The following is a 205,242-nucleotide window of genomic DNA, read 5'->3' as shown; positions in this document are numbered from 1 at the left end:
TACTGCCCCTTCTAGTGTGGTCCTCTTCAGAAGGACATTTGGGAGCATCTTGAAGGGGAAGATCAATATTGGGAGGTACTTGGTTTACCAGTATTGCTACGAGGCAGCGTGGTGTAGTTGCTGAAGTGTCAGATTGTCACTGAGGAGATCTGGGTTCAAGTCCTGTTGAGCGAACTGAGGCTAGTCACTAGCCTGACTTACCTCACAGGGTGGTGGTTTAATAAACTCAACTTTGGGCACTCAGTGACTGCAGTCCCTCTCTCTTTGGTATCAGGAGGGTGGCCATGATCTCCAAATATAGAACTGGTGGCTTACCCTTTGTAAAATTAATAAAGTAATATGCATTTCCTCCAGATTTTGTTGGACTTTAGCAACAGCAGTAACATTTACATTTCTGTACTCCTTAATAGTGAACTCAGCACACTCTTAAGTGGTTTACAATCTATAATCCAATTGCTCCCAACAATTATTCCCACTACTTGTTCCCTTATTCCCACTACCTTTTGAACTGGATCGTGAATCGTTTTGAACTGATTCAAACAACCCTGGTTCCCACCTAATCTGAATTGCTGAAGCGATTCCAAAAGGGTGGCCATGCTCTAGGCCAGGGGTAGGCAACCTTTTTGAGCCAGGTGCCGGGTTGCTGTCCCTCAGACAATGGGGGGTGGAGCTTCCACCCTCCGGAGCGGGGCTGCATGCTGGGGGTGGAGCTTCCACCCTCCAGGGGCGGGGCTGCATGCTCCGCCCCCAGAGTGGTGGTGATGATAATAATAATAATAATAATAATAATAATAATAATAATAGTTCCAAGCATGGAAACTACTTCAAAGAAATTCAAGAAAAAGGAAGAAAGCATGCACACTGTCTCAGCCCAGAAAGGCACAAGGTGCTGCGAGGGGATTTTGCACAGAGAACACCAAGGGCAAGTAAATAATAATAATAATAGTTACAAGCATGGAAACTACTAAAATGCAATTCAAAATAAAAGGCAGAAAGCATGCACACTGTCTCAACCCAGAAAGGCACAAGGTACTGAGGGGATTTTGCACAGAGAACACCAAGGGCTCCTTCCCGGCTTCTGAGGGTCCTTGAGTCCCTCAGAGGCCGGGAAGGAGGAGGGGGACACCTGCGCGGGCGTCCTCGCCAGCTCCTTCCTGGCTTCTGAGGGGGCCTCAGAAGGAGAGGCCTGGGGCCGCCCGGGCCCTGGGAGGAGCCCGCAGAGGCCCAGGAGGTGGCGGGACCGGCCCAGGGCCAGTCCTGCCACCTTTGCAGACCAGATGCAGCCCACGGGCCAGGAGTTGCCGACTCCTGCCTTGGAGTGTGATGGAGTCTCCTTCATTGGATGTTTTTAAACAGAGGCTGGATGGCCATCTGTCAGGGATGCTTTGGCTGAGGGTTGCTGCAGTGGCAGAATGGGGTTGGGCTGGATGGCCCTTGTGGTTTTTCCAACTCTTATGCTTTTATGGTATCTTATTTTCTTTCATTCCCACCCCCCATTGCTACATCCCTCTGCTCCTGAAGAGCTAGAAACTCCCTGACCGTCAACCAGCTTATAGGTGATCCCTCCCTCTTCATCTTTGCAGCAACGCCTGCTTACTCTCTCATGATCTGTGGACCTTATCCTAGAGAAGTGACAGAGAGCGTTTCCAAATGGATGACACATTCCATTACCACTAAAAATAGATTGCACCTGTAATTCACCTTCCCCTCCATTCTAGTCTATTCTTATGGAAAGTTTTTTTTTAAAACCTGCATGGTTTGCAAACACACAAAACTCCCGGTGCTAGGAACATATGTGTGGCAAGGTAAAATGGGAACACCTAGAATATATGGAGACGCCCTGCACTTCTGTAGGGATCGGCACTAAATGCCCAGTTATAACAATTGGGTACTCTCTAGGAATAAAATACAGTGGGCCCTTGGTAGATGCTGAGGTTTGGTCCCAGGACCCCCCATTAATACCAGAATTCTGTGATTCTAAATGGAAAGCTTTCTAGGTAAAATTCCAGCAGTACATGAATGCGATTAAACATATCGGTTGCCATTAAATATAAAGAGGACAAGTAGCAGACAAAACAAGGGACTCTTCCTTAGGCAGGAACAGAGAGAGTCAGTCTTGGCCAGTCTATAGAAACTTGAATTTTCCGTCAGTTTTCGATGGAAAACTGTTCATGTTCCTCTTGGGCCAACAGAATCTGCCAGAATCCCGCAAAGCTGCCGGAGGAGAAAGGGCGAGGGTTGATGTACAGGAGCTGTCATGGGAAAAATAAGATATCCTGTTTAAATACAATTATCACCTCTTCCTGAACCACAACCAGCCAAGTGGGAAGAATAGATTGGCTTTGCTCGGCAAAGATTAATCAAGCTTTGCAAAATTTCATTAGAAGGAAATTGATCTTCGCTGCCTCGGGACTGTGGTATTAATCACACATTGGGGAACGGAAGGACGGGTTTGGTTTGATGCTGCTGTGCTCCATTCGCCTCTCAGGGTTGCCATCTATTTAATTGGCCCCACTCCGGTACCTTTAAAATGATATAATATATATGCAGGTGAACCTTTTTAAAATGAGTATCATTGGTCTTGAATGAATGAAAATTTAACCTGAAAAGTATTTTTGTATGTGTTCAAAGACGTAGCCATGTTAGTCTGTCGAATCAGTACGCAGAGAGATCTTGTAGCACCTTGAGACTTAAGGAGCTTATTGCATTACTAATAAACTCGATCTACCTCTTCCAAATTACATTCAAATTTGGGATGCAGCTGAGTATTATCGCATTGATTTTGCCACCGTTGCTGTCTCCCGACTGCGTCCAGGCAAAAATCCAGCTAAAACCCACCCTCAGCTGGCCGATTTGCAAAGCTGGGAAGCTCCCCAAAGTGAAAAGCAGCCGATTGAGAGCGGATTTTAGCCACATTTTTGCCTGGATACAATCAGGAGGTGGCAAAGGTGGCAAAATCCATGTGATAATACTCGGCTGCATTCTGAATTTGAATGTAACTCAGAAGAGATAAATCGGGTTTATTAGTAATGCAATAAGCTCCTAACTGAAAGAAAGAAGTTGGCAGCATGAGCTTTCCTAAATGCATCTCCAGTGCAACTCTATGGTCAACTTCAAAAGTTGCACTGGAGATTCCTAGAGAGGACACTCTACTAGGCCTTTGTAGCTCCTCCAATGCAATTCTACGGTCAATGTCTGTTGGAGGACCTAGAGATTCCTAGAGAGGTGTCCTCTCAGGTAAAAACATGGTGTTTTTGTTATTTGCGGTTTTTCCACGGGGGTCTTATGCCCCTAACTCTAGCGAATATGGAGAGACAAGTGTATCACACAGCTTGCTAAAGGAGAGCAGAGTCAGAAGGTAACTGGGAGAAGTGGGATAGGGATTGCTGGAAAGGCAGCTAGGGTTGCATCCACACTTCAGAAATAATCCGGCTTGACACCACTTTAACTGCCAAGGCTCAAGGGTATGGAATTCTGGGAAGTGTAGTTTGTTGTGGCACCAGAGCAGAAGAATCAGATGAACATACTACAGGACCAAGAAGATATAAAAAGATGGTGGAAGCAATAAACAGAAGAGCTATATAAAAGAGGTGATAAAATGAATGACACGTGATGGAATGAAAAACCATATAAAGAAGGAGCCCAAATTATAGAAAGCGATGTAGAAAGTTCACTTGGAGAAATTGGGAAGAATAAATCACTAGGAACAGATGATAGTCCATTTGAACCGCTACAATCTGCACAGACAGCATCAACTCAAGCGTTATCTAAAATATGCCAACAAATATGAAAATCAATGGCCAGTAGACTGGAAACAATTAATATATATTCCCAAAAGGAGACACAAAAGGCTGCAGTAACTGTAGGATCATAGCAATAATTTCCCATGCAAGCAAAATTGTGGTCAGAATACTACAACACAGACTCCAGTCATATATGGAAAGAAATCCCAGAGATGCAAGCCAGGTTCAGGAAAGAAAGAGGCACTAGGGACTACATTGCAAACATATGCATTAATTTCCCCTGCAAACAAAATTATATTCAAAATTCTGTAGTAGAGAGTCTAATCATATATGGACAGAGAAATCCCAGAGGTGCAAGCAAGGTTCAGGAAAGAAAGTGGCACTAAGGACTACATTGCAAACATATGCATTAATTTCCCCTGCAAACAAAATTATGCTCAAAAATTCTGTAGTATAGACTCCAGTTGTATATGGAGAGAGAAATCCCAAAGGGTTCAGGAAAGGAAGAGGCACTAGGGACGACATTGCAATCATATGATGGTTAATAAAAAGAACCCCCAAAGAATTCCAGAAGAAAATGAACATGTGCTTTATAGACTATGACAAAGCCTTTGACTGCATAGACCGTGAAAAGTTATGTAATGATTTTAAACACTGCTGATAGTCCTGATGAGAAATCTGTACTTTGCTCTGGTGCCACAACAAACTGCCATGGCAGTTGAAGTGGTCTCAAACCGGATTATTTCTGCAGTGTGTGGATGCAGCCAATGGGAGAAAACCAAGTCCTCCTTTCTTTATTGCACCTGCCCTTAACTCCCTTGCTCTTCTCCTTCTCACTACACACCTCCACTTGTACTTTTCCCTTCGTTTGCTTCTGCCCTGGGCTGCCAAGCACCCGAGGCAGGCTGCGTCTTTCCACGCCTTTTTTATTCTTAAGGCCAAAGTACAGATTTCACCACACTTATCAAATGAAATCAAGCTGGATTATTTCCGTTCTTTTCCCTGGCGCTGCATGCACAGCTGGGGAGGAAAACAAGACGCCTGAGGCCTTGCGGAGATCTTGCCCCCCCCCCGCTTGCGGCTGCTCTGGTCTGTACATTTTGGCCCATTCTCACTGCAGACACACAAGACTGGTAAGCAAGCCTAGTGGTGACACCACTGGCGGATGGGATCGGGGAAGGAAAAGAGGTGGCATAGGAGTGAATTGTGTATTCGACAGAGAACGGAAAGATCAAAGATCAGAAGTCAACCTTCCTCCCATGCTCCTTTTTCATTTCTCTATGTCTGCTCTTATTAAATTCCAGCAGAAATATCAAAGACAAAGAAGGAATGAGAGGCAGCTGATTTGAAACACTGAGTGGGCTATGAAGCTGGCCCTTGAGGTTCCTTCCAACTCTACAAATAAAGGACTATGCCCAGTTTGCTCTCCCCTTCCCTTCCCTCTTGCTTATTTTTCTATTTCATTGATCAACTCACCCTTTCCAACAAGCCAAGCATTTCCCCCTCGCTTGCTGTTGCATAACGCTGCCCTTTTCCAACATTCGCAGGCACAGTGCCAGGAAAGGGTTGGCAAACACAACATTTGCACAGGTGTGTTTTAAAAATGCAAGATCCCTAAACACAAGTTACATAGACAGTGCTGAGTCTTGGTCTTACAGGAAAAGGGATCCCAACTCAACATTAGGAAGAGCTTCCTGACAGTGAGAGCTTTTTGACAGAGGAACGCACTCCCTTGGCATCTCCTTTGGAGGTTTTTAAACAGAGGCCAGATGGCCATCTGTCAGGGGTGCTTGGATTCTGTGTTCTTGCATGGCAGGGGTTAGACTGAATGGCCCTTGGAGATCTCTTCCAATTCTATGATTCTATGTTGTGGGTGCTACGATTGTGAGTTCCTGCATGGCAGAGGGTTTGGACTAGATGACCCTTGTGGTTTCTTCCAGCTGTATGATCTCTATGGGGCAGCACAAGCCAAGTAACCTGCAGTGAAGGATCTCTGCATGTATGTGTAGTATACACAATTGTTTTGTGTAATAAACACAATTTGGGGGCCTCTTGAACTTACCATAGCTTAAGATCTCAGCGGGTGGTGATATGACAGCCCTGTTTATATATTTGAAAGGATGTCATATTGAGGGTGGAGCAAGTTTGTTTTCTGCTGCTCCAGAGAATGGGACACAGAACAACAGGTGTAAGTGCATGAAAAGAGATTCCACTTAAACATTAGGATGAACGGCTGGCAGTAAGAACAGTTCAACATTGGAACATGCTCCCTTGAAGGGTAATGGAGTCTCTTTCTTTGGAGGTTTTTAAACAGAGGCTGGATGGGCATCCATCAGGGATGCTTTAATGGTGAGTTCCTGTATGGAAATGGGTTGTACTGAATGGCCCTTGGGGTCCATGGTATCAAAATATAACAACAACAACAACAACAACAACAACAACAACAAGATATAAATTTCAAAAAGCAAACTTTGATTTTGCTCTTTTGTATAAGGGACACTATTTTACTCTGCCATTGTATTTAATCGGACTTGAGCATCAACGGATTTTGGATGGGACTCATAGGAGGGTGAGGCCTAGAACCCAGCTCCAGCAGATATTAAGGGCCCACTGCACACCAGCTCTGTGATGCTTTCCTCTGACCATCATCAAAAATAAATTGGACAACAAATGCATTCTGACAGTACATTTCCCTGTTTAAATATTTAAAGAGGTGTCATATTGAAGATGGAGCAAGCTTTTTTTCTGCTGTTCTAGAGAACAGGACACAGAGCAATGGATGCAAGCTACAGGAAAAGAGATTCCACCTCAACATTAGGAGGAACTTCCTGACAGTAAGGGCCACTCGACAGTGAAACACACAGTCCCTCGGAGACAGTGGTGGAGTCTCCTTCCTTAGAGGTCTTTAAACAGAGGCTGGATGCTTTGACTGAGAGTTCCTGCATGGCAGAAGGGGGTTGGACTGGATGGCCCTTGTGTCTCTTCCAACTCTATGGTTCATGTCTCTCAGTTTCTGACTAGAGAACCCACTGTCCCCTGTAGACCAGTTCAGATCCCTTTCCCGAAATTCTTGTACCCTGCAACTGTCGTGATTCAACAAACCTACCCTGATTAATCCACTGTGTTCTACCTTTACCGCCAGGGGTATTATTAGGGAGGTGCAGAGGGTGTGGAGTGCACGAAGTGACATCCTAAGAGGCGGTGACACTGCTTCCCAAACATCTGCCTTTGGGCAGAAATGGGCTCTGGCGTTCACCTGCATCCCTTGAAAACACTGAAGGAATGGTGTGAGTGGGGCAGGGTTTAGCGGGAAGAGAATCGAACCCTGGTCTCCAGAGTCGTAGTCCAACACTCAAACCACTACACTATGTTGGCTATCACAGTTCTGTAACTTATTGCTAGTTAAACTGGGGTAACTACTCTGGGTGCATGTGGCAACACCAGGGTTCAATTCCCAGCCTGGCCATCAAACCCACTTGGGCAAGTCACACGCTCTCAGCCTCAGAGGATGGCAAAGGCAAACCCACTCTGAGAAGACCTGCCAAGAAAACCCCATGATAGGTTTCACCTTAGGGTCACCTTAAGTCAGAAACTACTAGAAGGTCCAGAGCAACAACACCAACAACAAAATGGAAAGCTTTCTAGGTGACATTGGAAAGCTTTCTAGGTAAACTGTCATGCTCGCTGGGCATGTCACATGCTCTCAGCCTCAGAGGAAGGCAATGGCAAACTTCCTCTGAACAAATCTTGCCAAGATAACCCCATGATAAGTTTGCCTTAGGGTCATCATAGCTGGAAATGATGAGAAGGCACACAACACACACACACTAGCCAGGACTAACAACAGAATTCATCATGTTGGAGTTTTCTATTGGATCTGTTGATCATAATAGATGATGATGATGATGATGATGATGACGACGACGACGACTAACAACAGAATTTAGACCTGTATGTGCTGCCTCTCTGTAGCTAGAAGTGGGAGTTGACCCGAGAGGATATAAAGTTTAAGTGTAGCAATATACACACATATGAAGTTTATCATAGTGGGGCTAATTTCGGCATTAGAGATTAACGTGTATTTAAAGCATCGCACAAGTAAAGCAAAAATGGCGAGTAATTGCACGAATGATTATCACACACAATTGCTCACATAAAGTGATATCGGAAATGCATTGTCGCTGAAATCCCGAAAATAAAAAGATGCATGTTAATGCTTCTTTGTGGCCACTTGAATGGCGGGTTTTGTGCAACGTGTGAAATCGTTTCGCAGAAGTACGCGTTTTTTTCAGGATATTCACGGGATAAAAACTCCCGATCCCCTTCATGTGAAAAACTCCTAGAAGAGATGGGGAGGACATCTCTCTGCCAGTTGATCCATCCTTTCACAAATTCAGGTTACTGCCCTAGCATTGGTGCTTTAATTTCCAAAACATGGAGCATGAGAGAGGATGCATATCAGATTTCCCCCTATAACTGACATGTCATCGGCTGCATGTGCACTGCAGAAATAATCCAGTTTGACACCACTTTAACTGCCAAGGCTCCATGCTATGGAATTCCGGGCCCCGCTCTGATGCCACAACAAACTACAATGCCCAGCATAGAGCCATGGCAGTTAAAGTGATGTCAAACTGGATTATTTCTGCAATGCAGATGCAATGTCAGGCTTCCAGAACTGTCACCCACTAATTTTCATTTCCATTGCACCAGGGAGGTTTATGATGGCTGGGTCCACCATGCAGTACCCTTCCGACAGTGAGAGCCGAAGCAGCAGCAACAGCAGCAGCCCAAGCATTGCAGCTTTGTCGCGTAGTGACACAAGTCTGGAAGACGAGGAGAAAATCTGTGCCGTATGTGGGGATCGGGCCACTGGCTACCACTTCCACGTCATGACTTGCGAAGGCTGCAAGGGATTTTTCCGGTAAACTTGCTTTGATGCCACAACAATCTACAGTTCCCCAAATCCCATAGCATTGAGTTATGGCAGTTAAAGTGGTGTCAAACCGGATTATTTCAGCAGTGCAGATGCAGCCTTAGTTGCCCATCAGACCTGACATTCCTTAGCTGGGTAAAAGTTTACAGTGGGAAGTTGGGAAAGGCTGCAAATTTCTGGTATGATTCTTTTATTTTGTGGAGAGTGTCTTTAATTTCAAGGAGTATATATATATGGGGGGAGTATTAAGCAAATTAAATCTGCTTTCTTCAGTCTGAAATGACATGGTCTAACATTGCCAGCTCAGGATTATGCCATTTTAGGATACTGCTCCAGATCTCAGCCATCTGTATTCCTAATGCACCTCTGTGGTCGAGGCCTGCAAAGTTTATATCCACCCTGTAAGAAGGTAGAGGGAGCTTTTCTCAAAGATAAGAATCAAAAGATGGATTTTCTTATGTTTGGTTGCCTGACCTGTTTAGTCAGCCGTGCTTCTTGGCGCATTTAAGTTCCATATGTCAGCAATGCCTTGCCTCAGTGAGGCAGTCTCTGGGGTTATTCGCACATTTTGTTTTGCGACTACGTGAATAATCTAACGCATGCACTCCAGATTTGTTGTTCACATTATTTTGTCGGAACCGCATCTGTGAGTTCTGTTGTTCACACGTCTCAGCCCTGCGAAAAAAGGTGGAATCAATGATGCACATGTATTCCAAACACATCCAAGGCATGCAGAGTTTTACTGCATTTTATCCTGGGTCTATCCACATTGGTTATTCACACAGCCAACAATGCAAATCTTTCAGGAAAGCTCTAAAAAAGTCCCACCTGAGATTGACTTGGATGAAAGAATACAGGGCATGCTTGTCAAATATGCAGACGACACCAAATTAGGAGTCGCTAATACCCCAGAGGGAATGCTTCAGAATTCACAATGACCTTAATAGATTAGAAAGCTGGGCCAAAACTAACAAAATGAATTTCAACACTGAGAAATGTAAGGTACAACACTTAGACAGAAAAGGTGAAATGCATAGATATAGGATGGGGGATGCCTGACTTAACAAAACTGCATGTGAAAGGGAGCTACTAGACCACACTTTGAACATGAGTCAGCAGTGTGATGTGGCAGCTAACAAGGCCAATGCGATTGTAGGCTACATCAATAGAAGCATAGTGTCTAGATGGAGGGAAGTAATAGTGCCACTATTCTGCTTTAGTCGGGAATATTGTGTCCAGTTCTGTGCACCACAATTCAAAAAGGATGTTGAGAAACTGGAACGTGTCCAAAGGAGGGCGACTAAAATGATGAAAGGTCTGGAAACCATGTCTTATGAGGAAAGACTCAGGGAGCTGGGGCTGTTTAGTCTGGAGAAGAGAAGGTTAAGATGATAGCCCTGTTTAAGTATTTGAAAGCATGTCATATTGAGGAAGGAGCAAACTTGTTTTCTGCTGCTCTAGAGAACAGGACCCAAAGCAATGGATGGAAGCTGCGGGAAAAGAGATTCCACCTCAACATTAGGAGGAACTTCTTACAGTAAAGGCTGTTCGACAATGGAACACACTCTCTTGGAATGTGTTGAAGTCTCCTTCTTTGGAGGTCTTTAACAGAGGCTGGATGGCTGTCTGCCTGGGATAATTTGATTGAGAGTTCCTGCATGGCAGGGACTTGGACTGGATGGCCCTTCTGGTCTTTTCCAACTCGAAGATTCTATGATTATCCCGGGTTTTGTGGTATTTTTGGCAGCCCCCCAAAAGACTTAATCAGATGCATTCAAAATGCATGTGAACAATGCAGATTCAACCCACGTTCAACCGGGATTATTTACACCGTCTGAATAACACTTCTGTTTCTTCCCATTGTCTCTCAGGCGGACCGTCATCAAGGGTGTTGAGTTTACGTGCCCCTTCACCAACAGTTGTGCCATCACCAAAGCCAAGAGACGGCAATGCCAAGCCTGCCGCTACCAGAAATGCTTGGCCGTGGGGATGAGAAAGGACAGTAAGTGAACACTTTTTCTTCGCTTGACTGTAGGGAGGCAGTCTAGCCAGGGATGGTCAGAGAGCACAAGGTACACCTTCATTGTGGAAGCTAAGTACAATTGTCCCCCCGTATCAACAGATTCTTCACCCTCGGATTCAACCATCCAAGGCTTAAAAAATATTAATATATTCATACTGTGGACCCTTGTTATCTGCTGAGCTTTGGTTTCAGGGCCCCTCATGGAAACCAAAATCCATGGATGCTCAAGTCCCATTAAATACATTGGCATAGTAAAATGGTGCCCCTTACATAAAATGGAAATTTGGAATTTATACTTTTTTGGAATATTTTCAATCTGTTGATACTTATATCCACGAGTAAAAAATCCAGGGATAAAGGGCCAACTGTATGTATAAAAATTCCAAAAAGGAAAGCTTGATTTTGCCATTTTATATAAGGAACGCCATTTTACTATGCCATTGTATTTAATGGGACTTGAGCATCCAAGGATTTTGCTATCCGCTGGGGGGTCCTGGAACCAAACCTCCGGCTCCGAATTGCACTTTGCCACCCTTGTCTAAAACTTGAAGATAATTTTATTCCCCATATACTTTTCATCATTTCAAAGATGAAAACATGTGGGGCAAAGTCATATCACACTGTGATCAAAAGGGTGTGCCAGGCAGCAAGAGAGCAAACTATTAATGCAGAAAACACACAATGCTATTTGAAGCAGAGCAACAGTGGCATTTATATGAGATTAATAAGGGTAACATTTCTCCCTTCCTGCTGCATTAACTGAATGTAAACTGCTTTTGAAACTTGGAACTCATTTTCTAACAACTGGACAAAGGGGAGAACAAAAGCAAGGTGACCAGATGTCATAACCACATTTTAAAAGAAGCTGAGAAAGTGTGACAGGATTAAACAGTGTTGCCCCTCTGAAACCTGGACAGTTGGAGGTATGGCACCCCTTTCTGCCAAGGAGCCTAGGATGGTATGCAAAATCCTACTTCCTTTCCTGACAGTGTTTAGACTAGGACTGCATCCGCACTGTAGAAATAACCCAGTTTAACACCACTCGAACTGCCATGGTTCAATGCTATGGGATTCTGGGAGTGGTAGTTTGCTGTGGCACCCATAGCACTGAGCCATGGCAGTTAAAGTGGTGTCAAACTGGATTATTTCTACAGTGCAGATGCAGCCCTGGAAAGCAGATGGAGCAGGTATGTCATAATCTTAGCCATAATCTTCCCCGCTCAAGAAAGACATGCCCTCTTCTATTAAAGCTATACTAATTATTTCCAATTTTTATCTCCCTCTTTTCTTCTTTTTTTTAACCTCTCCAGTTCCATCCATGCAAATCTGTGTCCCCTTCCTCTTCTCTTTCTTTAGTTTCCCCTTTTCCAATTTTTAGGAACTCTGTAAGTGGTTGTCCAAAGACCAACTGCTGGTTCATAACCTGGTCCCTAGCAAATTATGATTTATAAAGTCAATTATTAGTGAAAACCAGAAAAGAGAGATTTATGAGAGTCATTAATGCTTATACCTGGACAAGATCTTCCTAGTCCAGAGGCAGTATTCTGGGAATGAAAAAGGGAATTTGTGCATAAACCTCTGGCTGTCTATTGTTGGAAACCAATCCTGGGCTTGATAGCAGTTTGTATGTTCCCTGGGAGGTCAGATCTATTAGCAGCAAGTGGATCCGACAGGGAAATGGAGTCTCCACGTTCAGTGACAGTCTATCTACAAATCAGATGAAGAATGGTTAAAAGAGCAGGATACGTTTGGCCTGGAGACAAGGAGATCGAGGGGAGACAGACATACTAAGAGTGAATATATACACAGAGCGAATTATAACAGTCCCATAACACCTGAAAGGCAGCCACACAGAAAATTATGAACTTGGAAATGTTTCTTGTTTGGCCTGAATCTCTCAGCAAACATCGCCACTGTTTATGTTATCTGTGGGGTTTGAGGAGCTGTGATTCAAGATAAGAGAGCCAGCGTGGCATAGTAGTTAGATTGGGCTAGGGTTCGAATCCCTGCTTGGCCATGATCTTAGTGATCTTGGGCAAGTCACACTCTCTCAGCCTCAGAGGATGGCAATGGCAACCCGCCTCTGAAAAGCCCATTATAGGGTTGTCTTAGGGTCCCTGTAAGGAAATGATTTGAAGACACACAACAACAACAACAACAGCAATCCAAGCTAAGCAGGGTCAGCCCTGGTTAGTACTTGAATGTGAGACTGCCAACAAATATCGGTGCTGTAGTCTATATGTCAGATGAAGGAACTGGCCAAATCACCTCTGCGTATTCGTTGCCTGAGAAAAGCCTATGAAATTGATGGGATCACTGTAAGTCGATAGGTGGCTTGAAAGCACATACACACAATCCGCTTGAAGGTACATGCGCACAATCCAAACAGTGGCCTAAATACCTTAAAGGCACCAGATCCCATCTGATCCTGAAGGCTAAGGAGGGTCAGCTCTGGTTAATACTTGGATGGGAGGTCATCAATGCATACTGTCCGCTACATTTCAGAGGAAGGATCTGGTAAAACCACCTCTGGTTTCTGCCCAAGAAACCCCTAAATGAAATCTTGGGGTCCCTTTAAGTTGACAGAGAACCCGAAGGTGCATACACACACAATTTACAAAGGTAACTTCCCAAAGTATGCATTTCCAGAGTACAGCAACAGAAGTGATGGGTGGAATTTGCAAGGAAAGGTGTTTTTGCTTAAAAGTTAGGGCAAGCTGTCTAAAGGCAGGAGCCATTTGATAGTGAGATTGATTCACATACTCTCCCTTGCGGCAGTCAGGAGGTCCATCTTTTCAAATGGTTTTATCACACGGGAAGCAAGCGCCCGCATCCCATGAATAAATGGCCATTAAATCTGTGAATATCCCACAAGAGCGGGATTGTTTTCACACGACGTCGCCATTATCCTGTGAATAAAGTGGCAAAATCACGCCGCTTTTCATTCATGGGATTTTCTCATGAATGAAAAGCGTTGCGATTTTGCTGCTTTATTCACAGGATAATGCCGGGATAATGGCAACATTGCGCGACGTCATTTGAAAACAATGCCACTCCTGTGGGATATTCCATTTATTTATGGGATGCAGGTGCTTGCCTCCCGTGTGATGAAGTCCAAGGATGTTGTAACAGTACCTTTCCACTGTACAGCCCACATGGAGTTAACAACTGGATCAGACTACTTCTAATAGTACCTTGTATACTAGGTGCTGGGGGACAACTGCAAAGAAATAGGCTGGTGAATAGGCTTTGCTATGACCCAAGCAGGCTTTTCTTCTCTCCTTGTGGTCTTTTAGGGCTTATTCGGATGTTGTTTCTGTTAGTGCGCCTATGCGAATAATCTCATTCCAGTTTTGCTGTACACACTATGTTTTTTATTGGAACCGCATCTCTCCTACGTCTGTTACTCACACGTGTCGGCGGTGAGAATAAAGATGGAATCCATGGTGCGGATGTAACATGAGTGATTTGTTGCTGTTTATTGCTGGTTTATTCCCTGGATAATGGCACTTTCATCGCAATGTCGTGTGACAATGTTAATCGAGATCGCGCGATTTTCACACGATAACCACTGTTTAAACACCCTGATTTTCCCTGTGTGATAAAATCCACCGTCTGAATAAGCTCTTATTTTGTGCAGCGCATATAAAAGTACACCCAGCTGGGTAAAACATTGCATGACCCAAAGGGACTTTTCAGTGTTACATAAGCTGAATCCATCTCTCGGCTTCTTTGGCTTCCTTGCAAAGGTAGAGAGGCAGAAGCAGCTGCAGAATTGAGTGATACAGAGAGAGAAAGAGGAGGAGAAGACTATCAGAGAAGCTGCATCAACTCCTCAGAGATGCCCACTTGGCACTGGAGAGAAAGCAGGATGGATGAGAAAATGCCCAGCCAGCCAACTTTGCACTGCACAAACTGACCAAGAGAGGATCAGATTTCATCAAAAGTAAAGAGCAAGGAAGTCAAAGTGAAAAGGGAGTAAGAGGAATAGATTCTTCTCCTCCATTCCCCTTCTTCCCTTCCAACAACACAGCTAGCTCGCCTCCAACTCAAAAGAGGCCTCTCTGCCCACAGAATAATCCGATGGAGGTGAAATGGGGGACACTAGATCTCCCTAGAGCTTTATTGTTTACACCAAGGCAGTGGGGAGGGAGAGAGAGAGAGAGATGTAGGAGGGAGAAGCCGTGAGGCAGAGTGATGAAAGATGATGCATTGCAGTCTTCTTATACAGGTGGCAGTTCTATGCTGCAGTCAGTCTGTGATTTTGCCATGAGCGAGAGAAGGAAAAAAAGGAGAAGGAAGGAAGGAAGGAAGGAAGGAAGGAAGGAAGGAAGGAAGGAAACAGATGGTTCACATGTGTGCCACAGATAAACAGGAGTTGCACCTGATCCTCTGTATTCAGTTGCACCTGATCCTGTATAGAAGTCCCTAAAGGAGCTAGTTTCTACCAGCCGGGTCTATAAACCAGAAGGCAAGGGAAGGAATAGTCTTACAAATCGATGAGAGAGGCTCCCTCTGCAGTATTAAAAGCAAGTTCAGCTGGGCAGAGTTAAGAGACAAAATCCATAATAATAATTTAAAAAGTCCAAAATGTGTGTGTTGGAATAAAGAGGAAGCTTGTTGTTGCAAAAAGACCAAAGCTGTGTCGGCACACTCCTACCAGCGTTGTTTGTTCACTGCCGCAGAAAGCCAAACACAAATGCAAAGATTAGAACAAGAGTGCAAGGTGAGCCATAACCTTTTTCCAAGTCTAGTGGAAAAACTGCTTTATCCACACCAAGTAAGAGCTACATAGCTGTACAAGCTAGAAGAAACAAAAGCCCGTAAATCAAACTGGGTCCCTTTTGTGTTGTTTTTTACCCTAGTGTGGCTACAGAGGGTCCAGGAGATTGAGAAATAGCTCCCGGACCTTGCAATTGCCTTCGCAAGGTCTTTAAAGTTGCGTCCAGACTGCAGAAATAATCCTGTTTGACACCACTTTGGTGCCACAACAAATAACCTTGAGCCAAGACAGTTAAAGTGGGGTCAAACCGGATTATTTCTGCAGTGTGGATCCAGCCTAAGTTAGGGTAATACTCAGATGTCACCATCCAAAACAATGCTTTAAAAAAAAAAAGAACACCCAAAAAGGAAAATAAAAAAGCTTTGCATTAATGGGCACATGTATGGGATGTACATGTAAAATTAATTCATAGAATCATAGAATCGTAGAGTTGGAAGAGACCCCATCTGTTCAAGGTGCTTTGATTGTGATTTCCTGCATGCCAGGAGGTTGGCCTGGATGGCCCTTGCAGTCTCTTCCAAGTCTAGGATTCTATGATTCTAAGTGATACTTATTTATCTACTTGCACTTTTGCGTGCTTTTGAACTGCTAGGTTGGCAGAAGCTAGTGAAGAGAGCTCAGTCTGTCTTCCAGTGCTTGGGTTTTGAACTGCAATAAACTGACCTTGTGGGAGCCAGTTTCTTAACCGCTAAGCCACCATGTCCTTCTTCTACTATCATGAATCCGGCCTTTAATTGGCAAAGGCAGGCTTAATGCTGAACATAAAGAAAAGAAAAATAATGACCACAGAAGAACCACAGTAATTAAATACAATCTGGACAATGAGGCAATTGAAATAAAGAATCTCCGTACCTTGGATCAAACATTGACCAGAATGAAGAGTGCACACAAGAATTCAGAAGAGTACTAGGAACCGGAGGATCACTATAAGAGAACCAGAAAAGATCCTAAAGTGCAAAGATATCCAACTGAATACTGAAGTTAGAGTCATCCCATCCCTGCGTTCCCCATCACTATGAGTGGATGTGAGAGCTGGACAGTGAAGAAAGCAGATAGAGAGAAAATCAACTCATCTGAGATATGATGCTGGAGAAGAGTGCTGAGGATACGGTGGGAAGCCAAAAAGACAGACAAATGGGCCCTAGAAGAGATCAAGCCTGAACTATCCCTGGAAGCCAAAATGGCTAAATTGAGGTTGTTGTACTTTGGCCACATCATGAGAAGGCAAGACTCCTTGGAAAAGACAATAATGCTAGCAAAGTAGAAAGAGAGGGAGGCCACATGCCGGATGGATGGACTCTGTTAAGGAGACATGATTCTACAAGGCTTAAGCAGAGCAGTGGAGGACAGGGAGTCTTGTGGGTCATTCCTACTACGATAAGCTCTGATTCCTGATCCGGGGTATATGCCCCTAGTTCCCACTAGAAATCGATTCTGATCCTCAATGGATCAATTCCAGAGGAAATAAAGCGGAGCAAAAGCAAAATGCCTAGGGTTTTTAGGGAGCAGTTATTTTGAGGTTCTTTTGAGAAGAATCAGTTCTGATGCAATTCCTAACAGTGGGAATGCCAGATCAGAATTGATTCTTTCTGAGGGGAGGAACAAATTGATGGAATATGCGATTGATAGAATATGTAATTGGTAGAATATGTGAAAGATAGAATATGCAATCGTTTGATTTTGTAACTACTTGCAAGGCAAGGAGGGGCAAATGGCAGAGGGGTGATGTTTTGATAGATCCACCCCCCCCCCTTGCAATTGATAGAATATATGATTTATAGAATGTGATTGCTAGAATATGCGATTGTGATTGATAGTCTATCAATCATATATTCTGATTGATAGACTATGTGATTGATAGACTATGCAGTTGATAGACTATGTGAATGATAGAATATGCAATTGATAGAATATGTGATTGTTTGATTTTGTAACTACACCAATTCAAGTGGCATAAAAAAGCTCCCCTTTTATAGTGAGAACGATGGATCTTTTAAAATCGGTTACAGACACGGAGCGGATCCGAATCACAACCCGTTGTATTCTGCCAGTGGGAATGAGCCCTTGGAGATGTCTCATCCACATGGGTCAGCTAACAACAAACAAAAAATAGGCTAATAATTTCCGCCAAATGCAGTTTCTGGAGTTAAATTCTTGAGAGTCCAACTTTTTGTTGTGCATCTGTTGCATGTGAGCCCTGGTTTTATTCCGCCTGGAATAAAACTGGAATGACGGTCAAATGAGGACATGGTGAGTCACGGGAAAAATGAAAGCAGCCCAGGGCACTTACCTTGTCCAGGTCTCTAGCAGACTGCCACGAATCTATGTTTGGCTCACTCTTCTCCCACGAAGCAAAGGGAGATGGTTAACTCAGGCAGAAGATGACCAAGGAGACGGCACTGAGTTGGAGGAAAGAATAGCATTTGTTGTGTGGCTTGCCCTGAATCACTAAAGTAGTCTGATCTTTACAGAGCTGGGGAGATCCGTTCCATTTCCAACACTGAGGCTCTCCAGTTTGCCTTCTGTAAATGGGATGGGGCACCATTTTGTTCTTTGTTAAAAGTAGAAAAATGTCTCAGCCATACAATCCCAATTTCCCTCCCATTCACCCCATCTTCCCATTCTTACATTTTATTGTAAGATAAATACAACAATCCCAATTTCCCTCCCATTCACCCCATCTTCCCATTCTTACATTTTATTGTAAGATAAATACAATAATACGGAGATGCTTTGAATGAGAGTTCCTGCATGGCAGAATGGGATTGGACTGGATGGCCCTTGGGGTCTCTTCCAACTCTGCAATTCTATGATTCTATTATACACAACTAAACATCCCATTAACTACCTAATTCTATCATTTTTCTCTTATCCTGTTTTTAATCTTTCATTCCCTTTCCATTCACTTTCCCTATAGTCTTAATCAAAACATAGTATCTTTCAACCAAAGAGATCTATTACCGATGATTGATTTCCCTGTAAGTGAATGGGAGGGCAATTGGGAATGAAAGGCTGAGATATTGGTCATTTTATGTCAGAAAAAAAAACGAATAAAAAATATGGGGGAAGTAGGAAAATGTCTTAGATGGATAGATTGTTTAACTCTTTTTAAATTTTTATATTTATACATTTTAATGCACCTGTATTGTGTTTAAATTGTATTGTTTTAAATTTGCTGTTCGCTGCCTTGAGTCCCTGTAGCGGAAGAAAGGAGGGATATAAGTGCAAATAATAATAATAATAATAATAATAATAATAATAATAATAATAGCTGATTAAGTGGAGCTCAAGTCATGCAGGGCTCTCCTGCCACAGCTGGGGGAAAGTTACTTCTTTTGCAATCCCCCTTATTCAAAAGCCAAAAGCAGTCAAAAAAGTGACCTTCCACAATTTCTGTTTCTCTCTCTCACCATTTTGTTTCTTCTTTCTGCCATAGTGATCATGTCCAATGAACGTTTGCAGCTGCGCCGGGCGCTGCGGCATCAAAAACAGCAGCAAGAGCAGAGTCCCAAAGTGGAATCGGCCAAGTCTTTGAGCCTCACGGCTGAACAGGAAAAGTTGATTGAGATCCTCACCGAAGCGCACCATAAAAACTTTGATTCCAGCTTCTCCCAATTCATCCACTACCAAGTGAGCCGCTGTTTCATTCTCTTTCTATCCCATCTGCCTGTCTGTACTGTAACACAAGGTGTGCAGAGATAAGAGTTCCCAGGTGGCATTCAGAGGCTACCTAGGGCCCTGCTTAACTTCAGCAAAAGGGGCCTGAACAGACAGGCCAAAATAAAGCTGCTTCGGGTCAATTTGGAGATATGTTGTTTAAAGGATGCTTGCGTCCTAAGAGGACGGAAACCACGCCAGCTTCTGGCCTCCTAGGACGCGCGTGTCATTTAAACAGAATACCTCCAAAGTGACCCAAAGCAGCTTTATTTTGGCCTGCCTGTTCGGGTCCAAAGTCCTTGGAGGTCTTTTTGTTTTGCTTTTGCCTGCACCATGCACAGTGCAGCCCCAGCAGAACCTGTGATAGGTTTGCCTTAGTGTCGCCATAAGTCGGAAACAACTTGGAGACACCCTACAATAATCCTGGCAGCTGTCCAAAGATACTTTTCTGAGCTGTGTCCACTCAGGAGAACTAGGGGAAGGAAGGAAGGAAGGAAGGAAGGAAGGAAGGAAGGAAGGAAGGGAGATTATGCTACTTTTGGCCAAAAGTAGTACGGACTTGGGTTCATTGCAAGCCTCTCTTATCAGCCTCCAGTGCGCCTGTATATCCATAGTGTGAGACCTTGGAGCACCCAGGATGGTTCCTGTCCTCCTCTGTGCCCTCTCAACCATGAAGACTACCTGGAAAGCTACTCCGAGGAGGTCCTGCCTGATGTTTTCTCTATGCTGCCCATCTTTGCTGACATCAGCACTTTCATGATCCAGCAAGTGATCCAGTTTGCCAAGGCAATCCCAGCTTTTAGGTAGGTTGGGTAGGCACCATCTTATTCTTGGTTGCATGTGATAATCTGAATATGCTGAGAAACCATTAACCAAGCTGGCTGGAGTATTCAAGTCTCAAGCTCTTCCTCTACCTAACCCCTAATAATAATACTGGGTATTATTATATACATTATTATTATTATTATTATTATTATTATTATTATTATTTAATTCCACTTATGTGTGTGTGTGTTTCTTTCTGTGTATTTCTGTGTGTATATATGTATGTAAAGGTATATAACAAATACAATAAATCTCCCAAATAATCAGTTATTCAAATTAAAACCACACAGTCCAAACTATACACAGCAATAGGCTGCAGCTGCATCTGCACTGCAGAAATAATCCTGTATGACACCACTTTAACTGCCATGGCTGAATGGTATGAAATTCTGGGAACTGTAGCTTGTTGTGGCAGCAGAGTGGAGCACCAGATTTCCATAGCATTGAGCCACGGCAGTTAAAGTGGTGTCACACCAGATTATTTCTGCAGGTTTGACCCCAGAATAATCCAGATTACTTCTGCAGTACGGATGCAGCCTCAGAGATGATGTCATGGAAATTGGAGGAATTTTCATGGCCAGTCAGGCTGCTACCTCGCGTCTCTGGTGAGTGGGAGCCATTGGTGGAGGGAGGAATCTGGTCTTGGTTGCCACCCTCCACTCATGGAACAAACATGGGGTGGGAGTGGGCCCAGATCAGGGCCACACGGACCCCTCTGGCATGGCAGAATGGGGGAGGAGGGTCACAGAAGACGTGGTGCCCCGAAATCCACCCACTCCTCCATGCAGGCCATGCCAGGTGGGGAGAGATCACGGAGCATGAGAAGGAGAAGCACCAGCAAGTAGGGAAGGTTGCTCACCATCCAACCTTCCCCTCCTGGCCACCTCACTGCCCAACCTATCCCAGCCAAGCTGACTGGCACACATCCCAACCACCCCCTCCACCATTTGCTGCCACGAAAGAAAGGGATGGCAGTGTTAGCAGCAGTGGCAACCACAAACTCCTCCTCTTCCCTAGGAGAAAAGTAGTATGTGGCCACCCCTGCCACCATCACCTCCCTTTCCTGCTGGACCTGGAAGGGACTGCTGAATGGTACCAGTATCACATTCCCATCACATTAGGAGGAACGTCCTGAGAGTAAGGGCTGTTCGACAGTGGAACACACTCCTTCCTCGGAGTGACTCCTTCCTTGGAGGTCTTTAAACAGAGGCTGGATGGCCATCTGTTGGGTATGCTTTGATTGAGAGTTCCTGCATGGCAGAATGGGGTTGGACTGGATGGCCCTTGTGGTTTCTTCCAACTCTATGATTCTAAGAAGGCAGTAGAAAAAGAGGAAAACTGCAGTACAGACGGATAGACTCAATCAAGAAAGCTATATCCATGAGTGTGCTAGACCTGAGCAGGGCTGTGGATGGGAGGGTGACTTGGAGGTCTCTGGAGGTCACCATAAGTCAAAGTGGACTTAACCAGCAGTTAAAATAATGGGAGAAGGTCCATAAAACAAAATCATTTGATGAAAGAAGAAAAATGATGATCTACGGTCTCATCAGAATCTTCATACAAATAGAAGTGTCTGGACTTACAGTCTTCATGAGTGGCTGCTGATGTTCCCTAATGTGTCCTCCAGACAAAAGGCTGAAGTGGTGGTTTAGAAACCCTGCAGAATTATATTGATATTCAAAGTACACACATTTACAGAGAAACTATTTCAATCCAGTACTAACAACAATATCGATTTTTACACAAAATACAAATGCCTCTTCTTCACGGCCCACTGCCTAAGGCCAGCACTCAGACATTTTGTTTATAGAGCAGGACTTCCACTCCAACAGAAAATCTGGTACCAGGGAATGCAGAAAGAACAGTGATAGATTCCCTATACCCCTCCCCCAAAGAGCAATTAAATATGTTTCAATAAGCTTTTTATTCAGAAATAACAATATGTACATGTGCATGAAACAACCAGGTAAGAGGAAGCATTGCCTAACTAAACAAAATTGTTTGGAAGCTTTTAGAGACCGTTTGAAGTGTGTGTTTTTTCAAAATGTATCCAGGAGTGGGTTGTTTTTCTCTCCTTTCTCCAATTTCTTTTCTTATTATTTCCATTTTCGGAGTCAAATTGTTAGATCTGTGCTTTTAAAAAACTATGTTGGGGGAGCTGGTGAAGCAGGTTTATTTGCTCTTTCCTTCAGTTTTGCTGCCCATTGATGCTCAATAAGGGATTCTGGAGGCAGCTGCTGTTTACCTTGCCTGTTGCATGCAGGCACATGCTACCATAGTAGACCATAGTAAAATGCTACTTTTCCCCATCTCATGTTTGCTTATTGCATTGTCCATTAAAGCCACGCTGCTGCAGCTGAACACTACAAGCCTCTGTGAAATCGAAGGCTTTCACGGCTGACATCCGTAGGCTTTTTTTGTGGGTTATTTCGGGCTATGTGGCTAGAAGAGTTTATTCCTGACGTTTCACCCGCATCTATGGCTGGTGTCTTCAGAGCCACAGATGCAGGCGAAACATCAGGATAAAACTCTTCTAGGACACGGCCACATAGCCCGAAAAACTCACAAAAACTAAATGTCAGTGTTTCTTCAGCTCTCCTTTCCTGTTTTCTCAGTGTTGATGCTGCTTAAAAAACTTTCACTTAGAGGATGAGAGGAAAAGGGGGCCAGATGTAAAAAGATGCTTCATTGTCAGAGGTTTTATTAATTCAAGTATATCTATAGTCATCCTGGTGCCTTTGCATTCAATGACTAGACGACCGGAAGAAAGGAACATGCTTTATTTTTCTTGATCAATTGTGCAGAAAACTGTCTGCAGCATTTGCTTGACTTCACCAAAAAGAAAACACAGATCAGAGCTTTGTTGCAAGACATTATGAGCTGGTGGTCCCAACCCTTAACCGTGTGTTTTTGTCTCTCTCGAAACTAGGAGTTTGCCGATTGATGATCAGATCTCGCTCCTCAAGGGGTCAGCCCTTGAAGTCTGTACGATCCAATTCAACACAGTCTTTAATGAGGAAACCAACGCTTGGGAATGTGGCCAGCATTGCTACACCATAGAAGATAGTGTCCTGGGTAAGTCATAGGGAGTCCCACAGCAAAACAAAAATAATGACCACAGAGGACCTACACAACTTTGAATTAGACAACGAGGAAATAGAAATAGTAGAAGAATTTCCCATACCTGATCAAACCTTGATAGAAATGGAAACTGCAGCCAGGAAATCAGAAGACGATTAAGAATGGGAAAGACAGCTATGAAATAACTAGAGAAGATCCTAAAATGCAAAGCTAGACAACTGAGCACAAAAGTTAGAATCATACAAGCCATTGTATTCCCTATTGTCAGGTATGGATCTGAGAGCAGGACAGTTAAGGAGGAGGATAGGAGGAAAATCAACCCATTCGAAATGTGGGGCTGGAGAAGAATGCTAAGGATCCCATGGATAGATGGCCAAAAAGACCAACAAATGGGTCCTGGAACAGATCAAGCCAGAAATCTCCCTAGAAGCCAAGATGACAAAACTCAAGGTTGTCATACTTTGGACACATCATGAGAAGACATGAACTATTGGAAAAAACAGTAATGCTAAGAAAGGTAGAGGGAAGTAGAAAAAGAGGAAGGTCGCATGCAAGATGGATGGACTCTTTAATAGAGAACACTTTGAGGATGAGTTTGCAGGAATTGAACAGAGCAGGAGTGGAGGACAGAGGGTCTTGGAGATGTCTCATCCGCAGAGTTGCCATGGGACCAGATTGACTCAAGGGCTTTTAACAACAAAAGGAACGTCTGTATGCGCTTTCAAGTCAGTTGCTGACTTATATGTCGAGCCCATACATAGAATCATAGAGTTGGAAGAGACCACAAGGGCCATCCAGTCCAACCCCCTGCCATGCAGGAATTCACAATCAAAGCTCAGCAAGGAATCCTCAGAGGTGGTTTGTTAGTTATTTTCTCCTCTGGAAATGTATGCCCAGAAAGGCAAAAAGCTGCATCCTATGAATGGATTATGTTGGGATCATGCACCCTCCTGTGGTTAGAAGAGAGTATTAGCACAGCAAAGGAATCTTGAAAAGCCCAATCCTTCAGATTGCATCCTGTTAGCATGTCATTTTCTCTCCTTTATTCAAGAGCGCAGCCTTTCACAGCAGGGGCATAGTAGTAAGTTTTGATGTACAAACCCTCATCATGGCAGTTTTTTCCCCAGGGAGTATCTCAAAGTCAACAGACCACTTCTAGGAATCTGCATCCATATCTAGGATGACCAGATGCCTTCCTTTTCTGGGACATGTCCTACATGTCATCCTTCTGTCCAGGAGGAATGTCAAAATGTCCTCCATTTTGTGCATGACTAAGAAGCATGATTTAGAGTATTGTCTTTAGCTTTTATTTTACAATGACCTACATATTTCTTGACTGGCTGACATTTTGCAATGCCTTGTCCTCCTTTGTGGTCTTGACATGTGGTCACTCTGTCTATACCCAGATTAGGCCTTATGGAAAATGCATAGGTTGCCCATTCAAGATCAGGCCACCTCAAAATAATTTGGATTGCAGCAGAGAAAGCTCTTAGTAACACCTTATTCCAGGGGGTGAGGAAGTCACCCATAGTACATCATGATGATCCATGATAATGAATCATCATGATCATAATGCTAATGCTGCCAAAGAGAGCTCCAAGTGCAGATAGCTATGTTGAGCCATATCATGCAATACGTATAATTTTAAATCTTGGACAGGTGGCAAAAAAATCTTGCAAAACTGAAGGGTCCTGGTATGTTCTGTATTGTCTGCATTCATATTTTACATAATGTGTACATTTCTGTCTTTATGAAGGTCCTGTATCCCAACCTAAAGATGTTTTTGGCCTCTTCTTGAGCCTATATAAAGAGGAAAGCTTTTAAACCCTCAAACAGGGGACAGCCCAGTGATGCTCTGAATCTGGCCTTCTGGGTATTTTGGACTTCAGTTCCCAGAATCCTGGACCATGGGATGAGATGGCTGAGGCTTCGGGGAGCTGAAGTCCAAAATACCTGGAGGACCAGAGTTTGGGAATCACTATTTTAGAATAAGGGATATCTGGAAACCCTATTGTTGGTGCAAAATCCATTTTCCCTCTTGCTTTTGTGAGAATTGAAGCAATGAAAAACAGGGAAGGCTTTCTCTTGCTAAGCCAAATGCACTGGCTCTTCAACCATGTGTACTCACTGGCTCCAATACAAAACTTCCCAACATATCGTCAATCCACCCCTTTTTCTCTTTCAGCTGGTTTCCAGCGAATCTTCCTGGAGCCACTGCTAAAGTTTCACGTCAGCCTACGGAAACTCAAGCTGCATGAGGCTGAATATATTCTACTACAAGCCTTGGTGCTCTTCTCCCCGGGTAAGTCCCCATCTCAATGGCCACAGCTTCCCCTTCCCAAAATAGAGGTAATCTCTCAAAACTCTTCGTGATCACAGTCACACCATACAAAGCACAGTGGTTCCTCCACACTCCCTGGGGCTTGGGGTGAAGGACTCCCGCAAATGTGGAAAAATCACAAATAAAAAAACTACTCCACTATTCTTTTCACCTTAAGAGAACCCCTTTTTAGGAACCTCCAGGTCCTCCAGTGCAACTCTATAGTCAACATCTGCCAGACGTTGCTTGTAGAATCATAGGATCTCCAAATGCCTAGAGAAGGGCTTTCTCTAGGAACTACTCCCAAGAGTTGGGTTTCCCTTGGAGCAAGTTAGGGACCCAGGAGAGGAATCTTCCACCTCCCTGCTATTTCTTGCCTGGCTTGTCTCTCACTGCTCAAACCTGCTGCTTTGCAGACCAGGTGAATGTCGTCCAGCGAGAGGAGATTGACCAGACTCAAGAGAAAATTGCCCTCACGCTAAAAAGTTACATCGACCAGCGGCCTTTGGCTGGAGGCAGGTGAGCAGGGAAAGAACTTGGGGAGTACGCTGCTTGTAGCACTTGAAGGAGTAAAGACTAGGAGCCCATTCACACTACCGGATTACAGTGGTCCCTCCACATTCACTAGGGTTAGGGGTGAAGGACCCCCGTGAATGTAGGAAAAATGCAGATTTAAAAAACACTATTTTAGTTTTTTGTGGGGTTTTCGGGCTATGTGGCCATGTTCTAGAAGAGTTTATTCCTGACGTTTGTGTGACCCAGGGTCACACAGGATATATATATCCAGCTCTCTTCTATGCCAGCAATCTCTGAAGATGCCAGCCATAGAGGCTGGTGATACGTCAGGAATAAACTCTTTTAGAACATGGCCACATAGCCCAAAAAAACCCACAAAAAACTAAGGATGCCGGCCATGAAAGCCTTCGACTTCACTATCATTTTTACCTAAGAGAACACTTCTCGGGGAATCTCCAGATCCTCCAGTGCAATTCTATGGTCAACATCTGCCAGACATTGATCACAGAAACATGCTGGAGGGCCTACAAATGCCTAGAGAAGTGGTTTCTTTAGGCACCTCTAGGTTCTTCAGCACAACTCTATGGTCAATATCTAGCAGAGTTGCGCTGGAAGACCTAGAAATTTTTAGAGATCACATATTAATCAAATTCGCAAAAGCCAAAGTTGCAAATGTGGAGGGCTAACTGTTTAGCACTATCATTCCATTTTAGGTGCTATGGTTCCATTCTTGGTTTTGTAGTTTGGGGAGGCACTGGACCTCTCTGGCTGATCATTCTAAATGCGCTCCCTAAAGTCCAGATCCCAGGATCCCAAAGGATGGAACCACAGCAGTTAAATAATATTGCTATAGTTCAGTAGTGTGAACAATTATAGTGGAATAATAGTGCTATAATTCAGTAGTGTGAACGGGCCCCAGGTAAAGAGAGAGACTGTATATAGTATGGAACCAGGATTGGGCATACCCAGCTTCAAATATCTACTTAGCTATGAAATTCACCAGGTAAATCCTGGGACCTTTAATATTACATAGCTCACAGGTACACAATGCAGTGTCATCCAGCTGTTTTGCATCACAACTCCCATTAAAGGTTTTTATCTTTGTATTGTTTTAATACAAAGCCAATGTGGCGTAGTGGTTTGTGCATTAGACTACAACTCTGGAAACCAGGGGTCGATTCCTAGCTCAGCCAGGAAACCCAGTAGGTGACCTTGGACAAATCATACTCTCTCAACCTCAAGTGAAGGCAATGGCAAACATCCTCTGAACAAATCTTGCCAAGAAAACCCCATGATACATTTGCCTTAGGGTTGCCGTAAATCGGAAACAACTAGAAAGGTACACAGCAACAAATTATTTTAATTAGTTTTGGTTTGTTCACCTTGAGAACTCTTTTGGGTTAGGAGGTGTTATAGAAATACCATGGCCAGTGAGCAGAACGTATGGGAGCAATGGTCCAAAAGATGCCAGGCTTGCAAACCTTTATAACCATCCTAAGAAATACATTTGCTAGGATGTCAGAGAAGGATGAAGAGTTTGTCTACACTGTAGTTTATATACTGTGGATGCATCAGCCAGAGCCAGTGGTGAGGGCTGATGGGATCTGCAGTCCAACAAAATTTGGAAGGCCAAAAGTGACCAACCATAATTATTATAATTATTATTATTATTAACCTTTATTTATGAAGCGCTGTAAATTTACACAGCGCTGTACATGCAATCTTTTTAGTTAGACAGTTCCCTGCCCTCGGGCTTACAATCTAAAAAGACATGACACAGAAGGAGAAGGGAGTAAACAGAAGGAAACTGATCCATGGTTCGGGGAGAAGGAAGACACACAGAAACAACAATAACAACAACAAAAATACTTTCTTCACCCTCCTTCTTTTCTAGGTTCCTGTATGCCAAACTGCTCTTGCTGTTGACCGAACTGCGGACACTGAAAGTTGAGCACACGCGACAGATCCTTCACTTCCAGGATTTCAGTTCTATGACGCCCTTGCTTTCAGAAATCATCAGCTGAACACCTGAGGCGGGAAGATGTCATGTTGCTGTTTTGCTTTGCAAGATAAAACTATCTCGATCAGGGCCCTCTGTTGCCCTCCATGTCTTTTGGATCGTACGTTCTATTAGTCCTAGCCATCAAGAATAGTAGGAGTTTATTCCAGAATGTCCAGAGAACACTAACTTGCTTACCCGTGGTCTAAATCTGAACTGAGCTGCTTATAGCCTCATAAGCATTGCTGGATTGTAGTTAGCTAGCTTAGCCAAGGGTGAAAGATAATGGGAGCTGAAGTCTAACTTAGGCTGCATCCCTGCGCCAGGGTACTTAAAGCGGTGCCAAACCGGGCTATCTCTCCAGTGTGAATGCAGTCTTGATCTACATTTCAACTCAAGAAGTGTCTGGGGGAAGCTTCTAGATCCCATCTTTGACACCATACATCCATGACACCTAGGGCATGGGTCATCCTCTTGTGGTCTTCCAGATTTTGTTGGATGCCAGCTACAATCATCCTCCTCCCTCAACCATTCTGGCTGGGGCTGATGGAAGTTGCAATCCACCATCTTCTAGAGGTGGTCTACACAGGACCTAGCTACAGGGGACATCGAAAATGGAATCTAGAACCTTTCCCCGGGATTGAAATGCAGGAGGTAGGGGTCTAATGGGAAATGAGGCTCCCCTCCGATGCCGCCCTGAGCTAAGCTATTTTGCAGGGCTGTCATGTCTTTCCCCTCCATCTGTTCTAAGCCCACGTTTTTTCCTTCCCCACACAGCCATATAATCCTTCTTCCATACAACTAATCCAACAGCAGCTACTCCCAACCTCCTACTCCTCCTGCAAAGTGGATCTCCTCTTAGCCAAGTGTCAGCTGATCCTCCCTGCAGCCAACCTTGTCCAATTCACTGATCCTCCCCACTCTTCCTGGGGTCCTCCTGTTCCACCTATCCACCCGCTGGGAGAAACTTCAAGTTAGGAATAGAGCAGCAGTATAGCAGAACAAAGCATTAACTGGGCATGACTGTGGCTTTCCTCAACCTTGCAAATGGGCAATGATTTCTAGCTATCGTTGTTGCCTGACAGAAGTGCTGCATTTTTAAAAAAATATGTAGGATCTGACCTCCCTCGAGTCCCTGTAAATTTAATTGCAATCTTCATTTCCAGAGTGAAATTAGAGACTTTCCAAGCAAGACTAGAATCAGAGTTGGAAGGGTCTTCATAAGCCAATGCAGGAACTCTAGCTAAAGCATCTTCAGGAAGTAGCTTTTTTATTTATTAATAAAAATAATATATACATATAACTATGGTGTCCAGTCTTTTGTTTTGTTTTGTGAAGATATCCAGAAAAGGAGATTCCACTAGCTCTCTAGGTAATTGGTTCTATGGACCTTCTGATGTTCAATCAAAACGTTGAAATGTTGTGAAACTGGAGCGTGTCCAAAGGATGGTGACTAAAATGGTGAAGGGTCTGGAAATCATGCCCTATAAAGAACGCCTTAGGGCACTGGGGGTGTTTAGCCCGGAGAAGAGAAGGTTAATAGGTTATATGATAGCGCTGTTTGAGTATTTGAAGGGATGTCATATTGAGGAGGGAGCAAACTTGTTTTCTGCCGCTCCAGAGACTAGGACCCAGAGCAATGGATGCAAGCTCCAGGAAGATTCCACCTCAACATTAGGAGGAACCTCCTGACAGTAAGGGCTGTTCGACAGTGGAACACACTCCTTCCTCGGAGTGTAGTGGAGGTTCCTTCCTTAGAGGTTTTTAAACAGGGGCTGGATGGCCATCTGTCGGGGTGCTCTGATTGAGAGTTCCTGCATGGCAGGGGGTTGGAGTGGATGGTCCTTGCAGTTTCTTCCAACTCTACCATTCTATGAAAACTTAAAACCATTAGACCTGATCCTATCAAAGGATAGGAGCAGGCAGCACAGAACAAACTTGCCACCTTCTCTCTGTGACAGCTCTTTGAATACTTAAGGAGTGCAATCATGTCACTCCTCAGTCTTAAGATACTGTCTTGTAAGTTATGAGCTATCTCTGTTGTAATGCAAAACATTATGGTACAACCTGGTCTCTAATGGGCAACAAGACTTATTGGCTTTACAAAAGATGGGCTGCTAGTGAAATTCAAACTGCCAGAAGTGGTTTGTTGATACAGCCGCAAACAGCTGCTTGCATTTTGGACTCCCCTTGGAAATATAATTGTGGTAACAGTGGTTCAGATACTAATTCTGACGATCGGAAGGTTGGTAGTCGAGACCCAAGTGCCGCATGATGGGATGAGCTCCTGTCACTAGTCCCAGCTTCTGCCAACCTAACAGTTTGAAAGCATGCAAAAGCAAGTAGATAAATAGTTACCACTTTGGTGGGAGGGCAACAGCACTCTGTGCGGACAAGATGGCCACATAACCTCTGGAGTCATCTTTGGACAAAGCTGGCTCTTTGGCTTAGTAACAGAGATGAGCACCGACCACTACAGTCGGTTACGACTAGACATTCATGTCATGGGAAAACTATCTTTAACAGGTTCAGTGCCTCCACTTCAACATTTACAACATCAATCATTAGGTGGAATCTGTATAGGTACCAAAACATAGCATATTGCAAGATATAGCACACTGCCTCCTAGCCATCTCAGCACTGTCTTGCCTGTTAACTAGATTTTTACTTCTCATACTATAAGAAAAGAGATTCTGCCTAAACATTTAGAACTTCGTGACAGTAAGACCTATTTCACAGTGCAATATGCTGCCTTAGAATCTGGTGGAGTGTCTTTCTTTGGAGGTTTTTAAACAAATGTCAGATGGTATCTGTCAGGAGTGCGTTGACTGTATTCCTGCATGGCAGGGGATTGGACTGGATGGCCCTTGTGGTCTCTTCAAACTCTGATTCTAGGTTTTGCTTATGGCTTTTCAGCCTCTGGTGAGAACCCTTCAAACAGATTGACGTTGGTAGACAGTCACAAGCTCACCTTAGTGGTAGAATTTATAGATATAGCCGTGTTAGTCTGTAGAATCGGTATGTAGAGAGATCTTGTAGCACTTTTGAGAGCAACTGAAAGAAAGAAGTTGGCAGCATGAGCTTTTGTAGACTTCAGTCTACTTCTTCAGATGCATGTTATGTTATATGCATCTGAGGAAGTAGACTGAAGTCTATCTGCCAACTTCTTTATTTCAGTTAGTTTAATAATAATAATAATAATAATAATAATAATAATTTATTTATTTATTTATTTATACTTCGCTCTCTTAAGCCAAAAGGCTATCAGAGTAGCTTACAAATTGTTAGACATTTCCCAAGATCTCTCTACATACAAGCTCGCCTTGTTAAGAAGGCCGTATGCTAATCTAGAGATGGAAACATATATTATTATTGTAATTTCAAGGGAAATGGGGTAAACTTGATAAGTGACTGCGCATCAGCTATTCAGATGCTGCTAACACCAATTTGTTTGAGTGCATGAGCGCTGTAATTTGATACACCAAACTGTTATGCTTTGCAGCAGGGGTGCTTTCCCCTACCCCCTTTATAGCATTTCAGTAATAAACATTTTAAAATGACTGGAGTTACTTTTCTTCCGCTGTGTTGATTTCTCTTTGACATCGTCAATCAACACATTTAGACTTATTAAGAGATTAGACATACATGTCCACATGAAGTGTTTCGGTTCAAGGCAGCTGGTTAAATATAAACATCAAGAAACAGAACTCTAGGTTCCTATCAAATAACTGCAAATGAGACATTTCTTTGTTTTTGAGGGGGTGATGGACCCCCCAAACATGGTTTTAATTGGATTCCAAGTAACCATTACACTGAAGCCACAGTCTTTGTCTTCATCACAGTCCTAGGTAAGCCATGTGGCACAGTGCCCACAAATTCACCATGGCATGCCAGGTGGTTATTACCCTGATTGTGGCCTCTGAAATTCAGAGCTTTGACACAGACCTGGGGCAGTGACAACAATGATTGCTAAATCCATTTGGAAATACTGTGGCCAATAGCCCCCAGCCTTAGTAAATAAAGGCATCTGTTCTTCTGCGAAGAGAGCTATTGCAACCCGCCCTGCCACTGCATCAGAATCCCTGCTGCAATGAATGTCTTGCATAAACCAATTAGCACATGATCCAGAGCCACGTCTCAGGAGCAAGGGGTATTCTCCAACATCAAATATCATTTTGAATATCAAAAAGAAAAAAAAAATGATAGGCCTCCTGAAGGCAGGGTTGCAGTGTTGACACTCTCAGACACAAGGTACAGCAGGGTTCATATCACCACTGCCTGCTGCAAAACAGTTTGGGGTGAGCTGCCCCAATGTACCTGCACACACACACACACACACATGCAGCCAGGTCCCTCCTACCGAGCAGTATCACACTTGTTTAATCCCAATGCCTCTATCATGGCGGAGACAAGCTCCCAGGGCATTCAGCCCACAATGATGCTGAACCCACAATGGAACCGATTCTTCCAGTGGTTGAGGAAGGTACCCAAGGCCAGGGTGACAGGCAGAGGTGGCAGCTTCTTCTCCAGAACAGCTCCCACACACCAGTTACTGTCCAGGAAACCTTTGGGAGAGGAAAATGAAAGGTTCAAAAAGCAACACTAGCCTCCCCACAATTTACAAGACCCATCTCAGCTTCTCATCAGACAACAAATGTTTTCAGGATTCTCCTCTACCTGTTTTCTATCCACCTTTGAAAGGCTTTGGAGCCTCAGTCTTGGTCTTAGTAAAGTATTCACACTTTGAGAAATACAAAAAAGAGGAGACAAGAGACTAGAAATCCTCTCCTCTGTCTGAAAATATGGTCCTATCCACTCATAGCCAATCAATTTATTTATGGACTGCATTTTCATCATGCCCAAACTGGTTCTCAAGACAAAGAAAATACTGTTGCCATGATTATAATGTATTTCAATATCACATTAACAACTTCACTATAGTTTGCTTATAAGATATCAACACTTTTAAATGATTATGTTTGAAGAGGCAGAAGTTTAAATGCTGAACATTTTGTCTGGAACAACTTTAGAACTGAGTTCAGGGAAAATGGAATACAATTATAAGGGGGGAAAGTACAGCCTTCCACCCATGAGAAGCCAACAGAACAGAGCTTGGTAACTGTGGACCACAATGCTCTGAATTCCCAAACAATGTGTCCAATGGGGAGTCTAGGAATTATAGCCCAAAAGTTAAAAAAAATTTCGAGCTCTATAACAGGCAATAAACACAGGTTTATGGGAGGAAGGGCCTGTTAAAGGCTTCAAAGCTGTGATGGGAAACTTCTGACCCTCTAGCTGTTCTTAGCTAGATAGGGCTGATGGAACTTGCAATTCAGTATCATTTACTGGGTATCAGTCCAAAACAACTTCCTCCAAGGTGAACATCCCCTATTGCTGGCTCACCTACCTCTGAAAACCATGTTGGTCTTGGGCAATGTGAGCTGATAACCAAAAGCAAAGCTTGTGTCCTGCAGTCGAGTGTTTGCCTCAAATTCCACCCCAACCTGGATCTGCAAAGAAGTGAAATAAGGATGTTGGATGTGAAGTTGAAGGCTTTCATGGCCAGCATCCATAGTTTTTTGTGGGTTTTTCAGGCTATGTGGCCACAACCTCTAAATGGTTTATAAACCGACCAAGAAAATCCAAAATCAGCAAAGGGCAAGAGAGACCCTCTCACAGCCGCAGGTGTTTACCGCATACCATGCAGCTGCGGACAAGTCTACATAGGGACCACCAAATGCAGTGTCCAAACACAAATCAAGGAACATGAGAGACACTGCAGACTGGGTAAGCCAGAAAAATCAGCAGTAACAGAACACATTACAAACCATCCTGGGCACAAAATGCTGTTTGAAAACACTGAAATTCTGGACCATGCCAACAACTATCAGGTCAGAATGCACAGGGAAGCCATTGAAATCCACAAACACTTGGACAACTTCAACAGGAAAGAAGAAACCATCAAAGTAAATAAAGTTTGGCTAGCAGGACTCAGCAAATGCAAATGAGAAACCACTCAGGGTCAGAGGCTCCCCCAGCAGACAATGATCACCAATTAGCAGACATTAATCCTCTTTTGCATATCCTCCCACCCTGAGGCTCTGCCATCAACAACAGAACAATACACAGATTAACACAGGAATCACTCCTCGGCACCCAGGGTCACACAGTATGTGTGTGTGTGTGTGTGTGTGTGCACACACACACACACCAGGTCAACATTCTCTGAAGATGCCAGCCAGATGCTTGCGAACCATCAGCAATAAACTCTTCTAGAACATGGCCACATAGCCCGAAATACCCACAAAAAACTAAGGATGTTGGACTTAACAAGTTGTTGGGATCAAGCAACTAAGGAGATGTGGGGAGAAGAAAACTTTTTGTTTGCCTCACCTGGTCATTGGCCCGATGGTAGTAGCTTGCATGTGCACCACCATAGCCGAGGTTAAGTGTGGCTATCCATTTGAGAGCTAAAAGGAGAAAAAAGCACATTGAAATTGGGGCATTATTAATGGGGAAGAAGGAAAGACTGTAGCACTGGAACACATTTGTGATATAGCCTCCACCCAAATTTTGTTTTTCTAGCTAAGAAGTGCCAAAGGGGAGTGTCCAGTTTGGAGTCGCTTACATTCAAAGTTCATTTCCTCCTATTACAATATTGCATACGAACTCTTAATAGTTTACATGGAATATTACATCAGATGGGGAACATGTAGCCCTCCAGATGTCCTTGCACTGCAACTCCCAATAGCCTCTCCCTTGTCTGACTGGCTGGGCTGATGGGAGCTGCAGTCCAACAACACCTGGAAAGACACATCTTTCCCACCCATTTTAGCATCTGCCTGCTGAATAGTTTCTTTCACAGTGGTTTAATGGTGCAAAAAGCTAGAAGTCTAATAAATTATTTTTTAAATAATTTATGAGTTACATTTATATTCTGCTTTCTCTCCAAGGTGCTGCTTTGAGGAGCCCTGGTGGCACCATGGTTAAATGCCAGCACTGCAGCCACTCACAGTCACAAGATTGTGAGTTTGATCACAGACAGGGCTCCAGGGTCCACTCAGCCCTCCATCATTTCGTAGGTTGGTAAAATGAGTAGCATATTGGGGGCAATTGGCTTACACATTGTAAACCACTTAGGGAGTGTTAGTTCACTGATAAGCAGTAGAGAAATGTATTTGCTATTGCTACTCAAAAGATACACATGGTGATCTTCCTACCAACTTTATCCTCACAACAGCCCTGCGGAGTCTGCTGGGCTGAAAAGGAAAACGATTGGCCTAAAGTCACCCAATGAACTTCATGCAGAGTGGTAATTTAAACCCAGGTCTCCAGTCCTGGTCACTGCACCATACTATTTGTTTTCCTTTTTCTCCTCCCACTTCCTTCTGCTTTTTTCCAGAGGATTCCCCTCCCAAAAAAACAACAAAGTTTTTTTTTAAACTTAGTTTTTTAAAAGCCTCATCTGACATTTAAAATTCAGATCTGTGTTGCAGGGTTTACCTTGCCCCTTACTGACATTATCCAGTTGAGTAAAAAAAATTTAGTGTGCTGAGTCTTTATGTGACAGCTCCTTGAATTATCATTTTATGATAGAAATTGAATCTTTGAGAAAGTTCTTTTTTAAAAATAAAACTACACAGATATTGGCAGAACATAACAGAGGGGTGTGTGGGAAGGAGGGGGCTCTCTCTTAAGAGTATACATTCTAATTTTTTAGCAAAAGAGACCAACCTGTGTATTTCCCAGCTAGGGTGACAATGGCACCCTCTTCACCCAGTCGCCGGTGGTACACCATTTCACCCCCTAGGACCAACCGTGACGTCACACTCTGCAGGAAATGTGCAACTACAATAACTGTGGAGAGGGACACACAGTCAACATTCATTGCTCATAAAGTGGCCCTGCCTTTTCCTCATCCACTTAAAACTGGAGTGGAGAACGTCTGTCCCTTCAGATGCTATTAGACTGCAATGCTCATCATTCCTGTCCACTGCCTGTGCTGATTAAGCTTGATGGGAGTTGCAATCAGCATCTGGGTTGCCACATATTGCCCACTCCTTAATAAGAGATGCATACAATCACTTGGAAGCTATTAGCATATTACTAGATAACAGACCATCCCCTCCAAATAAAGAGTCATGACATAAGCATTTACAGAAAGGGACAAAACTAACATAAGGGTTTCAGCCCCTACTACCCATCAGATGTTCCAGATCATAACCTCCCAGAATCCTTCCCCATTGGTTATGCTTGGTAAGGATGATAGAAGCTCTAGTTCAAAACATGTGGAGGCACTTATTGCCTATGAGAAAGTTAAAGAAGGGGTGGGCAAAAACATCTGGAGGGCCATATGTTGCCCCCCACCCAGATCTACAGGAACAGTCAGGAAAGGTCACAGTTTCTATTGTTCACAGTGTAACAATGGAGTATTGGGCCTCAAGAATTGTGTGGAAAGCCTGGGTCAGGTCAGTGCAATGGTTTCTCTCAAGAGGAATCGCCAACTGCTGAACTGTTGAAGGGTATGGTTGCCAAAGTGAAAACTAGAGTGGGCTCCTGTACCTCTAATGGTTGTAAGCAGACTTCCTGCTGAACATAAAAAAACAAAAATAATGACCATGGGGGATCTACATAAATTCAACCTAGATGATGAGGAACTAGAAATAGTCAAAGATTTCTCATACCTTGGATCAAATATTGATCAGAACAGAGATTGCAGTCAAGAAATCGGAAGAAGTCTAGGAATGGGAAGGACAGACATTAAAGAACTAGACAAGATCCTAAAATGTATACAACTGAACACTAAAGTTAGAATCACCCAAGCCAACATATTCTCTATCTCCATGTACAGATGTGAGACCTGGACAATAAAGAAGATGGACAGGATGAAAATCAACTCATTTGAGATGTGATGCTGGAGAAAAGAGCTGAGGATACTGTGGGCCAAAAAGATGAAGTAATAGGTCCTTGAACCAAGCCTGAATTCTCCCTGGAAGCCAAGATGAAACTGTGGTTGTCGTACTTTGGCCACATCATGAGAAGGCATGATTCATTAGAAAAGATAATAGTGCTAGGAAATGTGGAAGGTAGTAGAAAGAGAGGCAGACTGCATGCCAGATGGCTAGACTCAACCAGGAACATCATGGGCCTGAATGTACAAGACCTAAGCAGAGCAGTGGAGGATGGGGGGGTCTTGGAGATGTCTCATTCATAGGGTCACCATGAGTCAGGGCCGACCTCAAGGCAGTTAACAACACACAAGAGGGTATTTCAGGAGGTGTTGCTTGTCACACAACCAGATAACAAGCAACATCTGCTGAAATTCCTTCTTCACAACCATGAAAGGTACAAGAGCCACATCCAATTTTCACTCTAGCAACCTTACAAAAGGGCCTTTAGCAGCCTTCCCCACCCAAGTGGCTACAGCTTTTTTACTCCTTCCTTCTATAGACCTGGCTGCATGTGACATAAAGCTGTGGTGCTCTGTCTCGTATTAGAGATAGCTGCTACATTAAACAGGTCCTGTCCCTGTCTGTTGTAAATTTCTAGGTGACAGGCCTATAGGAATCCCATCCTTCTCTAGTGGTGGTTGAAGCCCACGAAGTTGGACTTCTCAACAAGAGGCCACATTTTTGGATAACACTAATTTGGTGTTTGCCCTCCTTGGTAAGATTCCATTCTCCTTTTATAGGGGAATGCTTATGCTAGAGAAATGGAAGACTGGCTGCAATCAGACTTGCCTTGAAGAGCTCTGCCTGTTGACAGTTCTCAAGAAATTCTCCTCAGACAGACAAAGCTAAAAGAGTAAAAAAAATATCCCACTTCAGGGAAGGGAGTCACAGGCTTCCCCTTTCTACATCTTTGCTTTATCTTCCCTTTCTGTGTTTACTTGCCATCACTGTCAATTTTCTCTCTTGACCTCCTTCCTAATTGACTGGCAAAAAGTAAGAGGGGAGAAATAACTGGAACAGGTAGCCAGTTGTTCTTCTTTTGCTATGCTTATAATGTCTACTTTCTCACATACAGAAAATGTTGATGGGATAGCAAGAAGCCATAGGAAACTCTTTAAATTAAGGATTTCCTGTTACTTTTAAAGGTCACCAAAAAAATCAAAGATGTGGCTTGTTGCCAAATTTCAGTGGTGGAATTAGAGACTAGTGTGTAACCAGAGTGTGCTCTGAGTGTGCCTTCAAGAGTCTCTGAAGCACACTCATGTTCCTAGAGAAGCCAGGTGGGGCAACCTGCCCATTACATCTACACACACAACATGTAGGAAGAATTTCCAAAGATTCATGTGATAAAAATGGTGGAGTTCTTGGGGAGGTCAAGAAACCCCAGGGAGGACAACTCTTAATGCCCCCACCCTTACCCTGACAAGAAGCCCTGGCTCAAAGACCTAGAATTGAGGCAAATTAGGTAGGTCTTCCTCACAAATTTCCTGTTCCCTACCCAACAGGGCCAGCAGAGGATCACCCACCTAGTAGCCACATGCACAACAACATCATCCTCCAAGTACACTGGAGGACCCTAGAAAATGCTTGCACTATTGATCAGAACACAGCTGGACAATCCTTGGCTGCCCTCCATCTTCCTCTGGCCATGTGGCCATGGGGTGGGGGCAGGAATCCATTGTGGAAAACTCTCCCTGCACAGTTTTCACATTGTGTGGGAAAGTGAATTCATTATTTGTTCTCACAAAAGAAATAAATATGATGTAGAGGCACATCACTAATACATACACAATTATTTCCATTTCCTTGCCTCCCTCCTTGGTTTACCTGGCAACTAAGGAGCATAGCAGGATGCTGAAGAACAAAAGGAAAGTAAAAGACAAACACAATGCAAGTAGTTAAACCCCTGTAAAAAACTGGCACTCACTCACTCGACTCGCTGATCAAGTCAGGATTTCCCAGTGTTAGGGTGGCTGTGTAGTCATCTCCACGGTATTCTGTATCAAACTGCCAAGTCACAAATTTGGACTGCTGAGTCTGGAACAAATTCATAAATGGGGCAAGAGGTGAGCATGGATGTATTTACAATAGGTTTTTCAGCCTAGTTTTGACAGAAGTGGTACACCTATGCTTGGACTGTACCATTCCAGAACATGATGGCAGAAGGGGGAAGCACAACAACTGAATAGCCCTCCTTGCAACAATCACAAGAGAAACATTACCTGGAATACAGCCTTTGTTCGTATTTGGTCAGCTAGAAGGTACAGCACTTGAGCACTGAGGCTGCCAACATTGTTAATATCCCCAATAAGTGTTGGAAACACCTACATTGGAAAGAGGGAGAAAAATGAGCCAGAAAGCTAGAGTCAAGATCAACTGGGATATTCAGTGTCAGCGTATTGTTCAAGATGGAGCCATCACTACAGAAAGTCTGCCAACAATGTGTAATTATAGGCATGAGGAGCAAGAGAAAGAGAGGGTGAAATAGTCCACTTTGCTTTTTATTTTATTTTAGCTTTTGGTAGCACACTGCTGATGCATATTCTACTTGATGTCTGCTAGGACGCCTAGATTCCTTTCACATGTACTAAGCCATGTATCCCCCATCTCTGTATTTCATTTTTTTCTGCCTAAGTGCTGTACTTTATATTTTTCCCTGTTGAAATTCATTTGTTAATTTTGGACCAGCTTTCTAATCTAATCTATTAAAGTCATTTGGAATTTTGATCCTGTCCTCTGGAGTATTAGCTATCCCCCTAATATGATTTGATGTCATCTGCAAATTTGATAAGCATGCCCTGTATTCCTTCATCCAAGTCATTGATAAAGAATCAAACCCTGTGGCACCCCACTGGTCACTTCTCTCCAGGATGAAGAGGCGCCATTGCTAAGCACCCTTTGGATTCTGAAAGCTAGGAAAGAGGCAGGGCAGGCATGCCTGACTTGCAAACCTATCACCAAGCTAGTGGCTTAATGTGGCTGTCAAAAGGGTAGCTATGGCCCTATACAGACAGGCCAAAATAAAGCTGCTTCAGGTCACTTTGGAGGTATGGTGTTTCAATGATGCATGCATCCTAAGAGTCTGGAAGCTGCACCAAAGGACACATGTATCATTTAAAAAGCATATTTGCAAAGTGACTCGAAGCAGCTTTATTTTGGCCTGTCTGTATCAGGCCAATATTAGGCTTTCAAGAATCACATGGCTATTGTCCTTGCTGCAAGAAACTAACTGGTTTCCTACAGTATAAGCTTTTTCAATCAACAATCAATTGGACAGCCAGTGAACACAGAGATTGCTGTAAGAGAACCAGTATATTTTCACAATAGGGATGAAAATTGTGTGACCTTCATACAGCCGTTCACCTCCTCCATCTCCCCTGCTCTCACTAAACCTTTCTTGACTGAAAACCACTGCTGGGATTTGCCCCTATACACTCTTCTCCAGAGTCACTGAAAATTTCACTCTCAGTCACTAAAAACAGCACTAGTGTGTTGCATGTACATTCATAGATGCTAAAAATATCCTTCCAACTGTCAGCATGAAGAGTCAGTGTGGTATAGTTTTGAGTGCTGGGCTAAGACTTTGGGAAGCCAGAGTTCAAATCCCAGCTTGATAATAAAAACTCATTGGGTGATCTTGGGCAATTCACACTCTGCCTCAGAGGAAGGCAATGGCAAACCAACTCTGACCAAGCCTTGCCAAGAAAACTACCTGACAGGTTTGCCTTAGGGTCGCCATAAGGGAGAAATGACTTGTAGGCCCATAACAACAACCTTCTGCACACCTCACCCATGTTTGGAACTGGAAAATCCATGTTCTATTTCCTTCATGATTTTGGGCTGATATATCTTCCACAGGAATTAGAATTATGCAGGGCAATTCTCATATCCCTTCTTCTCCATTCCACCTTGGTCATAAAATGTCTTCTACTCACCTCTGTTGGGCCTAGCTGCTGGTCACCTGCATACGTTGTACTGAAGTGGTAGCTTGATTGGCCAATTGTACTCATATGAATGGTGTGAGTCACCTGGAGAAAGATGACATGCAACAACGTTAAGTAGCTAGGGCAGAAGATTTTTCTTAACCAGACTATCCCCTTTGCAGTAGAAATATTTTCCTTCCCCTTGAGAAGAATATTAATAGTCAGAAAGTTTGAGAGGCAGAATCTCCAGATCTGCAGCTTTTGAAATGGCAGGAAGCACAGTGCCAACTTGCTTTCTCTCTTTAAAAAATCACCACCACCCTACACTCACTCCTATTCTGTCCCTCCATCATCCATCCCCCCTGCTCCACCATGATAGCCTCAATTATGTACTTTGCAGAACATGATACCAAAATCTAGAATAGTTAACAGTAACAAGGATACATACCTGAAAATGGCTACTGAAAGATTTATTTATGATAAGTTTGACTCCTTCCATCTGCTGGGGGAAGACTTCTAGCATGATGGGGTTGAGAAAAGAAAGTCAAACAGTGCTTAAAGGTTCATTTTTATTTATTTCTAACTGTCCTTAAGTAGCAACTGGTATACTAGCTCCTTCTTAGATTGCCTTGTTAGTAGTAGCAAATTCCATACATATTTTTCAATCAGGACACATTTTGTTTGGGCAACTGCAATTCCTATCATCCCTCAATATTGACTATGCTGGCCACAGCCTTGGGAGCTACTCCCAATAACTTCTGGAGAACACTAAGTAAGCTTACCCTATTTATGGTTATAACACAGAACAAAAGTAAAAATAAATCATGATGACAATAAAAATAAAACAGAATTAAGTGCATATGTGTATAGAATTGTAAGTAAGAATTATTCACTTAAACCATAGTTTAAAGTACCTGCGAAAACAGAAATGTCTCGTTCTGACTCCAAAGACATTAAAGCTGGCCTTTCTGGGGAGGATAGTCCAAAACGGTGGGTGGGAAAACCTTTTCATGCCTCATAATCTTCCCCTTCCCTTAATAAGGGAGCTCTCAGCATTCAGATGGTAAAAGTGGAAAAGCAAACAGGAGTTGCTGTTTTTCATATAAGTGAGCAAGTAAGAGAGTGGAACAAAATGGAAGAGGGAGGCATACACAGAGCGCAAACTCATTTTGGTCACCAATGACCAGTACAACTACCCCTGCGTGTTTTTTGTATTGTGAGATACCATACTGTAGCTGCAACAGGGAAACCATGAAGAGCAGCCTGTGGACTGGGATGGTCAACCAAGGTAATTTTTCTTCTTCTTAAATTTGGACTGAATTCACATGTTTTACCTCTATGCCACCAAAATGTTCCTGGTGCAAAAACATGGACACTTCTTGGGGAATCCATTGTTCTCTGCCTACAAAGAGGCCTGTGACCTCACTGGAATGGAGGCATATTGGATTGCAAAAGAGGGGTCCCTGTTGAGATGCAAATGGACTTTACATTTCCTGGACTTTGAAAATCTCCGATGCCTGCAATTGCAAAAGATATCCTCCCCATCATAACATCTTTACAACATGCAAGCATCTGACTAACATCTCCCAATTGTTTTTCTTTCCACTGTTTGGTTTGTAACAACTCACCTGATGAAGAAATCATGGAGCTTTGAAATGCTTATTCCTCATAATGCATCTGAGGAAGTAGACTGAAGTCTAAGAAAACTCATGCTGCCAACTTCTTTCTTGCAGTTGGTCTCAAAGGTGCTACAAGATCTCTCTATGTACTGATTCTACAGATTAAGGCTATTTCTTTGAATTCTGGTTCTTGAAATGCATACCCTCCAGCTGCTAGGGAGAGCCCTGAATAATTTTCTGACCTCCCACCTTTTCAGCTGCTCTTAAAATGTCTCAATTTACTCTCCTTCCCCTCCGCTTACTTCAAACGCTGCAAAATAAAAATAACCCAGTTCGAGTTTGAGACCGCTTTAACTGCCCTGGCTCAGTGCTAGGGAATCCTGGGAATTGTAGTTTATTGCGGCACCAGAGCTCTCTGACAGAAAAGGCTTAACATCTCACAAATCTAACATCTCAATTGTTTTTCTTCTTCTCTTGTTTGGTTTGAAGCATCTTGCCTGACGAAGAAGCCCATGGAGCTTCGAAAGCTTGCAACAAGCGTATTGCGCATTTTGGTTGGCCAAGAAAGGTATCAGTAATGCCTTCAAATAGTTAAACAGAGCTGTCCTATCAACTCTTACCTTCCCTTCTCCAGCTAAACATATCCAGCTCCTTAAGCTGCTCCTCATAGGGCATAGTTTCCAGACCCTTCACCATTTTGGTGGCCTTCCTTTGGACACTGTCCAGCTTCTCAACATACTTTTTGAATTGTGGTGCCCAGAACCAGGTGGGGCCTGACCAAGGCAGAATAGAGCAGCACTATTGCTTCTCTTGATACTATACTCAGGGACGTAGCTAGGATTTTGGGAAGGGGGGGGTCCAGACTAAGTGCCAGCATTATAATGGGGCTTGAGTGCGGCGGCGCAGCAGCACACACCATTCATTTTTCTAATGGAAGGGGGGGTCCGGACCCCAAGAACCCCCCCCCCCTTGGCTACGTCCCTGCTATACTTCTATTGATGCAGCCTAGAATCGCATTGGCCTTGTTTGCTGCTGCATCATACTGTTGACTCATGTTCAACTTGTGGTCTACTTGGATTCCTAGATCCCTTTCGCATGTAGTTTCACTCAGCCAGGGGTCCCCCATCCTATATCTCCCATCCAGGTACCAACCAGGCCCGACCCTGCTTAGCTTCCGAGATCAGAGGAGACTGGGCGTGTTCAGGGTGGTATGGCCGTAGGCCCATCCTATATCTGTGCATTTCATTTTTCCGCCCTTAATGCAGTACCTTCCATATCTCTGTATTGTGATTATGATTTCTTATGCATACTTACCTTTGCATTTCCGGTGGAGCTCGTCGAAGCTGCCAGGGTTGCCCAGGGGCTGCTCTCCTCGCCGAGGGGCCCTCCTTGGGCCTGGCCTGAGGGAGAGCAGGTGCCCCATGGCTTCTGGGCTGCCCCCACAGCACCACCAAGCGCATGGGGTTTGGGGGTTCTCTGAGAAGGAGAGCTCCTCTCTTCGTGGGGTTGTTGGCTCCCTGTCCCTTTGGGCAAAGGGGGTGTCAGCAGAGGGGGCTTGGTGGGTCAGGAGCCCCCTCCATCCCCAGGAAATGGGCGGGAAGGGCCTCTCAATGGGCCCCAGAGGAGCAAAGAGGGGGTCTCTTTGTCTTGTGGACAGTCAGGGGAGGGTCTTTTCCCCGCTTTGTGGGGCTCAAGGCCCCCTTAAAGCCAAACGTTGGGCCCTGGAGGCTGCTGCCCCAAAGAAAGCACAGCCTCGGTCCCAAAACTAGGCTCTGGCATCAGCCCAGGCTGTTCCCTGAAACAGGGCCGCCATCACTGGGCATCTTTTGACCTCTGACCCAGGAAGCAGTGGTTGCCCTGGCAACCCATCCACGGCCATTTTAAAAGCGGGCATCCCCAGCTGTAAACGCCTTCAGCCCCCCCCACAATTAAATCCAGGCTCCTCATTGGCTGACCGTCTACCTAGGGGCGGGGTTTGTGCTTCGGTACCGCCCCCTTGCTCTTCACTGAGCCGCCATTGGTTGGAAATGTAGCCGTGGCGCCTGTCAATCTTGGCTCGCTGAGGGAAAATAGGAAAGGGCACCTGAGGCTTTTGTTTTGAACTGCTTCTGGCCCCGACTGCCTTGCCTCAATTTATGGTTTCTTATTTATTTCACTTATACACCGCCTTTGGAACTCAAGGCGGCTCAAAGATTTAAAAACAAAAACGTTACAGTCACATATTAAAGAGTTAAACCCATTTACAATTTGTTTATTATTATTTTTATTTATGTCCAGGATTTATATCCTGCCTTTCTTTTCTCCACAATGGGATTCATTAAGTTACATTAAAAATGCAACAGAATTAAAAGGCTATGCACATACTATGGGATTCTGGGAGTTGTAGTTTTGTAAAATACTTGGGCTTTTCGGGCAGCTGTGTGGCCGTGTCGGCAATAAGCTCTTCTAGAACATGACCACATAGCCTTAAAAACCCACCAAAAACTATGGATGCCAGCCATGAAAGCCTTCGACTTCACATACTTAGGCTTCTCTGTCAGAGAGCTCTTGTGAGGCAACAAACAATGGTTCCCAGAATTCCATAGCATTCAGCCATGGCGATTAAAGCGGTGTCAACGTAGGATTATTTCAGCACTGTGGATGCAGCCTTGGTTTCCTTTTTGCAGTGGTTTAAGCAGTGGACTAGGACAATGGAGGCCAGGGTTTGGATTCCGGTTTGGCCATGGAAACCCACTGGGCGACCTCAGACTCATAGGCTGCGTCCACACTGCCAACATAATCCGGTTTGACACCCCTTGAACTACCATGCTTCCATGCAATGGAATTGAGGGATTGTAATTTTATGAGATATTTAGTCTTCTCTGCCACAGAGCTCTGGGCCACAACAAACTACAAGTCTAGAATTCCAGAGCATTGAACCATTCCATAGCATTGAAGTGGTGTCCAATCAGATTATTTCTATGGTACAGATGCAGCCTAAAATCAACACTCTGGTGTCACAACAAACTACAAAGTCAAACTGCGCTGGAGGAGCTACAAATGCCTAGTGGAGTATTCTCTCAAGGAATCTCTAGGTCTTTCAGTGCAACCTTTAGTTAAAGTTGACCATAGAGTTGCACTGAAGGCCCTAGAGATTCCTAGAGATAACAAATTCGTGAATAATCTAATCCGCAAATATCAAAGCTGCAAATATGGAGGGATGAGTGTATACTCCACACATGTCCATGCCAGCATTCTCTGAAGATGCCAGTCACAGATGCAGGCGAAACGTCAGGAATAAATTCTTCCAGCCACGTAGCCTGAAAAACCCACAAAAAACTACATTTCCCAGAATTCTATAGCATCCAGCCATGGCAATTAAAGTGGTGACAAACCAGATTATTTCTGCAGTGTGGATGCAGCCCAAGATACCTTCCTAGTGACTTCTCCTCAACAGCAGAAATAAAGCTTTGCATTTTCTTTCACCTACAGTGGACTGATTTACTGAGTTGCAGAGAGAGTTTAACTAGTTCTTGACAGTATGCAGAGAGCTCTGGTAGCACCTTTTAGACTAAGTGAAAGAAAAAAGTTGGCAGCAGGGGTTGTCCTAGATTTAAGTCTGCTTCCTCAGATGCATAATGTATATTCCTTGTAATGCATCGAAATAGACTGAAGTCTAGGACAGTTAAAGCAGTGTCAAAGTGGATTATTCCTGCAGTGCGGATTGGACTTTTTTGTTGTTTGTCTTCAAGTCGCTTCCGATGTATGGCAGGGTTTTCTTGGCAAGTTTCTTCAGAGGGGCTTGCCACTGCCATCCTTTGAGGCTGAGAGAGTGTAACTTGCTCAGGATCACCCAGTGGGTTATAGATAGACAGACAAATAAATAAATACAACAGAAGTGTGACTACTGTAATAAATACCTTTTCAGCCATATGCCTATTGCTCATAAGTAGTTATTATAGAATATAATCAGGCTGTTTGCTCACATTTAGAAACTGAATTGAAGCAAAAAGGCACGGAAACAGGCCAATAATTAAAAGTTTGGCAATTCCCTGTTGATCTTCCAAATGCTCTTTCCAGCTCACTAACTGGGCAGAGTTTATTAGCAGGGAGGTGAAGGACAGGTCTCTGATCTAATCTTATCGCTGGACGTTAACCTCCAACATGTCAGGTTTGCTAATGGACTCAGGTGAGAGGAAGGGGGAAACCAAGTCAGCAGCTTTTGGGGTTGTTGTTTTTGTAAGGTCCTTAAGAAATCCTCTAGTACTGGTATGTGTGTGTGTGGAGGAGCTACTGATCCAAAAGCAAAACAACCACCCCCTGCCATCCATGAGAAAAGGCCCATTACCTTTATTTCTGGTTATTTATTCAAAGTACAGTTGGCTCTCCTTATCCGCTGATTCAAGCATCCGCTGCTGGAAAATATTCTTAGAAATATATAAATTCCAAATTGCAGACCTTGATTTTACCATTTTATACAGAGAGAGGTGACCAGTGGGGTCCCACAGGGTTCTGTCCTGGGCCCAGAGTTATTCAACATCTTTATCAATGTCTTGGATGAAGCAATAGAGGGCATGCTTATCAAAATTGCAGACGACGCCAAATTAGGAGGAATAGCGAAAACCCCAAAGGACAGGATCAAAATTCAAATGACCTTAATAGATTAGAAAGCTGGGCCAAAACTAACAAAATGAATTTCAACAAATGTAAGATAATGCACTTAGGTAATGAAATGCATAGATGGGGGACACCTGGCTTAAGGAGACTACGTGTGAAAGGGATCTAGCAGTCCTAGCAGACCACATGTTGAATACGAGACAACAGTGTGTTGCAGCAGCTAAAAAGGCCAATGAGATTCTAGGCTGCATCACGAGAAGTATAGTGTCTAGATCAAGGGAAGTAATAGTCCCACTCTATTCTGCTTTGGTCAGGCCCCACCTGGAATATTGCATCCAGTTCTGGGCACCACAATTTAAAAAGGATGCTGACAAGCTGGAGCATGAACAAAGGAGGGCGGCCAAAATGGTGAAGGGTCTGGAAACCATGCCCTATGAGGAGAGACTTAGGGAGCTGGGCATGTTTAGCTTGCAAAAAAGATGATGCAAAGGTGATATGATAGCCCTGTTTAAGTTTTTGAAGGGTCATAATGAGGAGGGACGAAGCTTGTTTTCTGCTGTTCCAGAGAATAGGACGCATAACAATGGATGCAAGGTACAGGAAAAATGATTCCAGCTCAACATTATGAGGAACTTCCTGACAGTAAGAGCTGTTTGACAGTGGAACACACTCCCTCGGAAAGTGGTGGAGCCTCCTTCCCTGGAGGTCTTTAAGCAGAGGCTGGATGGCCATCTGTGCTTCAATTGTGAGTTCCTGCAGGGCAGGGGGTTGAATTGAATGGCCCGTGGGGTCTCTTCCAACTCTAAGATTCTGTGATATAAGGGACACCATTTTATGTTGTTGTCAATCACCCTCAAGTTGATACTGATCCATCGCAACCCTGTGGATGAGACATCTCCAAGACTCCCTGTCCTCCACTGCTCTGCTCAGGTCTTGCAAAGTCATACCCATGACCTCCCTAAAAAAGTCCATCCATCTAGCCTGACACCTTCCTCTCTTTCTACCTTTCCTGGCATTACTGTCCTGCCTTCTCATGATGTGTCCAAAGTACGACTTCAACTTTATCATCTTGGCTTCCTGGGAGATTTCTGGCTTGATCTGTTCTAGGAGCCATTTGTTTGTCTTTTTGGCCATCCAGCGCTCATCTCCAGCACCACAGCTCAAACAATAAATATAATAAAATCTTTATTTATATTTCCCGCCTCTCCCCATGGATCGAGGCAGGAGCACAACAGCTAAAATCAGCATTACAATGCATACATTTCATAACTCACAATTTCAGACATAGATTGATTACCGGTCAATTATAAAACAATATAAACATTATTATTACAGTCTATGTGCACATCATCCCTAGGAGGTGAACATTTTCAGGGTTCAAATGACTTGATTTTCCTCATATCCTCTTTCTTTATTGTCCAGCTCTCACATCCATACATGGTAACAGGGAAAACAATGGCTTGTATGATTCTAACTTTTGTGCTCAGTTGTATATCTTTGCATTTTAGGATCTTTTCTAGTTCTTTCATAGCCACCCTCCCCATTCTTAACCTTCTTCTGATTTCCTGGCTGCATTCCCTATTCCTATCAATGTTTGATCCCAGGTATGAGAACTCTTTATCACTTCTATTTCTTCATTGTCTAGGTTGAATTTGTATAGATTCTCTGTGGTCGTTATTTTTGTTTTCTTCAACTTGAAGTCACGCAACAACAACCGCAATAACAAACTTTATACCACTATTGTGGGTATCAATCAGTCAGTCAATCAATCAATCAATCATCCATTTTAAAGCTCTGGAAGAAAATAGCTCATCATTACTCTCCTATTTGCTAGGGGCGTCTTCCACAAGTGTGATAATAGAGAAGTCTATTTTCTCTGGAATTAGTGAATGCTGAATGTTTTCCAAAGCTCTGAAGTGTTTGGTTTGTTGGTTTTTTAAACTACAACTCTTAGTATACTCCAGGCAGAAATGATCAAAGTTCTTTTGGCAGAACCATTCTAGGAGTTCAAAGTAACTTCTTCAGGCTTTACATTTTCCTAAACGTCATGCACACTGCAGAAATAATCCAGTTTGACACCATTTTAACTGCCATGGTTCGGCGCTATGGAATTCTGGGAACTTTCATTTCTTGTGGCACCAGAGCAAAGCTTTATACAAGGGACACCATTTTACTATGCCACTGCATTTAATGGGACTTGAGTATCCACAGATTTTGTTATCCATGGGTGGGTGGGCCCTCAAACCAAACCCCAGTGGATACCAAGGATCTGCTGTACATAGGCTGAAATCCTGGCTCTTAAGACTTACCCAAACCTTCTCATTGCTTTCTATATCAATTCCCCCATTGAAATCCACTCCCAGGACCTTAGCATTTTGGGTAGCTTTAGATGGCGGAGTGGTTAAATGCCAGTATTGCAGCCACTCACTCACAGCCACAAGGTTGTGAATTCAATCCCAGCCAGGTGCTCCAGGGGCAACTCAGCCTGGCACCCTCCTGAGATTACTAAAATGACTACCCAGCTTGTACTTAGCTTACACACTGTAAACCGCTTAGAGACTGATGTCTTCCGTATGAAGTGGTATAGAAAGTAGCTGCTATTGCTGTTACTATTGCTAACATCTAGTACGAGAAACGTGACATAATAAAATGTGGCCACATTGCATGTTCCTTTAATCGTTTTGATAAACTTACATTACACAGTGGAGTATGTGTTGCCTTTTAGATGTTGGATCGGTGTTGCGGTTGTATATTCCTGCATGGCAGGAGTTGGACTTGACAACCCTTGTGGTCGATTCCAACTTTTTGATTCTAAGGCCTGTTACAGACTGCCAAAATAAAGCTGCTTCGGGTCTCTTTGGAGGTATGCTATTTAAATGATGCATGCATCCTAAGAATCCGGAAGCTGCACCAAAGCTGCACTCCAGTGCTTAGGAATGGAGTGTGGCTTTGGTGCGACCTCCGGACTCTTAGGACCCATGCATCATTTAAATAGCATACCTCCAAAGAGACCCGAAGCAGCTTTATTTTGGCAGTCTGTAACAGGCCTATGCTGTTTAAATGACACACACATCTTAAGAGGCCAGAAGCTGTGCCAAAGCAGCGCTCCCGTCCTTAAGACTGGATCATGGCTTTGGCGCAGCTTCCAGATTCTTAGGACGCATGCATCATTTAAATAGCATACCTCCAAAGAGACCCGAAGCAGCTTTATTTTGGCAGTCTGTAACAGGCCAATGATTCCAGCTCCCATTGGCTCCAGAGAACACAGTGCGTGGTCAAAGATGATGGGAGCGAGAACCCCACAAAATCAATGGGTCATCAGTTTCTCACCCTGATCTGTCACATCCAACTCCAATTGTATCAGGTGTCCTATAATCAAAAGTATTCTCAACGGGTTTTTTAAAATGAAGGGGGAAGGAATCCCTGTGAGAGTAGAAACAAAATGCAAAAATCAACAGAGACGTGAAACAAGCATAATATATAAGATAAATTACTCAAATGCAACAGGATGATAGAGATTCAGAGGTTTAAAAGCTTAAAAGATTATATAAGGTTTTGAAACTGGCTTTTAAAAATGATTTTAATCGGCTTTTCATTCACATTCTTATATGTTTTATTGTACATCCCTTTAGGGGCTCAGGAGGGCAGAGAACAATACATTTTAAACTTTTTTCCTTTCCTTTAAAAAAAAAATCATTTTTCTCCCTTCCCATTTTCTTTTTCGAGATGAAATAACCAAAACCTGTGCATAATATTCTAAAATGTGGTATCTACCTAAGCCAAGGAGCATGTGCTACTATTCCAGATGGTGTTGGGCTCAGTGGCAAAGGAACATGGGAATTGCAATCCAGCAACACGTGACAGCTGAAGTTTCCTCACATCTTCCTTCCTATCATGCGACTGTATTGTGCCAAATCTTCCAGGGCTGTGCAAAATGTTATCACCGAAGTATGTGCCTGAGTGGGAGGAGAATGTGACCGTTAGACCCTGTAAACCTGTTTACATGGAAATGGTCTTAGTTGGCAATTATACAACAACTTCCAAGTAAGAGCTGGTGTGTTGGCAGATTTGGGTGGGTGGGATGGGGTCAGACCTAAACACCAATCATCAGGAAGATCAGGGCAGGTGAAGCAGGCTGGACTCTCAATACGGTATATAAAGAGCCACAGCTGCAAACTCAAGCACATTTCAGCAGTGGCTATCACTTTTTCATTGATTCCTCAGGTAAGAATTACACAGTCTATTATATATACAGTGGGTCCTTGTTATCCGCTGGGATTTGGTTCCAGGATCCCCTGTGGATAACAAAATCCGTGGCTGCTCAAGTCCCATTAAATATAATGGCAGAGCAAAATGATGTTCCTTATATAAAATGGAAAATCAAGGTTTGCTATTTGGAATGTATACTTTCTTTTGAATATTTTCAAGCCGTGGATGCTTGAATCCGTGGAGAAGAAATCCGTAGATAAGTAGCGCTGACTGTATACCATATATACTCGACTATAAGTCAATCTCTCCTCTAAGACGAGGGCATGTTTTGGGGCCAAAATTATGGATTTTAATATGACCCGTGGATAAGTCGAGGGTAAAACTTAGGGGCATGTAACAAAGGAGGTAAAGGATGAAGCAAAACAAAACAATGTCAAAGAACGTACAAAATTCTGGCAGATGTAATTTCTTGTGCTCACTCTTAAGGCTGGATGGATGAGGGGGGTTGATGTTCCAGGATAGATTATACTCTTGCCTTTCACCAGGGGAGGGTTCCTTCTTTTAAATAAGAGTTAAAGTACAGTACTTACATTGACCCATGGATAAGTCGACCCAAGTTTTTGGGGTCAAATTTTTGACCTACATTTCTAGACTTATACATGAGTATATATAATACAGTCCTCCTGCCATTCTCACGGACTTGGGATCTGTGCTCCTTGATTATCCGCGAGGGGTGAACGAAGGAGTTAAAATGGGGTGCACCTCCATTCACGCCAATAGGGCTTGCACATGCGTGGTTTTCCATTTTTGCGAAGGGGTCCGGAATAGATCCCCTGCAAAAACGGAGGGAAGACTGTATATATAACAATCTATTTTTTTATTGGTAACCACCTTCAAGTCGGTCTTGACTCACGGCAACCCTGTGGATGAGACATCTCCAAGACATGCTATCCTCCACTATTCTTCTGCAGGTTCATACCCATGGCCCCCTTAATTGAGTCCATCCATCTAGCATGCGGTCTTCCTCTCTAATTCTCCTCACTTTCCCTAGCATTATTGTCTTTTCTAATGAGTCTTGCTTTCTCATGATGTAACCAAAGTACAACAGCCTCATTTCAGTCACCTTTGCCTCCAGAGAAATTTCAGCCTTGATCTGTTCTAAGACCCATCAGTTTGTTCTTTTTGCTGTCCATGGGATCCTCAGCACTGTTCTCCAGCACCCCATTTTGAATGAATTTATTATCTTTTTGTCCATTTTCCTAAGTGTCCAGCTCTCGCATTCATACATAGTGATGGGAAATGCTATTGCTTGTACGATTCTGACTTTTGTATTTAGTTGTATATTTTTGGTCTTTAGGAGCTTTTCCAGTTCTTTCATAGCTGCCTTCCCCATTCTTAAGTCTTCTTCTGATATCTTGACTGCAGACCCGGTTCTGATCTGTGGAGAGTATCACATGGGGAAAATCAGGGGAGTAAAAAGGCATTTTACCAGGAAAGTTATGCAATCTCAGCAAAGATTTTCAGATGACGTCACAATCTGAGAGGATTTATCCTGGGAAGAACAAGGAATGCTCCAGCAACAACCCATTCACAGGATGTCCCTATGAATGGTTCGTTGATGGAGCACTCCTAGTTCTTGCCAGGATAAGTCCTGTTAGATCACAATGTGTGTGAAAATCTTTGCCACAATTGCGTGACTTTCCCAAGAAAATGCTTTTTGAATCCCCTGATTTTCCCTCATGTGATAGTCTCCTAAGTTTGATCCAAGGTATAGGAACTCTTTTACTATGTCCATTTTCTTTATTGTCTAGGCTGAATTTGTGTAGATTCTCCGTGGTCATTATTTTTGTTTTCTTTACGTTCAACAGTAGACTGCCTTTGCACTTTCTTCCTTGATCTTCCTCAGTAGTTGCTCTAGGTCTGCAATGTTTTCTGCTAACAGTATGGTGTCATCTGTATATCTTAGATTGTTGGTGTTCCTTCCTTCCTCCAATTTTCACTCCTCCTGCTTCTATGTCCAAGCCTGCTTTTTGTATAATATATTCTGCATACAAGTTGAAGACATAGGGTGAAAGGATGCAACCTTGCCTGACTGCTTTTCCAACTGGGAACCCTTCTGTTTCTCCATATTCTAATAATAGCTTCTTGTCCTAAGTACAGATTCTTCATTAGGACTATTAGATGTGTTGGCACTCCCATGTCTTTCAGGGTGTTCCATAGCCTTTCATGATAGTCAAAGGCTGAAATCTGATTAGGGCAAGTGAATACAGCTGACTTTCTACCTCCAACCAAACCTCTGGTTTTAAGTTCAGGGTAGTGAGACAGATAGAAATCCAACTGGTGCCACTTCCCTGCCACTGTGTCACTGAGCTGGTAGAAAACCAATTACACTAGTTCTTGAGCCAACCTAAAAATACATACCTCCCTTGATTCTGGGAAACCATCTCTTTTAGGAATCTCTCAGGTGTGTGGGATCCTCTCCTCTGCCAGTGATCTCATGGAAATTTTCTGTCTGCGCATGTGGAAATTGTCCTTCTCATCTGATTTTGTCCATTCCAGGGCTGAGGTCTGACACTGGGAAATGGCTAGAGATGTCAGAGCAAAAATAAAATTAAAATTAAAAACAACAACACCTAAGCCCTGTTACTATGGTCCAAAACACACTGCAGAAATAGTCCGGTTTGAGAATGCTTTAACTGTGCTGGCTCCGTGCTAGGGAATTCTGGGAACTGTAGTTCTTTGAGACATTGAGCCTTCTCAGTCATTGAGCTCTGGTACCACAATAAACTATATTGCTAGGATTCCCTAGCACTGAGCCAGGGCAGTTAAAGTGGTCTCAAACTGGATTATTTTTTGGTTGGGCCTATGCTGTACCAACTGTTGAATTCCAGCCTGTTCTTTTGAATCAGAGGAGTGGCTATAAGGAAACACAAGAAAGTATGTGACTGATTTATAATTGGTAGATCAACAGAGAATAAGTGGGACATGTAATAAAATGTTGGCTACATCCGCACTGCAGAAATAATCCAGTTTGATCCCCCTTTAATTGCTATGGATCAATATAATGGAATTCTGGGAATTGTAATTTTGTGAGGCATTTTGTCTTTTCTGCCAGAGAGCTCTGGTGCCACAGAATTCCATAGCACTGAGTCATGGCAGATAAAGCGGTGTCAAACTGGATTATTTGTGCAGTGTGGATGCAGCCGTTGACGTGTGGAGTGCATCTTTTTGGGACACTCCATTCTATGCCTTCCTTTATTTTTGGTCCCTTCCCAAAAAGTCCCATTGGCAACTGGGGATGCTCCTTGGGCTGTTTTTTCTGAAGGGGGCAGGGATTTGAGAATCTCTCCCAAAAGTATTTTTATACTTCTGCAAACTTTGGGAGTCCCCTTCTCATAGATGGTGATTCTATAAACTTTGTTCTTTTCCACTCCAAAAAGGATTTGTAGTTCTGCAAGCCTCTCTCAAGGTTGCTAAGTGTCCTTTCTGCTTGTGTGTTGTTTCTTTTTCTTTTAATTAGCAAACTTTCACACTACACAGTTATGGTGTTATGATCCCACTTGAATTACCAGGTTCTCCCAATGGGAATTTGTAGTTTAGGGAGGGTACTCAGCCAGCAATTTCTAGTGCACCAAGCAATAAATTCCAGGCATAACAGTTAAAAGTTTCCACTTTGATTTTAAAAGAAATTTCAAAGTTATTTGAGCTTTGTTTACTGCATTTACCATTCGCAACCCTAAAAGAAAGGAGAGGAAACCAAAAGACAGAAACAACAAAACAGAAAAGAAAAATAATATTGCACTTGCAATGTCTTGGGATATCAGAAAGAGTGGCAATTGACTGTTGCAACTGAATATTCAGCAAAATCACTTTACTTTTCATTTTTTCAGTCTATCCTTTTCAAAAGAGTTGCTGCCACCTCTCAGATGTGAAGTTTCTTAAACCATTTTTAATGGGGGTAATATTAAACACAGACGTGAAGTCCTCTTTTTAGGACTTGATAGGAACGATAAGCCTTCCCCCCGGGTGACCAGATGTCCCAACCACAAAGGAGGACAGGGAACTGCAAAATGTAGGACATTCAAGAAAAATGTAGGCCATTACAAATTGAAAGCTACAAACACTAATATAAATGTAAATTTGTGATTCTTTGTCATGCTCAAAATTCTTCCAGGACAGAAGGTTTGAATGGAGGGCATGTCCTGCAAAAGGAGGACATCTGGTCACCCTGTCCCCCTCTGCCAGTTTTCATTATACAGTGGGGCCTTAGTATCTGCTGGGGGTTGAATATCCAAATCCGTGGATACTCAAGTCCCATTACATCTAATGGCATAATAAAATGGTGTCCCTTATTTAAAATGGCAACATCAAGGTTTGCTTTTTGGAATTTATATATATATATTTTAATATTTTCAAGCTGTGGATGGTTGAATCCATGGATAAATCTGTGGACATGGGATGACTGTGTGCAGCCTTTTATTTAGCACAGACATCTCAAGAATCACACTTTTCCATTTACTAATAGCAGAGGGATACAAACATTTCTAGTCCTTCTGAAAAATTTGGCAATCCCTGTAACGAAACAAAAAGTGGGGCGTAAAAACTCAAGTGATAGGTGTGCCTTAAATTGGAAATGACTTGAAGGCATGCAACACCAAAGAGTGAAAAGTGTTTGTGATATAGAGAAGGATTGGTTCTGCCTTCTTTTCCTCCCTTCACCATCTTTTTCCCATCATCTCTTTCCTCCAGAAAGTCGACAAGCCCTTGGACTGTAACGAAATGAAGGTCTTTGTCCTAGCAATCCTGCTGGTCAGCATCTGCTGCCTTGAAGGTACTGTTGAGTGAGGGACTGGCAACTCTGCATCACTAATTTTAAACGCACTTCCGCACTGCAGAAACCATCCAGTTTGACACCACTTTAGCTGCCATGGCTCAATGCTATGGAATTGTAGTTTGTTGTGGCACCAGAGTTCTCTGACAGAGAAGGCTAAATGTCTCGTACAACTACAGTTCCAGAATACCACATCATTGAGCCTTGACAGTTAAAAGGGTATCACAGAATCATAGAGTTGGAAGAGACTACAAGGGCCATCCAGTCCAACCCCCTGACATACAAGAAATCTGGATTATTTCCATGCAGGAAATCTGGATTATTTCAAACTGGATTATTTCTGCAGTGCCTAGAGCCCCAGAGAGCTTGGAAAACTTACTTTTTGGACTGCAGTTCCCAGACTCCAGAGTGGTGGAGTCTCCCTCCTTGGAGGTCTTTAAACAGAGGTTGGATGGTCATCTGTTGGGTAAGCTTTGACTGTGAGTTCCTGCATGGCAGAATGAGGTTGGACTGGATGGCCCTTGGGGTCTCTTCCAACTCTATGATTCTATGACTCCAAGGCAATGGACCTGGGACTTTTAGCACATAGAGTAGGTACTCTACCACTGAACTAAATGGCTCCTCAAAATATTTTGGATGCTAGATAACAATTTGTTAACAAAGTACAATAACAACCAAAATCTACAAAACAGTGATAGCTTTGTGGGGCCCACCAACAGCAATACCTCTATGGGACCAACCCAAAGGCACAAAATAGATGCACCTTTGCCTGATGAAGAAACTAGTCAAGCTTTGAAAGCTTGCTACATGTATTTTGTGGATTTTGCTTGGCCCCATAAAGGTATCTTGTGTGGATTTTGGATGTTACTGTACTTTGCTGTACGGCCAACACTACTACCCTTGGCTATGTTTCCTGAATTTGTTAACAGCTGCAGGTCCGTCTTTATGTTTCTGTGTTCAGTTGCTCTCTGTCTTCCTCTTCCCACCTTCCCCTTCTTTAAAAAAGTGATTCCAGTACAAGTGGATGAGCAAAATAAAAATCATGGTGGTGTCATGCACATGAAACAGCATCAGCTTCAGATCTTGGAAAGGTTCTTGTTTGAACTATAGCTCCCAGAATCCCATAGCTAATATGGAGAGTGAAGGATTTGGGGGAGCTGAGAAATTCTGGGAGACTCTGGAAGTTGTACTTCAAAAAAGTAGCTTATTTCACCAGCTTTACACTTCTTTTGGTACCTTGTTGCTGTTTTATGCTTTAGCCTGCCTTCAGATATATTTTATGTATTCAGATGTATGTATCTAATTCCTTTAGATATATTTTAAGGAAAGCCAGAGAGTACAAAAGAGAGAGGGGCTGTGTGTGTGTACATAAGTGTGAGCACATATGTGTGTGTACACACAAACATATATTCACAGATATGTCCACATGTATTGGTATAATGGTTTGAGTGTTGGACTATGACTCTGGAGACCAGGGTTTGAATCCTGGCTCAGCTACATAAACCAACTGGGTGGCCTTAGGCAAGTCACACTCTCTCAGCCTCAGAGGACGGCAATGGCAAACCTCCTCTGAGCAAACGTGCTCAGAAAACCCTATGATAAGATTCGCATTATGACTGCTAGAAGTCAGAAACAATTTGAAGGTACACAACAACCACAACATCAATATATATAATTAAGGCATTTACTTGCTTGACTTTTGCTAGGCCTCTTCTTATGAGCTGCCTTCCTTTGTCCATCTTTGCAGGTGCTCTTGTGAAACGCCAGGCAGAAGCCCAGTCCGAAGTCGCGGCTCTTCAAGAAAAACTGCAACAATATGCCCAGAGCGTGTCCCAGTACTTTTCTTCTGACCTGTTGGCAGAGGAGAAGATAGAACAATTAAAGGCGCATGGACAGTATGTGCTGTTTTTCAATCTATACATGCGTTGGGAGAGCGCTGGGGTTATGCCAGGGGTCTAGCAACTGGGTGGGTGGGGGAATGAAGCCATTGCTATCCCAGTTCGAATTCTTCCCTGTCCCCCATAAAATTGTCCCTTGGTCTCCATACTTCTAACATTGCAGAGAATGAGAAATTGAAAAGGATCCATATGTAGAGCTCTGCATTTGCTGTGCTTGCATTCCCCTGGTTGCTTTGCTTCTGGCTGCCAGCCATTCAAAAAAGACACCTAAACTGTATTTCTGTAATGGCAGAATTCAAAGATATAGCCATGTTAGTCTATAGAATCATAGAGCTTTATCACACTAGTGAGATCCCATGAGAAAACGGGAGTTAAACGCCATTTAAATTAAATTTGAATTTAAACAGAACTTGCAAATTCGGGAAGTTTATCCCACTGAATTGCAGCTAAAACGAAATAACGCAGAGTTAACCCACAGTTAAAGTGGAGAAAACCAGCAGCTTTTTTAATTCGGTTTGTTCCGAATTTAAAAAGCAGCGGGTTTTCTCCACTTTGCATTCGGACTAGCTTCGCGTTATTTCATGTTAACTGCAATGTTGCATGATAAACTTTGGGCATGCAGGAACTCTCACTCAAAGCATCCCCGACAGATGGCCATCCAGCCTCTGTTTAAAAAGACCTCCAAGGAAGGAGACTCCACCACGATCTTGTAGCACCTTTGAGACTAACTGAAAGGAAGAAGTTGGCAGCATGAGCTTTCATAGACTAAAATCTACTTCCAAGCGCACCTGAAATACATATTGTATTTCAATAGTATGCAAGGGGATCTTGTAGCAGCTTTGAAACAGGGGTGAAAAGAATCCAGGATGAATCTGGGTTGAATTTCTGTTGTTCACACACATCACAATTATGTTGGGGGGGGGGGGCCTATAAAAACCCACTTAATCCAAGATAATCGATATTGAGTGGGGATCGAGGTTTTAAAAAAGATTTGCATCATTGGCAGTGTGAATAACCGATACAATTAGACCTGAACAGACTCAGGATAAACTTACCTTGGGCACGTCACACTCTCTCAGCCTCAGGGGAAGGCAATGGCAAACCACCTCTAAACAAATCCTGCCAAGAAAATCCCATGATAGATTCGCCATGAGTTGGAAACAGCTTGAAAGCACATGATGCACACACATGAATCAAGCCCTCCCTAAAGTGATTTGTGCGCTTCACAAACTAAGCACCCTTCAAATTGGGTTGTGACTCCCACCATTTTCAGACATTTTGGCCAGGGCTGACAGGAGATGTGGTCCATTATAACTAGAGCAAGAGTAGGCAACTTGTGGAAGGGTAGGGGGCCAAATTACCCCCCAATAGACCTTGGAGGCCCACACCTTCCCAGTGTATCTATTTCTGCAACAACATTGTTTTGTCCCTAAGTACCCTCTGGGGGACACTGTCACCATGTTTTGGGATCTTCCTTGGCTCTACATTGGCCTTAATGGGTCCCCAAATGGGGTGAAAATGCCACCCAGACCCCCTAGAGTGCATTTAGGGACCAATTATTATTTATTTTTATTAATAACAATTTATATTATTATACATTAATAATAGCCAACTTGAGTCCCTATATCAGGACGAAGGCAGGATATTAAATAAATAAATAAATAAATAAATAAATAAAATTTGGGGGGAAATGTTTGTCAAACAGTTTTTTAAACCTCTGTGAGCCCTAAAAGGCCTCTAAAGGAATGCCTTCCATGCCCCCTCAAGGTCCTTCTGGGTGTATTTTGGAACCATAACCCATAAAAATGGTGCTGTGAAGCCACATGGAGCCCACAGGCCAAACTTTTCCCACCTCTGACTTGGAGGATCCTCCAGGCTGGGAATATTTGCTTCTTTGTGCATGACAAAAATCCTTGGTATCTGAAATGCATTTTTAAACATACGGCTACACGTTTGTGAAAAAGACTACTAAAGAGTCATTCCTGGTGTAGATGGACTTTGGGCATTTGTTGTAATGTTATATAGGCCATGATAGCTAGGAATAGAACTTCCATGTTCGGTAGTACTCAATTTTGGAATAGGACATGCTGAGAACAACCAATGGGAGAAGGCTCTTTTATGTTGGGGGTCTCTTACTGGGAGCTGTAATTCCAAAAAGTACTGTTTGCAACGTCTGCCTGTACTCCAGGATTACATTGAGTTTACAGTCTGATCCACATTTTCTTTTTCCAATTGCAGGACATTTGTTCAACAGGCCCAAGAACACCTGCAACCTTGGGCTGACCAAATGAGGGATAGTTTAACTCAGCTCTTTACAACTTTACAAGAATCTGTCAAGAAAGCTACATCTTAAAAAGCAAGCTTTTTCTCAAAAATCCTCGGGATCTTCCCCCCAAGAATGACAGCAGGCGAACTCTGGCACCTCTCTTACATCAAGACTGTGTCTGGATTTGTGTTTGGTTGCAATAAAGGCAAAACTTTCCTTGGTCTATAACAGGGTGTATGTCTGTCATTTGATTCGGGCATAAGCAGATGTGACTTTTAGACACTATTTTCCAGCTCCAGATCAAGAGTTTGCATGTCCATTTCTCAACTCATATAATTATGTATGGTAAACATGGGCCTATGCTAAGTAACACCACATATATCAGAGATGGACAAGATGTGGCTCTTCGATGTTGTTAGACTGTACCTCCCATAACCCTCACCATTGGCTAGGTTAGCAAGGACTGATGTTAGGTGTAGTCCAGCAATATTTGGAGGACTGCAAGTTGCACATCCATTAAAGCCTAAACCCAATTGCCAGCCCAACTAGAACAGCCCCAATGCATTAATTGCTGAATCCCATTGTTTCAATGGGTCTACACTAGCTGAGACTAGCAATTCAGACCCTGGAGTGCTACAGGCAGAGGTTGCAAACAGTACTTTATGGGATTACAGCTCTCAGAATCCCCCAGCCAACATGATCGCTGGCTGGGGGAGTCTGGAGGTTTTGGACCCAAAATGTAATCTTGCCACGTTCTGGCCCCGTGTTCATCATCTGAAACATATACTCTGAACATTTTTGAGGTCCATCACCTCACTTTTTGGTTCTTTGGACTTGTCACAGCTAACCTCTTTCACTATTTTTAAAGTGCCTATCGATGACTCTAACCTTCTTATCGCTTGATCTCCTAGAGTAGTGATTCTCAATCCTGATCCTACAAATAATTTGGACTTCAACTCCCAGAAGCCCCAGTCAGCATGGCCAATGGTCAGGGTTTCTGGGAGTTGGTCCAACAACATCTGGACAGCCAGCTGTTAAGAACCACTGTTCTAGAGCTCTGGTTTCCAGCTATGAGTACAAAAACTGAAAGATGCAAGAAGATCTGTTGTATCTGTTGTAATCCAAAGTAAAGTCTCTAAAACAAAGACTGGAGAATTACTTTTGTGGATAAAAACTCCCAGAATTCCCAGTCCTGCATGGCCACTGGGGGATTCTGGGATTATTGTCCAAAAAGGTTAGCTTCCTAAGCTTTACTCCAAGAAGTTCATAAGGTCCAGGATGACACTCTATTTATTTCCATTCAAAATAAGAGAAGCAGTATGTCTAAGTTAGTTTATCATGACGAGATAAAATATACCAAGTCAAATACAAGTTTGAGAGCCAAAACAGTGTAATGGTTGACTGCTGGAATAAGAGTCCAGGAGACAAAGATTCAAATCTCTACTAAGCCATGGAAAAACACTGAGCAACTTGGGCAAGGCACACTCTCTTAGCTTTGGATGACAGCAATGGCAAACACCTCTGAGAGTGAGCAAGACCCTGTGCGATTTGTCCACACATGTGGCTGGAGCACAGGGTTTCAACATGCAGGTAGATTCAAATACTGTATATACTCATGTATAAGTCTAGAAATTTTAGTCAAAAACTGGACCAGAAAAACCTGAGTCGACTTAAATGATGTACTTTAACTTTTATATATAAAAAAGGAACTATTCACTTGTGAAAGACAAGAGCATATACTGTACTGCCCTGGAAGCACCAGCCTTTAAGGTGAGCAAAAACAGTTAGTACTGCTAGAATTTTGCAAGCTCTTTGGCATTATTTTCCTCTGCTTCATGCATTAGATCAGTGGTTCTCAGCCTGTGGGTCGCAACCCCTTTGGGGGTCGAATAACTCTTTCACTGGCATCGCCTAAGACCATAGGGAAACACAGATTTCTGATAGTCTTAGGAAAAAAATTTATGGTTGGGGATCACCACAACATGAGGAACTGTATTAGGCAGGTTGAGAACCACTGCTTCAGATCCTTTCTTACATGCCCCTAAGTTTGACCCTCGACTTATCCACGGGTCATATCAAAATCCATAATTTTCGCCCCCAAATCTTCCTTTGACTTACACATGAGATCGACTTATAGTCAAATATATATGGTATTTCTTGAGACCTTAGACCAGAGGTTTTCAACCTGTGGGTTGCGACCCCTTTGGGGATTGAATGACCCTTTCACAGGGGTCCCCTAAGACCATTGGAAAACACATATTTCCGATGGTCTTAGGAACAGAGACACCACAATTTTATGGTTGGGGGTCACCACAACATGAGGAACTGTATTAAAGGGTCACGGCATTAGGAAGGTTGAGAACCACTGCCATAGACATTTGAATCTGAATTCTGCTACCTATGGTAGCTGAGGGATTCTGGAACTTGCAGTCCAAAAGGAAACTCTCCAAGTTCTACTTTAATAATGATAATAAATCATAATAATAATTTTTATTTCTTTCCTGCCTCTCCTCAAGGCTGGGTATATATACATAAAGTGAACATCTGTGAGGCAAGTTTGGTGATGGCCTTGGAAAGTACTCAACTTTGTCAACCTTTGGACAGGGACCTAGAGAATTCTGCCCTTAAGTGCAAAGAGAATTTGCAAGAGAGGTTTATCTGCTGGCATTTGTGTAGCGCAGAGGTACATTCAGTCCCTCTAATACAGCCAATGAGATAAGATAAGATAAGATACAGTGGGCTCTTTTCAACCATATGTGGAAGACTTGTAACAAAACATTATTGGTTTAAGATTTATACGTTAATTAAAAAAACATTTAAAGGTAGAAGTCGAAGGCTTTCATGGCCGGCATCCATAGTTTTTTTGTGGGTTTTTCAGGCTATGTGGCCATGTTCTAGAAGAGTTTCTTCCTGACGTTTTGCCAGCGTCTATGGCTTCAGAGAAATAAATGCTGGCGAAACGTCAGGAATAAACTCTCCTAGAATATGGACACAGAGCCTGAAAAACCCACAAAAAACTATTTAAAAGTAGATTTTGTAATCTCACCAGAAATGTTTTTACTGAGCATTATGGATAGAGAACCGGACCGTAAACATGGACAATTTGTCCAATAAGGTTTGAGCAAGTTCATGGTTTGCTCAAACCTTAAGGCCAATAGGAAGGGACTGTGGGATTTGTAGTCAAAGAGTATCTGGAGAGTCCACACCGTGTAGTGGTTTCTGTTTTGGACTAAGACACTGGGATGTTGTTTCTATGTGTTGCGTACCTTAAAGTCATTTCCGACTTAAAACAACTCTAAGACAGAGCTAATATGGGGTTTTCCTGGCAGGATTTGATCTGAGGAGGTTTGCCATTGCCTTCTCCTTGAGGCTGAGAGTGTGCAACTTTCCCAAAGTCACCTGGTGGGTTTCACACCCAAGCAGGGAATTGAACCCTGGTCTCCAGAGTCGTAGTCCAACACTCAAACCACTATGCCATGCTTAGACAACCAGGGTTCAAATCCCTGCTTGGTCATGTAAACTCACTGGATGACCTCGAGTGAGTCACACGCTCTTATCCTCAGAGGAAGGCAATGGCAAAATCCTTCTGAAGAAACCTGCCAAGAAAACCTTGTTATAGAATCCTAGAGTTGGAAGAGACCCCAAGGGCCATCCAGTCCAACCCCATTCTGCCATGCAGGAAATCCCAATCAAAGCATCCCTGACAGATGGCCATCCAGCCTCTGCTTAAAGACCTCTAAGGAAGGAGACTCCATCACACTCCGAGGAAGGAGTGTCTTCCACTGTCAAACAGCTTTTAATAGTCAGGAAGTTCCTTCTAATGTTAAGGTGGAATCTCTTTTCCTGGAGCTTGCATCCATTGTTCCAGGTCCTATTCTCTGGAGCAGCAGAAAACAGGTTAGCTCCCTCCTCAATATGACATCCCTTCAAGTATTTAAACGGGGCTCTCATATCACCACTTAGCCTTCTCTTCTCCAGGCTAAACATCCCCAGCTCCCTCAGTTGTTCCTCATAGGGCTTCATGGTTTCCAGACCCTTCACCATTTTGGTCACTTTCCTTTGTACACGCTCCAGTTTCTCAACATCCCTTTTGAATTGTGGTGGCCAGAACTGGACACAATATTCCAGGTGGGGTCTGACCAGAGCAGAATATAGTGGCACTATGACTTCCCTTGATCTAGACACTATACCTCTATTGATGCAGTCTAAAATCGCATTGGCCTTGTTAGCTGCTGCATCGCACTGTTGACTCATGTTCAACTTGTGGTCTACTTGGACTCCCAGATCCCTTTCACATGTAGTTTCATTCAGCCAAGTGTCCCCCATCCTATATCAGCATTTCATTTTTCATAGTTTCATCTTAGGGGAGTTGCCATAAGTCAGAAAGCATTTGAAGGCACACAAAACAACAAGGAGAAAGGATACTCCATTCTTGCGCCACAGGAAGATACTATTGGAAGGGGACAGCTTCACGTGTCACGAAAGCAGACAATTCTTCAGTGGAAAGTGCCACCTTTTTCTTTCGCTTATGGTGGGCAAGGAGGCCCTCTGCTAGGTATACCAGATGTCCTCCTTTTCCAGGACGTGTCCTCCATTTCAGCCTCCTCTCTAGGAATACTGAAGCATCCTCCTTTTCTGTATTTTCCATACCCCATATTTCAGCCTTCTGCCCAGGAGGAATTTCCAAACCTCCGCTCTTTTGAGCCATGGCTGCATCCACACTGCAGGGATAATCCAATCTGACACCGCTTTAGTTGCAAAGGCCTGACACTATGGGTTTCTGGGAATTGTAGTTCATTGTCGAATTCTGTTTTAAATTCTTACCAGGTGGAAACAAATGATACGTTAAAAACGAATAAAACTCAAGCTAAAAATATAAAAGTGCTTTAAAAAAATAATACTTTAAAACAATACATGCCTCACATAAGTATCCCAGAATTCCATAGCACTGAGTCAGGGCAGTTAAAGTGATACCAAACTGGATTATTTCTGCAGCCTAAGAAGCATGAATCCACTTTTCTATGAGTGTTTTAAAGCTTTTCTTCTATGTTTTTTCCCTTGAATGTCCCAAATCCTGCCCTGCCTTGCCCTCCTTTGCAGATACAACCTCTGCTCCACCTGACCCTTTCCCTCTAGTAAACAATTCAGGTACATTAAAATTGCATAGTCCTTTCCCATGAAGAGCCACAATATGCCAGCAACAACATTCGCAGCCCCACTTCCGCCCTCAGTAATCATGGCGTCCTACCCATTTCCGTCCGAGTCCCACTTGCCCTTGACAAACATGGCGACCCTTTGTCGTTCTGACGGCGCGAAGCCACTTCCGGCTACGTTTCCTTTCCTTTTTCCCTCAACCAAGATGGCGGACGAGGCCACTCGCCGGCTAGTAGCGGAGCTGCCGTTGCTGAAAACGAACGCGGGTCCGAGGGAGAAGGAGCTGTGGGTCCAGCGCCTAAAGGAGGAGTACCAGGCCCTTATTAAGGTCTGTGCAAGAGTCTAACGCACTGCAGAAATCATCCAGTTTAATTGCCCTGGCTCAATGCTAGGGAATTATGGGAACTGTAGTTCTGCGAGGAATTGAGCCTTCGCTGGCAGAGAGAGCGAACTACAACTCCCAGGGTTCCCTAGCACTGAGCCAGGGCAGCTAAAGAGGGGTTAAACTGGATGATTTCTGCAGTGTGTTCTTGAAGGGGTGTCACTTTGGGGATGCAGCAAGCTTGTTTACTGCTGCTCCAGGGAATAGGAGCAATGGCTGCAAGCCACAGGAAAAGGGATCCCATTCCCACCTCAACATTAGGAGGAACGTCCTGAGAGTAAGGGGTCTCTGACAGTGGAACACACTCCTTCCTCAGAGAGTAGTGGAGTCTCCTTCCTTGGAGGTCTTTCAGCAGAGGCTGGATGGCCATCTGTTAGGGATGCTTTGATTGAGAGTTCCTGCATGGCAGAATGGGGTTGGACTGGATGGCCCTCCTTGGGGTCTCTTCCAACTCTACGATTCTACGATTCTGTGATTCTAAGAGAAGGTTAAAAGGTGATATGACAGCTCTGTTTAAATATCTGTAGAGATGTCATACTGAGGAGGGAACAAGCTTATTTTCTGCTGCTCCAGAGAATAGGATACAGAGCAATAGATTGAAGCTACAGGAAAAGAGATTCCATCTCAATTTTAGGAGGAATGTCCTGAGAGTAATATCTGTTCAACTGTGGAACACACGCCTTCCTCTGGGTTTGGTGGAGTCTCCTTCTTTGGAGGTCTTTTAGCAGATGGCTAAAAGATGGCCATCTGTCAATGGGGATGCTTTGCATGGCAGAATGGGGTTGGACTGGATGGCCCTTGGGGCTCTTCCAACTCTAGGATTCCATGCTCATGTCACTCCATTGAACATCAAGGTTGATTTGGCGACTTGGATGGCTAGGCAAGTATCCTCTTTATTCCTCATCACTCCAGGTATGTATCTCCTGAAGCTGCATGATCAGTGGAAGACCAAACCAGACAGAAGGAGTCTGCCGTTCTTCAATCTAGGGCAGTGATTCCCAAACTTTAGTTTTCCAGGTGTTTTGGACTTCCACCCCCAGAAGCCCCAGCCAATTTGCCCAACAGTCAAGACTTCTGGGAGCTGAAGTCCGAAACATCTGGAGGACCAAAGTTTGAAAATCACTGGCCTAGGGTCTATGATAGCTGTGCTCCTTTGTTGGTATCTCCAAACAAGCTTACAGCCCATTTGTAGGAGAATGCAGGGTTGTTGTTGTTGTTATTATTATTATTATTATTATTATTGACTACATCGGGGATCAGCAGATTTTTAGTTGTCTATTCTTCCTTTGTTTCTGTAGTATGTGGAGAACAACAAGAATGCTGATAATGATTGGTTCAGACTGGAATCCAACAAGGAAGGCACAAGGTGAGTATGTGAGCAAGTGAAAAAGGCAATATAGGATGACCAGGGAGCTGAAGCAAGCAGTGGCCAGGCATTTCAGGTTAAAATATCACAGCCTTTCTGATTTATCCTTGTTTGGTATTGAGGTGCCTTCAGGCATCTCCTTCAGGCATTTTGGACAAAAGGGAGAATTCCTGGATTGCCCCGGCAGAGCCAGTGTGGCATTATACTTTGGCCCCATACAGATAGGCCAAAATAAAGTTATTCGGGTCACTTTTGAGGTATGCTGTTTAAATGACACACACATCTTAAGAGGCCAGAAGCTGTGCCAAAGCTGCACTCCAGTGCTTAGGACTAGAGCATGGCTTTGGTGCGGCTTCTGGACTCTTAGGACGCATGTATCATTTAAATAGCATACTTCCAAAGTGACCCAAAGCAGCTTTATTTTGGCCTGTATGTATGGGCCCTTTGAGTGTTGGAACAGGGTTCAATTCCCAGCTGGGCCATGAAACCCACTGGGAGGGAATCTTAGGTAAGTCACATGCTCTCAGCCTCAGGGAAGGCAATGGCAAACCTCTGAACAAATCTTGCCAAGAAAACTCCCCTCAGGGTCACCAAAAGTCAGAAATGACTTGAAGGCACACAGTGACAACAAACTTGTACTCTAGCACCACATGGCCTTAGCCTAGACTAGAGGATAATACTATCATCTATTGAAGAATGCTGAAAACAGGATGTTCTAATCTAAACTATGTTCGGTGCAGCTCAGTTTCATCTTTAGCAACTGAAAAAGGCAGATTCATGATTCTATGGCCTGTTACAGACATCCAAAATAAAGCTGCTTCAAGTCACTTTGGAGGTATGGTGTTTCAATGATACATGTGTCCTAAGAGTCCAGAAGCCAAACCAAAGCCACGCTCCAGTCCTAAGGACTGGAGTGCAGCTTTGGTGCAGCTTCCAGACTCTTAGGACTCATGCATCATTGAAACACCATACCTCCAAAGTGACTCGAAGCAGCTTTATTTTGGCTGTCTGCATAGGGCCTATTATTCTAAGCCAAAATGTGGGGTTGGAATGCCACAGCACAAAGCAAATTACTAACCTTAAAATCCACAGGTCGAATTCTCTTTGCCAGAAATTCACTCACTAGCTAGGCTTAGGCAAACCGCTCACTCACACTCAGTCCTTGCCTTCAATAGCCAGATTATAATATTGATTTACTTTACTTTACTGTTGTAAAAAGACTATATAATGCATGCAAAGTATTTTGGACACCTGGAAGGGATGCACAAATGCTAATTATTATGATAGTGATGTTCTGTTCTTTTCATAAAAAAAAAAAGAGGTAAACCTGATGTTCATTTTCTTCTTTCTTTTGTCTTTTTCCAGGTGGTTTGGGAAATGCTGGTACATCCACAATCTCTTGAAGTATGAATTTGCTGTTGAGTTCGATGTGAGTCTTTATTCTGTGTTCCTTTAGCAACTTTTCCCTTTGGGACTTTCGCCTGCCTTGTGTGGGAGCTGCTACTGAATGGAACCACAAACAGGGCAGTGTTGACAGATGACAGTAAAAAGAAAAAAAAACCCTGATATTCTGGGTTAATGAAAGTGATTAATTTGCAGATTCCGGTCACGTATCCATCCACTGCTCCAGAAATAGCTATTCCAGAGCTAGACGGGAAAACAGCAAAAATGTACAGGTCAGATACTTGCCTCAAAGAATTTAAGTTTTTTGTATGTTTTGAGTATTTTTATCTACATTCTGTTGCTATCTGTCATTTTAAGGCCTGGATCTCTCTCTTATTATTATAGGGGTGGCAAAATATGTCTGACAGACCATTTCAAGCCTTTGTGGGCCAGGAACGTTCCCAAATTTGGGCTTGCTCACCTCATGGCTTTGGGGGTGAGTTGTTGACATGACTCAGAACGAAAGTGGGGAAGGGAGGTTTGGGTTTCGAGAGCTTTAATGCCACTGTTTGAAAGAGGGAGCAAGATTTTGCAAAGGCAGCAGACCTTGGATGCCTTTTATAAGTGAGTAATTGGTCATTATTGAAAACATCCAGTACTTTTCTAATGCTTCACAATAACAGCAGAAGGGTGAATGCAACAAACGCTGTCTTCTGATTCCTCAAATGCTGGAGAATTTGTTGGGACATACGTCAGCTTTTGTGGTCTAGAGGCATCATTGTCAGTGCTTTGGTTGTCAGTTCTCTAGATATAGATGCAGAAAGAACTATTGTATGCACTGAGACAATAAAACTGATAAATACATGCAGATCAGTAGTTCAGTGGCCCTTTGAGGCTAAAGAACGTGCCTATTTTCGAACACCAGTGGTGTTCTAGTCGGATACCTCTAGTGTTGGCAACCAAATTTATAAATATGCTTATGATCTATGAGCCGTTTGTGGCCCTAGGGGGTAAAACAAATCCCCCACATGTCCCCAAATCTCTTCAGGGGGTGCATTATTGCCAGTTTTTTTTTGAGCGGGGGTCTCCATAGGGCTTTTTAAAACCCCCGAAGTAAACGAAGTTACTTCTGGTCAACTCTTCTTAAAAAAGGCTTCTCCTGACCTAAATGGCCCAGATGATGCTAAAAACATTGTGTTTAGGGACACGTTTATAGAAGTTGCACTGTGAAAATACCTGGAGATCCGCACTTGCCCATGCATGCTGTACCTGCCTAGTATATTCAAATCTGTAGGCTAGGATTCAGAAAGAGCATGAAAATGGGAGCAGCACTAACAGTCTCTTGTCTTACAGCTAGGACCCTGGCTGGCTGTGGAGATCCCGGATTTGATATCGAAGGGTCAGATTGAGCACAAGGAGAAAGGAGGAGCATGAGGCCTACATACATGGAGGCTGGGCCTCTATATACTGTATATATGGAGGCTTAGGCTTTGGCTGTGGATGGCTGCTGGGTCAGATTTGTGCCAATGATGTCACTTGTCTTGTGCTTTTGTACGCAATGTTTGGGATGTGATGGTCCAATCTGCCTGTAAAACACAGTTCGCCAATTTAAAAAATAAACAAAACTGAACCTGCTCTTTCTTAGAATTGCACTTGCCGCCTGCGTTTACAAAAAGTACATGAACTCCTTGACCACATCCAGCTGTACATCAAGGGTGAGCAAAAGATAGATCAGAACCTACAGATAGATCTAGGGCAGATGGCCGTGTCCGATAATGCTCAATGGTGGGTGACATGCCTACATCAGCATCAGTGCATGCATCACCATTGAATAATAAGGGGCATGGTTAGCCACAGATGTTCTCCACTGTAATTGATTTTGCGTTCCAAGTTGTCATTTTATGTCTGTCTGTGGTAAGTACGGGGGAAAACTGGTACAAGATTAGGAGCCCTGGTGGTGCAATGGTTAAATGCCTGTACTGCAGCCACTCACTCAACCATAAGGTTGCAAGTTCATAGAATCATAGACTCATAGAGTTGGAAGAGACCACAAGGGCCATCCAGTCCAACCCCATTCTGCCATGCAGGAACTCTCAATCAAAGCATCCCCAACAGATGGCCATCCAGCCTCTGCTTAAAGACCTCCAAAGAAGGAGACTCCACTACACTCCGAGGGAATGTGTTCCACTGTCGAACAGCCCTTACTGTCAGGAAGTTCCTCCTAATGTTGAGCTGGAATCTCTTTTCCTGGAGCTTGCATCCATTGCTCCAGGTCCTACTCTCTGGAGCAGCTGAAAACAAGTGAGCTCCCTCCTCAGTATGATATCCCTTCAAGTATTTAAACAGGGCTATCATATCACCTCTTAACCTTCTCTTCTCCTGGCTAAACATCCCCAGCTCCTTAAGTCGTTCCTCATAGGACATGGTTTCCAGACCTTTCACCATTTTAGTTGCCCTCCTTTGGACATACTCCAGTTTCTCCACATCCTTTTTAAATTGTGGTGCCCCGAACAGGACACAATATTCCAGGTGGGGCCTGACCAGAGCAGAATAGAATGGCACTATTACTTCCCTTGATCTAGACACTATACTTTTACTGATGCAGCCTAAAATCGCATTGGCAATACCAGCTAAAGGGCTCAAGCTTGACGCAGGTTCGCATCCTTCCGAGGAGGTCGCTAAAATGAGGACCCAGATTGTTGGGGGCAATTAGCTTACAGTTGTAACTGCTTAGACACTGTTAGTTCAGTATGAAGCGGTATATAAATGAAGCTGTTTGTTTTTGTTTGTACACAAGTTTGCCTCTCTCAGGCCTAATACAAATAAAATTATTATTATTATTATTATTATTATTATTATTATTATTATTATTATTATGACCACCAAGTGAATTTGATGCAGACTGACATTTGTTGTTGTTATGTGCCTTCAAGTCGTTTCCAGCTTTTGGCAACCCTAAAGAATTTTCTTGTCAAGATTCATTTAGGGGAAGTTTGCTATTGCCTTTCACTGAGGCTGAGAGTATGTGACTTGCCCAAGATCACCCAGTGGGTTTCATGGCTGAGTGGGGAATCAAACCTAGGTCTCCAGAGTTGTAGCTTCATCTGAGGATTGCCTTTAAATTAATAAAAATTAATCTGAAATTAACATGTCTTGAAGATTGACTTTAACATGCCATATTTTAACATATTTTTAACGTGTCTTGAGGATTTACTTTATTAATTTTTGGTATGAACGGTCTAATTTACCATCAAAATAATATATAATCAAAGATAAAGGAGCAGAAGAAAGGAAGAATGAAAGAAAAAGAAAGAAGAGAAGAAAAGAAGGCATACAAGTAAGGCTCTGACCCCCCCCCCCCCGGCCACATCCTGACTGCAATCCAACAAACGATTAAAATATTATTCTACCATTACAGATGCAATTAAATAATCCTATTAAAATTACTAATAACCATAGTCACAGATTATTACAACATCAGATTTCTTATGGCTGAAAAAGTTTAGTTTGGTTTGTTTAGAACCAATATTAATTTGTTCATTTAGGCTAACTCAGCGGCCTTAACAATCCGTTTTTCCGTTGATGGAAGGGCATGTGAATTTGTAGCTTAGGTCCAAAACACACTGTAGAAATAATCCAGTTCGAGACCACTTTAACTGCACTGGCTCAATGCTAGGGAATTCTGGGAACTGTAGTTATTGAAGGCATTTAGCCTTCTGGTGCCACCACAAACTACAGTTCCCAGGATTCCCTAGCACTGAGACAGGGAGTTAAAGCGGTCTCGAACTGAATGATTGTGCCCAGTTTTCCACCTTAGTCTCTTAAGTCTCTATGCCTCACCAAATCAATCCCGATTTCCTCCCTGTGTCTGGATGGGGCCTAGCCTAGTCCATGTTCGTTGTAGTTTTCCTCTGCTTTTCTTTCTATTAAAGTTACTGTACAGTACTTTTCTTCTGGTACTGTTTTCACTTTAATTTTTGTTTAGGTCTGGAAAGCTTGATGCCTTGGGCAGGCTTGGGATTGTCCTCCTTATCTTGGTAAACTGAGATGAAGCACACAATACAGGGGAATGTGAGAACTGATATGAGTGGGTTTTTGCAAAGCGATACAGGCGATCAGCTTACAACTTGCAAAGACACAAATGTATTTCAGGATGGAAGAAGGGAACTGGCCGAGAAACACAGAGAACAGCATGTAGCCTTCCATCTGTAACTCAATCCCAAAGGTAATTTGGGATTGAGTTTGGAGAGCAGATCTCTAGGGGAGACGCCAAATCTTTTCTCAAAGTGAAGCTCCCTAGCTTCATCGTGAGAAGCTTACTTAGATCTGAAAGACTTGCCTCACAATACAGAAAACATGCAGGGGTAGCTGTATTGGCCATTTAACAAATACGAACAAAAATCCATTAGTGATACCTTTATTGTTCAACCAAAATGCACAATATACTTGTTGCAAGCTCTATGGAGCTTTGAAAGCTTGCAACAAGTATATTGTGCATCTTGGTTGGCCAATAAAGGAATCACTGATGGATTTTTGTTTGGATTTGCCTCACAAGTTAAGGGAGCGGGTTTGACAAGGAATTGTTTGACTCTTTAACTCAGTTAACTTTTTAAAACAATCTGTAGAGTAATCCCTGCTTGGCCAAGGAAACCCACTGGGGTGATCTTGGGCATGTCACATTCTCTCAACCTCCAAGGACGGCAATGGAAAACCTATGCTTGCCAAGAAAATCTGTGTATTGTTCTGTTGTTGAGAGGCCTCAGGGTGGGAGGCTATGCAAGGAGGATTTGTATCCGTCTAATTAGAGATCCATTGTCTGCTGGGAAACCCTCATCTTGGATGGTTTTCATTTATATTTGCTGGGTCTTGATTTTAGTGTTTTTCAGGATTGGGAGCCCAACTTTGCTAACTTTAAGGGTCCCCCCCCCCCTTTCCTGTTGAAGTTGTCCAGGTGTTTGTGGATTGCAATGGCTTCCCTGTGCATTCTGACACAGACACAAATCCTCTTTGCATATCCTCCCACCCTGAGGCCTTGCCATTCAACAACAGAACATTACACAGATTAACATGGAAATCACTCCTCCCAACACAGGGTCACACAGTGTGTGTGTGTGTGTGTGTGTGTGTGTGTGTATATATATATATATATCCCACTCTCTTCTATGCCAGCATTCTCTGAAGATGCCAGCCACAGATGCTGGCGAAACGTCAGGAACAAACTCTTCTAAAACATTTATTTATTTGTGTTGTGGTATTTATACTCCGCTCTTCAGCCCTAAAGACTCTCAGAGTGGCTTACAATTATTATCATTTTTAATTAGACGGTTCCCTGTTGGGCCATAGGCTTACAATCTAAAGAGACCTAACACAAAAAGGGAAGGGAACGGTGGCCACATAACCCAAAAAACCCACAACCCCCCCCCAAAAAACCTGATAAGATAAATACATATACGAAATACAACTTTATATAAGAGATTCGTAGCACAACTAGGTATATTGTGCTTGAGCTGAATCCTAGACGGTGGATATATATATATTTTTAACATCGGTGTGAAGGCCCTGTCCAGGTAACCTTCACCTTAAAACTAACTCTGGATGCTGGCAGTCCTGAGGGATTGTTTTTATCCCACCACTACCCCAAAATAATATGTATGTGGAGGTTTATATATCTAGCCAGCTTCCACCGGACCACCAAAAGATTTTAAAATGCAGGAAGCGTTGCTGTCTCTGAGGTCAACAGAAGCCAAGTGAGGTTTGAAACAACAAACGTTTATTGAACAGCAAAATGGAATACATAAAATTGTTTCAAAACTGGTTGTTGTTGTCTTCCTTAGTGTTGTCAATCAATTTCCCCTTTCAGTGTCCCAGCCCCACAGGCTGTCTATCAACAGCCGTCAAGGTACACAACACAGCACTCTCGACTCTAGAGTCTGTGACCCAAGTCCTTTCCTCCAGACTCTAAAACCCAATTTCCAGCTCCCTCAGGAACTCTATTAACCCAAAGCCCTATTTGGACAGAACCTTCCCTCAAGAGTCTACAGTCCCAACTGACAACAGACTCCCAACTGTCAGCCAACTGACAACTGATTTAAATTCCCCAGCCCTCGCGCGATTGGCTGAGCTCCAGCTGCCTTCTCATTAGTCAGATCCATCTTCCATTCACCACAGTTGGTGGCTCCTTCGACTTATGAATCCGTTCTTCTAGGAACCCCGCGACGAATCGACGGCCGCGCTTCAGCCCTCTACGGTTTATGGCTCCTGTCAGTCGAACGTGACCCGCGAGAGGCTCAGAGGGGTGTCCTGGCGTCCCGCTTCAGGAGGAGAAAGCGTGCCACGGCCGTTGTCGCGTATAAAGTCTGCTCTCTCTGATGTTTCGTTCTGCGGCAGCGGTCTTCCGGAAGTGGTGCCATGGGACATTCCTTGCGCGGCTGAGGCATGAAGCTGGAAGTTTTGTGCATTAATACTTGGTCCCTTTCTCCATGAGTCTCAGCGGCAAAAGGCGGCCTTTTTTCACTCATGTTTCCTTCTGCGGCTGTGGTCTTCCAGACGTGGCTCTGTGGGACCTTTCTTGCACCACTGAGGCGTGAAGCAGGAGGTCTTGCGCGTTGGTCCTCAGTCTGGCAAGTCTCTCTCCATGGGTCTCAGCGGCAAAAGGCGGCCTTTTTTCACTCATGTTTCCTTCTGCGGCTGCGGTCTTCCGGACGTGGCTCTGTGGGACCTTTCTTGTGCCACTGAGGCGTGAAGCAGGAGGTCTTGCTTGTTGGTCCTCAGTCTGGCCAGTCTCTCTCTATGGGTCTTGGTGGCAAAAGGCAGCCTTCTCTCTTTCATGTCTGCGGTGGCGGTCTTCCGGAAGTTTCTCCGTGGGACGTTTCTTGCGCTGCTGAGGCGTGAAGCAGGAGGTCCTGTGCGTTGGTCCTCAGTCTGGCCAGTCTCTCTCTATGGGTCTTGGTGGCAAAAGGTGGCCTTCTCTCTCTCATGTCTGCGGTGGCGGTCTTCCGGAAGTTTCTCCGTGGGACGTTTCTTGCGCTGCTGAGGCGTGAAGCAGGAGGTCCTGTGCGTTGGTCCTCAGTCTGGCCAGTCTCTCTCCGTGGGTCTTGGCGGCAAAAGGCTGGCTCCTCTCCATTAAGCTCCCGGCCAGAGAAATTGTAGACAGTGACCGTTCAAGTGAAGGGTGTCCACTCTGGCTATGGCCACTATGGACAGTAGACTGATACTGCTGTTGGTGGTGAAGATTCACTTTAGCATGCAGGTCCATCCTTCTCTGGCTTTGATCTGCAGTGCTTTCCCTCTGCATTTCCCCTTGTCAGCTAAGAAGCCTAAGGCCCTCCTGACTGCAGTGTTGCCAACAAGCCTTGAAGATGTTTCCCCAAACCTTTGACCCAAACCCACCAAATCCCCCCATCACACCGAATATTCAGTCAAAATCCCCCAAAAGTCCCCGTAATGTTAATATGGCGGATCTTTTGCAAATAAACGTAACTCTAATTGAATAAAAATAATTGTAACTTATTTCAACTCTCAAAATTACCATTAAAACCAAACAAAGAATCTTTCAGTCCTTTAAAGATATTTATTTTGACATGAAGGGGGTCCAGGAAGCTTTGTTCCAAATAGAAACGTGTTTGGCTGCAACCGCACTGCAGAAATAATTCAGTTTGACACCCCTTTAACTGCCCTGGCTCAGTGCTAGGGAATCCTGGGAATTCTAGCTTTCTGAGACATTTAACCTTCTCTCTCAGCAAACTCTGGTGTGACGACAAACTACAATCCCAGGATTTCATAGCACTGGGCCATGGCAGCTAAAACAGTACGAAACTGATTGTCTCTGGAGTGAAGATGCAGCCTGAGTTGGGTCCAAGACACGCATCAGAAATAATCCAGTTTGAGACCGCTTTAGCTGCCCTGTCTCAGTGCCAGGGAACCCTGGGAATGGTAGTTTTGTGAGACATTGATCCTTCTCTATCAGAAAGAGCCCTGGTGCCACAACAAACTACAATTCCCAGGATTCCCTAGCACTGAGCCAGGAGAGTTAAAGCGGTCACAAACTGGATTATTTCTGCAGTGTGTTTTGGACCTTAGTTATTAAAAATGCTCAAGGTCCAATCCATACTGCAGAAATAATCCAGTTTGAGACCGCTTTAGCTGCTCTGCCTCAGTGCCAGGGAACCCTGGGAATTGTAGTTTTATGAGAAAGAGCTCGTGCCACAATGAACTACAATTCCCATGCATCTGAGGAAGTAGGCTTAAGTCTAGGAAAGCGCATGCTGCCAACTTTTCTTTCAGTGAGACTCAAAGGCGCTACAAGATCTATCTCTGTATCATCATCACCATTGTTGTTATCATTATTAAATCCAAATGCAGCTGAAGAAGTGGACTTAAACTGGCAACACTGATATGCTGTTGTAGACTCATCCTCTGGGGCTGTGATCTGGAAGCGTGGAGGCAATTCCCCTGTCAAACCAGGGAATCCTGGGAATTGTAGTTTGTTGTGACATGTTGAGACACTGCTTTTACCGGCAGCCAGGGCTCCATGCATGAAATTCTGGGCTTGGTGGTTTGTTGTGCCCAGAATCCCATCATCGCAGGGAGCCTTGCAGTTAGAAGCAGTGCCAAACTGGATTATTTCTGCAGTATGGATGGCAATGGAAAAGAGAATGAACAAGAGAGCCACAAAACAAAACTCTTGGAAGACAGGGCAGGGATGCCAACTGATCAGGTGCTCTGCCCATGCTCAGAGGCATGTTTAATCACTAACACACACACTCAGGGCTATCACATTCACATCACACAACTAGTAGGGCAGCCCATGGAAGGGAGGGAAGATGGAGATAAACAACAGGCCGCAAGCCCTGAGGCCTGTTGCTTTGTTTGTTTGTTTCCATGGCAACCACAGGCCTCCAGCGGCTCCCTGTGACGTCTAACGCGGGCGACGAAAGGCCTGGAGCGTGCGCATGCGCCGTCGGCGCTCAAGAGAACTGTGGCGCTTGCGCATGCGCAGTGGGGCCGCCCGAAGCCGAGGTCGGCCGGGCATAAGCCAAGGGAAAGAGGAGGGACAAAGATGGCGCCCGGTCCTCCGGCAGGAGTTGGCTGTTGCCATGGCGTCGCGGAGGAGGAGGAGGTGAGAAGGAGCGCCCCGGAGCCACTCCGGGGTTATTGTGGGAGAGGGCAACGCCGAACGATGTGGGGAGCCCCCTGGAGCTGGACAAGGAGCTGCGGAGGAGGAGGAGGAGAAGGAGGTGGAGAGCGAGGGCGCTATTAGTAGCATTAGGGCGTCTCTGGCTGCGTCCACACTGGAGAAATAACCCGGTTTGGCCCCGCTTTAACTCTTATTTCTGACCCGAGGCTATGGAATTCTGGGAGTTGGAGTCTGTTGTGGGTCCAGAGTTCAGCGGGAGCTCCGCTCTGGACCCCACAACAGACTCCAACTCCCAGAATTCCATAGTCCTCAACCAGGGTCTGCTCCGGGCCCCACAACAGCCTCCAGCTCCCAGAATTCCATAGTCCTCAACCAGGGTCTGCTCTGGGCCCCACAACAGGCTCCAACTCCCAGAATTCCATAGTCCTCAACCAGGGTCTGCTCTGGGCCCCACAACAGGCTCCAACTCCCAGAATTCCATAGTCCTCAACCAGGGTCTGCTCTGGGCCCTGGCCTCGGGGCCAGCAAAAGAGTTAAAGCGATGCCAAACCGGGTTATTTGCCCAGTGTGAATTCAGCCTATGTGGGCAAGCTTCCCCCTATGTATGCTAGCCTTTTCCTACGTTTCCCTATGGGCAAGTATCCTCCAGTGGTTCTCTATGGGCAAGTGCTCCTCTATGTATCTCTATGGGCAAGTGCTCCTCTACGAAACAAGCGTTCCCCAATGTTTCCCTATGGGCACATATGTTCCATTCTTTCTCTATGGACAAATAGTCTCCTATGTATCCTTATGGGCAAGTCTCCTCCAATGGTTCCTTATGAGCAAGTACTATCATTTGTTTTAATATGTCCCAGAGAGGTAAGTCTTAGAAGAGGGTCCATAGGGGTCCTCATTGTGAGGAGAGACTCCTGGTGTGGGGCTTGAGTGTGTTGAGGGTTGTATCATCAGTGTGGGAATAACCCGATTTGACACTGCTTCAATGGCCATGGCTCCAGGTGGTATAATTCTGGGAGTGGTAGTTTGTTGCAGTACCATTAAAGCAATGTCAAACTGGATTATTCCAATGCTGAGACATGCCTAGGCCACTAGAAGAGGCTTGAACGTCCTGTGTAAGAGTTGTGGGACTTCTCCCTTATGAAGCAAGAGGGTCTGTGGCATGGGATGGGGGAGTTATAATAACAGAGATGTTGTTGTTGTTAGCTGCCCTCAAGTCACTCTCAACCCATGGCTGCCCTGTGGATGAGACATCTCCAGTACTCCTTATCCTCCGCTACTCTCCCCAGTTCTTGCAGATTCATGCTCATGGCCTCCCTGATGTCCATCCAACTAACTGTGGTCTTCCTCTCTTTCATTCCTTCCACCTTTCCTAGCATGTTTTCTTGAATAAGTCACGTCTTCTCATGACGTGCCCAAAGTACGACAGCCTCAGTTCAGTCATCTTTGCTTCCAGGGAAATTTCAAGGTCGATCTGTTCTAGGACCCATCAGTTTGTCTTTTTGGCCATGATCCACAGGATCCTCAGCACTTTTCTCCAGCACTACATCTCAAATAAACCTATTTTCTCATCGCCCAGCTCTCGGCCATGAGGAGCACAACTACTTGTACGATTCTCACTTTCCTGATTAGTTGTGTGTCTTTGCTCTTGGGGACCTTTTCTAGTTCTTTCACAGCTGCCCTTCCCATTCCCAGCCTTCTTCTGAGTTCTTGACTGCCATCCCTGTTCTGATCTATGTTTGATCCAAGGTACAGGAACTCTTTTACTATTTCTATTTCCTCATTGTCTAAGTTCAATTTGCAGATATCTTCTGTGGTCATTATTTTTATTTTCCTTTTGTTCAACAGTAAGCCTGCCTTTACACTTTCTTCTTTGACTTTCCTTAGCAGTTGCTCTAGGTCTGTGGGGTTTTCTGCTAATAGTATGGCGTCATCTGGGTGATATGATAGCCCTGTTTAAATATTTGAAGGGATGTCATGTTGAGGAGGGAGCAAGCTTGTTTTCTGCTGCTCCAGAGACTAGAACCCGGAGCTATGGATGCAAGCTGCAGGAAAAGAGATTCCAGCTCAACATTAGGAGGACCTTCCTGACAGTAAGGGCTGTTCACAGTAGAACACACTCCTTCCTCGGAGTGTAGTGGAGGCCCCCTCCTTGGAGGTCTTCAAATGGAGGCTGGATGGCCATCTGTCGGGGATGCTTTGATTTGGATTTCCTGCATGGCAGGGGGTTGGACTGGATGGCCCTTGCAGTCTCTTCCAACTCTATGATTCTAGGGAAACCTTTTCTTTCACAAAGTCAGCTCATACATTACTCACAGTTTTAAAGCCTATAATAAAATAGATTCTCCCTACTCACAGCTGCCCATGAGAAACATCAGGCTGTGAGACCATACCTAATGGAACCACAGAAACGTAGGGTTGCAAGAGACCCCAAGGGCCATCCAGTTTAACCCTATTCTGCCACGCAGGAACTCGCACACAAAGCACCCTCAACAGATGGTCATCCAGCATCTGTTTAAAAGCCTCCAAAGAAGGAGCCTCCACCACTCTGAGGCAGCATATTCCACTGCTGAGCTGCTCTTACTGTCAGGAAGTGCTTCCTAATGTTTTGTTGGAACCTCTTTTCGTGTACTTTGAATCCATTGTTCCGGGTCCTATTCTGTGGAGCAGCAGAAAAGACACTTGCTCCATCCTCAACATGACACCCCTTCAAATATTTAAACAGGGCTATCATATCACCCAGATCACCTCTTAACCTTCTTTTCGCCAGGCTAAACATACCCACCTCCTTATGCTCTCTCTGTGTCTGTGTTGTGTGCCTTCAAGTTGTTTCCAACTTATAGTGACCCTAAAACAACTTGATCGTGAGGTTTACTTGACAAGATTTCTTCAGAGGAGGTTTGCCAGGCTAAATATCCCCAGCTCCCTGAGGTGTTCCTCATAGGACATGGTTTCCAGACCCGTCATCATTTTAGTCGCCCTCCTTTGGACATACTCCAGTTTCTCAACATCTTTTTTGAATTGTGGTGTCCAGAACTGGACACAGTATTCCAGATAAGGCCTGACCAAAGCAGAATAGAGTGGCACTATTACTTCCCTTGAATCGTAGAGTTGGAAGAGACCATAAGGGCCATCCAGTCCAACCCCTGCCATGCAGGAAATCTCAATCAAAGCATCCCCGACAGATAGCCATCAAGCCTCTGTTTAAAGATTTCTAGGGAAGGAGACTCCACTACACTCCAAGGGAGTGTGTGCCACTGTCAGACAGCCCTTGATCTAGAGTAGACACTATACTTCTATTGATGCAGCCTAAAATTGCATTGGCCTTTTTGGCTGCTGCATCGCACTGTTACTCACGTTCAACTTGTGGTCTACTTGGACTCGCAGATCCTTTTCACATGTAGTTTCATTCAGCCAGGTGTCCCCCATCCTATATCTGTGCATTTCATTTTTCCACCCTAAGTGCAGTACGTTACATTTCTCTGTGTTGAATTTCATTTTGTTAGCTTTGGCCCAGCTTCCTAGTCTATTTAGGTCCTTTTGAATTTTGACCCTGTCCTCTGGAGTATTAGCTACTCCTCTTAATTTGGTGTCATCTGCAAATTTGATAACTATCTCCCCAATACTGTCATATTGAGGATGGTCATATTGAGGATGGAGCAAACTTGTTTTCTGCTGCTCCACAGAATAGGACACAGAACAATGGATTCAAACTACAGGGAAAGAGATTCCACCTAAATATTAGGAGAAACTTCCTGACAGTAAGAGCTATTTGACAGTGGAATAATATGCTGCCTCGCAGAGTGGTAGAGTCTCCTTTGCAGGTTTTTAAACAGATGCTGGATGACCATCTCTTGGGGATGCTTTGGTTGTGTGTTCTTGCATGGCAAGGGGTTGGATTGGATGGCCCTTGGGGTTTTTTCCAACTCTAGGATTCTGTGATTAGAGATATGTCTTGAGTGTGGCGTAGGGGTTTGAGTGTTGGATTAGTTCTGAAGACCAGGGTTTGAATCCCTGCTGAGCCCTTCAGGGTGGCCTTGGGCAAGTCACACTCCCTCACCTTTAGAGGATGGCAATGGTAATCCCTCTCTGAAGAAACATGTCAAGAAACCCCCATGATAGGTTTCCCATAGGGTCACCATAAACTGGAAATGACTTGAAGGCACAAAACAACAACAAAACTATCGGTAGACCTAACACTGAAATTAGTTTGTAGCTTTCACTGTGATGTGAATCTTCTTGGTTAAGCATCTTGGAATACAGGCAGAGCCAGTGATGAGTCCCACTTTGCATTTTGTTTTGCAGGGCAAATGCAGAGGGAAGGCCTCTTGCAGTCAGCCACCTCTGTGAGGTTTGAACCAGGGCCTGGCCAGGCAACAAGTCTCTTGGCTTGTGAGAGGTGGGTACCATCCTTGGGCAAGGGCCTTGGCTTTCTGCTGCTTGATAGATATGTTTAACTAGAGCCTTTGTGGTCAGTTGAATTAATCAAAAATTTTATGTGTGCTTGGTTTCAAATGATCTCAGATTGTTTTAACTTACTTTAAACTGTCTTGTTTTTACTTGCAAGATTGCTTAATTTTTTTTCTTGCAAAAGAAATCATTCTTCCTGTTTGACACTGTTAAAATCAGTTTCATTGTACATCACGCTGAGATCCTCAAATACAAGACAAGATGTATATTTTTGAATATATGCCAGTTTTTCAGGTACTGTAAAAGACTTTTAAAAAATAAAATTGGAAAGGGGATGGGGGTTACACAAGAAGCCATGTTCTTGATGCTTGGACCTAACTTTTTAAAGGGGCAATGATCATGTTTCTTTTTTCACTTCTTTCTCTGTAGGGCTTTTCTGTCCCTTCTCTCCACAATGCCCCAAGCATCTGAGCACCGCTTGAGCCGGGCTAGAGAACAAGCAGTCATCACCTCTCAGCCAAAAGCCAACAACAAACTTCCAAATGCACATCGAACCCCGAGTCAAGAACACCGTGGCTGCTGCTCTTCCTCCTCCATCTCCAATGGACTCTCCGGTCCTTCCAAGCTTCGGCCCTTGCCACCCCGGCCAAGCCCTCTCGACGACAGAGGCAAGAAGCTTGAACTGGACCGAGGCAGGGCGTCAAAGCATAGTGACGTGCTGCGTGGTTCTGCCTCCCGACGAGGCCCAATCAAGGCAGACCATGCTCTCAAAGTACCCAGCTGCCCTCAGGCTGCCACCATCTCTGGCAGCAGCTCCTTCACCATGACGCCCGGGGTTCTTCTTGGTGGACCAGACTCTGACCAAAGAAGAAGCAACCTGCTCCGCTCCAAATCTATCAGCATTGGTGACTTAAGCCAAGCTGGCAACCATGGGGAGGAGCAGCTGAACACCGCACTGAACCGGCTGGCCCTTCGGGACCGGAGCCCCTCTTGTATCCACAAGATTGGCTTGGGTGCCCTGGCCATGAAGAGGAGTTCTTCACTCCGTAGAGTCAACATCACCACTGGGCTGGATGGAAGGCCTGCTGCCACGCTGCTGTCAGTCTGCACAGAAGGCTGCCTGAGGACTCGCCCCATAGACCCACAAGTTACAGAATACGCTTGCTCTCAAGACCACCTACTATCGACAAGCCCACCCCAGAGCAAAACCCCTGTTCCAAGCAAACTGGAAGAGAAGGCAACCACTGTAAGAAATGGATGAGGGTGCCCCTTAATCTAAACCATCAGGGGATGGAGGGCTCCAGGGATTATTATGGGAATGGGGGATATGTGGTCTTTCAGATGTTGCAGGATTGCAACTTGCATCACATATACACTAGCCTAGATAGGGCTTATGAGAGCTGCAGTCTAAAAACAGGTTTTCTGTTATGACATCATCGATGCTATGTAGAAGATTGAGATAACGTTTTTGCCTCATGGTACTAGAATTTAAGGATTCTCACTGGCAGACCAAAACACACATACACACCCCTTTCTAAGTTGACAGTACTTTCATGTACTTTAATATGTCGAGGGGGTCAAGTTCTGTAAAAATTTCCCCAAACTTATGCTGATTTTTTTTTAAAGAAAGTAAGGCATTGAAGGGCTTCAGCAGAACTTTGGGGCAACAAAAATGGAGCCCAAGATAACACTTTGTCCACTTTAGCCACAGATGATGGACAGACTTCAAAAGTTACTTTTTAAACTTCCAAGCCCTAGAATTGCCATGAGCCATTCTGGCTGGGAATCTGGGAGTTGTAATTGTACTAAAGTAACTTTTCCAGGCTTTGGTGATAGAGAATTCCGTGCTGAAGAGTGAGTGGCCAGGATGGCAGAGAGGGGGCACATTTCTGCTGTCTAGTGTTATTTTTCTAGGATACTTGTGGAATTCCTTTTTGGGTTTGGTTTTTAACTAGTCTGCTCCTGAGGGTAGTATCAGAGTTTCTGCTGTGATTATCATGAAAATTCAGGATTTTAGACCTAGGGCAAGTTAGTTAAAATAAATAAATCACTGGTTAATAATTTTTGTAGGTTTAATTACAAAGCTGACTTTGTGCACTTGATGCCATAAGACAAAGCAATGGATGCTAGTTTAGTTGGCTTAAAGAGAGATAAGACAGATTCTTGAAAGGCCTAATTGTAGTGGCAGGAAACATGTCACATTCCTGACATTGCTGGACTTGAAGCCCTATCATCCCTCCCAATTGGCAGTGCTGGCTGATGGGATTTGCAGTTGTGCAACAATTGGAGGACCACACCTTCTCCACTATGTTCTGTTAGTTGTCTGCCAGAATGGCAGACTGGAACCTGTTTGTTCAGTCAGTCTTCCTTTGAATACCAAATATTGGGGAAGGCCAGCCAGGTAAGGCTTTTACTTTCATGACTTGTCTTAGGACTGGACTGAGTTTTGCTTTTTTGTTTTTATGTGTGGGTTTTTTGGGGGGACTTCAGATCCTGGAATCCCTAGCTTACATGACCAGTGGCCTTGCTAGATGGGGATTCTGGGATCTATAGACCAAAAGTAAGTCTGTTCTGGAGACATATCAGCTGGCTGCTGTGAAGGATGCTGGGTTAGATGAACTCCTGGTCTCTTTTGAATGTGCTTCCTGGGAATGGTGGAAGGGTTCTTTGGTTAACGTATAAGCTGTCAGTTTCCGTTAAACAACTTTGGTTCATGTTCTTCTCAGACACATGCACAGACATGAACACAAATGAATCTTGGGAATTGTCACACTGGGAGGTGGCTTGAATATCTCTAATAGAGGGGTAGAGAATTTTGGGCACTCCAGATACTTTGGCATCCAGTTCCTATCATTCTTATACATTGTGGCCAATAATAAAGCTAACAGTAGGCCCAAAGGCTTCCATCTCTGCGCTATCAGAATATGTAACCACTACAATTCCCATTCTTCCTTGTAATGAGTTTGTGCGAAGAATGCCACAGCAGCTGAGTTGGTTTTAAGTGGCTCATCTGTGTTAGACACACTCAAATGGATTTATCTGCCATTGATCCAACAGGAAGTTGAGGGATAGTGTTACATCAGCCATAGATTTCTCTAAGCATTTTCACAAGCCAACATTCTTTTGGTACAAATTGTTATGTGTTTTCTCCTGATTCAAACCTACATTGTAGCTGCATCTTGAGACCTTTGGATCTCATTCACAGCTGATTTTCATTGATGAAGCCTGAGCTTTCTGTCCCTGTGGTGCTGTGTCTGATGGAGACCCTCTCATCCCTGTGGTAGGTTTTTCCTCCCTGGAAGGATGTTTCCCTTCCCTGTAGGATGTCACCTATAGGGCCAGTTGTAGCTTACTCATTGTCTGAGGCAAACCTGTGTGCTCTGCTTTGCTACCCTTCAGTTGGGTTTCCTGCTTCTGGTTGCCTTCCTATTTTCAGCTGGCTGCAGTAGGGTTGGTGAGAGGTTCTCCAAGATGGGGCATTGCATGCATACAGATAGCCTAAAACAGGGATGAGCAAAGTGCAGTCTGCAGGCCACATGTGCTCCCCAGGGGTCAAAAATATTTTTTTTCCAATTTTTTTTTGCTCCAGAATGCCTCCAAATGCACTTTTGGAGGCAAAGAGGGCATTATCTTCATGTTTGGAGGCCCCTTGCACCCTCCAAAAAACCAAAATTCACAAGGGGGCGTTTCTGCCACATTCTGAGCCCCTTCTAGCCAATTTAGACCCTAATGATATTTGGATGGGGAAAATACTATATATACTCCTGTAAACATCTAGAAATTTTAGTCAAAAAAGCCTGTGTCGACTTATCCACGGGTCAGTGTAAATACTCTACTTTAACTCTTATTAAAGAGAGGAACCATCTCCTGGTGAAAGGAAGATCACAATCTGTCCCGAAGCACTGACCCCCTCTGTTCTCTCATCCATCCAGACTTTACTGTGAGCTCAAATAGTTCTACCTGCTGGAATTTTGTATGTTCTTTGGCATTATTATTCTTTGCTTCACCCTTGACATCCTTTTTTTACAGCCCCCTAAAGCCCCCTTTGTTACAAGCCCCTGTAAAGGGCCCTCTTGACTTATCCATGGATCATATCAAAATCTACAATTTTGAGATCAACTTATAGTCAAGTATATACAGTAATTTTTTTTTCTAGGAGTAGGCACAGCCTTCAAAGAGCTCCAAAAGGGCTAATGCAACCCCATAGCCTTCCACAGTTGCTTAACCCTGGTCTAAAATAATGGCCACTCTAGACAGAACCTAGTGCATTCTGACCTGTACTCCTATTCCCAAAGAAGTGTGACAACTACTGCCAGCTAAAGAGACGGTAGATTGTCCCAGAGAGTTAATGTGGGAGTGGGCAAGTTGTGTCCTTCCAAATGTTGTTGGAGTGCAACTCTCATCTGCCCTACGCCATGTAGCTAGCAGTGATGGCTGGTAGAAGATGCAGTGTGGCAACATCTGGAAGGCCATGTACTTCATTACTATTCCTAAATTAAAGTTAAACAGAGCATATCTTCTTTCTCAGTACATAAGGATGGAACATCTTGGAACTTGGGTTGCTTCTCCCCATTCCTAGTGGGCAGGACAAGATTGAAGTGGGTCCTCCCCAGTATCGATTTAAGAGAGCAACCTCCTCTTTGTCTTCAATCTTTTTCTGTTTTCCTCTCCTGAAGGATAATTCCTTCCTTTGTTTCAGTCCTCCCTTTTTCTCTTTACCTCTTCTGCAAAAAAAGAAAAGAAAAGAAATCTCCTCTCTGCCTATCCAACCTGCCTCTCCTTGCTCAGTTTGATCGTCCTCCTCTTCCACCTGGCCTGATTCTTGCCACCCCATGGGAACATGGAGATCCAGGGAAGCCTTTGTCTACCAGAATGTGGGAGGGGCGGAAATCTAGGTACATGGAGGATATGGGGAAGGAAGAGGCTTCAACCTTTGACTCTGACACAGGTTCCTTCCAGGGACACATACGATGCTAGCAGCAAGACCATCGGTGGAGCAAGCAAAAATACATGGACTACTTGTACTTTTCTGTGGCATCGCTGCTTGACTTCCTATGAAATGAGATTGATTGTGGGCTCAGACCAAACACCATTGAAAGGTAAGTTGCGGCTATCACATCTATTGTGCCTCATATCCGAGAGGCAAAGGTGACATCACAGCCTGACGTCTGAATCTTCATGAAGAGCATATCCAATTTGGCCCCATCAACAGCAGGTTTCCCTCCTGGAACGTGCATATAGTGCTGAAGGTGCTGACAGTGGCCCCCTTTGAACCATTGTGAGAGACATCCCTAAAGCATCTTACCTGGAGACTGTTGTTATTGGTGGTCATTGCCTCAGCCTGCAGGGTTTCAGAGTCAGGAGCCTTGTCAGTCAGAAGGGACTTGTGCACAATAAGGCCGGACTCAGTGGTGCTATACTTGGACCTCACCTTCATTCCCAAGGTCAGTTCCACTTTTCACAGATTGCAGGAGGTGATCCTCCCCTCATTCTGTCCACGATTGACCCATGAACTAGAGAAAATATGGCACATTCCCGATGTGCAAAGTGCCATCAAGATTTACCTGAAGAGAACCAAAAGGTTTCGTTCCTGGGAATCATTGTTAGTATCATTCCAGCAACGGTCCATGGGAAGGAAGGTCTCCAAATGCACTCTAAATAGATGGATAAAGGCATGCATAGTGACTACAGATCGATGAAGGTCCCGATGCCCACCAGAACTGTAGCCTATTTCACCAGAAACACAGCTACCACAGCAGCATGAATGACCAGAGCCACACTCGGGGAGATCTATAGGAGAGCTACTTGGAAATAACCTTCCACTTTCATCAGACACAGCAAAATAGAATCTGTCGGTGGTGCTTTATTTGGAAGCAGGTCCTTCAACAAGTGTTGCAAGCCTGAAATTGTCCTTCCCACAGCATAGCCTCCTTATTGGGATGGTTGTGGCAAGTCCCAAATTCCAAGATGTGCCATCCTTATCTACTGGGGAAAGGAACATTACATCGTACCTGTGAAATGTTAATTTCTAGTAGATAAAGATCTAACATCCTACCCACCTGTGGAATGCTGGTGGGATAGAGGATTCTCTCAGGGACCAAAGCTGAAATCAAGGAGTGGCAGATGATACAAGAAACCTGGTCTCCAACCTCCTAAGAGGTGGCATTGCCTGGGGATGTTCACTTCTATCCCAGATGCCTGCCAGAAGGTGGATGATTTCTTACGTTAACCTTTCTTCAATCTAACTTGTCTTGCTTGGTATTTTTCCCTTTCTTGTTGAGGCTGTATAAGCGACTGAAGACAAAGAAGGGGTTGCTCCCTCATGTAGATACAGGGGATGACCCTCTTCAATTTTGACTTGCCTACTAGGAGCGAATGGGGAGGAGCAACCCAAGTTCCAGGTTGTCTGATCCTTATCTATTGGAAATGAACGTCTCACAGGTAAGAGCTAACGTTCCTTTCTGTATCAAAATTTCAAGGGGACCTAGGAAGAGGTGACTGCATTTGTCCAGCCTTACTTCTGGGCAGAAAGTCTGTGCCTGCCACCATGTGCAGAACAGCACAGAGTGACTTCTTGTGGCATGCAGCTTTCTGTACTATACCGTGTGCCATTTCATGTGCAAACATTCTCTAATAAATTTTTGATTGCATGGTGAAGGCTTTTGTTGTGGCATAACTGCCACAAGAAGTCACTTTTGCACATTTCCCTGTGCAAACTTTCACTTGTTGCTTGGGTGTGTGGGTTTTCTGGAGCCTTGATTTAACTTCTTGAGGCACTGTTTGTTGCATCCAATACTTGGATGCACCGGGGTTGTAAATACATTTTCAAAAAGTAATTAGTTACGGGTGAAGTTCCAGGCCTTTCTAATTAATTATTAGTATAGTTTGATTTAAAAAAAACCAATTCCTGTTTTCCTGTTGTTCAAAAGTAATGAAAAACCTTCCTTTTTGTTATTTAAACACACTGCTGCATACCATTGACCTTTGGCATAAAACCTGTACGTATTTTAAAACTCAGTCTTAAACACAGTTACTGTATATACTCATGTATAAGTCTAGAAATTTAGGTTAAAAATTGACCCAAAAAACCCGAGTCAATTTATCCACAAGTCAATGTATCAGGGGTTTTAGTTTTTAATTGCTGTTTTTATGCTTTGATATTGTGTTTTTAATATGTCATACTGTTTAATACTGTCTTAAGGGGGGAGGGATAAAGTGTTTTTAATTGTTGTATTTTATATTTTACTGTTGTCAACCGCCCGGATTGGTTTCCCATAGGGCGGTATACAAATAAATATTATTATTATTATTATTATTATTATTATTATTATTATTATTAATGTAAGTACTATATTTTAATTTATTCACACACATAATAATAATAATAATAATAATAATAATAATAATAATAATTGACGAGATCCATCTTGACAGCTTTCTTGAAGCTCTCTAGGTTGGTAATTTGATGGATCTCGTCCGGCAGGCGATTCCATAAAGTGGGAGCGATCACGGAAAAAGTCCTCTGGGAGGTCGCTGTCAGTCTGGTCTTTCTAGACTGCAACGAATTCCTCCCAGAGGATCTGAGGGTGTGGGGCAGATTATACAGAAGGAGGCGATCACTTAAGTAGGTTGGGCCCAAGCCATGGAGGGCTTTAAAGGTAATAACCAACACCTTGTACTGTGCCCGGAAACGAATAGGCAGCCAGTGGAGTGATTTCAGTATTGGTGTAATATGGTCACTCCTAGTTGTTCCTGTAACCAATCTGGCTACCATATTCTGTACCAGTTGAAGTTTCCAGACTAGACACACACACAAAACCATCCCCTAGTGAAAGGCAAGAGTTTAATCTGCCCTGGAAGCTCTGGCCACTTTCTACTCTCTCATCCATCCAGCCTTTAGTATAAACACAGTTATGCCTGCCAGAATTTTTTACATTCGTAGGCATGGTTTTCCTTTGCTTCAACCTTTACATCCTTCATTCCATGTCCTTAAGTTTTACCCTTGACTTATCCACGGGTTGTATCAAAATCCATAATACTGGCCCCAAAGCCTGCCCTCAATTTGTACCTGAGGTCAACTTATATTTGAGTATATACGTATGCTTACATTGAAGAACAGTTAATCTGTCTCTATGTTAAAAACATGATATAGCTTAGTTTTGCTGTAAAAAGAATATGTGGGAAGCACAAGGCAGATTAGCAGGGGAGACACAGATTTATTTTATTTTATTTTATTTTTTATGATAACTTAATAAAAAGACATCGTTTCCATAGCAATAGATGCATAGAACAGCATACATAGAGATAATACTAAGTCATCTGTCTCTTTTGGGAAGGGAGACTAGAGGAGGACACTACCTTGAATCTGCCAGATTTTGTCTCCCTTGCCTCCCATATTGGCTTGCTGTGTACCCAGGTTTGGTTTACCAGGCCTCACTCTTGGGTGTAAAACATCAGCCCTTACCCTAGTCCCTACTCACACCTTCTTGTTTCCTGAGCAACGCGATCAAATCAAATGCTTGTCCATCTAATGCCTGCCCAAGGTATAATTATTAATTAATTCCCACGTGGGCAGTTTTTCTTGCCGTCTCTTCCAGAGCATTGTCGCTGTTCAACTTGACCTGCTTGGCATGGCTTATGGAAAGGCCAGCTGTTCCTAGAGAGTGGGAGGGACGTTTCCATTGGTCTCTGAGAAGTTAGTACATAGCACTTTGGTGGGCAGCAACCACAATGCACCTTATGCCATATCTTCGCCCTTCCTTGCTTAGAGGATGGCGTGAGTCTCCTAGGGAGGTGGTAACCCTAGGCACACTCCATACTCTGTATTTGTTTTCATTTACTTCCATTCTGGCTCCATGGTTATCCAAACAGCCGCTGCTCCCCAAAGTAGTCCTTCCTGCTAATTAATCCCCATGAGAAGAACCAGGAATAGCCAGGGGAAATCGGATCAGCTAATGAACTGATGGCTTATGGGGACAGGTGGGAGGGCCCAGCCGTCTTTTTTCCATTTGTCACAGTGTCCGGCGAAGCGTGCTCTTTTGCCATCTCTCTCTCTCTCTCTTGCTTGCTCTCCTGACTTGGAAGGGGAGCCATGCCAGGGCTTCCGGGGGCCACTCTGGTGGAACTGCCCCAAAAGCTCCACCGCACCTTGGCCACCAAGCGCGAGCTTCATGGCCGAGTGGCAGACATTTCAGAGTCGGTGGTCCACACAGCAGTGATGGGGTTGCTACTGATGACCAATGAGGTAACTAGATGAATCTGTTTTTCACATGACAACGTTAGAGCCCTAGATGTATGTTGGCCTGGGGTGGGGGAAGAGAGGGATCTCTTGAGATAAGGCTCCATTTGAAGCCATCCCCATCCCCCAGCATTTGTAACTGCACAGGTTTCTTTGATTATAAGGTGGCTTAGAGGACACCAGGCTGGCCCCACCATATGTTGAAGTGAAGCAGTTCTCTCAAGCCACAGCTGTTGTTAGCGTTTGTGATAGATAACCTAGGCTGTTCCTCCCGAGGAGTTTAAGAGGACAGAGCTCTATGTAGTCTTTAAGTTGTCTTGTGGCCCTCAGGTGCAGAGGACGACATTGTCCCACTTGCCAACATGGAAGCACAATGCGTTAGGGCAAAGCTCTTCAAACCTTTTCAGATTTAACACCACCTTCAATCCGGAGAAGCAGAAAGGGGGACAGTGTTACTGTATTATTGTATAAGCCTTCCTTTTTCTTTGTTTGCTGTAGTAGCCAGCTGCAAAGGACATTAGACTTCCTGTGATTTTAATACCTGTCTAAAAGAAGATAGTTCACAAGAGGATCTCAGTGGGCTGAAATTCTCTCTTCTGCTCTGCACAGCTGTTTAAAAGCACCTTTTTTGGCAATTGGCTTTGCTATCTAATCTTCCTCTTTCTTCCCATCAGTGGAAAGCTAATAGATGCAGGAACAAAGAACCTGTGGCTCTGTATATATTGTTGGACTCTAGCTGCCATCATCCCTTACCATTGGGCATGGTAGATGGAGATGCTGGGAGGTGAAACTGAACAGTATTAAAGGGCTGTAGGTTTCCCATTCTTGGATTAAAGAAAGGATAGGTATATAGTCTGTTAGGAGGAAGGTATGCAGAATGTAGCTTGCAGGTTGCAGTTTTAGAAAACTGGCCAGGAGGGTGATTTTTAGCACTTAAACCAGAACTGCTATTACTTGCTCAGTGTCATCCCCTTGAGATGGATAGGTAACAAGTTGGAACTTTGTCATGGTCGGAATGGAGGTCTGTTTATTTGGAACTGGGTAACTGGTAGTTCGGTCAGTAATGACAGTGAAGCAGCCACTAAACTAGTGAGACATCTGTGCTTATGGGACAGGAGGGATAGCTCCACAACTGTGTTAAAGAGAACTTTGGTGGGAAGGGCTGTAGGTTTGTAGTGGACTACTTGCTTTGCATGGGGAAGTCCCTAGGTTCAGTTCCCTGCTTCTCCAGGTAGATCTGGAAACGATCCCTTTCTTGAACCCTAAGAACTATTGTCACTAGTATTAGATTAGATGGGCCATTCTGTTGACTCAGGGTAAGGCAACTTTATGGTTCATTCATAATCATGCCACTGAGTGGGGTGAGACAGTGTGTGGATGTACACTTCAATGTTAATGTCTCAACACATCCACATGTGGTGATACAAGGCAATCTAAACCTCTTATTTAAGCTGTTAACAGCAAGCGCTTCAACCCATCCCCATGTTTTCTTTTCCTCCAGACACATCATACCCTTCTGCTGGGCTCTGGCCACGTTGGTCTCCGCAACCTTGGCAACACGGTAAGTAGTGGGCAACCAGTTCCTTTCCCAGACCCAGCTAGAAAGAACTGTTCTTTGCAAGAAGCTTTCTGTAAAGGTTTCTTAAAAGCCAGACAATATGCCATAATTGTTTTATTTTCAAAAGAGGTCTTGAAATAACCAACGCTGGCAGCTTGTACTCACAAGGAGGTAGTTATGTGTTCATTAAGTCAGTCATTCAGTCACAGTCTTTTACATTGAGAGCTACTAAAGCAGCGTTTATTACTGGTTGTTTGTAGAGAGTCACAAAAGCACTCATGTACATCAGAGGAGGCATGGCTGTGTGTGTTCCACTGACAACAGCCTTTCAAAACCTGATAGCATTGGGTCCACAATCTCCATCACTCTCAGCTAACAAGGCCAGTGGAGTGAAGTCATGGAAATTGTTCCAAAACATGTGGAGGAAACCTGGTTGAGGAAGGTTTGTGCAAGGCAGTGATTCCCAGCCTTGCATCCCTAGGATGTTGGAATTCAGCTCCGAAAATCCCCAACAAAGCACAGACAAGAGTGAGGAATTCTGGGAGTAAGAGTCCAACAACCTCTGAGGACTCCCCTTGGTTAGATGTAAGGCACTGTAGCTCTTTGGAGTGCATCATCAGAACTTACCGTCTGCAGTTGCAAGTATGACAATAACTGGATAAGAAACTGAAAATAGTAGAGATTGTGTGGATTAATCTTGATTGTGTCCTTTGTGTTCTGATTAACATAAGTTGCCTTCGGCTCAGACCAAAGAATGACTGTCCCAGCCTGAAGGACAAGGCTGCCAATGGCATATAATGGACAATGGATCTAAGTTACCTCCCAACTTGAAGGCGTTTGTCTTTCACTACCAAATGCTAGGAAAAATGAGTGGAAGAATGCTATCACACGCATGTTCTGCTTGTGGGCTTTCTTTGGGGCATTTGATTGGCCACTGTGGGGACAGAAGACTGGTTTAAAGAGGCCTTTGGTCTCATCTGTCCTGGTTGCTGTTATGCTTGTATATTTTTATATTTTTTCAGTCTTCTCACCACTTGACAAAAACGATATCTGCCATAGTAGGTGTCAGTCCATAAACACTCCTGCTGCATCAAATATGCTAAGCTTGCATGTTCATAAGGCTCCATTTCTTTTCTGTTTGTGGCTGGAATAGCAAAGCAGAATGGTAACTCCTTTAGGAATGTTATCTCTATGAGATTTGAGAACCTTGCTATCATTTGAATTCAGGCTGTGCATACTCAGTGTTCAAGTATACACAGTCCAGATTCCTCCTCATTCTCAAATGTACAAAGCTGTTATGTGGGCTAGGTAAACAAAAGTTGGCCCTTCTGTTCATTATTGCTATGTGTCTTTCTGAGACGGCTTCCTTGCAAAAATTGGCTAGAACATGTTGATGTTGATGGTTTGAATAATATGATGCTGCAGATACACCCACCAGAGTCCTGCTACTGCTTTTTTTAACCATCAGACAGGGATTCTTTTGCCTTTCAGATGCTTTGGACTCTAGTTCCTACAGTCATTTATTCACTTGCAGCCCTGGGTGAGGCTTCTGGGAGCTGGTCGAAAACATCTGGTGGGGCTAATTTCCCCTCGCCTCTGCTTTAGAGAAATGACTAGAACAGTGGTTCCCAACCTTTGGTCCTCCAGTTGTTTTAAACTTCAGCTCCTGTAATTTCTGACTGTTGCCCAAGTTGACTGAGACTTGTGGAATCTGAAGACCAAAGAAAATGAAGGATCAAAAGTTGGAATCTACTGTACTAGAACATAGCCAAACCACCCACTGACCCATTAGGCTGTTATTCCAAAATGGTGGGATTTTAGATTCTGCTGCAACATGCACCTCACTGTTACCCTTGTCTCTGTCTCTCCACTTCCATGACTGCTGATCACCTTACCAGCTAATAGTTTTATGTAGAACAAAGGAAAGCGTGTTGTGGATGTCTAGTAACAGTGGGATACACAAACCTAATAACAGGGCCAGCACTGCCACAGGTAGGAAAAAGTGTAATGATTTTTTAGCACCTTGCCATGTGTCCATCCATCCTTTGCATCATGCTAGTACATCTGTCCCCATCTTGGAAGAAAAAAAGAAGAGAGCAAGGAAATTAAGATCCCAGAATTGGCTTGATACTAGGCTCTGGAAACTCTATGAAGTAGTTCACAGTTGCAATGTGTTCGAGAATGGTCCATCCCAGGAAGGTTCCCTCTTGCTACACCTTCGGAACCATTCACCTCATGCTGAAGTTCTGCTATGTTCTCTGGCATTTGACATTATTCAGTGCCCACCACAGATGGTCCCCCCCCCCCCCCGGTAGCACTGAGTCATATGAGTGAAGTATAGGAGACTGGGTGCTGGCTGTTGGCCAGGCTGGGGAACAGCCTGGGACTGGTCATCCATATGGGTGCAAATACATCTGGACTACTCCTCAAGTTGTCCTCTCTTATGGAGACGTCAATAAAGAATTCCTCGGTGCCCGCTCACCAAACCATGACTGCCACTGGGCCATCCATGAGGCTTCCTGACTAAATCTGCATTCTGAAGTCTCAACATCTTCTAATCACCCACTGGTGACTTCTCTTCCTCTTGTGGTAACACTGCTTCAGGTTCAGCAGACCACTTTAGAAATGGACACCTTCCTTGTCCTGAACGAACATTTGCCTTCTTTTGTCAGGAACCATGCCAGGGGCAGGATCAACAGCTGAACCAGTCCCAACTGCATTGGAATTGGACACGACCACCATACAAATTCAGTGGCATCACTAACTAGGATGTCATCCGGTGTGGCAGGTGTCACCTGGGAAGGGTGTGCATTTGCCCCTTCTCATGTTCTGTTTTTGGGCTTCCTCCCCTGCAACAGAGCAACTGGGAAGTGTGCGTGCTGGTGCCTCCTGCACTAAAGGGGGAAGAGGGTCCAACCACTTGTCACTCCTCCTCTGGGTGTCACCCAGTGCTGTCCACATATCCACTTCCCAGTGATACCATTGTCTGGATCAACTTCAGCTTCTGCTTCCAGTGGACTTTAAGATGGCCAGATTCCCCCCACAAAAAGCATTTCATGTTTGTCTTGTCTTTTGGTTGACCCTGGTGCTGTGAAGAAAGTTGCTGAGCAAGTTGAGGTGGTGGTTCTGACTTAGGGTTGTCATCTTTGTGTGCCTGATGGCGAGAGTTCTCTTTGCATTCAAAGCCAACTTTGTGTGCAAAGTCTCTGGTCACAGCTTACAGGGAGCTCCTGGATTTGGCTGTGCAGGCTGTTCCCCATTGGTAGTGATCTGCAGCTGTCGCCACCTCCTCCAATGTTTTCAGTTCCTTATCCTGCACATAGCAGACAAGATCGAAAGGGGCATGCTACAAAAACTGTTCTAGATCAATGAGAAAGCATATGTCTTCCACTGAACTGGTTTTAGCGCCTTGAAACTAAATCTCCCTTGCATGTTGAAGACGCTGTCGAGTTCTGTAAAAAAAGGTCAAAATCCCCCATCTCTTCCCATGCCGTGGTGGACTCCACTGTTCTCAGAGCTACCAAGAGTTTTGTGTGGAGTTCATACATTCATTTATCTTTAGGGATCCCATGATGTTCACAGGCTTTCTCAAAACTCTCTATGAAAGCCTCAAAACCATCTCCCTCTTTATAGGTGGGGCACTGCCAAAGTTGAGGTGACAGTGCCTATTGCAGTTGTCCCCTTGTTCTGCTAGTTTGTGGGGGGGGGGGCACCTAGTTATCCCAAGGCACTGCAGTTCCACCATCCACTCCTTCAAAGCAATTTGGGGCATCTGCAGTTCTGTCTGGGCAAATTGCATGACTTGCTCTGGGGTAAGATCAATGAATAATGTTGGCAGTGATGCCCATACTATGCACCCTGGTCCCCATGACCAGCTGCCGGTGCTGTTGAAACAGGCTGTGCTGTGGTCTCCTGGGCAGCAGATGGCACTGCGGCTCCAGCTGTTTCTCCCTCTGTTGTTGGTGAAACCAGATGTTGAGGCTGTGACTCCCTTGATGATAGTTATTTCAGGTGGAATCCCAGCAACATTCCATTGTATTGCTTTGTTGTCATTGTTAACTGCCCTTGAGTCAACCCCGACTCATGGTGACCATGTGGATGAGACATCTCCAAGATCCCCTGTCCTCCACTTCTCTGCTAGGTTCTGCAGATTCTGCAGGGAGGCTCATGATCACCCTCATTGAGTCCAGCCATCTGGCTTGTGGTCTTTCTCTCTTTCTGCTGCCTACTACCTTTCCTAGCATTGTTGTCTTTTCTCATAAGTCATGTCTTCTTATAATGGGGCCAAAGAACGACAGTCTTAGTTTTGTCAGCATGGCTTCCAGGCAGAGTTCAGGCTTGATCTGTACAGACCACCCCAAAAGGGTGATGTGCTGGCGCCTTGTTTTGTTCTGCGAGGAAGCTGCAGCGGACAAACTGTGGCTTCCTTGCAGAGCAAAAAGAACCCGCAAAAAGCGGGTTCTTTTTGCGGTGCTATACTGATGGCGCACTCGTGACGTCAGTATCGCACCGTGACATGCGGACGCTAAGTGTCCGTCATGTCAAAATGGCGGCACCCATCTGTACAGGGCGCCATCATTTTGACGTACGGGGCGTACAAGGGTTGCAGGGCATCTGTAAGCAATGCCCCGAGGCAACCCTAGCATGTCATCAAGACGTGCCACGAGGCCCATCTGTACCTGGCCTATGATTCCATTCCTTTCTTCAGTAATGGTTCCAAGTCTTTCCTGTTTTCTGCTACTAGTAGTGTGATGTCATATGTATATCTTAGATTGTTGATGTTCCTTCTTCCAGTTTTCGTGCCTCCTTCCTCTGAGTCAAATCCTGCTTCTATATTATATGTTCAGTATACAAATTAAACAGATAGAGTGACTTGTCGTTCACCACTTTGGAAGTGGTTTCTAAGTATCTGAAATAACATAAATAAAACTATGGGGCTTTTGCTCCTGTATACATAATTAAATGGAAGCGTTTGATGTCAGTGCCCATCCTAGAGAGACATTAATATTTCCATACAGTTCTTGGTAAATATTTTTCCAGACTGATTAAACTTGGTGACATTGTGCATTAATGAAAAATCTTCATAGTCCTCTTCCACACTGATAATATACTGAACAAATGAGTCACTGATGAATAAAAAGTTGTATCCATCGGGTTCTTTACAATCCGACACTTGACTCCGATCCAAACCTGCTTAGTTTCAGAGAAGTTCAGCTTCCATCATCTTAAGGAGTAGCCCAGTAATATTTTGTTGGGTCTTTCTTTTCTTTTTGGCCGCCTCCTCAGTGTTTCATGAATGCTGTGCTACAGTGCCTGAGCAGCACCAAACCCTTGCGGGACTACTGCCTCCGTCGAGAATTCCGGCAAGAGCAACCTGGCGCACTGCGGACCCAACAGGAGCTGACTGAAGGTGAAAGGGGAAGGAGCAATGGGATATTCCTTTTCGCCCATGGGAAGAGGAGATTACATAACTGGAATGCTGTCTGGGCTCACTTGGTCTAACAGGATCCTTGCACTGCTCCACAATCTAAATTGGTCTCCGGAGAGTTTTAATCCAGGGCCAGTTGACTACAGTTATATAAGTACTTTGGCCTCACACAAAGTGCTATCTCATTAGAAGATCTAATTCCTCTACTGTCCTTTTGCCTGCAGGTCATTCATGGCCTTCGTTTTCTGGCCCTAACTTGGCACATTATCATTATTTACACTTATTAAGTACCGGAGATTTTCAGATCAAATTGCCTAGGGAGTTTATGACACAAATCCTGTGCAGAAACTAGATTCAAAGTTAAAACAACCCACTTTTGTGGGTTGTTTTTCACATGACATTCAGGGTTAACCCAAACAGAAAGCAGAAAAAACACACCATGCGGGTTGTTTTTTAAACGACGTTTGTGTGAAAGAGAAATAACGTAAAAATAACCCAAACGGAAAGCTGACAAAACCCGCTCCTTTTTACTTTCAGGAAATTCCTATAGTCGAAAGGAGGTTTTTTTGCTGGCTTTCCGTTTGCGTTATTTTCACGTTATTTCTCTTTCCGCCAACGTGTCTGAAAAACAACCCACATTTACAGGTGTTTAGCAGATTTTAAAATCCTATTTCTGCATGGGATTTGCCTCCACGTGATAAGGCCCTTGGTATATAGCTGGCAGCTTTGTGTGGGAGAAGGAACTTTAAGTTGAACTTATGAGACAGGGAGGAGAATGATATTGTATGGAGGCATAAAACAGCAACAACAATCCAGTTAATAATCCAGAAGTTAAAATAATTTCATAATATTTCCAGTTGCCAAGGATATGCCAGTCACTCCAGGGCTTGGCCAGAATATTGGAGGCAGGAACAGGTTTCCTTAGGTAGAATAACACCTACATATTCTTTCCCTGACCCCCTTTTGTGAGAATTTTTTTTTGCAAGGGAGCACTGTGCTGACATTCTTTTGTTTTAAGGGTTGAAATGTCAGCGTTCAATTCTAGTACAGTTCTGAAGGCTACACAGAGCCCAGTCTAAGGCGTTATCCTTGGCCTAAAAGCAATCAGAAGGCTAGGATCTAACAAACAGACCACTAGTCCTCATTGGCATTCATGCTGTGAAGTTTGTGGCTCTAAAATTAACTAGGAACCATCACATGAAAAGCAAATTTCCACATAGCCCCTTCCTATCTGGATGCACCTTTTCCCCCTGGTCCTACTCTTTTCTGCTCTCTTCTCATTTTAGCTGTACCCAGCGCTTCCTCCAAAAGGCGCAATGTACATCCTTTTCTTTTTGCCATGCCAATATACCTTTTATTTCACAACAGCTCAGTGAAGTGTTAGCCCAAGGTCCTTTTTAAAAAAATCATGATTCTCCATCTTCTTGTAGGAGTCCAGGCTTCCCTTTGCCTTCTGTTTCCTGTAACCTTTCCTCATTCTTTTTAGTGTGTTTGTTCCTTCTTTTTCTCCTCCTTTTCCCAGCATTCCTATCTACCTTTCCCCTTCCAGGATAAGAACAGCTAATCACAGTCAGAGACCTTTCTGTGTACCATTTTGACAACATGGCAGCTCAGTCAGTCACTGTTAATCTGCTCCTGGCACAACCTTTTATGAACCCATCTTGGCCCCTCTGTTAGTTTCACACTAGGAGTGTAACAGCCCAGCCCAATAGATACAGGTTTGTGTTTCACTTCTATTGTAGTCAATCTTGTGTGATCTTGGACACCTTGCTTATCTCCCAGTTACATTTGTACAACAGGAGTAAATGGGAGCATGCTATCTTCTTGCTAGGTGGATAAGGCAAAGTAAAAGGTTGCTGAATGTTTTTGCAGTTTGAGCATTCTTGAAGTAAGGAGGAGAGAAGACTAACCTAAGAATGCTTTGTTGTCTCCCCTTCCCCAACTTTTCTGGTTTCTCATTCTGCAGCCTTCGCAGATGTCATTGCCACATTGTGGCACCCCGATTCCACGGAGGCTGCCAACCCCAGCCGCTTCAAAGCTGTCTTTCAGAAATATGTCCCATCCTTTACAGGATACAGGTGAGGAAAAATTGGGTATGCCCTCCTCCTAGTTTCCTTAGTCCTCCCTTTGTCTGCACCACTTCTTCATGCACCCTTCAGTCCCTTCATGTGTAACAGTTCACCCTTAGCCAAATCCTCCCTCCCATCTCCAAAAAAAGGGGGAAAAAGGCTGTGTTCAAAACAAGGCCTTGAAGCAAAGTATGGAGCCACTGACTCATCCACCATCCTCCCCAAAACAGCTTTTCCTATAGAAACAAAAGAGTGGATTGCCTCTTCTGAAAGGTTCCAGAAGGTGTGCTTCACTTTTTAAATAGGTTGCATGCTCTCTGCACTGGCTTAAATTTTTGTTTTAAAAAATTTTTGAAACCCAGAAATATAATCAGACCTTTCTGGGTTTTTGTTTGTTTTTTGTTTTTGTTTTTGTTTTTAGCAATTTTGACCATCTTTGCATTTCCTGGAGTGTCCCAAGTAGAAAACTGGTTCCCAGACCTGCAGAGTTTCCCCTCCCTGGGAGCCCAGTAAACCCCCCTAAACTTTTGAAAGATGACCACCCTGATCCACATCCATATTTGGCTCCCAAGACCCTCAAGCCCCTGCTCTGAATTATGCTCTGCTCTGCATTCCTGGTTTTAAAAACTCCTCTCCTGGGTTTAAATCTCCCTGGAGAGGGATAGCAAAATTGCATACACATTTCCTACAGGACAAGGGGGCTATGCCAAGTTCAGTTTTCAAGCCTTTTTAAAAAAACATTTTATGCCCACCTCTGGGGGCCAGGAACCATACAGTTGGCCTTATCTGATTCCCTAGTCCTTTCTTTAAATCTTTGAGGCAGCACTTTTGGACTGGTTCACAGACCCAAATAGCAACTATATTGATATGCTATCAGAGTGAATTCATTATATCTGTCATGTTTCAGTTCAAATACTTGCTACTGCATTGTGAACCAGTTGTAGTTTTCAAATGTTCTGTGAGAGTAGCACCATGTGGAATGCTTTGCAGTTGTTTATGCTCTATGTTGCCAACTGTGAGTAACAATAGACAATCAGAAAAGCCTGTGATTGATCAAATGATTGCTGTTTTTTCCATCCTGGGACTCAAGGTGGCTTACAAAAGTTAAAACAGATACAGATAAAGGTTCACATTACTCCAGATGCCTTCCAGAACTCTGCGCAGTCTGTTGCTGAATCACATGTAAATAGATTTGATTAACTTTTTATTTTTAATCAAGAATGCTTAAGACAAAAACCGTGGGTTATGAGGTTTAGGGTTTACTATATTTGCCTGCAGAGGCTAGAATTAGGCTCTATAACAATCTGTAGTATGTTAGAGATTGTTCTCTGCAACCGTGAATGTTTCCGGGGCCCTCTAGATTGAAGAATGAAGTTGGACTGCCTGTTTTGGTTTGTTTATTGTCTAGAGATAAGTCAGCTCATGCTTTTCTCCTTTTGTAGTCAGCAGGATGCTCAGGAGTTTTTGAAGTTTCTCATGGATTGGTTGCATGTGGAGATTAATCGGAAAGGACGCAAATCTCCAAGTATCCTTTCTGATACCAAGAGGGCTTCTGTACTGGAGGACTCTGACACTTTGAGGTGAGTCTGGCTGTTGATAGGTGGAAATGTATTTTTACTGTGAGGTTAAGAAGTAGCTGGATAATAAATCAGACCATTATTGTAGGATTTCTGCCTTAGTTTGACAGAGAACCTCTTCACCTGGAGAGGGTAGGTACCAAACCTTGGATCTCTTGTCTTCCAGCAAGCGGCCTACCATTTAATTGCAGGTTGTCCCTGAAATGTGAACATTAAATGCTGGAGGCCAGATTTCTATTGTTACTGGGGACACTGTGGGCTGTTCTTGACTTGAGGACCAATCTGTGTTTGCATATCCATTAGACACTTATTGTCTGGGACATATCGTATATACTCATCTATAAGTTGAAAAATTTATGCCAAAACCTGTCCACAGAATCCTGGGTCGGCTTATATAAGGGTCAATATGGTAATAATGTTGAGAAAGAAGTTCTGCCCAATGGTGTTCCCCTTGCCTCTGCAGCTGCTGCTCAGCCAAGAAGAGTTTGTGAGTTCCTCCTTTCCCAGGGAAGTGTGTGTGTGTGTGTGTCTCTCCCTTTTTCCCAGGGAGGAGGGAAAGAGCCCCGATTGCTACTTGCAAGAAGTGTGTGTGTGTGTGTGTCCGTGTCTGTCCATCTCCCTTTTTCCCAGGGAGCAGGGAAAGAGCCCTGAATGCTTTTTCTCCTCCTCCCTGGAAAAGGAGAGAAAGAGGGAGACATGTGTGCCTTGTAAAAGCAGTCAGGGTTCTTTCCCGGCTCTCTGGTAAAAAGGAAGACATACACACATGCACATGCCTCACAAAAAGCAATTGGGGCAGTTTCCCTGCTCCCTGGAAAAGGAGGGGGAAAGCCCTGATTGCTTTTTTTGTTCAGTGATGATGAACAAGGAGAGAGAGTGGGTGTGTGTGTCCCTCTTTCCCATGGAGGAGGGAAATTCCCTGATAGCATTTTGAAAGGAGAGCATGCATGCATGTGGGGTTTTTTTGTCATTTACATCCTTTGTTACATGTCCCTAAGTTGTACCCTCGACTTATCCACGGGTCATATCAAAATCCAAAATTTTGTCCCCAAAGCCTGCCCTCGACGTATACATGGGGTTGACTTGTAAATGAGTATATACGGTATATTTGATATCTGCTGTTTGAAATGGTCCAATGAACTGTTCTTCACATATAATGCATCATAAGTTTTCCTAAGGCTTTGTCTTGGATTTTCTTTCTCTACAGTGATGATGAACAAGCCAACCAGATGTGGAAGCGTTACCTGGAAAGAGAGGATAGCAAGATAGTAGGTGAGTGGATATTCCTTCCAGTGGGATTCATCATCCCTGCTTGCTTGTCATGCTGATTGTGGCTGATGGGAGTTGTACTTCAAAACATCTGGAGAAATCCACTTAGTGCAAAGTTGTGATTTGAAACTCCAAAAGACCAATGCCATCTTGACTTTCAAAACCAAAGGAGAATAGAACACTGAACAGTATTTACCCCAGGTGTTCCGTCGAGGGGCTGCTGCCTGACTGAGACAATGCAATTGGCCACATCACCAGCCTAGGGCACTGGGATGCCGCCATCACAGATGCCTCCGACCTGGAGTCACCAAGGGTGGAGGGAGAATCAAAACCCAAAGCAGAGGTAGCTACTCACAGATACACACTGTTAAATGCTGGTACTGCAGCCACAAGCTTGTGAGTTCAATACCAGGGCTCCAAGGTTGACTTAGCCTCCCATCCTTCTGTAGGCCAGTAAAATGAGCCCCCAGCTTGTTGGGGGGCAATTGGCTTACAGATTGTAAACCACTTAGAGAGTGCTGAGTTCACTCTTAAGCGGTATAGAAATATAAATGCTCTTGCTAAATGCTTACACAGATGAGTACTCCTTCAAGCACACATCTCCTCAGACCCTGACTGATACCACCTGCCTTTTTTGAGGGGAGGAAAGCACACAAAATTGCCTCCCTGCTTCTTGTTGATTTCAGTCTTCACAGATGCAGGTGGGGGGGGCCACTGCAGACCACAGGCTAAGAACCATTGGCTTAAGTTGTTGTTGTTGTTGTTGTTGTTATGGTCTGAACTTGTCCATGATACAACCAACTGTGAGCAGAGCTTGGAAAAGGTACCTTTTGAACTACATCTTCCAGAATGTCTCAGTCAGCAAAGCCGGTAGCTATGCGGACTTTAACAGTTTAAAAGTTGTAAATCAAGTAATGTACCTTCTCTAAGCTCTGCCTGTGATGAGAAACACAAAATCATTAAAACACGTGCACATACATTAGACCGCAGCACTTGAATATTCATGCAAGATGGTTATAGTTGATACCTGCTGTTTCTGATTGAAATGGTCCCGTGAACTAGAGCATATTGGGTTACAGTTGCAAACATGAGTTGCAGATGTAAAAGTCAAAATCTGAAGCTGTTTTGAACCACACGATAACAGAAATCTCACCTTCATTTTCTTCTCTCTCTCTCTCTCTGATAGACCTCTTTGTTGGCCAGTTGAAGAGCTGTCTCAAGTGTCAAGCATGCGGTTATCGGTCAACCACTTTTGAAGTTTTCTGCGACCTCTCCCTGCCTATCCCCAAAGTAGGCTTCAATGATATTACAGTGGGTTTTGGGGAAAGTGGTTGGAGGGGTCCTTCCATGGGGTTTGAGGGGCTGAATTAACTCCCCTACAGGACCCCAGACAACCACAACCCCCAATTTTAGTCCTCTCCATCCCTCCCAAAATGTTGAGTGACAAAAGTTGCTTTTGTTTTGTTCCCAAAATGTCACTTCTAAAGCCCTCTTCAACCTGCTTCAAGCTCAGACAATCTTAATTCCCAAGCAGGAAGACACCACATAGTCAGTTCTGTTTGGGACAGGTTTTTGCAGTTTTAAAAAGGTGAAGCATTTAGCTATTGACTATTTGGGAGACAAGCCCCCACAAAGTAACCCTGAAAATGAGGGGGGGCATAAGGAACCGTGGCAGGTTGCATATAATGGTAGGTTTGCCTTATGGTCACCATAAGTCAGAAATGACTTGAAGGCACACAACAGCAACAACAATATAGCCCATAGGCCACACTTCCTTCACCCCTGTTGTAACAAACCAGACCATTGGTCTTTCCAGGCCAATATTGAAGCCATGTAGTATTGTTAGGCAACTATTCTGAGTATCTGCTAGTAGAAATCATTTTTAACTGGAGATTGAGTCTGAGACCTTCTATGCGCACAACCAGTGAAATGCCACCATATCGTTTCACAAAGGCAGGCCTTCTCAGCAGTGGTGCCAAATTTTTCAAGATGTTCTTCCTTGTACGACTGAGAGGGAGAAATTGTATTTAGTTTTAAACATCTACTGCAAACATACCTGTTTATACAGGTCTTCCACAACTGATACTTGTTGTGGTTTATGTCTTACGTCTAGTTATTCGCCCAAGCTTGAGTAGACAAGCTGAATTATTAGAACTCATGTAGGTGTTTACTTACTAAGTAACCATTAATTCAGTGGGACTGAATTACTCTAGTTCAGACTAACAATTGGATTCAGGTCTTAGTATTTATTAACTTTTTCTGAGCTTGGAATTTTACATTTTAAAAGTAATTCATTCTTATTACTTGCTATAGTAATTTGAAAGTAATGTATTTTTATTCTTTACAGCATTTGAAATGTAACTCATTACATTGCTGATTGCATTGTGCTTAGCGCTTTTCCATTTCATCTTTTAAAAACCCTTAAAATTAATAATAAAATGCCATAAAACTTGAAAAGTCCCTGACAAGATTACTCTAAAATGGTTTAAAATTGCTCTAAATCTGGTTTTGAAAGCAACTGCTATGCCATGAAAGGCTGATGTTGCTTTTGCAATATAGAATAGCACTTTTATTACCTTGTGTTCCAGCTCCCAGTAATTCATTTAATGTAATGAATCCCATTTTGAGAGCAAGGCAAAATATACATCGAATACATTAAAAAAAAACCAACCAAATACTTTCAAGGTCTGATCTTCTAGCATTTAATTATATAATATATTTTAATTGTATTAGATGTGTATTTTAATGTAATTCTTTTAGAGATTTTATTATATCAAGCAGAATACAGATAATATAAACCAATACAAAATTGGGGGACCTTACATGTGTTTGGTTGACTTGTTTTTGTCATCCATTCATACAAAAAAAATCCTTGATCCATTATTCAAGGGGGAAGAGAAGCTGGTTAGAATTATACAAAACTGATCTCTCTGACTAGCCAGAATGAAGCAAGTCTCATATCACTAGCTGTTTTTGCTCTTTTCAGGGATACATGTAATATATATGGAAAACTATAGATGTAAAAATAAATAAAATACATGTATTTGCTTACTTTCACAAGCTGCCTTAAACTTTGATGCAATAAAGAAATGTAGGGCTTCATAGAATCATAGAGTTGGAAGAGACTCCAAGGGCCCTCCAGTCCAACCCCATTCTGCCATGCAGGAACTCTCCATCAAAGCATCCCCATTGACAGATGGCCATCCAGACTCTGTTTAAAGACCTCTAAGGAAGGAGACTCCTTTACACTCCAAGGGAATGTTTTCTACTCTCAAGACATTCCTCCTATTGTTGAGGTGGAATCTCTTTTACTGTAGCTTGCATTCATTGTTTTGTGTTCTAGTCTCTGGAGCAGCAGAAAACAAGCTTGCTTCAGTCAAAGAACTTTCCAGTGAAATCCTTGCTTCTTTTTCACAGAAAAGTTTCACTGGTGGAAAAGTCTCTCTGCTTGACTGCTTCAGCCTTTTCACTAAGGAAGAAGAGCTGGATTCTGAGAATGCGCCGGTAAGAGTTGTGGGAGATGGACTCTTTCATGTGCCTACTGGCCATTTTGTATGCCAAACAAATCCCAATCTCATATTCGAAATAACAGGACAGAAGTGTAGCCAATGCCTATGGTATATTCTGATCATAGCATCCAAGTTTGGGTCTAAGTGAGGATACCTTAGCCATCCTGGCTAAGATATTCTGGGAACTGCAATCCATGAAGTCAGTTTTGGCTTCTCTAGTCTTTGTTTTCATTTTATTTTCTTCTCTCTCTTTTTCTTGCATAGGAATGTGACAAATGCCGGCAGAGGACCCGAAGCACTAAGAAGCTGACCATCCAGCGCTTTCCCCGCATCCTTGTGTTACGTATCCTTTCAGAATTTTAGTCTGGAGCGACTTGCAGGCCAGTAAAAGCTGTAGGTGCTGGTCATAGGTCTCAGCGATCTATTTGTGGGTGTGCTGCAAATCAGTATAGCAGAGCAAAACCACAAAATTGTAATACTGGCCAATTTTACCTAGTTGTTTGGGAGAGTAAAGTTAAGCACAATGAACAGTGTGTGCGTTAACTGCCCTTGAGTCATCCCTTGACTCATGGTGACCCTGTGGATGAGACATCTCCAGGACCCCTTGTCCTCAACTGCTCTACTTAGGCTCTGCAGATTCTCTCCTGTGACCTCCCTATTTGTGCCCACCCATCAGGCATGAGGTCTTCCTCTCTCTCTACTACCTTCTATCTTTCCTAGCATTATTGTCTTTTCTAATGATACAAGCCAAAGTACAGCAGCCCGTTTCTTCACCTTGGCTTCCAGGGAGAGTTCAGGCTTGATCCATTTGTTTGTCTTTTTGGCTGTCCGTGTTTTCCTCAGGGCTTTCCTCTGGCATCACATCTCGAATGAGCTGAATTTCTTTTCATCTGCTTTCTTCACTGTCCAGCTCTCGCAGCCTTATGTGGTGATGAAGAAAAGAATGGCTTGGACAATGTAGTGCTCTGTTGTATGCTTTTACGTTAAGGTCTTGTCTGGTTCTTTCATAGGTGCCCTTCCTTCCTTCCTTCCTTCCTTCCTTCCTCCCATTCTTTGTGCTTTTTCCAGGCATAGCTGCTGGAGACGGAGGCTGAGGTGGACTCTCATCTTCCTTCCTTCCTTCCTTCCTTCCGTCCCATCCCATCCATTTATGTGCTGTCCTAATAACTCTGAACTGTATTATCTGTATCCTTTCCTAAACACCAAAGGTGACAGGCAGATGGTATAAAACCATGAGGGAGCCATTATATGTTCTGCCCTTATTGACTCTTCAGTTAGTTTAGGGACCACAGACCTCCAGAGCTAGGATCTGAGCTTCTGGAATTTACCAAGACCACTTCCATTAGCAATACTTGTAAGTGGGGCCTTGGCTGGCCATTCCTTAACTCTGCCTGTCCTAGATCTGAACCGTTTCTCCACCACCCGCTACTCCATTAAGAAATGCTCTGTGTTTGTGGACTTCCCACTTCAGCAGCTGAACTTGAAGGAATTTGCCAGTGAAAAGGCCGGTGAGTTGTATGCCAAATATGGGGCAATCCCTGCCTTGCCTTTCTGAGGCAAGGTCTGAGACTTTATACTTATTTTCATTTTTTAAAAATTAAAACTTCTGTCCCACCTTATTAAAAAGAACGGCATTAAGTGAGAGCATCACATGATATTTAAAAATAAAATATCACCTCCATTTCTAGCCATCAGAATCATAGTGGGGCATGGTGGGAGCAAAAACCTTTCCCAGCTTGCTCCATGTTTACATTTTAAAAACCTACAAGAAATAGTGGTTCTTGAAAACACAACAATAAGGAATTGGGTTTTTTAAAAGGTGGTTTTCTCTCTCTCTTGCAGGTACTCCTGTGTACAACCTTTATGCCCTCTGCAACCACTCTGGCAGTGTGCACTACGGCCATTACACAGCCTTCTGCAAGGACCAGTCTGGCTGGCGGGTTTACAACGATTCCCGGTAGATAAATGTGCTACAACATTTTTGCTTGGTTTTGCTTTTAAAAATGTACTTAACCATCCTTCAGTTTGAATGTTTTCAAGATGTTTACAGCAATATCCCCAAATATCATAAAATAAGCAATAATTTGTAGTTAGTGGCATCAAGCAGTTAAGACAGACTACAGAATTCTGAGTTTTCATAATCCTGATTTTTGCCAGCCTTGGGCACTGATGCCTTCTTCTGCATCCATTGCAGATCTTTCTCAGCCATAGGTTTGGGTTTTCAGATTTCGCAAGCACTATCAACAAAACCATTTTTAAATTACAGTGGGCCCTTGTTATCCGCTGGGGTTTGGTTCCAGGACCCCCCATGGATAACAAAATCCATGGATGCTCAAATCTCATTCAATCCATTGGTATAACAAAATAGTGACTCTTATATAAAATGGAAAATCAAGCTTTGTAATTTGGAATTTATGCTTTTTCTGAATATTTTCAACCCGTGGATGCTTGAATTTGTGGATAAGGAGGGTCGGCTGCATAAGGACTGGAAAGTTTCTTCTTACGTTGAGGTGGACCAGAAACAGAATCCCCTGCTCAGTAATTCTGCATTTCATGAAACTGGTTCAAACAGAGACTTTCAAGGATTTAGAAGATTGGGGAAGACATCTTAACATATGCTGCAGGGAGTCCCAGAGGGTATGGAATAAGGAGATTTAGCATACTTCTTGCTAAACTGGATTAATTGCCTGGAGTTAGCCTTAGAGAAATCTGACATTGAGCATACTCACAGTTCAGCAATTGCACCACAATCCTTAAGAAAAAATGCCAAGAGCTATCCTCTTGCACTATCCCCTCAAAGCCTTAACCTTGGCTAAACTCAGCTCAATCCCTGACCTAAAATACAAAGACAACATTGTCAGTATATCAAGATCTCTCGACAGAGACGCTCAGAAAGAGATGCTCCTTTAAACATCTCACTAGATCTTTTCATCAGTGCTGTGATGTTTTCTTGCACCCATGGTTATGTTAGTTCTCTCCATGTTTTAATTGAGATTTTTAAATCCATGGATGCATCTGGTTGGGTTATGATGAAATGTTTAACTCGACAGGTGCTTTTCTATATTCAGAGCAGCTGTTTTCCCAAATTTTGGTCCTCTAGATGTTTTGGACTTCAGCTCCCAGAATTCTTGATTGTTGCTCACACTAGATAGGGCTTCTGGGAACTGAAGTCCAAAACACCTGGAGAACCAAAGTTTGGGAAACATTGAGTTAAATCAGTGGTCCCCTAACTGCTATTTATTTATTTATTTATTTATTTATTTATTTATGTTATTTATAGCCCGCCCTTCAGCCCTAATGGCTATTAGAGCGGCTTACAATTATTATTTTTAATTAGATGGGTCCCTGCCCTCAGGCTTACGATCTAAAAGACACGACACAAAAGGAGAAGGGAATGGTGGTGGGAAAGAGGATGAGGTCCAGTGGTTCTTCTCTCCGTCTGAGGCAGGGGTAGGCAACCTGCGGCCCGCGGGCCGGATGCGGCCCGGCGAGGCCTTGGGACCGGCCCCAGCCCAGTCCTGCCGCCGATTGCCGCCGGGGACTTTGGGGGGCAATTGTCTATAGAAGCCTCAGAAACATGCATTTATCTTAACATTTTTTAAAAAATCAGCAAATTTTTTCACGTGTCCTCCATTTTTTATTTAAAGAGTGCCCTCCATTTGAAAATTTTGTCCTACATTTGTCCCGGTTTATTTATTTATTTAATTTTTAAAAAATTATTTAATTGTTTATTTTTTGGCTTCGGCCCCCCAGTTGTCTGAGGGACAGCTACCCGGCCCCCAGCTCAAAAGGGTTGCCTACCCCTGGTCTGAGGCCTGGACCAAGGCAGATGGGCTGGAGAGAGGGCTCTTCTTCTTCAGGCTAGCCCTGATGGAGCTGGGCCTGCCTGTTCACTCCTTCGCAGGCTGAAGGATGACAGTTATCATGGAGGGAGGGCTCTCTTTCTTCAGGCTAGCCCTGATGGAGCTAGGCCTGCCTGTTCACTCCTTCACAGGCCGAAGGATGACAGTTATCATGGAGGGCTCTCTTTCTTCAGGCTAGCCCTGGGGGAGCTGGGCCTGCCTGTTCACTCCCTCACAGGCCAAAGGATGACAGTTATCATGGAGGGAGGGCTCTCTATCTTCAGGCTAGCCCTGATGGAGCTGGGCCTGCCTGTTCACTCCCTCGCAGGCCAGAGGATTTAAGGGATTTGGGACTTCAACTCTCAGAATCCCAGATTATTGGCCAACATGGCTGAGGTTTCTGGGAGTTTAAGACCAAAATCTCTTAAAGAGCACAGTTTGGGGACCATTGATCTAAATGGATAAAAAGAGACAAGATAATAAATGTGATATGATTATAGGAGGATAAGAATCGTACGACACAGAAGAATTTGGATGAATTTAGAAGAAAATAGCAAAGGTGACAAAACCAAGCAATGTTAGAGATATATAAACAATTAGATAGAAACGAATATTAGGAATTATAAGAAAGGTGTAAATTAAGATTGATAAATGAGAAGATAGGAAGCATATGGCTGAATGGATGGTGCAGGGGGTAAAGTAGAAATTAGTAAATGGAAGGTTACTATCAAGAGAAGGATAAGTAGGTAGTAGAATGTAAGTGTAAGTGAAGAAAGTCGGAATGGGAAGGAAGAGGAAAGTTGAGAAGATGGATAGAGAAGTGGGAAGTGTAGAGAAGAGGATAGAAAGAGAAGAAAAGGTTAGGTTGGTGAAAGAAGATAGAGAAGTTGATGGATTAAGGAATAATGTGTTTCCATCTTCTCTCTTTGACAGCGTCTCTCCAATCAGTGAGAACCAGGTCCCATCAAGTGAAGGATATGTCCTTTTTTATGAGCTGGATGACATGCACTGGAAGAAGCAGTAAAAATACCAGACCCAGCGCTTTGGCCAGCTGCCCCTTTTACCTCAGAGACTGGCGCTCGGGTTTTCTTAAAGCTACAGAAGACATCGACAAAACAGTAATAAAACAGACAAGCAACACTGTGTGGAGTTTGTTTCTAAGAGCAACCCGGGGCATCTGCCTGTCCCTTCGTACCAAGTTGGGGGGGTTTAGAAGTTCACCAGGTCTTAAGGCAAGACTGGAGAGTGACGCTTGTCCCCTGGAAGGACTGAGGCTGTGGGTGAAGCCGGACACAGAGAATGTGGGGGGGGGGGAGCTTGCGTGGGTGACAAGCAGGGCCTCCCTCGTCCCTCCATCCATCCCTCCATCCACCTCTTCATCCCCCAACCCCTCAGGTGAAATTATGTCCACTACTCATTTTAACAGCTGTGTGACTTTGTACATAACAATGGGTTTGTATATAAAGATAGAAAAATGAAGAGATTAAACTTTTTTGTGAATAAATTTACTAAAAAAATGACTTTTTTCTTGTCTTTTGTTGGTGAGTAGCTTGGGATCGGTATCTGTTTAAATATGTGAAGGGATGTCATATTGAGGAGGGAGCAAGCTTGTTTTCTGTTGCTCCAGAGAACAGGACCCAGAACAATGGATGCAAGCTCCAGGAAAAGAGATTCCACCTCAACATCTGGAGAGATGTTTGACTGTGGAACACACTCCTTCCTCAGACTGTGGTGGAGTCTCCTTCCGTGGAGGTCTTTAAACAGAGGCTGGATGGCCATCTGTCAGGGACGCTTTGATTGAGAGTTCCTGCATGGCAGAAGGGGGTTGGACTGGAGGGCCCTCCTTGGGGTCTCTTCCAATTCTATGATTCTGAGTCATGCCAGACTAATCTGATCTCTTGATAAAATTACCATCTTTGTAGATGAAGGAAATGTGGTAGACATAGCACAGGGGTAGGCAACCTGCGGCCCGCGGGCCGGATGCGGCCCAGCAAGGCCTTGGGACCGGCCCCAGCCCAGTCCTGCCACCGATTGCCGCCGGGGCCTTTGGGGGGTGATTGTCTATAGAAGCCTCAGAAACATGCATTTATCTTAACATTTTTTTAAAAATCAGCAAATTTTTTCACGTGTCCTCCATTTTTTATTTTAAAAGTGCCCTCCATTTGAAAATTTTGTCCTACATTGTCCCGGTTTATTTATTTATTTAATTTTTTAAAAATTGTTTAATTATTTATTTTTTTGCTTCGGCCCCCCAGTTGTCTGAAGGACAGCTACCCGGCCCCCGGCTCAAAAGGGTTGCCTACCCCTGACATAGCATGAGCAACTGAAGCCATGTGTCCAAAGGAGGGCAACCAAAATGGTGAAGGGTCTGGAAACCATGAAGCCCTATGAGGAACGTCTTAGGGATCTGTGGATGTTTAGCCAGAAGAGAAGGTTAAGAGGGGATATGATAGCCCTGTTTAAATACTCAAAGGAATGTCATATTAAGTAGCTTGTTTCCTGCTGCTCCAGAGAATTGGATCCAGAGCCATGGATACAAACTATACTTCTATTGATGCTAGAATCACATTGGCCTTTTTAGCTGCTGCATCACAGTGTTGACTCATGTTTTACTCATGGCCTACTGGGACTCCTAGGTCCCTTTCACATGGAGCCCTGTTAAGCCAGGCATCTCCTCCTCTGATCAAATGGTCAAAGAGATCTTCTCAAAGCACTTTGGAAAGACTCAGAGAAAGAAAGAGTCACTCTGAGGTGAAGCCGTTATTTTTCAAAAGCCTGACTGGGCGGGGCTACGAAAGAGCCCCGCCCACCACCCCTCGCCTGTCTTGCCTGAGGGAGGCGTGGCCTAATGGCCGCTAAGCCCTTCCCTCTCCGCCTCGACTTTTGGTTGGAGGCATCTCGTCCAGCCCATGAGCCCTACGTCATCCTCTAAGGTAGCCAATGGCAGAAGAAGTGGGCGGAGTCAAAATGTCTGCGATGATGAGGTGTGAAGGCGGCAGGTGCAGAAGGGGAGGCGGCGCAGACCAAGAGGGAAGACGCTGGAATGAAGAGGCGCAGGCGCAGTGCGTGAAAGGAGAGCTGTCTGTGAGGTGAACTCTGGAGGGTATCCGCTTCAGGTGAAGGTGTGCTCGCGCGCATGCGCCTTCTCTCGCTAGACCACTGCAATGCAATAAGAGGGAAGAGATAGAGGAGGACGAAACCAAATAGCGGGGAGGGGGGCGTTCTATTAGGACCGTACCACATTGCACTCTTACAGTGTAGTTGTTCCACTGGAACTGCTATGGTTGCCTCCTTTGGAATCATGGGAATTGTAGTTTAGGGAGGGGCGTGTTGTTGTTGTTTCTGACTTGTGGCCACTCAGAGGGGAACCTATCCCAGGGTTTTCTTGGCCAGTGTCTTGAGAAAGGGTTTGCCATGGGGCTGCCCTCTCAGGCTGAGAGAGTGTGACTTGCCCAGGTTGTTGCTCTGGGCCTTCTGGTTCTTTCCAACCCTGTAAGGCAAACCTGGGGTTTTCTTGGCAAGTTCTTTCAGAGGAAGTTTGCCATGGCCTTCCCTTGAGGCTGAGAGAGTGTGACTTCTTGCCCAAGTTGTAGCTGTTGGATGCCTTCGGGTCCTTTTTTTCCTGACTGATGGCCACCCTGAGGTGAACCTGTCATGGGTTTTCTTGGAAAGGTTTGTTCAGAGGTGGTTTGCCATGCCCTTCCCTTGAGGCTGAGAGAGTGTGACTCGTCCAGTGGGTTTGCATAGCCAAGCCGGGATTCGAACCCTGAATATTTGAAGGGATGTCATATTGAGGAGGGAGCAAGCTTCTTTTCTGCTGCTCCAGAGAACAGGACCCAGAACAATGGATGCAAGCTCCAGGAAAAGAGATTCCACCTCAACATCAGGAGGAACTTCTGACAGTAAGGGCTGTTTGACTGTGGAAAACACTCCTTGGAGAGTGGTGGAGATTCCTTCCTTGGAGATCTTTAAACAGAGGCTGGATGGCCATCTGTCGGGGACGCTTTGATTGTGATTTCCTGCATGGCAGAACGAGGTTGGACTGGATGTTCCTTGGGTCCCTTCCAACCAGGTAATTAGAAGTCATGTCCACAAAGGAAGGCAAGGCACCACAGAATGTAAGGACGTTCAAGAAAAATAATGTAGTTCATTACAAAACAAAAGCTAAAAATACGAATATAAATCCATATCAAATAGCTTATGCACAGCTATGGTTGGCCCTCTACATTTGCATTTCTTACTTTTGCGGATTCAACTACATACTTGCAATTTTGATTGAGATGTTTTCTCTAGGAATCCGTAGGTCCTCCAGTGCAACTCTGTTAGAAATTGACTACAGAGTCACGCTGGAGGACCTAGTCCTAGACCAGTGATGGCGAACCTATGGCACGCGTGCCAGAGGTGGCACTCAGAGCCCTCTCTGTGGGCACACACGCTTAGCACAGAGTTTGTCAGAGTTTCTTACTAGAAAGCCAGAGGGACGTGGCACTTTACAATAAATAAGTGGGTTCTGAGTTGCAGTTTAGGCACTCGGTCTGTAAAAGGTTCACCATCACTGTCCTAGACATTCCTAGAGAGAGCATTTCTCTAGGCATTTGTAGGTCCTCCAGCATGATTCTATGGTCAACTTTGGGCAGATGTTAACCATAGAGTTGCTCTGGAGGACCTGGGGATTCCTAGAGAAGTGGTCTTTCCATTAAAAAGAAGTGCTTTTTATTTGCGGTTTTTCTACATTCGCCAGCGAATATGGAAGGGCCACTGTATATTACATATACTGGATTTTATCATGTACTCAACCATATTTTGTTTGTTAAAATGCCTTGTTGGGTTGCAAAATTCTTATAGAACCCTGAGCAAGACAAATGCTTAAAATGGCATTTCACTAACAACAAATCCTGGGCTGAATCTATATTGAAATTATTCCTTTCATGTCTCCATTGTGTTGAAATTAAGGGAAAAGACCTTCCATGTCTGCATTGTGTCCTCAAGCAGCCCATTGCTTAACATGTTTGCCGTCCTTTTCCTCTCTGAGAAACAATTGTGCCCCAAGTTCTGGGTGCAAGTCTTGTCTGCTCCTGGGAAAACAGAATTTTAGAAGGATCCATCCTATTCCCCTATTTACAGCAAGATTAGGCTGCCAAATAGACACATTTCTTTAATGGGAACAGCCAATGTGATATTATTCAGTGGGCTTCTTAGTCATGCTTAGAGATATGAAGGCTTAGGCTCAAACTGGAGGACACTTTGGACTTCCTCCTAGACAGAAGGTTGAAATGTGGGACATGTCCTGCAAAAGGAGGACATTGGTCACTCTGCTTCCAACTTACGATTCTATGAAGTGGTCCCTCCACATTCACTGGGGTTAGGGGCACAGGAGCCCCATGAAAGTGGGGGAAAACACACATAAACACTATTCTTTTTACCTAAGAGAATACCTTTTTAGGAAACTCTAGGTCCTCCAGTGCAACTGTATGGTCAATATCTGCCCAAAGTTGACCATAGAATCATTCTGGAGGACCTACAGAGGCCCAGAGAAGTGTTTTCTATAATTATCTCTAGATCCTCCGGAGGAACTGTGTGGTCAGTTTCCAGCAGAATTTCTCAGGAGGACTTAGGGATTCCTAGAGAGAACATATTGACCAAATCCACAAATAATCTAAACCGCAAAAGTAAAAACTGCAAATGCAGAGGGCTGACTGTATTATCCAGGGAATCAGGATTAAGGAAAGAATCTGCCATCTGCTGCATCACACTGTTGCATCATAAGGAGCGATCTGCCATCTAAACCAGATGTGAGATTTGCAGAAGGTGTTTACACATCATCATCATTATCGTTTTATGTTTGGTTTTTAGGGATACAGAACAGGTGGGTGACCAGTTTCCGAGTTCCTGTGTAGCTTCTCCCTTCCGTGCCCAAGATTTCTCATGCAACGGACCGTGGCTGTCCTTGGCGGTGGGGTGAGTGGTCTTGCTGCCTGCTACTACATCTCCAGAAACCCCCAGGCACCCAAGGTGAGTGTTTCCCCATCTGTGGATCACACTTGCTACAGAGTGTAAAAATGGAGCAAAGCCATGACTGCTATGGCCAGTTCAATATGACTGGTTCTGTGTGATTGTACAATTGCAACATGTCACAAAATCATAACAGCAGTGGGTTAGAAGCAGCATGGATTTCATAGAACCATAGAGTTGGAAGAGACCACAAGGGCCATCCAGTCTAACCCCATCCTGCCATACAGGAACTCACAATCAAAGCACTCCTGACAGATGACCATCTAGCCTCTGTTTAAAAACCTCCAGAGAAGGAGACTTCAGTACACTTCGAGGGAGTGCGATCCACTGTCGAACAGCTCTTACTGTCAGGAGGTTCCTCCTAATGTTGAGGTCGAATCTCTTTTCCTCTAGTTTGAATCCATTGTTCCGAGTCCTATTCTCTGGAGCAGCAGAAAACAAGCTAGCTCCCTCCTCAATATGACATCCCTTTAAACAAGGCTATCATATCACATCTTAACCGTCTCTTCTCCAGGCTAAACATCCCCAGCTCCTTAAGTCTCTTCTCATAGGGCATGGTTTCTAGACCCATCACCATTCCAAAACAGAGCAATATGAAGGGTCCAGCTCAAGCTGACTTTTTGCTTCTGAGAGCTAGGTATTCTTGAATATCTTCTCTGGTTAATTATTTGAAGTTTTTAGTTTCCATTGTTGTTGTTGTTATTTTGTTTCTTTTCCCCCCCAATTGGATTACAAAAGAAAGGAGAAGAAAAAGAAGCAAAAAGGGGAGTTAAAGGGTTAAAGGGGGGAATGGCAAAATACTTAGCATATGATTGTGGGCTGAGAAAATACATGAATGTGAGATGGCTGGAAGTCCCCCCCCCCCTTAACAAAAACACTTGGACTTGGATGTTTAATAAATTTTAAAAAGTAAATTCAATTTCTAATTACAGAAAATGTACTTTAATGTATCAAGAAAGACACTTTTATGCCTAGCCAAATTATATACAGTTTCCCCTCCTTTTTCACGGGGGATCCGTTCCGGACCCCCTCGCGAAACGGAGTTTCGCCTATCTTCGAGCCCCATTGGCTTGAATATAGGCACGGGTATGCAAGGGCGCGCACCCCATTCATTCTCTCTCCGTTCGTCCCTCGCACATAAGCGAGGGACGCAGATCCGAAGACTGTGAGAATGGAGGGAGGATTGTATAACACATTTTATGTTAAGTAACTAAGTGACATTCAGTCTGCAAAGAGAGTTAGTACTGCATTTTTTCAATTTTCTGAAACCTATTTTTTTCTTCAGGGAAATACAACACACTCTGTTTGTCCCATACTTCAACATTTCTGGCATGGGATAATATTGCTATGGTGCCCCTGCTCACTGACCATTTTAGTCCAAGGAGAGGGCTTTTTTACAATAGAAATTAACCTGGGAGTCAACTAAATATTGCAAACCTTTGGCTTCAGGGGGTTACTTTTATCTTTCAATTGATGGTGGTCCCATTATGATCTTATGACCAACACAACTCACCACCATTTAACTTGAGATAGAGGGAATTAAATAAATAATTATGCTGAAAGTCAACTGGCAAAAAGATCTGTCTGATTAGATCTTGTTGGATCACATTCACTCCTCTTCACCTTTCAGGTCATCCTCCTGGAAAGCAGCAGCCACTTAGGAGGCTGGATCAGTTCCACACGTATGCAAGATGGAGCTGTGTTTGAACATGGCCCTAGAGGGATTCGGCCTACTGGTGCTGTGGGAAAGAACACCCTTCTTATGGTATGTTGGGGATATGGAAGATCAGGCAAGGAATGGAGAGACAGGTCCAAAACACACTGGAGAAAGAATCCAGTTTGAAACCACTTTAACTGCCCTGGCTCAGTGCTAGGAAAGCCTGGGAACTATAATTTACTGTGGCACCAAAGCTCTCTGAAAGAGAAGGCTTAATGAATGTCTCACAAAACTACAATTTCTAGAATTCCCTAGCATTGAGCCAGGGCAGTTAAAGCAGTCTCAAACTGGAATTTTTTCTGCAGTGTGTTTTGGACCACATTTGGTCAGAACCACCCAGCTGTGATAACTGAGGCTCCATACGGATTGCCAAAATAAAGCTGCTTTGGGTCACTTTAAATTATGCATGTGTCTAAGAGTCCGGAAGCTGCGCCAAAGCTGCGCCCCAGTTCTTCATTTAAACAGCATACCCCCAAAGTAACCCGAAGCAGCTTTATTTTGGCCTGTCTGTATGGGGCTTGAGTTAGAGCATGGCAAAATGTGATTTGATTTGCTCTGACTTTGGCGGGATATAGACCGCCGCTTTGCGACGGTCTCCCGCCGGCCCCATTTGCTCCGCGAGGGAGTCGCAGTAGCCAAACCGCGCGGCTCCCGCGCGGAGCAAAAAAGAAGCGTCCAGTACGTAAACATGGCGGCCTCCATGTGGAAGGGGCGCCACCATGTTGTACGTATTCTATACGTACTAGGGTTAGGGGGGTGCGGAAGCACCGCCCCTTCCTAACCCTAGTATGTATAGAAGACGTACTATATGGCGGTTTGTATCCCGCCATAGTGACAAAAAAAAGATCCTCTATTCTGTAGCACTTCAGTAAAAGGCATTTTGAGTGTTCTGCTAATTGCGACTTGCTTTCATTCTTGCTTTCTCTGCTCCAACTGTAACTTTAACTGGGTTGTTGTGGGTGCTTAGTTCTAGGCCTGACAATCCACAATCCACTATCCACTGTTTCTTCTTTTCACTTTTGTTTTATTCTGCTGTTTAAATTATTCTACTTGTAGTTCTAAAATTCTGTAGGTTTCATCATTTCTGCATTGCTAGCAGGGATAAAGAAGGGTGACAGAAATTAAAATTACTGTTACTATAATAAATGGTAGAATTCAAAGATATAGCTGTGTTAGTCTATAGAATCAGTATGTAGAGATTTTTAAAATACCTTTGAGACTAACTGAAATAACTTCTTTATTTCAGTTAGTCTCAAAGGTGCTACAAAATCTCTCAACATACTGTAATAACTGGTTGATGTAAGTTAAAGACTACAGTCTGCAATTTGGTGAAACATTCTGGGATTGCAATTCATCCCCAGGTCTCTGAACTTGGACTTGAAGCGGAGGTTCTTCCTGTCCCTGGCAGCCACCCAGCATCCAAAAACCGCTACCTCTACGTTCAAGGGAACTTGCATAAACTCCCGTCAAGTATTGGGTATGTTACTTTCCCTGAAACCCTGGAGATGACTTTGGAATCTGAGGAAACTCTTCTTTGTACTCTTAACACTGATAATATCTTTTGTTTTCTTTTTGGGGTGGGTGGGTGTCCAGTGCCGTTTTCCAGACTGTGCCTCCTTTCACCCGTCCTCTGGTCTGGAGTGGTCTGAAAGAGCTAGTAACTTCTCGTGGCTCTGAACCAGATGAGACCATCCATGCTTTTGTGAGGCGTCGCTTTGGCCAGGAGGTACTTACATACTACTTCCTAACTGTCCTGTAGTTGCTTTTAAAAAGCATTGCCTCCTCCTGTCTTAAAGTGAAAATTGAAAATTCAGGCCTTGTTCCTCTGCCTTTTAGTAGCTGCCTGGTACTTTGCAGAAGATCTTCATTTCTGTGTGCCAGCCTGTAGTTAAAGGCAGGGCTAGATCAGGGAATAAATCTGGTAACATTTTTTCCTTAAGCAAGAAATCGCAATAATAGGAAGAGATAATTTCAGAAACTGTTCTCTTCTGTCTCAGTTATTCTCCCCAACACTTATTCCTGTACCATTGAGGGCAGTTTAGAATGTAGATATTTTGGTATACAGTGGGCCCTTGTTATACGCTGGGGTTTGGTCCCAAGATCCCCCATGTATAACAAAATCCATGGATGCTCAAGTCCCATTAAATATAATGGCATAGCAAAATGGTGTCCCTTATAAAAAAATGGAAAATCAAGGTTTGCTATTTGAAATTTATACTTTTTTTGAACATTTTCAAACTGTGTATGCTTGAATCCATGTATAAAAAGTCCGTGTATAAGAAGGGCCAACTGTATTAAGATCTTCTTCACAAGAACAGAAATATTTTGTCTGATTTTCTTTCTACTGAGTGACTGCTAATATCATAGAAGCAGGCAGGTGAGGATGAATCCCTCCTCTCCAAATACTTTAATTAATGTGAGGAAGCTAGAAGGCTGAGCAATTTATATTTTTCTGGCATTATTTTTCCAGAAGCTATGAAGCTGGAAAAGCAAGTCAAGGGTGGGACATGGTTGTCTGCCTTTATCAGCTCCCCACATTGGCCAGGAGAAGTGAAAGCACACTGCTCCGCCCTGTTATCTCACAGAACGCCTCTCCTCCTTGGTAGCAGTCAGGACAAACCATTTCAGGGGTTAAAAACATTCATGAAAAGGCAGGGCTATGGTCCATTGTAAAAGTGAAATGTCATGTGCTCGCCCTAGCATCATGGTTGGTTAATTGGGTGCCTGAGTTAAGCAAAGTTTTAGTTGTAGACTACAACTTCCAGTGTCTCCAGCCACCATGCTAGCTGGAGAAGCTGGGAGCGATAATCCAAAAAGTGACATTGCCCAACTCTCTTTGGAACTGCAATTTCATATGCTTGAATACTGTGTTCTTGATTTCCATAGCTAGCTGACATTGTGATTGACAGCCTCTGCCGTGGTGTGTTTGCTGGAGACTGCCGGACGTTGAGTATGCGCTCCTGCTTCCCGGCGCTGTTCCAGGCTGAGCGGACGCACCGTTCTGTCATCATGGGCATGGTTCTTGGTGGAGGTGAGGCTGGAAAGGAAAACAGGAGATAATAGTGAGATCCAACTCCCATCATTTTATCAAAGTGGTCAGGTCTTGTTTGGGCTCTAACCCTTAATTAAAAAAATTTGAAAGGAAAGTGGCAGTTGAGGGCCTTTCATCTGGTTCTTGGCCTAATGTCTAAAGAAGACTCATTTATGTTTCATATAGGCATGATGGAGCTGTTCCTGCTTTTTTTCCCCTCTAGATTCAGCCCTTGGCATATCTAGGTAGTTTAGAAAAAATCATGTTGAAAACCTAGTAAGGATCATTGCCAGTAAAGCTCAAGGATGATTTAGTATAATCTGTGAAGAGAAGATCTGAGAAAGCCTGACAAGAGCTAGCCAGTCTCTGTCAGCCAAGAGATACAAACTACTAGAGACTTACCTGCTACACAGAGAGAAAGGAATCCAATAGAGAAAAGATGTAATAGAATAATCTGCTATCAACTGTAGAAGAAGGAGAGAGGTTATTCAGCACTTCTATCTCAACTGTTTTCATGCTAGGAAAAAGCATCCCCTTGGAGTCTGCACTGATCCGCAGGGCCCAGGAGGGGCGCTGGAGCCAATGGTCCCTGCGTGGTGGAATGCAGTCCCTCCCTGAAGCTTTGGAGGATTTCTTGAAGCAGCGCGGGGTGGAGATCCACTGTGACAGCCCTGTCAAACAGCTGGAGAGATCAGCATCTGGCTCCTGGCGGGTAAGACAGCTGCAAGCAGTTGGCCTGCTGAGTAGGAATGATTGAATTGATAGTACTGAGGAAGGCTTTCTTGGAGTGCTGGAGTTGGGCTAGCATTGGTGAGGGCCAGGTTCAAACTGTACTCAACCATGAAGCTCACTTGGTCTAGCCTACCTCACAAAATTTTTGTGAAGCCATGTAAAATACAGTGGGGCCTTCCCTTATGCGGGGGATCCGTTCCAGACCTCCCCCCCTGCATAAGGGAAATACTGCATATGCTCGAGCTCCATTGAAAACAATGGAGCTCATGCACACAGCACACACACCACTACCTATTCCAGAGCACAGCTTCACTGTAAGTTGAAAGCCAATTATGGCACACCCATGTATGAGATGGGTGCACTGTACATTATTATTAATAATAAAAATCTATATTTTTGAGTTGCTCACAAAATGAATTTCCCAGGGGTCATACATTGTTTTAAAGCATTTCAATAATGGAAAAAAATATTGCAATATATGATTACAGCAGTGAGAATAATATATGTACAGAGATGGAAGGACACTGACAAAACAACAAAGAGGATTGGCTAATGAAGAGGATTGAATTTGCTGAAATTGATAAAGTGGCATTGTTGATCAAAGAAAAATCTTTGAATAGTTTTAAGAAAGATTGAGTTTTTTTTATTACATAATTGAAGTGACATTGGGGATATGAATCAGTTTTAGGTTTTGTAAAATAAACAGAATTGGAAATATTGTAGAGGCTAAAATATATTTTATATAAGGCAGTAGAGTAATAATGGTATATATCCACCTGTTTGGGGGGAGTCGGTGTATGCTTATTTTTCTGTTTTGGCCTGTTTATTATGGATATAGCTATATTATTATATAGCTATAAAATATATTTATGATTGTGTTCATGTTTATAAAAAATGATTTAAACAGCAATTAAATAATACAAAAAAAGCCAAGAAATCACTTGAAGGGAAGGTAATGTTTGCTATAAGTGTGGGAAGTTTGAGTCAATGCCCTGGAACTTTGATTTGCTTTTTTGAAAAGCTGAGGCCAAAAATCCCAGAAGTGAGGACACTTCAAAAAGAAGAAAAGAGGATTAATTATATGAATCTGGATCTGGGAGATGGAAATTTGTGTAAGGTTGAATGTCTTGTTTGAGCGAGCCAAGTGAACATTTAGTCTGTGCCCTCTTATAGAATTTGACTATTTCTGGTCTGTAATGCTTTAGGGTTCAGGTGGACAATGATAGGATTTAATGCTATCATATATTTCATTAATTAAGGCCTGTTACAGACTGCCAAAATAAAGCTGCTTCGGCTCTCTTTGGAGGTATGCTATTTAAATGATGCATGCATCTTAAGAATCCGGAAGCTGCACCAAAAGCTGCACTCTGGTGCTTAGGAATGGAGTGTGGCTTTGGTGCGACCTCTGGACTCTTAGGACCCATGCATCAATTAAATAGCATACCTCCAAAGAGACCCGAAGCAGCTTTATTTTGGCAGTCTGTAACAGGCCTAAGAGAGAAATAGTCATATGAACAGCCTGAAATGATACACAGGATGCTCTCCCTTCTATGAGAACTGTCCATAGTTGGGCTCAGCAGACCTTCACTGTGATCCGAGGGAGAAGTTAAGACCTCAGTCTCTCTTGTGCCTGAGAGGAGCATGGCTAGCACCAGTTATTCTTTTCTTTCTTAGATAATGCTGGAAGATGGCAGTGTGGAGGCAGATCATGTGATCAGTGCTTTGCCAGCCAAAGGTAAGAGGAGTCAGAAATTTCATTTGAGTAAAGGTATGGTTACACCACCACTTCTACCAGAGGGAGACTACCAGCCTTCTACCGAGAGTTAACTGGAATGATATGTTTACTTTTAGTTGTGGCGTCTAAAGACTACGAACCTGAATTCTTAGACCTCTGTACCAAGTTCCATACATGTATGAAGTCTCACCACAGAAAGCACATGGTCTGAGTTTAGGAGTATTCAGTCTATGATCCCAAAGTCCAGAATAAAATGGAATATTATGGAAAAGGGCATGGCAGGCAGGCTAGACTCTTGAGCAGGACTTGGAGCACTCCCCATATTGCAGTATTTTGTTTTTGTCCTATATGGTTATTATGAATGAAATTAGAGATGGCCTGGTGGGGGTTGTCAAGAACTGGGGTCATATATCCATATGTGGTGGCAATGTAAATATGTACAAAAATTGGGGGGAAAGTGATATTAGAAATAGAAAATATTATGAATATAAAAATAGATAGAAAACCAAATATAGTTTTGTTATCATAGAATCATAGAGTTGGAAGAGACTGCAAGGGCCATCCAGTCCAACCCCCTGCCATGCAGGAAATCCAAATCAAAGCATCCCCATTGACAGATGGCCATCCAGCCTCCGTTTGAAGACCTCCAATGAGGGGGCCTCCACTACACTCCGAGGAAGGAGTGTGTTCCACTGTCGAACAGCCCTAACTGTCAGGAAGTTCCTCCTAATGTTGAGGTGGAATCTCTTTTCCTCTAGCTTCCATCCGTTGTTCTGGGTCCTATTCTCTGGAGAGGCAGAAAAGAAGCTTGCTCCCTCCACAACATGACATCCCTTCAAATATTTAAACAGGGCTATCATATCACCCCTTAACCTTCTCTTCTCCAGGCTAAACATACCCAGCTCCCTAAGTCGTTCCTCATAGGGCATGGTTTCCAGACCCCCTTAATGGTGGGGAATGGGAAAAAGATGAAAAAGATTTGGTAACAAATTTGTTTACAGCAGTGAGATGAATCATAGCAAGATACTGGAAAACGAAAATAAATGTAGAATTGGAGGATTGGTATAAAGAAGTATGGAAATTGGCGATTAATGACAAATTAACATGTAAATTGAAAGTGAAAAAAGGACTGTGGAAAAGAAATGACTTTGATGAAATACGGAAAAATTTTATTGAAAAAACACTGAGAAAAGAAGATGGGAAATTACCTTCATGAGAGGAGCTGAAATTTTGGATGGAATATAAGGATGGGAATGGCTCTGGGGAAGGGGGGCACTGAGGTGGTATATTAAAGATATTTAGATATAATGTATTAGAATGTAAGAAAGTAAGAATTATATATATGTATGTATGTATATATATATGCATGTTATGTATGGTATAATTTTAAGAATATTAAATTAAAAAAGGGAAAAAAAGAGATGGCCTGGTGGGAATGATTGTGCAGGCCCTAAAATATCCCTCAAGGATTCATCAGCCTCATCTGCATTTCTGCTTTCAGGGCTTGCTGTGTTACTTCCCACCTGGGCTGAGCCACTTGCGCGTGAGCTGCTAAACATCCAAGCTGTTTCTGTAGCAGTAGTCAACCTGCAGTATGAAAATGTGGTGCTCCCTGTTACGGTAAGAAACTGCCCTAAGGCTTTCTGCTCCAGCAGAGATGATTCTGAGTCCACAAATAAAACATTCCCCTGTTCTGCTCCAAACACAAGGTAGCCAGCAATAGGCAAGAAGTAATAAAAGGTGAAGGAGAAAAAGCATGGTGTTTCTGCCAATTTCGTTGTGCTTCAAAAGGGTAGGAGGCCTGATATGTTGGGTTTCTGTCTGTTGCTCAGTTGCTAAAGGCATTAGAGCTTTGCCATGGAAAAGACAATTGCTGCTTTAATGGGATCTCTGGACTGGTTGACCCCCAGATAGACAGACAGGGGCTTGAGACAGGATTTTATCCAGTGTAGTTCCAGCCTTTTGGAATTGGCTAACATGCTGTTTTTATTTTTCAGTACATTTTAAAAATTAAAATTTCTTTGATATTCTTTAAAACAGAGTTACAAATAAAGAATTAGAATGGCTTTTGTCAGTTAAGGCCCACTTGTTCTGTCATCTCCAAGGTTAAGGATCTGAAACTAATGTGTGCTTTTTAGTTTCAGAGGAAGGCTTTTTTAAAATAATGTTTTAATAATGCTGTATGTCACCCTGGTCCTGCATAAGCAGAAAAGTAGGATATAAATAAAATAATAAAAGATAACATTACAAAAATGATAAAATAAAATATATACTCATTCCTCCACATTTGCGGATTTGACTTTTGCAGATTTGATTATTCATGGATGTTATTAATATGTTCTCTCTAAGAATATCTAGGTCCTCCAGTGCGACTCTGTGGTCAACTTGAACCAAAAGTCACACTGAGGGACCTAGAGATTCCTAGAAAGAACACTCCACTAAGCATTTAGAGCTCTTCTGGCGCAACTCTATGGTCAACGTTAACCAAAAGTCACACTGAAGGACCTAGAGATTCCTAGAGAGAACACTCCACTAGGCATTTTGTAACACAATTCTGTGGTCGGTGTCTGGCAAATGTTGAGCACAAAGTTGCCCTGGAGGACCCAAAGATTCCTAGAGTGGTGTTCTCCTAGGTAAAAACATAATGTTTTTGTTATTTGTGTTTTTGTCACATTCACCGGGTTCCTGTGCCCCTGACCCCAGTGAATGTGGTGGGATAAGTGTAAATAAAATTAATATAATATAATATAATTATAAAAAAATTATATCTGGCTGAGAGGGGTTAATGTACGCAGCATGGAGGAGGATAGAAGAGATCTTAGTTTAGAACATTGGTGAGAAAAGAGAGGTTTAAAAGAAGCAGCTGATATCAAAAAACAAAGCTCCTGATTAAATTGTTGGGCTGCTTTCACTCTCAGGCTTACCTTGCAAACAAGGCTCATGGGAGTTGCAGTCCATTATCTGGAGGGTTTCCCAATCTGTCTTTTCTACCAGGTTTTGAAAACTTGGAGAGTTACTTTTAAAACTAATTAGTCACAGTTACAGTATATAGCTGAAAGGTTTTAGAAGTAGTTATTCTCATTTCTTAAAACTAACTTTTAAAAAATTCCTCATAAGTTTCTCTTTTAAAAATATCTGAATACTGACAATGGCTGGCTGACAATAAAAAACAGACTCTGCTTCTGTCCACCTTAACCTTCTCATGATAGAGCATGAAGCAGAAGTATGAGCCAGCACTTCGACCTTCTCCACCATTTAGTGATGCCATACCCCTGGAATTAGAACAATAACCAAAAAGAGCTACCCAGCAAAAGGTATCCGCCACCCCTCATAATATAGCTTAGTGTCACCTTAATTATTGCAAACAAGCATTTTGCTGGTGTGTACCTTCTTGTCATAACTGACTTGTGGTGACCCGAAGGGAAACCGGTCGCAGAGGTTTTTTTGGCAAGATTTGTTCAGGAAGGGTTTGCTTTTGCCTTTCTCTGAGGCTCCAAGAGTGTGACTTGCCCAAGTGGTTTTCAATGGCTGAGTAGGGATTCGAAATCTGATCAGAGTCATAGTCCAACGCTCAAATCATTACAGCATGTTGGCTCTCTCAAACTAGCATTACCAGTAAGGAATTATTTCTTACTATTGTTTTCAAGGCATGGCTAGTTCTTCCAGAACCTTTACAGCTAAACAGGTATGAACACCACCAACTGAGTCTGTTGTGTACTTTTGATTTCCTTTGTTCTAGGGTTTCGGGCACCTGGTACCATCTTTTGAGGACAACTCTGTACTTGGCATTGTTTATGACTCAGTTGCGTTTCCTGAACAGGACGGATCCAGTGGGTCTGCTGTTCGCCTGACAGTAAGAACTGGTTTCTGGGAAGGGAAAGGGCTATATTCTTTGGTGTTCACCTAGCCACCTCTTGTAGGATTTTGAAGTAAATATAAGCCCCATGGGCACATTTGGAATTTCCAAAGATACCTAAATATTGGGGAGCAGGGTGGCCAAGCACTAAGCAAGATGGCTGGTTAATTGCTTTGTTCTTCATCTACCTGTATGTAAAAGATAAAATCAGCTATTAAAACATTGGTAAGCATAGGGGGAAAATATTGCTAGTGATTAGAATGGGGCAGGCAACAGAATCCACTCAGGACTGAGATAAAAACCTATTTTTCATCAAAACAAAACAGAACATGGAATCTATGCAAATAGTTGAGGAAGAAGAACTTATTAAGATGGCATTCAAACACCTGAACCTTCAAAAGCTGGTAAAGATAGCAACTGTTTAGAAGACTATGGTCCAAAACACACTGCAGAAATAATCCCGTTTGAGACTGCTTTAACTGCCCTGGCTCAGTGATAGGGAACCCTGGGAATTGTAGTTTATTGTGGCACCAGAGCTCTCTAACAGAGAAAGCTAAATGTCTCACAAAACTACAGTGCCCAGAATTCGCTAGCATTGAGCCAGGGCAGTTAAAGCGATCTCAAACTAGATTATTTCTGCAGTGTGCTTAGGATCTGTCAAAAATAATTATTTAGAAGTTCAAAGCCGATCTTAACTTGAAAGTGATATAACAGATGAACTAAAACCTCTGGATGATAAATTAATGGCTTCATTTGAGAAAATAGGAGTTGAGGTTACAAACAAGGCATTGAATCTGAGCATAGCTCAAGAGAGAAAGATTATCGAACTGTATGAGCTGACTGTGTATAAATTCCAAAAAGCACACCTTGATTTTGTGAATGTATGTATGTAAGGGACACCTTTTCGCTATGCCATTGTATGGATTTTAGTATCCACAGAAAATACCAAGCGCCCACTGGTTTTTTTTTAACATATTTTAAAGCTGGTTTATGGAGGAGTTTATCTTAGACTGTATTCTTAGAAATACAGTCCAAATAAATAACTTTTCCAAGCTCTGGGAAAAACCCTCTTGCATGCCCCCCCCCCCCACTGCCTGAAATGTTGAAGAGAGATTCTGCCAATTGAAGCAAACAGTACTGGACAAGTTGGACCAATTGTCCGATCTGATATACATCTACTTCATGTGTTCCTTTGCTTTACAGGTGATGCTGGGTGGCGCATGGTTCATGCCAGGTCTTGGTGACCCTGACACAGTTTCCCACACTGTGTTGCTGAGGCGTGCTGAAACGGCTGTCAAAAAACAACTTGGGATATCTGCAGAGCCCTCTAGGGCCATTGTCAAGGTGCAGAAGGTACATATTATGAAGCTACAAGATAGTGATCTATTTTTGCTTTGCAAGCTGTTTTACAACTCCTGGCCCAGACTCTCAGTCCCTATTGTTGTTTTGTGCCTTCAAGTTGTTTCTGACTTACGACAGCCTTAAGGTGGTTCACAGGCTGTTCTGCGTCTGAGAGTGTGTGACTCACCCAAGGTCACACAGTAGGTTTCTGTGGCTGACCAGGGGTTCGAACCCTGGTCTCCAGTCATAGTCTAACGTTCAAACCATTACACCACACTAGCTGTCTCGATCCCTGTCAAGTTAAAAGCAAATGGATAGACCAAGAACCATAGTGGTTTGAGTGTTGCTGTAGTGCAGTGGTCCCCAAACTGTGCTCTTTAAGGATTTTGAATTTCAGCTCCCAGCATCCCAGATCATTGGCCAACATGGCTAAGGTTTCTGGGAGCTGAAGTCTGAAATCTCTTGAAGGTCATAGTTTTGGGACCACTGCTCTAGTGCTTTGGGAGACCTGGACAGCTATAGAAACCCACTGGGTGACTTTGGGCAAATCACACTCTCTTAGCTTAAGCGGAAAACAATGGCAAACCTCCTCTAAATCAATATTGCCAAGAAAACCCTAGGATACAATTACCATCTGTTGGAGTTGACTTGAAGGCACATAACAACAACAGACTGTGTGCTAGGATGACTGAGCATGTATGAATAGCAAAACAGAAACAAAATAAGACTAGATTGCTGTGGGGTGTCTCTCTGTCTCCAAAATTTGGTCTCATTTTGGTACCATGCTAAAATTTGGCTTTTTATAAAAGTCTTTGGGGCCTAATGACTAATCGTTGTAACTGCAGTTTTTAACTTTATGCCCCGTTGGATGTGCCTTTAGAATGTTTAAATGATTTCTATTGTTCTTCATTTTTATTGCCTTAAATTTTAATTTGGTTATTGTAAGCTGATCAGAGATCTTGAGATCTCAGGATAGAAATATAATCGATAAAATGCAGTGGGCCTGCCATATCCATGGGGATTTGGCTCCTGGACCCAGCATGGATACAAAAAAAAAATTGCACATGTTCAAGTTCTATATAATGAAATGGCAGTCATATGAATGTGGATGCTTCAGTGTGTCTGCGTTCATGTCACCACCATTTACTAATATGGGATGATTGAGCCACAGTCAGATCTGGAGCCTGTGGATCAAGAAGGCCTACTGTAAGTAAATTAATTCAGTAAAATAGAGGAGTTCCAGATTTTGCCACTTGTCTTTTTAACTACATTTTCTAGGAACCTCTGCAGTTGGGGTAAAGACTTTGCCAATCCTTTGACCCTTTATATTTTTGCAGGCTTGCATCCCACAGTACGTACTTGGCCACTGGAAACACATAGGTAGGTTTTTGCTAGTCCTCCTTTTACAATAAAGTATTTGGAAAGATGGAGACTACTTGTATCACAAACATAGAGCAACTGAAACAGACATGGTTCTCTATCCCTGTCTCTTAGATTTAGGCATAGAGGGTCCTTGCCAGTTGTCAATTAATCTGGATTCCGTCTATGGTCACCATTGTCACCTCCTAGTCATCTGAGTGCCCAATTCATAATGATGGTTCAATCAGAAAAGACAAGTTAACATCAACTTTATACTTAAGCATTCTAAATACTGGAATCCCAGGATACTGTTATGGGATATTTATTATATGTAAATATATAGATATACAATCATATATTTCCCTTCATGGAGAATCACAGACAAGTCAATCTCAGGGAGTTTAAGCTTCATTACATTACATTGTATGAAAAGTATCAAATATTCACTATATAGCATCATATGACTATTAAGATGTGAACCTGAATAAGGACTTTCATAGGGGTTACTTTGATCTCTTTAATAAGGCTTTATTGTAGTAATCAAATGTGGGAATATGACCCTTCTAAACTATTTAATTTAATAATTTATTAAGCAGAATCATCAGATTATTTTATATTTTCTATATTTCATTAAAAAGATCCAACCAAATGCCTCTAGAAGTTCCACAAACAGGGAATGACTGCAGTCATATTTTTCCCCATTTCTGTTCCCTAGTGGGTGAAAATTACAAGGTAGATTGTCCCTGGTCATGAGGCATCTATCAAGCTATCATTTCTCCTCCTGTTAACATTCTGGTTTATTTTTATAAGGCCATCACTGAATCATAGAAGGTAGAACTGCAGAGTCATAGAGTTGGAAGAGATCCCAAGGGCCATCCAGTCCAACCCCATTCTGCCATGCAGGAACTCTCAGTCAAAGCATCCCCGACAGATGGCCACCCAGCCTCTGTTTGAAGACCTCCAAAACAGGAGACTTCAGTACACTCCTGAGGAAGTGTGTTCCACTGTCAAACAGTTCTTACAGAAAGAAAGTTCCTACTAATGTTAAGGTGGAATGTCTTTTCATAGAGCTTGTATCCATTGTTCCATTTTCTAGTCTTTGGAGCAGCAGAAAACAAGCTTGCTCCATCCGCAATGTGAGACCCCTTCAAATACTTAAACAGGGCTATCATATCACCTCTGAATTGTCTCTTTTCCAGGCTAAACATACCCAGCTTCCTAAGTCTCTCCTCGTAGAACATGGTTTCTAGACCACCATTTTTTATTACTTCCCTTGATCTAAACACTTTACATCTATTGATGTAGCCTAAAATAGCATTGGCCTTTTTAGCTGCCACATCACACTGTTGACTCATGTTCAACTTGTGGTCTACTTGGACTCCTAGGCCTGTTACAGACAGCCAAAATAAAGCTGCTTCGAGTCACTTTGGAGGTATGGTATTTCAATGATACATGCGTCCTAAGAGTCCAAAGGCCGCACCAAAGCCACGCTCCAGTCCTAAGGACTGGAGTGCAGCTTTGGTGAAGCTTCCAGACTTTTAGGACTCATGCATCATTGAAATACCATACCTCCAAAGTGACTCGAAGCAGCTTTATTTTGGCTGTCTGTAACAGGCCCTAGATCCCTTTCACACATAGTCTCCTTAAGCCAGGTGTCCCCCATTCTGTATCTACGCATTTCATTACCTAAGCGCATTATCTTGCATTTCTCCCTGTTGAAGTTCATTTTGTTAATTTTGGCCCAGCTTTCTAATCTATTCATGTCATTTTGAATTTTGATCCTGTCCTTTGGGGTGTTAGCTACTCCTAATTTGGTGTCATCTGCAAATTGGATCAGCATGCCTTCTATTCCTTGAGCAGTGACAGTAAATTACAGTGGAGAAAAGTTGGACAACAGCTTCCAGAACCCCGAGGCAGCATGGCCAGTGATCTCATAAGCTGCCATAAATCATGAGTTTCAGTGTTGACCCTCAGAACTAGATTAACTGGTGTCTTTTCCTTTCTCTGTAGAGAATATAGCTACTTATCTGGTGCAGCAGAAACTACCTCTGAGCCTGATAGGAGCTTCCTATGAAGGTGTCTCGGTCAATGACTGTATCGCCAGTGCTAAGACTGCGGTGGGCAAGCTTCTCGGCCAATGTTGAGCTTGAAAGAGAGAGATCCTCCTTGGATTTCTTGTGCCAAATAGTTCCTCTTCTTTGCCTGAAGGTGACTGGAATCCTGGCTTGCTGACTTTGCAGAAAGCTGAGACAGTAAGATATTAGTTTATTTCTGAAGTGTGGTTTTTAAAAGTTGAAGAGGTACTTTTGGAGTCCCTACTTGGAGCAGAGATATCTTTTGCCCCTTTCTCTTGCTTATGGTGTAAGTTTTTGGGGAGAGGAGAACAAAATAAATCAGGCTCCTGAATACATATTGTGGAGCTTTCTCAGCTGGCAAGAGAACCTCACCTAGATGGGGCTTTCCTAAGAATGGCAGGCTGGGCTTGTCTTACTGGCAAAAAGGCAGCATTAGGAGAGAACAGCCTCAACTTGTGGCCTCCCTCCTCCGTACCCATTGCAGCGGCATTTAAGAAGTTACCTGGTGGAGGCTATACAAGAAAGCAGAGGTTGGCTATAAGAAAAAATCCAAAATCTGTATTGTGGTGTTGCCTTTTTATTAGAGCACCAAAAAAATGTGTGCCGGCTTTTGAAATCTTCAGATTCTTCATCAGGTGGGATATCTGAAAAAGGTGTCTGGGACGAGGGGGAAACATGATCTTACAGTCCTGTTGTTGTATTTCATGTATTTATATTCAAGGAGACACTGAAACAGGATTTGCTGTGTGTTAGGGTGCCAGACTGAAAACTGGTCAGGGCTCCTGTGGATTAAATGGCTGGGTAGAAGAGGTAATTTCAGTTGTTGTTGCTTGTCACACAATTATTATTATTATTAACTTTTATTTATAAAGCGCTGTAAATTTACACAACCAGATAACAAGCAAAACCTGCCCAAATTTCCTTTTCTACCCTTTTTTAAAATGTACAGAAGTCCTCTCCAGTTATCAGTCCGGCCATCCTGGGATGTATCTACACTGCAGAATTAAAACAGTTTGACACCACTTTAACTGCCATAACTCTATCCTAGGAGAATACTGCGATTTCCTTTTTACTACGCCGTTATATTTATTGGGACTTGATTTTGGTATTCTGGGGTGTGTGTGTGTGTCCTGGGACCAAATCCCAGTGGATACCAAGGGCCCATTATGTATGATTCTCCATTTTTAAAATACAAAGCTCTATAATAAACTTGGCGCTTATTTAGTGGAACTTGTGTCTCTGTTTTGGCTGAAGATCTCAGGAGGAATTGCATTACTATACTCATCTGGATCAGGTGTTATATTATCTGTGAGATGCCCCTTTCATATTAATGAAGTTCATTGGTGTATTACAGTCTATTAAAAATCCACCACAATGTGGGTTGGGTAGGTGGCATCCACTTATACTCTCATGAAGCTGTGAAGAACTTTTGACCCCTTGGCTGTTTTGAGATTTACACTTCCAGAAGCTCTAGTCAGCTTGGCCAAGGTAAGGACCTATGGGAGTGGCAGTCAAAAACACTTGGAGAACCCAAGCTTTCCTTTCTCTGCTGGAAGAGCTGCTTTGTTATTGTGTAACCCTAAGGTGAACCTATCATGGGGTTTTCTTGTTCAGAGGTTTGCCACTGCCTTCCCCTGAGGCTGAGAGGGTGTGAGTTGCCGAAGGTCACCCAGTGAGTTTCATGGCTGAGCTGGGAAGTGAACCCATCTGGATCCATAGTCCAAAACATAAACCACTAGGCCACACCGACATAGAAGAGCTACAACGTTTGTCGATTTTCTTTCTGGCCTCAGGAAAGGGCAGTACCCAGAGGCAAAGACAGTGACCAAAAACAACGACTTACTTTTTAATTCATGGACAATATTTTTTATTATTATTTTAAAAAATCAATTATCAAAAATGGGAAGGGAACAGCAGCAGTTACAGCGAGAGATAACTCCATAAATAGAATAAATAGCTACACACTGTTGTCAGAAAACGAAAGATTGTGAGACGCACATATGAGGTGAAGAGGAGGGCAGGCTGGGGCCAGCCCCAAGAAAAATGGGAATAGGGGAAGAGCGATCCTGAAAGGCAGGTAGGCATTGAACAGCACAGAGCTACATCTATTCCTGCCATGTTTACAGCCTCTACTTTCCAGCATTTTTGGAGTGGTAGTGATGGGGACCTAAAGAACCCAACCGTTCAGTAGCTCCATGGAGGCCTTTCCCAGCCCGAAGTGTGGTTGCGGTCCCTGGAGTATTTGGTGGCAGGTGTGGAACTGCGCTTACAGCATTTATGTGATCAACTTCCAAAGGTGGGTAGCTTATTGCTCCAGAGCTAAAAAGTACATACAGGTATGCCCCAACTGAACCACAACAGAGCTAATCTTGGCAAGTATTTCTTGCTGGGCTCTAAAAGAAAAACAAAGTTCCAGTCTCAAACCACGTTGAGTTCTGGAAGCCAGGGGCATTGGACAGTGGCACAGCCGATAAGAGTCCAGTGCACCTGGCTAAATCACTACTCGGATTGCACTAGGTTTGTTGCTCACTGGCTGGATTGTGTAGGCCTGAGAAAACAGCTTGGACTTGCCCTCTTCCACAGACATCAAATTAACTGAGGGACCTTCTCTGTGCAAAATTTCTTATCTTGGGTGTGACTCAGTTGCAAAAATTTGGGTGTGAGCAGAAAGATGAAGTAAAGAACCAGGCCTACTCTCAACTCGTTGGTGGCAGGGGCCCAACTAAGGCCCAAGTCTTATTTCAGAAAAGAAACAAGAGGGGTCAGTCTGAAGCCTGGCTAAACCAGGCAATCTTTTCAGGTCCTCTTGGAAAGGCTTCATGCGGAAGACATTCGGCATCTGCAGGGGCACGTCTAGAACCTCCCTCCTCTTCTAAACTAGCCAAGAGGAAGAAGGGGACAGGTTGCAGTTTGGGGCTGCAAGAGGTCAAGGCCTTTGCAGGAGCTACCCACCTTTGATTGTGTGGGACCTGCCTTCACGTAGAGGTGGAGAAGTCCCCCCTAGTTTACCCAAAGGCAACTGGCATTTATCTAACTCAAGCCACTCTTCCACTCAGCAGCACGTGAACTTCAAGTCAACTTCATCACCATTTGAAAAGTGTATATAGAGATTCCCGCCAATACCAGTTAGTGGGATATGACCCTGATTCAAATTGTGAAGGGTTATTCCTGTGCAGGACACCGGACCTCTGAGCAGTGACCAAGATTTCCCATCTGCAAGAAGGAGATGGAGACCACCAGCAAGGGAACAAAACAGGGAGCACATTCCCTCAGAGTTTCACAGGTGTTTCATCCTCCTGCACTTGGGATCTCTTCGTTGGCCAGATTTGGCAAACCTGGCCCTTAAACACAACCTGCCCACCACACACAGGGAGAGGGCCTGTAAAGGCCTCCGGGCCACAGCAGTAGTGCAACTCCTACAATTGGTTCTAGACACGGCAGCTGGGCAGTGGCTACAGAGCGCTTGGACCTACCCTCTTTAGTCTCTACCTTCTCAGCCAGTATGATTGCTCATTGCCTCCCAGTGTGTTGTGCCCGAGGCAGTGCCCTCAGCCAAATTTCGGGAAGAGCCCAAGCTTGCCCACCCAGCACTGTGGAGCCGTTTCTCTTTCCCACCTTCCGCTGTGGGCTTTGGAACCTCCATGCTGGCTGCAGCCTGGACTGATGTTCCAACACTGGGGGCTCCAGTCTCCTCTTTCCCTATTGCAAGGCTTGTTTGGATTTTCTCCGCATTTGGTGCGAGATGCTCCTTCTTTCCTGGATCCAGCAGCGCCTGGATGGTCCCAAAGGGCACGTCGCCCCAACCCATTGCCTGGGATAGCTTGACAAAGGGAGTCTTGCGTAACATTTCCTGCCGGAACTCATGGTTGCTGCCGCCGTAGTTCCTCCCTCTGAGGCTGGGCAAGGCACCCTTCCCACCCTTGGTCACTCGAGGGTTGGTGCCAATGTCAGCTGTGATGTTGGTGTAAAGGGGGAGCAGTTCCTTCGACAGGAGTTTGTATGTGAGGGAATTCATGCCATCCTGAGTCCAGGCCCGGTGTGTCCTGATCAGCAGATCAAACCTACAAAGGAGAGGGAGAGACAGACAGCTGAAAAAGAGAATAAAGACCTCCACCCTATATAGCCTAAAGCTGCTGTCGGTTGTATGCAAGGCACCAACAGCATCAAATAAAAATGACTGCAGCACAAAAAAATGAAAACAGCAAGAGAACCATAGCTACAAGCTACTCTTTTAAAAACACGACCTTCCAGAAGGTGCTGGATTGCAACCTCCTTCACCCGTAAGCAATGGCTAAAGATGAGGGATGCAGCTAACCAAAAACATCCCATTCCTGTCTTAGAAAATCTGAAAGATCATCTTGTAGTCCAGACAGCACTGCACTGGGCCATCACAAGTGCCTTTTCCACCATCCTAGTGTCTTTCAGATGTTTTGGACTTCTTCTCCCATCAGCCCAACCTGGTCAAGAATTCTGAGAGTTGCAAGCCAAAATATCTGGGGGTGGGGACTGGATTGGTTATTTAGATATTTTTTAACATTTCAATTTTTTTTAAATTCTCAGTGAGAATTATGAGAATCCTGGAACAACTGTAGATCTTGGAGGTTCTACTCAGAACCTGAGTAGATCCTTGCGGTGAGTTAGGCCTCTGCCTCAAGGCAAATACACAATTCTCATAACTACGGCAGAAGAGACAGGTTATGCCTTCACACATTGGGGATCCTGGCACACCTCAAGCAATGCCATTGGCCTTCATCTGGTTGTAGGGTCATAGCCAGACACTTCTAGTTCCAGTTCTGACATCAGTTCTAGGAAAGATTCTGGAGCAGATCATTAAACAGAGAGTCTGTGAACATCTAGAAGGCAATGCCATAATCACAAAAAGTCAACATGGGTTTCAGAGAAACAAGTCATGCCAGACAAATCTAATCTCTTTCTTTGATAAAATTACCAGCTTGGTAGATGAAGGGAATGCTGTGGATATATAGTATATCTTGATTTCAGTAAGGCCTTTGACAAGGTTTCCCATGACATTCTTGCAAACAAGCTTGTAAAATGTGGGCTAGACAAGGTAACTGTTAAATGGATCTGTAATTGGTTGACCGGCCGAACCCAAAGGGTGCTCAACAATGGCTCCTTTTCATCCTGGAGAGAGGTGACCAGTGGGGTCCCACAGGGATCTGTCCTGGGTCCAGTGCTATTCAACATCTTTATCAATGACCTGGATGACAGAATTGGGAGCATACTTATCAAATTTGCAGATGACACCAAATTAGGGGGAATAGCTAATACCCCAGACAGGATCAAGATTCAAAATGACCTGAATAGACTAGAAAGCTGGGCCAAAGCTAACAAAATGAAATTCAACACAGAGAAATGTAAGGTATTGCACTTAGGGCGGAAAAATAAAATGCACAGATATAGGATGGGTGACACCTGGCTGAATGAAACTACGTGTGAAAGGGATCTAGGAGTCCAAGTAGACCACAAGTTGAACATGAGTGAACAGTGTGATGCGGCAGCTAAAAAGGCCAATGCTATTTTAGGCTGCATCAATAGAAGTATAGTGTCAAGATCAAGAGAAGTAATAGTGCCACTGTATTCTGCTTTGGTCAGGCCCCACCTAGAATATTGTGTCCAGTTCTGGGCGCCACAATTCAGAAAGGACATTGAGAAACTGGAGCGTGTCCAAAGGAGGGCGACAAAAATGGTGAAGGGTCTGGAAACCATGCCCTATGAGGAACGACTTAGGGAGCTGGGGATGTTTAGCCTGGAGAAGAGAAGGTTAAGAGGTGATATGATAGCCCTGTTTAAATATTTGAAAGGATGTCATATTGAGGAGGGAGCAAGCTTGTTTTCTGCTGCTCCAGAGAACAGGACCCGGAACAATGGATGCAAGCTACAGGAAAAGAGATTCCACCTGAACATTAGGAGGAACTTCCTGACAGTAAGGGCTGTTCGACAGTGGAATGCACTTCCTCGGAAGGTGATAGAGTCTCCTTCCTTGGAGGTCTTTAAACAGAGGCTGGATGGCCATCTGTCAGGGATGCTTTGATTTGGATTTCCTGCATGGCAGGGGGTTGGACTGAATGGCCCTAGTGGTCTCTTCCAACTCTACGATTCTATGATTCTATGATTCTTCAATCCCCTTTGCTCTGTACACATTCAGTCCCTCTTGCTGGATCTTGGTCTATGTGATTCATTAGATTCATGCCTATATCTTTGAATTTTTGCAACGACTTTAGCCTGGGAGAAGAGAAGGTTAAGAGGTTATATGATAGCCCTGTTTAAATACTGAGGATGGAGCAAGCTTGTTTTCTGCTGCTCCAGAGACTAGAACACGAAACAATGGATGCAAGCTACAAGAAAAGAGATTCCACCTCAACATTAGGAGGAACTTCTTGACAGTAAGAGCTGTTCAACAGTGGAAGACCCTCCCTTGGAGTGTGGTGGAGTCTCCTTTGAAGGTTTTTTAATAGAGACATGAAGGCCAACTGTTGGGAGTGCTTCGATTATGTATTCCTGCATGGCAGAATGGAGTATGGGATGGCACTTGAGGTCTCTTCCAACTCTAGGATTCTCTACAATACCTGTGTGGGTTCTCCTCATTGCCTTTGTCTCCCTTATGCTTCACCATCTTGTAGTGTCCAATGGAAACCGGAGGCCGGGATATCTTCATGCCAGCCAGACGTACTCTGGGGAAAGCAAAAATGCAAGTCAGAAGCATCAGGTTGTTCCAGGGATGCCCTAGCCTTGGGCCCCTGCCTACTCTAGCCATGTTTTTTTGGTAAAAAGAACTGGCCTTGCCCTGCTAGGAAATCAGAGACTACCAACCTATCATGGCAGTGGGCACTGAGCTCTTTCTCTTTTTCAACCCAGTGGCATTTGAAGAAGCAGCTAAGGCCAGAAACATGAACAAACTGTCTGAACCCAAGCTTGAATCTGACTTCTCCACAAACCTAGTGTCTTCCCTTTCCCTCTACTCAGATCTTTACAGAGCTTGAGCCAAGGCAAAATGCAAGAATTGAACTGATTTCCCTGCTGAGAAAGAAGGAACAGTTGCCATGGCAATGGATGTGCAATCTTTGCCGAATTCCTTAAATAGGCACAACTGAGGGGTGAGGAGGAGAAAACTGTTTCTTGAGCAAATCTCTGGCTGCATCCACACTGCAGAAACAATCCAGTTTGACACCATTTTAACTGCCATGGCTTAATGCTTTGGAATTCTGGGAAATTTCCAGACTTCCAAAGCACTGAGCCATGGCAGTTAAAGTGGTGTCAAACTGGATTATTTTTGCAGGGAGGATGCAGCCTATCAGAACTTAAAAAACCTCACTTTCTTCATATTTTGTTCACTGTTTCTTTGGCTTTTCCAGAAACACTGAAAGGCCACACTGTTCCCACTCTCATCATCAACAACAACACTATAGAGAAACCCCTGAATTCATACCTTCCAGATGTTTTGGACAATGCACATCATCCCCTGCCAGCTTGCTGGGAATGATGGGAGCTGTGGTCCAACACATCTGGAGGATGCCAAGCTGGGAACACTGCCTGCCCATTGGAAAACTACAGAGGGAAACACATCAACCTGCCATCCTATTGAACATATAACTCCATATTATATAGGTATGGTAGTTTCTTCCCAATTTTTAGTAACTGTCTCAGTCACAGCCTCACTAATGAATACATAAATGGAACATAGGAAGTGTTACCGGGTGACAAGGTTTACCCCATGGCTAGGAAAGGTGTGGCCCTTCAGATGTTGTTGAACTTCAACTCCCATCTGGCCAAGCTACTATAGCAATGGCCAGGGATGATGGGAACTGTACTTCTGCAACATATGAAGGAGCGTTGTTTCCCTGACATCACCCTATATCTGCCTTTATGTACCTGGGATCACCAACATTTTAGACTTCAGCTCCCATGAGTCCTCACCATTGGACAGGACATATCTCCTGGAGCTGATGGGAGTTACAGTCCAAACCCCCTGGAAAATTGTGAAAGGTTATGCAATAACTAATGGAATTACTGTTCTTTGTTGTTGTTCCATCTTACCTGGACGCTTCAGCCTAACCCACACCTTTAGTGGGAGGGGAAATGAGCATGCAAGGATCCAAGAGAGAGCACAAGGTGGAGTGGAGAAAGAAAGAGAGAAAAAGATGATGATGAAGGCAATGAGAAGGAAGGTACCACTCCAGTCATAGATCAGGAAGAGAGGGATGGAATAAGGCTGGGGCTTCTGAGTGGGAACTGTGTTCCAAGGGATCCCAGTACAATAAAATGAGATGAGAAAAAGGCTCCGATGCTAAAGAATGCCCTAAAAAGTACCTGTTGAAGGTACTCTCATCCATGGCTCATTTTTAGACTGGGAAAAAATGGACGTACCTATGCCACAATTCTACGCAAAGCAGCAACAAAAAGAGGGTGCTTTCTCGCTCAGACAATATCCTCTTAAAAGAAATCCGAGCTGTGCTGCTTTTGAAAGGTTTCCAGTCCTTAGGCTTGACAAGATGCATTTATAAGCGTGTGAGCACTGTCTACCTCCCAAGGTGGCTGAGTAAGACTTCTAGCAAAGGGGATGCAGGACTAAAGGATTACAATCCTCCCTCCACTCCTTACCATCATCACCTGAGATCCTATTGAGATCCTGACTCAAGGTGCCAAAAGACCACAACCAACAAAGCAAACTCTAAGCAACTGGGAGGGAGATGGATTGTGATAGAGAGGCACAAGGAAGGCAGAATGAAAGAAGAATGGCCAAGAAGGGAAGCGGTGGCAAATGGGGGCACTCACCTGGTAGCAATGTCATCATCCTCACCGCCCCAGCCCCAGTACTCATTGGGGAAGCCATTTATCTTCAGGTACTGCTCCGGAGTGAGGGCCGACACACCACCAAAATACTGTGAATAGGGAAGGCTGGAGACAGATAGGTCAGTGTTGTTAACCTGTCAGGAATCATGCTGCCTACCAAGAGATAAAAGTCTAAGTCACAGAATGAATCATAGAATCATATGAACACCATCCTCTCTGGAAGAAATGCTAGGAGAACCACTGCTGGTTGGACTAAGCCTCCTTTCTCTGCCTCCTTTCTGAGACAATTCAAAGATAAAGCCATGTTAGTCTGCAGAGCCAGTATGCAGAGAGATCTTGTAGTACCTTTGAGACTAACCAAACGAAAGAAGTTGGCAGCATGAGCTTTCTTCCTAGACATAAGATGCATCGCAGGAAGTAGACTTTAGTCTAAGAAAGCTCATGCTGCCAACTTCTTTCGTTTGATTAGTCTCAAAAGTGCTGCAAGATCTTTCTACATAGAAAGGACAACGCAAAGTGATTCCTTCCACACCCATCAACCTGGGTCTCTCACGCCACACAATTATAGTTCTTTGAGGCCACTTTAACTGTCATGGCACCATCCTATGCAATCCTGGGATCTAAAGTTTCGAGGGGAGATACTTAGGATTGCAGAGGATGCAGCCATGGCCTTTAAAGTAGAATCATACTGCTATAATTATGAAAGGGACTCTGGCTGCTGGAGGGCATTCCCTCTCTTTGCCAGCATTTCAACAGTCTCAGAGTAATCTAGGCCAAAGTTGGGCAGAAGGCAGATCAGTAGATCTCTGGGTAACTAAGACAGCAAGAGGTTTTGACCCATTACTTAACAACAGCAGCAGCAACATGGTTCTCCACCAGCCCCAGCACTAAATTATAGTAGTGAAATGAAAAAAAGCTTGTGGGCAGATTAACCAGGAGTGGATTCAGGTATGTAAGCACTTGAGAACTTTGAATTAATTTCATTAGAACTGTGTGCTTTTGGCACCAGGCTGCTATTGACCCAGGTGCCAAAAGACCAGAGTAACCAATTACTATATACACCCACGTACAAGTCTAAACAATTTAGTCAAAAAATTGACCCAAAATACCTGAGTCGACTTATCCACAGGTCAATGTAAGTATTGTACTTTAACTACAACCCCCATTACCTGCAACATGCCTAATGGCCAGAGATTATACGCATTTTGGATCCCAGGTTGGGAATAACTATTCTAGGGGTTTGCCAGGGCCGAATGAGTCTGACTGCTTCTCTTCCCCAATTGTTATGTGTGAGAGCCTTCTTTTTAAATGTCACCAGTGCCCCAGGGTATTATGGGAAATCAAAATAGCAGTTCCAACAACCTCAGGACCACTACTGCCATAACTAGGTCCCATTAAGGGGGCCTTACCAGAAATAACATTGCCCAGTGCTCCCTCAAACCTGGAACAGCCCTCAACTGGTCAACACATAACCCACCCATCGGCCATCTCTCAAGAGCAGTGCCACCTGAGAAGCCAAGCCTCATACCCCCCTTTCTATCCCGTTCCCTCACTTGTAGCCAAACTTGTTCATGGCGACAGAGACATGCTTGGGGCTCCAGGGGTCACAGGCATAGATGTTGTAGTCATTCTCTGGGATGAGGTCTACATCGTGGAGGTAGAGGCAGTTCCATTCTTCATCCTTCAAGGCCTCCTTCACGCCCACGTTCAAGAGCTTGGCCCGGTTGAAGGTGGCATTCCCAGCCTGCAGAAGATCAGGGGGTTGAGTGGGCCAGAAGCCACCACCAAAAAGACAACACACAGTTGGCGCAGAGGAGCTTCCGTGTAACAAAAGCTGCTTCAGATGCCATTAATTGATGCAATCAGCTTTTGCAACATCACAGTATCTTTTTAAGCTGGGAACACATGGCACTCTGGATGCTTCAGGACTGAAGCTCCCAACATCACAGTCAGCATTAGTGAGAGATGATGACTTACACAAATTTATAAAATGATACAAATAATATTCATCCATTCTATAATTGTTGGTCACTCTCACACTACCCTCTAGCCTATGGAATCCTGCGATTTGTCATTTCATGTGGTATTTCAAATTGTCTGCCAGACAGTGCTAATTCTTCAACAAACTACATATCCTAGGATCCCATACGATGTTTCCATGCAGTTAAAGGGATATAACTGTAGTGTGAAAGAGAGATTTCTCATCTTTTCCATATGTGGGATTTCCTTTTTTTAATGTTTGCTCCCTCTGTGTCATGGTAGCAGAGGTGTGTGGGCAGGATAGCACACAATCAACCTCCTTTAGCTATTAGCCAGGCTGCCTAGGACCACATAGCGCTCACTCCACCCACAAGCAAACCCACAAACAAACCTGATGTACAACATAGATTCCATATTGCAGCTGCTGGCGTTGAAGAAAAGGGTGAAGGTAGTACAGCAAGTGGCGAAGGTGCGTCTCCCGGTTGCGGTGTGGGATGATGATGGCTGTCCGGGAGTGTGACTCACAGGTGGCAGGGCAGTACCGGCCTCCAAGGGCCACCGCTGGGTTCTTCTCCTGAATCTGCTCCAGTGTTGGCACATGCCTGAAGCTCACAGTCAAGGGCCCAACTGGGATTGGTAGGGTGAGAGAAAAAGAACAAGAACAGAATCAGAAAGGCGCCGCTGCTTCTGCACATCTGGGTTCAAAAAGGCTGGACTTTGGCCCCTTGTTTCATTTCTGATATAACCTTATAAAATCCCAAATAATTCACCTAAATTTCTAGTTCCTGTAAGACATGAGAGGAATTGTGAGTCCTGCTAATAACTTCTCAACCAACAGATTAAAGTGAGCTGACTTTTGTCTTCTAGTGCCAAGGGGGCCCTTTAGTCAATTTTAACCTTTAAGTAGGATTTTTAGGAAAAGGGGGAACCGAAAGACACCACACATGCAAAAAGACAACAATAAGCTGTTAGAAACAAATGCTACCTCATCCTTGTGCCAAGTCCATCTGGGCTTTCTGTAATACCACAACAGCAGAATGAAGCACCACACTAAACAGCAGCCAGGAAAATCACCATCATCTCCAAAGAAATCTGGGGATCAGGTTCTTCCCTTTGCTGTCATAGACATGGGGCTCAAACTGGCTTGGGCATCAGTTCCCAGTTGCCTGTGGATTGGGCATCAGTTCCCAGAACTACTGGGGATGCTAAAAATTAGAGGAATATCTGAAAGATAATTTTAACTAAAATGCTATCATCACGACTCAGGATTTTCCAGGCCCTGAGGGAATCAAAAGATGCCAGACAACCAATCTCATTCCACTATCAGCAAATAAAGGATCCCAGACATTTTTCTTCACATCTAGGCCACTTTGCTCAAGAAGGTACCCAAGTTCTCCCGCTGCATCTTTGAACTAGCTGGTTAAACTGACCGTTCATCTTGAAGTAGCCTGCTTTGGGTCAGAGTGTCTGGCAACCTGAGTGGGTAAAAGCTGAGTAGATAAAAAACCTGAAGTTCAGAAACTTCACCTGCTCTCTTTACAAAAGGTGCCAGATTGAAATCCCAAGCATCTCCAGTTAAAAGGGTCAAGTAGCATGTGATATGAAAGCCCCTCTTTGCTTGAGACCCCAGAGAACCACTGCCCAACCAAGCAGACAGTCCTAGGCTGACATGATCGGATATAAAGGCAACTCATTAATTTATTATTATTATTATTATTATTATTATTATTATTATTATTATTATTATTAGCCCACCTCTCCCTCCGAATCAAGGCAGTTTACAGTAAGATAATAAAATACATAATACAACAAATCATAAAATTTCACAATCCCCCAAACTACCACCAGCATAAAATATAACACTTAATTACAAATTCAAAAAAAAAAATTCAAATTACAAATTCAAGTTAAAATTAGTTAAAAGATAGGCAGATAATAAAAATAGCTATGGGCAATGGGGTGGTCTTTTATGATGTTCCTAGTTCACTGCTATACAGCTGTGTTCCCCAAGCTAATGCCCTTCTAAGGTAAAGGACTAAAACTGACATCCATTATCCCTTGAAAACCTATATACCAATTCTATGTAACCTTGTGCCACCAAGACGTGCTAAAGGCAACTGCCAATGGGCATACTAGATGGGTATCGTGCAAACTGTAGTCCAACACATCAAGAGAAAGCTGCTATATACAGCATTATGTAAATGTATATACACACACACACACATTTTCCAAGTACATATACATATGAACGCAGTATTTGTAACAGCAGAGCTTGGGGACTTAGAGGTTTGTACCAAATCTTTCAAGGTGGAAGTAAGCATCTGCTGTAGAAGAGAATTAGCTCCTCAGCAACTCTCCCAAAATGCCACATTATACTGTATGCATAATTTACATTGGTCCAATTCAGTGATTCCCGAAGTGGACAGCCTGCCCCCCGCACCTGAGGCAGTGCAAAGATCCAAGGGGGCAGCGTCTTCAGTCAAAGTGCTGGTGTGCAGGAAAGACAAGGGGACCATGGTGGAAATGAGGAATTAGAGCATGTGGTGATGGGGAGAACCTGCAGCCAAAAGGAGCTTTCAAATTTGGGACCCTACTTAAGTTTGTGAGTTTTACTGGGACTTGGCTGGCAAATTGGAGCTGTGCTGCTTCTCCTGTCTTTGTTGGACATGCCATGAGAAGAAGCAGCAGGAAAAGCAATGTTTGTGTGTTGGGGAACAATGCCTTGAAGCTGTTTGGGGAAGGCATGTCTCTGGGAAGGAAGAGGGAAGAATATCCTGGATTGATTCTTTACAAGAATCTTTTGCCTCGCTTGCCTCTCTCAGACTGAGGGTCCTTCCTTGCTAGAGATAAATGTGGGAAACCAGCTGTGTCCTGTGTCAATCTTTGCACTTGGTCACCTTGGGAGTAGCAACCGAGCAGCTGGTCAAGCAATGACTGAGAAGCAATGACCCACGTTGGCCTTTGCTGCAAGGCTGGCACAGGTGAGAGGCTTCTCAGTCACTGTTCAGCCAGCTGTTTGGTTGTTGCTCCCAAAGCAAGTGGCTGCCTGGTCGCTGCTTGACCAGCTGCTCAGATTCTTCTCCCTTTGCATCCAGTCACCCTGGGACCAGCAACCAAGCAGACAAGTCTTCCTTTTGCTGTAAGGTTGGCATGGGTAAGAGGGAGAAGCAGGCCTGGGTCATTTTCACATTCACATACAAGAGACGGGAGGAGGTGGCAAGCTGGATACGCCTGAGTATAGAATCACAGAATCATAGAGTTGGAAGAGACCACAAGGGCCATCCAGTCCAACCTCCTGCCATGCAGGAAATCTCAAAGCATACCTGACAGATGGCCATCCAGCCTCTGCTTAAAGACCTCCAAAGGAGGAGACTCCACTACACTCCAAGAGAGTGTGTTCCACTGTCGAACAGCCCTTACTGTCAGGAAGTTCCTCCTAATGTTGAGGTGGAATCTCTTTTCCTGGAGCTTGCATCCATTGTTCCGGGTCCTGTTCTCTGGAGCAGCAGAAAACAAGCTTGCTCCCTCCTGAATATGACATCCCTTCAAATATTTAAACAGGGCTATAATATCACCTCTTAACCTTCTTTTCTCCAGGCCAAACATCCCCAGCTCCCTGAGTTGTTCCTCAGAGGACATGGTTTCCAGACCCTTCACCATTTTAGTTGCCCTCCTTTGGACACATGGCTCCAGTTTCTCCACATCCTTTTTTAATTGTGGTGCCCAGAACTGGAAGCAATATTCCAGGTGGGGCCTGACCAGAGCAGAATATAGTGGCACTATTACTTCCCTTGATCTAGACACTATACTTCTATTGATGCAGCCTAAAATCGCATTGGCCTTTTTAGCTGCCGCATCGCATTGTTGACTCATGTTCAACTTATGGTCTACTTGGACTCCTAGATCCCTTTCACACGTAGTTTCATTCAGCCAGGTGTCCTCCATCCTATATCTGTGCTTTTCGTTTTTCCGCCCTAAGTGCAGTACCTTACATTTCTCCGTGTTGAATTTCATTTTGTTAGCTGTGGCCCAGTTTTCTAGTCTGTTCAGCTCCTTTTGAATCTTGATCCTGTCCTCTGGGGTATTAGCTACTCCCCCTAATTTGGTGTCATCTGCAAATTTGATAAGTATGCCCCCAATTTTGTCCTCCAAGTCATTGATAAAGATGTTGAATAACACTGGCCCCAGGACAGAGCCCTGTGGGACCCCACAGGTCACTTCTCTCCAGGATGAAAAGGAGCCATTGTTGAGCACCCTTTGGCTTTGGCCAGTCAACCAATTACAAATCCATGTAACAGTTGCCTTGTCTAGCCCCCATTTTACAAGCTTGTTTGCAAGAATGTCATGGAAAACCTTGTCAAAGGCCTTAGTAAAATCAAGATATAGTATATCCACAGCATTCCCTTCGTCTACCAAGCTGGTAATTTTATCAAAGAAAGAGATCAGATTTGTCTGGCATGACTTGTTTCTCTGAAACCCATGTTGAATTTTTGTGATTATGGAATTGCTGCTGTCCAGCTGCCTGCTACACAAACAGTACACCTAATATCAGGAAATAGACATTGGGGGTAGTAAGGTTGTTGCCCAAAAAGAAAGGGGTCAGTAGCCCAAAAAAAGTTTGGGGACAACTGGTGCAGTGCATAAACATATTCTTCAATCCAAGCACAAGACAAAAATTCAGGAAATCTGCTACAGCCACCTTATCTGGAGTACTAGATTAAAATAACCTCTCTCTCTCTCTCTCTCTCACACACACACACACACACCCTGGGAAAGCTTTAAGGGAAATACTTTTCTCTGTAACCCCAAGAACCCAGATTTTAAAACGCTATTCCTGAAGGAGACCTCCAGAGCCTTTCAACTGTACAACTGTTGACTCACTATCTTCTTGTTCCTGGACTCTGAAACTAAGCATCATGACTAAAACAGCCCCAGCACCTCAGTCATCCCTTCGCTAGTTCCAGAATTCAAGACTCACTGAGGTATGGTGACCGATCTGGGCAATATGGCAGGGATCGCACGTGGTTATTGCCAGGCCATGGCTGCTGAGGCAAGAGGCTGAGGTTGGTGTAGACATCGTGGGTACGAGAGTAGTCGAAAGTTGGGTTGCCATCATGCCCAAAGAGGGAGGCCAGGTTTCGAAAGCCGCCAAAAGAGAAGTAAGCCATGAAGGCAAACTGGAAGCCAATGAGGAGAGCCAAGATGCAAGGCCGATCCAGAATCCTTCGGAGCATGGTGCTGGCGGTCGGTGAGATTTCCTTCCTGGATGCTGGAAGGACAGGAATCGCACCTGTAAAGATAGAAGAACAGGCCTTTTGAACGCCAGCGGAGAACTACAGTGAGAAAAGGCTAGTAACTCCTGGCCCTGCTTGTCAGCCAGAGTTTGAAAAGTTACTTTTTCACACAACTACTTCCAAAATCCCCCAGCTGTGTTAGCTATGGCATTCTGGGAATCATAGTGGAAAAAATAACATGTCCAAGCTTGTCTGTGGCTTTTCTGAGACACCTGATTGACCAACTGTAGGATGAAGGGAGCTGGTCAACCAGTGAGTGCCAAACCTTGGTCCTCCAGGTGTTCTGGACTTCAGCTCCCAGAAGTCCCAGCAAATATGGTCAACTGTCAGGAATTCTGGGAGCTGGAGTCCAAAACATCTGAAGGACCAAAGTTTGGGAACCACTGGTCTAGACCTACAACTAACCTTATACTGCAGAGTTCTCATTCTCTTAACCCTGGCTACTTCCATCATATTCTGCTTGCCACACAACTGAAACATAAAATTCTAGACATATACATGAATAGATACAGTAAGTCCCATGAGGAATGGCTAAATGTTATGTTTAAGCTAGACAAGGAAGATTATGGGGAGAAAAGGTATCTGTCTTCAAATATCTGAAAGTCTGCCCAAGAAGAAGTTGGATTGGAATTGTTCTGTTGCTCCAGAGAGCACGACTAGAAGCAATGGATGAAAACTACAGGGAACAGGTTTTCAGTTGTTCTGCAACCATAAAGAGCTCTTTCACTTTAGGAGACAATAGGTTCTCCTGCACTGGAGATACTTCAGCAAATGTCAGACAGCTCTCTGTTGTGCATGCTATTGCTACATCCTGAGCTGCAAAGCCTGCACTGAGAGGAAGGTTGGACTATATGACCTCCAGGATCCCTTCCTAAAATGTAACAGATACAATTCATACTGGCTCTGTCAATTACTTTAGAATTGTTTAGAGCAGCCTTGCCCGAAAAAGATCTCTTCAGATGCTTTGCCCAAGAAATGCCAACAGTCTCTCAGCCTGAATAGCAGGAGCGACTAATGTCATTTGCCAAAGAGTCAAAGGGACAGTTTGGGGAAGGCTGCAGAGGTGAGGAGTGGGCAAAACGCAGACCTCCAGATGCAACTCCCAACACCAGGCTGCATTAGTGATGAGGCTAAAGCTTCTGGGAGTTGCAGCCTGGCAATTGCAGAGCCACACTCTGCCTACCTTTTATACGCTTTCCGCCAATAGAGCCCCAGGACTTCTGGCACAAAAGTGAGAACTGTCCATAAAAACGATTAAGACAGTAGGGAATTTATCTGTAAGTATAGCACAGCTGGGGAGAAACCCAGCAACATACCTCCTGCTCTCTGCCCTAACAAAAGCAAACTAAAAATCAGGTAGCAGCAAACACAAGACATTCCTGTCTACAGCATTCCAGGCAGGCCTTGCAGCTTCTTACCAGCTAGGAACAAGCATTACCAAATAGCTTCTAATATCTATGCTCTCAACATACATAGAAGCTAACAAGGCTGGGTTTTCCAGTTTAGCAAACTTCATCAATAGCTCAAGTTTTCTATTAGAAGAGAGGATGACTATCAGACACACAATTGTGCAAGTGAGTAAATGAAGATCCAGATTTATCCATCCATCCATCTGGTGGTGTGTGTGTGTGTGTGTGTACACACACACATACCCATACACACACACACACACACACACACACACACACACACATATATATATATATATATATATATACACACATATGCCCCCTGTAGTTTGAACCCATTGCTCCTTGTCCTTGGTCCAAAACACACTGCAGAAATAATCCAGTTAGAGACCACTTTAACTGCCCTGACTCAGTACTAGGAAATTCTGGGAACATTTAGGCTTCTCTGTCAGAGAACTCTGAGGCTACAATAAACTACAATTCCCAGGATTCCCTAGCACTGAACCAGGGCAATTAAAGTGGTCTCAAACTGGATGATTTCTGCAGTGTGTTTTGGACATGAGTCTTCAGACCTGTGGAAAACAAACCTGTTCCCTCTTTGATATGACATTCCTTCAGATACTTAAACAGGCCTATCATATCCCCTCTTAACCTTCACTTCTCCAGGCGAAACATACCCAGCTCCTTAAGTCTCTCCTCATAGGGCATGGTTTCCATACCCTTCACCATTTTAGTTGCCCTCCTCTGGACACACTCCAGCTTCTCAACATCCTTTCTGAATTGTGGTGCCCAGAACTTAATGCAACCAAGGATCACACTGGCTTTTTTAGCTGCTGCATCACACTGTTGACTCATGTTTAGCCTGTGGTTTACTAAGACTCCTAGATGTACTGTTGTCGAGCCAGGTATCCTAGACCTGTGCATTTCATTATTTCTGCCTAAGTCCCATCCCTTACATTTCTCCCTGTTGAAATTCATCCTGTTAGCTTTAGCCCAGCCCTCTAATCTGTCAAGGGCATTTTGAATTCTGATCCTGTCCTCTGGGGGATTAGCTACTCGTCCTAATTTGGTGTCATCTGCAAATTTGATAAGCATGCCCTCTATTTGATAAGCATGCCCTTGATCTATTCCTTCATCCAAGTCATTGATCAAGATGCTGAATAGCATTGGTCCTAGGACAGAGCCCTGTGGGACCCCACTGGTCACTTGTCTCCAGGATGAAAAGGAGACATTGCTGAGCACCTTTTGGTTTCGGCCCTTTGAGTTTTTGGCCCTATGACATTTCTCTAAATCAACTGGATTCTCTCACACATAGTTGTGTTTGTGTTGGAGGCTGCATTCCTCACCTCCTAGAGACACCATTTAAATATTTACACACAGGGCTAGAGATTGCAAATATCTGGATGTACAGTTTTCAGCATACACCTAGCTCCCAATGTTTTCTTTTTTTAAAATGAAGCCCAGAAAAGGTTTGGAAACCCTTTGTGGACTATTCAAAGCTATAGCTGCGTTAGTCTGTGGAATCAGCATGTAGAGAGATCTTGTTGCACCTTAGTCTCAAAGATGCTACAAGATCTGTCTACTTTGCGGAGTGCATTAAAGACTAAAGAATTCTAGTGTTAATACAATTCTAGGAACGGCTGTTCGGTAAATTTCAAATGCCACAGCTCCATACATACCACCCGATTCTGGGAATTGGGATTTAATACTGCGTTACCTTGTCATGGCTCCATGCTCTTGAATTTTAGGAATGGTAGCTTGGTCCACTTTAACTTTCCATGGTCCAATAGCATGGGATTCTGGGGAACAGTAGTTTGATACCACTTTAACTTGCCATGGCTCAATAGCAATAGCATTTACATTTCTATATTGCTTCATAGTCAACTAAGCACTCGCTAAGCTAGTGGTCCCCAAATTGTGCCCTTTAATAAGAGACTTTGGACGTCAGCTCCCAGAAGCCTCAGCCATGTTGGCCAATAGCCTGGGATTCTGGGAGTTGAAGTCCAAAATTCCCTTAAAGAGCACAGTTTGGGGACCATTGCTCTAAGAGGTTATTCATTTTACTGACCTATGAAAGGATGGAAACTTGACGCAACCTTGGAGCTCTCTGGGATCAAACTCAGAGCCTTGTTGCTGCAGGAACAGCATTTAACCACTGCGCCACAAGGGCGCCTTCACTACTATGGAATTCTGGGAATTGTAGTTAGATACCACTTTAACTGCCATGGCTCAGTGCTACAGAATTCTAGGAGTTGCAGTTGGGCAAACTGCCATGGCTCCATGCTATCTAACACTGGGAATTGTAATTGGATGCCGCATTAACATGTCATGGCTCCTCCATGCTATGGAATCCTGGGAACTACCGCTTGATCCACTTTAACTTGCCAATGGTACGGAAATCTGGGTGATACCACTCCCAACTTGCCCTGGCTATGGAAGCCTAGGAATTGCAGTTTGGCCCACTTTAACCGCCACGGCTCAATAGTATGGAATTCTGGGAACTAGTGTTTGATGCCACTTTAACTGCCACAGCTCCATAATATAGAATGCTGGGAATTCTAGCTTGGCACATTTTTTTAACTGTCACAGCTCCATGTCTGGGACTTCAAATTCTGGGACTTTGGATGTCTACCAAACTCTGGGTCTCAGTATGGAGCCATGGCTCTGTACTGTGGCATTCTGGGAGACTACAGCCTTATCCCACTTGCCATGGCCAGGGAATCTGGGCTTTTGCTCTGGTGCCACGGCCAAGGACACTTCCCAGGACTCCCTTAGCATAGAGCCATGGCAGTTAAACTGGTGTCAAACTGGATTATCCCTGCAGTGTGGATGGACCTCTGACTTCCCCATAAGGCATCCTGGGATATGTTCACTGACTCCCAAAACAACCCTATATCCCAAAACATCCACTTGCTGTCTGGATCAAGGCTATGGAATTCTGGAACTCCAACTCCCAGAATTCCATAGCCTTGAGCCAGAAAAGGTGCCAAACCGGGTTATTCCTCCAGTGTGGATGCAGCCACAGAGATACTAAGGACCCCCATGTTGCCCCCATCGCCCACTGGCCACTCTAAGCCCCATCCTCCTTCTCAGGAGGCCTCCCAGGTACCTGCAGCCTTGAAGGGTCTTCCTCTTCTCAGCTCCAACTGAGAAGCAAGAGCCCCACCGCCGCCATCTTGAAAAGGGGAGACAAAGGGGGCGGGGACTAGAGGGGGAGACCAGCCAGTGACGTAGCATGACGTGGGCGCGGCCTTGGCGTCGCAATTCTTCAGGCCGCCTCTAGAGGGCGCAGAAGAGTAAGGAAAGAGGCTTGATTCAGCGGTTCCCAAACTTTGGCCCTCCAGGTATTTTGGACTTCAACTCCCAGAAGCCTCAGCCCTCTTAGCTAATGGCCTGGGATTCTGGGAGCTGAAGTCCAACAGCTCTGGAAGGGCAGAATTTGGGAACCACTGGAAAAGCCTGTGGCTTTTTTTAGAGACCAGTGAAAAACTGTTACGGTGATTGTGGGATATCTCTGATTCAGAACTGATTTTTCTCTGATTTCTGTGATTTTCTGTGAATTTGTTCTTTCTGTGATGATTCCTAGCCGCAATCCTAGCACTTATTCTGACTCTGAGTCATGCAGTGTTGCCAACAAGCCTTAAAGTTATTCCCCAGAATGTTATAGCAAAACCCCCAGAATCCCCCAATATTTATTATTATTATTTACTCAAAATCCCTGGAAGGAAATTAATGAAATTCCCCAGATTCCAGATTCCAGGGTAATCCCCAGAAATTGGCAACACTGGTCACACAGTTACATTCAGTTGTTTCAGTTACTGCAGCCTTCCTTGTGTGAGGGTTTTTTTTTAATTATAATATTCATTCATTAAACATCTATTGCTAATCTGATCTCTTTTTAAAATAGAATTACCAGCTTGGTGGATGAAGGGAATGCTGGATATAGTATATCTTGATTTCAGTAAGGCCTTTGACAAGGTTTCCCATGACATTCTTGCAAACAAGCTTGTAAAATGTGGGCTAGACAAGGTAACTGTTAAATGGATTTCTAATTGGTTGGCTGACCGAACGCAAAGGGTGCTCAACAATGGCTCCTTTTCATCCTGGAGAGAAGTGACCAGTGGGGTCCCACAGGGCTCTGTCCTGGGGCCAGTGTTATTCAACATCTTTATCAATGACTTAGATGACAGAATTGGGGGCATACTCATCAAATCTGCAGATGACACCAAATTAGGAGGAATAGCTAATACTCCGGAGGACAGGATCAAAATTTGAAATGACCTGAATGGACTAGAAAGCTGGGCCAAAGCTAACAAAATGGAATTCGACAGGGAGAAATGTAAGGTACTGCACTTAGAGCGGAAAAATAAAATGCACAGATATAGGATGGGGGACAGCTGGCTGAATGAAACTACGTGTGAAAGGAATCTAGGAGTCCAAGTAGACCATAGGTTGAACATGAGTCAACAATGCGATGCAGCAGCTAAAAAGACCAGTGCGATTCTAGGCTGCATCAATAAAAGGATAGTGTCTAGGGATGTAATAGTGCCACTCTACTCTGCTTTGGTCAGACCCCACCTGGAATATTGTGTCCAGTTCTGGGCACCACAATTCAAAAAGGATATTGAGAAACTGGAGCGTGTACAAAGGAGAGTAACTAAAATGGTGAAAGGTCTGGAAACCATGCCCTATGAGGAGAGACTTAGGGAGCTGGGGATATGTAGCCTGGAGAAAAGAAGGTTAAGAGGTGATAGCCCTGTTTAAATACTTGAAGGGGTGTCATATTCAGGAAGGAGCAAGCTTGCTTTCTGCTGTTCCAGAGAACAGGACACAGAGCAGTGAATGCAAGCTGCAGGAAAAGAGATTCCAGCTCAACATTAGAAGGAACTTTCTGACAGTAAGGGCTGTCCGACAGTGGAACACACTCCTTTGAAGTGTAATGGAGTCGATTCCTTGGAGGTCTTTAAACAGAGGCTGGATGGCCATCTGTTGGGAATGCTTTGATTGAGAGTTCCTGCATGGCAGACTGGGGTTGGACTGGATGGCCCTTGTGGTCTCTTCCAACTCTAGGATTGTATTCTATGATTCTCCATATAATATATGTAACTATATGTATACTAATACCTTAACATATTAATATAGAAGGAGAAACATAGAAATATAGAAAGGTAAAATCATGGTGTTTTTTGTTATCATTTGCGGTCTTTCCCTATTCAACGGGGGCTGGGGTCCCGTGCCCCTAACCCTAGGGAACATGGAGGGACAGGTGTACTCTACAGACGACCACTGCTTGTGTATTTTGACTTTTTTGTGCCCTTAACGCGAGGGAAGGCTTGAAGGGACTCTGTAGGCCTCGTCGCCATAGCAACCGGCGATCCCGGAAGCGCGACGGCGTACCCTTTCCCTTAACGCGAGGGAAGGCTTGAGGGGGAGACTGCAGGCCTCGTCGCCATAGCAACAGGCGACCGCGGAAGCCCGTCGGCGTGCGTGGGCTGCGATTGGCTGGCGTGGGGCGAGGGGGCGGGGCCGGCTGCGGAGGTTGCCATGGGCGCGGCGGTGGCTGCTGCTGCTGCTGGTGGTGGTGCGTCGGGGTCTCGCTGGAGCCGGTGCCGGTGGGACCCTTGCGGGCTGCTCTGCCTTCTGCTGACCTACCTGAGCGTGGGCTACGCCGACTATGTCATCCTGCAGCACGTCCTCCTCCAGCCGGGCTTCCGGGGAAGGTAGGCAGGCAAGCACTCTGCACATGCTCAGGGGCAACGCCCTGGCTCAGCGCTAGGGCACCCTGGGAATTGTAGTTCCAGAGTCATTCAGTCTAAAGGAAGCCATTGCAAACCCCGAATAACCCAGGATGCACTGGACAAGAACAGGCACGCCATGGGATATTGTATTGAGGGAGCAAACTTGTTTTCTGCTGCTCCAGAGAACAATGGATGCAAGCTCCAGGAAAAGAGAGTCCAGTTCAACATTAGGAGGAACTTCCTGACAGTAAGGGCTGTTCATAGAGATCCCAAGAGCCATCCAGTCCAGCCCCCTTCAGCCATGCAGGAACTCTCCATCAAAGCATCCCCATTGACAGATGGCCATCCAGCCTCTGTTTAAAGACCTCCAAGGAAGGAGGCTCTATCACTTTCCAAGGGAGCCAATTCCACTGTCGATCAACCCTTACTGTCAGGAAGTTCCTCCTAAAGTTGAGCTGGAATCTCTTTTCCTGGAGCTTGCATCCATTGTTCCAGGTCCTGTTCTCTGGAGCAGCAGAAAACAAGCTTGCTCCCTCCTGAATATGACATCCCTTCAAGTATTTAAACAGGGCTATCATATCACTCCTTAACCTTCTCTTCTCCAGGCTAAACATCCCAGCTCCCTAAGGCTCTCCTCAAAAGGCATGGTTTCCAGACCCTTCACCATTTTAGTTGCCCTCCTTTGGACACATGGCTCCAGTTTCTCCACATCCTTTTTGAATTGTGGTTTCCAGAACTGGATGCAGCAAATTTGTGTGATACATTTTCCCCCAACAAGATCTGAGAGTGCCATTTGTCCCTACCTGGCCCCCAGCTCTTATAGCTGCTATGACTTGACTAGTTCAAGCTGTAATCCTGAACACTTTTGTTAGGACACCATCTGGAATCTGGAAGACTGTGTCCAGTTCTGAACACTGCAGTTCAAAAAGGATGTTGAGATTCCCACCATAATTCAGCTAACAGCCTCTTGTACTTCCAAGAAGAAGCTCAAAGCTTTACTTGTATTGATAAGATGATCCTCGTTTGACTGTCAGGCTATTTTCAACCAGATAGCGACTTTTAAGGATGGTTATGGTAAAGGCATGGGGATAGAATGAGCCCTCAGGTTTCACTATTTCTCCCTGGAAAAACATTGGGGAGGGGATCCCTGGAAAGCTTGAGCGATGCTAATGATCTCACTTCTTCCATTTGCCACAGTCTCTGGTGCCCCTTCCATGCGGTGGCATTCAACTTCATCATCGTGATGCTCCTCGCCTGCCACTCCCGCGCTGTCTTTGCGGATCCAGGTAAACCTCTTTTGTGACTTTACTGCGGCCGCAGAGGCCTTGGCGGCTCTGCAGAAGGGCCGCCTTTGCCTTCCCTGTTGCTAAACGCAATGACGTGTGACACTTTAAAGCGTGGAAACAAATGCATATTGCGGTCACATTTCAAAAGTAAAACAACAGCCATGAATGACATAACTGTGTATGCCATTTAAAGAAACAATTAGAAACAATTATTCATTAAACCAACCATTGGGTTCTAGTAACTAAGGTCTAAAACACACTGCAGAAATAAACTACTGCCCTGGCTCAATGCTACGTAGTTCTAGGAACTATAGTTTCTGAAACATTTAGCCATCTCTGTCAGAGAGCTCTGGTGCCACAATAAACTACAGTTCCCAGGATTCCCTAGCACAGAGCCAGCACAGTTAAAGTGGTCTCAAAGTGGATTATTTCTGCAGTGTGTTTTGGACCCAAGCTAAAAAGGCCTTTTAACAGGATTTTAAAGCTTTTACCATTTTCTTATTTATTCTTAAGCAAAAGTAAGCCACAGAAAAGCTATGCAGTGAGTCATGCAAAAAATTACAAGTAATAACAATTAGTTGCTTTCTAAAAATACAACAATTAGTAATTAAAAAACACTTTTAAAACGTAACTTTCCAAACTTCTGGTCCAACGCAAATATATTTATTTGGGTTTGTCAAGAAAAAAAATCCTGCCGAACTAATATTATATATTTTTTAATTTATATTTTCATTCAAACATTACAAACAAAACAAAAAGGAAACTTTCTGCTTCTACGGCTGCATCCGCACGGCAAAATTAATGCAGTTTGACACCACTTTAATTGCCATAACACCATGCTAGGGAATTTTGGGAGTTGTAGTTTTATGAGACACTTAGCCTTTGATAATAATAATAATAATAATAATAATAATAATAATAATAAATTTTATTTATATAGTGCTTTTCCAACAGATCAAAGCGGTTTACAAAAATGCATAAACAATGACATAAACAATTACATTAGCAAATATACAACTAAAAATTCATCCCCTTACCTTAACTAAATGCAGTTAATTTAATCAAAATACGATTAAATTAATAACATTAAAGTCTATTATACCTGGGATAAATCCTTAGGACTGGAGTGTGGCTTTGGTGCAGCTTCTGGACTCTTAGGACGCATGTATCATTGAAACATCATATCTCCAAAGTGACTCGAAGCAGCTTTATTTTGGCTGTCTATATCAGGCCTCAGTTTTCTCTTCCAATTTCAGTCACTTTTTGTTCATTTGCTGGAGCAATAACAAAAATTCTCATGCTTTTTAGTAACACAAAGTGCTTGAGTAGTATACCAGCCATTCATGGTGGTGAAATATAGTTTTAGCTTGCCGTAAAATTAGATGCAAGAAGACATTTAGTACTTATTGGGTCTCTTTAAATAAAAATACAGGTAAAACTATATAAATATATATATATTTAAAAAATGATTTTTTAAAATCAATCCAATGTGATCCACGCTGGCACATAACATTAAAATGGTGGGAAAGGAGGACTTACACTGAGCCCTGCTGGAATCAAGGAAGAGTAAGGGCAGACAACAGAAAGTCTTCACACAATACATAAACCATGGGATTTACTTCCCTGCCTTAATTTCCTTGTCAAACAGGTGTTATATATCATTAGAGCAGTCACTTAGTCATCTTCCTTCCTGGGTTTGCTTACATGTCATTTGGGTCTCTGTGGAGGTATGCTGTTTAAATGATGCATGGGTCCTAGAGTCCGGAGGTTGCGCCAAAGCCACACTCCATTCCTAAGCACTGGAGTGCAGCTTTGGTGCAGCTTCTGGATTCTTAGGATGCATGCATCATTTAAACAGCATACCTCCAAAGAGACCTGAAGCAGCTTTATTTGGGCAGTCTGTAACAGGCCAGAGACTACTATTCCCAGGGATACTCGCCCATCAGTGGGGGCTTTCTGGCTCTCAAGAATCAACATTTGATGTGAAAGCCTCAAGAATTTCCCATTATGTCTGAAAAAAACTTGGCATTTCAGCTGAGAACCTTTCCCAATGGAGTATTAGCTCTATGTGTCACTACATCTATTTGATACAGTCATTGATACACTCATTTGATACAGTCACCATAATACAGATGGGAGCGCCAGCATGGTATTGTGGTTTAAATGCTGGATTCGGGAGAGCACAGTTGAAATCCTTGCTTGGCCCTAGATGGATGACATCGGCCAACTCATATTCTCCTAGCCTCAGAACAAATCTCGCCAAGAAAACCTTGGGAGGTGGTCATCTTGGGGTCGCCTTAAGTTGGAAAAGACTTGAAGGCACACAACAGCAAAAAATGCAGATGACAAGAGATGAGGCTGAGGGTGACCTTAATGAACAAGTCTTCAGTTAGTTAATGGAACAAATGCTTAAAAGAGAGTGCACCGTGTCTCATTCGACAGAGTCACTTAAAAATAATTCTTACACCATTAAACCTCTTCCCTTCTTTGCTCCTTCCTCATATTCAGTATCTTTTATAAAAACAAAAAGGTAAGCAGGCAAGTGTTCTTTGAGTTTAGAAAAATTGCTTTTTTGGATTATAACTCCCGGGATTTGTATCCATAATAGCAAGTGCAACTTTTCCATGTTCTGTTTTCTCCTTTGAGCACCAAAGGGCTGCAATCTCATTCTTTTCTACCAATAAATCAAGGGGAGTCATAGTGCCACTGTATTCTGCTTTGGTCAGGCTTCACCTGGAATACTGTGTCCAGTTCTGGGCACCACAATCCAAATGTTGAGAAGCTAGAGCGTGTCCAAAGGAGGGCGACTAAAATGGTGAATGGTCTGGAAACCATGCCCTATAAGGAAAGACTGAGGGAGTTCGCAGTGTTTATCCTGGAGAAGAAGCGGTTAAGAGGTGATATGATAGTCCTGTTTAAGTATTCGAAGGGGTGTTACACTGAGGACTGCGGACAAGCTTGTTTTCTGCTGTTCCATTGAATAGGACCTGGAGCAATGGATTCAAACTACATGAAAAGAGATTCTACCTCAACATTAGGAAGAACTACCTGACAATAAGAGTTGTTTGACAGTGGAAGACATTCCCTCGAAGAGTGTTGGAGTCTCCTCCTTTGGAGGTTTTTAAACAGAGCCTGGATGGCCAACTGTCAAGGATGCTTTCATTGTGAGTTCCTGCATGGCAGGAGGTTTAGCTAAATGGCCCTTGTAGTCTCTTCTAATTTTATGATTCTGTGAAAGCTGAGTTTCCCAGGGCTCGGTCTGATGAATTAGGAGCCTTATTTTCCTCCATGATAGCCCAGATCCCGCCTCGCCCATTGGCAAGCAAGGCTGGCTACTTCTGCAGTGCTCCCTTTTTATCGCATACAGGCAAAGCAGCTGCAGGAAGTGGAGATGGCTTCCTGATCTTTTCATTTTTCCATAGCCTCTTGCCTCTGTCTTGGCTCCAGCTGAAGGTCATTGGTTTGGCTGCTTCAGAGGTGTCACCTCACCTTGGAAAAGGGCCCTTGAGCCTGTGAGTCTTCTGGAGTGGTTTATCTTTTTTCAGAGGGAAGCCAGCAGTGGTCTTGGCTAGTGGCATTTGGGACAGAAGCACAATTGGTGTTACTTCAACTAATCAAACTGCTTTGTTTCTAGTCTCCCCCTCCTCTCTAAATGCAAAAACAAAATATTTATCCTGCAAATGTACCTCGGCTGCGTCAGTCAAGAAATGGAACATTACTGTTGAGTAATGTGTCTGCATCATTGTTAGGAGTGCATTCTGTTCCCATTTGTTGCAGTTTGTTTAGTTCATGATATACAGTACTCTTAAAGGCAGAATGTCTTGCATTCTCCTTAGCCCTTCCAGACAGAGTTGAATTTTTTCCCTTGACTTGTTTGCTTAAAAGTAAAATAATTGTCTTACTGGATTGGACTTAAAGGCCATTTTGTCAGCGCTCCAGGAGTTGCTCATCACTTGTGCCAGAAAAGCTCAAGAGCAGGATTCTTTCATTGTCTGTTCTAAGCATTTGATGCTCAGTGGTATTCTGCTACTGAAACTGGTGGTTCTGTTCCAAGATATATTACACGGTAAACAAAGTAGAAGGAATAAGAAAACTGAAAGGCTTATGATTCGGACCTTTAAAAATATATATATTAAATCACAACATACAAAACACACGTCAATACATTTAAACACAATACTGTATAAAACAACATGCATACATATAAAGTATATGTTCTTTTTTCAAGTTCTTAGATAACATTTTGGTCCTTGATATATTAACTATGAATCCTGAAACTAGTCCAAAAACATTCAGTGTTTAAATCAGAGGCAATATAGAGAGGATTTGAACCTATCTTGTGATATTGTTGAAAAGCTTAAAATGGCGTTTGTTGGAAACTGAAATCAGACTTTGTATTACAGAAGCAAGACCTCAGCAGAAGAAACTATATCTGTAGCCATTGTAGGCAGCATACCATTGTGGAATACATTTGAAGGCAGTGTTAGAGGCCTGGGGTCCTCCAAAGGCCATTGACTCCAGCTCCCATCAGCTAGTACAGCCAGTGATCATAGACAAGTTCCTCAGCCTGTGTGAGTAGAAATGTCATAAGCACAGCAATGTATTGCTATACACACATAACAAGAAGGAAAGAGTGGCAAATAGTGGTGCACATGAGAGAGGCTGAGCAAAAACAAATAGGTCTGGAAGAAAGAGCAGTCTGTTTGGTTTTCCTTATTTTGTTTTGAGCCACTTAGTATTAATATATACAGTGGGCCCTCCACATTCACTAGGGTTAGGTGCCGAAGAATCCTGTGAAAGTGACAAACCGCAAATTAAAAAACAACAATATTTTTTGTTAACATGAGAGAATATTAGGAATAGCTAATATTGGTGCCAGAGAGTGACCATAGAATTGCACTGGAGGAGCTGCAGATACCTAGAGAAGTCTTCTCTCTAATAATGTCTAGGTCCTCCAGCATGACTTCTGGCAACAGTTCACTATAGACTCATGCTGGAGGACCTAGAGATTCCTAGAAAGAACATATTAATCAAAGCTGTGAATAATTAAATCTGCAAAATTCAAAGCTGTGAATGTGGAGGGCCCACCGTAAAGTATTTATTATATTTTTATCCTTTCCTCCGAGGAATTCAAGGGAGCAAAAATGTTATTTCCCTACCCCATTAATCTTCTCACCTCCCAACAGCTCTGTGGGATAGATTAGGTTGGCAGAGAAATTGCCAGCTAAAATCCATTGAACTTCATGGCTGCAGGGACGTAGCCGGGGGGGGGGGGTTTCCAGGGGGTCCGGACCCCCCCCCCCCTTCCATTAGGTACAATGAATGGTGCGTGCCGCTGCACGCAAGTCTCATTATAATGGTGGCACTTAGTCTGGAACACTCCCCCTTCCCAAAATCCTGGCTATATACCTGATGGCTGCATGTGAACCCATGTCTTCATGGTCTAAATTTCAGCACTCTTAATGCATAGGCTTCTAAGAGCTGTGGATCTTTATATACAGTTAAGCTGCTCTCTTGATGAGACAGGTATACTACTGTTAAATAAATAATCTGGGTTGCCAAGAGAAGAACAACCAGATTGTGCCAAGATGTGTATATGGGATCTCTTTAACAGGACTCAAGAGTGTATCTGATTCCCAACCGTGTTTCTAGTTTCCAGAGTAGGTGAAAAAGAAAGGCGCCCCATAGACAAGTAAATCAAACTGGACTGACATGCTTTCACACCAGCTTGGCCTCTGGCACTTTTTCAGGCATGGTCCCCCTCCCTGATACTGCCCTTGACTTCTCTGACCTACGGAGCAGCAGCAGTGCATCACACAAGAACAGCAGGGTGAGTTTTAAATCCTGCAGACAATCTGTGTCTCAGAGGGAGGCATAAAGTTGCTTGACCTTTAGCCAGTGGGTTATCATGGCCACAGCTTTGAAAAACTAATTGTGGGAGACAGCATCTCTCTGAATCTCCCAGCCAACATGTCAGAGGGTATGAGTTTTAGGCCCCCAGATTGTTGATGGCTTGCAGTGAGTGGGAAGCCTTTCCCTACTGGAAACACATGTGCCATCATGTTAGCATGAATTCTCTGCATGTTGCCATGCTTCAGATGATGCAGCGACTGAACCTCTACAAATTGACAAAGGTCAGTACAGAATTCTCAGACTTGAAGGAAGCTTTACCTTGTCCCCGATCGATGGCCCGACTGCAGGCCATCAGCATTACCCTGTACAGTTGGTCTACTCATGAGGAGTGTTCCACTTGCAGATAACCCTTTACTCAAGAGGAGACCTCTGGCATCTAACCAAGCATGAATCTTGAGCCCATTCCCCAGGGCTAGGTAACCATTCAGCATCTCCCGCTTATATTTTGGGAGGAAGGTTTGATTGCCTTCTCCACCCAAACTGTTCAATTACTTTCAGGGTAATATGAACCTCTCTGCGATGTTTCACTTGTGAAGCTCCAGATCCCTCAGTGCGGATTCATCCAGTGGGGACATGACACATACAATATCTAACAACTTGGGGGGGGGGGATTCTAGCCTTTACCTCTCCAAAATGTTCTCAATCTCCATAACCATAGAAAATGGGAAGCTAGGAGAATGGGAAGAATTATGGCTGGCATCCACCTGACATTCTTGGGATACTGCCACGGATCCCACAGCTTATGGCTCTTGTAGGCTTGGTTTTCCCCTGCCCTTGCACTCTGAGCAATGCAGGGAGGCTGGATCAAGCTGGTTGCTTTCAGTGTTCCTGAAATAGGATTGCTCTCTGGAGCATATGGGGAATTTTCATGTTGATGCTGTTCTGCTTGGGCTGCTGCTGTTAAGATTCAGTGCATGGGGATCCATGCGTGAAACGTATTTTGCCCATTTCCCCCATAAATCTAGATCTGCCCCAGAAATATGTCCACTCACCTAATCCTAAATTCCAGTGATGATATCCTGACAGGTGAAAATTAGTTCTCAGTATTCAGGTAAACTATTGTGGGAGTTAGGTGAGATAAACACATTCATTTCTTCATTCTTTTATCCCTTAGGACTGGACAGTGTGTAACCGCTGCGAGACATACCGGCCACCAAGGGCACACCACTGCCGAATTTGTCATCGCTGTGTGCGCCGCATGGATCATCATTGCCCTTGGTGAGAATACTGCTATTCTGGACCTTGGGATTGCATGGGATGGGGATAGGCTAGCCTTGAACTGTGGCAGAGTGGTGGGTTGGATAGTATTTACAGTATTTATACCGTATGTTCTGATGCTGGCGAAACGTCAGGAAGAAACTCTGCTAGAACATGGCCACATAGCCTGAAAAACCCACAAAAAAGTATGTTCTGACTTTCCTCCCTTGAGCTAAAGACAGTGTCCATGGCTCTCTTCCTTCCCACTTTATGTAGTTCAGAGTGTTAGGTGAGAGTGACTGCCCAACATCATCCAGTGAGTTTCATGGGTCATTGGGAACTAGAACCCAAGATCTTGCAAGTCTCTATCTAATATTCTGATCACTGACCCTACTGGCTGGTACACTACACAGCCTGATTCATGGCCAAGTGTGTGCGTCAGGTTTCTAACTCATTACATGAGCTAGTGAACATAACTAAACAGAATCCATTCCTTCCTTTGCTCCCCTCTGAAGAAGTGGAAAATGCAGCCCTTTTTATTTAGCATGAACAATTGTTGGGATTTCTCTCTCTCTCTTTTTTAAGCACACATACATATACTCTCTTTTGACAGGATCAACAACTGTGTTGGGGAACTCAACCAGAAATATTTTATTCAGTTTCTCTTCTATACAGGTATGTAAAAAAAAGCTATATGTCTGCAACTCAAGTTCCTAGGAGGGACCTGAATGTCCTGTAGGGTGGGAGAAGATGGGCACTGTGGGTAACAATCAGAATTTATCTCCTTCCTTAGTGGCCCACTATGCCATTAGCCTTTGTGGGCTGCGTGTTTGCCATCACAGAGATGAAGTAGTGAGGGGTAAGCTTGTTTTAGAGGTTGAACAGGGTGCATTCCTCTCTGAAGGATGCTATGGACCTTAGTTGATTGTATGATTCTGTGCTCACCTAAATCAGTCCACAAAGTGTTGCCTTTGTTCCCTAAAATCATTTCAGCAACTTCTGCCTTTCACCACTGGAGGCTGCTCTTTTTATAAGGTTGCACTGCTGTATGCATATCCACACATACAAGCCCTGGACTTCTTTGTCTAAGAGCCGAGCCTCTTTGGGCCTTTCTTTCCACTTCTACTCTCAGGACATAAACGTGAAGATTCCATTTGAATCTGTCAAAAATCATCTTTGCCCTTACACCACTCAAACCAGTCAGCTAGCACCCTTTAAGTGCCAAGATTTTGGTAGGCTTGGTGCAAATCATCTTCAGTACACCCTTTCAGACTGGGAAAGTGTGGTTGTACACAAGGTTGGAGGATTTCATGGTACTTCATACGCTGTTGGGTATTCCATGAAAAATGGAAATGTGATTTTGTGGAGACATAGGTGAGCCTTATGCAAGAGTTCCTCCTTCCCTTCTTTTTGCAAATGCCTACTGTTCCCACATAAGTCTGCCACTCCTTTTCAAGAGATCTACCTCAAGGGTGGGTAGAAGGTAGCCAGGATCTGCCGGTAGATCTCTTGGTTATTTGGAGTAGATAGGCAAGAATTTCTGACTCTCAGGTTTTTTACAATACAGTGGGCCTGTCACATTTGCTGGTGTTAGAGGACTCCTGTGAAAGTGAAAAAACTGCAAATTAAAAAATAATTCTTAATATTGAGAAAACACAGGGTCCTCCATTGCAATTATGGCCACATCCAGCAGAGGCTGACAATAGAATTGCACTGGGCGACCTACAAATGCCTAGAGAAGTGTTTTCTTTAGGATTCTCTAGGTCCTTCAGTGTGACTCTGAGGTTAATATCTGGCAGATTCATGCTGGAGGACCTAGAAAATCCTAGAGAGAACATGTTAATCAAATCCATGAATAATCAAAACAGCAGATATGGAGAGCCAGCTGTAGAAGAAAGTTTTGGATAGCCGTGGATGGACTTTTGTAAAAGGACTGTGAGTTCTGTTCAGCTCTGTGACAGAAAGCAAATTTCTAGGCTCAAAATGTTCTTAGAGGCACCCTGTTCCTTAACTCTACATGCCTGTCTTTTATATTGATGCCTTCAGTTCATAGCTCTTGTTACAAAACACAGTGTTTCCAACAAGCATGAAATCTGCCTGTCCTGAGCTACAAAACATCATTCTCTCAATTTTCTTTTCGAAGCTTATGCTGTCCACCTAACCGTTCATTTTTAATGTCTCCAATGTTCCCTCAAAAACCAGGTCCCTTTAAGATGTAACTATGAGGACTTGAAACTTACAGAAAGCTGGACTTCTAAGGGGTGCAATCATTGTATAGGAAACTAATTTTACAACTGTAAACCTACATAATACCATCCTGTCCATATTTGGGAATATATCACAAATGGTCCTCAGGGATAATGACCAGCTGTGTTAATGCACTTTTTGAATGTTTCTTTTCTCTACCCCCTCCTTCCTGACTTTCACTGACCTCATTCTCCTGGTTGCAAGGTTTGGCTAGCCTTTATGCCATGGGGCTGGTCTTGACCACTTGGCTGTGGCCGGCAGACAAGAGTTCAACAGGAAAATCCGAAGTAGCAGAAGGAGGCGTTTCTGGCAACCGCAGCCAAATGTGAGTGTTCCCTTCTTCCTCCCCTACCAGTCAGGGAAGTAATACACACACAAGGGAGGTTGCAGGAGGGCCGTGAATTCTTCAACGTGGCCTTTGCAAAAAAAGGAAAGAAAGAAATTGCCATGTCACACAGTTCCTGCCAAAAACAATTGGAGTCCAAGAGTCTTGGCTCAGGGCATAGAGGGAGGGGAGGATTCTCCAAGCTAGCTTTTGCAACAGCTGAACTCCACACTGTCAGAAAGAGGAACTGTAGCAACTTCCTTTGTCTAACCTTGCCTTCTCCCCCTGCTGATGATTGAGCCACACATTTGACTTATTGCAGTGTTAGCCTTCTTGTTAGGCTGTTGTCTCAGGTTACAGATGTTGGGGATTAGCAGCCGCAACCTACCAGCCCCTTTTTACAAATGGATTTTTATTTAGAATTATTTGGTAAAACGTGCCGGCGTAGTTCATAAGGCTGCTGTTTGTTCCCCTACCCTCAACATGGTAGCAAGCACAATAAACAAAATTAAACATTGCTGTTCTATTGTAATTGACACAGATTGGATTAATTTGGGTTGGTGGGGGGAGGTATTTCTGGCATGCATTGTTTCAGATGCTATTACACTCCTTAAGGCATTGCTTCTCCAACACAAAAACTGTGTATAAGCTACTTGTTTAGTTGTCTGTGCTGCAGTGATTGTGAACTCTTGAGTTGCTCATCACCTGTGGCAGCCTTTTCCACTTCTGGTGTTTACAGCCCAAGACATTTGAAAAGCATGTTTTATTGAGATGTTTTAATACATTGAGGATTCTCTTACATCCCAACCTTGGGAGAAAGGTGGAAAGTACCTGTAAAGAAATAAAGCTGAAGAAAGCTAGCATGAATCTCTCCAGTTTTGCGGAATGTTTCCATTTCATGGCCAGTCACTGTCAGGAGGTGTCCTATGGTCTTTCCAACAACTGGTGAAGCACATCTTGATGAATGACTCTGGGATAGCTTCAGAGGACTTGGTAAATGTGTGATGTATGAGCCAGTCTATGGAAAGAGCCTGGCACTGTTTTCTTTCTACCCAAGAAACCTAAAGTTGGCTAATTATGCACTTGGCTAACACAATTCTCTCTTTCTAGTGCTCACCGTATCATCTTGCTGGTGGAATCCATCCTCTTTGGGCTCTTTGTCACGGTCATATTTTATGACCAGGTGAGTTTTAGGGCAAGAATGGGGAAATCTGTGCCCCTATTGCTGGTTTTTGGATTTCATCTCCCATCAGCCTCACTCAGGTTCATCAGAAATTATGTAAATTGTTGTCCCAACAACCTCTGGTGGACCACAGCTTCTACTCTTTTTGGAGACCAGGGAATCTTTGTCAGTCAGTTAAAATGTAGTTTGTAGTCAGCCCTTTAAAAAAAATTATCCAGCCTTAGTAATTTCTAAAATTGTATAGGCCAGTATGGAAACTGTTATGGGCAGTATAGAAATTGTGTATGTGATGTTATGGGCACTACCCTATATGAACAGCAGGTAGAGTTGGTTTATACCAAGTGGTTTTGTTGGTTCATGTAACCCAGTCATATCTGTTATCACTGGCAGCAGTATTCCAGTGTTCTTCCGTTGAAAATGTCAGAGACAGAGGTTCTCAGACAGAATCATAGAGTTGTAAGCAACCAGAGTTTGTCAATTTTTGGACAGCAGCTTTTAAGAATCCTCGACCATCCTCCTGCCAACACAACTAAATGACCATGCTGGCTTGGAAAATCTGGGAGTTGTGGTACAAAAATGTAACATTACCAAGCTCCAGAAGTGACTTTGAGATTACTCTAATGCTTACCTCTTCATAATGTAGGTTCTTCAGCACAAAATGCTGCTACAGCATCCCTGTGACAAATCCAGCATCCTGTCTTTGTTTAAATAAATCCAGACAAAGTAAGCCTAGGACAGTGGGTTGGAGATGTCAGAGGTTGAACTTGGAGTATGTTCGGCGCACAAAGCCAAACATTTTTTCTCAACGAAGCAGATTCCCTTCCATTCCAGTTGGTGCTGCTTATGGCTCTGCTTCAGCTCTGTTGCAGTGTGTCTTTTGGAGGGTGGTGGTGAATAGATGAGGCTTCACATTTTAGTGGTTTCTTCTAAGGACCGAAGGAAATCTGAACAACCAGTCTACTGGTGGTGGCAGCACATAAGAAATAATGGGGTATGTTTGTACTCTGCAGATCAGAATATGGCGCTTTTGCACATTGTTCATAATGTCCCTTGCATGCAAAAAACATGCTCATTCTTTTGTGTGCCTTTCTTCTCCCAGCTGGTCTCTATCATCACAGATGAGACCCCAATTGAGCAGCTGCGGAATCAGCTCCTGAAGAAAGCACACCAGGAGGTGTTACATACGCGGAAGCCCAAGATTGCCCTTCTACGGGAGGTGTTCGGCCGAGGTAGGTAGCTGAGGAGTAACAACTGGGTGGATATCTTCCTGTGAGGAGCCACACAAAGCAATCTCTCTTCATCCCCCTTCCCATTTCCTTTCAGGTTTTATGATCTGCTGGTTCTTCCCATGTAACTGCAGCTATTCTTCAACCAGCGGTCCCTCCTACAGCTACTTGCCCAACTATGATGTGTGACGTTCTTGTATTGCCCTTGGGAAAGTTTCCCTTTTTGCTCTGCTTGCACATGTGCTGTCTTTCTCGTTCTTGATGGGAGCATCAGTTGCATCCAGATTCATTTGCTACAGCCTGCAGAGGAGATAGCACCTGCAACGTCTGACCTTACCATTGAATCCTGGAGGGATGACCGTGTCCCATAAGTATTGGATATCTCTGCCCTAGTGGATATAAGTGCTGTTGCATTTCTTCTTCATCCTTTAAGATGAAGGTCACCAGGAGAACTTTTTTCTGAACTCCTTCCTTGCCAGTGCACATTTCAGAACTGTGATGTTGCTTACAGCAAGCTTTGTGCTGAGATCCTCCCACTTGAACAATTCATCTGAGTCTCATCTTGGATCATACTGTCCTTACCTTATCTGGGTTTGGATACAGTCATCCAGAGGGATCATGTATATATATATATATATTACCCCAGTCTACAAGAACAAGGAATTCAAGAGTATTTTTAGCTTTTTGCTGATTTCTAATGTGTCATTTACAAGCTAGTATGTTTCTCTAGGAACCTGTGCTCTCTACCCAGTAGAGAGTACATCTCTGTTCTTGTCCACTTGGCTGCATAACCCAAAATGAAAGATGGAGTGGTAAAGAGAGAATTCCTCACGGGTGGCTATCAAGAGCAAGTAATGCTTCATTGCACATTATCCACATCCAGTTTGTCCTCTTCTGATTGGCGATAAGTGTTGTCTGTTGGCTTTTAGTCCCCACCCAATCCCTGGTGCAGCTTTTTCAGGGTTTGAAAACAGTCATAGTATGTGCTAGTGGGAAGAAAAAAAGAAAAGATTGGCTGCATTTTTAGTTATCCCCTGCAGGTAATTTCTGACATTAATGTTTAGCATGATAAAAGCATACCTTTTGCTATTTTGCATATTTCTTCCTGGGGGATTGCAGTTTCCCCTCAAAGGATAATCCCAGAATTCTACATGGTCCTTGAAAATAAAAGGTTAGTCTTACAGCAAGTCTGGGAAACATGTGGCCACCTCCATTGGTTCTGGCTAGAATTTGGAATTGAAATCTAACACCTGGCTTACATTGTTGTTAAGGATGGGATGTCTGAATTAATAATAACTGAAGAACAGTAAACTCTTTTCTTTAGGGCAGCTTGCCCTATCATGAAACTTGTCAAAGAACAGGAGTTGAGTTGCATGTATAATCTGCTACCGAGTATATCACCTGCTTCTCTTCTCTAGCTTTTTATCTGCATCCCCACTGTCCCTATGCCCTGTTTGAGTTTGTTTATTATTTATATTAGGGCTAAATTCCCTAAATGCACCAGGTCCTGTCTGATCTTAGAATCTAAGCAAGGTCAGCTCTGGTTAGTACTTGGATAGGAGGCTGCCAAGGAATACCTGCAGCTGTAAGCTATGTTTCAAAGGAAGGAACTGGCAAAACCATCTCTGGGTTTCTTGCCTAAGAAATGCTTAGGGATCTGAGAAATGCATAGAGATCATCAATTAGTTGACAGGCAACTTGAACTGTCAACCTGAACGCACATACACCTTATTTATTCTGTTTGGGTAATACCATCTAGCCACAATAATGAACTATACAAGTCAGATAGTTAATTCAAGTGTGTGTGTGTGTGTGTGTGCGTGTGCGCCTTAAAGTCTGGCACTTGTAAGAAAGGTATTCTTCCTTTTCTCACCTGGAAGGTAAAGCCTCTTCTGAGATTATGTACAATACATTCATAATAATCATAATAAAACCCCAAAGCAAATAGGCCTCTTGTTTCAGCAACATCACCATTGTATGTTGTGGACTTTGCACAGTTGGAGGCTGTTGTGTTTGGGGGCAGGTTTTTTTTTTTTTTTTTTTTAATTTATATACCGCTATTCCAAAGATCATAGCGGTGAACAGCAAGTAAGCTAATTAGCAAGTAAGCTAATTTGCCCCCAACAGTCTGGGTACTCATTTTAGCGACCTCGGAAGGATGCAAGCCTGAGTCGAGCTTGGGCCCTTTTGCTGGTCTTGAACTCGCAACCTTGTGGTTTTGAGTTAATGGCTGCAGTACAGGCATTTAACCACTGCGCCACCAGGTTGTGACCAAGTCAAGTGCTCTTCCCTTCACCAAACACTTCAACAACAAGGGAGTTAAATGAGCTAGCCCTAAACCTTCCATACTTTCCTTCCAAATGCACTTATCCATGTAACTTTTGTTCTGTCTGGCAGACTTTGAAAGCAGTGGTTTACCTGTCTCAGATTCTTTTCTCTTATGTATTCTCATCACTACGATTGCTCTGTCAATGATTTATGTTAATTAATTCAAAATGACTTTATTCGGGTCTCAGTTTTATTTCCAGTGAAAGAAAAATAAAATGAGACGATTTTCAAGTGGGCAGAGAAAGGTATATTATGTTTTAGAACAATTCTTCCTTCAGGCGCACTCTTGAATAATCAGAGCTTGGAAAGATGACTGCTTTGGGTTGAATCCCATACTCTCTGGGCTTTGTAGTCCAAAAAATGAACACAACCAGGCTCTAAATAAAAGTTCTCAAATCTGGTTTGTGGCTGAGCCCAAGGGCAAATCTTTCCCATTTCTGTCCCCAGTAGTTAATGCCTTTGCACTTGTTTCAACACAAGAAGTTATCAAGCACATACTCTACTTGGTGTGTTTACCTCTGCCGTGGTTTGTGTGTGGATAGGGCTTCTATATCTACAATGGGATTTCATTGTGATAATTTTCTACCTTGAACTAAAAATCTAGACCACTTGTTAACGTTTTCTTTACATTAACTAAAAATGGATGTCTAACCCAGAACGGGAAAATATTCATGGAAACCATGCTGCAGATATTTCAAATGCCAGGTGATAAAGTGATGTGTCCTCCTCAAACAATTCTTCATTGGCAGAACCAAGAAAACTTGTGAGGTTTGGAAATGTCTCACAGTTTCGGGTCAGTAGTGATGCCACAATTCCAACTTTTTCATCCCTGTTTGAAAAACTAACTTGTTCTCCTTGAAGGTTTAAATTGAGCATATTTAAATAGATGAAGATATCTGACAGGGGTGCTAATTTTACTAACCAGGACAAATCTGTCAGATGCTCACAGAGGTGAAATTACCACTCCATGAAGAATAACCTCCCAAAAATGAGACAAAACTTTACCTTTTTGCTTTACGTGTAGCAAAAATTTGATGATGTTCACTGTGCATATCCTTGCAAAACTGCTCTAAAGTCTTGAATTCAATGATTTGATTTTTTTATAAAACTGACAATTTTGACATTCATTTAAGGTCTGTTTCACGTTTTCTGTTCTCTTATTAGCAACAAGAGCTTGCCTATCTATGCAGCAATGATACAACGTCACTGACAATATGATTTCCAGTAAGCTTTTCACACATGCGTGCCCTGTCTGTGCTAATTCCAACTCATTTCCACCAATCCATGTCATGAGAAGTTATAAAAATTTAAAGTTATAACTCGTTTAATCTGTTAAAAACCATTTTAGCTATAATGTTTACCAATGAGGAAATGATAGTAAGTGTTCAAAAATAGTTCTCTCATGCTCCTATCTAAGGTAGCACAATAAAGCCAGTTTGTTTCTTATTTCTGTTCTTTCATCCAGTTGCAGAGCAAAGTAGAGGGACATGCAAATCCTTGTTAATGGTTGACATATCACCAATTCAGTTCATAACTGTGTCATTTAATGAAAGTATTCTGGAAAGATCCTTGACAGCTTTCTCATTGATCAAGGCAGAATATGATTTTCACAGCAATAATATAATTTCTTCAGTTTATGTGGTTCTCTGGTTTTTGCTGTTAGTCAAGAAACTTCAAATGATGCCCTCACTGCATTTTCATTGTTAAAACCAGTTGACGTTTTGACACAGTTTCCTTACTTTCCTGAAGCTGCTACTTCTTACCTTAAAAAAAATCTGATGCTCTTTGTGACATGTTGGGTTTTGTTGTTGTTAAGTATTAAATATTCAGATGTCTTCACAATTTGGACAAGTTCATGGCCTTGTTAGAATCGTAGACTCGTAGAGTTGGAAGAGATCCCCAAGGGCCATCCAATCCAACCCCATTCTGCCATGCAAGAACTCACAATCAAAGCATCCCTGATAGATAGCCATCCAGCTTCTGTTTAAAGGCCTCCAAGGAAGGAGACCCCACTCAAAGTGGTGGTCCTTGGATCCTGTTTGAGTCCTTGATCCATGCTCCCAGTCCATGGCATGTTTCCAGAAAAGAAAGAAGTTGAAGCCAATGGAGGCAAATATGATATGAGACTCCATCACACTTTGAGATACCATATTTCACGGTCAAACAGCTCTTACTGTCAGGAACTTCTTCCTAGTGTTTAGGTGGAATCTTTTTTCCTGTAGTTTGTTCTAGATCCTATTCTCTGGAGCTATAGAAAACAGACTTGATCAATCTTCAGTTTGACATTCTTTTGCATATTTAAACAGGGCTATCATATCACCTCTTAACCATCTCTTCTCCAGGCTAAACATCACCAGCTCCCTAAGTTGCTCCTCATAAGGCATGGTTTCCAGATCTTGCCCATTCTGGTCATCCTCTGGACACACTCCAGCTTGTCCACATCCTTTTTGAATTGTGGAGTCCAAAACTGTACAGAGCATTCCAGGTGAGGCCTGACCAAAGCAGAATAGAGCGGTAATGTGATTTCCCTCAGTCTAGACACTACTTCTTTTGATTCAGTCTAGAATCATGTTGGCTTTTTTAAGCTGCTGCATGACACTATTGACTTGTGTTCAACTTGTGGTCTACTAGGACTCCTAGATCCTTTTCATATGTTTGGTTGTCAAGCCAGGTATCCCCCATCCTATATCTGTGCTTTTCACTTTTTCTCCCTAAGGGTGATACCTTACATTTCTCCCTATTGAAATTCATTTAATTAGTTTTGGCCCAGCTTTTCTAATCTATTAAGATCATTTTGAATTTTAATCCTGGCCTCTGGGGTATTAGCTGCCCCTCCTAATTTGGTGTCATCTGTAGATTTGATAAGTACGCCCCCAATTCTGTCATCCAAGTCATTGATAAAGATGTTGAATAGCACTGGGCCCAGGACTGGGCCCTGTGGTACTCTACTGGTCACCTCTCTCCAAACCCTTTGGGTTTGGTTGCCCATTTTTTTTCCTGTCTTTAAATCTATCACATATGTGCACAAGTGGTCAGCTGCACCATTGTCCCATTGCACCATCCACCCATCAAGCTCCTCCTGAAGTGAAATGACGACTAACGTGGGGTGTCTCCAACAACAGCAAATGGAGTGAGGTAACATCTCTTTTTGTACTCAGTTGGATAAGAGAAGAAGAAAAGGGAGCCGGCTTTACCCTACTCATTCTTTTTCAAATGCCTGTCTTATACATGCAGTACATACAGTATTCTGGGCAAATAGGTGGTGGACAGGCAAGCAGTGAAAGAGTTGCTGTTCCGAACCCTGACTAGTGTTAACATCTCTCTGGGTTTGTGGTTGGTGTCCTTGTGATACCTTTTTGCATAAAAACGTTTCCCCCCCAGTATTGAACTCTGCTGGAAAGTGCTGCTTCTTCTGTATTTGTGACTCATGTGCATAATCCTCCCATCTCAATGTAAAACGGCAGCTGGAGAGTCAAAAGGCCAGTCTTCTTCCATCATCCCTATCTCCATTTTTCCACCCCCTTTCCACAACCAGGAATGGAAATTGTAGCCTCTGTTGTGGTCTCTGGAATCTGATCTGCACAGTTCCCCACAGCCTTTGGAGAGTTAGGGACTTGGAACTGGGCCCAGGAGCCTTTCAGCACCAGGATGAGTCAAGCGATGGAGGAGGTGAATGTCTGGAAAGAAGATCTGAGGAGGCAGCAGGAAAATGTGGGAGAAGGGGATGTGGTGATGGTCCTTCCTCTTGCCATGACCCTGCGGGACTTGCCTGGGACCTCATTTTTGTGTTTGAGTGGGCAGTTTGAGTCGGTTGAACTAATCAGGTTGACGACAACAACAAAAAAGATTTTAGAGGAATCTTATTGCACCTTTGAGACTAGGAGAGGCTTTTTTTTGCGCCGGAAAGAAAGCCGAATCAGGGCTGTGGTGTGCAGTTGCCACGGCCCTGATCTGACGCTCAAAGGGGTGGCATCAAAGAATCTCTAGGTCCTCCTGCATAACTCTATGATCAATTTTAACCAATTCAACTCCACCAGGGCTCCTTAATGGAGTAGCAATTTTGCTACCTAAATTTTATTAACCTTTGTCCCTGGTCCCCAAATGGCCAAGAAAGGGACTGGCCTTTGCCTTCACTGAGATCCCTTCAGATTAACTGACCTACAACAGAAACATCGTCTGATACAAAATATAGGATGCTGATATCATTATGTTTCTTCTCCTGTATGATTTTTTAAATAATATATCTTTAGTCTGATGAAGAAGCCAGTGGAGCTTCAAAAGCTTGTGTAGTGTACTCTGTGCATTTTGGTTGGCCAATAAAGGTAGCACTCTTTTGTGAATTTGGGGTTTTGTTGCATCATCCAGTTCTAAAATTCTGTGATTCAGTTTGTAAAGCAGAGGCAAGGCTTTGCTGGGCCCCATCCACACTACGAAAATAATCTGGGTTGAATCCCTGTTGTTCTCACACATCTCAAATGCACTTTTGGGGGGATGGCAAAAACCCCACATAACCCGAGATATTCAATACCGATCCCCCCTCCAAATTTTCCTGAAAGATCCGCATCAATCTGCATCTTCAGCAGTGTGGATAGGTTTCCGAATCCATTCGGATCGCGCTGTAGCGTTAAAGGAAGGGAGGTGGCTCCATTTTATCCCAAAATGATAGCATGTGTGAACAACAGAGGGTTTACAATGACTCAAAGAGATTTGCAATAAAACTAATATGCGTCCTCCGGACAACAAAAATGAGTGTGAATGCCCCCAGTGTTGACTGCCAAGAAGCAGCATAGAATGGCATCCAGTGTAACACATCATACCAAGAACAAATTCATAAACAGCACTAAATGATCTGGCAGATTTTTTTTATTATTTAAAAACAAAAAGAATAACCCCCAAATCCCCAACAAGAACCATTATTAATATTATTGTGCTACTGATAGAAAACTGTTATAAAAACCCTCGGGCCCCAGGGAACTTGCCTCGGGGCCCATAAAGCATTTGCTGCCATTCTTTAAATTATAATTTAATTAAATTATTAAAACTTCAGTGTCAGTCTCTTGGCCGGTGCAGGCATCATTGGGTTAAAGGCCATTATTCCTGGGCCAAACCAAGCAGTGTGATAGGGTTTTTACCTCTCCTATGGGTCTTCAGAAGTTGTAAATATATTCATCCCTTCCAGGGGGAAATATGATATGTTTTCAGCCCCTTTGGGGAGCACAATTTATACTGAAAGCATATCCAGGCGTAGTGCTGCTTTGCACAGAGGCAGCATTTGCTTCAGCTTTTCTGGCTGCAACTCTTAAAACTGGGAAAGAGAACCCAGATGTCCTGCTCTCCTCCCTTGACTTTCCTGCCAAAACTCTGGTTTTAAATTTTCATTCCATAACTGGCCTGCGAGCAGCTTTTGCAGCACACTACAACAAGCAGTCCTTTTGGATTACTGACTCAGGCTGCTTCCGCACTGCAAAAATAATCCGCTTTGACGCCACTTGATCTGCCATGGCTCAATGCTATGGGAGTCTAAGCACTGTAGTTGTGTCACAACAAACTTGGATGCCCAGAATTCCATTGCATTGAGCCATGGCAGTTAAACCGGTGTCGAATCGGCTTGTAATCCCGCTTCAATCCATCCTGGGAGAGGCTGGGAAAATATACATAATTTGTTCTTATTATTACTTCTGCTTTGTGGATGCAGCCTCAGAGGCAGAGCTTAGACAAATTATTTTTCGGAGTACAAAATCCAGAACCACAACCAACTAATTTAGGATTCTAGGAACTGTACTGCCACAATAAACCTTTCCAAACCCTGGTCAGAAGACCACCAGGTTGGGACCCATAAAAAGAAACAGCTAAAGATTGGCATTTTAATGTGGCTCCCTCAAATTCTCAATGAGAATGTCCACATTTCTTCCCAGAACCAGTAATAACTGGAATCCCATTGTCCCCATAGCTTTAACCACTAATCTATACTTTCATGACAGGCCTAAAGACTGAATGTGGGAGACTGGGAGTCTGTCTCTCTCGCATCCCACAAGAACGAATAGGCCTTGGGGATTTTTTAGGCTTAGATTAAATTAATTTTAAGACCCTCGTCGGCTGATTTCTCTTTGAACTCTGGAGAGTGCCTTCTGAACTATAACGTTCGAAGACTTTTTGAGTTCCTTCCATCTGTGATAAATTAAGAACCATGTACAACAGTCTGTGGAGTCTGAGTTAAGAGGGAAATATGTGTGGTCTAATGTGCATTTTTGGGACTCGGAGTCTCCATAGGTGACAGGCAAGGACACAGGAGATTTTCACATGGACAAAAGTGACGGGAGCATAGCGGGATGTTCCCGTCACTATCGCATGATTGTGTGAAGATTATCAGACGACGTCGCATGACGTCGTCTGATAATCTTCATGCAATCCCGCGATAGTGACGGGAACATCCCACTATGCTCCCGTCACTTTTGCACATGTGAAAATCTCCAGAGATTGAGGACCAGACCCCACCAATGAAGGGATGGTTGACTCAGGCCAAGACATTGAAGTTCTCCCCTTGGAGAACTATAACCATAATAACTATAATTTCTCCGGTGCCTAACAATTGCCGCGAGAAAAGGCCGCATGCTCCAAAATGGCTCGGCCCTTCTAGTAGAGGCTTGGTTGAAGCCAAGAGAGCTGAGGCGCCCAGAAAAGAGTTACTTCTAGAAAGGAAGGAGGCGCTTAGGAGGCTGAGGTAGACATCGCTGATTCAAGCACATTTCTTTTCTGGCCGTTCCAGCAAACGTGTGGTGAAAGTTTGCCACGTTTTCAGGGAGCGCGAAGGAACATTGTTGCCTACTTCGTTCTGCATTTCTGGTATTGTTTTAAAGAGAAAAGCCCTCCACGCCACTAAAACTCTACATACGAGTGGTGAATAAATACAACCGATAATAAATAAAGTATAGGAGAGATTGGGAATCGAGAAGGGTACAGCCATAATGGATAACAGGCCCCTTGAAGGCCTCAGTTAACCCAATGTTATTATTCCAGAACTGATGCCCACTTTTCTTTTTCTTTTCTTCTTCTTTCTTTTTTGCTGGCATTTCAAAAACTAGGAACCAGAGGTTTTTCCCTTCCCTATTCATGTGTGGAATCTGGTCTATCACTCTATAAGGGCCTAAAGGCATAAGATCCTGGAAGCAAAGCAGGGTCACCCCTGGTTAGTATGTGGATGGGAGACCCACCACTGAGTACCAGCTGCTGTAAGCATTATTTCAGAGGAGGGCACTGGCAAAACCACATCTGAGGATTCGTTGGCTAAGAAAACCCTGTGAGATTCATGGAGCTGCCATAAGTCGACAGGCGACATGAAGGCAAATACACACATGCACACTTTCTCGCATGCCCCAAGGGACACAGAAAGGGCCAGCCATACAAGCCATTTGGATTGCTAAGTTTTCTTCTCCTTCTCCTCCCTTGGTCTGTGTCCTGCACGGCTAAGGAGGTTAAGGCAGAGCCATGTGCCCAGGAAAAGAGTCAATAATATGCTGCTGAAGTCCCAAAAATGCGTCCGAGGAAGTAGACTTTAGTCTACGAAAGCTCATGCTGCCAACTTCTTTCTTTCAGTTAGTCTCAAAGGTGCCACAAGATCTCTCTCCATGCTGCAGAAGAGTCTGGAAAGATCCTGAGACACCAACATCTCTCCAACGGAGACCAGCATGGCACCCAGTTGTTAGCGGTTCGTGCTTCTTAAGAGATCCTTGCAAAGGTTGCCATTGTGCCATGTTCAGAAAAGAGGACACCTTAAAACATTCCTCTGAGGCCCTCCTTCTTTGTGCAGACACACCATACTATCAGAACCACGTACGAAGCCCAACCAGAGCCATTTCACTGGAGGGTCTGTTTGTGGCCTCGTCGGTTCCTTAGGACCTCTAAGATGCGGGCTTTCTGTTTAAGCCATTGATTTGAGAGTCTCTTTGGAGCCTTGGGGACAAAAAAGGTGTACTTAAGGCGAGGGATCCTCTGGTCAGTCACCACCAAGGCTTGCAGAGTGAGAGGCTCCTTCAGTGGCCCACGGCCCGTGATCATCTCCATGGCTTTGGTGGCCCCGCTGTAGCGTAGGGCGGACCCACTACGCAGTTGAACGTCCTGCTCAGAGGGCACAAGGATGTAGTTGCCATTGAGGGCGTAAGAGCCGTCCTGTCGGCGAAGGGCCAGGTAAATACCATCACTGGCGGACGAAGAGCCACTGCTCTGGCGGATCAAAATGTGGGTGGCTCCTGCAGGGATGGTGACCACATCATTGTAGCCGTACCTGGTGGACAAAAGACAGGAGACCTCAGGAAGAAATTGGGGTGGAGAGCAGCAAAGGCCTAACCATGAGATATAGGATGGTCTGCCAAGGTTTGGGGATTTATTCTTTATGAAGCATATGAAATCTTTCAGGGGAAATAGGTAGTTAATAAGGCACCCTTGTGCCTTTAATGGTTTCTAAAATCCCGTGTATTCCAAACCAGATGAACCATGTTTGTCTGTATGCGGAAAGATCTTGTAGCACCCTTGAGACTAACTGAAAGAAAGAAATTGGCTTCATGAGCTTTCATAGGCCTCGGTCTACTTCCTCAGATGCATCATTGAAATTTCATGCTGCCAATTTCTTTCTTTCAGTTAGTCTCAATGGTGCCGTAAGAGCTCTCCCCATACTGATTCTACAGACTAACATTGTCCGTAGTAACTCTTACAGTCAGCCCTCCATATCCATGGATATTTTATCCACAAAATCAAGCATCCGTGGCTTGAAAATATTTTAAAGGTTTAATTGAAGGTTACATTAATTGAAAATATATGCCATTTTTTTTTTGTCCTGTTCCTGCCAGCGTTTGAATGCCACAAGCACAAATCACACTCACTGCGGTTTGGTGAAGGAACCATAGATCTTGGTACAGGCAGAGTTGTCCCCGCCACACACCATGCATTTATCAAACTTCTTTTTGGAGCCAATGATACGATCGCAGCCAGCATGGACGCAGCGTCCCTGGACACAGATAGAGCTGGATTCAGGAGAGCAGGGCGTTCCGTCAGCTACCTAGAACAAAGAGGGAGTCAGTTTTTCACTGCAGGGACTGCTAGGAAAAGTTCTTTCTACTTCTCTCAGCTTTTCCTCATATCACAGAATTACAGAGTTGGGAGAGACCTCAAGGGCCATCCAGTCCAATCCAATTGCCATGCAGCAACTCAAAGCACCCCCCCGACAAATGGCCATCCAGCCTCTGTTTAAAAACCTCCAAAGAGGGAGACTCCACTACGCTTTGAGGGAGCATCTTCCATTGTCGAACAGCTCTTACTATCAGGAAGTTCCTCCTAATGTTTAGCTGGAATCTCTTCCTGTAGTTTGAATCCATCATTCCGTGTCCCATTCTCTAGAGCAGCAGAAAACAAGCTTCCCTTGATCTAGAGTCTAGACACTATACTCCTGTTGATGCAGCCTAGAATTGCAGTGGCCATTTTGGCTGCTGCATCAAATTGTTGATTCATGTTCAACTTGTCTACTAGGATTCCTAGATCCCTTTCACATGTAGTATTGTTAAGCCAGGTGTCCCCCATCCTTTATCTATGCATTTCATTTTTTCTGCCTAAGTGCAGTACCTTACTTTTCTTTGTGTTGAGATTCATTTTGTTATCTTTGGCCCAGCTTTCTAGTCTATTCAGGTCATTTTGAATTTTGATCCTGTCCATTGGGGTGTTAGCTACTCCTCCTAATTTAGCGTCATTTGCAAATTTGATAAGCATGCCCTTTATTCTTTCATCCAAGTCATTGATAAAGATGTTGAATAGTGATGGGCCCAGGTCAGAACCCTGTAGCACCCCATGGTCACTTCTCTCCAGGATGAAGCTTCTTTGTATACTCGCCCATTCATCCACAATGTAAAACACAACGTAAAAAGGAGGAAAGTAGGGGGAAGAAGGGAAAGGACTATAGCAGCACCTGGATTTATTTATTTTTAGCATGAGCTAAAACCCACTTAGGCATACAGTGTTTTTTTTGTTTTTGTTTTAAACTTCTGTAAAACCTCTGAAAGATCTGCTGAGGTCCAGAAGGACCAATTATGATAGTAACACTTACCTTTGGTTCAAGGACATAATAATAGCCCAGCGCATGGGATTGGCAGGTCAGCTTGCATTGGTCACGTTGAGCCACACCGCTATAGCGAGGCACCCAGTCCATTGGGGCAGGGTAGTCTTTAAACATGTCTGTGCGGTGGTTGTAAACAGCACATTGCTGTTCCCGGTACGTCAAGGCTGGAAGAAAATTCACATTCAGGATCAGATTCCACACTGAAGATGAGATAATAAGTCGGTATATGGCCCCAGCTTTAATTTGGGTAGTCATGTGAATGGTTGCCACTTGTTCATTGTAACATTTCATCTCTTAAATAAAATCAAGCATGTTGACAAAATGCTGGATGAAAAGACTAACTCCAGTTTTCTCAAATGCTTGATGTAAGCATCTGGCTAGGAGCCAACTATAGTTGGCCCTCCACATTTGTGGCTTTGACTTTTGTGGCTTTGATTATTTGGGGTTTTAATGAATATGTTTTCTCTAGGAATCTCTAGGTCCTCCGGTGCAACTCTGCCAGAAGCTGACCATAGAGTTGTGTTGGAGAACCTAGACATTCCTAGAGGAAACACTTCTCTAGGCATTTGTAGGTCCTCCAGCATGATTCTATGATCAGCTTCTGGAAGATGTTGACCGTAGAGTTGCACTGGATGACCTGGAAATTCCTAGAGAGGTGTTCTCTTAGGTAAAAAGATCACTGATTTTTTATTTGCAGGTTTTCCACATTCACAAGGGTCCTGTGTCCCTAACCACAGCGAATGTGAAGGGACCACTGTAGAATCCAGAAGATGTGACCCCTTTTTCCCATTGTTGCTTATGTTTCCATCCACCATTGCACATGCTAAGGGTTCTCAACTTTGGGCTGTCCTGATGTTTTGGACTTCAGCTCACTGAATACTTGAAGAGTACTTTGAAGAGACAAAGTCCAAAACATCTGGAGGACCAAGTGTTCTGAACTGTTTATACTTCTACTTAATATATTTCTAAAACACATAGCTTGCTGCTCCAAAATCAGCATGTGATGAAGCAAACAATTTATGTTTAAACTGTTTTACTGGACTATAAGAATTGTCTTACCGGTTCCATCAGGGCAATCCTGGACATTGCAAGAGCGATACTGCGTACGTTTCCCCTCGCAGTATTTGCCGCCATTGCGTGGGACAGGCTTGTCGCATTCCCGGGTGGAATACTGCACTCCTCCTCCGCAGGTGCGCGAGCATTCACCCCACGGACCCCAGCGTCCCCAACCTCCATGCGTGGGGATCTACAGAAAGGGAGATCATTGTATAATCATTGTAAACATTCAAATAACAATCAGCCTATATCCGATTGCAAAGTCCAACTAGGGTAGACCCACTGAATCAATGCAATTTACTCATGTGTTGACTGACCACTCAGTAATTGACTTAAATTATCTATTCTGGTTGAGACTAAGCAATGGGATTTTGGCCAATATCTTGGAATAACTCAAAGATACAGCTGTGTTAGTCTGTAGAAACAGTATGTAGAGAAGTCGAAGGCTTTCATGGCTGGCATCCATAGTTTTTTGTGTCTTTTTTGGGCTATGTGGCCATGTTCTAGAAGAGTTTCTTCCTGACGTTTTGCCAGCATCTGTGACTCTGAAGATGCCAGCCACAGATGCTAGTGAAATGTCAGGAATAAACATAGCCCAAAAACCCCGCAAAAAACTAATATGTAGAGAAATCTTGTAGCGCCTTTGAGACTAACTTAAAGTTGAGATTCATTGAAAGTGAATAGTTATCTTGGAGTAACTAGGTAAGATCAACCAATAATGTTGCCCTACTATTTTAGATGGAAAGCAGAGGAACGGCTTGCCCTAGGAAATCCATGGCAGGACTTTGTGCTTTGCTGTTCAGCAAAAACTAGTATGATATAGCGGCTAAGAACAAAAGGGTTGCTATGAAGATCGCATTTAGGTTGCGGAGAACCATGCGTGCTTGAACTCCTTACAGGAAAAGTGGGGTATAACTAAAAATAAAGGCCTAAATCCAGTTGCTCTCCCGACTAGATTGGACCCACTAAATAAACAGAATTTGCGCAAGTGTCAATTTACCATTCAGAAGTTGGGTCTTCTATAGTTGGGACTAACAAAAGGACTTTGATCCTAATAAACATGATGTTAGCACAGTAAAAATAAGACGCACCTTTGGTGGCTCAAACTGATGTGACATAAAGTGTGTAGGAACAAATTTATTACACCGGTCAATTCTCTGGCTATCTAACGTGGGAGAATGGACTGGCACTATATTTGCACCCAACTGGTACAATTGTTTGTCCCTTCTCCCCTTTAAACTCACCAGGGAACTGAGCCAATGGCTTGGGAAGTGACACCAGTCTTTGGGGACTTCCACTTTGACTAGACCTTCAATTAATAATAACAACAACAATAATAATAATACAATGTATTTATATTCTGCTTTTTCGCAAGGAATCAATGCAGATTTAATTATTTAAAGTGAGGGAGAGAACATATGTGAATGAGTGACTGAAGCTGTGACTGCCCGTTGCAGTCTCTCTGCATCATATTCCCACACCCCACTCTTCTTCTAGTGTAAATGTTTCACAAAGGAGCCCTTGAAGGACTCTTCGCCGCCGGAGCGGCGTTTTGCTGAGGGGCGGGGCCGGTGAGAGCGGCCCCATAAAGCCGGCTCTCGGCCTCCCCTCCAGAGACGCCGCCGCTTGCCCTCTCCACCGGGCACTTGGCCCTTGAAGGACTCTTCGCCGCCGGAGCGGCGTTTTGCTGAGGGGCGGGGCCGGTGAGAGCGGCCCCATAAAGCCGGCTCCCGGCCTCCCCTCCAGAGACGCCGCCGCTTGCCCTCTCCACCGGGCACTTGGCCCTTGAAGGACTCTTCGCCGCCGGAGCGGCGTTTTGCTGAGGGGCGGGGCCGGTGAGAGCGGCCCCATAAAGCCGGCTCCCGGCCTCCCCTCCAGAGACGCCGCCGCTTGCCCTCTCCACCGGGCACTTGGCCCTTGAAGGACTCTTCGCCGCCGGAGCGGCGTTTTGCTGAGGGGCGGGGCCGGTGAGAGCGGCCCCATAAAGCCGGCTCCCGGCCTCCCCTCCAGAGACGCCGCCGCTTGCCCTCTCCACCGGGCACTTGGCCCTTGAAGGACTCTTCGCCGCCGGAGCGGCGTTTTGCTGAGGGGCGGGGCCGGTGAGAGCGGCCCCATAAAGCCGGCTCTCGGCCTCCCCTCCAGAGACGCCGCCGCTTGCCCTCTCCACCGGGCACTTGGCCCTTGAAGGACTCTTCGCCGCCGGAGCGGCGTTTTGCTGAGGGGCGGGGCCGGTGAGAGCGGCCCCATAAAGCCGGCTCCCGGCCTCCCCTCCAGAGACGCCGCCGCTTGCCCTCTCCACCGGGCACTTGGCCCTTGAAGGACTCTTCGCCGCCGGAGCGGCGTTTTGCTGAGGGGCGGGGCCGGTGAGAGCGGCCCCATAAAGCCGGCTCTCGGCCTCCCCTCCAGAGACGCCGCCGCTTGCCCTCTCCACCGGGCACTTGGCCCTTGAAGGACTCTTCGCCGCCGGAGCGGCGTTTTGCTGAGGGGCGGGGCCGGTGAGAGCGGCCCCATAAAGCCGGCTCCCGGCCTCCCCTCCAGAGACGCCGCCGCTTGCCCTCTCCATCGGGCACTTGGCCCTTGAAGGACCCTTCGCCGCCGGAGCGGCGTTTTGCTGAGGGGCGGGGCCGGTGAGAGCGGCCCCATAAAGCCGGCTCTCGGCCTCCCCTCCAGAGACGCCGCCGCTTGCCCTCTCCACCGGGCACTTGGCCCTTGAAGGACTCTTCGCCGCCGGAGCGGCGTTTTGCTGAGGGGCGGGGCCGGTGAGAGCGGCCCCATAAAGCCGGCTCTCGGCCTCCCCTCCAGAGACGCCGCCGCTTGCCCTCTCCATCGGGCACTTGGCCCTTGAAGGACCCTTCGCCGCCGGAGCGGCGTTTTGCTGAGGGGCGGGGCCGGTGAGAGCGGCCCCATAAAGCCGGCTCCCGGCCTCCCCTCCAGAGACGCCGCCGCTTGCCCTCTCCATCGGGCACTTGGCCCTTGAAGGACCCTTCGCCGCCGGAGCGGCGTTTTGCTGAGGGGCGGGGCCGGTGAGAGCGGCCCCATAAAGCCGGCTCTCGGCCTCCCCTCCAGAGACGCCGCCGCTTGCCCTCTCCACCGGGCACTTGGCCCTTGAAGGACTCTTCGCCGCCGGAGCGGCGTTTTGCTGAGGGGCGGGGCCGGTGAGAGCGGCCCCATAAAGCCGGCTCCCGGCCTCCCCTCCAGAGACGCCGCCGCTTGCCCTCTCCACCGGGCACTTGGCCCTTGAAGGACTCTTCGCCGCCGGAGCGGCGTTTTGCTGAGGGGCGGGGCCGGTGAGAGCGGCCCCATAAAGCCGGCTCCCGGCCTCCCCTCCAGAGACGCCGCCGCTTGCCCTCTCCACCGGGCACTTGGCCCTTGAAGGACTCTTCGCCGCCGGAGCGGCGTTTTGCTGAGGGGCGGGGCCGGTGAGAGCGGCCCCATAAAGCCGGCTCCCGGCCTCCCCTCCAGAGACGCCGCCGCTTGCCCTCTCCACCGGGCACTTGGCCCTTGAAGGACTCTTCGCCGCCGGAGCGGCGTTTTGCTGAGGGGCGGGGCCGGTGAGAGCGGCCCCATAAAGCCGGCTCCCGGCCTCCCCTCCAGAGACGCCGCCGCTTGCCCTCTCCATCGGGCACTTGGCCCTTGAAGGACCCTTCGCCGCCGGAGCGGCGTTTTGCTGAGGGGCGGGGCCGGTGAGAGCGGCCCCATAAAGCTGGCTCTCGGCCTCCCCTCCAGAGACGCCGCCGCTTGCCCTCTCCATCGGGCACTTGGCCCTTGAAGGACCCTTCGCCGCCGGAGCGGCGTTTTGCTGAGGGGCGGGGCCGGTGAGAGCGGCCCCATAAAGCCGGCTCTCGGCCTCCCCTCCAGAGACGCCGCCGCTTGCCCTCTCCACCGGGCACTTGGCCCTTGAAGGACTCTTCGCCGCCGGAGCGGCGTTTTGCTGAGGGGCGGGGCCGGTGAGAGCGGCCCCATAAAGCCGGCTCTCGGCCTCCCCTCCAGAGACGCCGCCGCTTGCCCTCTCCACCGGGCACTTGGCCCTTGAAGGACTCTTCGCCGCCGGAGCGGCGTTTTGCTGAGGGGCGGGGCCGGTGAGAGCGGCCCCATAAAGCCGGCTCCCGGCCTCCCCTCCAGAGACGCCGCCGCTTGCCCTCTCCATCGGGCACTTGGCCCTTGAAGGACCCTTCGCCGCCGGAGCGGCGTTTTGCTGAGGGGCGGGGCCGGTGAGAGCGGCCCCATAAAGCCGGCTCCCGGCCTCCCCTCCAGAGACGCCGCCGCTTGCCCTCTCCACCGGGCACTTGGCCCTTGAAGGACTCTTCGCCGCCGGAGCGGCGTTTTGCTGAGGGGCGGGGCCGGTGAGAGCGGCCCCATAAAGCCGGCTCCCGGCCTCCCCTCCAGAGACGCCGCCGCTTGCCCTCTCCATCGGGCACTTGGCCCTTGAAGGACCCTTCGCCGCCGGAGCGGCGTTTTGCTGAGGGGCGGGGCCGGTGAGAGCGGCCCCATAAAGCCGGCTCTCGGCCTCCCCTCCAGAGACGCCGCCGCTTGCCCTCTCCACCGGGCACTTGGCCCTTGAAGGACTCTTCGCCGCCGGAGCGGCGTTTTGCTGAGGGGCGGGGCCGGTGAGAGCGGCCCCATAAAGCCGGCTCTCGGCCTCCCCTCCAGAGACGCCGCCGCTTGCCCTCTCCACCGGGCACTTGGCCCTTGAAGGACTCTTCGCCGCCGGAGCGGCGTTTTGCTGAGGGGCGGGGCCGGTGAGAGCGGCCCCATAAAGCCGGCTCCCGGCCTCCCCTCCAGAGACGCCGCCGCTTGCCCTCTCCACCGGGCACTTGGCCCTTGAAGGACTCTTCGCCGCCGGAGCGGCGTTTTGCTGAGGGGCGGGGCCGGTGAGAGCGGCCCCATAAAGCCGGCTCCCGGCCTCCCCTCCAGAGACGCCGCCGCTTGCCCTCTCCACCGGGCACTTGGCCCTTGAAGGACTCTTCGCCGCCGGAGCGGCGTTTTGCTGAGGGGCGGGGCCGGTGAGAGCGGCCCCATAAAGCCGGCTCCCGGCCTCCCCTCCAGAGACGCCGCCGCTTGCCCTCTCCATCGGGCACTTGGCCCTTGAAGGACCCTTCGCCGCCGGAGCGGCGTTTTGCTGAGGGGCGGGGCCGGTGAGAGCGGCCCCATAAAGCCGGCTCTCGGCCTCCCCTCCAGAGACGCCGCCGCTTGCCCTCTCCACCGGGCACTTGGCCCTTGAAGGACTCTTCGCCGCCGGAGCGGCGTTTTGCTGAGGGGCGGGGCCGGTGAGAGCGGCCCCATAAAGCCGGCTCTCGGCCTCCCCTCCAGAGACGCCGCCGCTTGCCCTCTCCACCGGGCACTTGGCCCTTGAAGGACTCTTCGCCGCCGGAGCGGCGTTTTGCTGAGGGGCGGGGCCGGTGAGAGCGGCCCCATAAAGCCGGCTCTCGGCCTCCCCTCCAGAGACGCCGCCGCTTGCCCTCTCCACCGGGCACTTGGCCCTTGAAGGACTCTTCGCCGCCGGAGCGGCGTTTTGCTGAGGGGCGGGGCCGGTGAGAGCGGCCCCATAAAGCCGGCTCCCGGCCTCCCCTCCAGAGACGCCGCCGCTTGCCCTCTCCATCGGGCACTTGGCCCTTGAAGGACCCTTCGCCGCCGGAGCGGCGTTTTGCTGAGGGGCGGGGCCGGTGAGAGCGGCCCCATAAAGCCGGCTCTCGGCCTCCCCTCCAGAGACGCCGCCGCTTGCCCTCTCCACCGGGCACTTGGCCCTTGAAGGACTCTTCGCCGCCGGAGCGGCGTTTTGCTGAGGGGCGGGGCCGGTGAGAGCGGCCCCATAAAGCCGGCTCTCGGCCTCCCCTCCAGAGACGCCGCCGCTTGCCCTCTCCACCGGGCACTTGGCCCTTGAAGGACTCTTCGCCGCCGGAGCGGCGTTTTGCTGAGGGGCGGGGCCGGTGAGAGCGGCCCCATAAAGCCGGCTCCCGGCCTCCCCTCCAGAGACGCCGCCGCTTGCCCTCTCCATCGGGCACTTGGCCCTTGAAGGACCCTTCGCCGCCGGAGCGGCGTTTTGCTGAGGGGCGGGGCCGGTGAGAGCGGCCCCATAAAGCCGGCTCTCGGCCTCCCCTCCAGAGACGCCGCCGCTTGCCCTCTCCACCGGGCACTTGGCCCTTGAAGGACTCTTCGCCGCCGGAGCGGCGTTTTGCTGAGGGGCGGGGCCGGTGAGAGCGGCCCCATAAAGCCGGCTCTCGGCCTCCCCTCCAGAGACGCCGCCGCTTGCCCTCTCCACCGGGCACTTGGCCCTTGAAGGACTCTTCGCCGCCGGAGCGGCGTTTTGCTGAGGGGCGGGGCCGGTGAGAGCGGCCCCATAAAGCCGGCTCCCGGCCTCCCCTCCAGAGACGCCGCCGCTTGCCCTCTCCATCGGGCACTTGGCCCTTGAAGGACCCTTCGCCGCCGGAGCGGCGTTTTGCTGAGGGGCGGGGCCGGTGAGAGCGGCCCCATAAAGCCGGCTCTCGGCCTCCCCTCCAGAGACGCCGCCGCTTGCCCTCTCCACCGGGCACTTGGCCCTTGAAGGACTCTTCGCCGCCGGAGCGGCGTTTTGCTGAGGGGCGGGGCCGGTGAGAGCGGCCCCATAAAGCCGGCTCCCGGCCTCCCCTCCAGAGACGCCGCCGCTTGCCCTCTCCATCGGGCACTTGGCCCTTGAAGGACCCTTCGCCGCCGGAGCGGCGTTTTGCTGAGGGGCGGGGCCGGTGAGAGCGGCCCCATAAAGCTGGCTCTCGGCCTCCCCTCCAGAGACGCCGCCGCTTGCCCTCTCCACCGGGCACTTGGCCCTTGAAGGACTCTTCGCCGCCGGAGCGGCGTTTTGCTGAGGGGCGGGGCCGGTGAGAGCGGCCCCATAAAGCCGGCTCCCGGCCTCCCCTCCAGAGACGCCGCCGCTTGCCCTCTCCACCGGGCACTTGGCCCTTGAAGGACTCTTCGCCGCCGGAGCGGCGTTTTGCTGAGGGGCGGGGCCGGTGAGAGCGGCCCCATAAAGCCGGCTCCCGGCCTCCCCTCCAGAGACGCCGCCGCTTGCCCTCTCCACCGGGCACTTGGCCCTTGAAGGACTCTTCGCCGCCGGAGCGGCGTTTTGTTGAGGGGCGGGGCCGGTGAGAGTGGCCCTATAAACCCGGCTCCCGGCTTCCCTCCAGAGACGCTGCCATCTGTTCCCTCCCATCAGGGAGGGTGTTTTTGGAGGGGCAGGGTATAGGGAATAAGGTGGCTATATTGTTCTTAGCCTTAGAGCAGGGGATGTCTGAGGTGATTAACCCCTGCTCTTTTAACTGCCGGGGAAGGGTGGGGGGAGGTGATGGTTGCGGGAGATGCTTGGGCTGGAGAAGGGAGGGATAACATCTATACGAGCGGAGCTCCCATTGAGGTAGTGTGGGGCAGGGGGAGGTATGGCGGTGGGAGAAGGGACTTGCGTTCCAGGGGAAGGAGAGATCGATGCATCATTTCTATCTCCCCTTCCTGTCCCTCTCCCAACCAAACGGACCTGAGGGTCACTCCAACCGTGCCACAAACCCTGTCGCTGCTCCTGTGCAATGCCAGGTCGATTAATAACAAGACCCACATCCTCCACGATCTGGTGGAGGACAGAAATTGCGACCTGGCTTGCATCACCGAGACCTGGCTTGGGCCTGAAGGGGATGCTGTGTGGGCTCAGGCCCTGCCTGCCGGGTTCTCGGTGAAGGACCAGCCCAGGTTAGGTGGGCGGGGGGTGTGTGTGGCCTTGATACATAGAAACACCTTGTCCCTCACCAGGAACCACATCCGACAGACGTCCTATATCGAGTGTATTTACCTGACCCTGAAGGCTAGGGACAGTCTAGGGATCCTGCTAGTGTATCGGCCACCCCGTGCACTAGCGGACTCCCTTAACGAGCTGACACAGCTGGTCGCGGAGCTGATGCTGGAGACACCCAGGCTCCTTGTCCTGGGTGACTTCAACATCTCCCTCACGGCCAGCTATGTTCCACCCGGTGCAGCTCGCGAATTCATGGATACCATGACGGCCATGGGCCTGTCCCAGCTGATAGAGGGTCCTACGCATTGTGCGGGTAATACTCTTGATTTGGTCTTCTGTTCGGATGCGGAAAATCCGTGGGCGGAAATAATTAACATTTCCCCCTTGTCATGGACGGATCATTTCCTGGTGGAGGCAAAAATCAAGGTCTCTACCCAGATCCCTCCCGGGGGTGGTGGACCTATTCGGATGGTCCACCCTCGAAGGCTGATGGAACCTGAGAGGTTCCAAGAAGCCTTAGAGGGGTTCATGGTTGGAAGTGACGGCGATTCTGTTGATGTCCTGACTGGTATTTGGAATACCGGTCTTTCGAGGGCTATACACAGCATCGCTCCCAAGCGCCCTCTCAGGCCCGCTTCCAAATGTAAGCCCTGGTACACGGAAGATCTCCGGGCAAGGAAGCGGGAACTGCGACGGCTAGAGTACCGTTGGCGGAAACACCTTTGCTTAGACGACAAGGCTCTCCTAGTCCAACTGTTAGAGGACTATGGAGAGGCAATACGAGCAGCAAAGAATTCGTTCTATGGTGCTCGTATTGCGTCCGCAGAGTCGCGTCCGGCAGAGTTGTTCAGGGTAGTCAGGGAGCTCACTCAGCTCCCTCCCGCCCTGAACCAGATCCTTGAACCTTCTAAGGCCTGCTGTGACCAATTTAACGACTTTTTTGCGGATAAAACCTCTCGGATAAGCGAAGGTCTTGATGCCGACATTCAAGCAGAACCTAGAGTAGAGGTATCCAGAGCCTCCGTGGACTTTATTAAACTGGATCAGTTTGAGCTGGTAAGTACCGATGATGTGGACAAGATCCTCGGAAGTGTTCGGAAGACAACCTGCTCTCTCGATCCCTGTCCCTCGTGGCTTGCGGCCCAGGGGGGACCGGCGGTAACCTTGTTGTTACGCCAGATTATTAATACATCTTTGAGGGAGGGCCAATTTCCATCAGAACTTAAATTGGCCATTATAAAACCTATTTTAAAAAAGCCCTCCCTCGACCCCCTGGTTTATAATAATTATCGGCCAGTCTCGCTGCTGCCATTTTTGGGAAAGGTGATCGAGAGGGCGGTTGCAATCCAACTTCAGGCGATCTTGGATGAAACGGATTATCTGGACCCATTTCAAACTGGCTTTCGGACGGGTTACGGGGTTGAGACGGCCATGGTCGCCCTGGTCGATGATCTCCGCCTGAGCATTGACAGGGGAAGCGTGTCCCTGTTGGTGCTATTGGACATCTCAGCGGCTTTCGATACCATAGACCATGGTATCCTTCTGGGGCGCCTGGCAGAGGTGGGAATCGGGGGCACTGCGCTCCAGTGGTTCCGGTCCTACCTCTCTGGGAGGTCCCAGATGGTGCAGCTGGGAGACGTGTGCTCCGATGAGCGGACCCTTAAAACTGGGGTCCCTCAAGGAGCCATTCTGTCTCCCACGCTATTTAACATTTACATGAAACCGCTGGGAGAGATCATCCGGAGACATGGGGCGCGGGGTTATCAGTACGCTGATGACACCCAAATTATTTTCTCTATGTCTCCGACTGATGCAGTGACTGGGGATGGCGTCTCCCCTCTCGTGGCCTGCCTAGAGTCAGTAATGGGCTGGATGAGGGAAAACCGACTCAAGCTGAATCCAGAGAAAACGGAGGTACTAGTGATAGGTTCCCCTGGTCCAGGAATGGCGGTGGTTCCACCTGTCCTGAACGGGGTCACGCTCCCTGTGAAGGACTCCGTGCGCAGTCTGGGGGTGCTTCTTGATTCGTCGCTTCACCTGACTGCTCAGGTGAATGCGACGGTCAAGAACACCTGTTATCAGCTGCGGCTTATTCGCCAGCTGCGCCCATACCTGGCCCAGAGGGACCTAGAAACCGTTGTACATGCTCTGGTAACCTCGAGATTGGATTTCTGCAATGTACTCTACATGGGGCAACCCTTATACCAAACCCGGAAACTACAGATGGTGCAAAATATGGCAGCCAGGCTGGTCACTGGTGTTTCCAGGACCAGCCATATAACACCGGTGTTGAAAGATCTTCACTGGCTGCCTATTCGTTTCCGGGCCCAATATAAGGCGTTGGTGATTACCTATAAAGCCCTAAATGGCTTGGGTCCAGGATACTTGAAGGACCGCCTCTCCCCACATATTCCGTCCCGCACCCTCAGAACATCCGGGCAGCTAATACTGAAGGTGCCTGGGGCTAGGCTTACTTCTGTCGCAAGACGGACATTTTCCATCGCCGCCCCGGCCCTTTGGAACACGCTGCCCGTCGAGCTCCGCTCGATCACCTCCCTGGCCCAATTTAAAAGGGAGTTGAAAACCTTTTATTTCCAGCTAGCATTCCCCGCATAAAAATCCTGTAGGCCTCCCTCCTCTTCCGTGGCTATGAGGATGGGCTACTGGGGTTTTAGTTGGTTTCATTTTAATTGTATTCTTGTATATTTTATGATGTTGTTTTTAATCATTGTATGTGTATTGTAATTTTTTTGTAAACCGCCCTGATCTATGGAAGGCGCGGTATATAAATAAAAGCTTTATTATTATTATTATTATCACATGGGGGAAAGGATGAGATCGCTCTTGTCCTTATCACATGGTTGCACAAAGATTATCAGACAATATTGCACTTATTCTGACATTATCCCATCCTTATGCTGTCCTTATTGTGTGACCGCGCAATTGTCAGATTAACGGAAGCTCCCATTAATACAAAATGATGGGACCATTCCACTTCACTGACACAAGAAGGACAGGATAAACACGATGTGTGTGATAATCTTTGTGACAATCGGGATAAGGATGGGAGTGATCTACTTCTCTCTCTTCTCTCTCTTCTTTATGCTACCTGTGATAATCTCGTAAGAGTGGCCAATTTGGGGCACACCACTCAAACACTATTGTCCATATGGAAGAGGGTTTTGAGTCATAGATGTCCCTACTCATAGCGTGATGACATAGTCTACCTCAGTGATTCCTAAACTTTGGTCCTCCAGATGTTTTGCACTTCAGCTCCCAGAATTCCATACTGTTGGCCAAGCTGGCTGGAACTTCTGGGAGCTAAAGTCCCAAACACCCTTGGTCTACCTGGTTTGTTATTTGTACTGTGGAATGAAAAAACCTCATAGGTGCCAACAAGACTACTTACATTATATGCCTTCAGCTCCACTTTGCTGATGCAATGGCCACTCATACAGCTCTTGCCTTCCCCACAAGGCGTCCCATCGGCCCAGGGGAAGTATTTGGTCTGGCACATGAATTGCCCATTAATCCGACCTGTGCACCACAATGAGGAACATGGCAGTTGCATATTGGGACAGTGGCGTGAGTCAGGCCCGAAACTCAGCTGGCATTGTTGGTCCACATCGTAATTGCTGCCAGGGAAGACAGCTGGCAGGCTCAAGGGTTCATGTGGTTTGTCTAAGAGACAAGAACCTGAAGGGAAAGAGAGAAGGAAAGAGGAGACCAGAGTGATGATTGAGTCTTCCAAGGGAAGAAAATTCCCAACTGTGGAAAGTTTGTTCTGCTTAAAAAACCACAGTATTATATCCCCTCTACGATAACGTTCAGGCATATGTATTAGAAATCATTGACATGTCCTGAAGAACCAACATACTATCCCTGTAGCTTCTTCTGTTTTTCTTAGTTCTTTGTGCTACCGAGAGACACCTATGCAAACCAAAGTAGCAAATGTGATGGCATCTTGGTCTGATCCAGCACACTTATTTTATGTTCTTGTGTTACTTGGCATGGCCTAGTACTCATTTGACATAGTGGGCTATTGAAAAGCAAGCATCTGGACAGTTGTGTTCCCCTCCTCTGGTGTTTAGCTCATGGTGCCAAGTTATTGGGGAGGGGAGCATGGCCTCTATGGCCAAGAAGATCCAGTCAAACCAAAGAGAAAGGACAAATGGATAAACCACATTTTACCATGGCCATTGTCTAGGAAGTCAGTGATGAAGCGCCCGCTGCATGGCGACCACATCTCATTGGGGTCCACAGGAGTCATAACGGAAGCCATCATATGGCGAGACTTGCTGTGGTAGTTCAGCTCTCTGCAGTGCTTGTCGTCGTCATGCAGCATGTTGAAGACATGTCCTAGAAAGGGAAGAGAGGGAAGTAAGGGATACTTGGTCAGCAACAGTCCTCTTACATGTTCCTACTTGTAGAGCTACAACATAACACCTATTTCTAAGTCTGCCATTAACTAGTTATGGTTGCAGTATCTGAGAGTTTAGCCCAAAGGGCCAAAACATTCCCCTTCCTATGCTATCTGAAATGAAATTTAGAGTTTGGGGATCTCATTCTTTTTTTTTCTTCAAAAAAATCCAAGTTTCTAGTCCGTATTCTTAGTCTTCTCACTTGCCCTGACAAAATGATTTGATAGGTTTTACAGACTTTAATTTTTTATTAAACATATATAATGCAATACAACAATACATTAGGAACACAAATTTAATAAATAATAATAATAAAACTTTTATTTGTATCCTGCCTTTCTTTAACTAGACAATCAAAGTGGCTGACCGGATTATATGAAACTTTATAACTGACCAGATTATAATATCATATTTTCTTTACCCCTTTTGTACTTCTCTTTGACACTTTTTCTGTAGCGATTCTAATTTCTTCCTATCTTCACCCTTATTACATCAAACACTTCTTATCTCTACACACTCATTTCTCCTGATTTGATAACTATTAAAGCCAAACAGATATAGAAAACAAGTTTGCAATTCTATTATAGTAATATAATATATATATATTTGTCCCTCTATATTTTCGGCTATGACTTTTGCAGATTTGATTATTCACGGATTTTATTGTGTTCTCTCTAGGGATATCTAGGTCCTCCAGCACAACTCTGTGGTCAACTTTAACCACACTTTGCACTGAAGGATCTAGAGATTCCTAGAGAGAACACTCCACTAGGCATTTGTAGCTCCTTCAGTGCAATTCTATGGTCAATGTCTGGCAGATGTTGGCCACAGAGTTGCACTGGAGGACCTAGAGATTCACTTCAGGTTAAAACATAGTGTTTTTGTTATTTGCGGTTTTTCACATTCACAGGGGTCCTGTGCTTCTAACCTTAGCAAATGTGGAAGGATGAGTGTATTTATTTTGGCATAAGTCCCACTGAACTGAGTAGGACCTATTGTTGGCATACATAGGACTGTGTTGTCCATGACAGATCTTTCCTAGATTTGTCTGTTTAAATGTAAGGCTGTCATGCCCACTACTTACCAAGTTCATGAGCTGCAGTGAAGGCAGACTGGAGCCCGTCATCCTCAACAATAGAGCAGCTGCGTGTTGGGTCACATACAGTGCCAACGTCTGCCATGCCCAGAGTGCCACAGCTGGAGCGCCCACAGAGATCCTGTTGGTGAAAGAGACATGTGTACTGTTTATAAAGGCTTCCAAATATCCAAGATGGGATCATCACTTGTCAATAGAAACCATTTGGCAAAGAGAGAAGGATAGATGGTATAATCTCATAGCTGCATCACATCAGCACATAAATCTATAACAATATCCAAGTGTCTTCACACATCTTATATTTATTGCCAATTCATTTTCTGTTTATTGTTATCGTTTTAGGATCTTCAAAGATATAGCCGTATTAGTCTGTCGAATCAGTATGTAGAGAGATCTTGTAGCACCTTTGAGACTAACTGAAAGAAATTGGCAACATGAGCTTTCATAGGCTTCAGTCTATTTCCTAAGACGCCTCTAAATGCATCTGAGGAAGTAGACTGAAATCTGCAAAAGCTCATGCTGCCAACTTCTTTATTTCACTTAGTCTCAAAGGTTCTACATTCTTAGGATCTTGTTAGGGAGAAAGGCTGGGATATAAAAATTTCAAACAATGAAAATGCTGTACAATGGATTTGGTCCAGATTAAGTAATTCTTTGACTTGGAGAAATAAATGGGATTAGATCAGTCAAGGCTGACTTCAGCACTGACTGTGACTAGTGGTATATCTGGAGCTAACTCATTTTTTTTTTCATGGTTTGGGACCTGAACATTGGAAAGACCACCTCTTCATGAGATGCTCATACATGGATCTTTGTGCAACAATCCTGTTTTGTATTATCCCACCCACAGCTGAGTTACAGCAAGTAAGAATGCAAAATTTGGCTCCTGAATCTAGAGGACCAAAGGTTGAGAACCACTGTCCCAAACAGTTATCGCAAACTTCTTTTTCCCATTACTCATGCATTCAAAGGTAACCGAATCCAGCTTCGTCTTTGTGGTTTCTGTGACTCACAGAAGTGGGATCTCTGTGTTTGCACAGTGCAGTTTTCAGAGCTTCTAAAGCTGTGGAGCTGATGTTTTGGAGATAGCCCCGCCCCCCCCCCCTTCCAGGTATATATAGGTTGCCTTGCTCCTCCTGGCCTCAGATCTTTTTCATATGTTGGGTCAATTAGAGCTTCTCTTTCACTTTCACTTGATGACTTTAACTGTTTGTGTGACTAACCTTTGAATATTTATTGTGTTTTGGCTATTTTTCTTAGTTGTCAACCTGAACCTCCCATTTATGGCATTGTCATCGTCCTTTAAACCCTGCGCCTCTTGGACATGCCTCCTTGATCTTGGAAAAATGCATAATGTGGCCTCTTGCTCCCTTGCCAAGGGTTCACCCTCCAGGCTTGTTGCAACCATGCCTCTCACACAAGGTCCTACTATGGGAGCAGGTCCTTAGAGCCTTGGCCTTCGCCATGGAGCACATGACTCTGAATACTGCCTCAATCTCACTGTCAAAACCCCAGAAACCACTAGATTTGTCTATGAGAGTAGAATCAAACGATCAATCATGGAATCAACCACAGGAGGTTCTGTCCACCCTGTGGCCAAGCAACTACCATTGGTCCTAACCACCTCCTCAACACCTTCTCTACATGTCAAGATAGTATCTCAGTCTATCTCCACTCTTGGCAGTAGACCCCCAGAGGTCACCTACACATAAAACAAATATTAAAAAAAGAGGGCTAAACAAGACCCTTAGTCATTTTGGCCACCCTCCTTTGGACATGTTCTGGCTTCTCAACAACCGTCATGAATTGTGGTGCCCAGAACTGGACACAGTATTCCAGGTGAGGCCTGACCAAAGCATAATAAAGTGCCACTATCACTTCCCTTGATCTTCTAGACACTAAACATGCCACAGACCTGGAATGCTCTTTACACTCACTGGATGTTCATTGGGCCATGGCCTTCTACATTTATAGGACTACCACAATACATAAAAACCAGCACCTCTTCATCAACAAGGTTTCCAGTGTCACCTCAATGCTTTTCCAAGTGGGTATCAGAGACGATGAGCCTGACCTATGAGATGGCAGGCAAACAACCTCCTCCTCAGATCAGAAGTCATTCCACCATGGCAACGTCAACCTCAACTGCCTTCCTGAGTGGGATCTCACTAAAAGCAATCTGTTGTGTCACCACCTGGTTGCAACTCTCCACCTTTGTCTCCCATTACAGGCTGTGTAACTAGTCTCAGAGGGAAGCAGTGTTCCTTTTCTCACTAGTGGCATGATACTTACACCTCCCATTTGTGTGAACCACAGAGACCACAAAGAAGAAGAACAGGTTACTTAGCTGTACCTGTGGTTCTTTGAGTGGTCATCTGTGACCTGACCCAACCTTGCTCTCCTCCCCTCTAGTATCCTATAGGCCTTTTCCCCTAGGTTCTGCTGCTTTGTGGACTTGGAACTGAGGCTAGAAGGAGCAAGGAGACCTATATACCTTAGAGGAGAGGGGTGGGGATACCACACAAACACCAGCTCTACACCTTTAGAAGCTCCAAAAACTGCACTACGGAATTTGTTTGAGGTCCCAGATGACCACTCAAAGAACCACGGTTACAGGTAAGCAATCTGTTCATGTGACTACTACAATTGCAACTTCTGTTTAACTGAAAAAGCAAGGAACATGTAAGTAAATCCATTCCATCTCATATGTCCGATTTAAATGGGTTGCAGAATTCATAATCTCCTGGTACAAAAATTGTGTGTGTACGTGTGTATTTGAGCTTTGAGGGATTCCCAGTGATTGGGCAGCATATAAATAAATCCTATTATTATTATTATTATTATTATTATTATTATTACTACTATTACTACATATAACGAACACCTTACCTGCCTGGTGAAGAGAATGGCTGTGTCAAAATGCTCAGGGTCCTTGTCGCTGGGTTTGTTGAAGCCTTTCTGCCAAGTGCAGAAGTTGCGTAGTGTCTCGGCAGCATTTGATGACACCTTCAGCCCATCTTCAGCTTCTCCGATCACAACCATTTTGGTCACGACCAAGTTGACAGGGTTCTTTAGACTGGGATGGCGGAAGAACTTGGCAGCGGCTGCCATGATGGTGAGCAAGTACGGCTTCAGGCCCGCACCGTGGAAACGAACCATTTCCTCATCTGCCACCACCAAGGTTTCCACGTAGTGTGGGATGGAAGCAAACCGCTATACAGAACAGAAAGGAAAAAGAGGTGAGCTTAGGGAGATCATAAAGGAACCACTTTCCAAGCCCCCCCCCCAAAGCTGTATCAAGTATGGCCAGAGACAGTTATATGAATATGGGGCATAATCATGCTGGCTGGGGATGATGGAGGTTTTAATCTAAAGCACCTGGAGGGCAGCCAGTTGAGGAAAGCTGATATAAGATGCATAGGGTGGATGGCATGTAGCATTTCTGATATACCAAAAGCACTGATGTATATATTAGGGCCTGAACAGACAGGCCAAAATAAAGCTGCTTCGGATAACTTTGGAGATATGCTGTTTAAGTGATACATGTGTTCTAAGAGACCTGAACCTGAGCCAAAGCCACACTCCAGTCCTAAGGACTTGAGTGCAGCTTTGGTGCAGATTCTGGCCTCTTAAGATCCATGTGTCATTTAAACAGCATACCTCCAAAGTGACCCGAAGCAGCTTTATTTTGGCCTGTCTGCTCAGGCCCTTAAAAAGTGACCATAGTGGGTGGATGGGAGATATAGTTCAAAAATTAAGTTTTCAAATCTCTTAGTTTAGGGCTGAAATTACTATACCAGGGATGGGAATTGTGTAATCATAGAATCCTAGAGATGGTCCCACAAGGGCCATCCAGTCCAACCCAATTCTGCCATGCATGATAGATGGCCATTCAGCCTCTGCTGAAAATCTTCCAAAGAAGGAGACTCCACCAACTGCCAAGACAGCAATCTTCCACTGTTGAACAGCTCTTACTGTCAGGAGGTTCCTCCTAATGTTTAGGTGGAATCTCTTTTCCTGTCGCTTGCATCTATTGCTCCATGTTCTAATCTCTGGAGCTGCAGAAAACAAGCTTGCTCCATCCTCAAAATGATATCCCTTCAACCATTTAAACTCCAGTCTACATCAGTAATGCTCTAGTCTAGATTAGTTGTTGTTCTCAAACTTGGGTCTTCCAGGCTTTGGATTACCTTCCCAGAAATGGTTAGAGACTCTGGGAGCTGAAGTCCAAAACCATTTGGAGGACAGTGTTCTACACATCCAGCTATACTTGCAGTTCCAGTCAAAGAACATCTGGACACTTGCATGATTCCCATCCCTGCTTGGGATGGATATCTTCAAAGCAATGTGAGGGTTAACTCTCTGAGCCTGGGAGTATGTGGGAAAGGGAAGAAGGGAGAGGCGGCCTCCCTCCCCTTGGTCTACTGCTGACTCAAAGCCACAACTTCAGTTCAGCATGAGACCCAGCTTCTGGCTTTTGCTAACTAGGGGAAGGGTGGAGATCAAGGTCTCTCTGGTTCTATCTGATGCTGCTTGTGCATTGCAGAAACACAGTGAAGTCAGAGCTTGAAACAACTAAGCTGCACAGTTGTGACTGTGTGTCAAGAATAGTCAGAGGCCATGGCAACAAAATGCACACGAGGGTTGGAAATTGCATACCTAGCAGTTACTAGAGTCCCAGCTTGCAGTTTTTGTCCTTATAGCCCTATCATCCCTGTACCTCTTTTCCTGTAGCTTCCATCCATTGTGTCCTGTTCTCTGTAGCAGCAGAAAACAAGCTTGCTCTATCCTCAGTATGGCATCCCTTCAAACATTTAAACAGGGCTATCATTTTCAGGAAAGGGAAGCCCCAGCAAGCCTAAAACATCCCCAAAGAGGAGAAAAATGGCCCTGGAGTATTTCTTGGGGGGGGGGGGAATTACTGGGAAAATGCATGCATCCAAAGAACCATCCCTAGCTTCAATACTTGCAGGGCACAAGAAAAAAGATCCTAAACATGAGTCCAGAGCAAAGTGGGATGTCTGTCAGAATGTTATGCTCTTAGGAGCATAAAACTATTAGAAACTACTGGTCATAAAAGCTGCATGGAATCCCCATGGGTAAGGGAGCACTATGCTTTGAATGGTAGGTGCTGGGGACTTGTGGGAACCAAGAGGGCCATGGCACTCCTGTCTGACTGGTAAACTTTGAGACCCAGGCACCCAGCACTATTTGGACTTGATAAATAGGTTTGGCCTGAGTTAGCCTGAGTTGTTCTCCTCAAAGCCCTGCAAACTGAGCGAACCTCATCTGACCTTTGCTTGTCATGTTGCCACCAAAATTTCGTGGCAAGCCAAGCCTCTGAGGAATTCTGAGGATGAACCCAAAACAGCATTGACAAGAGGGCTAGAATAATATCTTGTGCAGGGTAAGATTTGTGTTAAAGACTCCAAATGAAATGTTCTGGAAAATGTAAAACTTGACTCCATCCTCCCAACATACCAAGTCAATTTGGAAGAACTGTCTGAATCAGTCTTAAGACATTTGGGATGGGACTCTCCTCCCTCCGTCTTCTTTTTATATATTAAATAGCATTGTTTTGAAATAGCCAGCATAATGTAATGATTTGAGTGTTGGACTAGGATTCTGGAGACCAGGGTTCGAGTCCCAGCTTGGCCATAAAACCCGCTCGGTGTCCTTGGGCAAGTCACACACTCTCAGTCTCAGGGGGAGGCAATGACAAACCTCCTCTGAACAAGTCTTGCCAAGAAAACCCCATGATAGGTTCGCCTTAGTGTCACCATAAGCTGGAAATGACTTGAAGGCACACAACAATGACAACAAATTGCTTTAAAGCTGGGACAGAGTTTGGAAAAATTACCATATATACTCAACTATAAGTCAACCTCATATATCAGTTGAGGGCAGGTTTTGGGGCCAAAATTATGGCTTTTGACCTGTGGATAAGTCAAGGATGAAACCTAGGTGCATGCAACAAAGGATCTAAAATGGATGAAGCAAAGGAAAACAATGCCAAAGAACTGACAAAAGTCCAGCATGCAAAACTATTTGTGCTCATAGTAAAGGCTGGATGGATGAGAGACTAGAAGGGGGGCCAGTGCTTCCAGGGCAGATTAAACTCTTGCCTTTTATTGTGTGTGTGTGTGTGTGTGTTGAAAATACAGTAATTACATTGACTTGTGAAAAAGTCGACCCAGTTTTCTTGGGTCACTTTTTTAACCTAAACCTCTAGATTTATACATGAGTATATACAGTACTTTTGGACTGCCACTCCCAGAAACCACAGCCAAGAGGACTAACCAAGGATTATAGGGTCAGCAGCTTCCTACTCCACTCCGCCCCAGATCTAGGTAGTCCCATAATCTATCTCCATGGGTATACACTCCAACATTCACAGATGAAACTTGCGACGCTTATGGCTGAGTAACATCAGAGTCCGATTGGAAGGGTGTGACCAAGCAGCGTAGTTTATTAATGAGGAAGAACACACAAAACTACTATTACAAACAAAGAACATCTGGAACTGGATTTAGGAAAGTCAGGGTAGGGGGGGGAGAAAAGGGAAAACGCCAGAAACCATACTAGGAAGTGCACAACTTTGCTCACTTCTCTCTCCTCTCTGCTGAATTAAGGGAATGCAAATTACTTTTGAATACTGATCTCAGTTTTCAGCAATTCAAGTAAACTAAGCACAGAGAGGGAAGGAGGAGGGAGAATCCAGGACATTTTAAAAACAACCAAGAAAGTGGGACATCAGGGGATTAATTTGGAAATCTCTGCCAAACCAGGAGAGTTGGGAGGTATGCATGGGCTACGCTGGCCCTGTCTGATTGGAATTGTACTCCACAAACTGTTCTGCAAGCTCCAGGCAAAGAGATCCATATATACTCAACTATAGGTCGACCTCATGTATAAGTCAAGGGCAGGTTTGGGGGGCAAAATTACGAATTTTGATATGATCTGTGGATGTCAAGGGTAAGACTTAGCAGCATGTAACAAAGGATGTAAAGGATGACGCAAAGGTGATGATGCTAAAGATCTTTAAAATTTTTGACATGCGTAACTGTTTATGCTCACCCTAAAGGCTGGACGGATGAGATAGTTGAGGGGGTTGATGCTTCTTGTAGGTGCTCCAAGAAGAGATTAAGCTCTCACTTTTCACCAGAGCATGGTTCCTTTTTTGATAAGAGTTAATGTACAGTACTTACATTGACCCATGGATAAGTCGACCCAGGTTTTTTGGGTCAGTTTTTAAACCAAAATTTCTAGATTTATGCATGAGCATATATACTATTTTAAATTTTAGATAAAAATACAGTCAGCCCTCCTTATCCACGGATTTTTTATCCATGGATTCAAACATCCACGGCTTGAAAATATATATTTTGTAAAAAAAAAAAAAAATTCCAAATAGCAAACCTTGATTTTCCATTTCATATAAGGGACACCATTTTGCGATGCCGTTGTATTTAATGGGACTTGAGCATCCACTGATTTTGTTGTCATCGGTGGTTGCTGGAACCAAACCCCAGTGGATACTAAGGGCCCACTGTAAAAATCTGGAGCTGACATTGTTTCTAGCTTAAAGGAGAAAGGAAAATCTAAGGACCTCCCAAAATCGAAAGGGGGAAGCAGCTAAAATAAGGAGGTTTTCACTCCGAGGGTTAGATCAAGACTAACATACAACCAAGCTGCCTATGCAAAGCCGTACTGGTGAGGAATTTGGCCAAGCGTATCCACCCGCCTCCAAAGGAGGAAGCCGTCACGCTTACCTTTGCTCTCTTCGGAGCATCTTCCGCCTTGGCGAAGTGTTCGCCTCCTGCAGCTGGCATGCTCTCTGGCATCTGGGCTCCCACGTTACACATTGGTCCATCCGCCTTCTCCAGCACCTTCTTTCTCACCACATGGGCACCAAATTCTCCAGTTCTGTTTGGCGCTTCCCCTTCCAAGGGCTGAATGTGGTATTCTGCACCCTGGTACTGCAGCACTCCCCGCAAAGAGACCCCGTTGTAATGGACGGCTGCGATCGAGTCCAAGTCAGAGTTCACTGTTCCGGTGAAGTAGACGCCTTGTTCGATCAGGTTGTTCAACGCTTCCCTAGACCTGCCCAAATATTGGACCATCAAGCCCTCGGCGAAGAAGCTGGGGTCTTCCTCCAAATTTAGGACCAGTTCTTCGCCAAACACTCGGAAGGAATAGGAGAGCCGCTCATTCGGGTGACTGCTGCCACCCAAGCTGTTGTCAAAGATGCCATCTTTGACGGGATGCGTAGGGAATAAGGTGGCATTTATCCTCTCTGGAAATATTATTTCCTTTTGATACCTGCCAGCATGAGGCCAGACATCCACTGCAACCACCAGACTGCAACAGCTGGCAAGCAAAAGGAGAAACATTGGGGACAGATATTTTATAAGTCAAGTTTGAAGGGGAGGGAAAAAACAAAAGGGATGTATCAACAAAAAGTGCAGTGATTTTAGGGGAGAAAGTTCATTTAAGGACAAAAGAGAAGGCTCTGAGATCGACAAAAATAATATGAAGAAAGGAGGCAAAATATAAATGCAGATAACTGACAGCTCTGTCCGCTGTCTTTCAGGGTTTATAGCTGCAAAAAAGTAGAGCCTTCAGTCAACTTTGCAGGCTTGAATCTGAAGCTGCTGGTTTCTTTTCTTACGTTTCTAAGAACAAACAATCAAAATGCTTTTTCCAGAAATATAGGGTGGTTTTTTTCTTCTTCTCTTGTTGCCAAGTCCTTTTTTCTTTCTCCAAATGACTTTGTCTTCTTTCTCCACACGCCTGTTAAAAGAAAGCAAAAGCAGGCTTCTGAATCTCAGTGGAACAGGATGGAAGTTGACCCTTTTCTCTCCGCTCTTTGTCTTTTGGTCCAAATTTTTTTTGCTGTTGTTGTTTTCAAGAAGCAGAAAGCTATATAAACATATATATCTCTGAAGGGCTTTTCTTCCTTTAGCGTAAAGGACTGGAGATGAAAAGACAGCGGCGGAGAAAGGAAGGGGAAAGCCCAAGCAAAAGGAATGCAATTCCAATTGTTTTAATCTTTAATCCTTTGGAACTTTCTGAGCTTATGAGAAAATGTATGTGTGCCTCCAGTCCTTCTCCTTTTAAATAGCTCTTTTTTGGCTCCCGCCGATTGGCTGAACAGAGGGATTTTTAAAAAAATAGCAACTCCAGTGTTGTTGATGCACACAAAGACGCAAGCTAGAAGTTGTGTGATGAACAAAAACGTATGCCCCCCCCCTTGTTCTTAGTCTTCTAAGGAAGGAGGAGGGAATAAAATGGGAAATGATGATTTAACTGTGGGCTAGGGACCAATTTAACTGGTGGAAGTTGTTGGCAGAGTTGCCAAATTCTGACACAGCACTTTAAAAGACAAAGTTTAAAAAAACCCCAGTGTCTGGATATTCTCTTTTGTGAATTCCCTTCAGCTTTCCCTCGCTTTTTAAATGATACCACTCACCACATACAAACGCATAGAAAGAGACGTATTGAGTTGCGGTCTCTTCCAACTCTATGATT

The 205,242-nt window shown here is 44.6% G+C and overlaps 9 protein-coding genes and 1 long non-coding RNA gene across 17 annotated transcripts; 6 read left to right on the top strand and 4 right to left on the bottom strand.

Moving 5' to 3' along the window:
* Positions 1 to 8,467: 8,467 nt before the first annotated feature.
* Positions 8,468 to 29,180, top strand: NR1I3 (nuclear receptor subfamily 1 group I member 3). The gene is made up of 8 exons (XM_089482751.1): positions 8,468 to 8,667; positions 10,551 to 10,681; positions 18,922 to 19,115; positions 19,731 to 19,945; positions 22,897 to 23,042; positions 25,234 to 25,350; positions 25,785 to 25,887; positions 27,779 to 29,180. The coding sequence occupies exons 1-8, from the start codon at positions 8,468 to 8,470 to the stop codon at positions 27,906 to 27,908; spliced, it is 1,236 nt and encodes a 411-aa protein (XP_089338877.1). The 3' UTR covers positions 27,909 to 29,180.
* Positions 27,602 to 44,225, bottom strand: TOMM40L (translocase of outer mitochondrial membrane 40 like). 3 transcript variants are annotated; one of them, XR_016272100.1, is made up of 10 exons: positions 43,691 to 44,225; positions 41,206 to 41,273; positions 40,770 to 40,862; positions 39,057 to 39,158; positions 38,766 to 38,871; positions 35,618 to 35,740; positions 34,277 to 34,353; positions 33,291 to 33,393; positions 32,244 to 32,448; positions 27,602 to 27,912 (listed from the first exon to the last, which is right to left on the bottom strand). XR_016272100.1 is itself a non-coding variant. In XM_089482752.1 (9 exons), the coding sequence occupies exons 1-9, from the start codon at positions 43,797 to 43,799 to the stop codon at positions 32,309 to 32,311; spliced, it is 921 nt and encodes a 306-aa protein (XP_089338878.1). In that variant the 5' UTR covers positions 43,800 to 44,225; the 3' UTR covers positions 31,626 to 32,308. The 3 variants fall into 3 exon arrangements, 2 of the variants coding, with proteins under 2 accessions (XP_089338878.1, XP_089338879.1); XM_089482752.1 differs by lacking the exon at positions 27,602 to 27,912 and having other exon boundaries at positions 31,626 to 32,448; XM_089482753.1 differs by lacking the exons at positions 27,602 to 27,912; positions 43,691 to 44,225 and adding an exon at positions 41,672 to 43,282 and having other exon boundaries at positions 31,626 to 32,448.
* A 5,868-nt stretch (positions 44,226 to 50,093) lies between these two features.
* On the bottom strand, positions 50,094 to 57,789 carry LOC149301960 (uncharacterized). Of its 2 annotated transcripts, XR_016272154.1 has the most exons (4): positions 57,701 to 57,789; positions 53,603 to 53,766; positions 50,747 to 50,928; positions 50,094 to 50,395 (listed from the first exon to the last, which is right to left on the bottom strand). It is a non-coding gene; the product is annotated as an uncharacterized LOC149301960 (long non-coding RNA). The 2 variants fall into 2 exon arrangements; XR_016272153.1 differs by lacking the exon at positions 50,094 to 50,395 and having other exon boundaries at positions 50,535 to 50,928.
* On the top strand, positions 51,120 to 60,404 carry APOA2 (apolipoprotein A2). Its single transcript, XM_089483421.1, has 4 exons — positions 51,120 to 51,196; positions 55,931 to 56,012; positions 57,760 to 57,907; positions 60,149 to 60,404. Exons 2-4 carry the CDS (start codon positions 55,961 to 55,963, stop codon positions 60,261 to 60,263), a joined length of 315 nt encoding a protein of 104 aa, XP_089339547.1. The 5' UTR covers positions 51,120 to 51,196; positions 55,931 to 55,960; the 3' UTR covers positions 60,264 to 60,404.
* Positions 60,405 to 65,510: 5,106 nt separating this feature from the next.
* On the top strand, positions 65,511 to 70,096 carry UFC1 (ubiquitin-fold modifier conjugating enzyme 1). The gene is made up of 6 exons (XM_089483254.1): positions 65,511 to 65,658; positions 67,011 to 67,078; positions 68,444 to 68,507; positions 68,678 to 68,754; positions 68,867 to 68,957; positions 69,815 to 70,096. Exons 1-6 carry the CDS (start codon positions 65,536 to 65,538, stop codon positions 69,893 to 69,895), a joined length of 504 nt encoding a protein of 167 aa, XP_089339380.1. The 5' UTR covers positions 65,511 to 65,535; the 3' UTR covers positions 69,896 to 70,096.
* A 7,377-nt stretch (positions 70,097 to 77,473) lies between these two features.
* On the top strand, positions 77,474 to 111,988 carry USP21 (ubiquitin specific peptidase 21). Its single transcript, XM_089483831.1, has 14 exons — positions 77,474 to 77,579; positions 81,897 to 81,990; positions 82,431 to 83,247; positions 92,741 to 92,800; positions 98,084 to 98,207; positions 100,192 to 100,303; positions 101,737 to 101,874; positions 103,076 to 103,140; positions 104,324 to 104,427; positions 106,555 to 106,641; positions 106,911 to 106,989; positions 108,047 to 108,154; positions 108,489 to 108,603; positions 111,422 to 111,988. The coding sequence occupies exons 2-14, from the start codon at positions 81,902 to 81,904 to the stop codon at positions 111,510 to 111,512; spliced, it is 1,989 nt and encodes a 662-aa protein (XP_089339957.1). The 5' UTR covers positions 77,474 to 77,579; positions 81,897 to 81,901; the 3' UTR covers positions 111,513 to 111,988.
* A 1,442-nt stretch (positions 111,989 to 113,430) lies between these two features.
* Positions 113,431 to 133,576, top strand: PPOX (protoporphyrinogen oxidase). Of its 4 annotated transcripts, none has more exons than XM_089483307.1 (13): positions 113,431 to 113,604; positions 116,342 to 116,500; positions 118,131 to 118,265; positions 119,579 to 119,694; positions 119,811 to 119,943; positions 121,104 to 121,248; positions 121,770 to 121,960; positions 123,655 to 123,715; positions 125,217 to 125,335; positions 127,455 to 127,568; positions 128,775 to 128,924; positions 130,250 to 130,292; positions 132,282 to 133,576. In XM_089483307.1, exons 2-13 carry the CDS (start codon positions 116,414 to 116,416, stop codon positions 132,413 to 132,415), a joined length of 1,428 nt encoding a protein of 475 aa, XP_089339433.1. In that variant the 5' UTR covers positions 113,431 to 113,604; positions 116,342 to 116,413; the 3' UTR covers positions 132,416 to 133,576. The 4 variants fall into 4 exon arrangements, with proteins under 4 accessions (XP_089339433.1, XP_089339432.1, XP_089339436.1 ...); XM_089483306.1 differs by having other exon boundaries at positions 113,431 to 113,610; XM_089483310.1 differs by lacking the exon at positions 113,431 to 113,604 and adding an exon at positions 114,130 to 114,390.
* A 629-nt stretch (positions 133,577 to 134,205) lies between these two features.
* On the bottom strand, positions 134,206 to 152,999 carry B4GALT3 (beta-1,4-galactosyltransferase 3). Of its 2 annotated transcripts, none has more exons than XM_089483700.1 (7): positions 152,950 to 152,999; positions 148,116 to 148,427; positions 143,529 to 143,764; positions 142,711 to 142,901; positions 141,140 to 141,262; positions 138,934 to 139,038; positions 134,206 to 136,407 (listed from the first exon to the last, which is right to left on the bottom strand). In XM_089483700.1, the coding sequence occupies exons 2-7, from the start codon at positions 148,369 to 148,371 to the stop codon at positions 135,840 to 135,842; spliced, it is 1,479 nt and encodes a 492-aa protein (XP_089339826.1). In that variant the 5' UTR covers positions 148,372 to 148,427; positions 152,950 to 152,999; the 3' UTR covers positions 134,206 to 135,839. The 2 variants fall into 2 exon arrangements, with proteins under 2 accessions (XP_089339826.1, XP_089339827.1); XM_089483701.1 differs by lacking the exon at positions 152,950 to 152,999 and adding an exon at positions 151,558 to 151,791.
* Positions 153,000 to 155,384: 2,385 nt separating this feature from the next.
* Positions 155,385 to 172,404, top strand: LOC149301954 (palmitoyltransferase ZDHHC3-like). The gene is made up of 10 exons (XM_089483702.1): positions 155,385 to 155,560; positions 156,776 to 156,864; positions 162,615 to 162,694; positions 163,892 to 163,995; positions 164,588 to 164,649; positions 166,426 to 166,546; positions 167,657 to 167,729; positions 168,829 to 168,958; positions 169,053 to 170,978; positions 171,220 to 172,404. Exons 1-9 carry the CDS (start codon positions 155,385 to 155,387, stop codon positions 169,142 to 169,144), a joined length of 927 nt encoding a protein of 308 aa, XP_089339828.1. The 3' UTR covers positions 169,145 to 170,978; positions 171,220 to 172,404.
* A 5,294-nt stretch (positions 172,405 to 177,698) lies between these two features.
* On the bottom strand, positions 177,699 to 204,768 carry ADAMTS4 (ADAM metallopeptidase with thrombospondin type 1 motif 4). Its single transcript, XM_089483000.1, has 9 exons — positions 203,484 to 204,768; positions 198,601 to 198,924; positions 195,700 to 195,832; positions 194,386 to 194,553; positions 193,604 to 193,890; positions 182,445 to 182,631; positions 181,374 to 181,549; positions 180,160 to 180,335; positions 177,699 to 179,564 (listed from the first exon to the last, which is right to left on the bottom strand). Exons 1-9 carry the CDS (start codon positions 204,102 to 204,104, stop codon positions 179,138 to 179,140), a joined length of 2,499 nt encoding a protein of 832 aa, XP_089339126.1. The 5' UTR covers positions 204,105 to 204,768; the 3' UTR covers positions 177,699 to 179,137.
* Between the last annotated feature and the right edge of the window lie 474 nt (positions 204,769 to 205,242).

This window comes from Sceloporus occidentalis, unplaced genomic scaffold (genome assembly GCF_023333645.1).
Source record: "Sceloporus occidentalis isolate IW3139 unplaced genomic scaffold, rSceOcc1.0.p SCAF_20, whole genome shotgun sequence".
NCBI classification, from domain to species: Eukaryota; Metazoa; Chordata; class Lepidosauria; order Squamata; family Phrynosomatidae; genus Sceloporus; species Sceloporus occidentalis.
This window is presented reverse-complemented; position numbering and strand designations above follow the sequence as displayed.

Bases quoted from the DNA above. Each gene is read 5' to 3' on its own strand.
- NR1I3 (XM_089482751.1), top strand. From the start codon at position 8,468: ATGGCTGGGTCCACCATGCAGTACCCTTCCGACAGTGAGAGCCGAAGC. The intron at 10,682-18,921 runs GTAAGTGAACAC...TTTCTGCCATAG, and splicing joins CGTGGGGATGAGAAAGGACA to TGATCATGTCCAATGAACGT. The intron at 19,946-22,896 runs GTAGGTTGGGTA...TCTCGAAACTAG, and splicing joins AAGGCAATCCCAGCTTTTAG to GAGTTTGCCGATTGATGATC.
- TOMM40L (XM_089482752.1), bottom strand. From the start codon at position 43,799: ATGGGGCACCTGCTCTCCCTCAGGCCAGGCCCAAGGAGGGCCCCTCGG. The intron at 40,863-41,205 runs GTATGTATCCTT...ATCTTTCTCCAG, and splicing joins CTTTCAGTAGCCATTTTCAG to GTGACTCACACCATTCATAT. The intron at 35,741-38,765 runs GTGAGTGAGTGC...CCCTCTCCACAG, and splicing joins TGACTTGATCAGCGAGTCGA to TTATTGTAGTTGCACATTTC.
- APOA2 (XM_089483421.1), top strand. From the start codon at position 55,961: ATGAAGGTCTTTGTCCTAGCAATCCTGCTGGTCAGCATCTGCTGCCTT. The intron at 56,013-57,759 runs GTACTGTTGAGT...CCATCTTTGCAG, and splicing joins CAGCATCTGCTGCCTTGAAG to GTGCTCTTGTGAAACGCCAG. The intron at 57,908-60,148 runs GTATGTGCTGTT...TTCCAATTGCAG, and splicing joins CAATTAAAGGCGCATGGACA to GACATTTGTTCAACAGGCCC.
- UFC1 (XM_089483254.1), top strand. From the start codon at position 65,536: ATGGCGGACGAGGCCACTCGCCGGCTAGTAGCGGAGCTGCCGTTGCTG. The intron at 68,508-68,677 runs GTGAGTCTTTAT...ATTAATTTGCAG, and splicing joins AATTTGCTGTTGAGTTCGAT to ATTCCGGTCACGTATCCATC. The intron at 68,958-69,814 runs GTGAGTTGTTGA...CTTGTCTTACAG, and splicing joins CTCACCTCATGGCTTTGGGG to CTAGGACCCTGGCTGGCTGT.
- USP21 (XM_089483831.1), top strand. From the start codon at position 81,902: ATGCAGAGGGAAGGCCTCTTGCAGTCAGCCACCTCTGTGAGGTTTGAA. The intron at 92,801-98,083 runs GTAAGTAGTGGG...CCGCCTCCTCAG, and splicing joins TCCGCAACCTTGGCAACACG to TGTTTCATGAATGCTGTGCT. The intron at 100,304-101,736 runs GTGAGGAAAAAT...CTCCTTTTGTAG, and splicing joins CCATCCTTTACAGGATACAG to TCAGCAGGATGCTCAGGAGT.
- PPOX (XM_089483307.1), top strand. From the start codon at position 116,414: ATGCAACGGACCGTGGCTGTCCTTGGCGGTGGGGTGAGTGGTCTTGCT. The intron at 119,944-121,103 runs GTACTTACATAC...TGATTTCCATAG, and splicing joins GGCGTCGCTTTGGCCAGGAG to CTAGCTGACATTGTGATTGA. The intron at 121,961-123,654 runs GTAAGACAGCTG...TTTCTTTCTTAG, and splicing joins CAGCATCTGGCTCCTGGCGG to ATAATGCTGGAAGATGGCAG.
- B4GALT3 (XM_089483700.1), bottom strand. From the start codon at position 148,371: ATGCTCCGAAGGATTCTGGATCGGCCTTGCATCTTGGCTCTCCTCATT. The intron at 142,902-143,528 runs GTTTGTTTGTGG...GATCTTCTGCAG, and splicing joins GAATCTATGTTGTACATCAG to GCTGGGAATGCCACCTTCAA. The intron at 141,263-142,710 runs GTGAGGGAACGG...ATCTGTCTCCAG, and splicing joins ATGAACAAGTTTGGCTACAA to CCTTCCCTATTCACAGTATT.
- LOC149301954 (XM_089483702.1), top strand. From the start codon at position 155,385: ATGGGCGCGGCGGTGGCTGCTGCTGCTGCTGGTGGTGGTGCGTCGGGG. The intron at 163,996-164,587 runs GTGAGAATACTG...CTCTTTTGACAG, and splicing joins ATGGATCATCATTGCCCTTG to GATCAACAACTGTGTTGGGG. The intron at 164,650-166,425 runs GTATGTAAAAAA...CCTGGTTGCAAG, and splicing joins TCAGTTTCTCTTCTATACAG to GTTTGGCTAGCCTTTATGCC.
- ADAMTS4 (XM_089483000.1), bottom strand. From the start codon at position 204,104: ATGTTTCTCCTTTTGCTTGCCAGCTGTTGCAGTCTGGTGGTTGCAGTG. The intron at 181,550-182,444 runs GTAAGACAATTC...ATTTTCTTCCAG, and splicing joins GGATTGCCCTGATGGAACCG to CCTTGACGTACCGGGAACAG. The intron at 180,336-181,373 runs GTAAGTGTTACT...TCTTTGTTCTAG, and splicing joins ATTATGTCCTTGAACCAAAG to GTAGCTGACGGAACGCCCTG.